Below are 288,358 nucleotides of genomic sequence, written 5' to 3'. Positions count from 1 at the left end.
ACGAATGAATTGATGACTTGACATTACTTGTGAAAGTAAAAGAAAAAAACAAATCATAAAATAAATACATGGGAACATTAGTACCTTTTGAACAATAGTTCTTACACTTCTTGGACTTTTGTCATCGACACGGACGACAGTCGTCTTCCAGGAACCCACTGGGTATCCGTCCACTTTCCCCACGATGCTTGTGTGGAGTATTGTGATTGTATGAAATAATTTAACATCTTAAATTATACTCGTGAAACGGGGATCATCAACATAATCTTAGCAAGAGAACTATTACACACAAAACTCCAACATTATATTGGAAGGTGGTCAACTGCGACCATGAGGCCTGGTGTGGGTTGGGGCAGACCGTGTCTAGAGTTATGGGAAAAACTGGATACGGTTGTTATGCATACGCATATGGCGGTTATCATTCGAACAGATCGAGATGAATCTGCCTCCCGACGACACACTACGGCGCGGGATAACAGCCCGACTTTACAATCACAGAAATAATATGTCGGTGTTTAATACCTATTTTTTAAAATCTCGTTCCATTATCTAATCAATAATTACCTGTGGATGCTAATATATTAACAATCTCAATCCTAACATCCTAATATACCCCGATGTGGCAGCTATGATTCAGGCAAGGAAAAAAACCTCAACATAAGTAAGACCCAAATAAGAATTTATAAGGTAGTCAAGACACCCAAAATCATCAAGCCCTGACGCACAAGGTGGTAATACAAATAGACGTTATTTAAAAAAAGACCCCAAATTAATTCGTATAAAGTGTTCTAAATACCAGAGACTATCAGGGCCTTTCAGATAGTTGATCAAAATAGGTCCAACCAGTAACACTATTTTCTATCTATATATAGACTTTGCTATCACATAATCGGACGTTTTTATCCTTAAATAGTATGACAGAAAAACAAGAATCAAGATCATGCATAAGCCATTGATCATAATGGAAAGATACATCTATTTTGTCTATATTAATTCGTAAAAGACTTTTTAACAACTCTAATACGTTTGATATTAACCCTCCTAGACTTTGTATCGACCACTTTCATTCTGATACCATGTATAAAACTGAATCAACCCTTTTTGTAAATGATTTTTTTTGGTAAAAATTATGGATTTAACCAAATCGTCTTAAGGAGTTGAAGTTCTAAAAATCTTGCTTTAGGTTTAATTAAGGCCGATTGACTCAGGGTTTAAACTTTTTTTTTTACAAGATAAGAATTTAGTACGTTCCATTTATTGGGGGCTTTTTCATACTGTGATAGGAAATGTGTATTTTGTATAGCACGCATATAGACATCTTCATTTACAACTGCTTATTCTGATCTACATGAAATTAAATGTTTGAAGGAAAACAAAAGTAATTTTATTTTCGTTATGTTATTCCTTTATGCCAACGTAATGCAAGTAGCCAAGTAAATGTAGAACTTTTTTGTTCTGTACATTGATATGACTTAAATGCCACTTTACAGTAATATAGAGTAATTGAACTTGTTTTATGTGATACATTTTTTGACTATAAGTGCATCATCTTTTCTGACTTAGATATTCTGAGTCTCGAAATAGAAACATTTCATTAAAAAATTTAAAAATGCATGTTTTATAGGCGAAAATGTTCTTTAATTTCATTCAGTAATGGTCATATGTAAACCTTGAAAAAATCAATTTCCTCATGGAAAAACATTTGAAATGACCTGGCAATTTATCTTTAGAAAAACATGGTCGTAGTTTTATCTTGTCTCTCGGCAGATTAAAGACATAAGGATTTAAATAATTTGAATTTCTGTGAAAATCAATATTTTCATATCGATTTCATGCAGGTATGAATCGATTTAACAAAACCAGCTGGTAAGCGGATAAGCTTTGCCGCCACCATGTTGGCCTTTTGTTATGCTCGACTGGTTTTCATACCTTCCAAGTAAGGAAAAATACGGATATCGAGCAGTCTATGGAAAATGTATACTCGACGAATCTAATGCACTGATTGTTTGAATCAAACCAACAAATATGTGTAAGGCAGACAATCCATACTGCAACCTCTGAATATTCTGGTCAGAACTCAATAAATTTAACTCTGAAATCGGTTCATTTACGACTTAATTACCTGTTTCGCGCCCCCTGCAGGTCCGGGGTTGTAGAATTGGCCCGACGTGCCTGACTACGTATCGTAACAGGCGACTAAGTAAAGGTAACCTGTTTGCCGTGGGTTGCGTCCCGTGTCGGGAGAGGAAAGGATCCTGGTAGCTGAGCAGAGGCTTTCCATGCAATAGACTATTTTGGCCTCTACTTCTCTTGGTTGGTCGAGATGGGCCCGGTCTCGACAAATCGGCTGGTCACGCCGAGCCCTAGGAAGTCTTTATCTACACCCTCACCTTTATCTTTCTCTTTGTATCTCTCTTGATATCACCGTTGCCCATATAGTCTGTTCCTTTATCTTTCCCTTTCCCAGTTCTTAGAAGACTTTGTAGAAGGCAGTGTACATTCCAAACCCCCTTCGATGCTATAAGTGTCAAAAATATGGCCATCACGAAGACCGCTGCTCAAAAATCCAAATATGTGACCGATGCGGAGACCACTCTCATCAGGAATCTGATTGTAGAGCAACTCCGCATTGTGTCAGCTGTGGAAAGGAACACCACGCCAATTCCATGGATTGTGATACCTGGAAACAGGAGAAGGAAATACAGAGGGTAAAATACACAACTACTATTCCCTATCCAGAAGCCAGAAAACTTGTACATGCCAAAACAGCCCATCCTGGCCGATCCTTCTCCGCTGTAGTGAAGAACACTCCTAAAACAACGAAGGACGCTAAAAAACAGACAGATCTACCCGATTCAACACCAAGCTTTCATACCCCCCATTACCAAGCACAGAAAAACACGGAATCTACCCAAACTACTTTCAATAATACCTAACCACCGAAATCACCAAAAAACAAAAACAAATATCATGGAAATAGTCTACAAAGGGGGTTAGATGACCCCATCAAACTCTATAACAGGTTTGGAGACCTTGAGAGCATGGATGTAGAAGAAACTGATCCATGCGCCCAAGGGAGCTCCAGACCTATAAACAAAAAATTCACCCCCGTACTTTCTCCAGAAAAATAGCCAAACAAATTCCCTCCGCGAAAGGTCTAACCTAGCTCCACAATCTTCAATTTAAATTTATAATGAAAAACACTATCATACAATGGAACTGCCGAGGACTTAAAGTAAATTACAATGATATTCTCTTTTTAAACGAATATCATCCTGCAGTACAATGCCTTCAGGAAACATTTTTGAAAGAAACGGATAACATTACACTTAAAAACTACAACCTGTTTAACACCTACTCGCAAAATGTTGATAGGGCCTCAGGAGTAGTTTCTGTTGTTGTGAACAATAGAGCCTCTCATAGCGTCATCCCTATCAATACAAATCTACAAGCCATTGCTGCTAGCGTCAGTCTACATCGACTGATTATCTTTTGTTCTATTTACTTAACACCAACATAGTACCAACTGAATTAGACATACTTGTTCAACAACTTCCCGCACCATTTGTTTTACTCGGAGATTTTAATGCCCATAACATTTTATGGAGATCGAACCATATAAGTGACAGAGGTCACAAAGTAGAAGACTTCATTTCTAGACAACATGTTTGTATATGTAACACCAAAAATCACCGACATATTTACACCCTGGAACGGGTACATACACATGTATCGATTTAACAATTTGTTCCCCATCGCTGCTTTTGGACTATGAATGGAAGGTCGCTGATGACCTTCACAGCAGTGATCATTTTCCAATCTCTCTTAACAACACCGAGGTTACAATTGACGAAGCAATTCCACATTGGAATTTAAAGAAGGCCGACTGGGTCAAATTTGGAACACTTTATACAACTAGAATTAACGGGGATACTGTTTTAAACGACAATAACCCTTTTCAGTATTTTACTAATTTTTTAATCGACATGGCAGAAGAATCCATTCCCACGTCCTCACAAAACAGTAAAAGAACCTCAAATCCATGGTTCACAAAAGAATGTAAAGAGGCCATTAGACAACGCCGAGAAGCACTGAAAAATTTTAATAATCGTCCAACGCCCGAAAATTTAACCAAGTACCGTATTGTTCTGGCCAAAGTCCGCCGCACGATTAAAGAAAGTAAAAGAGCATCATGGAAAAAATATGTTTCAACTCCAAATTCTCGTTCCTCTATACAATTCCTTTCGATATCTCAAACTAAACAACAAGAATATCAATTCCAAACATGACATTGTTAATATACTTGCTGAAAACTTCTCGAAAAACTCCTCATCCTCTAATTATTCAGATCCTTCAGAAGATTAAAAATTCAAAAAGAAAAGACACGGTTGAAATTCATATCGAATAACTCAGAAAGTTATAATAAACCGTTTACACTGTGAGCTAATGGAATCTCTGAATAAGGCCCACGATACATCTACTCACGAAATACTCTACCAGTGTTTGAAACACCTCCCAGAACCTTCATTAATAGTCCCTATAGAAATTTTCAATGATTCATGGATTACTGGTAATGTACCAAATATTTGGAAAGAGTCAACAGTAATAACAGTTCCCAAACCCGGTAAAGATAGCGCAGATCCTAACATATATCGACCAATTGCACTCACAAGCCGTGTTTGCAAAACAATGGAACGAATGATCAATTCTTGGCTTGTCTGGTACATGGAAACCAACAATTTAATATCTCCTTTCTAAAGTGGCTTTCGGTATGGCCGGAGCACCAACGATTGTCTGGTTAGACTAGAAACATTCATTCGCGATGTATTTATCAAGAAAGAACACTTAGCAGCGGTTTTCTTTGATTTAGAAAAGGCTTATGACACAACATGGAAGCACGGGGTACTAAATGACCTGCATGATCTAGGTCTAAAAGGCCCTCTGCCCTATTCCATCTCCAACTTTCTCTGACAGAGAATTCTAGGTATGAATGGGCTCTACTCTCTCAGATCTGCACGAGCAAAAGATGGGTGTGCCCCAGGGCAGTATTTTATCTGACACTTGAATATCAAAATCAATAGCATCATCAAGTGTTTGACTGTTGCTGTGGATTGTTCGCTATATGTTGATGGTTTTCTCATATTTTATTGATCAAAGCATATGCATACAATTGAAAGACAACTACAGCAAAATATAAACAAGATTCAAAATTGGGCAAGTACGAACGGCTTCAAATTCTCGAAATTAAAAACGGTATGTATGCATTTCTGTCAGTTACGACGACAGCACGATGAACCTAAACTCACGCAGGACGGAATACATTTTCCAGTTGTTGAGGAAACAAAATGTTTAGGTATAATCTTTGACAGAAAACGGACTTCTATTCCACACCTAAAGAACTTGAAAGCTAAATGCTTAAAAGCACTTAACCTACTTAAAGTAGTAGCACACAATGACTGGGGTGCTGATAGAAAAGTCATCCTGAATTAATATAGAAAGTTTATTCGCTCCAAACTGAACTATGGTTACGTTGTGTATGGTTGAGCCAGAAAATCATACCTGACAATCCTTGATCCAATTCATCATTAGGGAATAAGACTGGCTCTGGGAGCATTTAAAACTTCCCCGTGTGAAATCCTACTAGCTGAAGCGAACGAACCACCGTTATCGCATCGTAGAGGAATGCTTTCCGCACAGTATGCTCTCAACTTAAAATCAAACCCTCTGAATCCTGCTTTTACGGCTGTTTTTCAACCCAAATACAAAACCTTATACGAAAATAAACCAAACGCCATACCTTCCTTTGGCATTAAAATATCATCTAGCCTTGACAGTACAAAAATACATCTTTATAAAATTCAGAAAACGTCCATGTCCAAAACACCACACTGGCTACTTAAACAACCAAAAGTACTTTTTACGCTACACGATGGAAACAAATCCAAAATAAACCCTTATGTCTTCCACAACTCTTACTATGAACTCCTCACCGAATTTAAAAACTACACAAGAATTTACACCGATGGATCAAAGGATGAGGAAAAGGCGTTTGCAGCCTTTGTTTGTGGAAATCACACAACGCAAGTTCGCTTACCAAATGGAACATCAATTTTTTCAGTCAAAATCAGAGCAATAGACCATGCTTTGCAACATATAGAAAACAAACGTATTTTAAAAAGCATCATCTTCTCCGGCTCACTATCAGTACTTCAGTCACTACACAATAGAAAACTGGAGAATCCATCATTGAAAATCATACTCGTTAAAAATACTAAGCTGTGTGTCTCCCACAATATAACATACTGTTGGTTACCTAGCCATATTGAGTACAGGTAAAGAACAAGCAGATCGCGCTGCTAAAACGGCCCTTACTCGAGAACCAGCTTTTTGTAAAATACCTTATACTGATTTTAAACCTAGTGTCAGAAAGTCCTTATGTCAGAAGTGGCAGGTATCATGGAATGATGCAGTGAATAACAAACTTAATGCAATTAAACCAACTCTGGGAGAATGGACTCCTTCCTACAGAAACATGCGTAGGGAGGAGGTAGTCATTGCAATAATCCGAATTGGTCATAGTTATATCACCCACTCCCACATACTAAAAGGTGAAGACCTACCAGAGTGCGTTTCTTGCAATGAACCATTCACTGTTAAGCACTTTATGCTAGAGTGTTTTGACCTGCAACCTACACGCACTCATTACAATGTGCATAATATGAAGGAAGTTTTTGATACTATAAACATCACTCGTATTATAGAGTTTCTGTAAGAAGTGAATGTTAACTCTAAACTCGTAGCTTTTATGCTGTCACCTTGTGCAGTTTTATGCAGTATATGCAGTCCCTTTTTTAATACATTTTCATCATTCTTCATCAACATACACCATTTACATCCCCCGTTGATCGGAAAGCTTTATTTTTCACCGTTACCATCTTATCGTTTTAATTTCAACTATGAGACTTTTTATAATTTTCACAAGAGCATACATATAACATTTTGTCTGGCGCTAAATAGCCTAACATTGCTGATGCGCCGTTAAAACTAAATCAATCATTCAATCAATCTTTCGATGGTGTTGTCCTGTCTAGATAAATTTCCAACCTCATCAATGATGAATCTAGCCAAGATTTCACTCTTGAATTCTTCACTTTCTGTACATTTCAAAAGTGACATCGATATAGAAGCCTTAGTTATTGTTACATCTGAGAGGCGTTTCCTTACGTTTATAATAATCTATACAGAAGAAATATTTGTAGTAACCACACAGCAAAATTCTTGATACACCATGGATCTTTTCCATCTTAAGGTCAGCCTCTATGGTATCATTCTTTAAGAGTTCAATATTATATTTGTAGATCGCTTTCTTTTTCAGGGATAAAACATATATGGTCTCTTTCACTCTTTGGTACCCTCTGCGGGTCAGGGGTTGTAGAATTGGCCCGACGTACCTCGCTACGTGTCGTAAAAGGCGACTAAGTAGAGGCAACCTGTTTGCCGTCGGTTGCGTCCCGTGTCGGGGGAGGAAAGGATCCTTTTAGTTGAGCAGAGGCTTTCCATGCAATACACTACACTGGCCTCTACGTCTCTTAGACGGGTGGTCGGCATGGGCCCGGTTCCGACAAATCGGCTGGTCACGCCGAGCCCTAGGAAGTCTTTATTTACTCTCTCACCTTCTTTATCTTTCTCCTTGTATCTCTCTTGATACCACCGTTGCTCCTATAGTCTATTCCTATATCTTCCCTTTCCAAAGTCTTAGAAGACTTGCTAGAAGGCGGTGGCTTAACGGATCAATCGGGAGGTAATTTTACCGACCCTAGAAACGCGACTTCAAGGGTCAATCAAAGGTAATTTTATCAACTGAATATGGCATCTGTGTATCCCTGGCACTTGAAAAGTGTCCCCTTGTTGGGCTCCATGGTGGGCGGGGAGAAGAATCTGCTCCATGTCCTCAAGGTAGCTCCAGACCTAGCACAAAAAAAATAGCCCCCGGTACTTCTCCAGATAAATAACCAAACAGATTTCCTCCGCGAAAGGTCTAACCTAGCTCCAGAATCTTCAATATAAAGTTGTAATGAAGAATACCATATTGCAATGGAACTGTAGAGGACTTAAAGCCAACTACCATGATATACTTCTGCTTTTAAACGAACATGATCCTGCAGTACTATGTCTTCAGGAAACATTTTTGAAAAATACAGATAACATCACACTTAAAATCTACTCCCTGTTTGACAACTACTCTCAAAAAATGTTGACAGGGCCTCAGGAGGAGTCTCTGTTATTGTGAATAACAGAGCCCCTCATAGCGTCATCCCTTTAAACACAAATGTACAAGCCATTGCTGTAAGCGTCACTCTTCATCGAGTGATTACATTTTGCTCTATTTACTTACCACCAAACATTAACCTAATACCAAACGAATTAGACAACCTTGTTCAACAGCTCCCCGCGCCATTTATTTTACTAGGGGATTTTAATGCCCATAACATTTTATGGGGATCAAATCATGTAAGTGACAGAGGTCACAAAGTTGAAGACTTTATTTCTAGACATGATCTGTGTCTATATAACACCAAAACACCTACATATTTACACCCAGGCACGGGTACATACACGTGCATCAATTTGACAATTTGTTCTCCTTCGCTGCTTTTGGACTATGAATGGAAGGTCGCTGATGACCTTCACAGCAGCGACCACTTCCCAATCTCCCTTGTAAATCTTAAGTCTACAATTGATGAAGTAATTCCACAATGGAATTTAAAGAAGGCCGACTGGGCCAAGTTTGAAACACTCTGTAAAACCAGGCTGAATGAGGATACAGTTTTCAATGTTAACGACCCCATTCAGCATTTTACCTCTATTTTATCCGACATTACAGAAGAATCTATCCCCAAGTCCTCAACAGACTGTAAAAGAACCCTAAAACCTTGGCTCACTAAGGAATGTAAGGAAGCCATTAGACAACGCCGACAAGCATTAAAAAAATTTAACAATCATCCGATGCCCGAGAATTTAAGTAAATTTCGTATTCTCCGAAGCACATGCATACAATTGAAAGACAACTTCAGCAAAGTATAAACAAGATTCACAATTGGGCCTGTGCAAACGGTTTCAAATTCTCGAAGTCCAAAACAGTAGCATGCATTTCTGTCAGTTACGAACACATCACGATGAACCTCACCTCACGCTGGACGGAACACCTATTCCAGTTGTTGAGGAAACAAAATTTTTGGGTATTGTCTCTGACAGAAAACTGACTTTTATTCCACACCTAAAAAGCTTTAAAGCCAAATGCTTAAAAGCACTTGACCTACTTAAAGTAGTAGCGCACACTGACTGGGGTGCTGATAGAAAAGTCATCCTGAATCTATATAGAACGTTTATTCGCTCCAAACTAGACTGTGGTTGCGTTGTGTATGGTTAAGCCCGAAAGTCAAATCTTAAAATGCTTGATCCAATTCATCATCAAGGAATAAGACTGGCTCTGGGAACATTTAAAACATCCCGTGTGAAAGCCTTCTAGCTGAAACGAACGAACCACCGTTATCGCATCGTAGAGAAATGCTTTCCGCACAGGATGCTCTCAAATTAAAATTAATCCCTCTGAATCCTGCTTTTTCGGCTGTTTTTCAACCCAAATACAAAACCTTATACGAACATAAACCAAACGCCATACCTTCCTTTGGCATTAGAATATCATCCAGCCTTGACACTACAAATATAGATCTTTCTAAAATTCAGAAAACGTCTATCTCCGAAACACCACCCTGGCTAATTAAACAACCAAAAGTACGTTTTACGCTACACGATGAAAAAATCCGAAACAAACCCTTCCGTCTTTCACAACTCTTACCATGAACTCCTCACCGAATTTAAAAACTACACCAGAATTTACACTGATGGATCAAAGGATGAGGAAAAGGCTGCTGCAGCCTTTGTTTGTGGAAATCGCACAACGCAAGTTCGCTTACCAAATGGAGCATCAATTTTTACAGCCGAAATCAGAGCAATAGACCTTGCTCTGCAACATATAGAAAAGAAACATATTTTAAACAGTATCATCTTCTCCGACTCGCTATCAGTACTCCAGTCACTACACAATAGAAAACTGGAGAACCCATTATTGAAAAACATTCTTGTCAAAAATACCGAGCTGAGTGTCTCCCACAATATAATATATTGTTGGTTACCTAGCCACATTGGTATTAAAGATAACGAAAAAGCAGATCGCGCTGCTAAAATGGCCCTTACTCAAGAACCGTCTGATTTTAAAATACCGTATACTGATTTTAAACCTTGTATCAGAAAGTTCTTTCGCCAGAAGTGGCAGGCATCATGGAATGATGCCGTGAATAACAAACGTCATGCAATAAAGCCAGCTCTGGGAGAATGGACTCCTTTCTACAGAACCATGCGTAGGGAGGAGGTAGTCATTGCAAGAATCCGAATTGGTCATACTTATATCACCCACTCCCACATACTGAAAGGTGAAGACCCACCAGAGTGCGTTTCTTGCAATGAACCATTCACTGTCAAGCACTTTATGATAGAGTGTTTTGAGCTGAAACCTACGCGCGATCGTTATTACATTGTGCATGACATGAAAGAACTTTTTGATACTATAAACATCACTCGTATTATAGAGTTCCTGAAGGCCGTACATATTTACTCTAAACTCTGAATTTTATGCTATCACCTTGTGCAGTTTTATGCAATATATATATACCGTCCCATTTTAATACCTTTTCATCTTTTTTCATTAACATAAAACATTTACATCTCCCGTTGATCGGGAAGTTTTATTTTGTACCGTTACCATCTTAACGTTTTTAATTTCAACAATTTCTTCTTTTATATCGCTGGTCGATATAGGACCTTTTATAATTTTTTAAAAATATTATACAAATAACATTTTGTCTGGCGCTAAATAGCCTAACAGTGCTGATGCGCCGTTAAAAAATCAATCAATCAATCAATCAACAAACAAAAAATTCACCCCCGTACTTCCTCCAGAGAAATATCCACACAAATTGCCTTCGCGAAAAGACTAACCTAGGTCCACAATCTTCAATTTAAAAGGATAATGAACACCATCATACAATGGAACTGTCGAGGACTTAAAGCAAATTACAATGATATCCTACTTTTAAACGAACATGATCCAGCAGTACTATGCCTTCAAGAAACATTCTTGAAAGATACGGATAACATCACATTTAAAAACTACTCCCTGTTTAACACCTATTCCCAAAATGTTGACGGGGCCTCAGGAGGAGTTTCTGTTTTTGTAAACAACAGAACCCCTCATAGCGTCATCACTTTAACCACAAATTTACAAGCCATTGCTGTAAGCGTCTCTCTACATGGAGTGATTACCTTTTGTTCTATTTACTTACCACCAAACAGTAACCTAGTACCAAACGAATTAGACAATCTTATTCAACAGCTTCCTTCGCCATTTGTTTTACTCGGGGATTTTAATGCCCATAACATTTTATGGGGTTCAAATCATATAAGTGACAGAGGTCACAAAGTTGAAGACTTTATTTCTAGAAACGATCTGTGTCTATATAACACCAAAACAGCGACATATTTACACCCTGGAACGGGTACATACACGTGCATCGATTTGACAATTTGTTCTCCATCGCTACTTTTGGACTATGAATGGAAGGTCGCTGATGACCTTCACAACAGTGATCACTTTCCAATCTCCCTTGAAAATACTAAATGTACAATAAATGACGCAACTCCAGAATGGAACATTAAGAAGGCCGACTGGGCTACGTTTGAAACACTCTGTCAAACTAGGCTCAATGAGGATACAGTTTTCAACATTAATGACCCTATTCAGCATTTTACATCTATTTTAATAGAGATTGCAGAAGAATCCATTCCCAAGTCCTCGCCGAACTGTAAAAGAACCCTGAAACCTTGGTTCACTAACGAATGTAAGGAAGCCATTAGACAACGCCGAGAAGCATTGAAAAAATTTAATAATCATCCCACGCCCGAAAACTTAAATATATATCGTATTGTCCGGGCCAAAGCTCGCCGCATAATCAAAGAAAGTAAAAGAGCATCATGGAAGAAATATGTTTCTTCTTTAAACTCTCGGTCTTCTATTAAGAAAGTTTGGGACACTATATGCAAAATAAACGGGAAGAGAAAACAAAATCCTCTCCGACATCTGAAAGTGAACAATAACAATTTTAGTTCAAAACGTGAAATTACAAAAGCTCTTGCTGACACTTTCTCCAAAAATTCCTCATCATCTAATTATTCAGAAGCCTTCCGAAGACTTAAAACTTAAAAGGAAAAGTCACGTTTAAAATTCACATCCAACAACTCGGAAAGTTATAACCAACTGTTCTCACTATCAGAGCTTATGGAGGCTTTACATAAGGCCCATCATACATCCGCTGGGCCTGACAAAATACATTATCAGTTTTTGAAACAATTTCCAGAATCATCCTTAACATGTCTTTTGAAACTCTTCAATGATTTATGGATTACTGGTAATGTACCAAAAATTTGTAAAGAAGCAACTGCTATACCAGTTCTCAAACCCGGTAAAGATAGCGAAGATCCCAACAGCTACCGACCTATTGCACTCACTAGCTGTGTGTGCAAAACAATGGAACGAATGATCAATTCTCGGCTTGTATGGTACTTGGAAACTAACAATTTAATATCTACTTTCCAAAGTGGCTTTCGTTATGGCCGTAGCACCAATGATCATTTGGTTAGGCTAGAAGCATTTTTTCGCGATGCATTTATCAAGAAAGAACATTAAGTAGCGGTTTTCTTTGATTTAGAAAAGGCCTATGACACGACATGGAAGTACGGGATACTAAATGACTGCACGATCTAGGTCTAAAAGGCCGTCTGCTTTCATATCCAACTTTCTCTTAGATAATTCAAACTACGAGTAGGCTCTACTCTCTCAGATATGCACGAGCAAGAGATGGGTGTGCCCCAGGGCAGTATTTTATCTGTGACGCTTTTCAACATCAAAATTAATAACATCACCAAGTGTTTGGCTCCTGGTGTGGATTGCTCGTTATACGTTGATGATTTTCTAATATGTTATCGATCAAAGCACTTGCAACTACAGCAAAATATAAATAAGATTCTAAATTGGGCCAGTGCAAACGGCTTCAAATTCTCGAAATCAAAAACGGTATGCATGTATTTCTGTCAGTTACGAAGACATCAAGATGAACCCAACCTCACGCTGGACGGAACACCTATTCCAGTTGTTGAGGAAACAAAATGTTTACGTATAATCTTTGACAGAAAACTGACTTTTATTCCACACCTAAAGATCTTGAAAGGTAAATGCTTAAAAGCACTTGATCTACTTAAAGTAGTAGCGCACACTGACTGAGGTGCTGATAGAAAAGCCATCCTGAATTTATATAGAACGTTTATTCGCTCCAGACTGGACTATGGTTGCGTTGTGTATTGTTCAGCCAGAAAATCATATCTTAAAATGCTTGATCCAATTCATCATTAGGGAATAAGACTGGCTCTGGGAGCATTTAAAACATACCCCTGTGAAAGCCTTCTAGCTGAAGCGAACGAACCACCGTTATCGCACCGTAGAGAAATGCTTTCCGCACAGTATGCTCTCAAATTAAAGTCAAACCCTCTGAATCCTGCTTTATCGGCTGTTTTTCAACCCAAATACAAAATCTTATACGAATATAAACCAAACGCCATACCTTCCTTTGGCATTAGAATATCATCCAGCCTTGACAGTACAAAAATTGATCTTTCTAAAATTCAGAAAACGTCCATCTCCGAGACACCACCCTGGCTACTTAAACAAACAAAAGTACTTTTCACGCTACACGATGGAAAAAAATCTCAGACAGACCCTTCCGTCTTCCACAATTGTTATCAACAACTCCTCACCGAATTTAAAAACTACGCAAAAATATCTACCGATGGATCAAAGGATGAGGAAAAGGCTGCTGCATCCTTCGTTTGTGGAAATCACACAACGCAAGTTCGCTTACCAAATGGAGCATCAGTTTTTTCAGCCGAAATCAGAGCAATAGACCTTGCTCTGTAACATATAGAAAGCAAACGTATTTTAAACAGTATCATCTTCTCTGACTCACTATCAGTACTTCAGTCACTACACAACAGAAAACCGGAGAATCCATTATTGAAAAACATACTTGTCAAAAATACCGAGCTGAGTGTCTCCCACAATATAATATATTGTTGGTTACCTATCCATATTGGTATTAAAGGTAACAAAAAAGCTGATCGCGCTGCTAAAATGGCCCTTGCTCAAGAACCATCTGATTTTAAAATACCGTATACTGATGTTAAACCTAGTGTCAGAAAGTCCTTACGTCAGAAGTGGCAGGCATCATGGAATGATGCATTGAATAACAAACTTCATGCAATAAAGCCAACTCTGGGAGAAAGGACTCCTTCCTACAGAACCATTGCAAGAATCCGAATTGGTCATACTTATATCACCCACTCCCACATACTAAAAATTGAAGACCCACCAGAGTGCGTTTCTTGCAATGAACCATTCACTGTCAAGCACTTTATGATAGAGTGTTTCGACCTGCAACCTACGTGCGATCAGTATTACAATGTGCATGACATAAAGGAGCTTTTTGATACTATAAACATTACTCGTATTATAGAGTTCCTGAAAGCAGTGAATATTTACTCCAAACTTTTATGCTATCACCTTTTGTAGTTTCTTGCAATATATATATATATATATATATATATATATATATATATATATATATATATATATATATATATATATATATATACTGTCCCTTTTTAATACTTTGTGATTATTTTTCATTAACATACTCCATTTACATTCCCCCGTTGATCGGGAAGCTTGATTTTACACCGTTACCATCTTACCGTTTTAATTTCAACTATTTGGTTTTGATATCGCTGGTCGATATGAGACAACATTTTGTTTGGCGCTAAATAGCCTAACAGTGCTGATGCGCCGTTAAAACACAATCAATCGGTCAATCACTCTTTGGTTGTCTAAAAACATCAGCAACCTGTTGCACTTCATCATGCTTAAGCAAAAAGTGTCTTGACAAATTACTCCCTAGATTCACACAATATAGACATTGCCTTTTTGTCTTTTTCATATGCCTCACATTAACTGTGGTATTAAAGGTAATGTAAAAGCTGATCACGCTGTTAAAATAGCATTATACCAAGAACCATCTGATTTTAAGATTTTAAAATACCGTACACTGATTTTAAACCTAGTATGAAAGAGTCTTTATGTCAGAAGTGGCAGGCATCATGGCTTGATGCAGTGAATAATAAACTTCATGCCATCAATCAAACCTTAGGAGAATGGGCTCCTTCCTACAGAACCATCCGTAGGGAGGAGGTAGTCATTGCAAGAATTTGAATTGGTCATACGTATATAACCCACTCCACATACTAAAAGGTGAAGACCCACCAAAGTGCGTTTCTTGCAATGATCTGTTAAGCACTTTATGTTAAGCAGTTTTGTTATTAGATACTCTTGTCATCATTGAGAATACATACTCTCTTATAACTTCATCAAAACGGAATACATTATAATGTATAAACATGTTGGAGGAACCTTTCAATCTAATAGAAAATGAAGACTATTATTATAACCGATGACTAGTTTTCTTTTCATACATTCACTAAAGTTTGCCCACAGAGGAGCACAATACATAGTGCAGCAATAAGATTTAAATAATCTAATTTTGATATTCAATGAACAGTTCTTAAATTTAGGTAGAAGCATGTTTATTCGAGTACACAGAAATCGGTCATGTCTCATAATATTTTCATTGGATTAGATTTCAAACTATGACCCAAATACGTATAACTGTTCCCCCTGCGGGTCCGGGGTTGTAGAATTGGCCCGACGTGCCTCGCTACGTGTCGTAAAAGGCGACTAAGTAGAGGCAACCTGTTTGCCGTGGGTTGCGTCCCGTGTCGGAGGAGGAAAGGATCCTGGTAGTTGAGCAGAGGCTTTCCCTGCAACACACTACTTTGGCCTCTACTTCTCTTAGACGGGTGGTCGGGATGGGCCCGGTTCCGACAAATCGGCTGGTCACGCCGAGCCCTAGGAGGTCTTTATTTACTCTCTCACCTTCTTTATCTGTCTCCTTGTATCTCTCTTGATACCACCGTTGCCCCCCCCCCCCCTTGCGGGTCCGGGGTTGTAGAATTGGCCCGACGTGCCTCGCTACGTGTCGTAAAAGGCGACTAAGTAGAGGCAACCTGTTTGCCGTGGGTTGCGTCCCGTGTCGGGGGAGGAAAGGATCCTGGTAGTTGAGCAGAGGCTTTCCCTGCAATACACTGCTTTGGCCTCTACTTCTCTTAGACGGGTGGTCGGGATGGGCCCGGTTCCGACAAATCGGCTATTCACGCCGAGCCCTAGGAGGTCTTTATTAACTTTCTCGCCTTCTTTCTCTTTCTCCTTGTATCTCTCTTGATACCACCGTTGCCCCTATATTCTATTCCTTTATATTTCCCTTTTCCAAGTCTTAGAAGGCTTCCTAGAAGGCGGTGGCTTAACTGGTCAATCCGGGGGTAATTTTACCGACCTTAGAAACTGGCGACTTCAAGGTCAATCAAAGGTAATTTTATCAACTGAGTATGGCATTTGTGTATCCCTGGCACTTTAAAAGTGTCCCCTTGTTGGGCTCCTTGGTGGGTGGGGAGCACGTGTGCTGAATTTTTAATCTAGCCATCATGGATAATTCCAAAAAAAATCAAAATAAAAGATCGAAACCCTTATCAGAGTCTGACGATGAACCATGTAGTGTGGAGCCATTTCCACGCTTCATGGTCATACAGTCAAAAGATGCCACGAAACCGCTTGCCGCACTATCTCCATTTGTCATCGAAAAGACTATCACAGGATCGATTGGCACACCCAAAAGTGTTAAAAAGTTGAAATCGGGTTGTCTTATTGAGTGTGAGCGACGAGGTCAATCAGACAATATCAGGAAAATGAAAACGTTCTTTGATATCCCAGTAACCTCATTCGCTCACACCACACTGAATACGTCCAAAGGCGTGATTCGCTGCCGTGACTTGGCTGGAGTCACCGACGCTGACATCATCGAAGGAATGAAAGGTGAAGGTGTCACTGGAGTCCGACGAATACGTATTAAACGTAATAACAATCTGCAGGACACCAACACCATTGTACTCACCTTCAACAAGCCAACTGTACCCAAAGTGGTAAAAGTTGGCTTTTTGCAAGTAAAGGTAGAGATTTACATTCCCAACCCCCTTCGGTGTTATAAATGTCAAAAATACGGCCATCACGAAGAGCGCTGCTCCAAGAGCCAAATATGTGGCCGATGCGGAGACAATGCTCATCAGGAATCTGATTGTAGAGCAACTCCGCATTGTGTCAACTGCGGAAAAGAGCACCATGCAAATTCCAAGGATTGCGATACCTGGAAACAGGAGAAGGAAATTCAGAGGGTAAAATACACAAATAATATTCCCTATCCAGAAGCCTGAAAAATTGTACAGGCAAAAACAGCCCATCCTGGCCCATCCTTCTCCACTGTAGTGAAAAGCAATCCTAAAACAACGAAGGACGCTCAAACACAAACAGAAGCACCCGATTCAACACCAAATTCAAACACCCCCATTACCAAGCACAGAAAAACACGGCATCTACTCAGACTACATTTAATAATACCCAACAACCTAAATCACCAAAGAGTAAAAAATCTCACGGAAACAGGCAACAAAAGGGGTCAGATGACCCCATCAAACTTTATAACAGGTTTGGAGACATCGAGAGCATGGATGCAGAAGAATCTGCTCCATGCGCTCAAGGGAACTCCAGACCTACAAACAAAAAATTCATCCCCGTACTTCCTCCAGAGAAATAACAAACAAATTCCCTCTGCGAAAGGTCTAACCTAGCTCCACAATCTTTAATTTAAATTTATAATGAAAAACACTATCATACAATGGAATTGTCGAGGACTTAAAGCAAATTACAATGATATTCTCCTGCTTTTAAACGAACATGATCCTGCGGTACTATGCCTTCAAGAAACCTTCTTGAAAGATACAGAGAATATCACATTTAAAAACTACTCCCTGTTTAACACCTGCTCTCCAAATGTTGATAGAGCATCAGGAGGAGTTTCTGTTATTGTAAACAACAGAGCTCCTCATACCTCCATTCATTTAAACACCAATTTACAAGCCATTGCTGTAAGTGTCACTCTACATCGAGTGATTACATTTTGCTCTATTTATTTACCACCAAACACTAACCTAGTACCAAACGAACTCGACAATCTTGTTCAACAGCTTCCCGCACCCTTTGTTTTACTCGGGGATTTTAATGCCCATAACATTTTATGGGGATCAAATCATATAAGTGACAGAGGTCACAAAGTTGAAGACTTCATTTCTAGACACGATCTGTGTCTATATAATACCAAAACACCTACATATTTACACCCAGGCACGGGTACATACACAAGCATCGATTTGACAATTTGTTCTCCTTCGCTGCTTTTGGACTATGAATGGAAGGTCGCTGATGACCTTCACAGCAGCGATCACTTCCCAATCTTTCTTGTAAATCTTAACTCTACAGTCGATGAAGTAATTCCACAATGGAATTTAAAGAAGGCCGACTGGGCCAAGTTTGAAACACTCTGTAAAACTAGGCTGAATGAGGATACAGTTTTCAATGCTGACGACACCACTCAGCATTTTACATCTATTTTAATAGAGATTGCAGAAGAATCCGTTCTCAAGTCCTCGCCATATTGTAAAAGAACCCAAAAACATTGGGTCACTAAGGAATGTAAGGAAGCCATTAAACTACGCCGAGAAGCATTAAGGAAATTTAATAATCAACCGACGCCCGAAAACTTAAATAAATATCGCATTGTCCGGGCCAAAGCTCGCCGCATAATCAAAGAAAGTAAAAGAGCATCATGGAAGAAATATGTTTCTTCTTTAAACTCTCGTTCCTCTGTTAAAAAAGTTTGGGACACTATACGCAAAATAAACGGACAGAGAAAGCAAAACCCTCTCCGACATCTGACACTGAACAATAACAACTTTAGTTCAAAACGTGACATTGCAAATATTCTTGCTGACAGTTTCTCGAAAAATTCCTCATCATCTAATTATTCAGAAGCCTTCCGAACACTTAAAACTCAAAAAGAAAAGTCACGTTTAAAATTCACATCCAACAACTCGGAAAGTTATAATCAATTGTTCTCACTAACGGAGCTTAGGGAGGCTTTAGATAAGGCCCATGATACATCCGCTGGGCCTGACGAGATATATTACCAGTTTCTGAAACACCTTCCAGAATCATCATTAACATCTCTTTTGAAACTCTTCAATGATTTATGGATTACTGGTAATGTACCAAAAATCTGGAAAGAAGCAACTGTAATACCAGTCCCCAAACCCGGTAAAGATAGCGAAGACCCCAACAGCTATCGACCAATTGCACTCACAAGCTGTGTGTGCAAAACAATGGAACGAATGATCAATTCTCGGCTTGTCTGGTATTTGGAAACTATCAATTTAATATCTCCTTTCCAAAGTGGCTTTCGATATGGCCGGAGCACCAATGATCATCTGGTTAGACTAGAAACATTCATTCGCGATGCATTTATTAAGAAACAACATTTAGTAGCGGTTTTCTTTGATTTAGAAAAGGCCTATGACACGACATGGAAGTACGGGATACTAAATGACCTGAACGATCTAGGTCTGAAAGGCCGTCTGCCCTCTTTCATATCCAGCTTTCTCTCCGACAGAGAATTCAAAGTACGAGTGGGCTCTACCCTCTCAGATCTGCACGAACAAGAGATGGGTGTGCCCCAGGGCAGTATTTTATCTGTGACGCTCTTTAACATCAAAATTAATAGCATCACCAAGTGTTTGACTCCTGGTGTGGATTGCTCGTTATACGTTGATGATTTTCTAATATGTTATCGGTCAAAGCACATGCATACAATTGAAAGACAACTGCAGCAAAATATAAACAAAATTCAAAAGTGGGCCATTGCAAACGGTTTCAAATTCTCGAAATCAAAAACGGTATGCATGCATTTCTCTCAGTTACGAAAACATCACGATGAACCGAACCTCACACTGGATGGAACACCTATTCCAGTTGTTGAGGAAACCAAATTTTTAGGTATAATCTTTGACAGAATACTGACCTTTATTCCACACCTAAAGAACTTAAAAGCTAAAGGCTTAAAAGCACTTAACCTACTTAAAGTAGTAGCGCACACTGACTGGGGTGCTGATAGAAAAGTCATCCTAAATTTATATAGAACGTTTATTCGCTCCAAACTAGACTATGGTTGCGTTGTGTATGGTTCAGCCCGAAAGTCATATCTTAAAATGCTTGATCCAATTCATCATCAGGGAATAAGACTGGCTCTGGGAGCATTTAAAACATCCCCGTGTGAAAGCCTTCTAGCTGAGGCGAATGAACCACCGTTATCGCATCGTAGAGAAATGCTTTCCGCACAGTATGCTCTCAAATTAAAATCAAACCCTCTGAATCCTGCTTTTTCGGCTGTTTTTCAACCCAAATACAAAACTTTATACGAAAATAAACCAAACGCCATACCTTCCTTTGGCATTAGAATATCATCCAGCCTTGACACTACAAATAGAGATCTTTCTAAAATTCAGAAAACATCCATCTCTGAAACACCACCCTGGCTAATTAAACAACCAAAAGTACGTTTTACGCTACACGATGGAAAAAAATCCGAAACAAACCCTTCTATCTTCCACAACTCTTACCATGAACTCCTCACCGAATTTAAAAACTACACCAGAATTTACACTGATGGCTCAAAGGATGAGGAAAAGGCTGCTGCAGCCTTTGTTTGTGGAAATCACACAACGCAAGTTCGCTTACCAAATGGAGCATCAATTTTTACAGCCGAAATCAGAGCAATAGACCTTGCTCTGCAACATATAGAAAAGAACCGTATTTTAAACTGTATCATCTTCTCCGACTCGCTATCAGTACTCCAGTCACTACACAATAGAAAACTGGGGAACCCATTATTGAAAAACATACTCGTAAAAAATACCGAGCTGAGTGTCTCCCACAATATAATATACTGTTGGTTACCTAGCCACATTGGTATTAAAGGTAACGAAAAAGCAGATCGCGCTGCTAAAATGGCCCTTTCTCAAGAACCAACTGATTTTAAAATACCATATACTGATTTTAAACCTTGTATCAGAAAGTTCTTACGTCAGAAGTGGCAGGCATCATGGAATGATGCTGTAAATAACAAACTTCACGCAATCAAACCGACTCTAGGAGAATGGACTCCTTCCTACAGAACCATTCGTAGGGAGGAGGTAGTCATTGCAAGAATCCGAATTGGTCATACTTTTATCACCCACACCCACATACTAAAAGGTGACGACCCACCAGAGTGCGTTTCTTGCAATGAACCATTCACTGTCAAGCACTTTATGATAGAGTGCTTTGACCTACAACGAACGCGCGATCGTTATTACATTGTGCATGACATGAAAGAACTTTTTGATAATATAAACATCACTCGTATTATAGAGTTCTTGAAAGCCGTAAATATTTACTCTAAACTCTGACTTTTATGCTATCACCTTGTGCAGTTTTATGCAATATATATACCGTCCCATTTTAATACCTATTGATCATTTTTACATCTCCCGTTGAGCGGGAACCTTTATTTTGCACCGTTATCATCTTACCGTTTTTTAATTTCAACCATTTGTTCTTTTATATCGCTGGTCGATATAGGACCTTTTATAAGTTATAAAAGATTATAGAAACAACACTTTGTTTGGCGCTAAATAGCCTAACAGTGCCAATGCGCCGTTAAAAATAAATCAATCAATCAATCAATCAATCCTAAATTTATACAGAACGTTTATTCGCTCCAAACTAGACTATGGTTGCGTTGTGTATGATTCTGCCAGAAAATCGTATCTTAAAATGCTTGATCCAATTCATCATCAGGGAATAAGACTGACTCTGGGAGCATTTAAAACATCCCCGTGTGAAAGCCTTCTAGCTGAGGCGAATGAACCACCGTTATCGCATCGTAGAGAAATGCTTTCCGCACAGTATGCTCTCAAATTAAAATCAAACCCTCTGAATCCTGCTTTTTCGGCTGTTTTTCAACCCAAATACAAAACTTTATACGAAAATAAACCAAACGCCATACCTTCCTTTGGCATTAGAATATCATCCAGCCTTGACGCTACAAATATAGATCTTTCAAAAATTCAGAAAACATCCATCTCCGAAACACCACCCTGGCTAATTAAACAACCAAAAGTATGTTTTACGCTACACGATGGGAAAAAGTCCGAAACAAACCCTTTTATCTTCCACAACTCTTACCATGAACTCCTCACCGAATTTAAAAACTACACCAGAATTTACACTGATGGATCAAAGGATGAGGAAAAAGCTGCTGCAGCCTTTGTTTGTGGAAATCACACAACGCAAGTTCGCTTGCCAAATGGAGCATCAATTTTTACAGCCGAAATCAGAGCAATAGACCTTGCTCTGCAACATATAGAAAAGAACCGTATTTTAAACAGTATCATCTTCTCCGACTCGCTATCAGTACTCCAGTCACTACACAATAGAAAACTGGAGAACCCATTATTGAAAAACATACTCGTAAAAAATACCGAGCTGAGTGTCTCCCACAATATAATATACTGTTGGTTACCTAGCCACATTGGTATTAAAGGTAACGAAAAAGCAGATAGCGCTGCTAAAATGGCCCTTTCTCAAGAACCATCTGATTTTAAAATACCATATACTGATTTTAAACCTTGTATCAGAAAGTTCTTACGTCAGAAGTGGCAGGCATCATGGAATGATGCTGTAAATAACAAACTTCATGCAAACAAACCAACTCTGGGAGAATGGACTCCTTCCTACAGAACCATTCGTAGGGAGGAGGTAGTCATTGCAAGAATCCGAATTGGTCATACTTATATCACCCACACCCACATACTAAAAGGTGAAGACCCACCAGAGTGCGTTTCTTGCAATGAACCATTCACTGTCAAGCACTTTATGATAGAGTGCTTTGACCTACAACCTACGCGCGATCGTTATTACGTTGTGCATGACATGAAAGAATTTTTTGATAATATAAACATCACTCGTATTATCGAGTTCTTGAAAACCGTAAATATTTACTCTAAACTCTGACTTTTATGCTATCACCTTGTGCAGTTTTATGCAATATACATACCGTCCCATTTTAATACCTATTCATCTTTTTTACATCTCCCGTTGATCGGGAAGCTTTATTTTGCACCGTTACCATCTTACCGTTTTTAATTTCAACCATTTGTTCTTTTATATCGCTGGTCGATATAGGACCTTTTATAAGTTTTAAAAGATTATACAAGTAACACTTTGTTTGGCGCTAAATAGCCTAAAAGTGCTGATGCGCCGTTAAAAAACAAACAATCAATCAATCAATCAACGTATAACTGTTGACATGCGTAAGATCATTGCCGTTAAGATGTACAGGAGGAGGAGATGGTAATTTGAAAGAAGTTGGCTGAAAGACTATCCATACTAATTTGTATTATCGATATAATTCTCAAATGCATATTGTTCACATTTGTTTAATAATTTCCTTAAAACTGTGATTGAAGGACCTATAAATGACATATCATCAGCAAAACTTAAATTGTTAAGAAACAACAACATTTTGTGGCAGACGTAACCCTGCGTAACACCGAACGAGCATACGATTTAAGTCTGTTGAATGTTGCTATTTAAAACCAAACTGATTATCGGAGGTTGTGACTTAACATCTTTTTAGCATGATGCATTCAAATATTTTTTCTAAATAATAGTCGTAAGAGCTATAGGTCTGTAGTTATTTTTGTCCGTCAGGTTACCAATTTTGCACTTTAGTAGCGGTATAATTGTACCTTTTGTGAAATCATCTGGTACAATGTTATGCACAAACATACAATTAAATAAGATCATCAATAGCACATGAAGTCTAGTATCTGAAAATTGTCAGATTTCCACATATAAAAAGTCTGATCCTGGACATTTACCGCCTTTTTGTCTTGTAATTGCACTTTGGATCTCAGATAATGTGATTACCTCAATACGAGCAGAAGAGGTATTAAGTAAGTCTTCAAAATGATTTTTCCAAGTGTTGCATATATTATTATAACCATGGTTCCCATCAATGCCAATTGGTAGTTTTATTTTATTGGAAATTGTCGTAGTACTTTGTTTAACTTGCTTCCAGAATTCATGTTGGTCAGCATTTTCAAATTTTTGTTCTAGCGAGTCTGCTCTCTATTTTACTTCCTCCTTCTTACATAATCAAAGAGCATATTTTTAAATTGTGCTCTTGTTTGGCGCATTTGGTTACTTACTAAGATGGCCGTGACGAGGTTTACCGTTATCACGCCACATAAGGTAAGCATTTCGTGCAAAGTCGTGTAGTTCTTTGACACAGTCATTCCAGCCTGGTATAATCCGGTGACCACGTTTGTATTTACTAGTCAAGCTATTACCGGAGTTCGACAAAGCTTTTACTATATCAGTGTATAATCTATTTATATGTTTTGTATGCACCACCTTATTAATGCAGCCGTGGTCATTACAGATCGCAAAACATAGTGAGATCTCAATCTTGTTTAATAAGAATGTAGATGTCTAAGTGTAATTCAGGTTTTCGTCAGAAGTAAGGTCTGACCAATTGATTTTGTACTTCCAGTCTAAGAGTTCATTGGGGCGAGAATCAAATGTAGGAGTCAAATCAGTCTTGATAGTCATTAAAGTAGGACGATGGACAGACGCTACTAGGGTGTGAAGTGTTCTCATACCACTTACAGCGGAATGAGAAGGCTGTGTAAATACACAAGGATCCAACCAAGACAATGTATTGTGTGAATCGCTGATGTAAGTAAAATTTATTGTGTGGCCTGCTATTAGTTTTAAGTCCGATATGATATAATCATAGTCATCACACAGTAGGCAAAGTTCATCTCCAAATGGACTGGATTTGAGTGTATTAGCGTTCCAATCTCCTACTACATAAGCATTTAGATTAGCATTTTCTATAATGTAAATCATTTTGTCCGTATAATCTACAAAAATTCCCCAACATTTTACGCAAGCTCACAAGGTAAAGAGATACTGAGATAAAGCAAGGAACAATCACCCCGTATGGATAGTAATACTTATTAATCTGAGATCATCGAGGTCTTGTACTAATTCTATGATACGGTATAGTACCCCGACACCTCCGTGTGGTCAACCGGTATGAATATCGTTAGAAGATTCAATTGGCGATTCCCCTGATGGATAGAACTCGTCGTGTACAGAGGAGAGACAGTCTAACTAACTGTCGAGAAGGCACAATTCTTGTAAGAAACAAATATCGGAAAAATCCAATAAAGTTCTTACATTCTGTATATTTCTTGTTAATGAACGACAGTTATAAAAAGAAATGCGTAAAGTATCCATTATGTATATTTGAGTCCACTATGTGAAAATGAAGGTTCAGTTCCGGCTTTGATAGTAGTCTCTAACGCGTTTCTTGGTCGCGCAGCCGCGTTCATCATCGCATTGTGCGTAGGGTTATCTCGTGTGATTTTGAAGCTGCCATATGTATTAAATTTCGTTTGTAGTTTTTTCCACCTGGGTGGGCTTGACTCCAGTGTAATGCTCAATATGCGAGGAAATAGATCCCTGCCTTTCGGGGACAAGTCTTGTCACGAATATGCATCGCTGTCTCATTGGGCGCACTGTACGCAAATTGGAAGACGCTGCCTTTCCCATGATAACACTTCCATGCCTTCTTGGAAACTGGCTTGCGGATTGGACATTCGTAAACCTATTAAGCCGTCGCTGATTGCGATGTTTTATTCAGAAATGCTGTAATACAGAGATCGTTGTTCGGTAGAGGACTTGCGACTTTAGCAGACGTATTATCATTTTCCAAATCACCGTTCTGGGTGCTGGTGTCTTCTGAACGTGCACACATTTTTAATGCAGCTGTGGTGTGGATTAATTCACCGTCTTCAGATTTAATATAATGGATTTCTGCTGTTGTATCCATAAAGCACAGCAGGTCTTGTGTGCACTAACCCGAATCTCGTTGCTGTTTGAGTCCGTGCATTGCATATCTTCGCATGTGCAACTAGTAGCGGTTCTTTCTTTGAATGACTGGGTTTAGGGCTACTCCTCGTTGACCTACATGGTTGACTTTTCAGCTCCTGATTTGTTTACTGTAGCCTCGGTTTGCAGATGAGTTCTGAGTGAGTACAATGTCGGGCTGAAATGTGCTCGAATTGTCAACATGGGGAGGAAATGTACTTTTGACTGTCGAACATGGCTGGGTTTGTCCACATAAACGTTGCATTGCACATAACGTTTCTGCCTGGACTCACTTAAATATGGCCACTGACTGTTTCACCTTTTCCATGCCCTTCAATAAAATTGACATAACCGCATAATTGTAAGATAAAGGTGGCAACTTTGATAGATCCAATGCACAAAACTTGGTATGTCATTTGGGTATGTGGACAGAAATAGATTCAAAATATCGGTCATATTATTTATAGATTTATTTAGTCCCTTCCCCTTTATCACCCTCTGCTGGTCCGGGGTTGTAGAATTGGCTCGACGTGCCTCGCTACGTGTCGTAAAAGGCGAATATGTAGAGGCAACCTGTTTGTCGTGGGTTGCGTCCCGTGTGTGGGGAGGAACGGATTCTGGTAGTTGAGCAGAGGGTTTCCATGCAATACACTACTTTGGACTCTACTTCTTCTAGACGGGTGGTCGGGATAGGCCCGGTCTCGACAAATCGGCTGGTAACGCCGAGCCCTAGGAAGTCTTTATTTACTCCCTCATCTTCTTCATATTTCATCTTGTGTCTCTCTTGCCCCTATTGTCTTTTCCTTTATCTTTCCGAATATTAGCAGTTTTCGTTGTAGTTTATTTGTTGCTTTCATTGTCTCTGTTTTATTATCCTGCCTTTGACCATGAAACCAGAGTCGAAAGAGCCAAATGTTTATCTCGCGCATTGAATATAGCATATCAGTAATCACACTTTTTTACGGGTGATAGTTTCTTAGTCAGCCTTACAGGTACATTGAATTTGCACCAAGTACCTGAATGCATGTTTTTGTATGTCAAATATTTGTATGACGGTAAAAGTGTTCAGTATCTTAGATGATCTTATAAGAATAACAATCAAACTTATTTTGATGTTTGTCAACGCACAAGAGACGAAATTTCTTCCTTAATTTGAAAGTCTTCTCTAGTGTAAGGAAAACATTTCGGCATACAGGAAGTATGATTCCCACACTGGTAATGTGATGTGTGGCAAACTTTGTTTGCCAACCGAAAATATACATGCATTAATCCTTCCCCTTAAATGTGATTTGAGGGAAACACTGAAAATTAATACTTTCAAGTTTGTCAATAACGTCAATAAAATCCATTAAGTTGTCAAATAGTCTAGATATACACACGTTTCTTCCTGGATAATGAATCGCTACTAACAAGTTACTTCCTCAACCACAGGCTACAATCATCAACTATATAGTGAAACAGGTGGCGGGAATTTTTTTTTTTTATATACAAGCGTTAGAAACTCCTGACGAAAGGTAAGTTGCTGCTCCTTGTGATAATTTTTTGATTCAGCATAGTTGATAGGAAACTACATGTTATTGTCGGTGAGTTTTTGTAATAGTTTTCAAAATTTTATTTCTGAAACATTTGTTTTTGGAGCTGCCATTTCTACAGATAATCCAGTCTAACGGGAAATGTTGTAATGAGAATTTATAGTACGTTACAGTCATCGGATCTATATTACAATTATTTAAATAATAATGCATGTAATGAAATTTTCTCAAATTTGTTGAAGTACCATTAATAATATAGCTTATAATGTTTGCTATTAAATAACTGATAGCAGCCGGGTCTTACCAAAGACATAACAATGGTACTAACAGCTTCCTCGCTAGGCGCTCAGCATTAAGAGGTTAGTGTTAGGACTGGTCTGCCTGGTATCAAGATAATGACTGGCTAGGACATGATGCTTCATGCATGCGGCGCGATGCCCCAGTGCTACACGTCACTATAAGCTGATGCACTGCAGATATCGTAGCGATATGACTGAAGATTTGTTAAAACACAAATCACGCATACTCAAACATCGTACTAGTGTTTTCTAATTTTCTAATTTTTTTTTTTTATTTTTGCTTTATCGTTGTTTAAAGATACACTATACACATTTGCCGGTCTTGTGAAAAGTTTGATTTCCAGCAATTGATTACCCTTGAAAAGTTTCGGACTTTGCCCTAGTTATGATAATTTTTAATGAGTCATTAGAATGTAAAACAATTTACACATAGTATGTCGCAATTGAGGAAAGCAAACATTTTTACAGATGTTTCAATACATGAGGTCTGCCTGTGATAACAATACTTTTGAACGACAATTTAGTACAAGATAACATATTAGGATCGTTTGGGGAGTATTTAATCTGACTCCACATCATTGCATGTATACTAGTTTCTGGAAAATATATGAACAATTTTCCTTTGGGCGGTTTTTACCTATTTGCAACCTTTACACATTCAGACTTGTAAAATATCCATCTTCTACATTCATTTATTTTCTGTCAAAAATTTGTCAAATGTCAAAGCTTTGGTGATATTACCGGTTTTATCACTTTTTAATATACTGAGTCTTTGTTATGTGGTAAACAATAATATACTCACATGTTCTCACTCCTAGTTGGTTGTTTTCCTAATTATGATCTTCAAGACAAACCGAAGTCTCACCGGGACAGTTGAATATTTATACTGATTATTTTCTTAACAATTTGGCCACGTTTTCCCGCCTTTTTTTAACCCCCTGTAGGTCCGGGGCTGTAGAATTGGCCTTACGTGCCCCACTACGCGTCATAAGAGGCGACTAAGTAGAGGCAACCTGTTTGCCATGGGTTGCGTTTCTTGTCGGGGGAGGAAAGAATCCTGGTAGTTGAGCAGAGGCTGTTCGATGCAATACACTACTTTGGATTCTACTTCTAGATGGTTGGTCAGGATGGACCCTGTCTCGACTCATCGGCTGGTAACGCCAAGCCCTATGAAGTTTTTATTTACTCGCTCACCTTCTTTATCTTTCTTCTCTTATCTCTCTTGACACCACCATTTCCCCTGCCTCTAGTCTTTTCGCTTTTCCTTTCTAAAGTATTAGAATACTTCTTAGAAGGCGGTGGCTTCACGGGTCAATCATAGGTAATTTTATCGACTGAGTATAGCATTTGTGTATCCCTGACACTTGAAAAGTGTCCCCTTGTTGGACTCCATGGTGGGCGGAGACCACGGGTGCTGACTTTTAAGCAATCAAACATTGAAAAGCAAAATAAAAATAAAACAAACGTACAAACACTGTATCAGACTCGGATGACGAACCCTGCAGTGTGGAGTTACTTCCACGCTTCATGGTTATACAATCTAAAGATGTCTCAAAACCGCTTGCCGCACTATCTCCTTTTGTGATCGAAAAGACGATCACAGGATCGAATGGCACACCAAAATGTGTCAAAAAGTTGAAATCGGGTTGCCTTCTTTTTTAGTGTGAGCGACGAGGTCAAACAGAAAATATCAAGAAAATGAAAACTTTCTTCGATATCTCAAGTTACCTAAGTCGCTCACACAGCACTCAATACATCCAAAGGCGTGATTCGCTGTCGTGACTTTGCTGGAGTCAACGACACATTTATTATTGAAGGGATGAAAAACGAAGGTGTCACTGCAGTCCGTAGAATAAGTATTAAACGTAATAACAATCTGCAGAACACCAACAGAGACATTGAGAGCATGGATGCAGAAGAAACTGTTCCATGCGCTCAAGGTAGCTCCAGACCTACCAACAAAATATTCACCGCCGTACTTCCTCCAGAGAAAACATCACACAGATTGCCTTTGCGAAAGGCATAACCTAGCTGCACGATCTTCAATTTAAATTTATAATGAAGATGACCATTATACAATGGAACTGTCAAACCTGGTAAAGACAGCGCAGATCACACCAACTAGCGACCCATTGATCTGACAAGCTGACAGTGCAAAACAATGGAACGAATGGTCAATTCTCGGCTTGTATCGTACTTGGAAACTAACAATCTAATATCTCTTTTCCAAAGTGGCTTTCGTTATGGCCGTAGCACTAGTGACCATTTGGTTAGACTGGAAACATTTATTCGTGACGCATTTATCAAGAAGGAACATTTAGTAGCGGTTTTCTTTGATTTAGAAAAGGCATAGAAGTACGGGATACTAAATGACCTGCACGATCTGGGTCTAAAAGGTTGCCATCCCTCTTTCATATAAAACTTTTCATCAGATAGAGAATTCAAGGTACGAGTTGGTTCTACCCTGTCAGATTTGCACGAGCAAGAGATGGGTGTGCCCCAGGGCAGCATTTTATCTGTGAAGCTTTTCAACATCAAAATCAACAACATCACCAAATATTTTTCTACAGCTGTGGATCGCTCGTTATAAGTTGATTATTTTCTAATATGTTATCGATCAAAGCACATGCATACAATTGAAAGACAACTACAACAAAATATCAACAAGATTCAATATTGGGCCAGTACTAACAGTTTGAAAACCTCGAAATCAAAAACGGTATGTATGCATTTCTGTCAGTTACGAAGACATCATGATGAACCTAAACTCACGCTGGACGGAACACCTTTTCTAGTTGCCGAGGAAACAAAGTTTTAGATATTATCTTCGACATAAAACTGACTTTTATTCCACATCTAAAGAATTTGAAAGCTAAATGCTTGAAATCTCTACATCTACTCAAAGTAGTAGCGCACACTGACTGCGGTGCTGATAGAAACGTCATCCTCAATTTATACAGAATGTTAAATCCCTCCAAACTGGACTATGTTTGGGTTGTTTATAGCTCAGCTAGGAAGTCTTTTGTGAAGATGTTTGACCCAATTCATCATGAAGGAATAAGACTCGCTCTGGGATAATTTAAGACATCTCCGTGTGAAAGCCTCCTCGCTGAAGCGAACGAGCCACCTTTATCACATCGTAGAGAAATGCTTTCTGCACAGTATGCTCTCAAATTAAGACCATAGAGTTCTTGAAAGCCGTAAATATTTACTCTAAACTCTGACTTTTATGCTATCACCTTGTGCAGTTTTATGCAATATATATACCGTCCCATTTTAATACCTATTCATCGTTTTTTACATACCCCCTGCGGGTCCGGGGTTGTAGAATTGGCCCGACGTGCCTCGCTACGTGTCGTAAAAGGCGACTACGTAGAGGCAACCTGTTTGCCGTGGGTTGCGTCCCGTGTCGGAGGAGGAAAGGATCATGGTAGTTGAGCAGAGGCTTTCCCTGCAACACGCTACTTTGGCCTCTACTTCTCTTAGACGGGTGGTCGGGATGGGCCCGGTTCCGACAAATCGGCTGGTCACGCCGAGCCCTAGGAGGACTTTATTTACTCTCTCACCTTCTTTATCTGTCTCCTTGTATCTCTGTTGATACCACCGTTGCCCCTAAATTCTCTTCCTTTATCTTTCCCTTTTCCAAGTCTTAGAAGTCTTCCTAGAAGGCGGTGGCTTAACGGATCAATCGGAGGGTAATTTTACCGACCTTAGAAATTGGCAACTTCAGGGTCAATCAAAGGTAATTTTATCAACTGAGTATGGCATCTGTGTATCCCTGACACTTGAAAAGTGTCCCCTTGTTGGGCTCCTTGGTGGGTGGGGAGCACGGGTGCTGAATTTTTATTCAAGCCAAAATGGAAAATAAAAAAAATCAAAATAAGCGTACCAAAACGGGAACTGACTCAGATGATGATCCATGTAGTGTGGAATCGTTTCCTCGCTTCATGGTCATCAAATCAAAAGATGAAACCAAACCCCTAGCCGCACTATCGCCATTTATAATCGAAAAGACTATACTTGGATTAGTCGGCAAACCAAAAAGCGTTAAAAAGATTAAATCAGGTGGTCTGCTTGTGGAGTGCGAACGTAAAGCACACACTGAGAACATTCAAAAAATTAAGGTATTTCATGACATCCCAGTGACTTGTTTCGCACACATATCTCTAAATACATCAAAAGGCGTCATTCGTTGCCGTGACTTGGCTGGAGTCAGCGACAAAGACATCGTAGAGGGGATGAAAAGTGAAGGTGTCACTGCAGTTCGTAGGATTCGTATCAAACGAAACAACGATCTGCAAGACACCAACACCATTATACTCACCTTCAACAGACCAACGGTACCTAAAGTTGTCAAAGTTGGGTTCTTACAAGTTAGTTTTGAGGTATACATACCAAATCCCCTCCGATGTTACAAATGTCAAAAATACGGTCATCATGAAGACCGCTGTTCCAGAAACCAAGTATGTGGACGATGTGGAGACCCTTCTCATCGGGAATCCGAGTGCAAAGCCACTCCGCATTGCGTCAACTGCGGCAAGGAACACCATGCAAATTCAAAAGATTGCGATATATGGAAACAGGAGAAGGAAATCCAAAGAATCAAATACACATCCAACATCCCGTATCCAGAGGCCAGGAAGCTTGTACAAACTAGAACATCACTCCCCGGCCCATCCTTCTCAACCATAGTAAAGAGCAATCAAAAAGCAACGAAAGGCGCCCAAACCCAAACAGACCCACCTGAATCTCCTTCCGTATCGTCCATATCGCATTACAAACCCCCAAAAAACTCAACATCGACGCAAACAACGTTCAACAATCCTCCACCATCAAAATCACCAAACAGTAAGAAAAAGTCGACAGCAAATAGGCAGCAAAAAGGGTCGGATGACCCAATAAAACTGCACAATAGGCTTGGAGACTTTGAGGATATGGATGCAGAAGAATCTGCTCCATGTCCTCAAGGTGGCTCCAGACCTAACAACAAAAAATTCACCCCCGTACTTCCTCCAGATAAATAACCAAAGACATTGCCTCCGCGAAAGGTCTAACCTAGCTCCAGAATCTTCAATATAAACTTGTAATGAAGAACACCATCATACAATGGAACTGTAGAGGACTTAAAGCCAACTACAATGATATTCTTTTGCTCTTAAACGAACGTGATCCTGCAGTACTATGTCTTCAGGAAACATTTTTGAAAGATACAGATAACATCACACTTAAAAACTACTCCCTGTTTAACAGCTACTCTAATAATGTTGACAGAGCCTCAGGAGGAGTCTCTGTTATTGTGAACAACAGAGCCCCTCATAGCGTTATCCCTCTAAACACAAATTTACAAGCCACTGCTGTGAGCGTCACTCTGCATCGGGTGATTACCTTTTGTTCTATCTACATACCACCAAACACCAATTTAGTAACAAATGAATTAGACGACCTTGTTCAACAACTCCCCGCGCCCTTTATTCTACTCGGTGATTTTAATGCCCATAACATTTTATGGGGTTCAAATCACATAAGTGACAGAGGTCACAAAATAGAAGACTTCATTTCCAGACACGATTTATGTCTATATAATACCAAATCACCGACATATTTACACCCAGGAACTGGTACATACACGTGTATTGATTTGACAATTTGTACCCCATCGCTGCTTTTGGACTATGAATGGAAGGTCGCTGATGACCTTCACAGCAGTGATCACTTTCCAATCTCTCTTAACAATACCAACGTTACAATTGACGAAGCAGTTCCACATTGGAATTTAAAGAAGGCCGACTGGGCCAAATTTGAAACACTTTGTACAACTAGACTTAATAGGGATACTGTCTTAAACGACAATAACCCTTTTCAATATTTTACTTCTGTTTTAATCGACAATGCAGAAGAATCTATTCCCAAGTCCTCACCAAACGGTAAAAAACTCTCAAAACCATGGTTCACAAAAGAATGTAAAGAGGCCATTAGACAACGCCGAGAAGCACTGAAAAATTTTAATAATCGTCCAACACCCGAAAATTTAACTAAGTACCGTATTGTTCGGGCCAATGCTCGCCGCACGATTAAACAAAGTAAAAGAACATCATGGAAAAAATATGTTTCAACTCTAAACTCTCGTTCCTCTATAAAGAAAGTTTGGGACACGATCCGCAAAATCAATGGAAATAGGAAATACAATTCCTTTCGACATCTCAAAGTAAACAACAAGAATATCAATTCCAAACATGACATTGTTAACATACTTGCTGATAGCTTCTCAAAAAATTCCTCATCCTCTAATTACTCAGAAGCATTCAGAAGATTAAAAACTCACAAAGAAAAGACACGGTTGAAATTCACATCGAATAACTCAGAAAGTTTTAATAGACCGTTTACAATGTATGAGCTGAAGGAATCTCTGAATAAGGCCCACGATACATCCACTGGGCCTGACGAAATACATTACCAGTTTTTGAAACATCTCCCAGAACCTTCATTAACAGCCCTTCTAGAAATTTTCAACAATTTATGGATTACTGATAATGTACCTAAAATCTGGAAAGAGGCAACAGTAATACCAGTTCCCAAACCCGGTAAAGATAGCGCAGATCCTAACAGCTATCGACCAATTACACTCACAAGCTGTGTGTGCAAAACAATGGAACGAATGATCAATTCTCGGCTTGTCTGGTACTTGGAAACTAATAATTTAATATCTCCTTTCCAAAGTGGCTTTCGATATGGCCGGAGCACCAACGATCATCTGGTTAGACTGGAAACATTTATTCGAGATGCATTTATCAAGAAAGAACACTTAGTAGAGGTTTTCTTTGATTTAGAAAAGGCCTATGACACGACATGGAAGTACGGGATACTAAATGACCTGCACGATCTAGGTCTAAAAGGCCGTCTGCCCTCTTTCATATCCAACTTTCTCTCCGACAGAGAATTCAAAGTACGAGTGGGCTCTACCCTCTCAGATCTGCACGAGCAAGAGATGGGTGTGCCCCAGGGCAGTATTTTATCTGTGACGCTCTTTAACATCAAAATTAATAGCATCACCAAGTGTTTGACTCCTGGTGTGGATTGCTCGTTATACGTTGATGATTTTCTAATATGTTATCGGTCAAAGCACATGCATACAATTGAAAGACAACTGCAGCAAAATATAAACAAAATTCAAAATTGGGCCAATGCAAACGGTTTCAAATTCTCGAAATCAAAAACGGTATGCATGCATTTCTGTCAGTTACGAAGACATCATGATGAACCGAACCTCACGCTGGATGGAACACCTATTCCAGTTGTTGAGGAAACCAAATTTTTAGGTATAATCTTTGACAGAAAACTGACCTTTATTCCACACCTAAAGAACTTAAAAGCTAAATGCTTAAAAGCACTTAACCTACTTAAAGTAGTAGCGCACACTGACTGGGGTGCTGATAGAAAAGTCATCCTGAATTTATATAAAACGTTTATTCGCTCCAAACTAGACTATGGTTGCGTTGTGTATGGTTCTGCCAGCTTGATCCAATTCATCATCAGGGAATAAGACTGGCTCTGGGAGCATTTAAAACATCCCCGTGTGAAAGCCTTCTAGCTGAGGCGAATGAACCACCGTTATCGCATCGTAGAGAAATGCTTTCCGCACAGTATGCTCTGAAATTAAACTCAAACCCTCTGAATCCTGCTTTTTCGGCTGTTTTTCAACCCAAATACAAAACTTTATACGAAAATAAACCAAACGCCATACCTTCCTTTGGCATTAGAATATCATCCAGCCTTGATACTACAAATATAGATCTTTCAAAAATTCAGAAAACATCCATCTCCGAAACACCACCCTGGCTAATTAAACAACCAAAAGTACGTTTTACGCTACACGATGGAAAAAAATCCGAAACAAACCCTTCTATCTTCCACAACTCTTACCATGAACTCCTCACCGAATTTAAAAACTACACCAGAATTTACACTGATGGATCAAAGGATGAGGAAAAAGCTGCTGCAGCCTTTGTTTGTGGAAATCACACAACGCAAGTTCGCTTACCAAATGGAGCATCAACTTTTACAGCCGAAATCAGAGCAATAGACCTTGCTCTGCAACATATAGAAAAGAACCGTATTTTAAACAGTATCATCTTCTCCGACTCGCTATCAGTACTCCAGTCACTACATAATAGAAAACTGGAGAACCCATTATTGAAAAACATACTCGTAAAAAATACCGAGCTGAGTGTCTCCCACAATATGATATGCTGTTGGTTACCTAGCCACATTGGTATTAAAGGTAACGAAAAAGCAGATCGCGCGGCTAAAATGGCCCTTTCTCAAGAACCATCTGATTTTAAAATACCATATACTGATTTTAAACCTTGTATCAGAAAGTTCTTACGTCAGAAGTGGCAGGCATCATGGAATGATGCTGTAAATAACAAACTTCATGCAATCAAACCAACTCTAGGAGAATGGACTCCTTCCTACAGAACCATTTGTAGGGAGGAGGTAGTCATTGCAAGAATCCGAATTGGTCATACTTATATCAACCACACCCACATACTAAAAGGTGAAGACCCACCAGAGTGCGTTTCTTGCAATGAACCATTCACTGTCAAGCACTTTATGATAGAGTGCTTTGACCTACAACCTACGCGCGATCGTTATTACGTTGTGCATGACATGAAAGAACTTTTTGATAATATAAAAATCACTCGTATTATCGAGTTCTTGAAAGCCGTAAATATTTACTCTAAACTCTGACTTTTATGCTATCACCTTGTGCAGTTTTATGCAATATACATACCGTCCCATTTTAATACCTATTCATCTTTTTTACATCTCCCGTTGATCGGGAAGCTTTATTTTGCACCGTTACCATCTTACCGTTTTTAATTTCAACCATTTGTTCTTTTATATCGCTGGTCGATATAGAACCTTTTATAAGTTTTAAAAGATTATACAAGTAACACTTTGTTTGGCGCTAAATAGCCTAAAAGTGCTGATGCGCCGTTAAAAAACAAACAATCAATCAATCAATCATGATCCGATAGGAAGTGTCCGTTAATGAAGACATGTCTCTGGCAATCAGTTCTGTGTCTAACTGGTCTTTAATTTTCAGATTATTATTTTGTGATTTGCTTTGCATAAGCAGCAGAGAGGGTGAACAGACCACATAATCCGAGCAAAAACCATCTTTTGGACCAAAAAAAATCCGTGCTCGTTCACAGGTCATACCACGTCTACGATTATTGTTTGTCCCAAACAGAATTGTAGACGAACCCTCTCTGCTGCTATTAATCTTGGGAATCTTTTGTTTTGTTCTTCAAGTAATATTCAAGTTCTGATGGTGGTTTGGGATTTATGTTCTTTCTTTTTCTGTAATAGTTCATCAAACTTCTGTATCGATCTCCAGCGCAATATTTACAAATCTGGTATAATCCTCTAACGCCGTTGTTACATCCAACACAACTTCGTGGACCAGCATGAGGATTTTTCTTTAAAATATAATTATGTTTTTTACAATATTCTCCACGACACCTTTTGTTGCATTTATTTGTTGTTCCTTGAATTAACCACGCACAGTTATTCATTATATTAATGATATCTGTTTAATTAAATTTATTAATTTATCCAAATATCTTATCAAGACCCACACGATATCTTGTTCTAGGATCATGTAAATTTATTGTTATAAATCCATGCGGAGTAGCTTGTGCTCGTGAAAGGAAATTTCTGAATTTAATTATATTCCTGTCACCGCTGCACCAAGTTTGATGAATATTTCGCAGCGTGTGTGTGTTTACGACATTAAACACAACTAAAATATTACAATTGTCCCTGATTACTTTTGGTATTTGTGTTTATCGCTGAGTAACATAGATCACATCTGTATTTTTATGTCTGCCGTGACAAAATATCCTGGCTGGATTTGATTGTTTATCTAGCATCACATCATCATATACAACTAAATTATTAATAAATCCGTCTAAAATATCAACGGACGGTGCTTCATCAATATCTGTTATAAACTCTATGACATCATTATCTTCGTCCAGTAATCTTGCATTTTCGTTAAAATATTTTAATACTTCATAACATCGTTGATCATCAGTTGATGGTGCTACCAAATACAACTTAAACCATTTCAACCATCTCATTATCAGATTATGTAATAATTGCGTCTTACCCGATCCAGATGGTCCTATGATAATCATTCTGATGGAATTCGGTAGCGCAGGATGATGCTTAACAGGTTCTCGTTTTCTTGTCGCTGAGAAATCAATTATATCCATATATATTATAACATGAATTTATATTGTTTACGCTGCAGAGTTAAAACTCCGACTACTGATTTAGCTACAGTTATAACAAAAAAATAAAAAAATAGCGTATGGTGGAAAATGTTCTGTGTGCGGTAGAAAGAAATTTTCGTTTTTACCTAATAAGCGCGGTGGTGATGTAGCTAATTTGATGTCAAAGTTTCCAGGTACTCCATGGGCTAAATACCCAGGAGAAAAACATCTACCAGGATATAATTATTGTGGTCCTGGTACTCGACTTGATATCAGGCTCGATAATCAGGATCAACCAAAACCAGGTGAGGAACCAGTAAACGTTATTGATCGAGCTTGTCATATTCATGATGTTGCGTATAAGAGTAAAAATCTACAGGATAGGCATATTGCAGAAGTGAAATTAATTCACGCGTTAAATTCCATAAAAAATAAAAATATCAGAGAATCATTAGCTAATTGGTTAGTAAGATCCGCGATGAAAGGTAGATTAGCGTTTGGGTCTGGTAATATATAATGGAATTAATTTATTATTCACCAAGAGGATATTGGAGAGGCAAAACAGCAATTGGTAAACTCGCTGATGCAGCAGCGGTTAAATATTCTACTGCTAGCGCGTGGTTATCCAAACAGGCAATATGGCAAATTTATCTACCACCACCGAAATGAATTCAGTACGCGTATTTCGATGTCAGTGTTCCTAATGAAGTTCATCAAGCTGATATTCTGTTTTTACCACATGATACTGTGCGTGGAAAAACGTACAAGTACGCGTTAACTGTAGTTGATGTTGCAAGTAGATATGAAGAGGCAGAGCCGCTATCAACGAAAACATCATCTGAAGTAGCCGATGCGTTTGAACGAATTTATCAACGAAGTGGTGGACCGCAAAGTGGTCTACGATGGCCACAGCTGCTACAGGTTGATCCTGGTAGGGAATTTCTTGGTCCAGTATCATCGTTGATGAAACGACATAATACCAAAATACGACGAGGTCATACTGCAATTCACCGTGATCAGGCAATTGTTGAGGATTTCATCGAACACTTGCTGAGCGGTTATTTGGATATCAATACGCGAAGGAATTTATTCAAGATAAAAGATCTCGCGAATGGGTTGCAAGATTACCAAGCGTGATAGCTGCATTAAATAGCGAGATCACACGGACAACTAACATGAAACCCATTAGCGCAGTCACAAAAAAAAATATACCAACACAACGAAAAGATACTGAAAAACAAAAAAATATTGGGTGATTTTACAGTTAGATATTTATATGAACCGGGTGAACTTGAAGGTGGTAGCGCGAGAGCGACTGATCCTATTTGGAGTGTTACCACACACAAAATATCCACCGTGACAAGATCGCCAGGTAGACCTGCAATCTACAGACTAGATTCGGCTGCTCCTCAACGTGGATTTGTACGTGAGGAACTACAAATAATTCCCACGGATACACAATTACCACCGCGATCACTTAACTAGCACTAGCGCCTCTACGTCGATTACACTCAAGACAGGTCAACATGGTATTTTCTCGTGTATGACCGCGACTATTATCTTTTCTGTCTACGGTAAATTGTCTTGAATCATTACTCGAATACCTCCACAGCATTATACAATTGCAACTTGTGCAATTATTATTCTGCTGCTGTTTTAACTCAATAATAAATTCAACGTCAAGATCAAAGTCGCGTTTATTTTTTTTATCAGATTGTTTGTATCCGATTAATTTTTTTCTGATTATGTCATCATCAGTGACGTTGAATTTATTAAGGATTTCAAGAATTATAATTCTCCGTAATTGAGATATTTTTCTGACCCTCGATACCGCTAAATAGACTAAATTTGACCACTCGATGTGATCGTCTACAATCCAGACTCGTGTGTCAGAAATAGTTAATCCCTGAGACGAGTGAATCGTCATAGCGTATCCCAACACCCATGGAGATTTGTCAGCGCGTAATGCATCTTCGACCACACTGATGTCAACGGCGACAATATCATTTAATACGAGATTTTGATTCTCAGTCTGTCCTGGAATATCAACATTAATATTCTGTTTTCGTGTATCTGATGGTCTATAACATAATGGTACGGGTAATTCTGAATATGTTTCTTTATGCAGCTGAAATAACTGCTGTTGTAAATCATCTCTGATTATTTTTCTGCTTGCTACGATCAAATCGGTGGGTCTCCATAAATTTAAAAAATCACTCATTGAGGTCTCTGAGATTACTCCGCGTATTATTTCACACTGAATTTTGTTTGATTGTAATCTGATTAATTTTTTAAATTCCTTTAAATTTTCATCGAGAGCTCTATGATCATCATCTATTTCTTAGCAATAATCGACGAAATTTTTTAACCAATCATTTGGAGATGGTCCAACAAAAGGCGGTGGTTGACCATGATCGCCACACATTATTATAGCGGTATTTTTCGTCAACAACCAATCAAGAAAGATTTTTAATGTATCCAATGACACCGTACATATCTCGTCCCAAATAATTATTTTAGGTATATACTTTTCTCCCATTCGTTCAGGAGTCCATGTATCCCCGCGCCACCGAAAGAAACTATGATATGTGCTCGATTGTACTTGCCGCTGTTTCATCTCCCGTGCAAGTCTATGTGTGGGTGTCAGCACGATCATATCTGAATTTCTAAAAACATTAATCGCTCGAGTCGTCTTGCCGCATCCACCAGGTCCATTGAGATATACTGTTTTATATCTAGTTATTGGATCACTCAACGATGGCGCTTTCGACATTTCTGATATTTTATTGCACTTACGATAAAAATGTCTCATCGGAACATCTGCTGATTCAGTATAATTGTGTAATATTTCTTTTTTTTTCTCCACGAACTCCATCGTTCATCATTACTTGTAAATTTCATAACAGACTCTAAATATTTACTCGAAATATAAAACGAATCTGTTGCGACTCTGACTGCGGTCTCAGGAAATCTATTAATCATCGATAATAAATTTATAGAAACATAAGCCAACATGGAAGATCTTAGATGAGTGTACTGTGGGGAGATATCATTTATATAACTAACGATCGTACCCAATTTTGTTCCGTCGGATAAATAAACACTTTCTCGATTTACAAATATATTTCTCGCTGTTGTATCAGCGATTATAAAATCGTACACGGCATCATCTAAAATTAATCGTGTGTGATGTCTTTTATGATCATATGCACCACCCTGAGTAAATTTACCTATAATTTTTCTGCCGAGATCTTTTGCGATTTTAAGTTTAATCCCGAGAATTTTAGGAGCTTCTTTGATAATATCATCTTCGGAAACATCAGAACATTTTTCCTTAAACTCGCTAATAACTTCATCAACACTGATAGAATCTGACATGGGCAACCAAACTTCGGTCTGCACGCGATATGATATAATTGCCTCACTAACCACCAACGATGTCAGTACCGCACAATCTAGCATATATCGTAATAAAACTATAGGCGCCCAACATTTTTCACAAAAATGTCTGCCAAACCAAACATAACAAATCTTGTGAAGATTTTCCTTAAGCTCGAATGTTTCAACACAAGCGAATACAGTCAGATCAAAATCAGGTAATGGTCCATTAATTGCCACTCGCGTCATCTCGTTTGTAGGGTGACCGAATCTTTTAAAGTATACAGAACAATCTCCGTATCCTAGAAAACTTCCTGGATAGCATGCAACCATATCAACAGAAATAATATCGTTGTAATTATACTTGGTATTCCACAATCCGCCATGTCCGTATTCGACGCAACTTGCGCATACATCCTCGAGTAAATCAAATCGTGTTGGTTTCCATGAATTTCTTTCTCTAGCGAAATGAGCCGCAACAGATGGAACGGTAAAGCAATTAGTAATTTGTCAGTATTTTCCGCGGAGTGCTTGCACTCTAAAAACTTCTCCGCGAGATTTTTCATTTCGTCATGGAGAGATTCTGTTCGATATATTTCACCGTTTGGTCTAACAAACTGATCAAATCCACCTTCCTCATTACTTTTAAATAACCATACCGATACAGGATCGTTTTTACTTATTTCGTTGATAAAATCAAACATACTATCTGGGGGGTAAAATCTAACAGTTCGATCACGTGGAAATATTGTTACTACGTTGGTCCATGCGTGTGCGTTATGATCAATAATATTTACTGAAGCTCCTTTCGATTTATATTTCGATTCGTACAGTATTTCTCCCGTTATTGTCGCTAAGGTTATTGGAAATTTTAATATTTTTCCTAACTCAGCAACATCTTTTATTGTAGCACCGGTATCCTTAACTGAATCAGCCCACGAGTTTATTTTTTTACGTCTTAAATCATTTAATCCATTTCCACGCATCGCGTTTGTAAAGTGTTCTATTACTCGCTCGGCTACACAATTTAACCTTGAAAATTTCATGGGTGTCAGTTTATCAACGTTTGGTTTTTTATTTATCTCATAGATTCCATAAATAACCGCTGTTACAGGATACGCTCGCTCATAAGACGGTTTGTCAATACCCGTCAATAGACCCGGTCTGGAATTTTTACTTAATATTACTTATTGCCAAGGACAGGATCATATTTGTCACGGATAATCCAACTACCTGTTTCTGTTAATACAACAAATTTTACTCTGAAGAAACATTTTTGATTGCCCTCATACTCAGCGATGTAATTAATGATAGTTGCCGCTCGCTTGTCATTCATTGTGGCGTCCTTGACAGTATTGCGTATAATCTTGAACGTTGACCATGTATGAGATGCACCATCCGTGTAAAATTATTTCTTGGCGTCGTGAATTTTATTGATCAAACTTTTATTTTTCGGATCAACCAAATCTCGTACTGGTAAATCAGAAGATAGTCTGTCGAGGTTGAATTTATATTTAACAGGCCTAGTTTGGGATAATCTCTCAAACTCATTCATATAATTAAAACAAATATTTAAATAAAGAAAATTATATATATACAATGTCTCAATGCAAATGGTTGAAGATCGGTTCAGTAAATCGATGCAAGAAATCCTGCAGAAAGGAATTTTGTTGGATGCACTTACAAAGTATACGACGAGGAAGTCTAGGACCAATACCTTGTCTGCGATGTGGTATTGGAGTGCGAGGAAAGACAGGATTATGTGGAAAGTGCGGTGGAAAACGGTTCAGAGAACTTAAAAGATATTATGACAGAAAATTAATAATAGTGAAAACGCTATAAAATCCGTGGAGGATTATATATCGAGATTTCAGACAATGATTTAAACAAATAATATTATTACATATATGGAGCAAAATATATTTGTCCCACATCCCACAATAACAAACTATGAATCAGATCGTAATGGCATGATCAGACACTGCAGGTTGAAGAGACCGGTTGGCGTTGTTTCTAATACTGGCTATCTTAGATTTACAGTTGGGAAGAAAAGATATCTGTGTCATCGATTCACATATGAGTGTTTCTTCGGAGTGATCAAAGATGATCTTGTTATTGATCATGTTGACGGGGATCCTCAGAACAACTCCTTATCCAACCTTCGTGTTGTCACACAAAGCGTGAACTCTGCACGTGGTAATACTGGAAGATGCAAAACAATAGGAAAGAGGGCGGTAAATTCCACAAACACAGAAACTGGCGAAGTAATTATATTTCGTTCGATACGTTCTGCTGCGAAATACTTTGATATTAATCCGTCTTCAGTACAAAGAGTAGCAGAAAATATAACCAGCTCTGCTTTCTCAAAAAAATATAAGCAGAGAATCATCTTTCAGTACTGTTAACTATCGTCACCACCTCGAATTATATTTATTTTTTGTGGGTCAGAAATTGTCATTATTATACTACTTATTTTTTGACTCATGGAAGGGAGGTAATTTATGGTCATAATCATATACATCATCCAAGGTCTGTGATGCCTGGTGGATACAGAAAGGATTTATGATTTCTAACTTATAAAAATATACAGTTCATGTATTTTTCTGCCCTATTAGAACAGCGCAACACATAGACATTACATCTAACCTACAGAAAACCGACATGTATATTCCAGCCAACTGAGTGCAGAATCCAGCGCCTAGTCTGTATCGTGTGGCGGGTTAATTTTAGATCCAATGTGCAATGTACTGACTCGTAGGTCCACGATAGTGTTTGGAATTAAAAATCAGTTGCATTTTCCTTGTTCGGTGCAGAAATATAATGCGAGATTGTGTATGAACTCCCGTTGACCAGTCTAGCAATTAGATGATCTAGACCGGATGTTCTATCATACATGGCGTGGTATAGTAGATAGGAAATTCCTTAATTTAGCTTTGTTTGGTGAAAATATATCATATAAACGTATTTCTTGAATTCAGAATTGTATTTTGAGTAAATATATTTGAAATTAGTTCCTTTTTAATGATTATTAGCTATATATTAACTTCCGAAACATATGTTTGTAACAAGATTTGATAGCTCTATCGGTATCGTATTGGACTGTGACGCTGGCGGTCCAGGATCGAATCCCCGTCGCTGACAACATGTCGGTGGTTTGCGCATAATTGCGATTTTTATAATAATTGGGGGCTCCGCCAAATTCCCCCGCTCAGCAAAACTCAATCACGTATCAACCGGTGGTTGATACATATTTTCGTATCACCCACGGGCTTGATTATTGTGGGTGGGTTTTTGCTGAGCGTATGTCCTTCATTCTTGATATGTTTGTAATTATTTCATTCATTATATGTTTGTAATGTCCTTCATTCATTGTACATACCCATTTCATTGTAATACCCATTTCATTGATACTTAATGAACTTGCTAAAAAACTCGAATAGAAGTTCATTTCATAATATATGTTTGTGCCGTCATTCATTCATTGTATATATCCATTTCATTGTACATACCCATTTCATTGTACTTACCCATTTCATTGTATATATCCATTTCATTGTACATACCCATTTCATTGTACTTACCCATTTCATTGTACATACCCATTTCATTGTATATATCCATTGCATTGTACATACCCATTTCATTGTATATATCCATTTCATTGTACATACCCATTTCATTGCATCAATCCATTTCATTGTATATCTTCACAAAACACACCCTCTTGGGCCTCTAGACCGTTGTTTGACGGGTTAGGGGCTCTCATAGCGGGGTAGTGTTTCGTGTACCTGTACCTTGAACTCGCTAAAGACTCGATAGGGGTTCTAGGGATAATTTTTTTTTAAAAAGATTTATATATTATATAATGAACCATGAAAATATCAAAGACATTATTTCTGCTATTAAAAAGCTAGAAGAAAACGGAATTAATATGTCTGATGAACTAAATCCTGAAAAAATAATATCTGATTTTGAAACGTTAGAAGAACTTAAAAATGAAAATAAGTATGTTCTATCATCTCAATATAAGTTCATAAAGCGGATTCAGGCAGCCATGTTTCAGTCACTGGCTATGGTGAACGATGATCAAATAAATGAATTTATTCCTCTTTCTGTTGCAATAGAAAAGATCAGGTCGGGATTATCCAGCTAACACGAAACAAAAAAAAACAATCAGTACCCGCATAAGACACTTAAGAAAAATTATGTCAGCGGTAACGACTGAGTAGTAGTATAATTTCCCTCACTGTATATCACATCAGAATTAATTTACATAAAAAAATAAAATATTTCAGAATAATAATAAAATATTTTTTGGAAAACTGATTGATTTGTATACTTTTGAGTAGCAACCACCCCATCAGATTGATTCATAAAAAATAAAATATTTCAGAATAATGATACAATTTTTTTGGTAGTATTTTTTGGAAAACTGATTAATTTGTATAATTTTCAGTACCAATTATCCCATCAGAATTAGCACACTGATTGATTTGTGTAATTTTCAGTACCAATTACCCCATCAGAATTAGCACACTGATTGATTTGTGTAATTTTCAGTACCAACCACCCCCATCAGATTGTATAAAATTGATTAATTTATCCCATCAGTGATTATATTTATTTATTCTGAAATATTATTTTTTAAGTTGATCGAGTTTAATACAGGAGTGTGTATAATTTAGAATCTGATCTCTCTACAGATGATCTCGATAATATGTTCTCGGCGGAGCTCATCTAACTGTTCTCGCTTCCGTATTCATCAATAACTAAATTAACGCTAAATTGCTCTGTGTTTTGAAAACACTGTTCTGATGGCGTTTTTCAAGTGCTTCTTTGCCATGTATAAAAAACAATCACGTGCTGGCACATTATATAATATTTACTGGATTAATTAAGATTTCACATACAGATTTATCACAAGCTCTTCTCCACGCATGTCAATTAAGTGATTAAGTGGTCTGTGAGCTTAAAATTTATTCGTGTTAACATATTATTGTGACACTGCAGATACACAGGATTAGTTGGTTCTTGCACGATTAAACTTCCAGGGGGAACTTGTGGTGTAAATGTATATAGGATGTATCCTTGTTGAGCCTGATTTGATTTTCCGAGATCTATTTGATAGCTGCCATCGACTACGTCACAAACCACATTGACCACAATCGTGCTGGTTATATTAACGATTCCCGGAGAAACGTACCTGCCGACGCCATGTGGATCATTATTATGTCTGAGAACAGTTGGAGGTGGTGTTAGTTTTTTCCACGCATCGAGTATTTTAGGAAAATATTCATCAATGACATCCTTTGACAGATTTTCTCCGAGCGTCCGGGTCATAATCCGGAAATTTGAACATTGCAATATCAGATTCCTTGATTTTATATTTATCAATTAAAAACTTTTTTGCAGCGGGAGATGATTTTAAAATTAGATCTATAATTTTGTTGTGATTGCGTTCTATAGCTTCTGCGATATAATTCAGAATTTCTATTTGTTTGATAATTTCCCCTCGTGTCTCGTGGGATGTTATATCTAAAAGATACTCAGTGAGGCGTTCACGTAGTTTATTTAGTTGATCTTTATGATCAAGATTGGAACTGTCAATAGTTCTTTCAATTTCTTCTTCATTAATATGGTTACGGAATGTACTTTATGGTAAACCTGAAAATAAGCCACCACCATAACCAATTAAATCATCCAAACTAATATCCCAAGTGTAAACTCCACGCCACCACTACCAAATACCTGTCATTGTAACTTCGTGACGAGAGCTACTTGTTGACGTAAAATCAGATTTTTTCGGTTCTGGTGGTCCTTCATACACCGGGGGGGGGGGGGGGGCATCCGGCCAACCTAGTACGGATCTTATCGTGGATTGATAAATATCAACGGCATAATCAGGAGAATGTATCTCAACCGTCGAGGACAGCGTCGGTTCATGAACGTTAATTGATATTTTTGCTTCTTTTCCGGTTATTGATTTTATTCTACGTTGAAATTCCTCATTAATTTGTTCGATCTCATAACTACCTGTGGGTATTCCAACATCTATCCAGTCAGGAGTACCATCTGGTTTGTTCTTGTTAGCAAATACAAGCAAATTATTTGCTGGTGTACCATTAAATGATTTTGATCTGATATTTGGCCAGCTGTAATATACCCGTAATTGAGCTAATGCTATTTCTTTTACTGGAATTGCAGTAGGAAAGTTAATACTAAACTCAGGATTAGTTGAACTTACCGAGATCATCGTTATCTTTGGCGGAGTTCTGTTAGTCACGATCTGCTGGAGTAATTCTGTCATTATTAGTATTTATGTCTTTAATACCGATACCTTCGTCGTATATTTTAGTCACCATTGAAAACTCGACATCAGATATAATTCCATCACCGAGACTCGCTGATAACAACGAAGATAACTTAGAATATGCGACCGTCGCTGTATGCAATCTTATCATGTAATCGGATAATTTTTCATTCATGCAGGTGCATATTTTTTTGTGATGATATTACGCACCCCTGCAATCGTTGTTGCTGCTGAAATGCAAATAGTTACGGCTGCTGGTGCCATCATTGTCATCGCTGATAATATAACACCAGTTCCAGCAACAACAGCGGATACTGAATAAACAATCACATCAACGATAACTAATCGTCGTCGATATTTTTGTACTTTTACTGTATATTGTTCGACTTGATCTTTTAGCGCCGCCTGCCATTCACGCGCTTGATTGTATCTGTATTGTGCACCGTCCATATATTTGTATGCAGTAACCAATTGAGGTGTTTCAGCTACAAATTCCAAACACCACCAGTAAGATATTGCGGTTAATTTCTTATCATCTGCTTCCAGGATAAATATTTCTTCGGTTCCGCTATTTAATATAACAGATACAACCCCGGAAAACCTATCCGCTGAATGACGCCATGGATACGTTGTAAATATCTCAAATCGCGCACCACTGAACACAGACAACCTGTACACGCCAGTGACTGTTGCGGTATATTTGATAGTTTTATTTTGCTGCGACCATGTTGCGAATCCCGATGATACAGTGCATACGATGTTTGTGATATGCCCAGGAGTTATTCCGGCTGAAATTTTAATCAAATTGGTTTTATTAACGATATCAGGAATCTCCGCTACGACGTTTTGTTGTGTTTGTTTGATCGTGTCGATGTTCGTCTTGATATCAGAAAGTTTCATGTCAACGGAGTGCGGAATGCCGAAGAATTCTTCTGCGGTTCTTTGATGGTTTCTGCGAAATATTGCAAAAGCGCCCACGTGAACGTCATACTCGGCCCGCAGCGTGGATAATTTACCACCTACGGTGTCGACATATTTTTTTGTTGCTGCATCTTCGTCGGATGTTGGATCTCTTAAAACTACTATTTTATTTCCGTTCATGCTGAGTTCACCCGTCATTGTGTCACCGGTATTTTTCACGCGATTAGCAACGCTTCTTGCAATTTCATCTCTAATTGTTGTAAACGATATACTTGAATCTTTGATTCTACCACCGTCAGTAAACACAGGAATATTATCTGTAACTGCACCAAGTACTCGTCGAACTATAGCATACCATCTGATATTGCTCGTTTTTAGTTTACCATATCGATCTTGAAAAATAACGACCTCATCTGGATCAACTCCAGCCTGGCTCATGATATCAGCAAGTTCATCTTTAGTCGCATACTTCGACAGATGAACATCGCCGGATTTTCTCGTAACGCGGGAAGATCTTCTTCCATAAATATCAACCATTATATAAGATCCTTTGGATCCAAGATCTATTTAAAACGCTTTACGCGCAACGAATCGGTTGCTTGTATAATCATGCACAACTTTATGTGGCGGTTTGGATGATTTTGATATAGCGTCGAGTACATTAATTACTTCACGGCCGCATATTGGCGGATCTGTCACTGTTTGTGTGGGTAGCGTTGAATACCAAACTTTACAACCAGAGGTTCTTGCGTGAAGTGGTGCGACATACTTGATAAATTCAGCAGGTGGAGCTAACCCGTATGAATCAAAATAAACGATTCCACGTGGATCAACCGCGTATGATACCCAATGAGTACCGGGTCCGGAACGTTCGTCGAGATTAATAATACCTGTTTCGAGTTTGTTTGGTTGTTTTGGTAATTAATCTGGCATAAAAACACCTCTAAAGGCTTTTATTTTTAATCGTTTAGCAGCATCAAGTAAATCAAAATTTGATGCTGGAACATCTAACGTGGGAGCCTCAGACCGCTTCCCCAGCGAGATCCCGGTAATCTTAGAACGCGTCCCTTTTTTTGTACCCATTTCCTATTGCTTTCTTTAGAGCCATTCCAGCAGCTGTTCCAACAGCACCTAACGCGGCTGCTTTTGCTACGGCTGGAGCGGCAGCGGCTATTAACGCTGGAATAGCAGCAAGAAGTGGAAATATACCACCCGTTTTAACCATGTCTTTGATGGCGCTCGGAGAAAGACGTAATTGAACTCCAGTTTTTGATTCTAGGGCTTTATTGAAATGTTTAATCTGATTATTTGTCAGCGATAATTTGTTTGGACCACCACCCATCTGATCTCGCGTTAGTGATATTTTAGTTCCGCATTTGCTGGTGGTTTTTGATTGAAGCTTTTTGACCTGACCGGGAGTCAGAGTAACATTAACATGACTATACGACATTTTTATATAAATAATATTTTTCTGAATAATTAGAGATTTTCCACTGGTGCATCAACGACTCTCATTCAACCACTACCACCTTCAAGTAACATGACTTTATCGCTGATTATGACCGCGATTGCTCTATAATTAGCGCCACCTGTATTCAATGTTGCTTTAAGATGTACATCAACGACAGATTGTTTTGATAGATCAAGATGTTCCAGTGAAAAATAATAAATCGGATACAAAGTTCTGAAATCATATTGTGATATTTGCAAACCGGTATCAACATTTTGATCACGTCCCATGAATGACATTAAACGATGATATGCACGTCCTATACGATTCTGTTCATAATTTAGTTGTATATTTTCTGTTGGTTCTTGTTGTCCGTTTATCCGTAAAGAAATATCTGTGATACCTAGTTTATCAAATATCATATGAGAGTGAACTTGGGAGCCTAATCGATTAGTTTCCTGAAACGCAACAAAAATATGTCGCGGTGCAGAAACACCCTGTTGTGATGCTATATGCCATGTGAACTGACCGTTAACGTTAGTTTGCATACTATCTGTGCTTGTTGTTAACCATGACAATATGGATTTACCACCAGTGTCCATGAAAGAAATTAATTTTTGTTCTACTGCGATCGTTGGAGTCATTACCGGCATCCACAGTGAAAGTTTAGACAATATTACTTTACCAGCATCACCAACAGGTCTCCACAGAGCATCGTTATCATCACCTTTTCGCACAAGAACAACCGTGTGTCTAGCTCCAAAAATAACCTTTCTAAAATTTCTACAAAATCCAAAAATATGCGATAGTGGAATTGCACATGAAAATCTTCTATTGTCTCCTAGTAACATACTTCTACGTGCTGCAAATCCCAAGTTGAAATTTTCGCTAGAACCATGAACCACTGGGGCCACGTCAGCATCAGCGTTATTGGCAGAATTTCTTGGTCGTCTTATATTATACGGATCGCTTTCAGGGTTATTGGAGTTATCTTTAACAAACATCATTGTAGGACCTGCTGATCTTGTATAATCATCAGAATATCTTGCTAATCCTATTATTGTTGTAGCAACGTCTACATCTTTCTGAATCGATTCAATATTTGTTCCATCGAACATATAAGTGGCGCTATCAAACAACGCCATAATCCCATTGTTGACAAAACCAACTTTTACTGCACCTCCGTAATTAGTATCATCCGTTTTTATAACTGTACCTTCTACCTCAAGAAAAGCCTCAGCGGGTAAAAAGTATCTACTTGTATCATGAACTTGTAGTTCAGTTCTTCCACGTTGATCTGGTATTCGTGCCTCATAAGAATAAAACTGATAATCACGTACCGATTCATCTTTAAGGACAGGTGCCTCCATATCAAATGCTTCATCGGATTCACGTTTAAACATTTTATTAGAATTATTTTCGTCTAACACGAAAACCGCGTTTGGAAACTCCACTTCCTGATATCATGCTTGAAATATTATTTCCTGATTCACTTAGTGTTTGATCTATCAAATTTGCTGTTATATTTTTTTTCTGCTTCTTCAGATAATTCCGCTAGTTTTTGATTTGCAGCCTGATTTATTATTTTACTTACGTCTGCGGACATAATTTCAGTACTTGCCAGTTTCACTAGTGGTTGTTGTTTTCGTCGCAATAATCGTGCTAGTCTTTCTTTGATTGCCGAGAACGCCTTACCAGCGACATTGACAATTGCTCCAGGAGCTTTTTCACGAACAATATCGGTAGCTTTCATCGATATTTGTTTTGCAACGGGTGCTGCTTTTGGAGCTATCCTTGTGAATAATCCCCGCACAACATCGCCAAGTCCATCTCCGTAAGTAGCTCCGTAGATTGGTAATCGTGAGTTTACCGCTCTGACCTGTACAGGTTTACAATGATTATTATGTATGATCATCTTTTTAATTTATCATTTATTTAACAACTAGTCATCAACAAGTTCATCGATAAGTTCTCGGTAAACTCCGATATCCATGATACCACCTTGAAATAATCGCCGACAAATATCAGCTGCTTCATTAATTATTTCTGGTGAATTATTTCCGGCACGTTTTCCTCCTATGAGAACTTCTAACCGTGACACGTCATTGAGGATATTATCAGGACAAGCAAAATTATTTCCTTCTGATGTAGTCAGGAACCCACTTCCTACAGCGCTTGGAGGATCATCGTCAGGATCTCTTTCTTTACCCAGTGAACGTAATTTCTCCTGTTGTTTAGTTTCTATATCTCTAAATATTTCTTCTTCTTGTTTCCATTTTTCTTCTGCTTTTCGCTTCATTTCCATTGCCGTCTGCCTCCTTTTCTCTCTAGATGGTTTTAACATCAATTGCTGTTGTTCTATTTGTTGTAAAGGTGGAGGAAGTTTCTGCTGGGCGAGTTGTTCTTGTTGTCTCAGTCTCTCTATATAAAGTCTTTTTACTTCTTCATTAATAATTTCATATTCTTGACCTCTAGCTTGTTTTTTGTTGTAATATACGCGATATATATATTTAATAAGATTATCATCATTTACTTTTTCATAATGGGGTTTTAAAATACTAGAGCTATTAAATAGTATATTTAATATTGCTTCGGGTAATTGTCCTTCTTTAGTATTTCTAATTTCTTCAACAACCCCTTTCCTAAAGTTTGCAATCAATTCTACGTTTTTTCCTACTAGTTCGGGTTCAGGTGTATGTTCTTTTTGCACGTCGGCGACTTCAGTACGAAGTTTTCCAATACTTTCAAGTATTTCCTCACCAACAGGTGGAGGCTGAGCCGCAGCTATTTCCCTGGCTATGCCAGGTGGAAGATCTCGTAAAATCTTCTTTGTCTGTTTAGTTCTTCTTGCTATTTTTTCAGTTTGTTCTGCTGTTTGTTTTGATACCGGAAGAAGATCTTCTTTGATGACAGCTGTAACCTTTTCAGTAGCTGCAGTGACGGGTTTAAACAGATTTTTAGTTTCTTCTTCGTACTCAACTTGTGCTTCTTGCTGTGCTTGTAGATTTTTTCTAAATGAGTCTCTGACAGGAAGAAATTTTTTAATTGCTTCTAATCGTTCTCGTGCTATTCTTGCAGTATGAGATTCAGGATATACCATTATTTTAAATATAACAATATTTTAATTGATATCAGCAGAAGGGGTGTAAATTTAATTAAACAGATATCATTAATATAATGAACAACTGTGCGTGGTTAATTCAAGGAACAACAGATAAATGCAACAAAAGGTGTCGTGGAGAATATTGTGAAAAACATAATTATATTTCAAAGAAAAATCCTCATGCTGGTCCACGAAGTTGTGTTGGATGTAACAACGGCGTTAGAGGATTATATCAGATTTGCAAAAATTGCGGTGGATATCGATACAGAAGTTTGATGAACTATTACAGAAAAAGAAAGAACATAAATCCCAAACCACCATCAGAACTTGAATATTACTTGAAGAACAAAACAAAAGATTCCCAAGATTAATAGCAGCAGAGAGGGTTCGTCTACAATTCTGTTTGGGACAAACAATAATCGTAGACGTGGTGTGACCTATGAACGAGCACGGATTTTTTTTTTATGTGGTCTGTTCACCCTCTCTGCTGCTGCATAAGTATCTTGTTTGCTCCGTCTTTTTCACTGCATCAGATATACGTTGCCACCAGAACAGCTTTGTAGAGATTTTAGATACTTTAGCATTTATTTTCGTATCCCTTCAAGACTGGGTTGGTGTAAATAAATATAACCTTTATAAATACGATATCAACTTCCTTTATTTTCGTGTCGGTAAAACCTACACGAGAACGTTGGTGTGAAAATATACTCGTTAGTAAAAAAAATATTTTTTTTTTTATTTTAGTGTTTCGATATAACACTTTTTTTTAATTATTATTTTTTGGGGTGGGGTTTTTTTTGGTGGTGGGGACACCAGACAGATGCCCCCCCCCCTCCTAATTAGCCAAAGAGTAAATGTTTTTATGTGTTACTGATTTCCCCCGATATGTTGCCATGTGTTTTTATATAATATAATTTTGTTCAACAATTTAATGAATTTTTGACGGGTATTTTAAAATCCCTAGTGTATTCTATAGGCTTGTTCTCCCGAGTAGGTTTTTATCACCTAGCTTGGAGTCCCGCTCCTATTTTTTATTATGTGACCTTGGTCAGAGGTCCCTATACCCCGTGTCTGCTATAGGTGTGTATGCTATATGTTTGTTTGTGCTAAAAATGTTTTCGTGTAGGGATAGCCTTATGTCGTATTATACCCAGTTGTCTTATGATCCTCATAAACGGATCTTATAAATTTATTCAGTGATTAATTTAATACATTTTGGAATTTAGGCGAAGTGGCGGTGCGTTACATTTTATTCAAAAGAAAATACTGTTAGTGTTTTGATGTGTGCTATATATGAGTCGCTCTTCACTGATTTTGTATAAATTTATCCTAATTCGAGAGAGCTCCGTATTTTCTTTAATATTTTATACTTCACTTCCTCGAATGGGTTACTTCTATTTCCTTATTTATTTCCGAAATAAAAAGTCTTCCAGAATATGATTTAAAAAAAAATAATAATAAAAGGAGGGGGGCGGCCGGTGCGAGTGCAAATCCTTTTAAGGTAACTATCCCATGGATAGTTTTCATTGCACTCACCCCTACGACTTAAGCCCCAATAACCTGACCACAGGCCATCATTGTTTTCATAATGTAACTACTAATTTCATACAATGTTTTTTTTTTTTTGTTGTGAATTTGCCATCTAAATAACGAATATTTTGTTTCACATACATATTAGTTTTTTGAATTTCATTTATAATTTTTATACGGTCTTCGAGTGGTTTTTTTTACATTGTAACATAACATGAGTTTTTCAAAAAGGTCCTATTTTGCACAGTGGACATTTTGGCGGTACTCGGACCATACGCCGTCTCACTGTAGCCTCTCCTGTCAACCATACATCATGCATGTATTTGAAGCAGAGGCTTTGAATTTTCAGCGATCCTAATTTTTTCCAATTACCCCATGCCCTATCCCAATTAACATATATATTTTCTTTTTCTATTGTGCTCTTTATATTTTTTTGTAACTCTTCCCTAATCCAGTTATATGTTAGATTTTCTTCTTTTCCCCAAAGTTCCTTTTTGTCTCTATATTTTAAAATTAGCTCTATAGTACTCCTATATTTCCTTGGGATTTCTAACTGTTTAATTAATTTATTATTTTTATATATGTCGTTTCTATTTCTCATTGAGAATCCATAACGGTATATGTAGATACCTTCCCATGGACTCCCAGGCTCTGCTCTTATTCTCTTAAATCTATTTAACATATTTGCTACTTTTATTAAAATGGGGCTGGGGCGTTCTACCCCCCCCCCCCTTTAGCCTTGTACAATATTTCTTTCCTTATATAATGTAGCTTAAAATTCCATATGTAGTCTAGTATAGTTTTATCTAATATATCTAAAATTTTATTACTTATATTAGTAGATTTAAAAATATAATTCATATGTACATACATATACGTTTTCGCTACTTGCGTTCTTTCCATTAAACATAACGGCGTTAGAGCCCAGGTTTTCACATTTAGTTAAATTGCTTCTTTTATCTTTTTACAGTTTTCCTTCTCTGCATTTTCTCCAAAATAAACCTCTAGCGCTTTAACCTGCTTTTTAATTAGATGTGGGGGCAACCCGGAGTGATTGCCTTTCTAGTTTCCTATTTTAAGTATCTCAGTTTTTTCGTGATTAATCCGTGATCCTGACGCTTTACTAAACTTTTCAAATTCTTTTGTCAGGTGCTTAAAGGAATTTTGCATCCTTTATAAAGTTAGTGCAATCATCAGCATGTTGTAACATTTTGACTTCTTTTATGTTCAGTATTTTTATACCTTCAATATCTTTGTTTAGTTGGAAACTTCTGTTTAGAATTTCAATGGCTATTACGTATAATAGCATAGAAAGTGGGCATCCCTGCCTCACTGATCTTTTAATTTCGGATTTACCTGTTTTGGCTCCATTTACCTGTACTCTTGAAGTTATTTTGTTGTACAGGATTTTAGTCCATTTTTGGAAGTTATTTCTAAAACCAAATTTTTCTAGCACTTTTTGTAAATAGTTATGTTCTAATCTGTCAAAATCTTTTTCTTGGTCAAAAAGTACCATGGCAGCTTTTTGTCCGGTATCGTTTATGTGTTCTATAATACTTCTAATACTTTAAAATGTTATGTTGTACATCACTCCCTTTTGGTCCACACGTTTGATTTATATTTATTATATTTCCATACTCCTTTTTTTTTATCCTATTTGCTAAAATTTTACTAAGTATTTTGTAGTCAGTATTTAGAAGGGAGATGGGCCTCCAGTTTCTAAGCTCTTTCCTATCACCTTTCCCTTTGTATATTAGTGTCATTATTCCCTCCTTCATACTCTCTGTCATAGCATCATTTCTTAATAATATGTTGTTATATAACCATTCTAGGATTGGCGACAGCTCACCGCAGAATTTCGTATATAAATCCGTGGTGAGCCCATCTCCTCCTGGAGATATCCCTTTTGTAAGGTCCCGGATACTTTCTATTATTTCATCTTGTGAGATAAATCCATCACATAAGACTTTATGTTCTGACGGGATAACCTCACATTCAATATCTTTTAAATAATCGTCTATTTCTTTGTCTTCTATTTTTTGTGATGTGTATAGTTGTGTATAATAATCCTCTATATGCTTTAAGATATCATTTTTATCAACTGTTGTTTTGTCTCCTTTGGTTTTTAAAGCATACATCACTTTCTCCCCTCCTCTTCTAATTTCCTCTCGCTGGTATAGCCCTCTCGCTTTCTTATATATCTGTGTAAACTTTCCAGCTCTTTTATTTCGTTACCCCCCTTTTTTCCTGTTCTATATTATTTAATATATTCTTGAGTTTGTTTTCGAATTCTATTGAATTATCTTTTCTAAGTTGCAATTCGATGACCTCTTTTTCTAGTTTTAGTTTCATGCTCCTTGTTTGTGCAAATTTGATTGCTATATTTTTTATTTTAATTTTCAAATCATCCCACTCTTTAATTATGTCCATACTTCCATTTTCTATCATATTATGTATTAAATTTTTAACCTCTAAGATAAAATTTAGATCCTCTAATATTTTATTATTTAGTTTCCAAGTCCCTTTTCCCCATTTGTTTTCATTTGGCACAGTTATTTTCATATATATCAATTTGTGATCTGAGATCTTAAAATCTATTATTTTTGTTTTTGTTTCTTTATAATTATTTTCTTTGTAGTTAGTACATAGAAATTTATCTTTCCTACTCCCTTTATTTTATTTGTATTCAAAAGTATATTCTTTTCTTAATAAATTTAATTTACGATATATATCCGTTAAGTTTATGAGCATTAACAAAGTCCCTCATTAATAGTTTGCAATTCAGGTCATTAGTAGTTAACTCCCCTTCTCTGTCTATATTTTCTCCTACCCAATTGTAGCCTCCCCCTATTATTACAGTTTCCATGTTATATTGTTCTAAATATTTAGATAGATTTTTTTTTATAAAGCTATGTTTTTTTATATAGTTTTTTGCTGGTACATGAATATTAATGAAATGTATTTTTCCAAATCTTATATGAATCATGCTTCCTTTAAAATCATTCCCCTCATTTACCCTTTCCCAATTATAACCCGGTTCATTTTTAATTAAAATGGCCACCCACCAACCCTTTTTATATCATTTTCTTCATAGTCGTTTTTAATTAAAATCCCATTTAAGTAACTCTCACAATATGCTTTTATCTCGTCAGTAAATCCATTGTGAGTTTCCTGAAAGAACAAAATGTCATATTCTAGGTTTGGACTAAATTTGGCAATTTTTTCCTTGTTGAGTCCATTTACATTAATTGATAAGACTTGGAAGTTCATTCCTACCATTTTTCAATTCTCCAGAGTGTCGCATTATGGTTTTTCTATTTTAATTTGTATGTGATTTGGTTTGGGTTTGGTTATTTTATTTTTATTTGAACATTTCAGGTGGGAGTACTGCCCCCCCCCCCCCCATAGTGCTGTTTGTGTCGTCCGGTGACGTTTATATTGTCTCGTTTTCCGTCTGGTTTGTGGTGTTTTCCGTTATTTCAGTCTCTTGGTTTGTTGTCTCGGTCCTTATCGTGCTCGTCGTCTCTTCCATGCTCTCATATTCAGATTCTGTTTGTGTATTTCTTTCATCGTCTTCATCGTCTTCATTTTTTTCCATTTCATTCTCTGTCCCACTTTCGTCACTTGCTGTTTCCCTCTTTTTCTTTTGTGCCTGGTTTGTTTTCCTTACTTCCTGTTCTTCGTGTGATTTTATATCTGTCTTTTCTATTTCTCTTTCATCTTCTTTTTCCTGGGGCGATTCTATCCCACTTTCAGCCTTTCTTTTCTGTCTGTGTCTTCTTGGAATTGGAGTAGATGGCAGTGGTGTTAAGGGTTCATCTCCGGTTAGGTCTTTTAATTCTTCTTCCGATAAAACACGGGTCGGTTGACGAAAAAAGAATGTATTATCCTATCGCTAGATCCCTCAAGTTTTGTAGTACTAATTAAAACAATAAAACTTAAGCTCTTCAATTTGAAGGTTAAAAAAATCATAAAACTTTAATAACCTGTATCATCATCATCATCATCATCATCATCATCTTGTTATTATTATTATTATTATTATTATTGTTATTATTATTATTCGTGGTGGTGGTGATGGTGCTGATGATTATTAATTTTTGTTGTTCCTATTAGTGACAGAGTTTCTCGTGTTGTAATTAACTGTCGATGTAGTTCCGTTAAGGCAGTATGTTGTCTTCTCATTGTCACTGTTATTGTCCTTGTTATTGGATTTGTCGTCATTGTAATGATCCCAATCGGGTTAATCGAGACACTTTTATCTATTAACAATTCGTGTCTCCTTTACAAATCAACAATTTTGGACATATCACATTTAAAATTGCACAATACTCCGAATATGTGGTTCACATTCTCTTTTCTGGATTGTAAATAAACGAAACGTTACATAATAATGTCTTGTTTGTACAATGAGCTGTGGGAAAAAGACTAAGATTTACGCCATACATAGCGATCACAACGATAATAAAAGACGCATCGGTTTATGTTCATTCACATGACTTATGCATCGAACGTATATTTCATGAAAATAATGCAAAATATATTTCTTAGATAATGTCTAATGTTGCGCAATGCAATGTGCATTTGCTTGTGACCAACGGGAATCACAGAACTACATGAAATACAATTTTACGTTGCATATATTGTTAGAAACTCTACAAGAACAAAAGTACGAGACAAGCTGTCTAGTGATCTATTTCTACGGGTAACAATCCTTGCATAATTAAACAGATTATTGTTATAAACGTCCCACAGTTCTGGCACATTTAGAAATTAGGGCTGGAATCGCTCCAGTGGCCTAGTGGTTATAGCGTCCGCTTTGGATGCGGGATATTGATCGCCGGCCGAGTCACACCAACGACTTATAAAGATGTTACTAACAGCTGCCTCGCTTGGCGCGCAGTATTTAGAGGTTAGTAATAGGACTGGTCGGCCCGGTTCTCAGGATAATGTGACTGAGTGGAACATCATGCCACGTGTCTGCGACATGATGGCCTAGTGCTGGACATCACTATAAACTGCCACACTGCAGACATCGTAGTGATATGACAATTTTTTTTAAAGCTTGGTTAAAAATCCAAATTACTCTATCACACACACACACACACACACAAACAGATTAAGGATGAAAATGGTATTCTTTTTGTTGGTATGTGAGAGAGAGAGAGAGAGAGTTACATTGGTTTGTTGACAAATATAAACTGAGTTGCTTAACATTATTGCTGATATTTTGTCTACAAGATTTATGAAATATCCATTTAGGTCCAGTGGTCTTTCCTATGCCATGGCGAGGATATCCTGAATCAGCTCATTTATAATACCATCAAATCAATAAACGTAGGCAAGGTTGTAGTTGGAAGTATTTCAGCAGGCAGGAGATAGGATTCTCAAAAGGTAGCAATGTTATTACACACACAAACACACACACACACACATATATTACATAAGTGTTTGTTCTTATCTTGTCGGCGGCAGTGTAAACTGTTTTTCGTTATCGCAACATATGTTAACAAATGCATACCAGGTTTAAACGGTCTTTTAAAGGAAAATTTCGATGCATCTGTAAACGACAAACATTCAAAACGTGATATAAATGAAAATGCGATAGTCCAAAACCATTACGCTGATTTCTCTTTCGCATTGTCTAATTCAATGATTCTCAAACTGTGCCGCGGCACACTAATGTGCCTCGAGAGATTTGCAGGTGTGCCGTGGGAGTTTTGAAAAATATTTAAATTTGCTAGCGTTTTGAAACCTTGAACTTATCGAAAAATTAAATGGTAAATCAATGTCGCTAAAGTTAAAAAAGTATCATATAAAATCGCAATCTCTGTCAGTCTGTCATTCATTGGTTCCGTTCGTAACGCGAGACTTGTGCGAGATCTCATCCCCGAAATTCTGGACACACTGAGAGACCGACAATAGGCACTGCAGCATTACTTCCCATCACATGCAAGTGATGAATATGGATGGGATCAATCCATTCGGAAACAACGAAACAACAAATCTTACAACCGAAGAAGAAGAACAGTTCATTGATTTAAAAAAAACGATACATTTTTTCAGTCAACATTTCCCGAAAAGAGCCTGGATGAGTTTTGGATCTCAATCAAGAAGTGATATCCTGCAATCAGTTCAAAAGCAATCAAAGTAATTCTGCCATTTGTGTCTTCGTGGTTTTGTGAGTTTGGATTTTCAGTATTGACTGAAATCAAATCGAGAGAGAGAGAGAGAGAGAGAGAGAGAGAGAGACATCTTAAAATCGACGATAAAATGCGCGCTTGTTTGTCGACTTTGGAGCCTCGCTTCAATCTGATTTGCTCTCGAAAGCAGGCACATCCTTCACATTAAATTTAAAATTAAATATATATGTCAAAACAAATAAGTTCTTCACCACAAAAATTGTTAAATCTTTTCAGGTGTGCCGTGAAATTTTTTCAGATTTTTCTGGTGCGCCGCAAGACAAAAAAGTTTCAGAAACACTGGTCTAATTAGACCTTCTATTAGCCCTACTATTGATCGGTCTAATCATGGCTACACCAAAATCAGAAATGCAGCGTATAGTACAAGTCACACGGGTCTTGTAGGCATTCAACATCGACTATTACAAAATTTTATTCTACATACCTTTAAGTGGCAAGTATGTACTTAATTTGGATTCCTATACATCCATAATCTTTTAGAAGGTCATTATATAGACGCCCCGATAATTGCATACGGCAAAATAAATGTTCAAGTACGTGGACATTTTTGAACGAAATGAACCTAAAGGTGTGATCTAGTACAATCTGGAATGAATGTCGCGCGCAGCTATGGCACAGTGAAAGCTACTCATAGACAAATTCGTACTACCCTCGATTATGAAGATTCCACTCGATGCGCTCTGACTTTTACCCAAGTTTAGTACATTGCCACCATTGTAAAAGTCCATAGATGTAACTAATTTTCTTCTGGAAGTTTCTCGGTGAAAGGTTATGTGCCGAACATTCAATAATCAGCAAGGAATACACTTTGGTTAAATAGAATTAGTGTCAAATTTTAAAAGAAACATTTATATTTAATTTAAAATGAGTAAATGCACATACGTGACCCATGTGACTTGTACTATAAACCTAAACAGTGTCCAAGTAAAATAAACTGGTAGAAAGGATGTCCGGTTTCCCTAAGCTTTCTGTTTGTAATAGTCACTTACTCACTACTAAAAACTTTACTCAATTAGAGGTGTACAATTATTTGAACGTTTATCAATAACCAATTTTTCGCTGAAAATTTTGATAAATTAAGCTTGTACCATCGGCACTAAGACTTGCTCTTAAGCTTTCTAATATTCCTCGGATGTCAAAAGTTTGATTTATTTCGATTTTTTTATGAGCAGTGACCATTACATATTTAATGAAAAATCATCATTAACGTATCATGTATCTCGCATATGTCGTATTTGCGTAGAAGTACGAATTGTATTGAATCAAATAAAATGTATCAATACAGTATTTCGTCAGATAAATGTATCAGTCAAGTACTGCATTAGCTAAAATGTATCAATACAGTACTGCATCAGATAAAATGTAATAATACTGTATTGCATCAGATAAAATGTATCATTATAGTATTGCTTCTCATAAACTATATGAATACAGTATTGCGTCCGATAAAATTTATCAACCCAATACTGCATCAGCTAAACTGTATCAATACTGTACTGTATCATATAAAATTTATGAACTGAGTATTACATCAAATAAAATGTATCAATATATTTGTTCATCTGATAAATGTTTTGAATAAAGTATTGAATCTGATAAAATATATCAACACAGTATTGCAGCTGATAAAATGTATGAATACAGTATTGCATATGATAAAATGTATGAATACAGTATTGCATATGATAAAATGTATATGATAAAATGTATGAATACAGTATTGCATATGACAGCATGTATGAATACAGTATTGCATATGATGAAATGTATGAATACAGTATTGCATATGACAACATGCATGAATACAGTATTGCATATGACAACATGTATGAATACAGTTTCGTATACGATAAAATATATGAATAAAGCATTGAATCATATAATATGCCAGAATTTCTGCAAATGGAATTTAAAGATTCCTGTATTTAGTTTTTGGAGAAGGCTGTAGGTCCCATAGACACACAGATTGCAATGAGTACAAATGCGTGATTATTTAAACATCTCACCGTGAGAAGAAGAAAAAAGGGTTAAAATAATGACAACATTGTAGTATGATTGTGCTGCACAGTAGTAAATTCTAGTGTCCCCGAACACATCTATCACATTTGGTTTGGCGGAAAAAATCCAAGTGATCAACATTTTCCCTTGTGTTTGCACAAGATGTAATTTCGCAATAAACTGAACTTTTTTTCCATATCATCATATTTCCGGTTCTAAGGGAGAGGAATCACACAACCAAATAATTATCGATCATATATCAGTCATAATGCCAGTCTCAAAAGGGGCTAGAGATTTTATGTCGTAACATTACTACTTCAAAATACCAGTGGCTGTGAATCTGCAGGTAGTTTTTTTTTTCTTTTTTAGTTTCTAAGCTTTATTGCAGTGCTTTCAATTTGTGCACAAATGCCGTCTGTTGCAGTCATAGAAATTCGAGTTTGTCCCACCCTTTCACGACAGAGATTTCTTTACGATATTGAAATGAGAGAATATATATATATATATATATATATATATATATATATATATATATATATATATATATATATATATATTCTTTTTCTTTCAGTCTACAGCTAAAATGGTTCAGAAGAGACACAGGCGGCTTGTTCGCATCGTACTAATTACCTTGATCGTCGTTATCTGGGTTTGCATCTCTATAACCCTTAAATCCCATTCTGATCCTACCCATGACGTAATCTGGAAAAAGGTATTTAGTATAATTCAGTATTTATTTCGAGAGAGAATTGACGAAAATCATGGATCCAGAATATTGAACGCCAAACGAAGTCATGCAGAGTTATCGCCATTTGTCAGTTATATATCTCGAATTGTAATGCCAGAAATGAAAATACCTTGCTGCATACACGAGTTTTGTAGGGATAACATACCTCCAAACCAACGAAAATCCCACATGGAGGGACCTATTCATTTCTGTATCGCAGCCGGAAACGCTGAGGTTGTGTCCGAACTTGAACCGTTAGTGAAAACACTCGTACTCCACGCAAGAAGAACTGATGTATTTTTGCACATACTAACTGGAAATGGTTCTGACACTGAGATTAAAAATATGATGTATACTATACCAGACAGCCATGTAAAGTTCACATACGAACTCCTTGCTTTAAATACAGACCTAATCTACAATCAGACGTTAAAAATTCATGTGAAAATAACCCACCATTCTGGGGTATGGGGGATGTCAAAACTATACATGTATGAAATATTTAACAATGTTGATAAATGTATAGTTCTTGATACAGATATTGTGTTTGGTACTGACCCGGCTTTTCTGTGGGACTTATTTTTAGATCAAGACGACCAACAGGTGATTTCCATGAGAATTACAAACAATATGACGGAATCATCGCTGTCTAATTCTGGCTTGATGTTGCAGAATTTTAATAAGATGCGGAAAATTAATTTTTCTAAATTCTACCTCGCTGGAGTTGAGCACGTGTGCCGTATTACAGCAGTGTGTTCAGACCAGGATGTGTTATTTGGTGTCTTTAAAACAAACGGATCGCATCTTTTCAGCACAATTACAGAATCTTGGAATTTAGAGCTATGCCACGACTTTGAGGGGTTTTCATTCGAACGCTATGCTGATCTGCAAGGCCGTTTCTTTGGCGGAGCGCACTTCAATTGCGTAAGAGCAGAACACAAAGCATTAAAGCTTTTTAGAGCCAGACGTACAGCCATAAACCTGCGTGATTATGTCAACTATCTGATATATATGCCGATACAGGCAGTTTGTTCAACTTTGTGAGTTGTTTGAAATTTGTGTAATCTAGAAGCAATAATTAGTTATACGTAATAATAGCATCTAGTACACCTAAAATGAGTGTCAGGCGAGGATCACAAAGCGTAAAAGTATTCAACTATTTTAAGTTATTAGAATCGCAACTATACATACAATAATAACGACAATAATAATAATAATAATAATAATAATATATTATTATTATTATTATTGTGACTATAGCAAAATGAGACTAATTCAATATAATAACTATTTGATTATTAACATTTATTTGATAAATCTCACATTACCTCTGATCTCACATAACATATCAAATTTAGAAATGCTTGACAAAGAAAATGCAATTAATTCAAACATTTTATTTTGTTGCAATAATCGCAACATCAAAAGAAATATTCGTTCCTTAAGGAGCTCAACGTTGCAACAGTTGTTTAAAAGGGTTTGCAGCGTAATATCTTCAATAATATATGACTCAACATTTTCTATTCTGCAGAGAGCAGTGTTTAGCAACTCAAGGACATCTACGGTAAGATGATAAATCTCATGGTTAGCCCTATGACTAATTTAATAGACGTCTATGGTATTGCAATTAATAACACAAAATGACCTTTTGATCACAAAGAAAAACATTTTAACTTCGACCGACGTTCAGTTAATGTTGTTATTGTCGACGAGGTTGATTAGCGTTACTAAATATTTGTATATATACATTTCAACGAAGGTCGTAATATTTTGACTACACCAGTGCTTCATCTTGTCCATGTGTGGCAAACGTTTCATCGCTTATCCTGTCATACGATTTCTATCTTTATTCGAACACTGTGCTGAACTAATTAGGAATTGGTGTAGATGAGAAATGGGGTGCCCCGAGTGGCCGAGTGGTCTAAAGCGCTCACCCTTACGGATCACTGCCATCTCACCTCTGTCTGCGTGGGTTCGAGTCCAAGGCTCGGCTAGCGTCGGTACGTGGGAAAGCTTGCCAGTAGCTTCTCGTGTGTCGGTGGTTCTTCCCTGGGGTTTTCCAGGGTTCTTCCTCCACCAGTTATACTGGCCGCCATGTATAGCCTATCTTGTGCTGAAAAATGGCGTTAAACCCTAGAGGTGGCGCTCTACAGTTTCGTATTTTGCATATGGTTAGAATTTTAAGGAAAAAGAATTTCCCTTGATTTCTTCACTGGTTATACTGGCTGTATAATAAAGACTTTGTATATCTTAGGTGCTGTTAGAAGAACTTTTAATTCCCTTTATTTTGATGTATTATTGATGGATGTAATTTAGGTTCTAGAGTATACAGCTTGGGCTCACTTAAGATGTGCTCGTTTAAAAAAACTGCTAGCTCCGCATGGTCATTTTCACTTTCTGGACTTCATAGGTAAATTGTAGAAAAAAGAGCCGATAACTTCTTTTACTTTTCAGATATTTTGTACTTGGTTCATTGCACTTTCAGTAAATGCTATTGTCTACTTCAGCAAAATTCGTTTTCCCTATTTTAATAATTGCTAAAGTTAGTTTACTTTTGATTAATTCTGGTTAATTTGTCAAGCACAGGGGAGCATCCATTTTGTTGCACCGTGTGCTTAGATCATGTACAATTTCCACAAGTACAGTATCCAAAGAAATGTCAGCCACATTACATAAAAGTAGCATAGAGGTACGCCAACATTATCTCCATTGTGCATCTTACAAATGTAAACAACTTCACCTTACCTACGTCACTCTCTCAAAAGTTCAAATTAACTGGTGAGCGCCCCCAGAACAACAACAACAACAACAACAAAGATGAGAAATGGAATTTTTATTTCTTGTCTCATTCTGTGGTAAATATCTTGACTACAAATGGAGAAAAAGTACAAAAGGTTAAGTTTGGAAAAAAACAGCTATTAGATATATGTAACAAATACAAAAGTACAAAAGTATACATTATTTCCAGGTACTGCTGTTAAGGGCATTGTAAATTTGAGTTTTATTTGAAGCTTGCAAGATTCTACAATGTGACACAGGTAAAGAAAATAACAATAACATAAACCCCAAAACACTAGAGTATTTCAAAATAAAGATAAAACATGTACGGCATGTAAAATATGTTTCGATTGCAAAGCTAGTAGAAAAACAATAATTTGACAACATCAGTTTTATGGGTATTATCATGTAACGGCGCATTAGCACGATACAGGTTATGGTGCCAATAACATGTAAGCTTTAACGTTCCGTGGCCGTCTGCTCAAATAAGGTATACTTAATTTTCCATAGAGAGGCTGGGAAATCGTAAATGCTGTGAAGGTCGTCAGCGACCTTCCAATCGTAATCCAAAAGCTGTTGACATACAACCATTAAGATCTCTAAGGTAAAGGTAACTTATTGAAACAAAACTATGAATTATTAAAAAAGAAAATCCTCCCAACAGTATCACGCTAATGGGCAGGAAGCACTAACATAGAAAGCGTCTTTTGTAGAGCCAAATAACTTGCAGGGATAAGAAACAGTATATAAAAAAAAGAAAGTCCACTTTTCCAGATTCTCTTTCATGTTTAAAAAAAAATATTTACTTATTTTTGTTTGTCGTTAGGGACAACACCCAAAACACCAAAAGAGAGGACAGGGGAAAACATACATGGTTTGTTTGTTGTTAGGGACAACACCCAAAACACCAAACGGGAGGACAGGGGAAAACATACATGGTTTGTTTGCTGTTAGGGACAACACCCAAAATACCAAAATGGAAGATAGGGGAAAACATACATGGTTTGTTTGCTGTTAGGGACAACACCCAAAACACCAAAAAGGAAGGACAGGGGAAAACATACATGGCTTTAAATTTAGAAAATGTGTGTTGGCATCTCTAAACCTCCGACCAGCTCTTTACACTGGTGCGGATATGTGGAGTGTCCACAAATAATAAAGTTAATTAGGATAGACCCTGATAGAAAAGTAAACGCGAAATGGATGAATCGGTCAGACGAATTCTAGACTAGCTGCGAAATTAAAGAAATTGTATATTTTATTGAAGTTAGCTTGACATGGGAACATATTCAAGATGTTTATCGACTTTTGCTTAGGGCCCTTTATCTTAGTATATTTTATGACCTAATTAATGCACAAAAACAAGATCATACTTTGTGTTATTGAAGCTAGAGTGTGTTTGCCTTTGTTTAAAAATGTAGAACTGTTAAGATCTGTTCTCATTGTTGATTTGACACAAGCTTTATGTATAACGTACATCTTCCTTAGAGTACGGGTACGGAGCCGTTTAAACCTTTTGAATGTTTTGCGGCTTTATCAATGTTTTGAATATATTATAGTATAAAAATACGAGGATATTTAATACCAGCATACTGTTTCAGCGGCATACTGTTTCAGCTCTCATCCTAGCATCACTTTTGTTAAACCCGACATACTTAAATCCATCTAACGTTGAACTAAAGTCAACAGGGATATCACCTCCTTCGCACGGAAATGGCTTTTTTTGCTGCAAAACTTCATTATTTAAATTAAAGAATTAGTACTATTTGAAAGAGCATACAGTGTGCTGGTAGAAAGAAATAGGACAATAGAGAATTGGGGAAGGGTTACATATAACGAATATGGAATTCATATACTGTATTGAGATACCATTGCACTTCAATTGAGATTAAAGTAAATGCAGTATATATATATATATATATATATATATATATATATATATATCTTTGAGTGTGATTTGGATTTTTAACGTAGATTTAACCATTTGATTCAGATAGCTACAATGTCTGCAGTGTGGCAGTTTATAGTGATGTCTAGCACTGGGGCATCATGCCGCAGAGATGTAGCCTGATGTCCGACTCAGTCACATTTCCCTGATACCAGACCGACCACTGCTAACACTAACCTCTTAATTTTGAGCACCAAGCGACGCAGCTGTTTGTACCATTTCTAGAAGTGTTTGGTATGACTCGACCGGGAAAGAATCCACGACCTCCCACATCCGAGAGACGCAATAGCCACGTAGGCCACCGGAGCGGAGGAGCTCTCTTTCTCTCTCTCTCATATATATATATATATATATATATATATATATATATATATATATATATATATATATATATATATATATATATATATATATATTATATGTGTGTGTGTGTTCCGTCTTCGAAAGAATAACCGACAGACTGGCAAAGCACAGACAGACACAATTGAATACCACCAAAATTATGCAAACATGAAAATCAGAAACAGCTACTCAGAAACATATATTTTATTTTATAAATAAATTTCTTAAGGTTGTTATTATATAAAGATAGATGATATATGCATGAAGTATATATGTATATTGAGATAAGACAGAAATGTATATTGTACTAGGCATTCATCTTTCGCCACTGTTAGATGATTAGAAGTACGATACGAAAATAGAAAATCAGAAATGGAATAGATAATGAAATATCGTTTACAAATGTTTTAAAGATGACGTATCTATATGAAAAATTTTGGCATTTCTATAGAACAAATATCACTGCAATGAAATTGTCTAAGGTATAAGATTATCCGACCAGGGAACTCTGTGCAAGTTCTCTACTTAACAACAACTTACTAGGGCAGCTACTGTTGACATTTTTATTGTAGGTTTATTATCAAGCAATAATAGATATAAATCTACTCGGAACTTGTTTTTATTTAGTGTTGTGGTTTTTTTATACTTCAGAACTCTCATTCTGGAAGGACCACCACCAGTCTGGTGTTGATTTCCAATGAAATTGCGTATTAATGAAATATCATGTCAGTTGCTTATTAACAACCGATAACTGGCTGACAATGTCTGCAACCTTTTTCTGAAGTATTCTTCATTGACGTCGTAGCGTGTGGCGATAATTCTCAAAAGGGAGACAACTATCGGAAAGTAGGTGCATGTTTACTATGTGAAACGCAGTTGACAAATCCTCATGTGCCGTATTTGATAATGTCTCAAATATATAAAATTCCAGCACGTGTATTTGATTTCTTGCATTAGACGATAAAGCCCCTGATATTAATGGATACAATCAAATACGTTTATACGTGACATGTGCATACCTGCCCATGCACCTATGCACCGCCATCAATACGCATCGACTGAGTAGATCAATATTCTTTATTAATTTTTACTTAGAACTGGCGTCTAAGAAAAGTTGGTCTTAAAATTCACTGACACAGATCACTTAACATTTCTTCCCGCCAAACCTGTCGTAAGATTATTCAAGAAAAAAAACCCCAGGGATTTAACAAAATATTGCTCACATTTGCGAAGCGTTACCATACTCAAAACATTGTTGATTTTTTCAGTAATGGTTATATCCTATGGTTAACTTAAAAATGAATTACGAGAACATATCTACAAGATTTTCACTGTGATTATGAGAAAATGTTTTGAAGGTCATTATTTTTTCTACTTCGTTCCATCCCCAACCCTTCTTTCAGAATTTCAATGAGTTGGCGGTCGTCTTCATTCCTGACTTTACGCTCAGGGGTTTTCATCTTCCGCGTCCTTTGTTTGCGCCAGGAGCTGACATCCAGTTTAGGTATCGTTGAGCAAGGAACAGCTGGATTCCTGGAAATAGATGTGTATATTATCATTAGAAATTTGGTGGCTTTCTGCGTTTTGTGTGCTGCTGATGTTGTTTTTGAAGACACAAACATACACATGTAAACACACAAACAAGTTCAATGTTTTCAAGTTACTTGCACACATGCAAGTTCCGAACATTTAGTGGTAGAGTGTTAGTATTCCGTATGCAACACCATAATACTAGTTTCATCTTATAGTCAGTGTCAAGGTCACTCGCATTTTCTCGCACAGGCGTACTAACGTGAATATTTACTAAGTGAATTCAGTAATGGCAAATAAGGGATTCATATTGATGTTCTAACTCAAAATTTTTTTTGAATAGTAAGATTTTCATGTTTCCAGGATTAGCTGGCGGTCAGGTCCCTAACTCCCTCGCGCAGTTTTTCAGTTAGCCGAGTGTAAACGTTTGCAATTTCATTAAAGAGTGTTTGGAAATAAAATGCACTAGCCACTAAAACATTAAGCGCCAGAATTTCATTCAAAGCATGATCGTTGAACCGCAAATGTAACACTGTTTATGATCTGTTGTATATTTGGTAATTAACAGGAGACCAATTAAACGAATCAAAATAAGGGGTATCAATGTTAACCATGTCGGTGACTTCAAGATGAATAAATGAGAATTGTGAAGTAAATTGATTAAATCAGTATTCATCAATCTTTCAATTGCTAATGTAAAATAACAATTACACAGAATCTAGCCTTCTTTATGCTTGATGTAGTTGATGAAATGAGTCGGCTATCGTTCTAGGCAAGAAAAGGAAATTTGACGAAGTCTCTTTCCCTTTTTACGTCTCTCTGTCTCTGTCTCTCTGTCTCTCTCTCTCTCTCTCATATAAATGATTTTTAAAATGGTATCAGCAGCTGCCTCGCTAGGCGCGCAGTTTTAAAAGTTTAGTGTTAGGACTGGTCAGCTTGGTATCAGGATAATATGACTGGATGGGACATCACGCTACATGTCTGCGGCACAATGCCTCAGCGCTAGACATCACTTTAAACTGCAACGCTGCAGATATCGTAGCGATATGACTGAAACAATATTAAAGCTACGATAAAAATTCAAATAACACACACACACACACATCTTGCGCCATAGCGGATGGTCGTGCTGAGTACAGAAGCGTAACGAATATGGAATAAAAAGAACTATGCTAATCTTGCTTTTGATTATTTATCAATAAAGCGACACAAGGTTCAGATATTTGCAGATACATCGTGCATAAAATCAAAGCAGGCGTCCAAAAAGAATCCATACCTGGGTCATTACTTTGACTTATGTTATTAATATTGTAGAAGGTTTGTCAAGTACAAAAAGGCTATTTGTTGACAACAGTTTTATGTCCTACGTCCGCTCAGGTGGCCTAAGCGGTAACATCCTACTCGAATGCGGGAGGTCGCGGGTTCGAAGTCCGGCCGAGTCATACCAGAGATGTTTTAAAGCAGCTGCCTCGCTTGGCACCCAGCATTCAGAGGTTAGTGATAGGACTGGTCGGCCTAGTTTCAAGATAATGCGACTGAGAGGGACATGATCGTACTTTTCTGGGGCAAGATGTCATAGTGCTAGACGTCACTATAAACTGATCACTTCAGACATCTTAGCGATATGACTGAAAACGTTCTAAAGCTACGTAAAGGTGGACCTACTTAAAGACTTCAGTATTAATTGTGTCATTAAAAGTATAACCGCCACACAAAGGCGTGTATAATCCAGTATGAACTGGAAGTTGGAATAGGTCCAATCAATCCTCAGGAGAATTCGAGGATTATCGTATAGTTTATAGTCAAAGAAATCATGGCCTGTTTCATTACATGTGGATAATTCGAGGATTATCGTATATTTTATAGTGAAAGAAATCATGGTCTGTTTCGTTACAAGTGGAGCAGCTATACAGAAGATTGGCAACAATGTGGGACAAATATAGATCCGCTTTAAGCACTGAACAGTTATGCCTCAGTGTAGCATCAATGACATTTTGCTTTCATCATTGGAATACACTTGATAGGTCTTATTTAATTGTTTTGGGAAGAACCTATATAATTGGATTTTGTTATATTGTGGGGAAGATTGTTCCATAATTTGAGAGTTAAGTGTGCAAATGACTTATTTGTTAGCTGTAAACGACAGTACTTCAAAAATTTAAACTGCTTCTTAAAGAATGTATCTGTTACCACGCTGAACAGCCGTCTATGGAATGATTTCGTTTAAAATGTACGGTGCCATATTACTGACCATTTTATGACATGAAACAAGTTTGTGAACCTATCTATGCATTTTGTAAACGTAGCCAACCACATTCTCTGTATACACATTCAGAAATAACAATTATATTAAGTCTTGTTACATTTTATATTAAGTCTTGTTACGTTATGTTCGAGCTTCCTTTTATATATTTCCTTGCCGTATAAAATCGATTTCGATACACATATCCCGTACTAAATCAACATATATATTGTCAGGAATCTCAGTTTGCTCTTAACGTGGGGCTTTCACTATTCCAGTCATTATTTATGTTTTGATAATATGCTGATTAATATGGATTCCCCATGTTCCATTGCAAGTCAGAATTACTCCAGGGTGTTTGTGATTATATGGAAAGACAGTAAGTGTATTATCTAAATTTAATAATGATTGAAAAGTTTAAGTAGGTGAGGTATTTTTGAATATTATAGGTTCCGAATTTAAAGTGATAAGTCATTGTTTGATCAAAAAATGAACTATTTCTAGGTCTTGGCTCATTTGGTGTTTAATAACATTTATATCTATTGAAACGTAGGACATTTTATGATGATTTTCTTTAAAGGGTACTAAATCGATATCAAATAAAATATTGAGAAACCGGTTGCAAAAATTCCAAACATACAGTCATTATCCCGGACTTTTTCCATGGTAAACTCCGGCATGTATTGACCATTAACAGGTTTATCATCATACACCTCATCAAAAACACAACAGAGGACGGTGACTTACCGTTCAAGGTTCACGAAGATCGCATTTCGAGGAATAAGGAAGTTGGGATCATTCAAGTTAGCACAGATCACAGAGGCCAGGGATGTTCTTTTTATGGCGTCCAGTTTTTCTGAAACGGAATTAGTATAACTGATGTGATGTGTTAAATATAATTAGCATCATTAAATTGTAAAGAACGATAATTAACTTACTATAACGCATATATTGAACACATTTTGTAAGAAAAAGGACCTGATGCGAAAGGTGCGTTATAGCAATTAAACAATAAGAAATATAGACAAATATAAACGAAATAGAAGGAAGAAAAAAAAACAAGAAATGAAACACAGAATGATGAATAATGGAGAAAGAATTTAAATGACCACTTTACGTACTCCCTTCCAATGTAATATATAATAGCAACCTCGTATAAGAATTACAAAATAGCTAATAATGCTGATAAAAGATGTTATTCTGCTTAACATTAAACTGCCTTATATTTGATATGAATTTTGTGTATGTTTTGTAGCCTGACAGTAATTAAACTTTCTCGACTCACCGATAGAAAACCCTTCCGGTTCCGGTCTCTCATACCAGTATCTATCTCCAAACTTGAGTGCCCTGAACTGCGCTCCTAATATGCAGTTTAATGTTGGACCCATGACTTGCGAATGTTTATCCTCAGTGACCAGACCAGTCCAAAGATCTATATCCTTTGGCGAACTATAAATAAACAACACCAACATGTAGAATGTGTGAACGGTTAGGCTTTATTGCTTCGTCTGACTGAATTCAAACTGAATTCAATATTTATAGGTTACTGCATTTGTATAGGAAAATATGAACTAGTTTTTCGGATGGAATACTGCACGACCTTGGGAGTGCAGTATATCCATCCGACAAAACGAGTTCATATTTTCCCATACAAATGCAGTAACCTTTTTATTATATGCTCATTTGTTTTTTCTATCTAAGGTTTATTTATATAAACAAAATACACTACAAGAAACAACGTAAATGAATGTATGCCGTGCTCCAAACTAAATACACAAGCGCATATTCATCATTACACAACAACAACATTAATACTGCGCACATAACTCCGCCCAGATAAATTTGAACTTAGTCTCGCGCTCGGCATAACTTTCGAAGGAAAATAGCGTGTCTAAAAGAAAATTTAAATTTGGAGTGTATTGTGAATGAATGCGCATTGCAACAACTTTTCCATTTGATCTGGAATGAATAGATTTTTGTAATTTTTTTTTTCGATTCTACGAAATTTCGTGATTATGGACTGGATTTGTATGTGACAATTCCACATGAAATACATGGGATTGAAGAAGCTAGGGAGAAGAGTGGTGACATCTGCAAATGTGTTTCTGTTTCTGTCATTGAATGTTTGCAATCATAATGTGGGAAAAAATATGAAGTCTTTCAATTGCAATGATCAAAAAGACGCTATGGAATTTAATGCTTATTTCATTTTGAGTGCAGTAAGAAGGATGTAATTGCACTTGTCATCAAAATTACAGTACAATTTCGAAATGTGTAATCAAGATTGAGAACCTATGACGTGGCTCATGTAATTCGGATTTGCAGAACTAAGAAAGTACATTTTGAGGAAATTCAGGATGTAAAACTGTAAGTATATTTTTGTCATTCTTATCACCAGCTAAAGAAGACAGTATATGACTTGTCACTTATATGTTATTTAAAAGGACCTTATCTTGCGTCTGTTGTATACTGTATCTAGCCTAAATCCGAAACACTGTATCAACGCGGAATGTGCCAAATCAGCTGGTATGTGGCAGTCCACGAAACATCTGTTTTAGTTCATTCAGAAACAAATTGAAAGTATCACAAAGTAAAGCGCATCTTACGCGAGCGTACATGATTATTTACAAATCAAAAGTGCTAGCGTCTGCGTCATTGTTTGTTTACAATAGAAAGTAGTTCCTTTATGCACGTGAATGCTATATGTGCATTGGTGCGTGGCTTCAGTATTGGGTAATACTGCACGATTCTGACAATGTAAAGTTAACGGGGGAAAAATGAGCATATAATAACAATTCTTACATCATTCTGTTTCTAAGTGATCAATGATATAAACAGTATGACATAACCAAGATGACGTCATAACTTACATTTTTAACCTAATTGTCGTATTATTTACGAATAATTGACATGGAGATATGTATATACAGCACATAATAATAGTATTTTAATACATAAAAATACATAAACTGGATCTTAAAGATTCATATATCTCAATTAATAACTCTAAAATTTATGAAGAAACGGAGATCAACAGTTTTATTAACATTTTTATTATGTATAATGCACATTTAAGAAAGATATAAAAATAAAATGATAAATAAAACAATATATATATATATATATATATATATATATATATATATATATATATATATATATATATATATATATATATATATATATATATATCTGGTTATATTATTGACAGATGTTCAATGTTACATCAGAACTGTGATTTTGATTTTTAACGTAGCTTTAACAATTTTTCAGTCATATCGCTAAGATGTCTGCAATATGGCAGTTTATAGGGCAGTTTATAGTGATGTCTAGCACTGGGGCATGTAATCCCATATTGGTACTGTGTATATTGACATATAATCCCATATTGGAACTGTGTATATTGACATGTATTCCCATATTGGGACTGTGTATATTGACATGCAATTCTGTATTGAAACTGTGTATATTGACATATAATCCCATACAGGAGCTGTGCATATTGATATGTAATCCCATATTGGTACTGTATATATTGATGTGCAATATTGATGTGTGTGTGTGTGTGTGTGTGTGTGTGTGTGATTTGGATTTTTAACGTAGCTTTAAAAAAAATTCAGTCATATCACTACGATGTCTGCAGTGTGGCAGTTTATAGTGATGTCTAGCACTGGGTCATCATGCCGCAGACATGTAGCATGATGCCCCACCCAGTCACATTATCCTGACACCAGGCCGACCAGTCCTAACACTAACCTCTTAATGCTGAACGCCAAGCGAAGCAGCTGTTAGTACCACTTTTGTAAGTCTCTGGTATGACTCGGCCGGGGATCGAACCCATAACCTCCCGCATCCGAGGCGGACGCTCTAACCACTAGGCCACCGGAGCGGTTACATCAGAACTCAGTTTATATAGTAAACAACTAAGGTGTGCATAATACTCATACTCAAGTATTTTATAAAAAAATTATCATGATGTATTAAGAATTAATTCAGAATGCATTTTCATTTTTTTTTCAAATTAGTTACTTTTTATGATATTATTTTATACTTTCATCAGTTAATTTAGTCCGTAAATTATAATAATATAAAGATATTCTTAACTAATTGTAAAAAGGGGACATAATTTAAAAAATGAGTAATGGATATCGTATAGTGTCTTGGAATTTAGACCTATTGGATATATCGTATTAAAACGGTGAATCCAATAGGTTTCCTTTAGCATGCGTTCAATCTCAGAATCAGCAATAACATTAGGTTGAAAGGAGAGATCCTGCAAAGTATGGGAACTCTTGTTAAAATGTGCGGCAACATGAGATGAGAATGAATGATCTGTATAATATTTTTATGTCTGATTTATGTCGGTTCATACGTTTAGATATTTGGTGATTGGTTTGTCCAGTATATTGGATGTCACATGTTTTGCATGTGATCAAATACATAACATTTGACGTAGCACAGTTAGTATCACAGAGCGTATTAAAAGCTTCATTCGTATTATTACTATTGAAAGAAGTATTTTAATTATTAAAAGAACAGTGCGAACATCTCGGTCTATTACATTTAGTTGATGGTCCTTTTATGTGATTTTTTTATATATTTTAGAATTAATTAGGAAATCTTTAAAAGTTTTTGGTCCTTTTATAAACAAGTGTGGGTTTGCTTTCGTACAGCAAATTAACACTTTCTTTGCATGATAAGTTTAATAAATCCCAATATTTATTGATAATCTAACCTATATTACCCAAACTTGGATTATATTCAATAACAAAATAAATGATATCTTCATTTCATTTTTTGATTTTACATTGTAATGATTCAAGTTGTGTACGAGAAGATACTTTTTGGAAAGCAGTATTAATGATGTCAAAAGGGTAATTTCTATTATAAAAAAGCCTATTAGTATCATTTTTGTAAGTCTTTGGTACGACTTGACCGGGTATCGAACCCACGACCTCCCGCATTCGTGGCGGATGCTCTAACCACTAGGCGACCGGAGCGGTAATTATTTATAAATACTTGATTATAATAATTATGCACACCATAATTTTTCACTATATAAATTGAGTTCTAATGAAATATTGTACGTTTGTCAATAATATATCAAGATATAATATATTACTATTTTTTTATTCTGATTACTTTTTTTTAATGGTTTTTTTGTTGGTCATATATATATATTTATTCATTTTATTTGATTTATAATTTACTTTTTATATCTTTTTAAATGTGCATTATACATAATAAAAATAACAACATTAATAAAACTGTTTATCTCTGTTTATTTATAAATTAATATAAAAGGGATCGTCTAAGTATTTTATCGGTTGCTATCTTTTTGGGAAGTAGAACCGTTCGAAATGGTGAGATTTTCAGTCCCCTTTGCTTGCACAATATCGTCTTCAAAATATTCACGGTTGAATGCCAAAGTTGTAGTTTTCTTTCCTGTCAGATTTACCTTTCAAGACAGCATACGCGCACCTATTTTATTGGATGAGTGCACGACTTATGATTTTTGTTTTCTCTTCAGATATTGTATATGTTACACTGACATACTTTCTTGAATATTTTTTATGGCAGGGTTTTGTGTTATTCGATCAAGTACGATCGAAGGAGTCGATGCAGTAAAAGTATGGGGTTGAGAAGGGTGGTTCAGGTGATGTGGTTGGTAAATCGACCAAACTATTAGACCTTTGCAATAATTGCGAGGGCAGTATCCTGATCCCTTACCCTTCTCTAAATGCCAGAGTCGCTGAATGTGTTAATTTTAAGTCTATTGTGAATTTCAATTCTGTTTGCAGTGAACTCGCATATATATATATATATATATATATATATATATATATATATATATATATATATATATATATATATAACACATCCATAGATTAAATGAAAATGAGAGAAGAAAAGAATAAGTAAAATTAAATAAGACAGGTTTTGTATATGCCTTTCACACAGTGGATATGCAAGTTAATACGGGGTCTGGTCATGTGTGAGTGCGTCTGTGCCTGTGTGTATTTAATTACAGAACGGAACAAAGATGTATCTTACGCATAGACTTTCCTTAGCAGCTGGATGGTGGTCTCTGTGTGCCACATCAGAGACTCCCAAGAGTCCGGATTGTTCAGGCGTTCCCTACACATGTTTACCCGGTACTTCCAGTAAGGTGGAATACCGTGGTCTCTTCCTCGTACGATGTTTAAAGCCGCTAGGTCGAAGCTTTCACCGTTCGCCAAGAATAGCTTGTTCCTCACGCTGTCTTCTAATACTCTATAGAAATACATGACATTTATATGTTCATTGTTTATTCAAGAAGGAGTGTGAGGAGAGAAGATGTAGCAAGAGCTTTCAGATTGGGTACTATGACTGCCAGACTCTGTTAGAAAAAATCACAAATGTTTGTATGTATCATAATACGGTACTATTTGCAAACCATTTTACAGTCTAAAACTCTGCCGCAAAACAGGACGGAGCTCACCCATTGCCCTCTTACCATCGATAGGCTACTTGGAGTATACATTATGATTTAAAGATTATTTCTCTATTAAAGGCTTTTCTCGTTAGCAACGCTGTTGAAACAGCGAACAAAATGGTAAATAATTCACATACTTCATCTGATAAAAGGGGTGAGGGTGGGTAGTTAGATTAAGGGGAATTCCTTTATCTCCTCAAAAGCACGCATACATTGCCGGCCCTACAGTCAAGGAGCTGACGAAATATTTCAATATAGAAACATGCCAGAATTTTAAAACATTACAGGACAATGACTTGATGTTCTTACAGATCTGTCATTATATAAAAAAAACTATGCGTATCAAACATAATACTTAATATCAAACGCAGATACACGCTGTTACGCAAATACGGGCTGACATACTGTATAACAAGTCCTTTTGTTGATAGTTATAAATAAATGCCATTGACTGAACCTTTAAGCCTGAAAGAAAAAATTCTCTATCTGAATAACCTGCTGTGATGTGGGGGATTTTTAGCGGTAGAAAAGGGTAATTAGTTTTTGGAATCTTTTACAACTTATAACAAATAGTATTTGCAAGATAGGACAAGAAAACGACTCAAGTATTTAACAAAACAAGTACCTTCAGACTTATGTCCGGTGTAATATAAACAGTAGTTGACATGCTAAAAATAAACTTTTATAGATAGTCTTGTGAACCGTGCAGTTTCGTATTGTAGGTTATTGTTAAATCTACTCCCCTTTTTGCCCATCTTTCTCATTTTGTCAGTATGAAGCTAATTAAACTTCTGAGTCACTATTTAAATCTCATTTAGTGAAGACTTTTTGGTTGTTATCTGTGCACACATACAGCGAATAAAAGAAACAGTGATTAACTAAAATACGACAACGTTCATTAGTGCAATTACTCCCATGCTATTGAAGCCTTACTACTTATGCAAAACTGTCAACCACTGCATGCGAAACTCACCATTATTACTGGACCATTTTCCTAACTTTAAAATGTCAGAGAGGTGGTCTAGAATTTCCCTTTGTCTTACTACTGAGAAACATTATACTCTTGAAATATTGTTATATCTTCAGTGGAATTAATAATAATATTATTATATGTATCGTTCTGAAAGATGTAATATAGACATACTCAGTTTCGACTATGAAGCGACTGCTTATTTTCTTAAACACAACTTCATTGGAGATGATCCTATGCATATTTTTAAATCCTTGCATAATTCTAATTATTACTCATTTATGCATATATGTGGTTGGACACTAAAATCCATACGAGGGCACCAGAACACTAAAACAAATATGTACACAATATTTTTTGAAGTTAACATTCAAACCAGGTTTTAAAGAACGACAGCAGAAAATGAAGCGAAGTACAATTATGTTGTCAATCAAGGCAAAACAAACGAATAAGCCATGCATTGAGAGCAAATGTTTCAGTCTATGATTTCATTGGACGAAGCGAATGATCACTACAACCCACCTACTGTCCAACGATCGTGATATTGAAACATTACTCCTGAAATAAACGCAATAATTGCGGTACTGTAAAATCACCAAGATAGGTCAAGGGAGATAAATATTGCTGTGTTGCATAACCTTTCCAAGATTCCTTTGTTAACAGTATTTTGAGCAATGGTTGCTTGTTTTATTTCAAACGTTTTTTTTTTAAAAAAAATGAACCCACTGACAATATTAATGCTTAGGAAAACATCAAACAAAAGGTTTACTTGGTTCTATCATGTTACAAAGAATTGCAATGGGCTTTCACGCTTAGACGATATCGAGCAAAGACTTTTATGAATGTATCAAGATACCGTTTAGCACACAGCAGTGACTCAATCAGTGTACAAGCCAGTTTGAAGCGTTTAATATTCGATTTAATATGCATTCTTAAGCTGACTATTAACTTAAGTAGGACAGTGTATAGATTTGCGTGAGCTTTTGACAAAGAATATATATATATATATATATATATATATATATATATATATATATATATATATATATATATATATATATTGGTATTTCGTTACGTACAACAGAAAGCCAAATCCAATCAATTAATAAGACTTATATTACTATATTGCTTAACTGAAAAGTCGTAAAGAATCGAAACGAACGAATCCTCAAAATGTAAACATAATTACATAACTTTCCCTAAAAAAGTACATAGGTTCTGCTCACAGAGACTGTAATTTGATTTTCAAACACCCGAAAAACTTTTCGCATTTGATTCATAATTTATCACTTTGTATAGTCGTCTCATCATGACGCTTGATAAAATGACCCATTGATGGTCAGCTGATCAAGACGCTAACGAGCAATGATCCATTGCTAGTCCTATGATGAAGGCGCTTGTGAAAAATGATCTTTTGATAGTCATCTACAGCAGCTGGATTAAACTGAAACCAGTGATTACTCTACCAACACACCGAAACGTTTTATATAAATGAACCATAACGATTAATGATGTGATGTGAGATGATGTGATGTGATGTGATTTGGATTTTTAACGTATCTTTAGTAATGTTTGAGTGATATCGCTACAATGTCTGCCATGTGGCCGTTTGTAGTGATGTTTAGCACTGGGAAATCATGCCGCAGACATGAAGCATGATGTCCCACCCAGTCGCATTATCCGGACACCAGGCCGACCAGTCCTAACACTAATCTCTTAAAGCTGAATGCCAAGTGAGGAAGCTGTTAGCACCAATTTTTATAAGTCTTTGGTATGACTCAGCCGGGGATCGAACCCACGACCTCCCGCATCAGAGGCGGACACTCTAACCATTAGGTCACTTAAGGTGGCGCTCTACAGTTTCGTATTTTGCATTGGGTTAGAATTTTAAAGAAAAATAATTTCCCCGGCTTTCCTCACTGGTTATACTGGCTATTTAAAAATGGCCTTGTATATCTTAGGTATAATACAAAGAATCTTTAATTCCCTTTATTTTCATGTATAATTGATGGGTGTAATATGGGTTATAGAATATACAGCTTGGCCTTACTCCAGATGTGCACCTTTCAAAAAAGTCCTAGCTCTACTTGGTCATTTTCACTTCCCAAACTTCAGAGTAAATTGTATAAAAAAAGAGCCGATAACTTTTTTTACATTTTATATATGTGGTAATTGATTCATTGCACTTTCAGAAGCTGGTATTGTCTAGTCTTTCAAAATTCATTTTCGCCATTTTAATAGTTGCTATGGATAGTGTATTTTAGACTAATTCATGCTGACTTTTAATCACAAGGGAGTAGTCATTTTATTTAGCAGTGTGCTTATATCATGTACAGATTTCAAAAGTACAATATCCAAAGAAATATCATCCGCATTACATTAACGTAGCATAGAGGTATGCCAACATTCTCTCCATAGTGCATGTGTTAAATGCGAACAACTTCACCTTACATATGTCACTCTCTGAAAAGTACATAATAACTGGTGAGCGCCCCCTAAGCGGTCCAACGATTAAGGAAAGACATTAACCAGCGTCAGTACACAGATATATTTAAATGGCTTGATGAAGCATCTGTACCATCCATAAAAACTTTTTATTCAAGTGCGTGCGACTCCAACATATGAGATGACGATTACTATATATATATATATATATATATATATATATATATATATATATATATATATATATATATATATATATATATATATATATATACCATATTTAACACAAGATGTGACCTTCACGACTAATTTGCACGGAAAAGACACTTTGATATTGTTTGACATTATCGAGGAAGTTTGAATGTACGTGTGCGAAACTACAGTACTGACCCAGGACACCATTGCAATTCACCAGGTGTAGCACATGACACCGGATAAGGTGTAGAATTTTTGAACGCGTAGCAAACTACGAACTGTTTTCAATGACTGAGAGTGGAATTAGCGATCGTAATAGCCTGATGAAAGAGAAAAGTGAAGCTGGGGCATAGAGCATAGGGGATATATAAATTGAGAGTAATGAAGAATAATCTCATATGCTATATAATTAAATGAAATAGATGTACATGTTAGGGTAATAAGCCAAATATATACGTATTGAACCCTTAACATGGGCGAGTGTTGAATGATGTTAATGACTTATTGAAGATTTTAGAAAGTTTGGACATACCAATACTCTTACCTGCTACTGCCTTTGTCCATCATTTTTTGTTGTTGCTGTGATGACCTTTAAATTATTTTATTTAGTGGCTTAGCTGTACCACACTTATATCATTGTATTAATGATTTTTTAACATTTAAGAAATGTTTTAAATTTCTGGTATGTTTCTATATTGAAATATTTCGTCAGCTCCTTGGCCACATCCCTAAACAATTCGTATGAGGAATGTGATCCGACAGTAAAGGCGGTTTGATATATTTATGTTTAATTGTTACACAGTTGATTGTGTTGCGCCATTTGCTTAGTCTTAGTAGCATCTCAGTGGCTGTGCTAGAGTAGGGAATTAATCGGAGTTATGTGCTTTTAAAATATTTTCATATATACAATTTACCTAGTGGACCTGTACTGTACTTATCCTTCAAACCTTTGTCTCATTTTCCTAGTATCTCTCTCAAATCTGTTACTAATTTTTGTTCTGTGGAAAGCATCAGCTGTTTGACGTTCCTTTCTTACAATCACTTACAGATATGCTTATTAACGAACATGCGAATAGAGAGATAGATATGAAATTAGGTAGGTAGAAAGAATGATATATTTATGGATGAACAGACGGACGAACAAACAGACACACATATACATTTGTTTTTCGGTTCTTCTATATTAGATATAATGATGCTGGCATACGTTTCAATATGTATAAGACAATTGTAACACATTAGCTACACACTCTATACTGGAAAGTATTTATATACCTATCTGTGAGAGGGCATCTGTCTTTAGTCATCCATTTCAGCATTCGATGTGCCCCGGTTTTTCCCCTCATATAAAGCATATGTGGATTGAAATACGTGTCTTCGATTGCTTTGTAATCGGGATCCCGGCTATTTAGGTTATCACTGCTTTCTGTGTCCAGCCTCATGCGATTTGTGATCCAGGAATGTCCCATTCTTAAGGACAGGGATAGAAAATTTTCATTAATTCTCACACGCGTCCGCACGTTCATCCATCCATTCACTCATTCTCGTACCTAATTATTCATCGATATATATATATATATATATATATATATATATATATATATATATATATATATATATATATATATATATATATATATATATATATATATATATAGATAGATAGATAGATAGGTAGATAGAATTGAGGACCACATGTGAGATCGTTCTTTCATGACCATGTGTTATGCTCGTTAAATAATAATAATGATAATAATAATAATAATAATAATAATAATAATAATAAGAAGAAGAAGAAGAATAACAGCAGCAGCAGCAACAACAACAACAACAACAACAACAATAATAATAATAATAATAATATTATTATTATTATTATTATTATTATTATTATTATTATTATTATTATTATTATTGTTGTTGTTATTACAGGCAGAAACACAGCTCTCTCTCAAGGGTTCGAATTACAGAATCGCCCTGACTTAAACAAATGGTATTGCAACACAAATGTGCATGACAAAAATAAAGTAGAAACAGAGTAAAAAATCATTTACCTGTATGCTATTCCAAAGTCATTTGTAATGTCAGTCCTTACTCTGATGTCGTACATAGTGAAGTATTGGCCTTGACCTGTCGGTTGGAGGCCATGCCTAGCAAAGGTTTCACCCGACAAAAGCCACCTAAGAAACTCGTTGTATGTTATGTGCTGAATCTCGGCTATAAGTATTTTTCTGGCCTCCTGGAATAATTCCTCTGGGTCGGTCCACCCTTGTCGTTTGAGAAGGTCTACTATACGGTTATGTTCCTGTACAAATAGTGTGTGGTAGGACGCGAGAGAGGGGATAGTATTCACTCTGACATCACCTGGTAAAGACATTGATCAAATTTAATACAACTGCGATTTTATGGTATATCAAATTAATGACTGCGTAGTCAGGCGCGTGTGAGCATGCGGTCGTACCAAATGAAGCATTTTATTGGTAGTTTTACGATAAAAATAATATTCACATGGCTACACTCATTTGTTAAGCAAATGACGACCAGAAAAAGTATGTTTTCGTACGGAGAATAATGGAGCTGAGGACGGCGTTTCAAGTACAAAGGAAAGTGAAGATGTTCTGAGCAGTCTTGCGACAATCCAGCCAGAAAATCGCACTAAACTCCGCTCCATCGCCTTCAAACTTCTCTGAGAACCATCACTGCACCTATAAACATTAATGCTCCAAAAAGGAAAGACTGTTAATTAAACCAGCAGTTGGTCCCAGTATCATCTCATAAGATTTTGAATTTTAGCTAAGGCGAAAAAAGCGAGATAACTCTTTGAGTTCCTACTTTGATAATACACTGCAGTCAGGTCTCACTGAATTGTTTTCTATTTTGACACATCCCTAATTTTTAAGGTAGAAGGCATGCACTTAATTATCATAAGCCTAGCATTTATAAATTCACAAGCTAATTCTTTAAGGTGGTTTTGATTTACTTTGATTTAGGCTTGAGAAAGGATTGGCTAGTTTGGCGACTGCCTGTCACAGTTAGACTAGACTAGCATTGGAGTGTGTGTGATTTTGATTTGTAACCTAGGTTTAAAAAATTTTCAGTCATATCGCTACGATTTCTGCAGTGTGACAGTTAATAGTGATGTATTGCACTGGGGCATCATGCAGACATGTAGCATGATGTTCCACCCAGTCACATTATTGTGACCAGTCCTAAAACTAACCTCTTAATTCTGAGCGCCAAGCGAAGCAGCTGTTAGTACCTTTTTTGTAAGTCTTTGGTATGAATTGGCTGGGGATCAAACCCACGACCTCCCGCATCCGAGGCGGACGCTCTAACCACTAGGCCACCGCAGCGGTCCGACTAGCATTGGAGATCAAATGCGTAACATGGACTACAAAATGAACAGCAGACTTGGCTTGCATATTTACGTATGTCTGCTACAGAGGTAAATATCTCAAAATCTAGATGGTTGAGGGGTGATGAAAAGTATGCTAATTTGTTATAGTACTAGTGAACTTTATACATGCATAAGACACATACTAATTCTTACTGCTGCCTTATCACAGGAAAATATTCAAAATAGCTCTTTGCTGTCAAAACGGAATGTAAAAAGATGGGTTGATGGCAGTATTGGTTCAGTATAAAATCCACCAGTTGTATAAGGAACTAACTCTCAAATGCATGCTTTCTACAAAAATCATTAGTTTGTTTTTATTGGTAGCTTGAGTGTAAAATTATTCTCATTTTTCTGCAATAGGTCATTGTCGGATGAAAAATCACCATATAAACTATCCAGTGAGACCTCATGATGGGATATTATTGGACCATATAAACTATCCAGTGAGACCTCATGATGGGATATTATTGGAGGGATATATATATATATATATATATATATATATATATATATATATATATATATATATATATATATTATTATTAAAATATTCTTCTTCCAAAGTGTCGCTTTGCTGTACTCCTTTGCACATGTCGTGTATACAAATATAGATCTCTGCTATGTATGTATGTATGTATGTATGTATGTATGTATGTATGTATGTATGTATGTATGTATGCATGCATGTGTGTGTGTGCGTCCGTGCGTGTGTGTGTGTGTTTGTGCGTGTGTGTGTGTGTGCGTGCGTGTGTGTGTGCGTGCGTGTGTGTGTGTGTGTGTGTGTGTGTGATTTTTCAAATAAACCTTGATAAGATTATGATTATGTCTATTCAAGAGGGAATTTCCATTTTAGTCATTCTCGAAAGTAAATTTGGAATCAGTTATTTTACGTCTACAATATGAATCTTCACTTGTAGTTTATGAGAATGGAAATAGTGGGTCTTGTCTGAACTTGGGACCGCCCTGTCTCTTGTCACCCAATCTACCTTTTGTGCATCTAAACTGACACACCCAACTAAACAACAGGTAAATGTGTTCATATTGGTCATATTTCTTTTGGGCATCCAAACTGACACACCCAACCAAACAACAGGTAAATGTGTTCATATTGGTCATATTTCTTTTGGGCATCATATCTGTCTCTCAGAGTTCTCAAGATTTCATTGTTGTACATGGTATCTGCCACTGGTAGGTAACTTTCATATGACAACTGTTCGGTTGTGTGTAGCAGTTGTTTGTTTCGTACGAGTATCGTTTCACTGTGTTACCACAATGATTGCTTTACACGGGAATGCAGAGGGTTAATACATACAGTTCATATGGTTATCACTTTATCACTTTGCCAATGTGTATGAATACTTATATATAAAGCTGATCGTTCTACACAGATACATTCATCGTTAAAAGTATAAAGAACAATTCACATATATGATCGCTATTTACGTGTAGACATTCTATACACTCATGCTGCATATGTAAAAATATTTTTCATTTAACATGGGCGATTTTTCTGTACAAGTACGACTATCCTGTGCTTACCTGCAAGAGAACATTTCTCCCCTTTCTCTTTAAGAATGCATTCTGAGTTGTCATCGTTGAAGGGAAGATTGTTACCCTCAGAGACAGCCAAATACTCAGGAGATTCTTAAGATATAAAGAAAAATATATTTGATTAAGCTAATTGGATCATAATGCAAACTATTCAACCTTTTACTAGGTCACATAATGCTGAATCTTCGAATAAATGAATCTGTGGTTCGCATAACGTGCTACTTCACTTTGGTTCGATCTGAGAAGGGATTGAGTCCCAGTGTGCGTTGTGTTACAAATCGATGGAAAGAATGAGCATAATATTGCGTAAGGATACATTTAGACAATCAGGCTGAGACTTACCCTTAAGTCGTATTAAATGAGTTCTCTTTTCCAAGTTGAAACAATGTGCGCTTTTGCATTTATTTCATATCCCGTCCTTGTTCCTTACCGATTATTTTCGAACGGATTACACGTCAATCTAGTATGACCCTGTATACGGTGGATAGCATAGACCTATACAAATTCTGACCTACTCTGGTATTTCTACTCTGTTGCATTCCATATATATACAAATTCGGATCTACTCTGGTATTTCTACTCTGTTGCATTCCATATATATACAAATTCGGATCTACTCTGGTATTTCTACTCTGTTGCATTCCATATATATACAAATTCGGATCTACTCTGATATTTCTACTCTGTTGGATTCCATATCTATACAAATAGAAATAAGGAAGGCAGAAACAAAAACAGTATAAAAATATAAAAAAGGCGAGAGACGGCCAGAGACATGCCTTCAGAAAGACATATATAAACATAGATATATAACATAAATAATCGAAGAAAGAGGAATCTTGCAGGACATACTTTTGTTTCTTAGTTGAGTTAAATCTGCCATTGAGGAACCGTAAACTTGGGAAGCGTCAATGTATGAGGTCAGCTGATTCTCTTGCTGCCTCGGTCCAGCTGTAAATAAAAAAAAAAATTGTTTCGTATGCTGCCTGGCTCATCCTTAAAACTTTATCTATTCATTAATAAATATTGAAAGAATTTAGGATTTTGTGTACAAAAGATTAACACATCTTATTATCGTAATATTAATAATGTTGATAATCAAGCATTCCAGCATAAACTTTATTGGTTTTCTTTCGTGAGATTCATAGTTTCATCAGAGGAATATTCAGCAAGCAGTTGTTGCTTACCGCACAATCTAGAATAAATTACTCTTACGAGCGGCACGCCCCCTAATAACATGATGCATGAAGTTGCCTGTTATACTTGGGTGTCATGGAAAAATACACCTTTTTAAATTTTAAAAGTTGCAGCTTGTATTCTAGATACTAATTGAAACAAAATTATGTGGTCATGCTGCAAATAATATTTGAGTGTCATGAAGGTTGCGTTGTCTTTCTAAACTCAGTTAAATATTGTTACTGTACTTTTTCTTAGGTTTGCGGATATAACGGTTAGTGGTTTTGCAGAAGAAAAAAAATGTTTTCTACTATAATTGTATATCATGAGATCCGGTACAGGGATTATTTAAGTTTTCAGATGGATCATTGTTCGTTAGATCAGGGATTAGTTTGTCTATAGAAGGAAAAGGTAATTTTGTGCCTATGAAAAGATATTTGTTCGTTGGAAGTGGGACTATTGTGTCTATAGAAGGGTTATTGTTCGTTGGATCCGAAAGTTATGGTTTGTAGCGACCGTGAAATCTACGTAAATTACTTCAGCAGGAAAAATCAGAAACTTACAGCATTTTGTCAAAATTTGAATTATTTTAAGAAACTTTTTTCCAAAGTCGCAGACTTTTTTGACAAATGATGTTGATTCAAAACTGTTTTGGTTTCTTTTCTTTTATTTAAAAATAAAAAAAAATAAGTCGGTGCTTACGCATATTACTGCAGTCCGTGTTCAGTGCCGGAGCGGAACGTTGCACGTTCATACATGTGCCATCTTTAAAGAAACCATCGCCCTTGGGTACGTAAATTGGACAGCACATCCTGTTTTTGAAATGAACGAGACTTGAAAAGTATGACAATGAATCTGAAGAATGATGGCTTTTAATATCATTTGCTACTAGGGGCAAAACTATGGCCAAGGGTTAACAATCTTCCTCTCTGTCTGTCTGTCTCTCTGTCTGTCTCTCTGTATGTCTCTCTGTCTCTCTCCCTCTTGTTGCACCACGGGTCGAATTTGAGAGCATCTCTATGTATTAAACGATAGAGTACATTCTGCGTCACTATATAGCTTACATAAAGTACAATAGGAGTTACTAGATCGACCCATATATATGTCTGTCTGTCTCTCTTTATATTTATATATATATATATATATATATATATATATATATATATATATATATATATATATATATATATATATATATATATTCACTGTCCGTCCTACGTATTACCTTATATAATAGTTGTATTTCCGTGTGTTTGTTTCCATGCATATTTCCACTGATGCCGGAAGAAAATACCAATATAAATCCTAAAATCTACTCACTTTTTTGATTCTTCGTTTTCATTTATTCCGCAACACTGCAACGGGGCATCATTTCTTCCTGAAATTGATCAGAAATAGCATACTGTTTAAAAATATCTGGACCACAATATAATCTAATACCAATAAAATAAACACATACATGCACTTGCCAACTACAAAAAAAAAGAAAAAAAGAAAAAGAAATCAATGCATTCATAAATTCTATCTACACAAATCCGGAAATGTATATCAATGTAAATATTACTACACCAGTTTGACTCTAGGAGATAATGTCCTCAAATAAAAATATTATAAGACGATACCGTCAATGATAGCTATTACCACAGCGAATGGTCAAAAGGGGCAAAGGAAACATAAAATATGGCATGAAATGTTTTCTGCATGATAAATAATGGCTGTAAAAGCTACACTGTATTGAATTCAACAGTGTCTAGGCAGAATAATAAAAATCTCTTAATATGAGAGTGACAATATCGGTACAAAAAGACAATGTGTAATTCTTTATAAGATTGGATGCGATGTAGGTTGTATTTGTACTATTGTAAGTTCAGCCTCTAGATTCATTGTTAGCTGGGTTCAGATATACTTTGAGAAGAATTACCCATTCACATTATCCTGACACTAGGCCAACCAGTCCTAACACTAACCTCTTAACGCTGAGCGCTACGCGAGGTAGCTGTTAGTAACATTTTTGTAAGTCTTTGGTATGACTCGGCCGGGATTCGAACTCACGACCTCCCGCTTCTAAGGCGGACACTCTAACCACTAGGCCGCCGGAGCGGTCGGTTGAATAAAGAGTCTACTTACACATCATACAAGCAAGCAAAGATTCTCCTTACAAAGGTCAGATGAAAACAACGAAGGAAACATAACAAAAGTACAAATCAACTAACTTAGCTAACTGACAACGCATACTTTGTAACGGTTCTGAAGTAAGCAAAATATTCTTTCATTTCTATTGTAAGTTTAGCCACTAGATTCATTGTTAGCTGTGTTCAGATATAATTTAAGAGGAATTACTTATATAAATAATTTACTGGAACTACAAAAGTGCTAATTTACACTTTGTACCAAATAGCTATTGTAATTATTGTGAACTCTTTCAGGGACATTCTGGATTATATCATTACGATATACCAAGACTGCTGGCAGATCAGGGCATCCTGGATTTGTGGCATATCAACATATTCAATTTCCAAAACGCTCGACTTTGGAATTCTGAATTATACTAAACTTGTTGGTTTTGCTGTTTCGTTTTCTTAAGACCGTACAGCCGTAAGAGATGGCTCTGTTTACAATATTTTTCTATGATATTAGGTTAGAGGGTATTGTTTCCAGAATGTGTCGATGACATCAAGTGAGAAGTTACTGTTCCGAGTATGCTTTTCTATGGCATTAGGTGAGATGGTACTGTTTCAGCAATTTTTTGCTATGAGATTAAGTGCAAGAGTGTTTTTTCACTACTTTTCTATGACATTAGATGAAGAGGGTACTACTGTTCGTTATGCTTCTCAGTGACATTAGGTGAGAGGTTTCAGTTCCCCATACTTCTCCATGACATTAGGTGAGAGGCTGCAGCTCCCCATACTTTTCAATGACATTAGGTGAGAGGCTGCAGCTCCCCATACTGTTCAATGACATTAGGTGAGAGGTGCAGCTCCCCATACTGGTCAATGGCATTAGGTGAGAGGCAGCAACTCCCCATACTTCTCAATGACATTAGGTGAGAGGCAGCAACTCCCCATACTTTTCAATGACATTAGGTGAGAGGCTGCAGCTCCCCATACTTTTCAATGACATTAGGTGAGAGGCTGCAGCTCCCCATACTGTTCAATGACATTAGGTGAGAGGTGCAGCTCCTCATACTGGTCAATGGCATTAGGTGAGAGGCTGCAACTCCACATGCTTCTCAATGACATTAGGTGAGAGGCTGCAGCTCCCCATACTTCTCAATGACATTAGGTGAGAGGCAGCAACTCCCCATACTTCTCAATGACATTAGGTGAGAGGTGCAGCTCCCCATACTTCTCAATGACATTAGGTGAGAGGCTGCAGCTCCCCATACTGTTCAAAATGACATTAGGTGAGAGGCAGCAACTCCCCATACTTCTCAATGACATTAGGTGAGAGGCAGCAACTCCCCATACTTCTCAATGACATTAGGTGAGAGGTGCAGCTCCCCATACTGTTCAATGGCATTAGGTGAGAGGCTGCAGCTCCCCATACTGTTCAATGACATTAGGTGAGAGGCTGCAGCTCCCCATACTGTTCAATGACATTAGGTGAGAGGTGCAGCTCCCCATACTGGTCAATGACATTAGGTGAGAGGCTGCAACTCCACATACTTCTCAATGACATTAGGTGAGAGGCAGCAACTCCCCATACTTCTCAATGACATTAGGTGAGAGGCAGCAACTCCCCATACTGTTCAATGACATTAGGTGAGAGGCTGCAGCTCCCCATACTGTTCAGTGACATTAGGTGAGAGGTGCAGCTCCCCATACTGGTCAATGACATTAGGTGAGATGCTGCAACTCCACATACTTCTCAATGACATTAGGTGAGAGGCAGCAACTCCCCATACTTCTCAATGACATTAGGTGAGAGGCTGCAGCTCCCCATACTTCTCAATGACATTAGGTGAGAGGCTGCAGCTCCCCATACTGTTCAAAATGACATTAGGTGAGAGGCAGCAACTCCCCATACTTCTCAATGACATTAGGTGAGAGGCTGCAGCTCCCCATACATCTCAATGACATTAGGTGAGAGGCTGCAGCTCCCCATACTGTTCAAAATGACATTAGATGAGAGGCAGCAACTCCCCATACTTCTCAATGACATTAGGTGAGAGGCAGCAACTCCCCATACTGCTCAATGACATTAGGTGAGAGGCTGCAGCTCCCCATACTGTTCAATGACATTAGGTGAGAGGCTGCAACTCCCCATACTTCTCAATGACATTAGGTGAGAGGCTGCAACTCCACATACTTCTCAATGACATTAGGTGAGAGGCTGCAACTCCCCATACTTCTCAATGACATTAGGTGAGAGGCTGCAGCTCCCCATACTTCTCAATGACATTAGGTGAGAGGCTGCAACTCCCCATACTGTTCAATGACATTAGGTGAGAGGTGCAGCTCCCCATACTGGTCAATGACATTAGGTGAGAGGCTGCAACTCCACATACATCTCAATGACATTAGGTGAGAGGCAGCAACTCCCCATACTTCTCAATGACATTAGGTGAGAGGCTGCAGCTCCCCATACTGTCCAAAATGACATTAGGTGAGAGGCTGCAACTCCCCATACTTCTCAATGACATTAGGTGAGAGGCTGCAACTCCCCATACTTCTCAATGACATTAGGTGAGAGGTTGCTGCTCCCCATACTTCTCAATGACATTAGGTGAGAGGTTGCTGCTCCCCATACTTCTCAATGACATTAGGTGAAAAGCTGCAGCTCCCCATACTTCTCAATGACATTAGGTGAGAGGCTGCAACTCCCCATACTTCTCAATGACATTAGGTGAGAGGTTGCTGCTCCCCATACTTCTCAATGACATTAGGTGAGAGGTTGCTGCTCCCCATACTTCTCAATGACATTAGGTGAGAGGCAGTAGCTCCCCATACTTCTCAATGACATTAGGTGAGAGGCTGCAACTCCCCATACTTTTCAATGACATTAGGTGAAAAGCTGCAGCTCCCCATGCTTCTCAATGACATTGTGTGAGAGATTGCAGCTCCCCATACTTTTCAATTACATTATGTGAGAGGCTGCAGCTCCCCATACTTCTCCATGAAATTAGGTGAAAGGCTGCAGTTCGCTATACTTCTCAATGACATTAGGTGAGAGGCTGGAGCTCCCCATACGTTTCAATGACATTCGGTGAGAGGCTGCAGCTCTCAATACTGTTCAATGACATTCGGTTAGTGAATGTAATCTCCGATATTTGTATACCAAAAAAATTTGATTGGATGCATTTAGCAATATTTTCTATGACATTAGATGAGTGATTACTATTTCCAATATTTTTCATTGACAGTAGGTGGGCGGTTATAGCTCCAAATGTTTTTTTCTATGACATTAGGTTCGAGGTTACTGTTCCAAATATTGATATTTGTCATGTGAGAGGATGGTGTTCCAGATACGACATTAGGTGAGACTATACTGTCCTCAAAACTTTTCTATGATTTTAGTTGAGAGACTACTCTTCCAAATGTTGTTCTATGACATTAGGTGAGAAAGTACAGTTTCAAATGTTGTTCTATGACATTAGGTGAGTGAGTACTGTTCCAAATGTAGTTATATGACATTTGGTGAGATGGTACTGTTCCAAATGTTGTGCTATGACACTAGGTGAGAAGATGCTGTTCCCACTGCTTTTGTAAGACACAAGGTGAGAGAGTATTGTGCGTAATGCTTTCTTACGGCATTATTTGTTTTGGAAAATTCATTTATTAGCGACTTTGGATTCCCGAAACCCTTCATTATGGAAAAGGAACCTTATTTCGTTGCATCAGAAATCCACCATTTTTAAATTGTAGATTCAGTCTTGTTAGAGGTGTACATAATATTTATATCCTTAATATGAAAGCAGTTTTTCACATAGCATCCTATGATGAACAAGAGTGGCGGACATACAGTGAGACAGACAGACCAAACACAATGCAGAATAGGAACAGACGCACAGTTACAAAAGGAAACAGTTGGTGATTGACCACTGACCAAGTTCGATCGATGGAAACATAACTAAATTGAAAGAAAATAATATTGTCTCACCTGTAAATAGCGGCGTGGAGATAAGATCGTGGTCCAGGAACTGTCCCCACTGGAACGCATGCAGTGAGGCTATTCGTTCTACAGACATACCCGTGCCGGTGTTGGCGTGAACAACGTTGCTAACGGTTCTTGGGTTAGGCAGAGTTCCCTTTCCACCTGCAGTCCGATTTCGAGGACTTGACACTCCATCTGTTAATTGAAAACTATTAAGTTAATTCTTCGGTGATAAATTTATATATTTCAGTGGCAAAACCACCTTGCAAATTCCTATTGTCGGTTAAAATGACCGATGAAATTTCAATCGCTTCAATTGTTCAAACAGATTGGATCTGATCGTTAATTGTGTTTATTTTATTTATTTTTTGTGTATACCATATAACAGAGCATATGTTTTACAGAATAAAAGAAGAAACAAGAATTAGGCAGATAAGGACGTGTCAGGAAACACAGCGAGACCGGAGAAAAAACATTCGTAGACACAGATCAATTACCATCATATTCAGGGTCTAGAAAGCGACTCTGGGGCCTGAAGCTCATGCCCCACTCCGGATGTTCCAGGTTATTGCAGGAACCATCCAGTGTTCGGTACGGACTTCTTTTTTCTTCAGTGCAACCGAAAAAATTTCTTTTGAAGCAGATCCCTTCGTTTCGAAATGTGGCGTACATTGTCTCATGGTATTCGATGCTATTCAACTGGGCTGTTGAATATCTGAATTTAAGACAAAAGAATCCATTAATCATAAAGAAGTGATGCGGAAACACATCGTAACAGCAATTTGCGTACGCACCAGTGCACATACTTGTATGCAAATCGTGTCTACACATATGAACATACATAAACCAAAGACATACTTGCACTATATATGCATACATACATACCTTCAACCTACCTACATAGATGTACGTACATGTTCATTCGTACGCATGATTTGACTTCGTTTTTTTTTTTTTTTTGGGGGGGGGGGTTAACGATTGAGGAAAAACACTGTAAGACTTTGAGAGGAACGACCCATCCGCGGAAGCTTAATGGCTATCTTTCTCAAGTACTTACACTGGTATAGCCGAGACTCGAACTCACGCAGACAGAGCTGAGATGTGTGAGTGATCTGTAAACGTGAGCGTCTTAGACCATGTGGCCACCCATACCTCCACGTATGCATGAACAATAATACCACAGATGCACACGAATCTATCGCTTTACACATAAATACCTGCTAAACCCCTACTTAAAAAGACTTGTAGAGACAATTAGGCTGAAATGTGTAGGATGTGAAGTGTGGCAATCTAAACTTGCTAATTTTAACTATAAATTTTGCAACCATATCATGCAAAATTCATTTATTCTTAGTTTTGCAAAAAATTTTTCAAAAAGGGTTTGCATCACATTACGTACCCACAAACGCACTAATACATGAAGGAACACAAGTAGTCGCAAGTGTCTCTTTAACAAATGAAGAAGAAGCACCTTGTATGACTCTAAAATATTGTAAAAGGGGGCGGTACCAAAAATAATCTGTCATTTAGTATCCATTGTTCAAAATACTTAAAATAAGTATTACCCCACGCCAACTCCACTACGATACATGTGTACAAAAGAACACAATTGAGAGAGAGAGAGAGAGAGAGAGAGAGAGAGAATTTACATTCTTTGTAGAATCTGCAGTGTCTTTTCAACTAAATCAGGCCTGCTTCTAGAGTATCCTTTCTTGTGAACTAATTGAATTAATTTGTCAGCCACTGCAAATAAATATGTTGGAAACGTTTAAGAAACAAAAATTATAAGTAGACTAATGTTTTCATATTATCTAGGAATCATACTGCACTGCTTCATATTCTTCCTGCTTATACTACTGCTACTATCACTACTAGTACCATTACTGACACCACGACCACCGTCGTCGTAATCACCGTTATTATCCTGGTTATGATGATGGTAGGAAGCTCGGTACCGTTACCTCTAAATTTGTCATACAGATCTAGTCAACGCTAATGTGCCTGAACAAACAGCAAATTATATTTTGTGTGTGTGTGTGTGTTTCTTTTTTTTTGTACACTGAATTTGTCTATGTTATTCTGTGGCTGCTTCACATGATAAATATGGATTGTTTTTGTTTGAGATTAAGTAGAGATAACTCTAGATAACGTTTTGCTCGTAATCCGTCAAAGGTATCAATATATATATATATATATATATATATATATATATATATATATATATATATATTGCAAACATGTATAATTACTATCGATCTTAGATCTTCAAACTTAACAGTAATTGTTTAGCTTAAGTCCTTAAATCTGTATAAATTCTAGGCCTGATCTGCCACATAATATTGGCATAAATTCCTATATAACGTTTATTCTGATGGACATACAAGTCAAATTATACAGAATATATGCTTATTTTAATTCACCCCCACACCCCCATGTGATACCTATTTACATATTTGAAATGTCTTTCTGCCATAAACTATCTACTTTAAACGGAGTGGGATTTTTCTAACATTAAGCAACACGCGTATGATCACCAATCTACAATATAATTTCGAACAAAGTCCAACCGTCTTCGGAGACTTCTTCGTTAGTCATTTCTTCCTCCATGGAAATTAGAGCCGTTTGTACGGACTCTGTTACAGCTACTGCAAAATCGGATTTGAAGTAGTTGGCTGCTTGTATTGCGCATGTCACCACAGAGATAATCAAAAGGCACGTGATTCTTGGCGTAATCTAAAAATAGAAAATAAAAATAGCAATAATTATTCATAATCATATGAGCTGTATAGTACTCATCCTTTGTGTTATGGTAGTTGTCGCTAATTAAGGATCAGTTATCCGCTATCTTTGCTGGTAAGTTTACGTCTAGAGGTATCATTTACAGTGAAGATTCACTATTGTTTCATGCGCCAAAGTAGTTCTCGTTATCTTTAGTAATCTAATATTGTCTCTTTTTTAAATTTCCCCCAGCCTGTCTTATAATTAAAAGGAATGTACAATGAAAAAGACGAACAAACAAAGGTCAGAGCATATACGTTGGCAAGTAAAAGAGTAGTCGTAAGAATGAAAGAATGAACAAACGTACGAACGAACGGCAAACGAATAGAAGAAAAGAGAGACAAATAGAAGAACTGCGAAATGTATGAGGATAATAAAGGTCCAAAACAATTAGGAAGACGGACTTGATAATTTTACCGAAACCAAACATAAAAATACAAACTGCAAATTACTACATTGAGTATAGCTTACTGTTGAACGGGGGTTTAATTTGCTGTTTTTATTAGACCGAACAATAAAACAATTATCGTCTTAGCCGATAATTCACTAATCTAGACCAAGAAAGAGGATATTAAAGACTATTGAATCAAGTTTATATTTGATCAAATAAATAAAGTTTTATTGTATCTTTGATCGTTATTTTGTACAATGTGATATGACCAGAATAACAGAGTATAAGACAGAGTACTGCATAAGTTTCACCTTGTGTACACTCAGATTTTGTTCTGTTTGCCTAAAAGCAATATGGCGTTGCTCGCGAAGCCTTGTGAATAAATGACATCAAATTATATTTACAGGAAAATGTTGATTTCGTAACCGGTCCTATTGTTTACATTAAACATTAGTATACGACCTTTTGTAACAAAAAGCATGGGATTTTAACATTGCCAAATTTATGACCAGACCTGGACAGGTAGTGTGGTTCCTGCTATTCAAATTTTGTAGAAAATTTTATTAAAAATAGGTAGCTAAGACTCAAAAGTTAGCATTAAGGAAGATCAATACATATGTTTAAACACTTATAAATTTGGTGACAATGATTTATACTCTGATTTCAGTCAAATGCTTTTTTAAAATACTTTTAATATAAATTGTTTAATAATCTTGGACATGACGAATAAAAGTTAATACTCATCAAGCAAAAAGAAGAATTGTGTTGGCAACAAAAACATCATAAATGTTTTAAAAGACATTAATTGGGGTAAATGTTTTGAAATTATTATTGGTGTGGTTTGTTTTACTTAATTAAACCTGGTTAAAACCTGTTTAAATTAGATACATTAGAGAACACTGGCATGGGAATGACTGTTTATAGACTACTTATTTTCTCTCTCTCTCTCTCTCTCTCTCTCTCTCTCTCTCTCTCTCATACACACACACACACACACTTTTTTGCCTACACAAAATATATATGTCCTCTAAATCGACTGAAAAAGAAAACTCAACTAAAATATCAAAAAAAAAGTTCAGGAAATAGAATTTCTGTCAAAAATAAAATTTCGAATGCAACGATTATATTCCTGCATACGTAGTGTGAATTGTATGTGTGTTTACAATAACCGTAAAGAATGTGATATAATAATGCATGTTTTGTGTGCGTTTTAAGTGTGCTTGCAATGCGCGTAAGAAATGCGTTGCAATGCTGGTTAGAAATGAGAGAGAAAAAAGGATAATCATTCTTACCATGTTCATCTGACGTCAGTATTTGCTCTGACCTTCAAAAACCTCTGAGAAGGCACCGTCTCTGGGAAAGCTAACTAAAAAATGTATAATATTGCTTCGACTATTTATATGTATGCACCGCATTAATCAGCCCTTTTGTTGCACTATACCACGTGTTAGCCGGCTTTCCATTGTCTGTAATGTTCAATGATCACGAAATAAAGTTTGAAGGAGGGCCTAAAAATTGGGCGAATAGACTATTGAACGAAATTCCTAATAAGCACCCACGATACCCACCAAAACAATATAAATATGAATTGTAATGCCAAGGCTTGGAAACCTCACGATGAAATTACGACAGTGTAGTAACAAATGTAATATTGATTGTCGTTTATAGATGTTAAGTTAACTACTAAACGAGACATTCCCTCCTGTTATGAAAGAGATATAATCGTCACAAGATTGTTATGATGGTAACTATGGTGAAAGAATAAAGAAACGAAAAATTCCCTAATGGTTCAATGAAGCTTTCAAAAATATGTTTAAAGAAAATCTAAGTGACTATAATGAACTATATATAATAAATTAAGCTACGATAGACATGCGAAAGGCCAGATCATATATATATATATATATATATATATATATATATATATATATATATATATATATATATATATATATATATATATATATATATATTAAACTCCTTGATGCAAATCTTCGGACAGACCTTTTGAGTTACACTTGTGGGCAACAAATAACCAAATGACTGTTGGTATCTCCGAGATTACGATGTTTTATACTTTGCCAAGAAATATGCACAAGATGATCTAAATATCATATTTATTAAATTAAATATTTACATTTGGATACAGTTTGTATTATATTTGAAATTTGGTGGGGCGCCAGTCAAGATCTGTTTATTAATCAATGTTATAATTTATGGTCGAAATGTTATATTGAAAATATTACATTATTTTAATAAAATTCTTAAAATAGAATGTGCTTCTAACAAGATTGCTAAAGCATTTGATTATTTGGTTATATACGACTTATTGCAAAAACTTTTTCAAATCGGGTCAAATATAAAAATATTTTGGATTTTGCTAAGCTATGAACAAGACCGAGGTTATATATAACCATATGCTTGCATTAAGTTTAGATGTGTCGAAGGAATAAGGGAAGGTCAGTGTCTGTTACCATTTTATTTTTATGTTTTCAAATGATCTAGAAGATGAATTTTATGTGATGATACAGGTGGTATTGAGACTGGTTTGATAAAGCTTTTCATTTTGCTGTATGTTGGATTTTCGGGTTCTCGTACGTGCTTTCAGAACCGTTTTGGCTTTTTGCATGAATATTGCAGTGAATGGACATTTGAAGTGATCATTTCTAAGGCAACGAATTTCTATATTTAGAAAAGGTGGTAGGTTACGAATAAGTGTATCTTGATAATGGTCAAATTTCAAATGTACAAGTACAAAAATATGGTTGTCTTTGCATAGACTGAAAACTGCGAATGGTAGGTGGGTATGATCGTACAAACAACCGATGAGTGGTTACGGCCTTACAAACAACCAGTAGGTCTGTAAGACAGCTAAATAGTGTTTTTGTTTCTTTCCGAAGATTAAATTACATTCAACGAATATCATTGTAACCGTGCCAATGTATTGCACTAAATGCTTCTTATTTATCAAAACTGTATACTCCGACTCCAGTTGGGCTAGTTATGTACCGAGAGTGTATCTTCACAGTCAATTTGAGCTGTTTGTATACCGATATTGTATCCTCCGAATCAAGAGTGGCTGCTTATGTACTGAGATTACATCCTCACAGTCCATTTGGGCTACTTATGTACTGACACTGTATTTAAGAGATCAGTTGCGTTACCTATGTACCGATCTTGTAATTAAGTCTAGTTGGGCTGCTTATGCTTATGCTTATGCATATCTATCTATCTATCTATCTATCTATCTATCTATCTATCTATCTATATATATATATATATATATATATATATATATATAGAGAGAGAGAGAGAGAGAGAGAGAGAGAGAGAGAGAGATTTATCTTCCCAGTCCAGTTGGGTTATATATATATATACACAGTTTGTATTTAACAGTCCAAATGGGCCACCGCTCCGGTGGCCTAGTGGTTAGAGCGTCCGCCTCGGATGCGGAGGTCGTGGGTTCGATCCCCGGCCGAGTCATGCCAGAGACTTAAAAAATGGTACTAACAGCCGCCTCGCTTGGCGTTCAGCATTTAGAGGTTAGTGTTAGGACTGGTCGGCCTGGTGTCAGGATAATGTGACTGGGTGTGACATAATGCTACATGTCTGCGGCATGATGCCCCAGTGCTAGACATCACTATAAACTACCACACTGCAGACATCGTAGCGATATGACTGAAAAATTGTTAAAGCTACGTTAAAAATAAAAATCACATCATATCACATCACATCACCAAATGGGCCAGTTTAAAGCAAATCAAGTATTGCATATAATGTGAATCAATTAACATTTTTTTTTCATTTGCTTTAAAATTTCTTCAAAACTGTCTTATCCGTGAAGCAAACATATCAAGTTATTGCCATGGAGATAAAGACGGGCATTATATATCTATATGATAAAAGTATTTATGCCTATATCCTGGCATACTTTACTTTTAGCACGCTTAAATAACCATCATTATTTCGCAAAAGTATTTTTGTAAAACGTTAAGACTATGTATAGTTTTCAACTTTCGGATAACACAGTTTCTTACGAGGACACTCTGATGTAATATTGTAAACATATTAACACTGCATTTCTTACAGAACTGCTTGCGTTGAAAGGAGAATATGATAAGAAGTGAAAAGTGAACAAAGAAATAAGTAATGTTATATTTTAAGAACATTTAGGTATTTTCTTTGCTATTACTGACCACAATTCTACTTTCTATATCGAAAATTTGATAGCAATCGGGTTGCAGATATAAGTGTAACAAGTCTCTCTTATGAATATATTTCCCTCAAAATAGTTTGTACCTGCACACTCCATTAGCAGCTTTTTAAGGAATTAATACGATATTTACCTTATGCTTTCTTCCCTTTGGGGGATTCGGCGTAGTGGTCTCAGTTTTCTTTCAGAGTACTTATATGGAGTACTTATGTAGATAAGGAGTTACCTTAACAAATAGGTGTAACATAATATATTTTTACATGGATTATGACTATGCGGATTATGGGGATTAAGGACAGCCGGAGGCAAAGATAATAGTGCAGCGCTGGCACGTAACCGACAGTCCATTTGCATGGCTTACAAACCGCAAAGAAATCAACTATGAATGAGAGAACAACATGTTGGCATCAACTTCTTGGCCTTGTTTACTAATCTGATTGTTTTGTATCATTATTGTACAACAATTTCCTCTTTGTACTGCACAATATAAATCAAAATCAATTCAATTCAATTCTTGCACTGACGAAAACATTTGCACACCGACTTTATTACACTTATTATTCCCAAAGTTTCTTTCGGATTAACATAGCGTTGTTTTAAACAAAATACCGAACAGAACGTTGGATCTAGCAAATATTTGGGGCATACCAGTCTAAGATTAAAGCTATGAAGCCAATCTGGGCTATGTCAGTCAATACTATTACCAGGGTCATATATAATGACTATAATGACACAGGTAGCACTTATATGTTGAGAGTTCAGTTCATTTCTTGGTTTTATATATATATATATATATATATATATATATATATATAGAGAGAGAGAGAGAGAGAGAGAGAGAGAGAGAGAGAGAGAGAGAGAGAGAGAGGGATGTTATTTGGATTTTTTAACGTAGCTTTAAAAAAATTTCAGTCATATTGCTACGATGTCGGCAGTGTGGCGGTTTATAGTGATATCTAGGACTGGGACATCATGCCGCAGACACGTAGCATGATGCCCGTCCAGTCACATTATCCTGACACCAGGCAGACCAGTCCTAACACTAACCTCCTAATGCTGAGCGCCAAGCAAGGTAGCTGTTAGTACCATTTTTGTAAGTCTTTGGTATGACTCGGAAGGGGATTGAGCCCACAACCTCCTGCATCCAAGGCGGACGCTCTAACCACTAAGCCACCGGAGCGGTCGAGAGAGAAGGTAGTTTGCGGATTTAGAAGAATTACCACAAAGACATTTTTTTAATTGTTAATCACCATGTTTCTCTGTTTGTCGATTAGACTGCTGCCAGACCAACCGACGCAAAGGAGAGAGAAGGGACGAGGGCGGCCTATCTGTCATTTTAAGTTTTAGAACCTCGTTATAGGCCTAAGAAAAAAAATGAGAAAATGATCATATATTACACTATGTGTGTGCCTCCTATCCAAGAAATTTACTGAACTCTCGACAGGCTGTTGCAAGCTTGTGTCGTGAACACCGTAGACTAGTTCCATATAAAGTGTGTACATGTCGTTGCAACGACCAAGTTTCTTTAAGGTCATTTGGTTTAAGTTGTTTTTCAAGGATTACATCAATCCCACATTCAGTTTCGCCCTCATTCTACAGATTTCCGCGCATTGTATCCCGTCTGAAGAGGCGGAGGTGTAGAAAGGGAAAGCAGAACAGATTTATATGAAACTGTTGACCCTGTTTAATTCATTTATAAAACTGCGATTATTAATATGTTTTCTCGTTATTTTCGTACGTCTTTAATGATTAATTGATGGAAAATGAATAGATAGCCTATGTTTGCAATAATGATTGTGTGTATGCATGGTTGTTAGTCGGATGATGACGTCTTGTCGATTTCCACGAGAAGCATGTTCCCAAATGTGAGATCCATATGCGGAGCAGGATGAATCCCTAAGGAAACATTATATCTGAGTGATATGTTTCGTTTAAATATGTGTTTATCTCGAGACCTTATCGTTGGTTAGAAGACATCTTTTGTGAACAAGGGCTTTATTTAAATGTTCCAAGTTACTTGAGAGTAATTTCTCTTTCTTTGGATTTATTGCTTGTTTTTCTTTGTCTGACTAACTTGAGTACAATGCCTAAGTCATATTGTACAGTATGTTAATTTTCCAGGAAGTATATTTTTCTCGCTTTTTCATGTGTTGTCTTCAGACTTTGTACATATGTTCCATGGAGATAGCAGATCAAGCTTCAACGCTGTCAACACCTTTTCGCTGCTAAGCATAATAGCATCAGGTGGATAAAACTCAGAAGTTCGAATGTCAAAATAATTGGGGACAAATTTGTCAAAATCAAGACGTTTTGACATTTGTGAGTCGGTAGCGTCAGCAAGATGCCATTCAGATAGGCATCCTCCTCCTCCTCAGCATCAAATGACTCTTACAAATGGGCAAAGTCTCTTCATATTAGCCAAACATTTTTGTCGATGTTAATCAAATATAAAGCATCTAAGCACTCAAAATCATTGATATGTTATGCGACTCTTGCATGAATATGTTGAAAGGAAATGCTTCCAATTACGAAAGCACAGAAACATGGTTTGGGAAGATATACTCACATCCTTCGAAACATAGCTAAACAGAAAATTGCAATGAAGCAAAGGAAAACATTGCCCGCCCAGCGAGGGATATTTCTTCCAAAGCTGATGGCTATATTCTTAGCGACAGTTGATACTCCATTGTTTTTAGGAACGCAAGCTTATGCTATTGTAGATACAAAATTTTATCATGGTCCCTTAGAAATGGTGGATTGACATCTAACATGTGTAAGAACATTGGATACCAAACGTTCCGCCGAATCCCAACATTACCTTGGCGGCTATGTACACAGAGTTATTGTCCTTGATGGATCGTTTGGACTTTTCAGAAAGGGAACAGTTTCAACGGCACCGGCAATTATTGCAACATCTTCAAACAAAATATGGAGATGATAGAGTACAACTAACTTTAAGTGTCACAAATAATCAGAATCACCAGGAAATACAGCAACTATGCGACGACTATCAACACAGTTGTAAAAGCAAGCCCTAGAAAGGCGATGCGTTACGAATGTAAGTAGAAGAAAGCGTTCATAAAGAAATGCCAAATAGAAAGCGTTCATAAAGAAATGCCAAATAGAAAGCGTTCGCGCAATGCATATGTAACAATCAGCTTCCTAGCTCCTTCGAAGAACGTCATCTGTTAGTGTGTCAATAAATAACGAGTCCAAATCCAGTACAATGAATTTGATCATCGATTCGTTCAGATAATGTAAATGATCAGAACCCGTGGAATGGCAAGAATTCTCTTTAGGATTGTGCGAAGCCAGTGTTCATCAATATGCTGGAAAGTTTCAACAGCAGTCCTGCATGCCAGACCGTTTATATACAACAGGTAGAGCCTGCAGTCCGACGGTGAACTTGTGGCAGTGGACAGTTGTTCACAGTGTGTGACAAGACTCTCATCGAAAATTTAAGTATCTTCGATCCAACGTGAGAAATAGAGACGAAAAATGACAATCATGACATCACATGTTAGCTGTCTAATCTCAAAGCTACGACCGTAGTAAAATATTTTCATTCGTATGCATTGCATGCGGTCCAAGATAATAGCACAGACTTCATGAGAAGAAATACCATCGATCCATTTCAATCACGTGATGGACAAGGTTGAGAGTTGTTAGTATGTGAATAATATAGTGATATCTTCTTCATCGGTGACACTTTGTATTCCCTTTAAAATTCTTACTACAAGCTTTGTGACACTATTTCCCTACAAATGATGACACATAGCATTGCTATTTCCTCATCATTTTGGATGTCCCTTTACTGTAGCTAGACATTGTTGGTTCAGTCCGTCGTGGGAGAAAAAAAAATAGCGCTGGAATATTATAGTCCAGGTCTCACTAACAACCATTGTCAAACCTGTAAATTTGTTACATGTTAAAGTTGTGCATTGTATTGCATACTTTCTCGGTGTTCACTGTTCTCTTTTTTAAAACTTTAGCATTGCACATGAAAATAGTCAAGAAAGGCATCATCTTTTATCAAGCTAGTTAATTAGTGAGGGAGTTAGTACGGGGGGGGGGCACATTTAAGTTTGTGAAAATAAATAAAAACATGTCATTTGTTGTGATTACATTTTTATTTTTAACTTTCTCGTTTCGTACTTTACTGGTAACATTTCCCTCTACTTTTGTTTCCTAGACATTGTATTGTAAGAATGTGGGCTCATTCGTAAGCGTGGCTATCTAGCCATAACATATCATGTCAATTCATATTACGCCCCTTTTCTCGCTGGTCCATGGTTTCTAAGTGTGGAGTTGTCTGTCATTAGTTGTATATTTGTCTGTTTCTCTATCTTGTATCAGTTTCATGCCTAACATCCCCATAAAGGACAATATCAACTCATCATTTCCATAAACCCCTTACTGACGAAAGCATAATGTTAAATTTCCATAAAACCCATACCGACACAAACGTAATGTTAAATTCTCATAAAATCTATACCGACCAAAAAAGTAATGCTAAAATCCCTTAACCACCATATCAACCCAAACGTATTGATAAATTAGATGAGATGAAACTAAAAAAAAAACATGATAAAAAGGATTAACAAGCAAACTTCTAGCAGATCAAATAAATTAAAGGGATTCCGCTTACTCGACGCCATTGTTAATCATTGTCGGAAGGACAAGTTTGACATTATCGTTTCCTTGGTTCACAGCATCATTGCATATTGTTCAAGCTATTATTCAAATCCCGTTTCGTTCGAGACAGAGCTTCTAATCTGGATTGGTTAAAGTAATTTACGTTTATTCTTTGAATTCAATAAAACGAAACAACAAATTTATATATAACATTCTCATTGCAGAAGAAAAGTCACGACCATACTAGAAGATTAGCCAAACGCTAATATAGTAGTTCAAAGTATCTTAAGATCGTTGAGTGCAAAACATAGACATCAAGTACACAGCAAACACATATTAGAACAAAACAAACGTACAATGATTATATGGTTCCATCAAATGGTCTTCTAAAATCAAATCTATTTAACGTTAACGATGAGTCTTGCGATAAATCACATGAAAACATTAAAAGCCACGTGACTATAAGGAAATCACGTGACACAGTCTACTTCTTGTTTTTCCGGTCCAGCTTAGCCAGTTGTCGCATAATTTCGGGCAGTGACGATTGATTGATGGCTGGTCTGGACTGTGGTAGAGTCGATTTCCATTTTGTAAAGTCAATGGATGGTACTACAGTGCACGGAACTACGAGATTGCTAGAAAAAGAAAAGAAACTGTTTAGTACAGAAGTTGAGTCTTTTAGGACTGAAAATGTTTGTTTCGATAGTGTATCGTTTTGTAATTATTATTAGATTTTGTTTGCAAATCGCATATCGTTTTGTAATCATTATTAGATTTTGTTTGCAAATCGCATATCGTTTTGTAATCATTATTAGATTTTGTTTGCAAATCGCATATCGTTTTGTAATTATTATTAGATTTTGTTTGCAAATCGCATATCGTTTTGTAATCATTATTAGATTTTGCTTGCAAATCGCATATCGTTTTGTAATCATTATTAGACTTTGTTTGCAAATTGCATATCGTTTTGTAATTATTATTAGATTTAGTATGTAAATCAGTAATCATTTGGTAGTTATTGTTAGATTTTGTATGCAAATTGTATATCGTTTTGTAATTATTGATATATTTTGTATACAAATCATATATCGTTTGGTAATTATTATTAGATTCAGTATATAAATCGGAAATCATTTGGTAATTTTTGTTATATTTCGTATGAGAATCGTACATCGTTTTGAATTATTGTTAGATTTTGTATGCTAATAGTATATCGTTTTGTGATAATTGCTAGATTTCGTATGCAATACGTATATCATTTTGTAATTATTGTAAGATTTTGTATGCAAATCGTATATCGTTTTGTCATTAGTGTTAGATTTTGTATGCAAATCAATATCGTTTTTTAATTATTGATAGATTTTGTATGCAAATCGTATATCGTTTGTAATTATGATTAGATTTTGTATGCATATCGTATATCATTTTGTTATTAGTGTTAGATTTTGTATGCAACTCTTATATCATTTTGTAATTGTTTAGATTTGGTATGCAAATCCTATATTGTTTTGTAATTTTTGTTATATTTCGTATCAGAATTTAACTGACCTAATCCACAGACGGGCCAAAATCATCTGCATTAAAAAGGCATTTTCAATGGTTTATATTCCTACCCAGACCTTGTGGTTTCCGCTTTCATTAGATTCGTTTTAAGATCTGTCTAGATGAGAAATCGGCATATGGACATAAATGTTCTTAAAATGTTTGGTATGGATAGATTATGCTCTTTTACGAAGCATGCACACAAAATGCGTATCACGTGACTTACATCTTATGAGGTCTAAGTTTAAATGCGTATCACTTGATGTGGTCGAAGTTAAAATCCATATCACTTGATGTGATCTTATTTCAAATGAAGATCGCTTGATGGGGTCTAAGTTCAAGCGCATATCACTGAATGTGGTCTAATTTCAAATGTATGTAACTTGATCTTTATCTAATTAGGTCAGGGTTCAAATGCATATCACTCCACGATTATCTTATGATTTGCTCTATATCTTATTTTCGAACATTCAATTGTATATTCTGGTGAAAGGGCAAAATGCTAGGTTAGTATCGTTGACCTATACCTAGATTGAAATGATAAGTATAGGCAAAATTAATTAGCGTAGTATGATCAACTGGACGTCACGATTGGCCTTAATCACCTCGTAATTTAGAAGAAATATATGACAAAGAAAAGCTATACCCATTAAGCCACATTAGTGATTATAAGTTTTATATTTCTTTTTTTTTTATTTGCTGAAACACTACCGACAAACGTTTTTTAAAAAGAACCGTTAGTCAGATTTGTAATGCGTTTAAATAAGTCTTAAAATAAAGTTTCAAAAATACATAATAGTAACTTACTGCACTTTTGTATAAACATCATATATCTGGATAGAACGGTACTTTAGGTTTGAGTTCTTGTTACAATATTATTACATTTATACACTTGCACCAGATAATCATTGGAATAAAATGGGGAATCTTATATTGTTTTAATTTTTTATCACATTTGGGACAGTTGTACAATGTACAATAAAGTGGTACTAAAAATAAATTTCGAGGCGATGAGAACAATAACGTGTGTGCAAACAATGTGCATCTAATTCACAATTGTACCATGAAACCAGATGGAAAAGTCTAAACTCTCGCCGTTACAAGCATAAATTGCTTCAATTATTTAAACATTTACCACGGACTAACTACCGCATATCTGCAAGATTTGATTCAACCTTTATTTATAGAACACTCTCTTTTGGCAACCTCATGTTAACTGTAGGAAATAACACACAAAAACGTTTAACTGTGCAAAATTATGTTATATTAGGATGACCAAGATATTTAATTAATTGTCAGAACTCACAACCTATAATTAGTTTTAATTCATCGTTATGCTTTTGATGCAAGTTTATGCATATTTTCTCTATAACCGTTTGTACCTTCATCGACATCACTGATGCTATATGTTTTGTTACTGTTTGGGTGGCAGTGATAATAAGCTTATAAGTTCTACTGAAGCCCCCAAATCATACGTTTTAAATTGCTTTGAGTTCTTTCAAATAAGAAAGGTTTAAACTAAATGATTGCGCTTATTAAGGATATGGCGCAGATTCACTTATGAGTATGAGCGCATATGTATGGTGCCGTTTTGAGATGACATCTTTTTCAAACTTCTTTCTAACGAACCGAGTATATACATGCCATGTGTAAGATGGCGGGAACATTTTGAAAGAATTTAAGTTAGAAAAGAAAAAACTGGAGCTCACACCTGAAAGCACCATGCTGCCGATAGAATTTGGGTACCTTATAGACATGCTGATGTTATGCATGATATTTTATGTATAATAATTTATGCATGTATGTTCGTCGTATAATTTGAGTGATAATTTTCATTTGGTTTAACTTTATTTGATCCATGCGTATAGTTTAAATCTTTTTGATCTATGCATGTGGTTTAAATTGATTTGATCCATGCATGATACAAATTTATTTACAAATAGATGTACTTTCTTTATACTGAGAGTAGAGACAAACGATTCAGTGTACAAATCCATAACCAGCGAACAAATACTTCAACATTATGCAAACACTGTTTTGAATTGATTTCATACTCAAACTTAAATCACCGAGATATAAAGGCAGGTAGGAATTTAGTCACGTAGTCAAGGAAGCAAATTTGCAAACTAACTTGGATGCTGGCAGTTTGAAAGCATCAATCTGTATCTGTGTCAGACCAAGATTGGCACAAAGTACTGCAGATAGCGACGTTTTCCTGATCTCGTTCAACTGCTCTGTAATAAATAAATAAATAAATAGATAAATAAATAAATATATAAATAAATAAATAATTCTAAAATAAACGTAAGGAAACTGACATTTAAAAACCGACACTCTATTTACAAATTTCACTGTCAGTTCAAACATGGCCGCATTCGACGTAAGCGCCACCTTTTCGGGTTTCGATTAGATGTTTGGCACAGAAGACTGTATAACACATTGATAGACAGATGAAGCTTGATTGACAACAGGTGGCGTTTGCACCTGAATTATTACTATTAAGTTTGAATTGAATGTAAAATGTACTAATCAGCCTACAATTCCGTACATCAAGAGATCAGCCTATGTTGTTGGGGTTTCGGGTCGCCGAGTAATTTAAAGCCCGCGCCTTTACCCAGATCACTGCCATCTCACCTCTGTTCGCGTGCGTTAGAGTCTCTGGCTCGATCATTGTGGATATGTGATGTGAGAACGCTATCCAGTAGCTTCCCATGGGTTGGTTGTTCTTACCGATGGTTCCCCGGGTTCTTCCTCCACCAGTTATAATGGCCGCCATGTATAGCCTATCTTGCAATCATTAACTGGGGTTAAAACCAAAACAACAACAACAACAATCCATGGTGTTAAATTTTTTCACATTTTGTTCGCTGATGTCTTGTATCAAATCTTCACATGCTTGGCCGTTCGGAGCTCTTGAGCAAAATATCCCACCAAGGCGTACGGTTTGCAATAGTATCCTTTATTAAATGAAACGTTAAAAACTGAAAGGATAAAGGGATAAAATGCAGAAAGATAGCCATCCAATAAAATCACGTTTACATTATAATGTTTGAAATAGACGGTGTGTACGGAAAGCATTTAAATTAAATTTTGTTTTGAATAATTACAGTATTTTCATCAATAGGTGAACCCAAGTCCTCAGCATTTATATCTCTGTGTGTTAGGGGGTGGGGGTCAAAGCGGCAAACATTTCAACCTTGGAATCAGACAATAAGATCAGTAATAAACATAATGATAAAACAGGTGGGTAGGTGAGAAATGATATAGGGAGATAGAGGAAAAGCAATGGCGTATCATAAAAAATTGTGTGCACAGTGGTAGTCAAATCGTATTATTATTGTCACTACTACTACTACTACTTTACATTTACCTTTTGGAAATCCTTGAGGTTCTGGACGTTCGTACCAATAGGAGTCCCCTTCCTTGAGATTCTGGAATTCCCTTCCCAATATGCAACTCAGGGTAGGCCCAAGAGATGAACCGCTAATACTTTTTTCAGTAAGTAGACCCGTGAAAAGGTCAATGTCGCGAGGGTCGCTGAGAAATAAAGATACACACAGCTATCATAAATAGCTAACATTGTTTTAATGTATACATTGTTAGCAATACATGTACTACCTCGCTAACTAAAATCGCTATAATTAATGCAGGGTTAACAGTAAGTGAGCTGTTTATTGGGCTAACATCGCTATAATTTATTCATTATCAGTAGTACATGTACTATGTTGGAAGCTAACATTGCTATAATTTACGTATGGTTTGCAGAACATGCACAATTTGCTGGCTAACATTGATATAGTTTTCACATCGTCAGTAGTACAAACGTTATTTAGCTAGCAAGCTTTGCAAAAATGTAAGGATTCTTAGCAGTATGTATGTCATTTAGCTAGGTAACAAAGCCCTAATTTTGAGCACATGAACTACTTAGCTAGCTAATATCGCTATTTGGTTAGCATGTCGCCTACTACTTAGCAAACTCTATTGCTATCATCTATATATTGTTAGGAGTACGCGAACTATCTAGCTAGCTAATATCGCTATCATTTATAACGTACGACTTTCAAAAGCTTTTGCGGAACATGTTAACATTATTGATGACGACTACAACAAAAGTATGCTATCCATCTACCTCTACCAAAGCATGGGAAACGATAGCGAAGTAGTTTCCATTCTCTTCAGGTTACAAAGAGTGCTGTTCAAATCTTTTAATTTTTATCGCATACAACACAATAGAAACGCTTACAACCACGTACTTTATCAATAATAATTGTATACCAAGGCTTCGGACAATCTGTATCAGCTGTTACTATAACAGCTGATACAGCTTTTAAATGTTAATATGACTATCGGAAAGCGAAAGTATGATTCAGTTTGAAAGAAGATTACTAGCCGGTGAGATGAACACCGAATTGACGTAGAACAATCTGCTAGTTGGACATGCATATTGGTGCAAGATTCTAATGGTCAAACTTATGAGGGAACGACATTATAAGATTATGAATTAACTTCATATAGTGTTCACTGGTTCAAGCAGAAAATAAAGTACTCAGTCCGTTGGAACGGTATCATGCAACTATTAGTTGTAGGCCAGAAATGTTTCAAATGAAATGAAAACATCATGGAAGAGCTCCAACAGTGCATACAAAATACACAAGTGAAGCTGGGCTATGATGCTGTAGTTGACAGTATATTTTTCTTTCCAAGGAACATGGTCATAACAGTGGATATTAGCATCGATGGAAACAACAACAATTTCTAAAAAAATACCAGGTGATTTGTTTAAACTGGGGTAACATCATACCGTTATTTCTTATGTAACCAAGAGTGGTATTTGAAAAGATGATAAAACAGTAACAATTGAACAACAAAACTGTAGAGAACAAAACTAAAGACAATGTGAATAATAAAAGTATAGATAACAAAGACATTTTATTATTCTCGTTTCAAGTCTCATTTAATTGCTCTAAAGTGGGATGTATTGGGGTAGAATCAGCGTATGAAATAGGACAGAACGTACTTGTTACTAAATTGGCCATAAGTAATACAGATGTCGACATTATCATTACAGTCGTTGCTGCAGTTGCACCTTTGACTACTTGTTTCAGCTTTACTTAATGGTATTTCCCCGCCTACCTCCCCATTGTTTCTCTGAAACGTTTCTCCAACTGTATTATTTTGAGATCATTTACTCTGAGTACTTTCATATGTTCTTGTAAAAGCGCCAGGTGTTTGAAAGATTCTTCTTGTAAAAGAAGCTCCTTGTTTGGGGCATTTTCTTTGATATGTCTTTTTAAAGGTGGATGATCTTAGAGAAGTGATCAAGAGGGTTCACGGCAAATAAAACCCACATGAGACCAACGATAAAGCACACAATAATTGCACGATTATGCCAGTGACTTCTTGAAAAATCAAAATTCAAGAAGAAGGACGATCACAAACATTTCCAACATAACTACGAAGTAAAACTCTATAGTAAAAAGAGAAATATTGCTTTCCCATAAGTGTTTTTACATATTTGCAATTCATCTCCATTTCTCTAAAACTATTTTACTAATAACACGAAATTCATCTGTGGGAGTTTAACTTACTGCTAAGTTATGTCTCAGCCACTGATTCATTATGCTTTATAAATGTTTCAATTTAGCTCTACCTTTCTGAAATGATTTAAAGTACAGGCATGTATTTTTATTACTATTTTGATGTAGAGGAAAGATGCAAACTGGGCAATTAGGTTGTTTTAACTTATTTTTTGACGCTCAGTAATAATTTAGCCGTTTTAATTTAGCTCAGTTCTCTGACACAATTGCAGGATGAGTCATCGAACATAATGACTGCTTTTTGTAAGTCATTGCTTTTTGTCTGCCAACTAATTTTCAGTTTTAAAAATAGGTCGCTGTGACATTCGTTTTCTTGTTCATTTTCCTATCTTGGGGGTGCAAAATAATACTGCAGTTACTCTCAGAAAATGCAGCGTTTCACAAAATGTGTGTGGAGATGAAAATTACTAAACTATACTCAGTTTAAAATAAATCATTACAATAATTAATCTCTGAAAGGTGAAAATATACCTGTAAACTTGACGAAGCAGACTCGTTTCTCTTGGTTTATGATCAACAAGACTGTCCCAGGTGGCAGTGAGAGCAGACAGCCCACAGCTGACTCGATAGTCGCCATATGGAGGCACACCGTGATCTCGTCCCCTGAGGATGTTTAGCGCGGCTAGATCAAAACTCGCACCTGTAGAGTCTTCAAAAAGTCTATTTCTGGCTGAATCTTCTACCACTCTGCAATGGAATTATTATTATTATTATTATTATTATTATTATTGCTATCATTATTATTTCATCCCAATCCCCCTCTCAATTGCGGAATCCTGTTATTATGACTGGTCTGTTTACATAGCATAGGCACGCTTTCCATTGCTTGGATTTCAACGAGTTTCCGCAATATGCTCGCAGTTCCGAGGAGGTGATGGTTCTCGTGGTTGGGTTGGCATAAGTGTTATTCTTATTATATATATATATATATATATATATATATATATATATATATATATATATATATGTGAGTGTGTGTGTGTGTGTGTGTGTGTGTGTAAGAGCGTGTGCGTGTCTGTGAGTTGGATTTTTAGCGTAGCTTTAACAATTTTTCAGTCATATCACTACGATGTCTGCAGTGTGTAAGTTTATCGTGATGTCTATCACTGGAGCATCATGCCGCAGACATGTAGCATCATGTCCCATTCAGTAAAATTATCAGACAATAAGCCAACCAGTCCTAATACTAACATCTTAATGCTGAGCGCCTAGCGAGGCAGCAGCTAGTACCATTTTTATAAGTCCCATTTATGACTCGGCCGGGGTTCAAACCCGAGATATAACGAAGAGACAAACCACATATTCGAATGCGTACGTAAACTCCTACTGGTGGCAATCATGTTTATCTCAAAACTCCATCTCCACCACAAGCTGACAAATCCACCAATTCTTGTACAAATGGCTTATCTCTTTACCTAAGTTTCATTGGAATTTGCCAAAACAATAATTGAAGATTCACAAATTGTACGCACTGCACCAGCAACTCTAGCACTGTTATTGCTAACGTTTCATCTTTTGGCTAAATTTTGCTAACTCTCAAAGCGCAATTGACTGAATTGTAACTCAAAAGAATGTTGTTCACTTGGTTCCCTGGTCTGGACCGTGTTTATGGCGATGATCATGAACATGTTTCACTTTCATCACCAGTTTGGCGTCGAAGAGATATCAATTAGAACTTGTCGGCCTTTTCATTCAAGTCGTGTAAAAACGTCAAATAGCCCCCAGCAACATCACAACTGAACACCTTAGTTATTCGGAGATTCATTTTCTAATTTTGTATCAACATCATCCAACTCAGATGTTGATTGTTAAGCGTAATATATTAGTTCCAAACGCTTGGCCCCATTACTTCGTTTATTTCTAAGGTCAGTCTAATATAATTTAAACTAATCACAACTCTTCGTACAAAATGATGTGTCATCATTTTATTTTGCAAACCATAAAATTACCCATGATTATTGGAACACTTTCTTTGTCAAATCTACACACATTGTTAAGAATAAAGTAAATCTTGCGTGTAGTCTGTAATCAAATAATCCCTCTACAGAAGTGATCGGTTTCGATTTAAGAAAAATATTAATACAAAACAAAACAAAAACAGAACATTTCTGAAGTTTGCCACAAATGCAATTCGCCGTCATCGAAAAGCAAGTTCGGAAGTATTTTTGTTCACACGATCCGATATAGCGGAGAAAATAAAGGTACAATCGGAATATTGTCGACTTTTTACGTCTCAACATATGTAATGCACTCTTTATGTTATTCCTTCAACTGAAACGAGGCCGTTTCTCAGCTTGACAAAAATGGTCTAGCTGTGGAAATGGCCTGGCGGTGTTCCAATCTACATGAGGGCGGTGTTCCAATCTACCTGAGCCTTGGTTATGAATACATGGCGAACTCGTGGATAAACAAGCGTACCAAAATGCAAATACACCTCATATGAACAAAACAAAAAATAAATGTTTCAGTTATAAATACATTTCGAGACTTTTCTATTCGTTTGACCTAAGTTATGTTCACGCACACATGGCAACAAATATTTTAGATCTTGAAATTTGGACAAAACAGATTCGTTTGGTCAGACCCTTGAAACACCTCTTTTCAGACAGAAACGTTGTTTACCTACTGTACTGGGAAGCAGTCTGGTATGAATTTAGACCTCAAATTTTGATTGGCTTAATGCTGATGACGTAAATTCACAATAAAAACCCTAACTGGGATACATTTGCATACCTGTCTGTTGCTGGGGAAGCTTGACTAGTCATCCATTTTAGGAGTGCCGGACATCCGGTGCGCTGATTAAGAAATGTGAGATGTGGGTTATTGAACGTGTCCACCACATCAAAGGGACCTATCTCAGGACCGGATTGCCTGGTGTTGAGATCACTGTAGAGATCTATGTGCGTTGGTATCCATGTATGTCCCATCCTGTAAAAGAAGAAAGGGGAGTAAAATAATCATTTTTGAGTATACACTACTAAAAACAGCTGACACACTATGAAATTTACAAATAGCACGATCTTACTTCGCGTTGGCTTAGCTAACTAACAATAAATGTCAAATCCCTACCCACTCCGCCCAGAGGAGTTATAATTCCATTTCTCCGTTTATCTTATCTAGTGATGTGCTACGCACTACGAGAACGAAAAGTTGTTAAACAAGATAAAAATATTATATTGTCTTTTCTTTCACAGAGAACATAATGGCACAAACGAGTGTGATAATTTCAACATTTTTTAGATTTCATCGAAGAAGAAACAAACCGAGAACCCCGCCCACAAAGTTTGTATAAAGAGATAATGTAACTTTGGATTTTCTTCGTGACTGTCCCAATTATTTGCCTAATTTAATTTCAATTAATACAGGATATTCAATGATTGTTGTGCGAAGGTTGCGTCTAAAAGGGCTGTATATCTATATACAAAGAAAAGGTGTGCTGCATTTTACTTCCCCCATATGACAGAACATTGTTAGCAAATCAACTGGTTTTTTGTTGGTTCTGTGGTAATGTTTACGTACGAGGTTTTAATGAACGTGCTAATTTTGAACATGGGATTAATTTTCACCATGACAATGGCAAAGTTAATTATATAATTTATCTGACTTGATCGTGTGAGAGAAAAAAATACACGTTCTTATAGGCTCAATTGCGTCGTGATCAATGTAAATTCATTACACGCTGTTGGCTTTACAAATTTCATAGAGTTATAACCTTTCACAATGTTTATCTTTTTCAGTTGTTTAAAGTGTGGTTTTGTATATTTAATATAATCTCTTCTGAATTGTCTCAGATATGTTAATTAATCCGCTTGTAAGACGGTGCATATCCAGAACGAACATGCTTAACATTTCGTTATTTACCTGTGATGCTATTTGGAAGTACTTTTTTCCCTCTGATTTTGTAATAAGTTAATATGTCTTGCATATCTTAAATCCTTTATCCTGTAAACACTGCCTTTCTCGAACGAGATGTGTTCTTTTGGTGTATCATTTATATTTAATGTCACAATATTTTCACCTGGATCCTAACAAATTAAATGAATATATAATATATAATTACCGGATAAAGTCTCAATAATTTCGTAAACATTTCAGCCATACTCATTTGAATTCAGCCTAAACCTCTCAAGAAACAAACGTAACTATCTTTGCAGGATGGCTTTCTTCACCGAATGCCTAGCAGGACCCACAATTTAATAACTTTTTTATATTCCATATTCTGAAAACGGATATTTGGTTTATAGTCTCCAAAACGGATTCGGCTGCACAGTCTCATCGGTAATTAGGACGACTACGTAACCAGTTTTGCCCTGAGTAGTGGATTCCAGACTTTAATTATACAAATATACTGTATATTTGCCAAACTGTGATTGTGAACAAAGTGGAATATATTCTGGCAGGTTGCATCGACCTCCACACTAAGATGTACCGTTGTCTATGTGTACTTAATTGAAAAGCGTTTGAGACTGTTCTATCACATAAAACATAAATCTAAACAAAATGAGTTTGTTGTGTTTTAAAAAATGGCCGTATCTATTTAAGGATCTTAATGGTTTTAGTTTTTTAATGCCGACTTTTTTTATCTCGCAGAGCTATGTGTGTAATTTTTGTTTGATGGTTTATATTTCTCTTTCTTTTCAAAAGCTGACATATTTGAAAAACACTTTAACTGGCCTGGATAGTCTGGATTGTCCTGGCTTGCCACTAATTAGTATATGTACATGCATACATACACACATACACCTTTCTCATTAATATCCTGTTCAACACCAAAATGTATCCTCTCTGATAACATCGTATTCAACATTATCCCTCAACGACATTTTGTTATAAAATAATGATGTCTTCAAGAGTTTCAATGTGCAACAGTTTGGCCATGCCTGGTAAATCATCTGTATCTACGTCTGAGACCCAAGTGTTTGAGACCAAAGTTTCCGCAAGACATAATGATTTTATACAGCTACATTTGTTAAATAAAATTCTACTCTTCACCTTTCATTTTTTTTGTTTTGTTGAGAAGACAATGAGTTCTTGCCAACGAAATTCGGAGCAAGAATCGACTAACTGCATATTCTAACACCAGACATTATTAATCACAGCTTTTAAAAGCATACCTATTGACACCATACACATATATCTGACATCAAACATTATTCATCACTGCTTTTAAAAGCATACTTATTGACACCATACACCTATATCTGACATCAAACTTTGCTTGTTCCTTCTCACTAAAAATGGTTAAAATTGTTGCCGATATGTGTCACTATTAGAAACCAAAGTATTGTAAAAAAAATTTAACTTGCACTCTTATCTGAACCTGAATTCTGATAACAAAGGCGTAAACGCACATCGGACACCAAAACAAGGGCTTAATCCAATCAACCAGCACATACATGCGACGTTATAATACAATATAAATGTTAACCTAATGTCAAATGCTATCAGATTTAAACATAGGGATGCAAAGGAATTTTTAAAACTATATAACCATGAAAAAGTCATATTACGAAGCAACATTAATTAATATACAGAAGTTCTTTTCTCTACAAATCGGAGCAAGAATGTTTTCTTCGATGCTCCATGTCCCTCCCACCAAACAAAATTATATAGTCGGTCTCTAACACGCAATCACTTCTTATGCCCATCTTTGCAAAAATAGTACAAAACCAATTATCAGGCTGTTTGCTAACATCTGACTTTTACCAGAGAATTCGGAGAAACACCAACCTTCGATTGTCTACCACCTGTATTTCCAGATACGGATATCAAACTCGGGGCTACATAGGTTCGAGACGGTGACTAACCTGTAGGCTATTCCGAATCCGTTTGCGATCGTTGCATCCCGTGTTTTGTTGTAACTGGTGCTATAACCGGTATTGAGACTTCGCAGCTTGTAGGTTGCAATGGTGTCTCGAGACAAGAATGCGCTCAGGAATCCGTTGTATATAATGTGTTGTAGTTGCGCAATGTTGATCTTTCTCGCCTCCTGGAACAGTTTGTCGACATTCCAGTCGGGATTGACCTTCTTGAGAGCGTCCACGATTCGGTTGTGTTCCAGCATGAAGAGAGTGTGATAAGAAGCGAGTGAAGGCACAACATCAACTCTTGTATCACCTGTGGAAAACAAACGCACCTTTGTAGATGTTGAGGGTTTGTGGCGTATTCCAAAACTGGATTTAGTTGAAATATACGACAGTCATCCCAAGAGAGAGAGAGAGAGAGAGAGAGAGAGAGAGAGGTGTAAACACTCATGTTATAAAATGGTTAGGCGATTCTGCTGTCGGATTTGGATCCCTACAACATTTAAGACATAAACTTAACTGACATCCTATTACAGACAAACAAGTACTAACAGCTACCTCGCGAGGCGCTTAGCATCAAGAGGTTAGTGTTACAATTGGTCGCCCTGGTGTCAGGATAATGTGACGGTGTGCGACATGATGCTACATGTCTCTGGCATGATGCCCCGGTGCTAGACATCACTATAAACAGCCACACTGCAGATATCGTAGCGATATGACTGTAAAATTGTTAAACTACGTTAAAAGGTTCAATTCACACACAGACAGACACACACAGACACGTATTCACACACACATTTTGAGTTTGAATATCTCGTACAAGCAAGGGGTTTAATCAGACTCCACGAAACGCCTAGGATTATTAATAGAGAGTCTTAACGTTTTCAGCACAAGTACCTTACCATCACCTTACATCATCTTTGTCCTTTCTGACTTCAATGTACTATAGATTTTTATCCGTATGAAGGGAACAATTTAATATCCAAACTTTTGGTTGAAAACGACGATCTCAGGTCAGATTGATACTAAGCCTCGTGTCTGGACAATCGAAATAACTATTCTACCGAAGATGTCGCTTACACCGCTCTTGTGGCCTAGTAGTTAGAGCATCTGCCTCAGAGGCGGGAGGTTCAAATGCCGGCCGAGTTATATCACAGATATAAAAATGGTACTAGCAGCTGCCTCACATGGCCCTCAGCATTTAGAGGTTAGTGTTAGGACTGGTCAAACTAGTGTCAGGATGGCGTGCCTTGGTGGGAACAAGATATCCCGTTGCTAGGCATCACTATAAACTGATACACTGCAGACATCGTGGCGATATGACTAAACGATTGTTAAATCTACGTTAAAATAAAAATTAAATCCCTCCCCCCCCACACACACATATCGCTTACTAAGTGAATACGCAACATCCTCGACCAGGTGCGAAAGTTTTGAAGCAAAGTCACGTTACTTCTGTATATTCTTGTGGAGGAGACACGTGACCTATTAACCTTTCCGGAAGAGAAACTTGACCCATTCGCCGTTGCTGACCTCTATGAACCAGTCATTCTAACCAAATTTTCACAAATTGCTCTCAATATGTTTAGAAGTCCGGTGTAAAACGTTTCTCAAAATGAGTAACCCTGGCTGTAAAGGTGGTAAGATGGAGGACAATTTTACGTTTTGATGAAGGAGTTTGGTAATTTTTCTTTCAACAGGAAAGCTGATCAGCGGGCACGAATATATAGATTGTGGGTATGTTTCGTACATACATACATACATACATACATACATACAAGTTAAAATAGCTTTTTTCGTTGCCTGATACACAGATACAATTATGAAGGTCTGTAAGGTGCAAATTAAGACGTTTTTCCAATAGCCTGATTATTAACAATAACAGATCCTCACGTTCATCCGAAACTTCTTTGATCCGCGATGTCGGGTAATTTGAGCCATGCAGATCAAATTCTTAATCATCCGAATAGGTTCATCCGTTTATCCGAACGGCTTTTATTTTCTACAAAGAGATCATGTAAATGAGACATGACAGTTAAAAAATAGCAATTATACCTGCAAGATGGCAGAATTCTCCATTGTTATTAATATCACATCCTTGGTCGGGATTTCTGGGCAAATTGTTCTCCCTGCTCTTCCTCAAGTATTCTGAAAATTCAGAAACGTTAATATATATAGAAATTTAGGTATATAATGATGCAAAATACACACATGTAAATTTAGTATATTTCAAATAAAGGTAATGGTCAATTGTTTCATATAATAAAAATGTTCAGAAATACAATTAAAAAAAACCAATAATTCTTGCCTTCTTTAAAGGAGACCAGAAACCAATGGAAATATAGAATAATAATAAAAGTACTATAGCAGAAAACCTTATTCTGAAGTATCATCTGCGACCGTAATGCCAATATTTAAATATTGGCCTATCTTCTAGGAGCTGAATTTCCGTGACCTCGTATGCAAAATTTCCGCGCCTATTCGGTTACTTTCGGGATGTGACGTCATAGTAGCGACTCCAGCAGCCCAAGTGGGTGTTGCCAGAGTAAAAGACAATACCGTTTTGCGTTACTTACGGGTGTAATAGAACATTAAGAAAAGCCTGTGGACATAAAAAAAAATTTCTTTTCCGAAAGATAAAGGCATAATGAAAGAATGGGTACATTATTACAAACGAGTTAATTTCAAAGCAACACCATACAGCACTATGTGCTCGTTACATTTCTCAAAGGAATGTTACGAGAGGGATCATGAAAAAATGGCAGCTCAAAGATACGCAAATGCTAGGCCTAGACTAAAAGTTGGCGCTGTTCCAGAAATACCTTTGGACATTTTAAATCCTGGGAAAAGTGTTAAACGTGTGAGTTACGAAAATAGGCAGAAGGACGAGTAAGTGACCACAAAATGCAACAATCAATCCACATATCTTTTATCTACACCAGCAGTGCTAAAAACAAATCTGATAGCCCGACACCCTGGGCCCCTTCTGGTTTTAGTTCCGGCCCATCCTGTATTCAAAGTGAGGTGCCCGTCAGGCTTGTCGAAACAAAAATTGTTTGCCTGAGAAAACTTTTGATCGCGCTGGTGAAATGAGTAAATGTATTTTCAAGATTTTGACATACATGCCTTAACACGGCACAATCTAAATCAAATCACCACTGTCCTAGGTGAAATTTAGATTTGATTTTAATTAAATGGAAGCTTTGCTAAAAATAAGATTCTAAACCTGTCGTGTTTCGAGAAAACACAGTTTTCAGTAATCTTATAAAAATTAAAAATTTAATTAAAAAAATGCATTGTATACATGTAGTATGCATAAACGGTAATCTGTAATAATTGGAACTGATATAAGACTATTCCTTGGGCAGTTTAAAAAGCAGCGATTAATAAAAAAGAGGTCAAAGTTTCACATTAACTGTCTGACAATAGAACGGGGGGGGGGCTATTGACCCCCCCCCTTGCCCCAATGTGCGACCGCCCATTTGACGTGCCTTTTCTCCCCGTGATACGCCTTATTATTCCCCCACGACAAGCCCCTTTTGCATATTCTGGTCAGTTCTGGCTAAATTGCAAAATAGCTAAAGTTTTGATTTAAGGACGCAAACAATAAAGCCGGTGTGACTAATGGACATAATCCTTATCCTTGCATTGATCTTGTGAAAAGGACTGCCCTTCGGACATAATTCAAAGAAACCATGTTCGACAGTGTGTGTATGTGTAAGCACCAGCAATTGATTACCAAATAAACGATGCCTATTTTGTTGTTACTTACGATGCCATGGACTTCATTTTAACAGTTCAAATCTGCAGTCACAAGTTACCGTACATGTGGCAACTGTTTTTCTCAAGTTTTATGCCCCACCTTATTTCCTTAGGTTTAAGTCTTAATGCATGTAACACTGTTTGCTGAATAAAATATTTATTCAGAATTAGTTCTTTAGAGCCACATATACTGCATGGTATATTTTGTTTTATTCCTTGTAATTTAATCATGGTAATTAAACTTTTCATATACGGTAGAGGAATGTCAGGTGTTAACTGGCCGAGTTTCTTTGGCGGAAATGGAGATGCGATTTTCTTTGCAGAGAAAATTTCAAAGTGATCATTCATTTAAGCTAATTGGTGACAATTTTATTCATTTATATTTTTTTTACGTTAGTACTGTTGTAGTTGTTTAAAAATATCTGAAATTTACTTGAATAATGTTTAATCTTCACGTTCTATTATCTGAAGAAGAAAAAAAGAAAGAAAAAAACTGTTGTATATTAATTATTTCGTCCAGTGCCGGATTTAGACGTGTGTGCGTGTGATTTGAATTTTTAACGTAGCTTTAACAATTTTTCAGTCATATCGCTACGATGTCTGCAGTCTGGCAGTTTAGACTGTGGATTGCATACGTTATATTTATAAATGGTTTGGGGTTGGGTTTTTTCTTCTGACAAATGAAAATTGACAGACATAATGTAATAATCGGGACTTCGCTGCGCAAAATTGAGGGATATTACGAGATCGGGAGGTAGATGAGGAAATACCCTCAAAATCGGGAGGTTTTATTCCCGGCTTGAGAGTTGACAGGTATGAACTGTCCCGGCTTGTGGGATTTCATTCAGGACTTTTAGTTTATTTAAGTCACCAGCCCGGGACCTATGCCTAACAAATTTCTTTTAGCACTTACCAGTACAGTACATAAACTATTATATCAGACTGCAGATTCAACTTTTGAATGTGCAACCCAAATGTGGTCTCCTCTCTGCCTTGCTCGCCAATGTTTATGTTTGTATTTGAGGACTGGCTAGTATGGCGTCACGGTACCACGTGATCTGTCGTCTCAACAAAACTCGGAAAAACTCGGCAATTTACGGAATCGTGTTATCTTCCACGCAATATAATCACTACCCGCTTACGATATTTAATTTATAAACATTGCAGTCGAATTAAAATCTGTAGATAATTACATATGTAAAAGGAAAATTTTGATTTCTAGTCTCCTTTAACTGTAAAATGAAGAAGAAAAACAAAAAACGATTTCCCAATTTAACTCGAGACTCTTGTGTGTCGCTAGATATTGTGATACTGCTATTTTGCAAATGTTTTGGAATAGGAAATCTAAAGGTCGATAGAAAACACGCCATCTGGATGAGCAATACTGTAGTGTGTTGGATTTTCCAACTAGTGAGCCACGTTTACCTACCCCGATCTCTCAATGCCTTCAAGTCATCGTCAGTCGACCCATACACATTGGAACCGTCGATGTATGAAGTTATCTGATTCTGCTGCTGACGGAATCCTGAATAATAATAATAATAATGATAGTATTAATAATAATAATAATAATAATAATAATAATAATAATAATCGTAATACTACTAATACTACTACTACTTCTTCTTCTTCTACTACTACTACTACTACTAATAATAATAATAATAGTAATAAAAACAACAATAACAACAACAGTTGCCAAGACTTAAAAGCCACAATAAAAAAGACCCAACAGATTTGGAGTTACGGTTTTTAAACAATATTGACTAATAATAATAATAACAACAACACAAACAATATTAGTAATAATTTAATAATAATGCTAACAACAATAGCAATAACAATACTAACACTTTAATAATAACAAAAAAACAGCAACAAACAAAAACATAATAATAATAATAATAATAATAATGTGTGCGCTTTTATTTCACCTGCATCAGCAGGAAAAAAAAATCCGGTAACTATGTTTGTTTTCTCACCCTTTCATTCAAGCCCTAGCTGCACTGGTCGAGTAAATCTGTATGGTAAACCTGATCGTCGTATTATTAATTCTTTACGATACAAATACATGTATGTTAATGAAACGTTTCTGTTTCGTTTTCTTTTTTGTGCGTATTAATGCAGTATATTAATTTTTCCTCCACATGACAGAAAATGCCGAAGACGTTCCGATTGCATACAATGTCCTGTAATATTTTCGCGACAGTAAATAGGTTTCTCGATATAATTCAACCACGTCTTGGTCCATTTCTCCGAAGCATGCTTTGGTCACTCCAAAGCTTATTTAGATGCATGCTGTGCACAGACTGTGATAATTATAACCGTTCACCTTTATGAAAAAAAAAACAGCCTCCAAAATCCAGTATTTATAACAGACTATACTTTGGCCTTAACAAATCAATTACAATAGAGATTCATTCAAGCTTGAAAGTGGCTTTAATTGAATTAGCCCAGGTACCTGGTATACAGCCCGGATTTGCAGCTGCCGATCTCACAACACTAAAGCATGTTCCGTCAGCAAAACGAGGGTCTCCTCGAGGGACTTTAATCGGAATGCATTCTGGCCTGGGGACATACGAAAACAAAATACAGGATGTAGAATAACTAGAAAGAATCGTTTGTAAAACGGAAACTAATTTTTAAAGTTTTTTATCTATAGAAAGACACAATTGGCATACGAAAGCATCGACTAAATGAAGAAACTGAGCATGCATGTGCGATTAGTAATTAGAAATAACTAAAACTTTATTTGCTTTGCGTCCATCATCAGTATTGTGCTATTTCTCTCTCTCTCTCTCTCTCTCTCTCTCTCTCTCTCTCTGTATATATATATATATATATATATATATATATATATATATATATATATATATATATATATATATATATATATATATAATTCAATTATGATACGTACCGGTCAATTTCTCCGCAGCAGGATACAGTCGCTCCATACTGACCTGATAAAGAAATGTTTCAACTGCAATTATTTCGAAAATGTGCAACTGAATTTGCTCGCTGACTTTGATATTGATTTGTTAATTTCACAGCATGAATTTGATGCAATTCTAGACAAGAAGGTACAGGTGTTTCAGTGATCACAAATGAGAGCTATAGGATGATCTGTAGCCAGGTGAATCATTTAACTTCGAAAAGTCGGTTGAAAAACTTTTTTTTTATTCTCCCACTTCTCTACGCTTTTGTCTTCTTCTTGAAATTTGTACATTTATTCTACTCTTTTAAATATGTGTACTGGCTTGACTATTCTACTGTTCATTTTCACTTGACTGCATTTTTTGTCCTCGAAAACTAACTAACAGATTTCAAGGTATCCATACATGTTTAATCTAGGCAAAAACTGCGTTTACTTCCTACTGTGGTCCATACGAAACAATCATTAATATGTTTATCTGTTTATACATGGATACATTGCTTAGTATTAAAGAATGTTACTTGCTTCCAACAGAAAACAACGTCAAAGCCTAAACAGAAAATGAAATGCATATTCAATTTAGCCACCGCTCTTTTGCATAAGATGGCAAAGAAAACAAGTTTTTACAGGAAATGTATAATATCTTTTTCTGACTTTGCATATGATATGCCAAGATATTACCTCAATCAACTAATATTGTTATAGTCTAAGTGCATATGAATTTATAGTTAATGTAATTGATCTCATCAAAATGCAGGTAAGTCAAGGAACGATATAAAGATCTCAGTTAAAACAATGATAGCTTTAAGACTTCTATAAACAATCGGAGTTTACATTTAAATGCGACGATTTTGAAGTAGGAAGGAACAAGGATGGGGAATAGATTAAATGTAAAAAAAATAAAATGTGTCACGCTGCTCATATCACAAGCCTTGAACGAAAATTTATCATAACGGCCTTGATTGTATACAATAATGAGGGCATTTCTTTATGTATGAGTGTTAATTACGAAAACGAAAGTTAACACAGTCTAACAATTTCACAATTTTATTTTAGTCTCAGGATGTTTGTAACACGCTGAATGCTGCATAACCTTGATGTTTACCTTCCGACTGCTGAAATAAAATGAACATTTTCTTGAAAGCAAGTGGAGCTAATGGATTTTTCTTACTTTGATAAATATACAATACCATTCCAATTAAGCAATGTTGGTGGGGTTCTTTTTATTTATAAGGTATCTTTCTATTTAAGAAAGTTTGGTGTGTTTGTTTCAAATATACGGTACCATTTTAAGTTTGATATCTTGATGTGTTTGTTTAATGCCATTTACTGGTTAAACTCTCTATAAGAGACATTTTATTTACCTTTTCACATATGATTATTCAGCATAAATCTTAATGTCTTTTGCAAAAAACTAGTATCGAATAAGGAATTAAAGCTCTGCGAGAATTTGTTTCCAATGTTTTCAATACTTTCTTTCACTGTTCGCGTGCGCGTTGTTGTTCTTGCACGGATTTGAGAATTTTACCGTTCAACTCCTTTTACATCGTTGAACCATTAACGTTTATCTAATATGGCCGAGCTAGTTTCTCGTACCTGTTTCAGTAGGTGTAAAGATGATATCATGGGCGAGAAATTGGCCCATTTGGAACGTGTGTAGAGAGACAGAAGCGTTGACAGTAATGACATTTATGTTGCTATGGACAACATTGCTGACGGTTCGAGGGTTGGGTAATGGCTGGCCACTAACTCCAGTAACACGCGGGTCTCCAACACTACCTGTGGTAATAATAATAATAATAATAATAACAGTAACTTTCAGTATCAAGATCGCTCTCGTCGATAGTAAATCTGATATAAAAAAGCAACTCCATAAAACTGCCCCATTACGGTCCAATGTTTTATATCTTTATTCTTATATATTACATGCAACCTTACGTTTCCTTATGCTAAAATAATGATCGAATCGGAATCAGTATAGTTATGACCATATATTAAATCAGCACAAGTATATTTCTAACTATTGCCTCTCATGACTTACGACAAAAATTGATTGATTGATTGATTGATTGATTATGGAATTTAAGGATACATAGCGCACCAAAAAATTGTAAGAATACAAAATAATAATAAAGACTATTTGGTATAAAGGGGCGTTAAAAATACAAAAACAACAAAAACGACGACATGGTGGAAATATATGAGGGTTCCCGATTAACGGGGATGTGCATGCTTTTATAAATTGTATAACGATAAAAACAGTTTTTAGGGTGATTAACAGTACACCTGTCTCTTGCTCGTACATATCACAAAAGGTAGAACCCACTCATACCTTGAATCCTCTGTTTGAGAGAACATTCGACACAAAAGTGGTCAGACGCCCTTTTAGACCCAAATCTTGCAGGTCGTTCATTATTCCGTAACTTCATGTTGTATCACATGATTTTCATGAATCAAATGTTCTTTTTAGATAATAGCATCGCGAATAAACGTTGTTTAGTCTAACCGGATTATCAGTAGTACTAGGGACATATCCGAAGCCACATTGGAAAGGACATATTAAATTATTAGTTTCCAAATCCCAAATAAGCCTTGCATTAATCAATCGTTCCATTGTTTTACACACACAGCTCGTCAAAACAACGAGGCGGTTGTTGATAGTATTTTTGCACCTCCTTATGGGAACATATATTACTGTAGCTTCTTTTAACACTTTTGGCATGTTACCAGGGGTCCACAAATCATTGAAAATTAGCAAAAATGGTGTCAATGATGGTTCTCGTAAGTGTTTCAAAAACTGCTAATATATTTAGTCTAGTCTGGCCTACTGGATGTATCATGGGCGTTGTTCAAAGGTTCATTTTTATACTTATTTTTTATGCCTTATAAACGCATCTTCTCCTTTTGTCTTTTCAGCCTTCGAAAACCTGCTTAATAATTGGACGATGATGTACTTTTAGAAAAGCTCTCAGCAATTACATTTGCCATGTATTCCTTGGAAGTTAAGCTTTTATTGTTTAAGTTTAGATGTTGGAAAGAGTTGTTCTTTCCCGTATCATTTATTTTGCGGGTCATGTTTCAAACTTCCTTTATAAAGGAAAGAGAGCTTAAAGTAGAAACGTATTTTTGTTTCTTCAATTATGCTCTTTTACATTCTATAATCGTGCGGCGATCGTTAGTCTCGAATATGCGGAACCGACTTAAAGTTTCGAGCGTCGGACGATTGTCAATTTTTTCGATGCTTAAGAACGGTTTCTTTATGCAATCTTGAGCAAAATAGATGTAAAATGTTGAATAGGATCACTGATGTTTAAAAACGCAAATCGGTTAAGTATAATACTATAAAGTGTTTTAAACTTAGCCCACTCGACCTTCCTTATTATCCACTATGGAACTGGCTCCACGGTGGTAGAGCTATTACACTTTAAGGAGAATGGAAAATGGTCACTGCTATAAAAGTCATCTGCTATCTTCCAATCATACTTCTGACACTTTAAGCATCGAAGTAGATTAAGAATGCATATTTCAACCATAACTTGAGAAAGTAACACTTGTACTACCTTAGTGTTGGTGTGTTGAACGTAAGGATGATGTTGTTCGTGTCCTGCAAGTTTGATACGAATTCTACGTATTGCAGTGACACCGCGGTTCCTCATCTCTTCGAGATTTAAGCTTCTTTGATCCATGCCAAATCGCAATAACTAATCACTTCTTTGGACGAGTTAAGAAATGAGTGGCCGAAATAAGTCACTGGAATATTGAAAAAGCCTCCGTTTTCTGCATATTTTCACATTGTTCCCCGCTCACACCTCACAAGCAAACAACCAATTTTAATTTCGTGACGTTTTTTGGTGTACCAACTAGACCAAGCATAGTCTTTTCGTATATGCATGGTGATACTGTAGCAAGAGGTTTTGACGAGTTATTGGACTGGATTTTACGAGTTTTTCTGCACTAAGAAAAGGTTTCTTTTTTATTAATCTACCTTTATAGTACTTACCACTTTCGTAGACAGGGCCAAGATCCCTTCTTTGGGCTACGTTGCTTTTTCCCCATTCCGGATTATCAAGGTTGTTACAGGATCCATCTACCGTTCTGTACGGGCTTAAGGGGTCACATTTGTATACAGTGGGGATTTCACACACTCCCATAAACATGAGAGCCTCTTGAACGGCAACTGCTGTGGAGTCACTTGTCACATTATCAATAGTGAAGCCCCTGAACAAATACAAGAATGAATGAATGAATGAATGAATGAATGAATGAATGAATGAATGAATGAATGAATGAATGAGTGAGTGAAATCAGCATGCCACAAAGAAGGCAATCGAATAATAAAGAAAGGTTTCGTGATTTTGGATTTTTAATGTAGCCATAATAAATTTAATCATATCGCTACGAAGTTTGCAGTGTGGCAGTTAATTGTAATGTCTAGCATTAGGACATCATGCTGCAGACATATAACATCATGTCCCACTAAGTGACATTAACCTAACACCGGACATACCAATCCTAAAGCCGTCCGCTTAATGCTGAGCGCCAAGCTTCTAGTGCCATTATTATAATTCTTTGCTATGACTAGGGTTGGGTTCGAACCCGTCACCTCCCGCATCCGAGGCGGAAACTCTTACCACTTAGGCCACCGAAACGGTCATGAAAGAACGGAACAAGTAGAGAAGAAAAGAGGAAATGAATGAAGAATGGAAAAGAGAGGATGATGGAGGGGAAAATGCTTAGAAAATAAGGGCTGCAAATAAAGACACCAAACGCATTAATTAACCAATTACAATATATTCATTAACTTATCCAAGAGTATGAGAGATAATCCGAAAATGATTAATCACTAGTATTAACCCAGAACTTTTTGTACCGATAACCACTCGTGTACTGATAAATCTATAGATCTATACATCGATTTTCATGCCACAGAGATGAGTATAAATCTGCCCGGCAAACCGTTCAAGAATTTAATTTATCATACTTTGTTAAATTCTTTTAACAGATGGAGTTAACAAAGATAAGCATACATACATACATACATACATGCATACATACATACATACATACATAGATACATACATACATACATACATACACATACATGCATACATACATACTCCATACATACATACATACATACATACATACATACATACATACATACATACATACATACATACGTACGTACGTACGTACGTACATGCATACATACATACATACATACATACATACATACATACATACATACATACATACAAACACACACATACATGCATACATACATACTCCATACATACATACATACATACCTACATACATACATACGTACGTACGTACGTACGTACGTACATACATACATACATACATACATACATACATACATACATGTATGCATACATGCATAGGAAATTGTTTGTTATCTGAACATTATGAGTAGATACAGTATTGACCAGACAGATAGTTAGCTAACGTGGAATAACATCAATTATACAGTGGAAAGTTAAACGTTGGCTGTCGGATGATTATCCAAGCTTCCTTGGTACTTTATTATCATCATTACCATTATGAAATTCAGAGATTATAATTAAAGACATAATTTTATTTAAATAGGTAATTCGGCTGAGAACGTTTGTTAATTTACTGACTAGATTTGCGTCACGGCAATCCATTCAGGGGTACTGTAAAGTCTTTACAAACATTGCTTGTTTATGATTCTTCCACTGTACTTTAAACTGTTTAGTTCCAAAATAACATCATATAGACCATGACAGATAAAGTATATCCACTCAAAATCGATTATAATTAATTCAGCATCCCACATTTAGATGATTATCATAAAGCTTACTTGTGCAACAAATGTTGCGTAATATCTAAGACTTGGTTTGCAATACGACTTATATCACTAGATTTCTGTCGGCGGCCATGAAACTGTTGTAGCTGATCCTGAGGTCTACCACCGGTAAGTCTGTCAGTGCCTGAAATAAATAAATAAATAAATAGGGAAAGAAAGGAAAAACTTAACAGCAACATATGGTCGATAACGCCGCATTGCGTATCCACTTTATTCACGTCATGCTATGACACACATAGATATATATATATATATATATATATATATATATATATATATATATATATATATATATATATATATATATATATATATATCCCTGCACATTTACTTAAATATTTACCGAATTTACATGGCTGGTGCGGAAGTGACATTTTGTAGATCTTGGTCAAAATATGTAGGCAAAGTGGTTCTAAATTGTTCTTCTGAGAACACAAAAAGTTAATTTATGTTGCCAAAGACGTATATCATGCACTTGTTTTTCATTCGAATGACAATACTACATAAATACATTTGCATAATAAAGGTTATAAAAGGCAAATCTATGAAGGTAGAACCGGGGAAAGAATGCTCACTGTGTTCATTTACATACCCTGTAATATAGAAAAATTTATTTCCCTAATTCTCAGATTTTCCCATGTGTTTTCTTCCAGATGTTGGAAACCAGTCTGATTATCCAGATCGTATCTCTTCATTATTAAATTTTTAAACGACGCCACTAATTGCTCAGAATGTTTGACCAGAAATCGAAGTATTTTCTAGTTCTTTTAATGTTGCTTTTAATTTGACGCAAATAATGTTTATCAAAGATGACAAAACAAGATATTCAATCAAAGATGACAAAACAAGATACATCAAGCGATAGATTTCAATTTTGTTTTGTTGCTCTGACGTAGTTTTGTATGAATGCTCTTGTGAAGACAAGGCATAACAAATCATTTGACTTCAACATTCGTTCAACAATAACTAACTAACTAAAAAAATAACTAACTAAATGAATAAAAATAAACAAATAAATAAACCGGTAGCTGAAGTGGGGTTTAGAGAGAACCATAACACCAGATTGCATGCGAGTTTTAATAGAAAGATCCAGGTAGTTGGATGCTATAGATAAAATTCTTGATTACCATCTTCAAAGCGTTGACGATCCCTATCTCGTTTCACACCTAGTTTGACACCGGCTACATGTACTGCATCCGCAATATCACTTGAAGAGATCTGAGACTGTGCAAAACATATTACCGACCCCACCAGCAACAGGCACTCCAGATATAACGAGGTCATCTTCACTAATGATAATAATAATAATAATAATAATGCTAATAATAATAATAATAATAATAATAAAGGATCAGTTGTACAAGCTTAAAACATTTTATTATTGTACAATTCATGTTTTCGGGTTCGGGGGACACATGTAGTCACCTTGTCAATGAATACAGCAAGCGAGTCCATGGTGATCACGCCAATAAAATAGCTCTAGCCGTACACTGACAACTGTCTCGAATAGAGCCTACACAAGTGGTAATGTTGCAATGCAGATAACATGGTTGAAGATAACAATGTCCAGGTCGACCACTGAACACTCGCAGTGGATAAAAAAAAGTAATAAAGTTCAACGATCTGGCACATAGAAATGAACTTTTTGATAGTTTCAATAAATACAACTACTGGTGTATATAGCTGTAAATATATTTGTATAGCAAAGCTTTTACAAATAGCCATCACTGCCCTTCTTTTAGTACATTTATTATTATGACTATGACATGGTCAGTAAGTCATTATAGCAATTTATATGGTAAAATCTACAATACGGCGGGTCAATATGCTGTATTTGCTCTCTTTTAACATAAATGGAAAGATTTATTGTTATTATTCTTTTGATTTTAACGTCATTTATCTGCGCAAGATAGGATATACGTAACGGATCCTATAACTGATCGAAGAAGTACCCTGAAAAAAATCCTGTAAGTACCACTGACCTATGGGAAGCTTCTGGTAAGATTTCTTACATCCCTACGTTGGCCGAATCCGAGACTCGAACCCAAGCGAACTGCGGTTAGATGGCAGTGATCGGTAAAGGCGTGCGCTTTAGTCCACTTAAACATCGTGGGCCCCAAAAAGATTTGTACAAATAGTTTAGATATCACTATAAGTACGCATTCAACAAGCAGACAGACTAGTTTCCTGTAAGATTATGACATAGGTGTGAAAATATTAAATCGGCTGCCATCCCAAGTAATACTGTCCGTGGGTTGAGGTAGATATTTAGACATATGATCCAACAGTTGTCTTTCAGTCAATAAAAGGCGAAGGCAACTTTGGGTCCAGTCCTTTGTTGTTGTTGTTGTTGTTGTTGAGTTTAATTATAGTGGCGTGCGTACAGATGTGCATGTGACACTTTTTTCTGACTGCACAGCAGCCTGCTAATTGTTCATGGGGGAAAGAATGGTGCCACATCCCTCAGGCTTTTATGAGTTCAAAGAACCCTGATAGTTTGGCCGTCAAGCTTGGGACAATTTTTGTCCCAAACGTCTTTAAATACGGATGTAATTTATATTCTGTAAATGCCTGCCAATGCTTGTGGATTAGTCCATGAGACACGTTCGGTTTTCTTAGGCAAACTATGGATTTTTATTGACATCCACCTGATAAATCGAAAAGATCGGTCACGATACCCTCAGTGCCAACGCATTCTAACACAAGGCGATATAGGACTGCAGATTTCTCGTGAATGTGATACGATAGACATGACAACAAAAATTAAGGGTAGCCCCTTTCTTTCTTGACCACAATTAAAGTGGTTACTCAGAAAAATGTATGACCAATAATGTCAATCATGTGATGATGTTAAGCACGTACAAGTACGTTCAGCCTTGTTCAAAATACTGATAAACTTGGGCACACCAAACTAAATCATATTGACCAGATTTCTTGGATTCACCTCATTGTTTTCACGATAACACTCCTCGGCGGTCAGATGTTGCAAAGTTAGTAGGAATGTCTATCTTGGATATGTTACATATTGCTTCCTACGACACGATTTCTTGCGGCTTGAAAATAGCTGGATCGGAGGATTAAACGCCTAATGCGTACGCAGACAGATTTATTGAATGTATGGCAGGAGTGATCTGACATGATCATTGGTCTGATGTGTTGTTTGTAGCGTTCAACCTCTGGAAATTCAAATTGCGTCTGTTCTTATGTCTTTACGTATTGATAGCCAACATAACACTCTTATATTGATTTATCCTACCTGATCACGAAGACTTTCCTCCCTTTGAAATCTCATACTTCATGTTTCATGCAAACAGTTACTCGTATATCACCGGCGACTACTTAACGTCTTAGTTACCTTCCTGTCTGTTCAAGGTGGCATTGCGCATGGCGTTTTCTTCTCTGTCTTAATTCGTTTCTGGAAAGTGTGTGTTTTTTTATCTTGTATTTTCGTTTTTATTTTAAAGTTATAAATAAATTGATTTACTTCAATATCTATTTATACTCCTTGCTCACATAATTGTTAACAGAGCTACTAATGTATGTTGATTGGCTGTGGGGTTTTGTTTGTTGTCAGTATGAATAATCTGCCTTTTATTGTAAAAAAGCAAAATTTTCAGTGGACATTTACCGTATCAAAACTATGACGCTTCGTTTCAAAACTTGGAAGAAACAAGTAAACGATCCCTAAGAGTAGTATTCTTACGCAGCCCCACCCCCCATATATATATGTGTGTGTGTGTGTGTGTGTGTGTGTGTGTGTGATCTTGCTATGATATACGTTGTGAGTTGCTTAGATGTAAGTGTAAGTGTTGGTGAGAAACTAAAACATTAAATCCAAGTTTGCACTGTGGAATCAGTTCTTCAATGTTAACATCAACGTCTTGGTCAAGTGCCATTGATCGATGACACAATACAGTCCTTTTGATAGATCAATTTTCATCTAAAAGTTATGCAAAAAGGAAGCGTGTGTTAATAAATAAAATGCCATATGTTGTTCTTGCTTTCACAAGGCATGTAACAAACCTGTAACATGCTACAACAGTATTGTTTAGCTCGTGTTTGTAACAGTCTGTGATACCCAAATGTATTTAATACTCATTTATTTAAATAAGATTTTTTATTTATTATTCGATTTCTATTGTTTTCAAATAAATGTATTTTTTTTAAAAAAAACATAATGACTGTCTGGTAAGTCTTTTAAATATTGACAAGTGCTTCTTTGGAATAAATTTTGAAAATACATCTGCCATAAAGGTGTGTGATATCGCTTTCTGTTCCCATGATTGGCGACTTGTTTGGGTCGAGGATTTATCACAGATTTGTTGAATAGCTGAGGGAAAGTTACAGTGAAACTACGCCCATCATTGGAAACGAAATTATGTCCGAAAAACGATACATTTTGCTCCAAAATAGAGATAATATTGTAATGTCCGGCTCAGTAGATATTTAAAGGCAAATATATAATATATTGTGTATTACATACACCTCCTTTAAAGATAATTTTACAGAAGTTTTGTTCGACAACTTATTCGTTATTGCCTCTGCTTAGATTACATGATCTTGTAGTCAATGTATAGTTTTGCTTTCTTATTTTCTGTCTCCACTCTTACCTTTCAATTTTCTTTAACCACGTTTGTGTTAATGATAGTTCTATTCAAAAGAACCGATTCTACTTAGCTTGTAAACTGCTATCTATATGACGAAATCTTAAAATATATGTAGAAGCACAATACATGTCCCGATACACCTGATGAAAAGTTCATTAATATACCAAGTGTAAATAAATGCTATTGGAATGATCAGCAGACAGTAATATGTCATCAGTGTATGCATTGTTATTTTAAGTATGTAAGGTTTCCGTCAGCAATATTGGCGCAAAACGCATACCAAATTCGACCGAATGACGAACTTGAAATACAGCAATGCTTAAATTTGATAAGTGGCAAATGTCACCAAAACATTTTGTTCAAAATATTACTAATTTTGGACGCACGGCACACAACCCATGTGTTTTCACATGTTGGCTTTTTATGGGCTTAGCTTTGAAAAGATGTAATGTTAATGCATCGGGCTACTGAAATTTAATATAATTCCTTTGGACTTTTGCTGTCAGCATTTCAGCTGAGGAACTAGGTCAGCTTTAGAGCTGGTTTTACAAACTCCAAGTTCAATGCCCCTAATTGACAGGAGAAATTAAGCAAACTAAACCGTTCTTGTAAACACATTAGTAAAAGTTCAATATTTTATATAAAAAAGCTATTATGTTGAAGATGAACGACAATGAATATGATGTATTGTAAACGAATATAAAAACAAACTATAGACGTTGGAATTTCTTGAGAGCGGGATCTTGACACGATGGATAGCAGACGATAAAGTAGGCGTGGAACACCTTGCACAATTAAAAACTTGAATTAAGATGCAGTAATATTCTATCAAAACAGCTCTATATTTTAAATATTGTATTTATTTGTTTGATTCTTAAAGACAAATAATAATTTTATTTTTCTGGGTTACAAGCTCTAGAAATGCATGGAGCTGGTCTTCCTGATGACATTTAGAAATCACATTTTCATATGCATTTATAATATAAATGGAGATATTTTTGTACACTGTGACTATCACGTTCCTTAATTAAAGGACGATATTTCTTCATAAAAGTAAAAGCTGAATTTTCAACCAAAAGTAAAAATGATATAAGAAATGAATTGTGCACAATTAACTGATGGGTAGATAAGCATATATATATATATATATATATATATATATATATATATATATATATATATATATATATATATATATATATATATAGATAGATAGATAGATAGATAGATAGATAGATAGATAGATAGATAGATATTCAAACCATCACATAAAGGTTAGAGCCTTGGAGGTGTTAAACAATATTAATCATTATTCAGGTTGCTGTTTATAGAGAAAAAAAGACGATACTGGAAATAGAGCCATTCATATCTCAAAATTTACACGTAGTAATATATTTGGACATAGTAGAGAGAGTATAAGCTTATATGCGGGGAAATAAAATATGATACAAGGCATTTAGTAGTGATAATACAAGTATCGGGGTCGATTTTCAGTTTAGTTATAAATCCTGACAACGATGCTTATATGCATGCAGTTTGGTATAGACCAGGACTAAGAGAATCAGTTATGTGTGCACAATATAAATCAACCAATTACTTAATGTTAGTAATTAAGACATATATGGATGAAATTAACCCATTTAAGCATTATAGACTTACCTTTTTCCTTATATTTGAAAATCATTTTGCAGTGGTAACAAATGCTTCATATAAAACTGACGACACCCTAATATCGACTCTCTTAACTTTCGTAATAACCAAACCGTTTGGTACTTGGTTTGGTACATCTTCACTAAAGGAAGAACTCTGCTGTTTTAGACAGCATCCGCCCTTGCAGATCTCTATGTATTTGCCCTGAACACACGTCAAACATTTAAAATATACCCAGTTCTAAAACGGGTCTTTCTAACAATGATCGATTATTTTAGAGACATCAATACTTGGAATCGTGGATTAAAGGAACCAGGTTATATGTATGTATGTATGTATGTATGTATGTATGTATGTATGTATGTATGTGTGTGTGTGTGTGTGTGTCTGTGTGTGTGTGTCCATTTATTTATTCATTTTGTCATTGAAGTAATAGTTACATAGATGCAGACATTTATTGAACTATGCAATCCTTCATATTTTAAGAAGAATTATGCACATACGTTTAAATAATCGCAACTATTTTATCATACAGGGTGACTTCACATGAAATATTATTGTGAACATATGTGAAAATACTAAATCAGCAAACTAACATTATCCGAAGAAAGGAAAAGCAAGGAGGATGGGATGGTTGGGTCTGATAAATATTTATTCGAGGAATTGCGACCTTAGAAAATTTCCCAAGCCGAGTTCGTTTCGTGTCAACACAAGGAAGCATTACGCGTAACAGTTTCCTTTCTGCCACGACTCATTATTGTGGACTATATTTTCAAATTAGAAATGGATCGATAAATTTCAATCCTTGTCTTTTATTAACCTGCTAAAACACATGCTAAAAAAACTAAAGATGCATGACATTTTCTCACATCTAACAGCATATGTGCTGAAATGAATAGTGACATCAAACAAACGCCAAAGATTGATGACGGAACAAAACCATCATAAATATGAATATTTATGTAAACATTATGCAAACGAAGCATGTGTGAATCAATAAGATACAACGTGTTACGCATTCATTCAAAAGACCTGTAACAGACTTGAGACATGTGTCAACAGGTTGACATTATTGTTTAGATCGTGTTTGCGAACAGGTTGTCATTATTGTTTCGATCGCGTTGTGAAAAGTTATGTATCGATCGTTTATTTCCATAAGTTTTTGTTGTTCATTATTTGATTTTATGATTATATTTTATTTAATTAAAGTCTGTTGAAGCCCTAGGGAACATATGGCAAGCATTTTGGCACATACCTCGTTTGCATAATTTTTAGATAAGCATTCATATTTCCTAACATTCATATTTCATAGCTTTCTGTTTGGGGCAAGTTGTTTTAGTCGAGATTTTCCACCAGATGTTGTGACTGACTGCTCAGGAGTTACATTAAAACATACCGAGCGTGTTGCCTGACAAATACTAATACTTTAATTCGACACGAAAGTTATGTACTAAAGAACGATACATAAATGAATTTCCTAATTACATATTAAAGTACAAGGTATTGTGACAATTTAAAAAAGACGACAAAATCAGCTGCAAAATCTATCCGCTCATATGAAATGACGCTTTTCAGCTTCGTCGTGTAATTATTAATTGCTAATTATTCTTAACGGTTTCAGCATATGAGGCGATTGAAACTACATATTTGTGTCCTGAAATATGGAAGCGGTTTGTGGGGGAATCTTTGTTTTAGCATCTTTTCACACATTATTCAATATATCCCTGCTTCTGTTGCTAAAATTGAAATCTTGACCGAAGTATTGAGCTCTAGCTTTTCTCGTTTGGTTATTTCTGTTTTGTGCGCTTTATAATAAAAGGGAAAAAAACTCTTATCTATATGTTTAGACGATTTTTTCCCCCCGAATCATCGCGATTTAAGACAACCGTAAATATAGTTTACGAATATAGGAATTAGTTTGAAGAGAAATGTTGGCTAAGTCTTTGTTGGAATGGGGAAGGCGCAATGACTGATAGAAGACATGCAAATGTTTACCTTTAACTTTGAAATTCAGAATGAATCGTTGCTGCTGTAGATGATCTATACAATACAAGCAATCACATTTAATGCAATGTAAATACCATTGTTATTACAGAGTAGATATCTGTTATTGTAACAAACGGTGTAACCTCAAAAGCCTTGTGCGACGTTTTGGTATTATGTCATCCGTTTCAAGGTATGGTGCCATATTGCTGAACAATTATTTTCAGGTTGATGTTTATGGAGCAAAATATAACAACTCGGGCCCAAAGATGAACACATAATAATAAATATGGATTCGGTAGAGAAAGTCGAGGTCTATGTGCGCAGTAAATAAAATACATTGAATAATACAATTGTAGGGTGATTTTCATTTAGTTATATGTACTGATTTTGATTCATATAATTAGATAACTACATATAATTCATGAGCAAGATAGGCAATTCTCTGTACAAAACATAAATCGATTGATATCCTGAGGAACCTTAATAATGGTAATTGAAGATGAACACGGGAGAAACCAGCTAAATTATACAAGAAAGGCTTAATTTGTTACTTAATTAGAACGTCATTTTACAGTTGTAACTAAAGCAGGATATAGAACTAGCGACTACCTGATATGAACACCCTTAACATTCCCAACAAAGATAGTAACGAAACATCTTGAATCTTGAATACTTCTCTATTGATGATTGAACTCTGCCGTTTGAGACACACTTCGTCATTGCAAACTCGACACATTTGTCATGGATAGGCTTCAGATATTTCAAATATACATAGCCCGGAAATAAGCTTTTATAAGTATGTCCTATTATCTTGAATACTTAATGTGTCGAAATAAAAGGTAAAACTGTTTCCCAATCAACGAATACGAAGACAGAAGATCAGTTGGAAAAAGGATAGTTTCTTCACGATCATAATCTTCAGGTAATGGCATTCGGAAATAAAATGAGCAACTAATGGATATTGATGGAAACGAACGAATGGAAGGTGTTACACTTACTGTCCACGTGAAAAATAAAATGGTGGTCAAGAAAGACTATCATCAACATGGAAACGAGTCATGATCTCGGCAGGAAAATATCTGATTCATTAATTCTCTATGGGAGTCTGAAAAGCATTTTGGAGGTATATATTTTTATTTTAAGAATTTATTCTAATCTAAACATGATGATACAGTTAGTCGTGATCCTGTTTTGCATGAGACATAGAGTTTTAGATTCATCAGAGCGGCCTGTTTCATCATTAAAAGGCACCCAAGAATGAGGAAATATGGAAAATAATAAAGGGACAGGATTTGATGAAAATTTACTTTTGAAGTTTTTAAAATTTGTTGGAAAGATCTTGGTAATGTTTTTTAACCAATATATCTCTTGCTGATTTGGCTTATTTTCATTAACTAAAATAAAAATAATTTTACTTCTGTGCTTTAAGGGACCCATCATTCAATATGTTGTTGTTTTGTTTTTAAAAATACCTACTATTATCTCATTTAAATGTATCTTAGAAGGCTATAGTTTATTGTATTGAGAAATGAATTAAAAAAAGTGTGCTTGATATAATACATACAGATCAAAACATGTTTTATTAAAGAGACGTATACTATACCCGTAGCCCATGAGAACCATGTTGTATGAATGTGGTTTAATAAAGTTCGTCATATGTTTTAATAAATTTCGAAAAAGCATTTGTTTCATTGGTATTGCCAATCATAGATACAATGTTAGATTGTTTTGAAAAACAAACAAAATCAGACGTTCTAGGTGTGTTTGAAGTGTGTAACAAGGAATATCTGAACAAGACATAAACGTGATAAAATACAAACATAAAAATAAGAGAAAAGGGTAGACTTCGTCGGAGTTGTTTTGTAATGATAATGCTCTATTCAATTATGTAGTAAATGAAGATGGTTCTTCGCTTTCGGATGGAAAATGTTCAAATTAGTTTGAAATAAAACCAACTTTTATAGTAATTTTCAATGTTCTGACATCTATTGAACTTCAAATGAACAAGCTGAACAGAAACAGTGACAACAATGCACAACAACGTTTTGGGAACCCAGCGTTACGTTTCTGTTTCTAATTAAGAGACCAAGCTAAATTGTATTAATTGGTGGCCACAGTCTTTGGTCGCACTGTGTCTTGAATTTGATAGTGATTTAATGTTTATTTGCGATTTATTTTTATAAAGTGGCAAACGTTAATGTGGTTTCGCTTTATAGCATGTGAACCTACTTTTGGTTCAAAATATTTGTTTTCTATGAATACGATAGGAAAGGCTAAATGGATTCGTTATTGCTTTACTAAAATACTATTGAAACCATTAACCATATTCATTGTCGTAAAGACATTGATCATCTTCATGTAACTCTTGATCCGTCTTAATTAGTGTAAAAATGAAAGAAAGCGGTGGCGAAATGTTTAACCCGATATCTAAAATTCTTGACTACTTTGACGATATATATACATACATACATACATACATACATATATATATATATATATATATATATATATATATATATATATATATATATATATATATACAGTAATTAGTAAAGATTAAATTGAAAATTGGAAAAGCAATGCAAGTGTGTAAAAATGATGGTCGGATATGTTAGCACCTACCTCTGTGGTGACGAACGATGGCAGTTACGTCTAGACAGACCTTAAAAATAGCCGTTAAAACCTGCTTTTAAACAAACGCAGACAATAACTAGCTACTGAGGAAACAGAACAATACGTTTGATTGGCTGTTGTGGGACACTGACCAATGTTCATTTCTTACATTTTGCTGATTCAAGATAGCACGTGTCTATACAAATAAGATCATGATGTCGCAGTCTGCAGAAATAAAGACGCTCTCAGTTACCTGTTTAATCAAGCGAAAACACTCAGTGAGGATTATAATATTTGTAATTAGCAAGCACAGGTGACACCTAGTATACATATTCTAAGCTTCAGTAGGTAAAAAAAACAATTTGGAGTTCCCTGTTATTTAAAATATATGAAAGTAAACACATGACCAATGAACTACTGGCACCAAGAATCTGAGAAGCTTGATTGCAGAAGCTAATATTGGGTTGCCTTTACTTGCTGGGCATTGTTACTTAGGCCCTGGATTGTTATTTATTAAGCATTAAAATGGAAAAGCTCGGTCTGCACAGCATACATTATATAATTCGATAGTTTATGTAAATGATGTAACAATTTTATCTCAAAAGTAGAAATAAGACTTTGCAACGTACGAACAATAGCTAAAGGTACAAAAAACTATATCAACGAAAGAATAGACGCTATCCTAAAATGTAATGTCAGGAAGTATTTGCAAAAGGTTAAAAATGAAAAAGCACAGAGAATTGTATGTTCAGCAGATCTCGAGAGCAGTTTTACAGACAACACTAAAAACAAAAATTTGCTTGTTTTGTTGTTTACTTGTTTGTGTTTTTATGCTTGTTTATTTTTCTAGTTTACCTGTTTGCATACGTCCTTTTATATCTGTTCATTGTTGGCATTGATAATTAAATCAATTTGTTCTCTGAGTGTTCCTTTTCATATTTTGGTGCACTTTTGCTTTTGCTCTGTGTATCAGAGTATTTAGATTTCGTCGTCCTACCACATATATTTATCATGCTTCAAAAGTGGTTTCCGATATAAAATAGCAAGCCAGAGACAGATAAATGGAAACAAGAACTCAGATAGCCAATACAAATTATAAACTGAACCCTATCTTATCTCACCATTAAGAGGTTAGTGCTAGGACTGGTCAGCCTGGTGTGTGTGTGTGTGTGTGTGTGTGTGTGTGACTAGGATTTTAACGTAGCTTTAACAATTTTCAGTCATATCGCTACGATGTCTGTAGTGTGGCAGTTTATAATGATGTCTAACATTGGGGCATCATGCCGCAGACATTAGCATGATGTCGCACCCAGTCACTTTATCCTGACACCAGGCCGACCAGTCATAACACTACCCTCTTAATGCTGGGCGCCTAGCGAGGCAGTTGTTAGTACCATTTTTGTAAGTCTTTGATCTGACTCGGACGGGGTTCGAAGCCACGACATCCCGCTTTCCGAGGCGGACGCTCTAACTAGCGATATGATTATAAAATTGTTAAAGCTACTTTAAAAATCAAAATCACACACACACACACACACACACAGGAACCCTATCTTAAAACACACAAATACCCCCCTAAAAACACAAAGACGACTAATAAATACTATTTTCATCCCACCTCTGTTATTTCAATGCCAGACGTGGGCATCAAACAAAAATCATGTCGCAAAAGACCACCACGTGTGAAACTAAATGCTTGAGAAAAACGGTAAACAAGACCAAAAAGGATCGGGTAAGGAACGAAATGATCGGATAAATGGTGGAACAACACCTGTCATAGACTACATTAAGACACAAACAATTAAATGATTTAAACATCTTATCAGAATGAACCTCCAGCAAACCACAGCTCAAGCGTCCAAAATAAAAACGATCAGGCTTTATAAAACAAGGAAGACCAAGGGAAAGACGGATATATGGAGGAGCGGAGACACTACTAAAAACAATACGACAACAAGCCATTTCTCACTCTCTGCTCTAGACCTGAAGCTCTCGCTACAACGCTTAACTGCACAAACAATATGACAAGACAAGACAAGAAAATAATTATTCACGGAACAACCACAATCACACGTGATATTATATGCACAAGCCGTACATCATTTGTATTTTGTTTCTCGTTTTTCCATCTCTTCTATTTTCGTCTCTCTTTAGTGATTGTCAATGTGCCTAAGCATCAGACATTGGTAGTATTTTAAAACAGTTGAAAAAACTGTTAACATAATTAATGATTGTTAGTCTCTTTGAACTGTCATATTTGTGTTTTCAAGAGTCAAACCTTCATTATAACGTAGTCAGTAGTAGCTGAAGGTGGTTGGGGGTACATCTTCAAAAGAGGTGGGTGTGGTCTCATGAATTATCTTACTACTCACATATATTGATTTATACATACAAGGTGTACATTTTCTAACGTCCACGTCGACAACAGCTACTGCACAGGTTTGCAGCGTAAGCTCTCTTATTTCTTATCGCCGACCAATTAAAGATCGTACTTACGCCTTGAAAATAAACATTTATGGATTTTTGTAAAGCGAAATAATATATGTAATCTGCCCTCCGATGGTACAGTGTTTCACCCACGAGATGAAATCTGTATTCTATTAACTCGGAGCACGGGCAGTTTCTTTTTATTTTATTCTCAAACTTGTGTGCTAGCTAACTCATACAACGGACTGAGGTAGCATATTTCTTGCAGTAATGTCAGCTGTTTACCATTTATGTTCTGCCGTGTTTTGTGTACATTCGCACATAATCTATGAATAGTAATATAATTATCTCTTCTGATTAAAGGTAAGAAGGCACGCACACGGAAAAGGAATGGGAAAAATGAAATTGTTTTCGGATATAGGTTTTCTTAGTGTTATATAATGTTATAGGCGTTTATTGCAGAAAAAGTTCCCAGGTGGAATAAATATTGAAAAGACACTTTGTAAATTTTTAGTAATTTTATAATGAAAACAAATATTTCTCTCTTGGTAAAATCCATTAATCATCTATCTATCTATCTATCTATCTATCTATCTATCTATATATATATATATATATATATATATATATATATATATATATATATATATATATATATATATATATATATATATATATATATATATATATATATATATATATATATATAATCTGTGTGTATGTGTGTGGGTGAAACAGTCCTAACACTAATCTCTTAATACTGAGTGCTAAGCCAGGTAGCTGCTAGTACAATTTGTACAAGTCTCTGACATGACTCGGCCGGGGTTCAAACCCGTGGCCTCCTGCATCCGAGCCCGACACTCTAATCACTTAGGCCACCGGAGCGGTCTCAAGGAAGGTAGACACTGGCATATAATCTTTCAGTTAACTCAGTTTTCAATAAAATAATACAATATGATGGCCTAGATATGCATCGGTAAAGAAGACAGAAATATCTCCAACTGCTTAAACTCGGTTATGATGATCCAATCATCGATCTCTACATTTTAACGTTACCCCCCGACATACATACATACATACATACATACATACATACTTGTTTATTTGCTTACTCAAGATCACATTGTGTGGAAACTTTGATGATGCTTCATGTATACGCATATCTTCTTATAAGTAATTGGTATTTAAGAGCACCCGTGATAATGTGAATAGGTATTATCCAATATTACGACTATAGATCCAATTCTGGACACACAAAATCTGCCCCTCTGTTGTTTGACCATTACGCAACGGCCTATCCACGGTCAACGACCCATCCATGGTAAATTCAAAGGTAGTTATGCAAGAAGGTCGATCAGGTAGGGACTCCTCTGTTTGTTTTGCAATCAGTCAGTGATGTCACGACCGGCTTGAAAGCAATCTCGGGGTTTTTGGGGACCGGAAGCCATATATTAGCAAGTAAATGATAAATTATTCCAGTTTCAAAGAGACCAGATCGTATCCTATCAATGCTCAGATATTCAAATCTAGGGCGGAGTCTCGATAAGCAACCGCTTATATTTGGCCTAAATCCATGTTTCAATCATTACAAGTGTGAACCTCGCCAAGGATGGATCATATAGACGTTGGCAGGCATTAGACTGTACTCCGATCCGGAAGTACCAGGAGATCACGTAGTCAAAGGTACCTGAAGTACCAAAAGAGAAACAAGAGGCGGACAGGGATTGACAGATGAGTAAAAGAGAACACTGATAGAAAACACTTTCACTTTAAGACCTGTAATTTTAAATGATAAAATATCAATTGGCAACTGTGAATATGTCATAATTTTTTATTTGTTCAAAATAAATTGCGACTGAGAAATGTGTCGATGAAATTACTGAATAAATTTGATATATTTTATCAAATTGTTATACCTTTCACCATGAGATATTTTTACAACTAGACCGTCGGCATTGCTGACTTGGGGCTCGGAGCTATTTAAATTTGAATTTTCCACCTCCGGTATTAGAAATATTACTGTAGGAGGAACGTGACACTCAGAAAAAAAGAAATGTGAACAGATTCAAAAAGATGTATAATTATAAAGGAGAACGATGATAAAAGAAAATTAAAGAAAAACGACGTCAGGATAAACCGACGGTTTTGTGGTTGTATTTATATTTTTGTATTATATAATAACTACAAAGAAAGTAATCGAAGATCTTTTTTATCTCTAAATATTTATCCGTCATAAATATAACAAACGATATGAAAACAAATTTTCAAAATCATCGAAAACACGAGTCTTTACTCTGAAACAAGGTGGTATTGAATGAAATAATTATCTTAATAAAAACATAATAAAGTATGTTGACCATGTATAGAAAGTGGAATTTCCGCTTTAAAACAAAACTATAAAAACACTTTTAGCAGACTAAAGTAAGTCAAACGTACAAGCCTTCAGAATTCTACTATTTACCGCTAGTCATTGTGTTAAGCCTGGCATGATCCAAACTTTTCTCTCGCTCATACTTCGAAAGCTCGATGGCATAGATTTTTAATTATCGTTTACATTTATGTTTCCTTAGCAACATAACCTTCAATTTAATCTGGTTAAATCACTTTAAGTTTGTTCTTCCAGAACTATGAATAGTATACTTAAAATCATTGTGAAGAAAACCACTTGCATACTGTAAACAATAAGCTCAAATAAGAATATAAAGGAAAGCGAAAATAAAGTATAATTCAAATAAAATCATATGACGTTCAAGATCACGTCGAGTCTCGTAATAAATCATGTGATAACATATAAGCTACGATGCATGTGCAGAAATCATGTGACATTTACTACTTCCAGTTTTCCAGCGCCTGCATAATGTCTTCTATGCAAGGCACTTTTAATTTTCGGGCCACTAACACCACGATTTTTGGATGTAGGTGTAGCCGATATCCATTTTGTCAAGTCAATGGATGGTACGCTTGTGCATGGGACCACATGATTGCTAGAAAAGGAAATAAAGTATTTCTTTAGGGATGACAGTTTTTTGAACAGCCGATTGAATTATAGTTGCTGTTATGTCTTGCATCCAAAACTATTAAAGTCGTGGACCATGAAATGAGTACTAATTTAGGCATTCAAAATGTCATTTTGAAACGATTGTATTTCTGCCAAAAAGTGCCATTAAGAACAGTATTTAAGTTGAAAGCTGTTTAGTGAACCGTAAAACCTTAGAATTTTACCATTCATTCTTACACGATTAAAATTAGGTACATCGGCTATCACGAATGAATTAGGCCAATATCAAGCAGACGCGAATAATACACATCACATGAAACTAGTTTACCCGATGTAGGCTTAAATGAATATTCAGGTGTAAAGGCTTTGCTGGAAAGTCATTATGATTGACTTATATCGAAAGTGAAACCATCAGCATGAGAAAATTTCATTACCAAAGTATTGTGAGCTGGGCGTGACGACTGACAACATTACTGACATAATTGACAAAAGGTTAAGCTAGTAAAAATTACATGATTAACGTTAATGGCTTAACTTTCAAACGTTTAGATAGTGATAATACGTCATTGACGTTACTTAACGTTTAAAACGAAAGCTAAAGCTATCAAATCATTTCCCTGATTATCTGTTCCATTTTAATATTTTACTTGTATATATACTCTTTGAGAAACGTTTCCTAAGGGAAATAATTCCTAGTCATTTTTGAAAGAGTTTAAATAACTCTCCTTTAAGCTTCTCATTTTAAGTACTATGAAGGATTTAATGCTTAAAAATGAGCAATAAAAATGTATCGCAAATATTAATCAGTAATGTTTCAAAACCTTTAATCAACACCTATTTTTTACAAATAAAATAGGTCGGCCCGTTACGCACGTGTACTGTTTGCAACATTGTTACCTCTACATATAACCTACTTTAAGATAAAGCACTAATATTTATTACGTTGGAGCACAGTTGCATGCTGACGCTTTAAGATCGACCTTTTTATTCAAAATTCTTTGAAGTGAAAGTAGTGAATATATAAAATATTGAAACTGACATTAGATTCAGGACTTTCGTGCTTATTACGAAATCGGGAAGCATCCCGCTGTTTAGCATATCATGGTATCTTACAGGCATGTTTCTAGTAAGTATGACACATGGCATATACTTATTTGTGTTCCTTGTAAAGTTTTTGCAATGATTTTCAAACAGCTTAAAATTATTTCAGGTTGGCTGGTAAATAATGAGATAGGTTAGGGGGGTAAGTTATTTTGTAAACTAACCTTACGTGTTCAAAAAGAAGGCATCTTTTCGTATCTTTATCAAACCAATGATGGCTCATAGAATCGCTGATAGCGACATTTTTCTGATCTCATCCTGTTGCTCTGTAATAAACAAAGAAACATGTAAAACATAACTCAGAATATCCGGGTGTAAATTTAGAAAGTTAAGGAATAAAAAATGTATTTTATAAAGTAGCCTACCTGTAAAAATGTATATAAAATTGTTTGAAACTGGCTACATCATAGATTATTTGTTTGAAACGGGCTACATGATATATTGTTTGAAATGGGTTATGTGGTATATTATGTTGATTGAAAAGGGCAATGTAATATATTATGTTAATTAAATTGGGCTATGTGGTATAATGTGTTGACTGAAATGATCTATGTGAAATATTATGTTGATTGAGATGGGCTACGTGACATATTATACTTTTTAAAATTGCTGTGTGATAATGTGATATAATCTGACTGAATTTGACTATGTGATATATTAGGTTGATTGAAATGGGCTATGTACCATATTTTGTTGACTGAAGTGGGTTATGTGATATATAATGTAGGTAGATTGGGCTATGTGACATATGATATTGATAGAAATGGCTGTGTTACATAATATGTTGATTAAAGCGGGCTATCTGATATAATTAAGATTTGATATAATAGGTTGATTGAAATGGGCTATGTGATATATTATGTTGATTGCAATGGGCTATATGGTATATAATGTCGATTGATTTGGTTTATATGGTATATTATGTTGATAGAAATGAGCTATGTGATATATTAGGTTTATTGAAATTTGTTATGTGATATATAATGTCGATTGATTTGGGCTATATGGTATATTATGTTGATTGAAATGAGCTATGTGATATATTAGGTTGATTGAAATGAGCTATGTGATACATTATGTTGACTGAAATGGCTACGTGGTATATTACGTTGTCTGAAATGGGCTATATGGTATATTATGTTGACTGAAATGACCTATGTGATATATTTTGTTGATTGAAATGGGCTATGTGATATATAATGTCGATTGATTTGGGCTATATGGTATATTATGTTGATTGAAATGAGCTATGTGATATATTATGCTGATTGAAATGGGCTATATGGTATATTATGTTGATTGAAATGAGCTATATGGTACATTATGTTGACTGAAATGAGCTATGTGATTTATTATGTTAATTGAAATGGGCTATGTGATATATTATGTTGATTGAAATGGGTTATGTGATATATTATGTTGATTGAAATGAGCTATGTGATATATTATGTTGACTGAAATGGGCTATGTGATATATTATGTTGATTGAAATGGGCTATATGGAATATTATGCTGATTGAACTGGGCTATATGGTATTTTATGTTAATTGAAATGGGCTATATGGTACATTATGTTGACTGAAATGAGCTATGTGAAATATTATGTTAATTGAAATGGGTTATGTGATATATTATGTTGATTGAAATGAGCTGTGATATATTATGTTGATTGAAATGAGCTATATGGTATATTATGTTGATTGAAATGGGGTATATGGTATATAATGTCAATTGATTTGAGCTATATGGTATATAATATTGATTGAAATGGGCTATATTATGTTGATTGAAATGGGCTATGTGGTATGATGTGATGACAGAAATGATCTATGTGAAATATTATGTTAATTGAAATGGGTTATGTGATATATTATGTTGATTGAAATGAGCTATGTGATATATTATGTTGACTGGAATGGGCTATATGGTATATTACGTTGATTGAAATGAGCTATGCGATATATTATGTTGATTGAAATGAGCTGTGATATTTATTATGTTGTTTGAAATAGGCTATGTGATTTATTATGCTGTTTGTAACGGGCTATGTGATATAGTATTTTTTTGAAATAAATTGGCTATGTAATATATTGTTTTGTTTGAAATGTGCTATGTGATATATTATGTTGATTGAAATGGGCTATATGGTATATTACGTTGATTGAAATGAGCTATGCGATATATTATGTTGATTGAAATGAGCTGTGATATTTATTATGTTGTTTGAAATAGGCTATGTGATTTATTATGCTGTTTGTAACGGGCTATGTGATATAGTATTTTTTTGAAATAAATTGGCTATGTAATATATTGTTTTGTTTGAAATGTGCTATGTGATATATTATGTTGATTGAAATGGGCTATGTGATATATTATGTTGATTGAAATGGGCTATGTGATATATTATGTTGATTGAAATGGGCTATATGATATATTAGATTCTTTAAAATTGACTACGTGACCTATTATGATATTTTGCAAGTGTCTGTTTGTAAAGAAAGCTCGGGCATTCAGGCTTGTTTTGAATGATTAAATTATTTGCATCAGTAGGTGGCTATTTTCTCTTAACAGTGTGTGCGTGTGTGTGTGTGTGTGTGTGTGTGTGTGTGTGTGTGTGTGATCGAGATTTGTTAACATAGGATTCAATTATAAACGATAAGGATGGGAAACAGTGAATGTTTGGTTGATTGGTTTCTACAAGTGAGTACCTGAGAAAAACAAAGATATGGAAAACAACGGAAACTCTTGTGAAGACGATGTTCGTATGTGTGTGTGTGTGTGCATTTGTGTATGCATTGTGGAAGTAAAAGATGCATTATTATTATTATTATTATTATTATTAGTAGTAGTAGTAGTAGTAGTAGAATAGTATTGCTACTAGTACTAATATTTTTCCCAACTGGAAATCATTGAAATACCAATAGGAGTCTCCTTCCTTGAGGTTCTGGAATTCTCTTCCCAAGATGCAACTCAGAATTGGTCTGGCATTGGATCCGTTAAGCCATTTTTCAGTGAGCAATCCCGTTAAATGGTCAATGTCGCGGCGGTCACTGAAAGAGTAAATTACCTATCATGCTTCTCCTACTAAAATGTATACAAATATAAAACTCTTGTTAAAACTTTATATAGATTTTGATGAACATTGTAGAATATTTACTCAACATGTTTTTCCCAATGAGGGCGAAAAGAGAAAGGCATAGTGACAGGACGATAAATCTGTAATGGTTAATAGGTGTAAGTCACCAGGTCTTGAACAACAAAAAACAACAGAGACATGTATTATTGAGCAATAATTTATACATGGTCACTAGCACATGCACTACTTAGGAGGCTAGCATTGCTATAATTTGTACAAGGTTAGCAGTACATGTACAATTTAGCTAGCTAACATTGCTATAATCTGTACAAGGTCAGCAGTACGTGTACAATATAGCTGGCTAAAATCGCTATAATTTGTACAAGGTCAGCAGTACGTGTACAATATAGCTAGCTAACATTGCTATAATTTGTACAAGGTCAGCAGTACGTGTACAATATAGCTAGCTAACATTGCTATAATTTGCACAAGGTTAGCAGTACATGTACAATTTAGCTAGCTAACGTTGTTATAATTTGTACAAGGTTAGCAGTACGTGTACAATATAGGTAGCTAAAATCGCTATAATTTGTAAGGTTTCATGGCATTCAGGACGTATAAAAAAACAGAAGGTAATATTTATATGTCGCTAAATACCGAAAGCCGTTGGTTTGGTTTGGTATTTTACGGCACAGCAAAGCACAAAGGCTACTTTTCGCTAAGGCAATTGGAGTAAAGTATCTTGTCCAGCGGCATTACGCAGTATACTGGCTGAGCCTGAATGGGAAACAATAGAAAAGCGGTATTATTAGCTATTACGATTTTAAAAAAATGCAACATAATTTATAATCATTCATTTCATTGGAGGTATATCTTAAAGAACCAGTAAATGTAATATGATTTTAATACATATTCCGTCGATCATTTGCAGTAACATTTACAAAAGCAAACTTTCGATACTTGAAATGTTTGCGCCCTAGGTGAATATGGTTGACTTTGGAACATGAGCGTGGGATCAAATCCACAAAATGCTTTGAAATATGAAATCGTGGGATCGAATCCTCACAATGCTCGGAAATCCGATGGAATCCACACAGTGCTTTGAAACAAAATCGTATTATCCAATGTACACGATACTCTGAAACATGAAATTGTGGGATCGAATTCACATAATTATCGGAAATTTGAAATCGTGGTATCCAATCCACACAATGCTCACGAAACAATTAACAACAATAAGAACTATGGCGACATCAACAATAACTACAACAATTGTCTCTCATCAACCTTATCAGGCTAAAAGATAAGAACATCATATCGACATATATTTCTCATTCATTGGTTAAGAACGTCAAGTACATTTACAAACCATTTAAAATTTTAATAAACAATATATTTTTAGTTTTACGATTATTTATATTTCCCACTTGTTTTAGCCTTCATAATTATTTAAGCGACACATATGTTTCATTCTTGTCACAGTGTTCAAGGTTTTGTCAAAACCATTTGCCTGAGGCAGTTTCATATACTCTCTTGAAATTTCATGGTGATGTTCATCTGTAGCAGTGGTACTTTCTCTTCACGCTACATCTATACATTGAGTCTTTTAATTTAAATCTACTTCTCTGAAATAGTTTATGTACAGTAATGCAATTCGATGGGTATATTTATTTTGAGGAATGGTACTAACCACTAACGCAGGTCACGATGATTTACTTTTCGCGTTCGTTGATAAGATTTGCATTTAATTTACCTTTGCTGTCAGCCATTGTTGCAGAAAGTGTCATCAAACCAAACGACTGCATTTATTTCGCCGACTAATATTCTGAACTTAAAAACTAAATCACAGTGAAATACTTTTCCCGTTTTAGTTGTTGTATTGTGCGGTCTTTTTAATAATGCAGCGATAAGGCAGAGAAAGCACATTTCAAATATGTAACAGCATCACATGTATTGAAATATCGACAGTTTAAATTAAATCAGTTCAATAATCAATTGCTAATAGTATAAAACATACTCGAGCGTAAATTTGACGGAGCAGTTTCACTGACCCAGGGCTATGATCCACAAGACTGTCCAAGCCCGCAGTTAAGTACGATAGCCCACAGTAGACTCGATAGTTGCAATATGGCGGCCCACGATGGTCTCGTTCCCTGTTAATGTTCAGTGCGGCAAGATCAAAACTCGCACCAGTAGAGTACTGAAAAAGTCTATTTCTGGCCGAATCTTCTATTATTCTGTAATTGAGTTATTATTTTATTATTATTATTATTATTACCTAAACCTCTTATATTTGTGTCATTTTGGATGGTCTGGATACATTCCTACTACTACAATACGTACTACAACTATTACCACTACGATGAATACTACTACTTCTTCTGGTACTATATTCCTACTGTTGGTACAACCACTACTAACATTGGTGCTACTATTACTGCTACCAATAATACTTTTACTACAATTGGCAGCACTCACACTGCCATCGGTACTTCGATTACTATTGGTGCTACTACTACTTCTTTTTTAATGCTAATCTTTCTACTACTATTTGTACTACTGCTTCAGGTACTACTACTATTACTACTATTGACACTACAACAACTACTACTATTGGTACTCCTACTGCTACTATTGGCACCATTATTACCACGACTATTGGTACTACTATTACTGTTGGTACCACTACCACTAATACTACTGGTACTAATACTCCATATATATCACTAATGCTACTACTATTTATATTACTAATACTACTATTTATACTATTACTTCTGGTACTACTACTATTTGTATTACTACTACTGGTAATACTATAATTTGTATTACTACTACTACTATTTATATTACTACTACTGGTCCTACTACTATGTGCATTATTACTACTGGTAATACTACTATTTATATTACTACTACTACTATTTACATGCTACTTCTGTTACTACTACTGTTTATATTGCAAATACTGGTAATACTAATATTGATAGTACTACTACTATTTCTATTACAACTACTACTGGCACTTCTAAGAATATTTATATTACTACTACTGGTACAAATACTATTTGTATTACTACTCCTGGTACTACTACTATTCGTATTACTACTACTGGTAATAATACTGTCTGTATTACTGCTGCTACTATTTATATTAATACTACTACTATTTATATTACTACTTCTGATACTACTACTAATTATAATACTACTTCTGGTACTACTACTATTTATATTACTACTACTGGTACTACTATTTATATTACTACTTCTGATACTACTACTATTTATATTACTACTTCTAATACTACTACTATTTATATTACTACTACTGGTACTACTATTTATATTACTACTACTGGTACTACTATTTATATTACTACTACTGGTACTACTATTTATATTACTACTACTGGTACTACTATTTATATTACTACTACTATTTATATTACTACTTCTAATACTACTACTATTTATATTACTACTTCTGGTACTACAACCATTTATATTACTACTTCTAATACTACTACTATTTATATTACTACTTCTGATACTACTACTATTTATATTACTACTTCTGGTACTACTACTATTTATATTGCTACGACTGGTACTACTACCAGTTATATTGCTAATATTGGTAATACTAATACCAATATTGATGCTACTACTACTACTACTTCTACTACAACTACTACTGGTACTTTTAAGAATATTTATATTGCTCCTAATGTTGCTACTATCAAAATATGTATTACTACTAATGTTACTACCATCAATATGTATATTACTGCTACTGTTACTACTATCAATATTTATATTACTACTACTGTTACTAATATCAATATTTATATTACTGCTACTGTTACTACTATCACTATTTATATTACTGCTACTGGTGCTACTACTATTAATTATATCACTGTAACAGAGCAAAGGTTATTGCTCTGACAATCTGGCAATACTGGGAAAGGTAGGGTTCAATTACACGTCTTTCATCTACAGGGACTGACATTTTGGTTTGATGACAGTTAGGAGGACGACTAGGTGCTGTCTGAAGCAGATAGCTGATCAAAATGACCGAGCGAGCGGGCGTGTGTGTGATTTGGATTTCTAACGTAGCTTTAACATCGTTTCAATCATATAACTACGATGTCTGCAGTGTGGCAGTTTATAGTGACGTCTAGCACTGGATCATCATGCCGCAGACATATAGCATGATGTGCCGTTCAGTCACATTATCCTGACACCAGGCCGACCAGTCCTATATATATATATATATATATATATATATATATATATATATATATATATATATATATATATATATATATATGAAGGACTGTTCGGCCTGGTGTCAGGATAATATGACTGAGCGGGACATCATGCTACATATACTTTACACGAATGCAGTTCACGAAAAGAGGACAGAAGGAAGGAACTTTAAAGGATCGAATTCAGTTTGCGTGGGTACAAAGGAAAAGCAAACTAATCTTGTCTTAAGGTGTAAGAAAACTATGTATGTATGTATGTATGTATGTATGCATGTATGTATACATATATATGTATGTATGTATGTATGGATGGATGGATGGATGGATAGATGGATGGATGTATTTATGTCTGTGTGTGTGTGTGTGTGCGGGCGTGCGGGTGTTCTAGAGTGCGGGCGGGCGGGCGGGAGGGCTTGCGTATGTATGTATGTATGTATGTATGTGTGTATAGATGCATGTAGGTAGGTAGGGGCGTACGTAGGTAGGTAGGTACGTAGGTATGGATGGATGGATGTATTGATGAATGTATGGACGTACAGTATGTATTGTTGAATGTATGGTTGGATGGATTCATGGAATGATGGATGATAAAATTACAGTATTCTTTTTGGCAAAGCAGTTTACAAATGACAATAGTAAAATGCTCCTAGCTGGGTCAATGTGGGGAATAACATAACGCCGTATTGTGCAAAGCTTTATGTCCAATTTTAAAAACACTTTTTACAGCGTGCAAGGTGAATTAACACCTTAAGACAAGTTTCATTTTATTGATGGTCTGTACGCACCCTAAATAAATTCGATCCTTTAACGTTTCATAATATAGCCTATTTTCATGATCGTCGCTGAAACTAAATATACGTCGATTAAGAAAAAGTTGCGAATTTCAACGCCCACGGCCGAGTTCAAGGTCACCTTTGCAATAATAATTTGTCTCGTCATATATATTTGTATTCTAACAAAAGAACCAGTCGAATGATATAGTTTGCTTTACCAGCCTCTGTAAATGCCAACAGGCTCGAATGATAGAACACGCTTTGCCATAGATTTCTGACTTTATACATCTTTCCACAATAATTTTATTCACGTGACAACAGGATGCAAGTCACAGGATGCAAGTCACAGGTAGCCTGTCACAGGCTGTTGGCAATTTAAAACATTTTGCGATTCTATTCCTTTGAAAATCTTGACAATGTAAATAAAAGATGGACAGCTCATTTACAATTTTGATATAGATGATTGAAAATATTTTCCATTCATAATTTTTAACTTCATGGTTAACGCCGAACATACAGATTGACGGACATTGTCCGCCAGAAGTCATAGTCTTTCTTGAGACAAAGCGATTAAATTACGCATCCGCCAATTAAAGGAATATACATACATACAAGCATACATACAAACATGGAAGCATTGCATACATACATACATACATACATACATACATACATGCATACATACATACGCACATAGATGTTTTTTACTCAGACAAAGCTAAACGTGTACGGTAACGAATATTTCAAATTACTAAGAGCTTACACACACGCGAAGTGAATTTAATCGTTCAATGATTGTTGTGTTTCGTTATGAATTATGTTTGCGATCTTTGTTGAAAGTAAATATAGGTCGAGTTATCAAAGTCAGTATTTTTTGCACCGAATTCCAAGTCTGAAATACAGTAACACACCTCATCAACCATTACATATCTTGGACCTCAAATGAATTTTCCCTCTGTATTCCTACCGCTCCAATGAACTAGTGGTTAGAGCGTCCGCTTCGGTATTTACTTTCTGGCTAGTATATGGATATGTGCTTCGTTATTTACTTTCTGGCTAGTATATGGATATGTGCTTCGTTATTTAGTTTCTGGCTAGTATATGGATATGTGCTTCGTTATTTAGTTTCTGGCTAGTATATGGATATGTGCTTCGTTATTTAGTTTCTGGCTAGTATATGGATATGTGCTTCGTTATTTAGTTTCTGGCTAGTATATGGATATGAGCTTCGTTATTTACTTTCTGGCTAGTATATGGATATGTGCTTCGTTATTTACTTTCTGGCTAGTATATGGATATGTGCTTCGTTATTTAGTTTTCTGGCTAGTATATGGATATGTGCTTCGTTATTTAGTTTTCTGACTAGTATATCTACATATGTATCGGTAACTAGTTTTCTGACTGGTGCATGGATACGTGTATCGGTATCTAGTTTTCTGGCTAGCACATGAAAATGTGTATTGGTATCTAGTTTTCTGGCTAGCACATGAAAATGTGTATTGGTATCTAGTTTTCTGACTAGTACATGGATATGTGTATCGGTATCTAGTTTTCTGACTAGTACAAGGACATGTGTATTGGTATCTAGATTTCTGGCTAGCACATGGACGTGTGTATCGGTATCTACTTTTTTACAAGTACATGGACATATGTATCGGTATCTAGTTTTCTGACTTGTACATGGATATGTGTATTGATATCTAGTTTTCTGACTGGTACATGGATATGTGAATTGATGTCTAGTTTTCTGGCTAGTACATGGATATGTGTATCGGTAACTAGTTTTCTGACTAGTACATTGATATGTGTATCGGTAACTAGTTTTCTGACTAGTACATTGATAAATGTATTGGTATCTAGTTTTCTGGCTAGCACCTGGACGTGAGTATCGGTATCTACTTTTTTACAAGTACATGGACATATGTATCGGTATCTAGTTTTCTGACTTAAGTAAAATAAATACGCAAGATGATAGAATGTAGCTTGCTTGTTTGCCTCAGTCACGACTTTTATATTCCTCAGGCAATTTAACATGAACAAAGGAAGAAGACACACACACAATCATATATATATATATATATATATATATATATATATATATATATATATATATATATATATATATATATATAAATATATATTTATATATATGTGTCTGTGTGTGTGTAGATAGATAGATGTGTTGTGATGTGATTTGGACTTTTAACGTAGCACGCACGCACGCACGCACACACAGACATACTTACATACATATATACATACATCAAACATACATACATACATACATCAAACATACATACATACATACATACATACATACATACATACATTCAAAAAGATTAAGGTAATAGAGGAGGACAGTAAAAACATATGATAAACATAGTGACTAACAACATCAAGATAAACGGACGATTTTGTGAAAATGCTTGTATTAATAGTTTTATTATAAAATAATTATAAAGAAAATAATTGAAGTTACATTTGTTTCACTGAAGATGAGATCCGAGATGCATAAGTAGTTCTCTGCCAAAATTCTAACAAAAGATATGAAAGTATATTTTCAAAGTCATCCAATACACGATTCGTTAGTCTGAAACATTGTGCTATTGATTGAAATAATTATCTGAAAAAGAAAAGAATTCGGCATGATGGCCATTAATGTTTAATTTTCGCTTACCCCAACCCTACCCAAACACCCTAACCTTAAGCAGATTCAAGTATGTCAAACGTATAACCTTTCACAACCGTAATCCTTTTCCTCTGCTCATTGTGTTAAGCCTGGTATGATCCAACCTTTTCACTGGTTCTTACCTCTACAAGCCAACGACACTGTTTTCAATTATCTTTTACTTCATGTATTTTATTTATTTTTTTTTGTGGGGGGACATAGCCTAAAATTTATATTCGTTAAATCATTTCCACAACAATGAACATTCTGCTTAAAATATTCGAGAACGACAAAATATACATAATGTAAACAGCACGGTCAAATTAGAATGAAATGGAAAAGAAAATCATTTCAAAATCCCATTGAGCCTCGTGATAAAGCACGTGGCAACACAAAAACTACAAAAGGTGTGCAGAAATCACGTGACCCATCTTATATCCCGTTTTCCAGCGCCTTCTCAATCTCGTCTACGAGTTTAGCGTTGATTTTCAGGCCATCCACACCACGCGTTTGGGGTGATGCTGTCGATTTCCATTGTGTGAAGTCAATGGACGGTACACTTGTGCACGGGATGACAGGATTGCTAGAAAAGGAAAGAGCATGTTGGTTTTATTTGTTAGAGGAGATCATTCCTTTCAGGATGAAGGTTGTTTCAATGATACATCGACATATAATTACTGTTATATACTGCATTCTAATTTTAAGGAGATAGATCACGGAAAGATGATCAATTTAAATCATTAAAACTGTCATTTTGAAATGCTGGTATTTCTGCAAAGAACAGATATATGAAGACTGCATTTAGCGCGACATTTGTTTAGCTCAATTATAAAGACTTTGCCGTTTTTCAGCTTATTCTGCCATCTATCAAGATTCAAAATAAGTATGCTGGCATGCATGTCTTTGACGAGCTTGGCACGGATAAATCAAGAAATTATCAAACATACACAATTAATATATATCACCTGAAAATAGTTTACCTGATGTAGCCTTACATGAATGTTCAGGTGCAAAGACTTTGCTGGAAGGTCATTATGATTGACGTATATTTAAAGTGAAACCATCGGCATGAGAAGCTTTAATTACCATAGCATTGTGAGCTGGGCGTCACGATTAACATTACTGACATAATTAACAAAACGTTTGGTTGATAATAATAATACATGAAGGAAAAAAGCTAAAGCTATCAAAGCGTTGCTGTGATTCCATTTTACTATTTTATTTCTCGAATATGTACTGTTAAGAAACGTTTCCTAAATGGGAATGAATGCTAGTCAATTTGAAAGAGTACAAATAACTTCCTTTAAAGCTTCTCATTTGAAGTTTTATCAAGCGTATATGCTTAAATATGACTAGGAAAATAGTGTCAATACTGTTTCGCAAGTACACATTAGGGTGTTTCCGAAACGTTTAATGAACAATTTTTATATCAAGAGATCGTCGCTTTACGTTCGATTGCTGCTTGCTAGATCGTTACTTATCCATATAAGCGTTTTAAACCCGAAGCCCCTCCGAAATGACCTGGATCACCCACCGTTCCCAAACATATATTTATACTGCGTCTGAGCCCAGATGTATGCTGGCGTTTTGAAAGCCACTTTTTATTCAAGATTCTTTGAAACGAAGGTAGTGGATACGTAACATGTCAACACTGTCAATAGATTCAAGACTTCGTGTTTATTAAGAAATCGGGAAGCACCGTGCTGCAAATCCCATCAAGGTATCCTAAGAGTATCTTTATATTATACATTATTTGTTACATATATAAAAAAAAAATGTGTTCATCGTATTAAATTGTTAACTAACTTGACATCTGGCATTCTGAAGGCATCTCTCTGTATTTGTGTCAAACCGATGTTGGCACAGATAATGGCTGATAGCGACGTCTTCCTGATCTCATCCAGTTGCACTATAATGATATATATATATATACAAGCATGCTACAAACTATCACTAACAACACATTTCAATTTAGAAAGCTAACGAAAGAAACATAAAATATATAATTAAAGAAAGATAAATTTCAGTAAAAACAAGATATATTATATCCTTGACGATTGGTCATCTTATAAATTACAAAGTTTGAAATTGGCTATGTGTTATATTATATTGTTTGGAATTGGCTGTGTGTGTGTGTGTGTGTGTGTGTGTGTGTAAGTGTGTGTGTGTGATTTGGATTTATCACGTATCTTTAACAATTTTTCAGTCATATCTCTACGATATCTGCAGTGTGGCAGATTATAGTGATATCGAGCAATGGAGCACCATGACGCACGCATATATCATGATGTTCCACCCAGTCACATTATCCTGACACCAGACCGACCAGTCCTAACACTAACCTCTTAATGCTGAGCGCCTAGCGCGGCTGCTGTTAGTACCATTTTTTATAAGTCTTTGGTATGACTAAGCCTGGGTTCGAATCACGACCTCCCGCATTCGAGGCGGACGCTTTTACCACTAGGCCTATGGAGCGGTCTAAATGTGGCTCTGTGATATGAGATATAGTATGAAACTGGCTATGTGATATAGTGTTTGAAATTGACTATGTGATATATTATAGTATTTAAAATTACATTCCAATAAGGAGAGCATTAGCTTTCATGCATGTTTTAACTGATCATATTATTCTGATCAGTAAGTGGCCAAGACCACCTCAATTATGTGTGTGCATGTGCATGTGCATGCGTGTGTGTGTGTGTGTGTGTGTGTGTGTGTGTGTGTGTGTGTGTGTGTGTGTGAAATGTCTAACATAGGACTCAATTATTGCTACATGTATTTAAACCATTGAGATGGAAACCCGGTTGAGACAAAGAGTCCTAAGTTAATTTCAGTCTATAAGTGAGTATCTGAGGAAAAGAGAATAAATTATGGAAAACAATGGTAGGTCTTCTGAGGATGTATGTGTATATGTGTGGAGTGTGGTGTATCTGTGGATGTTGGTATACAGTGATAGTAAAGAGTATTATTATTAGTAGTATTACTACTACTAATACGACTGCTACTAGTACTACTATATTTACCACTTGGAAATCCTTGAGGTTCTGGACGTTCATACCAATAGGAATCCCCTTCCTTAAGTTTCTGGAATTCCCTTCCCAAGATGCAACTCAGGGTTGGTCCAATCTGGGATCCGTTTACCCATCTTTCAGTAATCACACCCGTAAAGAGGTCAATGTCGCGAGGGTCACTTAAAGAATAATGTACCCATCATGTTTATCCTACTAAAATGTACACAAAAGTAAAACTGAATTGAACAACATTACAGAGTGTATATTCAAACATTACTCAATATTTAGGCGAAAGACGGCAAAGTGACAGGAAGATACATCTGCATTTGGTATAAGTTGTTAGATACCATGACATATAAGTCACCGGTTTCTTGGACTATAAAAACAGTAGAGACTTAGATTATTAAACAATGATTTATACACTGTATGTAGCACAGTTAGATTATTGAGCAATGATTTATACACTGTCTGTAACACACTTAGATTACTGAGCAGTGATTTATACACTGTCTGTAGCACACTTAGATTATTGAGCAATGATTTATACACTGTATGTAGCACACTTAGATTATTGAGCAGTGATTTAGACACTGAATGTAACACACTTAGATTATTGAGCTATGATTTATATATTGTCTGTAGCACACTTAGATTACTGAGCAGTGATTTATACACTGTCTGTAGCACACTTAGATTATTGAACAATGATTTATACACTGTATGTATCACACTTAGATTATTGAGCAATGATTTATACACTGTCTGTGACACACTTAGATTATTGAGCAATGATTTATATATTGTCTGTAGCACACTTAGATTACTGAGCAGTGATTTATACACTGTCTGTAGCACACTTAGATTATCGAACAATGATTTATACACTGTCTGTAGCACACTTAGATTATTGAGATAATGATTAATAATTGTCTGTAGCACATTTAGATTACTGGCAGTGATTTATATACTGTCTGTAGCACACTTAGATTATTGAGCAATGATTTATACTCTGTAATTTTGTGGAAGCTTAGAGTGATATAAGTAGCAAACAGTTATCAGTACATGTACAATTCAGTTAGATAACATCGCTATAAGTTATAAAGTCAGACCAAATCGGACAAACTACATTATTCGATCCGAGCTGATCTGATGATAAGATTCGAACCCGCAACCTTTCGGCCACGAGTTCGGCATAGGAGACAATTGCGATGTAATATCCATGTTTGATAGGGTTTAAACAATACATGAAAATAATAAACTATAATCTTTCATTTAATCGGATGTAGCATCTAAACAAACAGGAATATAACATGGTTGTAATGCATACTCCGTCCAGCATTTGCAGTAACGTTACCATAACCAAACGTTCGATGTGTTATATGTGAGTACCCTAAGTCAAGTGGTCAAGAGGGTTTAATCTGAAGAGTAAAATCGTGGAATTGAATCCACACAATGCTCTGAAAACCATGGGATCCAAACCACACAGTTCTCTGAAATATGAAACCGTGGTATCGAATCCACCCAATGCTCAGACATATGAAATCGTGGTATTGTATTGAATCTACGGAATGAGAATGTCATTGTTTTCCAACTGAAGGTTGAAAAAATCGAACTCCAAGAATAACAAAACAAGAACTATAACCACATCAAAAATAACAACAACACTCATCAACGTTATCAGACTCAATAAAACAATATCATACCGTCATACCTTTCTCATTCATTAGTTAAGAACGTCAAGTACATTTTACAAACCAATTTTTTTAAAAGTGTTATGATTATTTATATTTCCCACACGTTTTAGCCTGAAGTACTATCTAGACGAAACATAAGTTTCATTCTTGCAACAGGGTTCAAGTTTTTGTCAGACCAATTTGTCTTTAGCTGTTTCACGTATTGTCTTGAAATTTCATGGGTATGTACATCTGTAGCAGTGATACTTACAGTTACTCTTCACGCTACATATATACATTGATTTTTTTTTATTTACCTTTGTTTCATTGAACTATTTAATGTACAGTCATGCTATTCAATGTGTATCTTTATTATGAGGAATTGTACTCACCACTAATGTAGGTCACGATGACTTGCTTTTCGTTCATTGATAAGGTTGGTGTTTTCATTTGCCTTTCTTCTCCGACATTGTTGCAGGAAGAGTCATCCAGCAAATTACTGTTTTTATATCACTGACTAATGTTCGGACCTTTGAAACTAAGTCGCAGTGAGATACTTTCCAGGTTTTAGTTGTTATAATTTGAGGGGAGGTCTTTTTAATAATGCAGCGAAAGAGCAGAGTAACAATATTTCAAATTCGTAACAACATCACAGTTATTGAAATATCTACGGTTTAAATTATATAAATAAAATATCCAAATTCTAAAAGTTAACAACATACTCACTCGTAAACTTGACTGAGCAATTTCACTGACGTAGGGTTTTGATCGACAAGACTGTCCCAGCTCGCAGTTAAGGGTGACAACCCACAATTTATTCGATAGTCGCCATATGGCGGCACACCGTGGTCACGTCCCCTGTTAATGTTCAGTGCGGCTAGATCAAAACTCGCACCTGTCGAGTCCTCAAAAAGTCTGTTTCTAGCAGAATCTTCTATTACTCTGTAATGGAATTATTATTATTATTATTATTATTATTATTATTATATCTCGATAATCTTTATCATTATCTTTGAATTTCAACAAAATCCTTCTTTGTGTAGTAGGCCTGACCTCAGTACTTTTCCAAACTTGCAAAAGCTGTTTCCGTTTTGTATTGTATCACTCCTGGTGCTCACTATACGATTAGTATATTATTATTATTATTATTATTATTATTATTATTATTATTATTGTTGTTGTTGTTGTTGTTCTTGGTGGTGGTGGTGGTGGTTTTATTATTATTACTATTATTATTATTATTATTATTATTATTATTATTATTGTTGTTGTTGTTGTTGTTGTTGTTGTTGATGATGATGATGTTGCTGTTCTTGTTGGTTTTATTATTATTATTATTATTATTATTATTATTGTTGTTGTTGTTGCTGCTGCTGTTGGTGTTGGTTTTATTATTATTATTATTATTGTAACAGAAGCAAGCATCTATGAAAATGATTACTGCTGCTACGGCGCGAGACTCTATTTAAGTTAGGTCAATACATTTGCCTTTTGTTGTTTTTGTTTGTATCATGAATATAACTTGAAGTTTTTGTCCGATGCTATAATGCGACGTTCTGAAGGAAACTACATCCTTGAAAAATCACATTGGCAATTGTCCACATGCTGTCTGCGATATATACTTATCCAAAGTTTAAAGGTCGCACGGTTGATGAATTTACTACAAGGAAAACCGCATAGTAATCACTAATTCGAATGAATCATTGCATTCAGACTGTTCCCCAGGTGGCCCCGACGCTTTTAGCAAAAGGTCAATTCGACCACAAGTGGGCATCTGCAAGTTAATTTGCTCTGTTTACTTATGTCTCCAGGGAGTTATGGAAAAAGGTAACGACAAATTTAAATGTGCCAAAGATGACACTGTATAATACCTCAACTATGGCACAGAGTTTTATAAGTTTTTTTTCTTCATAATTTTCTCCTCCACTAAAAAAGTATAAAATAAATTATTGAAATAACAACTCAAAACGAAATGGTGGTAACACGGTTTTGGCATTGCTTGGGCGATACTTTGATAACAAACATGTTTTACATTTGTCACTGGTGGCCATTTTGACGACGTTTTTGTGGTCGTATGACGTCCCTGTTCAAGCCAAAGAGCTAGCTGGGCACCGAATACGTGGCAAAGTGATGAATAGGTTGGTCATCGTCCGGTGACACAAGCACAGTACGTGTCGTCAAAGAAAAAGGAAATCATTAAATATACTAATAATTCGACAAACCATACTTTCTTCTTGTTAAAACTGAAGCGAGATAATTTACAATAAAAGCAAATTTGTGAAAATAGTTTTCCTCTCTGTTTTCTACCAAAGATGATTTCGCTTACAAACATATATAGTTTGGGTCATTAAAGTTCGGTAAGAACAGATTCATTTAATAACACCGTCAGTGATAGTGGCGTTATGGCGTTATTTACCCACGTCAATGCTTATCGGCTAGAAGTGAAGTAATACAGCGGTGTTTGATTATAAATAATAGTGACGTAATGGTATAATTTTGTGGTCAGAAAAACAAGATATAAATGTGATATGCGTAACTACCTGTCTGTTGATGGACAAGGGTCACTAGTTAACCATTTTTGGAGTCCTTGGCTTCCCGTACGCCCATTGAGAAATATGAGATGTGGGTTATTATAAGTCTGAACCAAATCAAACGGTCCCATCTCCGATCCTGTCTGTCTGGTGTTGAGATCACTGTAGAGATCGATGTAGTTTGGAATCCATGTATGTCCCATCCTGTCAAATAAAGAGTGAAATAGTAACTTATTAGTGCATACGCATAGAAGCTCCTGAAATACTATGAAACTTATAACGGTACTACTTTATCTTTTTCTCGAGTGGATGAGTATGTTTTGGAACATATTAAATAAAACAAAATGTAATTCCAATACACACACACACAAACACACACACACACACACACACACACACACATATATATATATATATATATATATATATATATATATATATATATATATATATATATATATATACACATATGTATGTGTGTGTGTGTGTGTGTGTGTGCGTGTGTGTACTGCCGCTCTGTTTGAAATATATTTTGGTGTCAGAATTTGACTAACGCTTTGGTATGAAATGTTCATTTACCCGGAGACATCTTCAAGTATTTACCTAACTTATATACGCACGTTTTCTTTCCCATCTTGGTACTACACTACTACTACTACATTGTCAGATATTTGTTAAATGTTTGTAATCAGCAAGTCAGCCATTTTGAAGAGTTTTCTTGTGAACCTCAAACTTTACCACAGATTTATCCCATAAATAGCTAAAAATAAATGCACATTACTTCTTGATATCGAACTTAGTAGGTGGAGCGTCCGTTTTGGACGCGGGAAATCGTGGAATTACTTTTTAAAACGGTACTGACAGGTGCCTCGCTAGGCGCTTAGATTTAATAGGTTAATGTTAGGACCAGTCGGTCTGGTGACAGGATAATGTTACTGGATGGGACATGATGCAACATGTCTGCGGCGTGATGCCCCAGTGCTAGACATCACTATAAACTGCCATACTGCAGACATCGTAGTGATATGTCTGAACATTTTTTAAAGCTACGTTAAAAATAAAAATAAAAACTCTCTCTCCCCCCCCCCCTTAAAATCGACATTGTTGTTTCCACGTGCATTTCGAGAACAATTTCAATCACTACATCGTTTTTGTCATGTTTTAGTATGCATATAAAGAACTGAAATGTTCACACGCCAATATTATAGTCTTCACATTAGAACATTAAGGACAAGCCATTTTCTGACTCTAACAATTTGATATGACACCTTATCCATGTACAACTTCTCATATGTTTCTGAGGTCAAACTAATAAATAAAACAGCTAGACTATTATTTCGCATCCAATTTTTAAAATGTTGGTATACCTGCCAATTGTTTCTATTTCGGGCACATATAATATTGTTTAAGAAGTTAATTTCAAGCCTTATCTAAGACGTAAACTTTCGTATGATCTTCCGCAAACGGAACACCGGTATTAACACACACACACACACACACACACACACACACACACACAAACGCGCACACACACATACATACATACATACATACATACATACATACATACATACATATATATATATATATATATATATATATATATATATATATATATATATATATATATATATATATATATATATTCTTTCTTATGTGAACGTTTTTAAGAGTACCGTATTTGCCGGCCTATGAGTAGATGCAGATTTTATGTCGATTGAGACAATTTGATAAATTTTCCATCCTTCATCCATATATCAGTAGTTGCTGGGTATAAGACGAGGCCAGATCAATACCTCGACTTCGTCTTTTTCACTTCGTTCCGCACAGCATTACACATTTTATACTATCTGCAACTCAATAACCTTTCCAGTCTGGATCATTGAATGTATGCAAAATTATCTACTTTGTTTGACACGGATTATTTTAAATGTATCATGCGCTTTTAGCCACATCTAATAAAGCTGACCTGAAAATTTATTGAATTACAGACAGGATCAAATTCGCGATGCTGTGTGGAATTAAACTATAATGACTTCCGGTTTCACAAATATTAGTAGTGTCACTGTATCTTATAGGCCGGGCAAATACTTTATTACCAATCCAATCACCTACATTTTAGGAATTCAATACAATTTTCATGTAAAATCTGAATAATCGAAGAGAATCCAGAGAAGGGGTAAACTTGGGGTGACTACCTCTTACCCATTACCATGTACTTACCACTTACCATGTACCAAAATGGATAAGGCAACTGGGATTGTAGAGATATTAGATGACGACATACCTATAGGCTATTCCGAAATCATTTGAGATAGTGGCATCTCGCGTATTGTCGTAACTGGTACTGTAACCGGTCCTGAGACTAGCCAGGTTGTACGTCGCCATGACATCTTTATTTATGAAGGATTTTAGGTATCCATTGTAAACGATGTGTTGTATCTGAGCGATGTTGACCTTTCTCGCCTCCTGGAACAGCTTTTCCACAGTCCAGCCGGGATTAACGGCCTTGAGTGCGTTCACGATTCGGTTGTGTTCGTTTATAAACAATGTATGGTAAGAAGTGAGCGAAGGCACGACATTGACTCTCGTATCACCTGTAGAAGAAAAAATGCACTGTTTGTAGATCCTGACAAATTTTTATTTTATTATATATTTTTTGTGCATTCCTAAGTGCTTTCATTTTAAATATTTTGCTGGCTGACTGGTTTGGGGTCTGGAGGTGTGTAGACATGTTGTACAATGATATGGAGTTCCATTCGAGGTTTTGTTCCCTATCCCATCCAAGGCATGTTATTAGGGAAATCGTTAAGAAGAGAAAAATCCATACCTTGGATAAGGAATGATAATAATAATAATAATAATAACAATAACAACAACAACAACGACAATAATAATAGTAATTAATAATAATAATAATGACAGTATAGCATTTAATATTTTGTGTGTGCGTTTGTGATTTGGATTTTTAAGGTAGGTTTAATAATTTTTCAGACAAAACTCTACGATGTCTGCAGTGGGCAGTTTAAAGTGATGTCTAGCACTGGGGCATCATGCTGTAGACATGTGGCATGATGTCCCGCCCAGTCACATTATCCTGACACAAGGCCGACTTGGCCTAACGCTAACCTCTTAATGCTGAGCGCCTATCGAGGCAGATGCTAGTACCATTTTTTGTATATCTTTGGTATGACTCAGCCTTGGTTCGAACCCACGTCTTCCCGCATCCGATGTGTACGCTCTAACCACTATGCCACCAAAACTTTTGTAGCTTTACATTATTAGATTATATATATATATATATATATATATATATATATATATATATATATATATATATATATATATATATATATATATGTAGTTTAATGCGTTTGTAAGAGAAAATATGAACGAGTTTTTCGGAGGAAAATAATGCTCGACCTTGGGACTTAAGTATATCCATCCAATAAAACGAGTTCATATTTTCCCATACAAATAATGTAACCATTTTATTATGTGCTCATTTTTGTAATTCTAAATAGGCTTAATTATATAAATAAAAATACACTACACGAAACAAAGTAACTGAATGTATGCCGTATTCCGAACTAGATTAACAAGCGCAGATTCATCATTACACAACAATAATGTTAATGCGCACATAGCTCCACCCAGAAAATTTGAACACGGTCGTGCGCTAAACATAACTTTCAAAAGATAATGGCGTTTTGGTCTACTTAAAATTGAAATTTGGAGTCATATTGTGAATGAATGCACATTGCAACAACTTTTCCATTGATTTGGAATGAATAGGTATTGGTATTTTGTGTCGCTTCTACGAAATTTCGTGATTATGGGCTTGATTTATATGCCAATTCTACATGAAGTACATTTGATTTCAGCGTAGACGGAGCAGCGTACTATTGACATCTGCAAGTGTTTTTTTTCTGTTCTGCTATTGAACGTTTGAAATCATAATGTGGGGAAAACATGAAGACGTTCAATTGCAATGATCAAAAAGACGCTATAGAAAATAATGTTTATTTCATTTTGAGCGCAGAAAGGAGGATGTAATTGCACTTTGAATATAGTCGAAATTACAGTACAATTTCGAAATGCGTATTCAAGCTTGAGAACCCATAATATGGCTGATGTAATATGGATTTACAGAATTAATAAAGTACTTTTTGAGAAAATTCAGGATGTAAAACTGTAAGTATATGTTTTGTCATTCTTTTTACCAGCTGAAGAAGACCCTTTCTAACGTCTGAAGCTTGCGAAATGTACTAAAGAAGCTGGTATGTGGCAGTCCAGGAAACATCTGCTTTGGTTTATTCATTTGGTTTACACCATCCACAGACAAATTAAATAAATCAAAAGTGATGGTGTCTGCGTCCATTGTTTGTTTACAATAGAAAGTAGTTCTTTTATTCACGTGAGTTGAATACCAATTGCACGCGAGTTCAATATCGTAAAATAATGAACGATTCTGAGTGTGTGTGTGTGTGTGTGTGTGTGTGTGTGATTTGGATTTTTAACGTAGCTTTAACAATTTTTCAGTCATATCACTACGATGTCTGTAGTGTGGCAGTTTGTAGTGATGTCTAGCACTGGGGCATCATGTCGCAGGCATGTAGCATGATGTCCCACCCAGTCACATTATCCTGACACCAGGCCAACCAGTCCTAACACTAACCTTTTAATGCTGAGCACCAAGCGATGCAGCTGTTAGTGCTATTTTTGTAAGTCTTTGGTATCACTCAGCCGGGGATCGAACCCACTACCTCCCGCATCCGAGGCGGACGCTCGAACCACTAGGCCATCGGAGGGATATAACGATTCTGATATTGGGAATATTTGAACCCTGAAGGATTACAGTATGGTTTAATATAGTTTTACGTTCACTATTTAATTTATTGATGTTTTAACGTTTCGACAAAAGCTTCAGCTAAACAGGGGCAATGGGGTTAAAAAAAAACACCATAAAACACGAATCTCTCTCTCTCTCTCTCTCTCTCTCACACACACACACACACACACACACACACACACATGTATGTATGTATGTATGTATGTATGTATGTATGTATGTAGACCACGAAATGAAAGAAGAAAAGTGCAATGGAATACATATGCATATCTCTCTCTCTCTCTCTCTCTCTCTCTCTCTCTCTCTCTCTTTTCCCACCAAAATGATGAGAAAACATTTTAGCGTTGATGATGCAATTTACCTATTGCTGGTAATCTGAAATAGCACACAGTGATGCTATTAATATTTATGAAACCGGAAATCATTATAGTTTAATCCCACACAGCATCGCGAATTTGATCACATATGTAATTCAATAAATTTTCAGGTCAGCTTTGTTATATGTAGCTAAAAGTGCATAATACGATTAAAATATTTCGTGTCAAACAAAGTAGATACATTTGGTTACACTTAATAATCCAGACTGGAAAGGATACTGAGTTACAGATAGGATGAAATTTACAATGCTGTGTGGAACAAAGTGAAAAAACCGAAGCCGGGGTGTTGATCTGGCCTTGTCTTACACTCAGCATCAGCTTACGTATAGAAAAAGGATGGAAAAGTTACCAAAAAAATTTGCACAATCGACTTAAACTCCGCATGGACTTATATGCCGGCAAATACGGTTATCACGTTTATATCGCTGTATTGAAATACTTTCAGGATCAGATTTGGTATCTTTATACACATTATCAATACACCGTATCAATACACAATATCAATACACAATATCAATACACAGTATCAATACACAATATCAATACACAGTATCAATACACAATACCAATACACAGTATCAATAAACAATATCAATACAGAGTATCAATACACAGTATCAATACACAATATCAATACACAGTATCAATACACAATACCAATACACAGTATCAATAAACAATATCAATACAGAGTATCAATACACAGTATCAATACACAATATCAATACACAGTATCAATACACCATATCAATGTACAATAACACTACCCAAAGTGCATTATTGGTCACCCAACATAATATGTGTTAAAACTATATGATAGCACCTCTCTCTCTCTCTCTCTCTCTTTGCGATGTTGCCATTAACGAAGGCAACTTCATCTCTGTGCTTTTCAATTAAAACAATTATTCATTATATCCTTTATTCCCAATACAATTACCCGAAAAGCTTCACAGTTTAAACATTACAGTTATACCTGCATGATGGCAGAATTCTCCGGCGTGATTAAGGACACATCCTACGTTGAGGTTACTTGGTAAGTTGTTTCCTAAGCTCGTCTTCATGTATTCTGAAACGTTACACAACTACTATGAAGCAAAAACATATATAGAGAGATATACAGGTGGAAATTTAATTTGACATTAGATAGCATTGCAAAATGTTTGCTTGTGTGTGTTTTTTTTTTTTTGTATTTTTTAACGTAGCTTTAACAACTTTAGTCATATTGCTACGATGGCTGCAGTGTGATATTTTACGGTGTTTATTAGCGTCATGCCGCGGACGTGTATCATCATCTCCCACGCTCTCCCATTATCCTGACGCAAAACCGATCGGACCTAACACTAACTTCTTAATGCTGAGCGTCCTGCGGACGCTCTGACCACTTGACCCATGGGAGCGGTCAGCCTTGGAAATGACACGATGTCACACTGAGTATACTCTCTCTCTCTCTCTCACACACACAATGTCAAATTATATAGTTTATATTTCTTAATAAATTAATTTATTATAAAATATTGAGGTGAACAAGTGTGTTTTTAAATATGTATTATATCTTTATTGCCTACATTAGCTTCATTAAGAAAATTGAATTTTTAAACGAACTCATCGTTCTTATTTGTTGCTAGACGTCTTGGTGTACCATTTGATTTCTAGACGAATTCTGTTTGACAAGATTACACTCTTGAGCAATCGTTTAGAAACTGGAACCAAACTTCCATCGTAAACAAGTGCCACCTGGAGAGAGTGTTAGTGTGTCATTTGGACTTGTAGCTTTAAAAAAATTTTCAGTCATAGGCGGAACTTCTAACCGCTAGGCCACCGGAATGATTTGGCCACGTGAAGGAGTATTATCGCAGAGTGTTAGATTTTTCGTTCATTAAGCAACATTTCCTTACCGCCATTTCTTAATGACTGCAACTCATCGACAGTCGAACCATACACATTGGATCCGTCGATATAGGATGTAATTTCGTTCTGCTGCTGACGGAATCCTGAATAATAATAATAATAATAATAATAATAGAAGAAGACAATCTGAAGGAAAAAGCAGAACAAGAAAGTTGTTGTTGTTGTTGTTGTTTTAGGTTTAAACGCCATTTTTCAGCACAAGATAGGCTATACATGGCGGAACAAGAAAGAAAAAAAGAAACTTTTTCAGTGTATGGTCCCTAATATTCACTAAAGTAAGTTCCTAAATTCTTGCATGAGATCGTAAACAAACAGATAAATAAACATAAAAGACGGAAGGACGGATAGATGAAATTTACAATGATGTACATAGACGGAAAAAGCACTTGTAAATGAATGAGAAATATCAATCCAGGAACAAAGAGGAAATTAAAAATATCAAGATTTCTGCATATAGGTTATAAGCATGTAATTAAAAATGTCGAGGTTTTCGCTCATCGATTACAATCAGGCATTTAATAATAGTAAATCTTTGCATGAAGTTTACAATCAGTTAGTTAAAAATACCAAGCTTTGCGATTTTCGAATTAGCGACGTTTAGATGATATCTATAATATGCTATTAGCAATGTGTGTATTGTATGCTATTAGCAATGTGTGTATTGTATGCACAATGTTCTATTAAAACCAGTGTGCTGTACAAATAATTTGCTATTGTCATCATGCATGTTGTAACATAATTTGCTAATAAAATGTTTGTGCTCTTTGCAAAATACTTGTCTCTCTAAATTCGCAATAATTGCAGGCTCCCCAGTACACTGATATTTACTTCAACTGGAAACAATTCTGAGACAAAAGATTCTAATACGATAAACAATTCCCAAATATAAGAAACAAAAATAATTGAATAAGAATTTTACCTGGGGTACAACCCGGGTTTGCCGCTGCCGATCGTACAACACTCATGCAAGTTCCATCTGGAAAGTGAGGGTCTCCTGGAGGGATTCTAATCGGAATGCATTCTGGTCTGTGGAATTAGGAGAACACACATTTAAATCAATAAATATATGAATAGTCTTGCAATGCAGAAAAATATTACCGATAAAATACATATCACAAGAAAATTTGCATACATTTCAACCAATTAAATATAGGAAGTAAGCATGCATTCGCGACATTGTGAGAAATTCGTTGTTAATGTCACATGAGTTGATATTTCTTTAGTCCTTCTTTTGTGTATATATATTGTGCCCATTTCTTTCTTTTATTCGTTTGTTTCTTTGTTTATTTCTTACCATTACCTACCGGTCAATTGGTTGGCAGCAGGATATAGTCGATCCATCCGTACCTGAAAATATAATTTTAAACTGCAATTACTTGTAACAGACTTATAAGGAACAAAACAGATGCAGTGACCAGCGTGCTAATTTGATTGACACGTTTCATGTCAAGTGACCCCTAATCAGAATGAGCTTGATGTAATTTAGAGACGAACGAGGACAAAAACTATGCTCAGAAAATGGACGATATGTCAAGGTGTTTATGCCAAGTAGAGTCCTGTGACTTTTATAATCTGGCATTACAGCTGCTGAAATGAATCCTAGTTACGACAATAAATCCAATTTGTACACAATTTCAAAACCGATATAGTAGGCAGCAGTTATTTTAATTATCCTCCTTCTCCACCTTGCGAACCTTTTAATTTCAAAGGTTACAAGGTCTAGTACAGAGTTGGGGTACTGATTTATTCCGTCTTCGTCTTCACTGTTTGCATTTTTCCTCGAAAACCACGGAGTCACAAAAGAGTAAATAAAACAGCTGTTGTTGATATTTTGAGATTTAGCCGGTTCCGGAAAAATTCACTTGCACTAAAATTCAAGTTATTTCATTTAAATGCAACTATTTCCAGAAAATGCATCACAACGTATTTTGACGCTTGTATATGCAAGAAAGAGGGTAACATGATTAATATAGTCTTGCTAACCAATGCTCAGGAGTTTATTAAAATTGTGGACAAAATGAAGCAACCATCTAAAGAGATTAATGTAGTGATACCTTATGGACTTCTTGCAACTACAGGAATTTGCATTGGGATGTAAGATTACTTTGAGACTTCCTGAGCATGTGTGTTGTGGAGGGGGTAATAGTGTGTTACTCCTTCGACACGTCTAACTGTTGACATTTATCTAATATGGCCAAGCTAGTTTCTCGCACCTGTTTCTGTAGGTGTGCGAATGACGTCATGGTCGAGAAATTGGCCCATTTGGAACGTGTGTAGAGTGATGTTAAGGTTGGTGGTAAAGCCATTTCTGTTGATATGGACGACATTGCTGATCGTTCGGGGATTGGGTAATGGCTTGCCAGTAATTCCGGTCGCACGCGGCCCTCCAACAGTACCTGTGATAATAATAATAATAATAATAATAATAATAATAAATTATAATCGTTTTCGTCGTCCGTAAAAGTGATATACGAATTATGCTGTTAAAGTGTTTTTGTAGTGTCGAATGTCAAATCATAGGTTTGGTCTGCCACCAAAATATATTGATTATATTCGCTTTTTTCTGTTATGGGGCCTTACATCTTGATGTTTTTAGAATAAACGAGAGTCACTTAGACTAGTCATGACTGATTGTCAAATCCGCAAACATATTTAACTCGTCCTTGAGATCAGCTGAATATATTCCTAATTAGTATCTTATGCCAGAGCACCCCATCCCCACCGCACTTAGCCTCACACCCCACCCCACCCCATACTTAGTCACAAAAGTTTGCTTTGATTTTACAAGTTGTATTATGCTACAAATACTTTACATGTAAATTTGTGTAACTCACCGGGTTCGTAGGCAGGGCCGATAACTCTTTTCTGGGCCACGTTGCTTTTTCCCCATTCTGGATTTTTGATGTTGTTACAGGATCCATCTATCGTTCTGTATGGGCTTAATGGATCACACTTGTATGTGGTGGGCAGTGGACATACTCCTCGAAGCATGAGAGTTTCTTGAACTAGAGTTGCTGTTGGGTCACTAGTCACATCCGCAATGGAGAAGCCTCTGAACAAATACAAGAATGAAAATAAATAAATAAATAAATAAATAAATAAATAAATAAATAAATAAATAAATTTAGCCAGTAAGTCAGAAAGACAGAAGCGAAGAAAAACTAAAAAGAAATGTGAAATTTAGAAAGAACGGACGGAATGATTTTGATAACTAGGGATGAATAGAATGAGAAACCGGAGAAAGAAAAGATAACGTGGGAAAAGAGGGTTTGAACTGGAGAATGAAACACGTGGAAAAAGAGGATTTAAACTAGAGAATGAAGCACGTGGAAAAAGAGGATTTGAACTAGATAATGAAACACGTGGTAAAAGAGGATTTGAACTAGAGAATGAAACACGTGGAAAAAGAGGATTTGAACTAGAGAATGAAACATGTGGAGAAAGAGGATTTGAACTAGATAATGAAACACGTGGTAAAAGAGGATTTGAACTAGAGAAAGAAGCACGTACATTCTTAAGTAATTCAACTCTTGTTTGTTCTTTTATTTCTTTATTTATTCACGGATCATTCCATTGTTCTTTTGCGAATTGAGATAAAACCAAATAAAGAATGATTCAATATTAGTGACTGGACTTTAGAATGAATCATATATGATAACTGATATGGCAATAAATGGACATCTATTGCTTTTAAATAATACAAATCTCCAAGTCAAATTCTTAAAGGTCAAAAGTTTTCATATTTTATTGCATTCTTTTAAGAGAGAGAGAGAGAGAGAGAGAGAGAGAGGTATTGGCCATCTGAACATGATCGGAAGATTCGATTTGTACGATAATAAACCATTCCAGAGTATTGTAAAGTCTTGTTAAACAATCGTTGTGGCTGAATCTTTCAAAGAAAACAACATGTCTTCTTTCTCCACATAGATTCTTTGATACGAAACGATTCAAAATTATCCCGACTCAATCCTGATAACAGATAATTTAGATAAGAAACTGAATTCTTACCTATCCAAAAGATGCTGCGTTGTGTCAAAAACATGGTTTGCGATATTACTTATTTCTTGAGATTTAGATCTGCGACCATGAAACCTTTGTAACAAATCTTCAGATCTTCCGCTGAAACTTCTATCCGTGCCTGAGATACATAAAGAGATATATCATTCTGAGAGAAAAAAACATTGTTTATTCGTCATGTTGAAAACACACTGATATGTTCCGCAGATTGAGATATTCACCGTGTTTACGTGGGCATGCGACAGAAGTGTTATTTAGCGCACGTTTTTCTGGATACGATGGCAAAATGGTCAAATAATGTTCCATTGAGAACACTAACGTGTTTATTTTCGTTTCTGCAGTATTGTTTTCGTTCAGTTTTTTTTTCTTCTCATTCCATTTGTAATATTGGATTTAAAACTTGAGATAGTAAATTTTAACGGTCAAATGTACAAACATGAAGCAGAGAAAGCTAACTACGTTAATCTACATATATTGTGCTTTCCATTGCCTTGACCCTAAATTATATACGTTGTCTTTTTTTGTTTGTAGAAAAGTTGTGTACTTTCTTGACATTTTTTTCTGTTATCTCAATTAATAATAATTTGCAGACTCTATGACCTCTATAGCCCTGACCCTAAATATTTTGTTCTTGTCTTTCTAGTTATTGAAAAACTACCGCCATTTTATTGTTAATATTTTCCAGACTACTCCATCTGGCTCAACGTCACTTTTTGTTCATTCCATTTTAGATCCATTATGATACAGAAATACATCAACTAAATATCACAAAACCGGATATGCTAACTGAAGCGATAAAATTTCCATTCTATTTTCGGATGCGCTTTGAAAGTTTATAAGAAAAGAAGGCAAAACAACAAACTCATGTTAAAAGAAACAAGAAAGAAATAGATCACTGCAACAACTTTTTGAGAGATTATGAGGACCAGTTTCCAAGCGAATTTTAAAATTAAGTTTTAATTAGTTGCATGCTATTAATGACTTTTCGATAAAAAAATGGATTACCATCTTCATACAGTTGACGGTTTCTATCTCGTTTCGCAGCCTGGTTCCTGCTGGCACTAATTATTGCATCAGCAATGTTGTTAGTGGGAATCTGAGCCTCCGCATCATGGATTATATACCCCACCACCAATATGCACCAAAGAGATGGTGAGTGCATCTATAATAATAATAATAATGTGAAAGGTTACATTGTATAAAGTCAAGTTGTTTCACCGTTATTTTCAACGCGTTACGATATGGTAACAGAGTATTCGAATTCATCAGTGAGTGAAACAACCTGGCACAAGGTGTACATTTTGGCTTTTGTTGGCGATAATAATCGAGGTAGCTACAAATGAATGGCGCAGACTATCTGAAGCTCGAAAGGAAACCAGGAAGCATCTCGCTGGGAATTCGTCCTAAGCTGTGTGTTGTTAGGAAATACGGAAGAACCATGAGAACGACTGATTCATGCTTTTCAAGGCCTAATCTCAGCGGACCACTAGCATACGATTTCGTTTTCCAATGACAAGACCTTGCTGCCACGGCTTGACCGGCGTAGAAACCTATATTTTTTTCCTAGCGTTCCATTTGAATAATGAGTTGTTAAAAAGAAGATATATAATTACGACCGTGATGATAAAACACTGCATGCAGGGCAGGTTTTGCAACGGTTTCCAGTTGGGTCAAGATGAAATATGGAGCCATTTGGTTAAAAAGATGAATATTCGAGATAACAAGGCAATGAAGTACTAAATCACAGGGTAAAAACATAAAGTTAAGCTTGTAGACAGACGTCATCGTGGTGTTAGACTTTATGACCTTCGTATTCAGGCATTGCCGCACTTCATGATGCTTTAATTAACAGAGCCATCTCTAAAAGAATATGGCTGTAGTGACTGTATGCCTAGCAAGCTAATGACAGCGCCAAATATGGTAAGTGAAATAACAAAAATAAGAAATAAAAATCATGCAGGTAAGAGTAATTAAATCGGACGGACCGTGACTGAGAAAGTAATCCGCGGATGAACAATGTAAAACATTTTAATGTAAACTGCAAGCATAATCAGATACAAGTATAGTTTTAAAACATAATCAGTTGTCACTATTGCCGCTGGACTTGCAAATATAAGCTAACCTTGAAAAGTCGATACCGAATGACGGACAGGCAGTTTAATAAACAAACATGCATCGGTAACATGGGTAGCAAATAATAAATAAAAAGGAAAAGTAGAATATGAACTTTTCGATTAATTAGACTTCTGATAGGTGATGACGGTAATTTCTTATAAAGAGTTCAAGTAATGAAAATTCAGAATGTTTTATTTTAAACAATATCGTTGACTTCTGTGGAACTGCTGATATTCTCTATGTTCGAAAACGCGGCAAAGCTTCAAAACGATACAACATAAACTGAATGTCGAGTTCATTATGCACAACTCGATATCGAAATAAAAAAATTAAAGCTAAGAATCACAAAGCTCAATTCTATGTAAGGTCGAAGGAAATCAAAGTGAATTAAACAAAATCATTGTGATGATTTCAATGAGATGTCTAGTTCCACCATTAGACTTTGTGGTTATAGTGCACATCGTACATAAGACCACAACATTTGGGTTTTCAATGATGTTGTACTACATCATAATTGATTTTCAACAAACAGGTAACAAAATCAATTAAAGTAAATTTAGTATGTAAAATAAATGAAATAATATGCATTCAATAAAATGAAATACACTTAAATCTATATACTTTTGTAAAAGAAACAAATTGACTCGCCTACATCATAAAAGTACATCCTCATCCTGTCTGTTAACAATTTTCTGTTTCAGGCCAAGCCGATAAAACGTAAAGAGAGCTCATTAAGCAAAGTATATATATATATTCGTTACTGTGTCTGTGTCTTGTCATAGTCATTTTAGTCTCACCTCTTGCGCTCCTTTCCAGTGTAAGCCTTAATTGCCGTTGTAGGGAAATCTTATTCTGCTTCATCGGAATGCTTGCTCTTTTATATAGGGACCCGACGTCACTTTCCGTGCTACGGGTGCTGATTTTACCCCAGATAAGGTTACTGATTATGGGGGCGTTACCCTAAAATCACTCGTGGCCTACGTGACGAATAACAAAAGCATCAGTGGACAAAGACATGCGTTCAAAAAAATGATACCTAAACTTTTCCTACACTTGACGATTAAATTGCAATGTATCCTTAACATATAACAAATAGTAATTATATCAGCTGCAGAAACCAAATAGCCAGCCAATGAGAATGGGGCTTTAAGTTTAGATTATTCGCCTGTTATTCAAGAGTGTAAAGATATTTAAAATGTGGATCGAATGCATCATTGTGTGTAAAGTATTGGTATCGCGTCAGTTACAGTTTAATTGTTTGTCCCGAGGTAAAGGAGTCAAAAATTGGAAAATAAAACTTTAAAATTTGCTGAAGAAGAGTGCAAATAGTTCAGTGCTATGTCATATTTTATTTCAGGTACAAACGCGTTTCATAAATGAAAGTATTAAATAGCACGTTAGAACACGGTTAAGATGATATAAGAAGAAAATAACTAAAGACAGAACTCACTGTTCCACGAAATTGCGTGTCAGCCACTAACACGATATGTATGAACACGCACAGATATACACACATGCAGACACACACACACACACACACACACACACACAATACACGTGCTCAAATTCTTACGAGAAAAACCTAATAGTCATCAAACATATATATATATATATATATATATATATATATATATATATATATATATATATATATATATATATATATATATATATCAGTAAATCGTATTTATTATATCAAAGAAATAGTTTTCAATATTAATGCATTTAGTTTCAAATAGATTAGAAATGTAGAATAACCGTAAATACGCGATACTTTATGCTGGCGACACTAATTACTGAAACGTATTCCTTTTGTATATCAAAATAGTTCAAGTCCAGCTACCTATTAATCTTACATATTGGCCAATGCTGTATTGCTACCCATAATTAGTCCAGTAGTGTTCATACTCAATACTGGAAAACAAGTTTTGACTGATAATACTGGTCTTGTAACTTGACTGTACGTATATACTTGACTTGTCCAAAAGTGCTTATTTTATTGAAAGTATCGATGTTATATTTGTAAAGTTTATATATTTCATAGTTTTCTTTCCAATATTGTTTTAGTCGTCACAAGAAAGACGAGAAAAAGGTTGAATGTGTAATAATTTGATTTTATGTGCCAGCTGATTGGACCTTTTTTTTTTCCTAAAAAATACGGACTACCTTCCTCTTGTACGGACAAAAGTGATTTTTTTTCAAGCAGTTTTTCTGTCCGCTGCGCAACTTAACACCTGTCTAATTTAATAATATTGGTTATGGTTTTAACCTCAAATGATAAGGTATATGCTTATACAAGAGTGCATTTTACAATCGTGTTACGGAAAGTGAGTAGTTAGACATTATTAATCTGAGCTCTGAACTAACATTATATATGAATGTTTTAGGGTAGAAACATACATCCAGAAAGAAGGGACATTGCTTCGCCACTGACATTCTAGTATTAGATTAGAATAGAAATTAAATAAAGAAACGTTCACATGCAGAAACGGGTGTAAACGACGGACACAGTTTGCAAAGACTATCGCTTTACTACAATAAAATGATGCCTGTCACATCATCGTATCCGAACTGCAGATGCTAGCATCTGTTAATAAATACTTTATGCACGTGCATGGGCACTTTAAATTCACAATTCTGCACACACACACACAATTACCTAATAGTTGAAGCCCTTATAAAATACAAGTGTGAAATTAATAAAATTATTAATTAATTTTTTCTTGTTTTTAATTCATATATTTTCAAATGAAAAACAAATATCCATATAATTAAACAGGTGAAAATGCAAGATTTCCCGCCATGCCATGCGATACTTGGTTGCATAAGCCAATGCATGTATATTTGCAGCAAGAAGCTAGATCCAACAACAACAAAAATGAAACTGCATTGTCTATCAGGCATTGATATTATATTTGCTGACAATGTTTGACTCGTCGCCGTTCGATTCTCTACAAAGGTATGTCATTTCTACTACATTGATAACAATGTACACATACCAGTTGGTTGATACGCTTAAACGGACTAGCATCCTGGGTAATATAAAGTAAACTAGTTTACGAAGTGTCAAAACTGTAACTTATTGCAATAGGTTAGTTTATCTTAAATCAACCCTCCTCTCAAATCACTGATACATGTATGTATTGATCAGAAAATAAATGTGATTAAAATTTCAGTTAACTGAAGACAAAGGTGGTGGGTGGGGATAAAGAAGGTTAAGTTTACTCATACAATTCAGTATAAAAAGGAATATGGTACAAAAAAAGGTTCTGTTCAAAAATATATATTTTAACTTGATTTCGTCACACGTTCAATTAGCATCACGTGCTGTAGACAGTCATATGGTTGGTTACAGTTATTACTAAGTGCTTTTACAGATTGGCAATCTGTTACAGTTACTATTTAAAGCCATCTATGTTGAGCTTATCAGAGGGAATCGATGTTGATCGAAATCATACTGATTGATACTTTGATTATACAAAAATATTGTTTTTTCTCACTTAATCTCCGTTTGAGTAAACTCTGTATTTATCAGTACGAAAGAAAGCAGATTTCTTAAAACAAATCGATAAATAATCTTTCTGTGCACTTAATTTACAGCAAACAGACACATACGTTCAAGTGGAAACTTGTAATGATTTTGCACCGTAAACGTGATCTCCATCAGCTCTGTCAGGTGTTGAATTTTTACCAAATAACAGTCATGTTATTGTTAACACACCGTATGATCAATCACGATTTTTTCAAAGGTTACGACAAATAAATTGTTATTCTTGCTGAAGCCAACCGTAACATGCTGGAAAATCAAGAACCGAGGCGCGTATAGAGATACAAAACTAGGCCGAATAACAGAGGTTAGATAGCGTTTTGATTATAAATGTATTTATGATGCATTTTACTTGTATGAGGACGGGGTATTGTCATAACAAAAATGCAAATGACGATGACGATAGAACGACGAAAGCGATGGTTAAAGAGCAGGAGAAGATGTATGCATGTATGTATGTATGTATGTATGTACGTACGTACGTACGTACGCACGTGATGATGATGATAAGGGGAAGCAGGAAAACATTATATTATACAGACTGTTTTTTAGAATATGGAACGTAACTGTGCTCATATTTTGAGATCTTGTATCCGAGTTAGATCTTAATATAATTCTGACTGTCTTTTTGCACTGAAACAAATGTCATTTACGCTCAATATCATCATCAACGCAGATAAATTAAGGAACTATCCAATCAAGTTAGTATACAGAGTTTTAGAAAGTGCAATAGGACAGTTACGACGCCCGAACTTGTTCAAAGGGGGCTCCGGCTCGTCTGGCTCTTATTGTCCGCAGAATTTATACCTTGTATAGTGACGAAAGAAGCAAAATGTTTCTTCAAATGCAAACAGTTTTCATGCCAGGCGATAAGTTGGCAGTGGCAACATAACATAAAGGAAGAAATTAAATAATTGGTTTATGCTAAGCTCGATTTATTTTCTTCTTATTGAATACCTATATATCAGAAGTGACAGCGTATATTATCGTAAACCAGATTTTTAATTTGTAACGTGGATGTTGAAAACAAAATTAGGACATATGGATAAAGTTGTAAAGGATCAAATTCATTTTGCGTGCGTAGGAACTATAATGGAAACGAAATTCGTCTTACGGTGTTCATTTATATTACACAGTGAAGAAAGGTTATCTATTTCTGTATTTATATGTTACAGTGGTCTCAAAATGGGACAGTACAATTTTATAAGGGAAAGCCTATGTTATTTATTAATAGTTTTGGTATTGACAAACACTTGAGGAGTCCACGGAAAATTAGCGTTGAGGTTAAATGGTTACATTATTAGAAGTGTCTTACCTCCAATGAGGACACATTGTTACATTGCTAGATATGGTTACATTGTTAGAAGTGTCTGACCTCCAATGAGGACACATTGTTACATTGCTAGATATGGTTACATTGTTAGAAGTGTCTGACCTCCAATGAGGACACATTGTTACATTGCTAGATATGGTTACATTGTTAGAAGTGTCTGACCTCCAATGAGGACACATTGTTCCATTGCTAGATATGGTTACATTGTTAGAAGTGTCTGACCTCCAATGAGGACACATTGTTACATTGCTAGAAATGGTTACATTGTTAGAAGTGTCTGACCTCCAATGAGGACACATTGTTACATTGCTAGAAATGGTTAAACTTAAATGGGGCTAAATTTTAATTACAGAGTTACACATTACTGACACAAATGACACACCTAATAATCTGTATTGCTGAGGAGACACTGCAGCCTTCCACCTGTGACTGCTGGCTTTGAAAGGACCCCCTTTTTCCGAAAGTTAGAAAGGCTTTTATGTGTTTGTATTTTCCCACCATAGTCTGTTGTTGGGTGTATTCTTGAAAAAAATCAACAACAAAAAATTGATAAATTCTTTTTATATATAATTTTGAATCAGGGTTATGTCTGCACCTAACCCTAACCGGTTCATAAGGCTCGTACTCTCCTGTCTGGTTTCAGAACCTTTTTCTTTAACTAGTGATCATTTCCATAGATCAGTGTGTGCCAGTGCTTGTTATATGTATGGTGCTATTTTGTTGTGATCAATCTTCCATGAGTTTGATTTCTGGACTCCGCGACGAAAGATCAAATCAAGCTAGTAAGTTGTTTTTATTTAATTTAAAACCTAGCTAATAAAATAAAATACATCCAGCCAGGGGACAAAGCATCTCCATATGATGGCGTCAAAAGACATCCCCTTTTCATCCGCTTCCACTACAGAGGCGTGTTCCTTCTTTCCCATGCCTTACTTTACCTAACCTGTGTTGTAACCTTCTGGTTCAAAGGACACACAAACACGACGTAAGGGTCCGACAACTTAAGTAAAATAGGTAAAATAAAGCTAAAGTCTTCAAAAATACTAAAAACCAGTGTTACTTACAGTACCATGAATCATCTACATAACTACCTGCTCTCCCACTATGCTCTTGTTTTAGCAATGGTTAGAGGTAAGGGATCTTAATTAATTTAACATTTGTGCCTTATCCAAGGGTATGAAGGGATCATTTAGCTAGGGGAAGATAAACAACAGAACCCTGCATGTTGACAGCCTCTGGTATCAAATATCCAGAATGCTGGGAATAATGTTCTGGCCAACTGTCACTACTAACAATTAGAATGGTATATAGGCAATCATACTTTTAACATCTGTATCATATACTATGTAGAAAAAAGTCCAAAGAAAGAAACAAAAAGAAAAAAAGAAATAAAAGGAGAGTATTTATGTTGTGGGACTTTGTTGATTTGCAGCCTCGTAGTAATTAGTAGTGTGTTTGTGCTTCCCCGTATTTGTATGTTCGTAATATTCTTGTAATCTTACAAGAATATTACGAACATACAAATACGGGGAAGCACAGAACACACTACCTAATTACCTACGAGGCTGCAAATCAACAAATCCCACTTTACTTCCAGACTAACTGACTCACGTGTGAACTCTCTTCTCATATATTGTGTTAAAATTCTGTTAATAGCTACGAAACTGCATGCTAATGTATTATATTTGTTCTTATAAGTTTGGAGGGCCTCCCAATCAGGATGAGAAAAGATACGAAAGAAATGAAAGAAAGACAGGGAAGTGGGATGAGATGTTTCAACGGCTCCATATCGGGTGCCTCTCCCTAGTAGAGTAGCATACCATGTGCCTCCCCCTACCTCATCCCCCAGTAGACAGGCAATGGCAGTCGTTCATTAGTAATATATTTCATTGGACCCCTGTGCCTGCAAAACATATATAATCGTCTGGATTTCATTATCGCAATTAAATGTTCTACTAGGTCATTGTATATATCTGTTTCAGTGATCTCATTTGCATATAGTAAATATTTAGCATCGATTCGTCCGTATCTTTCCGTTATCGTATTAGTTAATCTGTATCTATCGGTAGCTGTATTTGAACGCCTTAAAATGATATGACTGTTTTAGTCTGTGCATTGTCCATAAAGGTGACATGATAGAATTGTAAGAAGAATGTGCTTTTTAAATGTTATTTCGCCTGTAATCCATACATTATATAAACTAATAAACATCATTATGTCTTTAACACTTGATGATACAGCTCCTAATCTCTTCCAGATGGCTACCCATTTTAAGGTGGGGTCGCTAGTTTCTACAGGAAGTTTTACCTTTTTTTATTACCTTATCTTTTAATCAGATAATATATTTTGTTATCATTTATTTTCCTCTCAGAGTTCATTGTTCACGTTATCTTTGAAAATAGTAGATCTTATTATCCTACAGTTGGTAGGCGGTTCAATCAATTTCATTTATTTATTGTTCTTATATATGTCGTAATTATGTTTACGTGTATCCATAAAAGTGAATATAAATCGCCTCTCATGGATACCGGTGCTTATTTGTTAGGTGCCTTATGTATGTTCCATATATACGATACTCGTTTGTTTACAAAGATCTAACATTCCTAATTTTCCCTCACTTTTGGTTTATGTACATGTTTTCGTTAGATATAATATACCTAATGAATAAATAATTTTCTAATTTTCTCTTCAATTATATTTCAACTTTGGTTCGGTAAAATCTACTCTGTGTTACGTATTTAATCTGGGTATATATATATATATATATATATAGAGAGAGAGAGAGAGAGAGAGAGAGAGAGAGAGAGAGAGAGAGAGAGAGAGAATTATAAATATACACAAGATAGAACGGAAAATGTTATCCCTGGATTCGTATAGATGATCGCTAGGCAAAATTAACATTTTATTACAAATAATACTATCATATAGGTTAATGATTTTTTAATTCGTTCTCTACGGAGATTCGAACCCAGGTCCGCGGGTAAACGGACCCCTTTGCCTTGCCTGCACACATGAGCCCATATTCCCTCACGACTAAGCACACAGCACCGAAAATAATGTTACTCAGTCGGTGTTATATACATTCACGTGTAGCAGACACACTCGCATGATGACCTATTAATTAATTCTCATGTATCTACACAGTCATTCCGGATTCCTATTATAGAAATCAAGGTATACATAATTAATTATAGAGAATTCTCAATACACACCAGACACAGTTCTCTCTAGTGTATATTTATAATTCTCTATAATTAATTCAATATGCCTTGATTTCTTTCATAAAATTCCGGAATGACTTTGTAGATACCCCGCTAAATACCAATTAGTATAATTCGGTTTTGTTACGGTTAATGGTGGAACCGGATGCCTTACCAACTTTTAAAGATTCCTTTTGCAGATGCTTGAAGGATTTACCAATTCTAATAAAACCTGTACAAGATTTTAAATTCCTTTTCTAAAATTGTGAATTGTAATCCATGCATATTTGTTATTTGTGCTGTTTCTATTAATGCTTCGATAGCGATAACGTATATTAACATTGACAGTACACAACATTGTCTTACCGATCTTTGTATTGGGATTTCCTCCGTCAATGCCCTATTAATTGTAACATTGACAGTGGGCACCATTGTCTTAGCAATCTTTTTATTGGGATGTCCTCCGTCAATGCCCTATTAATTGTAACTTTTGATGTTATTTTGTTACACATGGCCTTAATCCAGTTTCTGAAATTTTTGCGGAAACAACGTGTATGAAGAACATTTTTTTAATGAAGCCATGCTAAATTAGATCGGATGCCTTTTTCTGATCGAAGAGAAGCATTACCTCCTTCTCGCCTTGATTTTGTATCAGTTCTGTAATATTACTTATTGACAGTGTTATTGTGTATGTTCCTTCCTTTCTCGCCACACCTTTGAATTTTATCTACGATTGTTCCTGTTAATGTTGTAAGTCTACCTGCTATAACCTTACTTAAAATTTTATAGTTTGTATTTAAAGTGTTATAGATCTCCAATTTCGTATGCCCTCTCTGTCTCCCTTTCTTTTATATATTAAAGTAACTACCTCTCCCCACCTCGCTGACTTAGACATTTCCCCTTTGCATAAAACATTAATGTACAGCAAATCAAGACAAATATTCTTTGATGACTTTTACGTTTTTGTGACATAATACATTTATCACATAATTCTTTGGCGTGTTCTGAAATCAATAAAATTTGTATTCTGAACGGAGTTCTCTGTAGTATTCAGACCAATGTTTTGCTTTCTGCACATGCCCATACAATAATTTTGTATCTCACGTGAAATCTTTCTTTATTGTTTATATATAGGTTTCATTGATATTACGTATTTTATAGATATTGCTATCCATTCCCCTTTTAAATTCCATTCTCTTGTGAATACATCTATCCTTAGTGTATATATCATTATAGTTTCCCGTCCTGAATATTATCTCTTGTGTATTATTATGCTAAATCAGCATTACCTTATCTTTTATCTTTCTACCATCCTGTCTTCGTCCATTGTTTATTTTGTATATCCCTATTTTTTTCCTTTACCCACTTTCTTTGCAGTTTTTTAGTTGCACTATACAATTGTGTGATTTTGTTTGTTACTTGCTTCACATAATCCTATAACTCGATTATATCCTGCGCATTTCTTTATTAAAATTGTCAAGTTGAAGATAAATAAAGCTCACATAGACCGTGCCATCCAGGTGTGCATTATTTATCTTCCATAGATCCTGAGCCCAAACCTGTTAAATTCGTTACCCTTAATTCAAGTGTGTGTGATTTGAATTTTTAATGTAGCTTTAACAATGTTTCAGTTGCATCGCAACGGCGTCTGCAGTGTGGAAGTTTATAGTGATTTCTAGCACCGGAGCATCACGTCGCAGACATGTAGCATGATGCCCCACCCAGTCGCATTATCCTGACACCAGGCTGACCAGTCCTAACACTAACCTCTTAATGCTGGGCGCCTAGAGAGGCAGCTTATGTACCAATTTTAAAAGTCATTGGTATTACTCAACCGGGATTCGAACCCGAGACCTCCCCCATCCAAGGCGGACGCTCTAACCACTTATGCCATCTTAGCGGTCAAATTACTAGCCAATGAACCAAATGACCAATACCGTGTAGTTAATGGACAAAAATTTGCGTCGAAATGAAAATTATAAATAAAATTTACACCTAAATACAGATTATATTGCAATGTAACCTTTAAATATAGCAATAACAATTATATCAGGTGTAGAAAGAATAACCAGCTGTTATTAAATCACTGAATCGAGCATTATATTTCGACTATGTGCCTATTACTCATAATTGTGAAAACATTCGACATACTAGACCAATATGTTAAATATAACATACCAATATTGAATATAACATAACCATATTAAGTATAATATACCAATATAAAATATAACATACCAATATTAAATATAACATAACACTATCAAATACAACATAATACTATCAAATATAACACTATTAAATATTACTTTTGAACACGTCCAAATGATGAATGAAAACCAAAAGAAGTACAAACCGAAGGCATGGTTTCACGATATTGCGTCCGAAGACAGAGATATGTATAAAACACACACACATACACACGTACACACACACACACACACACACACACACACACACACTCGTGCTCGAATTCATACGAACAGAACCCAATATAGGGAACATAAATATGAGAATCGTTTTTACTACATGAAACAATTAGTTTTTAATATTAGACTATTATTTTCCATACAAAACTGTTGCATATCACTCACAGAGTGCGGCCGCTACGATCATAGACAAAGATTTCAGATGGTTTCTTCACCTGTTGTTTAATTTGCAACATTTGGATGTAAAATTTCAAGAAGGCGGTGGAGATGAGTTTAAAACCTCTTTCTAAAAATCATGTTATAGATGCAATAAATTAAGACGATTTCACTGAAACTTTGTGTAGTGAATGATTTGAAACTCTTTCAAGTAACATCTGCTAGTGGGTGGATAAAATATTCTGTCAAACACACACACATGTATATAATATATTAGTTTCTCTTTAAATACGGGATTTTTTTTTTTAAATATGAGAAGTACATTTTCTTCTACTTACGGTCAATGTTTTCATTATGAACAAGAAATATACTGAATATATTGTAAAGATAGTCATGAATCTCATAATATTTATTGATGACATTTTTCCATTTTACGGTCCAATTAGGTCAATGTTAGCACTTTACACTTTAACCTCTGTTTAATCTCTCTCTCTCTCTCTCTCTCTCTCTCTCTCTCTCTCTCTATATATATATATATATATATATATATATATATATATATATATATATATATGGGTGACCACTCCGGGGCAATTCAATTGGCCCTTCCGGGCTATGTTCACTTTCTTAACAGAGTAAGGTAACAGGTAGACCCAACCTCCTCACACGACCCATGAATGTACTTACGCAAGCGTAAGTAGTTATATGTATTGATGACTTTTTCCATTTTACGGTCCAATTACCTCAATGTTTGAATTTTACACTTTAACCTTTGTTTAATCTCTCTCCATCTCTCTCTCTCTCTCTCTCTCTCTCTCTCTCTCTCTCTCTATATATATATATATATATATATATATATATATATATATATGTGTGTGTGTGTGTGTGTGTGTGTGTGTGATGATTTTAAACGTCAAAAGAGTAATAAATATGCATATGCAAGACTACAATCTGCGATCGTGTTACGGAATGTGAGCTGATGAACTTTTGAATTAAAATTATTTATGAACATTTAAAATCAACAAAGTACACCCATCGCAAAACAGTTCATAGTAGCGTATTTGGACACAGTTTACAAAGAATGTCGATTTACTACAAAAACAGTTCATAGTAGCGTATTTGGACACAGTTTACAAAGAATGTCGATTTACTACAAAAACAGTTCATGGTAGCGTATTTGGACACAGTCTACAAAGAATGTCGATTTACTACAAAAACAGTTCATAGTAGCTTATTTGGACACAGGTTACAAAGAATGTCGATTTACTACAAAAAACAGTTCATAGTAGTGTATTTGGACACAGTTTACAAAGAATGTCGATTTACTACAAAAACAGTTCATAGTAGCGTATTTAGACACAGGTTGCAAAGAATGTCGATTTACTACAAAAAACAGTTCATAGTAGCGTATTTGGACACAGGTTACAAAGAATGTCGAGTTACTAAAAAACAGTTCATAGTAGCGTATTTAGACACAGTTTACAAAGCATGTCGATTTACTACAAAATATGATGCCTGAAACGCAAAGTCTGTTTAAAAATGCATTTACGATTGACTGCAGATATACAAAGGACAATATTATTTCTCATTTCTGGGACGTATAAATAATTAGACCTAATAAAACAATCTTTTATTTTACATCTAAGATTGAAATAAGAATATTATGAATGGAATGTTGTTCTTAACTTTACTTCATATATATTCACATGCAAAAAATATATTCTTATTTTTAAACATATCAAAATACAAGATTTCCCATCATGCCATGATAGGCTTGATTGCTTGCACCAACATAATTAATATTTTCAGCAAAAAGAATAGTCATTTTGGAAGCTTGATAATAAGCGGAAACTGCATTATCTCTTATTGAAATTGCAGTGGACTTAAAAAGGGGGTCGGGTGGATGTGGGAAGTGGTGATTTGAGTTTCTGAATCATCAATTTAAAAAAAACCATTTGGAATAAAATAAAAAGAAAATGTTCCTTAACTATGTTAATACCTGATATTTTTCATATTAGGGTACACAAAATGATATAATGTGATATGATATATGTCATATCAGGGTACACAAAATTATATAATTTGATTTGATATATGTGATATCAGGGTTCACAAAATGATATAATTTGATTTGATATATGTCATATCAGGGTACACAAAATTATATACATATGATATATGTCATCTTTAGGTGCACAGCATGATATACTATGAAATTATATATTTCATATTATGCTACACAAAATGATTTAATTTAACTTAGAACTTCGTTAACATATCACGTATTAATGGCTGCAGTTTTAAAAAAAAGTGAGCCCTTTTAAAGTATCAGTGCGAAAGTGTGAAAATTGCATACATTTAACTGACACCTAAGCTATCTTAGCGAATGAATGCAAATTGTTTACCGCAAACTGAGACATATCAAGTAAGAGGAATGAGTCTCTTATAATGATTTTGCACTGTATACGTGATTTGTATCAGTTCCAGTTGTTGGACGTGTACCTGTAACCAGCCATATTATTGTGAACTAACCTTCTTGTCAACCACGAATGTTTTTTCAAGGTTGTGATAATTGGATATTTCTTTTGTAGTGAAAGTCAACTGTACAATCCCAGAATGAAAAGACCAAGACAAGTATAGATAAAAAATGAACAGTAGGTGTTATTGTTGTTATTTTTAGCTTTTAATGCCATTTGTCACCACACGATAGTCTATAAATGGTGGAGAGTATGATTGGTGGGTGAAGAACCCAGATCCAAATAATAGTGGTTGCCAAACATTTTCAGTATATCTGTATGTTTTGACATAGAAATTATTGTTGTTATGGGCTTTAACGCCATTTTCAGCACACGATAGGCTATACATGGAGGAAGATCCACCGAGCCACGAGAAGAGACTGGCAAGCTTTCTCACGTACCCACATTATCCAAGCCCGAGACTCGAACCCACATAGACTGAAATGAGATGACAGGGATCTGAATAGTGACCGTTTCCGACCACTGGGCCACTAGGGGCAGCCTAGTTTACATGTGCAGGGGTGGAGGGTGGTGATGAGATGATGATGACGGTAATGAAATTTATGATGACGACTGAACGATGAAAACTATGATGAAAGAGTATGAAATGAAGAAGAAGAAGGTATTGCATATTTATAGGTAATAACGCAACAGGACAAGTTGGAATACGTAGTGCATAGTAGGTTTAGGTTTCGCAAACATTTAATACCAAAGACAAACAAAGCAAGAAATGGATACAATCCTTAAAATACTAATTCAATTTATATTGTGCAAACGTCACTCTTTTAAAGGATCTTCTCGGCTATAATCATAAGCGGTTACATCTCAGGGCAAAATGTTTGATTCCTTTTGCTCCATCTTCCTGCATGCACGGGGGGGGGGGGGTGGGGGAGGGGGGAGGGGGAGGGGCGGGCACTGATAAGAAGAAATAGATACAATATCGAGTATAGCAGAATACAGTTTCTGAACGTTAACTGCATACATATATAGATATAGGTGATTGCAGGCAGGTTACTACGTTATGTTGGTAGACAGTCAGTTTGATAGACTGTCATCGTGACTCAAAATAAACTTGGAATAACCGGTTTCATTTAGAAGAGGAAATTTATAAACATTTTGGTCTTCTTTCTGTAAATCAAATGACTCATTTCCTAAATCAAAAGTGCCTTAATTAGTCTCATCCGAATAAGCAATTTCTCACCTCGCCATACACTTTTGGTAACAAACAGTGAGATTTTATGATGTATGCCCGTTTCAGATATCAGGATTTTATATGCTGATTGAACAATTTTGTTTCCTATCCTACGATTAAAGTTACTAAGATATCTAAGTCACTATATCAAGATTTATACTAATACAACCGATATAGTGATGATTAGTCAAGAATTTAAAAATAAGTGGCAGTTGTTATTTCATTCTTTGTTTGGTTGGTTGATTATATTTTCGGGTTTATTGTTTGTTTTTCACATTTTTTTTCGGCGGGGGGGGGGGGGCCGGAGTAGGCGGTAACGGCACTTTTAAAAGGATTTGCAATATACTACTGAGGAAATGGGAATTAAGTACCTTTCCCAATAATACACTAAGGCAGCGGACCCCGGCTTTCCTGAGAAAATATCTAACCGACCAAATGATGCATTACGGGTCCATCGCTGTACAAATTGAGCTCATGTGGTTACCTGTAGTTGGCAATATATGCAGTCTATATAGCTAGATATCATCGCAGTAAAGTAGACATGATTAGCAATATATGCAGTATATAGCTAGATAACATCGCAATAAGGTATACGTGATTAGCAATATATGCATTTTATAGCTAGATAGCATCACACTAACGTATACATAATTAGCAGTATATTTAGCATATAGCTAGATATCATAGCAATAGCGTATACATAGTTAGCAGTATATAAAGAGTTTAGCTAGATAGCATAACACAAAGGTATACATTGTTACCAATATATGCATTATATAGCTAGATAGCATCACAGTAAAGTAGACATGGTTATCAATATATGCAGTGTATAGCTGGATAGCATCGCATTAACATATTCATGGTTAGCAGTATATGCAGTGTGTAGCTAGACAGCATTGCAATAACATATACATGGTTAGCAATATATACAGTATATATCTAGATAGCATCGCACTAACGTATACATAATTAGCAGTATATTTAGTATATAGCTAGATATCATAGCATTAACTTATACATAGTTAGCAGTAGATGCATTTTGTATCCTCAGCCCACATCGTGTTCAAGTACGTATGTTACAGAGTGTGTATATATACCTGCAGCTCTATCCTCTTTGTTTCTCTTACCCATCCCATATAATCTTATTGCAGAATCCAAACTTGTGTGCCTCCTTTCGAAAGATATTTTTGGTCTTCATTCCATTTCCGTCTTTCGATAATTGTAAGCTCTTTGTTGATTTTCTCGTTAAATTTCGATGTGTGCTCACATATGAAGGGCCAGTAAATATTATTAGTTTCAGGAAATCGGACCTATCGGGGCAATTAGCCTTCATTGGCCATTTCGTTTCGAGGAAGAATTCAAGAATTCAATCATACATTGAGCTTTAGTGCCAGTTTGAGTTAATGTCGTTCAGGTATATATATATATATATATATATATATATATATATATATATATATATATATATATATATATATATGACGAAGCAAACATTATAAAGAGACGTTGGAAAAAAGAAAACAAAACTGATCTCCCAACATTCGATCTAATGCAATGTCTTTTTAAGAGGACAATATAAAACTTTCTGAAGGACACAGAAACATACAGAGTGTCGTGTGTAGAAAAAATACATATTTACTTTTTGCCGGAGAAGAACAACAACTATTCATAATAACCAAGAGTCACAAACTAAACACAAATATATAACAATAAATAACAACAGGTCTTAAAGTTAGATAATATATACCTTTGTAGATTTGTTTTTTATTTGAACTTGATCTGCAGGCTTGTGGATTACGGAGTGAAATTTAATTAAGCTTCAAAATATATAATGCGCCAACATGTGTATTCTTGTAAGCAAGGATTGGAATTGGATATGTGGGCGCACAAGTCGTGACTCTGATTACTCGGCCTATCTTTAATTTCAACAAAGATCACGAACGAAGTGTTCAAGGGAAATAAAACAGACATTGAACGATTGAATTCACTTCGCGTGTGTGTAAGCTATTAGTAATTTGAAATATACGTCACCGCACAAGTTTACATTGGTCAGAGTAAGAAACGTGTGTATGTATCAATCGAAGCAACATATTATTTCTTAAGCGATCAGAAGACGTCAGCTTCTTTTGAATATCACAAAACTAAACTGGCCAATTCACTGACCGATTCTAGTCATTGTAACAATTATTACTTTGTATGTCTACTTGGATATTTGCTAACCTGTGGAGTATATCATTTATATTCTACATATAACAAAATTAAAACCTAAACAAAAAGTAAAATATTCATTCAGTCTAGCCTACTGGCATTTAAAGAGAGTGATAAAGCAAACATATATACTTTAACTGGGTCTCTTCTAGGAATACAAACTATTTTTAGAAAATATAACAGACCCTATGCAGATATTTTGATACCTTGCATCCAAGTTTGATCCTAATGAAATTAATGCAGTCTTGATGCATCGGAACGAATGGAAATATGGACCGATTTCATCAACAGTGTAGGGAAATCAAAGGAACATATAAGGTAATTAATTCATGTATTTATAACTTTGGAAGGAATCAACGTTCAATGGTTTTGCCTAAACATTCACGATTGCGCCAACTTTTTCATTTCTCATTATTCCTGGAGTTTATAAATTATATAATGACCAAGGGAGAAAAATATATCTACTAATTAACGATGTACATTAAATGGGGAAATATAACAAAACACATGAAACAATGAAGCTATATATTTTTGATAATGCTAAGCGAGAAGTTGAATTTTAGATTAAATGGATTCTATTACACACGCACACACATATCTATCATCTCTCTCTCTCTCTCTCTCTCTCTCTCTCTCTCTCTCTATATATATATATATATATATATATATATATATATATACACGACGGATAGATACGACAAGAGACAAGGTATATTATTGTAAAGGTGACTTTGAACTTGGTACGTGGGCGTTTAAATCTGAACTTTTTTTTATGTATGTTTGCTTAATGGGTGATGAACTTTAAGCCTTTTTTTTGAGCAAGACGATGAGATTTTGCAGAAACAATGTCCATCAATCTGTCCGTCTGAGTTAACCATAATGTTTAAATTATGAAAGGAAAATATTTGCAAGGATCTATATCAAAATTGTAACGAAGCTGTCTCAGTTTAAATTGTTACTGTGTTAAAAAATAAATATTATAATAAAATATGTTATGCTGCATACTGTTAGCTCCATCCTGTGGTCATGTAAAGAAAGGTAGTGTGGAAAGATGCAAAATGACACAAATATGTGGCGAATACAGGTAGACATTCTCCTCAAACAGAGAGGCATATTGAAGGGAATACACAAACAACTTAATTAGTGTGTGGATACCTTTAGAACGAGTCAAAGGACAGTGGTTTGGCCTAAACATTACGGTTATGACCACGTCTTTATTTCTTATTATTCTTGAAACAATACATTATATAAAGAAAAGCAAAGCATGTCGTCATACTAGACTATTTGCGCTATTTTGGGAAATGTAACAAACAGATAAAACAATGAAGCTTGATATACTGGGTCATGCTAAGCATGATCATGACCTTTCCTAATTTTATATTGAATGGGTTATATCTCTCACACACACACACACACACACACACATATATATATATATATATATATATATATATATATATATATATATATATATATATATATATATATATATATATATATATATATATATATATATATATGTATGTGTGTGTGTGTATGTGTGTGTGTATCTGTGTGTGTGTGTGTGTGACGAGAGACAAAATATATTTTGTAAAGATGACACTGAATTAGGTGCGTGGGCGTTGAAATTGTAACTTTTGTACTCGACAAATATTTACATTCAGCAACCGTCATGAAAATAGGACATTAGGATGAAAATGTTGGGATCGGATTCATATATTGCGTGCGAATAAACGATTAGTAAAATGAAACTTGTCGTAAAGTGTTCATGTACTTTACATGGGACAAAAAGAGTATGTATGTATGTATGTATGTATGTATGTATGTATGTATGCATGTATGTGTTTAGTTCTATGTGACCCACAGTTATGCGTTGGGGTGGGATGCTCCCAATATTTATTTGAATTACTGTGGAATTCCCACCCGGTTCATTTTTGTAGGAAGTGAAATTAGTGATAGAGAGAGGTAAAGCTCCGAGCCCCCCAGTCAGCAATACCGACAATTAAATTATTAAGAACACAAAGGTGAAATTCAAAAGAATAACAATTTAATAAAAATTAAACGATTTTAATTTCTCAACCAATCTTCTTTCTCTCGACCATGTAACAACCTATTTCATCACGTGATTATAGTGTGAGATGGATTTCCCCTGTACTTGGTTTCTACTCATCTGTGTTCACTCCGCCAATTCCTTTCCTGCTTCCGGCGTTCTCCGTACTCCGATTATTCATATCCTCTTCCCCTTTTGTCTCCTTTTGTCCTCCTTCTCTCTCTCTTTCTCCAGCAACTAGGCTTGTTCTCGGCCTACTGCCTTGTTCTATCCTGTCTCTCTGACACTCGGGACTTGACTACCCGGTAGTTCTGTCCCCAAAAGCTTCCTACGAAAAACACAAGGACGTTAGCATTTGTGTTAGCCATCTCGCCTCACACTACATCAACAATCAATCAATCATCAGATCAAGGCTATCTACATCTTTGGTCACGTATTCGTGCACATCGAGAAACCCACACGTTCTTATAGAAACAACGTTGCAATAAGAGCGGTATCCTACTTACTTATCATACAGAAATCACTAAATTGCGTCACATCAATATATATATATATATATATATATATATATATATATATATATATATATATATATATATATATATATATAATCTCATTATTCTCAACAATATCACAACAATCCGACGCATTTCTGTACATTACACTCCCACAAGTGTACACAAATATTCAAATATCCATATTATTTAAATTTACACACTGCAACCATTTCCAAAGTTACAGTTTAATTCAACAATTGCAAAATTTAGAATATCGCATAAATAAATACACTAGTTTACCACGAAGTAACTAAATAGCGAATTACAATATTAATTCTGGTGTATGGTTACATTTCATTAGTGACTGACCTCGGATAGTTTTGGAGCTGTCGTTAAATTTACATATTTTGCATTGATGATAAAAATAGATTTCAAACGGGGATTCAGTCTCATATTAACACAAAAGGGTTCTGAATAATAATACAATATATTTTATACTGTCACATTAGGGGAGAGTAAAAATTGTCCTGAAACATGTTTGCTACTACTACTGTAATTTCGAAATGGTAATGGACTTGTGTGTGTGTGTGTGTGTGTGTGTGTGTGTGCGTGCGTGCGTGTATGGATGGATGGATGGATGGATGGATGAATGAATGAATGGATGGATGGATGGATGGATGGACGTATGTTTGCATATATGGCCCCTGGCAAATTTCATAACTTAAGGCTATGGTGTGACTTATTCAGCTATTATTGTTTACTATTGATAGATATGGATATATTTGTGAACTAGGTGTTTCGGACTTGTGTTGTTCTTGAAACTGATGTCAGGCATGTACACCTTCCATAGTTGCTCTGCAGTATGTTGATAGTGAAATACCAATAGTTGGCTAGGAAGTAGAGCTAGCCTCCCATAGCAGTAAACACATGGGTTCAAGGCAAATTGAATATCTCAGAAATGGCTTGGATGACAGCTATTCTGAATTGCATCAAGCTATTTAGTAGACAGTGTTTTTCACAATTTTCATCCAGTCGACCTAAGCAAAGACTGGGAAAAAGTCTGGAACATTATATATAAATGTCCACCCCTTAAGTAGTGCTGCAATTCAGAAACTTAAACGGACTGCAGTGGGTACAAGAATATATACGGAATGTTAGGTTAAACTGGCTTCGACTGGCTTGTGTTTGCACGGTGAGTACCACATGCTGTCAAAAATGGCCTTTGGATGTGAAAAATACATGTATTAAAATTGGGGCTTAGGTGCATACACTTATTCTGCTATGAACCGCCATTTACTTATCTGGTCAAGTGGATAATATTATTATGCTTTGTTTTAATATAGGTATCTAAAAATATGGACCTTTTTGACCTCACTTGTGTATTTAATTTTTTATGATTTTTTTTATACTAGGTCGCTGATTGCGGCATTAAATTTGTACATAAAAACTAGCCCCTGACCCCTTAATGCTGAGCGCCAAGCGAGGCAGCTGTTAGTACGATTTTTATAAGTCTTTGGTATGACTTGGCCGGTGAACTGGGACTTTTGATGAGACTAAAAGTAGTAGAAAAATTACAAAAACTGTTCCAAACGTTTGCGGAGACTGTGTATATTCCTAAAATAAACTTTAAAATGTTGCCTGGGCAAAAAGGATAGCAAAATTGCAAACGTGTAACGGACCTACGCAAAGACTGGGAAAAAGTCTGGAACATTATATATAAATATCCACCCCTTAAGTAGTGCTGCAGTTCAGAAACTTAAACGGACTGCAGTGGGTACGAGAGTATATACGGAATGTTAGGTTAAACTGGCTTCGACTAAACGTGATAGAATAATTAGGATGCTGTCTCAGAATTTAGAGGATACTGAAATAAACTAATTTGCCTCTGTTAAAGGAGACAAAATAATCCGAAAACAACGTTAACACTATGGCGAATTCTAATGATAATGCTCACATCCTTCAAATAATACGGAATTGGGTGGCGATTAAGCATACATACATTTAGCAATAACTGGAAAACGTCCTGACAACTTTGAAAATTGCATTTTGTTTTCAAATTGTAAATTATAAAAAAATGTGTTACAGTTTGTTTACACAACTTGTGAAACCTCTATACAAAAGGTAAACATTTATGCCGTTTCGAGTGATAAAAAACCCATTTAAGTATCCGATGTCAAGGCTAGGAACACACACACACACACACACACACACACACACACACACACAGAGTCTCTCTCTCTCTCACTCTCTCGCTATCTCTCTCTCTCTCTCTCTCTCTCATGCACAGGCTATTTTCATTGACAAACTCATACACACTAATCAACAAATCGTGTTAAAATATTCACACACTACACGACGAGCACGCCATTTATAGTGACCAATACACACACTTCCCAACATACAGAAAATGTAGGAATACGCACATTTGATTCTAACAGTTTTGGTTAGAGACTTACAGCGATTCGTTTGAAAGATACACTCTCGAGAAGACTTTTAGGGGAATTCAATTCTATACGTTTTGAAATAAATGCAAAAATGCTGGTGATGTTTGTCAATAGAAAGGATATTGAACTCCAGACTATGCAGAACGTCAAATAAAATGAGTCTCAAAGACAGTTGGAAATAGAGACAAACGTAAAATTATCCGATATCATTGTCAAGAACAAAAAACATTGTTATACAAGTGTCACAAGAAAAAGGAAAAGTAGGAAAAGTAGATTAAAATGAATATTCTGAAGAAGAAGAAGAAGAAGAAGAAGAAGAAGAAGATGAAGATGAAGAAGAAGAAGATTGGTTGGCAAAAGCACTGTACGGCTCTATCGGGTTACCATAAAGATTATATGAAGAAGAAAAACATGTATGTATCAAAATGGATCATTACCAAGGGTCGATAATAGTCCATAAACACAATATTAAGATACTTTGGATACTACATGCTGTTGTTGTTTTTGTTGTTGTTGTTGTTGTTGTAGGGTTTAACGCCATTTTTCAGTACACGATAGGCTATACATGGCGGCCATTATTGATGGTGGAGGAAGAAATCGGGAAAACTCCGGAAAGAACCACCGACCCACGAGAAGTTACTGGCAAGCTTTCTCATATACCCACATTAGCCGAATTCGAGACTCCAACCCACGCAGACAGAGGTGAGATGGCAGTAATCCATAACGGAGAGTGCTTTAGACCACTAGGCCACTGGATACTATATGAAGGTACCCGATCATGGAGAGATGAATATGGTAAGCATAAATGGTGAATGTATAATATAAGGTAAATTAAGTGATTAACAGTACAGATGTTGGTTAATAATACTCCAAGTAAATATGGTTGTACAAAGGCTATAGTTTAGAATAAATGTTAACTTTATTCAAGAAACTAAAAATACAAAACGTTCCTTCATATTTTGAACATTGTAATAAGAATCGCATAGTCGTTGGAGATGGAAACAATTTATGATAAAGTGCTCCACGGTGAAAGGTACATTGCAAGAATTTACATTCGGATGTTCCTTGATATGTAGGAGTGGATTATATAAGTACGGCCAATTCTAATTCTTGCAATGAATACCACTAGTGGTTCTGTAGGAACGAGACCATTAGCCGCATGGCGTTTGATACTTACAACACCATTCCAGGATGCCTGCTATTTACTGAACAAAATCAGTCTTTGCCATCTAAAATCAGATGGTTGTATATATATGGCTATTTGTAGATATACGGCTTTTTTAGCACCGGGATCCGCTTTTCAATACCTTCATACCAACATGGCCATCTAACAAACACTATGTTATATTATGAAAATTGCAAATCACGGCATGTTTCTTGAGAATATTGGCTACTAATGCTTTTTTCTTCCCAATTTCCTATCGTGTAATGACTAAATTACTGGTAATGAATCGGAGAAGATGGTAGAGTTTAAAATATGTTTGGTTTTTATATATTACAGGGCAAAGGACAATTGGCTTGATTTCGCAGCACATATATACCACAAATTGTCCAGATGTGTCTCGTTATTTCATTAATACCTTTAGGCCAAAAAAAAAACTTCCGGGATATTTTCAGTCTCCGCTAAAGTTCGTGACAGTTTCTTAAATATAATACTGCATGTAGTCTTAAAACTTATTTCTAATCATTTTTCTGGAATGTTATCAGTGTCCGCTAAAGTCTTGGAGAGTTATGAAATTCTTTTTCTACTACCTATCGTAAAATGTAAATTTAATCCAATGTTCCGGGTATTAGCTAGTCTCCGCTAAAGTCCGTAAAAATTTCGGATTTTTTTTTTTTTTTGCTTGTATTCTCGGCCACCTTTTTTGAACGTTTAATCTGGGATTGTTTTAGCTTCCAAAAGTCTGATAAATTTCCGTAATTTCTCTACTACATTTAGCCTATGCCAATCGAATCTACTATTCCGCATATTTTCTACTCTCCGCTGAGTACGTTACAACTTCGGCATTTTAGGTCTACTTTTAATCTCTGGTCTTGCATTCGAAAAAGAAAAAAAAAGTGAATCAAATTCTTCTTATTCCTGAGTTTACTTAGCTTGCCTTCCTATATTTTCTGCATCACATGGGTTCATTTCATAAGCTAACTATAATATTACCCGTTCACTGTCGTATTAGTTTCCCATACGAGTATTTAGTTTCCTAGATTAAATATAATCGTATCTTTCCTGAAAATACCTGTATAAATTGCCATTTAACATCGGGATCAGATGCGTTGTTTATGATAATGGCTGCCTTCACTTTATCTCGCATTGAGCACATGGAAGACTACTATCTAACTGAAAATATCCTGGTGCCGAGTGATCCAAAGAAATAGGTGTATCATTTTACTGATTTAAAATAACATGATGCCGAGCGATCTAAACAAATAGGTGTTTCATTTTACTATCTGATTTAAAATATACTGGTGCCGAATGACGCAAACAAATAGGTGCATCATTTTACTTTCAAAAACTCTGTTTATTAGCCGGTTGGAAGTGCAGAAAATTGTCAAGTCTGCATAATATGGGTGGGAAATTATTGGAGCGCCATATAAATTGTTTCTCCTCCGGATTTAGATTACGCCATATGTAAAAAAAATAAAAAAATAAAAAAATATTTTCTTGCCAATTTACATATAATATTCGTGGTCTTTGACTTTAAATTCACGGTACACCCCCACAACCCTAGTAGGATTGATAACTGTGTCATAATCCTAAAATTCCTTGTAAGTATTTCATCAGTAGTCTCCCCTATCTTTTCCAATCACTTCGGCATTCTATACTAGTTGTTCCACTTAACATGAACTGTTTATGAGTTCAAATTTAGAATCAAAGAGAATAGATTCCCAATACTACCTTTACTATTAACGTTGAGAATGCGTCCCTTTTCTATAGACAAGAAACATCTTTAATAGAGTACGTTTCATGCTGAATGCTTATACCTTTAAATCATCAATCCATATGAAAATCTTCCGCTTCCCTGTTATACCCTGTCCTTTAACATGCAATATTCATATATTAATTATAGTTTGACCAGTTATGTTTGACAACCTATTAATTATGTGAAAAGAGCAGAAACCAGGCCAAAGGAGGTGAATGGAAGGAAAAAAGGAACATTTTCAGTACAAGTAGAGGAAATAATATACACGTTACGCAAAAGCGAAGCATCGTCCTTTAGAGCGTATTAATTTAAGCATGGAAAGCAAATTAATGTTGAAATTTGGTATTCATTCACCTGGATGATGGCTAGGTAGCTACCAATATAAGATGCGAAGACAGAGTTGTCAGAAAGACGTACCTATAAAGAGACTAGCAACGATGGCTATGGGAATATCATGGGCTTAACTAAAACGTTCCTGTCGATATAACCACGTAACTTTAAGGTGACAGTTCACTGACCAATCATCACCAGCGAGAACCTCGGCAAGTCTCCATTGTGTCATTATGACCCCATTTTTCACACAGTAACGAACAGATGCTTGTCTTCTTTAGCTTCGCGGGGCCCCGAGTAGCCGAGTGGTCTGACGCGTTCTCCGTTACGGATCACTGCCATCTCACATCTGTCTGCGTGGGTTCGAGTCTCGGATTCAGCCAATGTGGGTATGTGAGAAAGCTTGCCAGTAGCTTCTCGTGGGTCGGTGGTTCTTTCCGGGGTTTTCCCGGGTTCTTCCTCCACCATTAATACTGGCCGCCATGTATAGCCTATCGTGTGCTGAAAAATGGCGTTAAACCCTACAACAACAACAACAAAATCCTTTAAGCTTCGCTAATTGGCATCTGACACAGTAGGAGATCTCAGGATCTTATTCGCATTTCTCATAACCATGATTCATTGTATTGTTCATTTTATTAGAATTTTGTGTCTTTTATTGTAACAATGGATTAGTTATGCAAATATTATAGTATTTTTGAGTACTAAATTCTTGACTAAGTTTTTTTCTAAAGATATTATAGGCCAAAAATTGCAATCTGAGACTCACATTTATAGATATGGCAAATAGATCTCGCACGTTATGACACCATATTAGCATAACACCATTTTGTTTTAGTCTTAGCATCGTCTGAAGTTCTTGGTAAATTAATTTAGATGAATAAATTAATAATTAAAGTCCGGGTTTATTGAAATACTATATTACTTTAATACTGAATATATTACTTTCTCCATAATATGTGTTCAGGCAATTCAGAAGTAAAGCATTTTGTTGTAAGCATATCTTATCGTGGAATGTCACAAATAAGTAGGTTTTGACGCGCTATGAAATAGTGACGCCGAGAAACAGGTTACGGACATAGACCGCCTGATTTTTAGTTATATCCTGGTCTACTTTGTATTAGGCCTGACTTAAGCTGTAAAGCTATCCCAAAAATAAAACAAAACGGATAAAGAAACTCAAGTCAGATGTTATGTAATAATCAAAAGCAGACTAAAAGAAGGTACAGAACATATATAATATTCCTCCTAATACAATATAGTAATCACACTAGAATGAATATCTATTATAAATTAATATACCATGAAGAATACCATTAATACCTACAAGGTATAAGGAAAAAAAAAACACTTATTGGATTTCACCTAAGATGCAAAGGTATTTGAAGCTGATATTATTTAAATGAAATATATTTATCTAAGTTAGCTATCAGACATACATTGTTTCCAGTCCTAATATAGGCTCGAAATCATAATATTGATAACTGAGTTATATGGGCAAATCGCTCTAATCAGCATACATGTGAACCAAAGATTTAGGTTCAAATTAGTTTTCCGCCTAAACTTTTGTGCTTATACATAAATACTACCACACTGACCAATCATATCGACATAATAAAGCAGATAAGAAAACACTAAACGGCAAGCTTAAACAATTAAAAAATAAATTGTAATGTTAAACGAAATAAACCGGATAAAGTATCAAAGTGCTGGTATTGAGCAAAGCACAAGAAACCAGAGCCTTGCAACACCATACAGATAAAAACAACTATATATGATTATTATCTTAAGATGGGTCTACGACAAGACCCGTGAAGTGTTTCCAGCGGCTCCCTCACTTCTTCTCATATACTATTTGAGATTAGACAATGATCATTTAGATCCCATGAGGTGATCTTCACCATAACAACAGGTCGATAGACGAATTTAGTCTCGATAACCATGTTATCGGGAAAAAACTGGTGAGAGGTCTTGGAAAACCTACGGATATGGTAAAAATTCCATAACCCACATTAGGATTTCGAATGTATTTTATCCTCGTTTAGACAACAATGATCGCGGATGATGGCAGATGATGTTACACAATACGTTTACGTAAATATGATGACAGATGATGGAAGATGACGCTACACAATAATTTTACACAATATGATGACATATGATGGCAGATGACGCTACACAATAATTTTACACAATATGATGGCATATGATGGCAGATGACGCTACACAGTAATTTTACACAAATATAATGACAGATGATGGCAGATAATACTAGCTTAGCTTATATAATTATTTTAAGCAAAAATGATAGCTAGCGTATAACAGTTACCTCCCTTGCCTTCATTTTATTGTGGGATAATAACGTGAAGTATTTCCCTCTCTATCATATTATTTTAATTAAATCCATTGCTTGCGTCCAACTTTTAGGCGTTCAAGCGTAACTTCCCTGGCCGCAATCGGCTTTTAGCAGAACAAAATATTGCTTATGCATATCTATAACTTTTGTAATATTTATTCATGACTAATTTTGAGTGATTATCTATAGCTTAATTTGGTGTACGCATAACTTCCTTTTTAAAGCAGAATTAATAAATATATGCTTACTTTACATGTTTAAGGTTAATACTAATTATAACAGCTGTAGTATGCATGTTGACAAAGTGTTATGCTGTTTAACATTTGACAGGTTTGTCAGCTAGGTTCATTAAATAGGTTAGTGCATGTGGATTCGTTTACGATATTGAAGATTTTGCCGTGCACGTTTACGTGCAAAATTAATGATTTACAAAATACACCTGTATATAAATGGCTATGCTTGGAGTATTCTTCTGCCTTATTTCGTATGTTCTTATTGTAACATTGGTCTTCGAACGTATTTAATGTTGTGTTTAGATATTTTTGAAGAGGAAACATATGTTTCGATAATTCATTGGAAGTATAAAGTCATATTTGGAATAAAATATTATTCTGTGACTATTATACATTATTTAGTGGAGTTTTTGACAGAGTTATATTGATACACCAGGACAGTTGGCAGACCAGTGCATTAGAGGATCTGAAATTCATTCGGAACATTCGATTCCTTTTGGACTTGAATATAATTGTTAGGATTATTTTGGTTTCACTTCATAATACTGTAAGTTCCTCTTACATTTTCATTGTCTAACATTGGTCATGAAATGATTTGCAAAGTTTACACAACCTGTTGGTTTGGCTTCTTTATGTTCCTTAGCATATGACAATAGAGTCGTACACATACATACATACATACATACATACATACATACATGCATACATACATACATGAATACATACATACATGCAACTTAATCTGGTTAAATCGCGTTAATTGTATTATTCCAAACAAATAAACGAAGACACAACATATATCATGTAAACAACAAGCTCAAATTAAAACAAAAATAAAGAATAAAATAACGCTTAATTTTAACAAATCAGATCGCTGTCTAGATCATGCAGGGTCTTGTGATAAATCACGTGACACATCTTAAATTCAGTTTTCCAGAGCCAGCTAAATCAGCACCCACTCACAGCACGATTTTGGGGTGATGGTGAAGCCAATTTCTATTTTATAAAGTTAATTGACGGTACACTTGTGCACGGGATCACATGATTGCTAGAAAAGGAAAGAGAGCGTTTCTTACAGAAGTCGATTCCTTTAAGAATGAAAGTTGTTTCCGTAGTGCATCTAACTATATTTACTGATGCATCTTGTATCGTAATTTTAAAGGGCTAGACGACAAAAAGTGTAACAATTTAGGCTTTGAAAAGGTCATTTCGAAATGTTCGTATTTCTGCAAAGAACATATCTTTGAAGATGGCACTTAGAGTGACATTTGTTTAGCTTAACCATAAAGACCATGCCGCTTTACGTTTATTCTACCGTCTATGAAGATTAAAAATAGGTATGCTGACATGTACGTCCTAAGCTTCGATGAGTCAAGCCAATATAAAAAGATACATGAAGAATCGAAGAATGCATAGCAACTGACAGCTGTTTTATCTGATGTAGGCTTAAATAAATATCCTGGCGAAGATCATTATGGTTGACCTATATTTAAAGTTAGCCAGCATGAGCCAATTTAATTAAAGTAGGATTCTTAACTGGGCGTCACGATTGACGTTACTAACATAAGGGTAACACATTAATCACGCACATATTCATCATTGAGAACTGGTGGTCCATGTCAAACGCTGAATCAGGTACAATATAAACATTTGATTATATTTATTAGTGTCTGTGGTTTTTGTCACATTAATCGTGACAGTCTATCCTTGATTAATGCGAATGCTTTACTAGGAACATAACCAATACCTTTATCACGAACAACGTCACTAACTTTCATTGATAATTGTTTTGCGATCGATATTACTTTTGGGTCTATCCTTCTGAATGGACCCTGAACAACATCACCGAGTACATCACTGTAGATTGCTTTGTATGTTGGTAATGGTGAATTTATCGCCCTGACTATTACACGTTGAGCATTATGTATGATCATTTTATTTTCTTGTCACTGATCTAATTGTATGCCTCAATCACTGTGATAATTTCCATCGATGAGGGACCAATAAATATTAATGTCTATGATACCGCCCTGTACAAAATGGTCGACAAATATCAGCTGCTTCATTAATAATTTCTGTGGAATTATTACCGGCGCGTTTTCTTCCAATGAGGATTTCTAATCTATAAACATCAGCAATAACGTTATTGGGATATGGAGTAATAAGACCACGCCCCCATGTATCTATACCATTGCCACTTCCAGTGGCATTGGGGGCAAAACTAGCATCTTCTTAAATTGTTATCTGGGCTGGTTGTTGTGGTCATTGTTGTTGTAACTGTAGTTGTCGTTATTGTAACAGTGTAAAATATTTATATATTCCATGGATAAATTCAATATATTTTGTATCATTTTTTCGGGCCTGATCAACTCCGTAGTGTAAGCGAAATATCCATTCGTACCAGTTATCACGACCGACAGTATCATTGACGTACTGGGGTTTCAAGACATTTTTTCTTTGATCAAAACTACGCACGGCATACGCAGATAATATTTCCACGCCGTCATTTTTTAATGTGGGTAATACTCTCTTCGGTAAATGTATAATTTATATCGATTTCGGCTTGTGCTTGTTCTGGTTCTGTTTCCGGTTCTGATTCTGGTATCGATACTTTATATCAGCTACTTCAGGACGAAGCTGGTCAATACCCTCAAGTATTTCTTGTGTTTTTGGTTGATAAGTTGCACCAGCTATTTCATCTGGAAGTTCTCTTAGAATCTTTTATGTTTTTTAGTTCTTTCTTTTATTTTTCCAATTGCTTTAGCGGTTTACTCATTTGCTTTAGCGGTTTGCTCCAACATGGGAATTAGACCCACGGAAGCTTTCGCAATCAGTTTGAAAACACCAGGACAAAGATAAAGTAACAAAATGAGCTAACCCAATTAGAGAAAGTCTCGGTCGGTTAGAGGCTTCGGTTTGATGTTATTGACCTTATATTTTCATTTTTTCGGAGGAAGCTTCATTTTTAATGAAGACTTGCTCCAAACTTGGTATGTTCGCCCTGTCTGCTGCTGTTTCCAGTCATCAAAATAGGTTAAAAATAATATTATCGATTAGTAATCGATATATGTAAACCGCTCGAAGTGTAATATTATCGATAACTAATCGATATATGTAAACCGCTCGAAGTGTCATTATTGTAAACTAAACATTTAGGTTCGAAATGGTTTTCCACCTAGATTTTGTGTATATGCAATAAGTGCCTCCACGCTGGCTAACGACAGCCACATAAAAAGCAGATAAGCAAGCACTACACTTGAAGCCAACACAGTACAACATATATTGCCAGGTTATCGCTAAACGACATACAAATGCGCTGGAACTGTCCTGATTTTGAGCAAAGTACAATATATCATAACCTGGCAACAATATATATATATATATATATATATATATATATATATATATATATATATATATATATATATATATATATATATATATATGAGGTAAGCGTCGCCATAATCAAAGGTCCAGAAACGAATTAGTCTGCATAACAATCTTGGCGGAAAATGGTCTTACGCAAATATCATCAGCGTTAGTATAAGTGTGCAATTAAACAGAGAGGCTCAACCCGGGATGAGTCCCGGGTTGTACAATAGGACCATAGCGTCCTCAATTTCTCTTTACGTATTTCTTTGTTCCTTGTATAACCCGAGTTGCACCTACAATCTAATTTTTTGCTATCCTTTTTCAATCTCTGAAGACCTTTTTTTTTTAGAAGGCTTTGGCTTCAAGGGGAAAACCAGGAGGTATCTTTATCTTTGTTTGCAGGTTATGCTATCAGTTTCTCCGTGCTACTTATAATGTGTCCCCTTTTAGGGATCCGTGGTGGGCGAGTGAGCACAGGTGATGAATATATAACAAAACACGATGAAAAATGAAAATAAAATCAGGTAAAGAAAACAAATCTTTCTCTTACGATGAATCGCGCAGCATGTAATCATTCTCACGCTTCATGGTCATTCCGGTGAAAAATGCTTCACTACCACTTGCCGTACTTTCCCCATTTCAAGTAAAAAGACAATAAATGGGTTTAAGGGTTAACACACCATACAAGCGTGGGAAAGTTAAAATCGGGTTGTTAGCTTGTGTGGTCTCAGCGACCAGGGACATTCGGAAAACGTCAAAGAAAATAATAAGACCTTTTTTGATATTTCAGATTCCATACCCACTGCGCTCACCTGATTCATATATGGGTGTGATTTGCTGTTGCAAATTGGCAAGATCAGCAACACTAAAATCATTAAAGGACTGAAGAACCAATGGATCCTTACAATTCGTCAAATTCGTATCAAACTTGGAGTACATTTGCAGGACAGCAATACCATCATATTTTCCTTCAACAAACCAATATTACCTAAAGTATCAAATTTCGATTTTTACAGGTGAAAGTTGAGGAGTATATGCCAAATCCACTGCGATGTTTCAAGTGTCAAATATACGGTCTTCACGACGACAGATGATCATGGGGCCCAATGCATTGCCGATTCGACGACTCTTCTCATCTGACAGTAGAGTGCAAAGCCATTCCACATTGAGAAAACTGTGGCAAGAATCACAATGCTAACTTGAAAGATTGCAAAACCTGGGGACTAGAAAACGGAAATCAAAGCATCAACTAAACCTCAAGCATCCCATTTTTAGAGGCCAGAAAGATAGCAGAATCTAGGACCCATCGTCATTACCCAGCCTTCTCAACCGTATCAAAGATCAGCAACATTAGCAAGTGTTCCAAACTCTACACCTAAAATATAACAATCTACACACGTACAACATTCAATAAAGAATCAACACCAAAAGTAATTCAAACAAAGAAACAGAAACATATCAGGCAGCACAAGGGGTCTGATGATCCTATAAACCTGCATAATTGGTTTGCGAACACGGATGCAGGAGAAACTGCTCCATGCGCTCAAGATGGCTCCAGACTGAAGAACAAAACATTCAAGCTCTTACTTCTGTCGAATCAATGAGAGTATAGAAGATTTCCAGCGCTAACCTAATTTGTGCACCATCTCCACCTTTAATTCCTAAAGAACATCATGGTACAGTGGAACTGTTATTTGTCTTCTTTTACGTGAACAGTATCCTGCCGTGCTACGTCTGCAGGAGATCTCTATTAAAATACGGAAAACGATACTGTTAATCGTTACTCATTTTTTATCACACAGTCGACAAATATTAACAAGGCCATAGGAGGAACTGCCATTGTTGTGAACAATAAGGCTGATCATAGTTCAATTCCTTTAAATAGAAATGTAAAGCCTTTGCTGTAACTATCATTCTCCATCGATTCTTTTTGTATACCACCAACCAACAAATGACTATCAAATCAATTAGAGAATCTCGTTCAACTTTCTGCCAGCTCAATTTGTTCTACATAGGGGTTTAAATTCCAATAATATTGTATGACTAGTCCAAAGTACATAAATAACAGAGGCACAGAAGATTTCATTTTTAGACACGACTTGTGTCTATATATACATATCTCGGAACGGGTATATGTATGTGCATGGACCTGCATTTGTTCTCTTTCGTTGCTTTTGGATTATAATTGGAAGGTCGCTTATGACATTGACAGCAGTGATCACTTCCCAAGCTCTATAAAATAGGATCAACATCATCAAACAATGACCAAATTCCAGTCTGGTATTTAAAAAAAGTTTACTTGGCCAAGTGTGGAACATTTTAGTAAGCTAGACTTAACAGAGTTAGATTTTATTACCACAAATCGATGATGTTGATTATATTACCACCAATGATCATGTTGATTATATTACCACAAATGATCATGTTGATTATATTACCACCAATGATCATGTTGATCACATTACCACCAATGATCACGTTGATTATATTACCACAAATGATCATGTTGATCACATTACAACCAATGATCATGTTGATCACATTACCAAAAATGATCATGTTGATTACATTACAAGCAATGATCATGTCGATCACATTACCACCAATGACCCTGTTGATCACATTACCACCAATGATCCTGTTGATCACATTACTACCAATGATCCTGTTGATCACATTACCACCAATGCTCCTGTTGATCACATTACTACCAATGATCCTGTTGATCACACTACTACCAATGATCCTGTTGATCACATTACTACCAATGATCCTGTTGATCACATTACTACCAAGGATCCTGTTGATCACATTACTACCAATGATCCTGTTGATCACATTACCACCAAAGACCCTGCTGATCACATTACTACCAATGATCATGTTGATCACATTGCCAACAATGACCCTGTTGATCACATTACTACCAATGATCCTGTTGATCACATTACTACCGATGATCATGTTGATCAGATTGCCAACAATGACCCTGTTGATCACATTACTCCCAATGATCCTGTTGATCACATTGCCAACAATGATCATGTTGATCACATTACCACCAATGACCCTGTTGATCACATTGCCAACAATGACCCTGTTGATCACATTACTACCAATGATCCTGTTGATCACATTACATCTATTTCACTCCATAATGTAGACGTATCCATCATAAGTCCTCACTTAACCGCCAAATGAACCCCAAAGCCATGAAAGACCACAAGACTAGCATTGTAAAAAACCGTCCGACGACAGAAATATTAAGTAGGTACGGCATATTCAGGGCTTCCCGATATATCCAATGCATAAAGAGCCGCATAAAGCTGAGCAACACAAAAAGTCTTGAGTAAAAGTTATCATTGTGCAGAAACACGATCACCCAAATAGATGCAGTCTCTCTCCTGTGGGTAGGCTGTTTCTTTAAAATGATAATCCACATAGGGCAGGCTTAAATTGGTCAATTTCTAATAGGCATTTAATACTTATCTGCATTAATCGTATAGTTAATATGATTCATAAAGTGCTGAAATAATAAAACGGGGACATGACTGAGGGTGAGTGGGGATAGTTTCTTACCTATTTTCTCGGCTTTTATCCATTGCCATGTTGAAGACCAGTGGCATTGGGCTAACTAAACAAAAAGTTGAGAACTAGGGTATACTTTCCAAGTTAGATTCTTGGGTCAAATTTGTGCGAAAATATTTTGAATTTTACTTTTTAGTCAACGTTGTGCAAAATTAAAATAAAATTATTAAATAAATCCACTGAAAGGTAAACGAAATGCTTAAGGGAATTAATTGTTGGCCGGGGATTGGGTCAATAGTGTTTCAGAATTAAAATTGTTAGTTGTTTTGCCCAGGACGTAACGGTATTATATTACCTTTGTTATACACATTCCTGTCTGTAAACTGGAAGAAAACATTTCGAATCATTGAAGAGTGGAGGCAAAAAAGCAGGCACGGCCTTATGTAAACGGTCCTGTGCACGAGATAAACAGCCGGTAATACAGACACTTACAGAAGCAAGCATAACTGCTAACGTTGTCATATTTCATGGGTCTTGTCATTTGTTTTCATCCAGCAATGAACGAAAACACTAATATTCCATTTCGAATTATGCTCCCTCAAATCATTCAACTCCTCTCATTATTATTCTTCTCAATACAACAGGCGTCATTATTTCTATGTCAGGAAGGCTGTATCGTCAGCATTATTTAACTAATCCCGTTCGCAATTAATCAGCGTTCGCCACGTCTATTATCAGTTCTCTTAAGTGAGAAAGCTACTTATTGTATCTGTACTGAGAAAAATTTCGGACAATTGAATGATGAAGAAGAACCGATGTCTCTACGTGAAGCTGAAGACGAGATTAAAACAGAGTTCATGATATTACCGAGAAGGCTGATGTTTCGGGTGATAAATGTCAGTCTTGTGATAGAGAGTTGAAGGAATGAAAATTAATTCGGACTTTGGTATAATTTGATTTCTATCTTAATATAATCAAAGACAAATAGACAAAGAGGTATTGATGGCTATAATGAATTTCACTGTTATGGTCAACGCATTCCAAACTATATGAACAACGATTTAGATGTAGATAGATAGATAGATAGATAGATAGATAGATAGATATTGGAAATAATTATTTTCATGGTATTGTTTGGTTAAAGTTTGTTAAGTTCCTTGGTTCTCGTAGAAAGATCTGTTTCTTGCTTATTTTGGCTCCATTGGTGACATGTGAATTATATACTTGATTATGATACTTCTTAGTTTTATACCTCGATGAAAATATTCAATTTATTTAGCAGGGCGATGTCTTAGTTACAGGCGATCTTCATAATCGAATAAGTCAGTCGGCCAGGCTTTATAGAAACGCATAATGGCGCTAATAATGAAGAAACAGACAATGAAGTTAATGTGACCCTAAGAGCAATCACATAGGTCACAGCTCGTTTATTATGGGGTTGTTAAAAGATAGATGAGAATGTAACCATGTTATACTGAGATTCTTTTATGACAATATGGATGATTTTATTATTTATGCCGCTTGTTACTTTGTTCCACCATACAGATACTTTTGAAATCTATCAGTGACTTTTCGGATCCTAACTAATTATCCTTTCATTAGTACTTGGTTCAGTTTTGTATCGCTGCAGCGTTATAATATGAACAGTATACTGTTGAAGCTAAGTCATTAATTAAGATTGTTTTAATTAAATTGACTTTCGTATTGATAAATTACTTTGGTTTATGCTAAAACTTTGATCGAAATAAGTTACATCAAAAATGCTTTTGCTTTAATTATTTGTTGGTAACGATCTGATATATTTAATACAGCATGACATCAATATTCAACAAGTTAGCAAGTTGTCAATATGAAATGGATTTAAACAGCATCATGCTAACGACATTTGCTAAATTTATTTTAGAATCGGAGGCCTGTTTCTGATTATATTAAAATCCTTTTTTAACAATTTCTTTCGTTTAGCTTTAACAATATTTCCGACCCAATGTCATTGAGAACTCGTCTTGTATCGGTCTCAGCCATAAAGACACACGAAAGAGGAAATTAATGTACTTATTTTATTATTCCTTTCTTTACGAGACGGTTATATTTTTTCTGACACAAAAATATGAAAAAGAAATTAGAAATTATTTGAAATTTGCAGCATTACACAGAAAAGTCGTATTACTTTCCAATAAAGATTTAATATATTTTCCAAACAAATGTCTTATCACGTTCAGTAAGGATTTAATATAATTTTAAGTTCATTAAAATCCTGCCTAATGGAGAATTAAGACTAATCAACGTTAAATCTTGGTTTAAATTCGTAGTGTTTATGGGATAGCAGGAATGCAATTTTCCATGACCAGATAAAGATTGGTAAGGACAGCTATTAGAACATATCAGAACGTGCTTTTACTGGACAAATTAAAGCCAAAGACGCGAGAGAAAATTTAAGCTCTAATGTTAAAACTATAATTACCTTTATTAATATCTCTTTGTGCTATGGTAAGTTTAGTTCATACATTACTGACATGGGGTATCAGCATTTAAAATGTCTATGATGGAGTGGGATGGGTGGGTTAAAATTTTGCTTAGAAGTGGGTAATTGTCGATAATTTCCACCTGAAGCTCTCTTCCTTTTTATCAACACGAGTTCTCACGAGGATAGTAAACGGAGCTTTGCCGTTGATGAACATATGCACTATAATCTTCATACTAAAAACAAAAGCTCAGTGGGGAAGGGTCTTCTATACTTGTGCCGGGGGACGTGCATTTCTTTTTAAAGACATACGGTGCATCATTATGCATCTCTTCCTATGAACTTATATTTACTGCGGTGTATATTGGGCTATCTTTTAAGGACCCTATGCTGCTGTACAAAAATGATATTGTTTAGGTAATTAGAGCAATGGTATATGACAGGATATATTGTATGCAGCCTGGGATGGGGGTGCTGTTCTTAACATCATAATGTTTAGGAAACCTCATATATTATTCATAACATGATTAAAACCTTGGACTGTGGTACATGACTGGATATATTTCAGGGACCCTTGGGAGTTGTATATGTTACGATCTATTTTAACGAACCTTTGCTGCTGTACATAACATTGTAGTGACCAAATGCAGTGGTAAATGTTAACCTTGTTTAGGGTGGTTGGATTGTTGCATGATACAGAATGTATGTATTTTAAGGAACCTGAGCTATTAGACATGGAAGGATATTTGTTGCAGACCATGGGTGCGGTACATATTACTATGTCATATACATCGCTATTGACCCTGGAATAAGCACCACTATCAAAATTACTACGGAATCTGGAATCATCAGACACAAGAAGATGACGGATACTGCAATTCTGTTACAAAAACATGCAGCGTGTCTCATTTAGAACGGTCACATTCATTAAACTATTTTAATCACTGAACGGTTTATTCAGCACGAAGACCACGGATTTTTTTTTGGTCCGTCAATTGTCACGAGGCGTTTGAGAAATTAAAGGACATATTTAAAAGTGCACCATTTCTTTCAGCTTCAGATTTGAACAATGGTTTATGACGAATGTTGATATAAGTGACGTAAGGGTTGGTAGCGCATTAATTCAAGAAGATAAAAATGGCGCGGATCTTCCAGTGTGCTACTATCAGACTATTTGAATAAGCACAAGAGAAATTATTCCACTATTGAGAAGTAGTGCTTGGGAATTATTTTTGGCCTTACACCATATTGAAGTGTGTTTTAAATCAGCTCCTCTGATTATTGTATTCAGTCATCACAATCGCCTTATTTTCATCCAAAAATTGAAAATTTTCAATCAAACTTTGCTGAGATAGAGTTGATGTTGGAAGAATTCAACAGTGACATTCAGCATATCGAGGAAAAATAAAATTTAACCGCAGATGCACTTACGTGTGTATTGGAGTTTCGTATTGCTTTGACTTTTTTAATACATTTTTGTACATTCATTATACGTCTTCCAGATTTGTTTCATGATGATTATCATTTGTGTGTTTTATTAATATGGTAATTAACAAAGTTTTATTACATATGTATTTCTTTTCCAGCAGAGCTGTTTATGTATATCTATATTTTTGTAACTCCTGGAACATGATTTTTTTCTAGGTTTTGCAAGTTTAAGTAATGACTGCATATTTTAGTATTATCCACGCAAGATTTGGCCTAGGTCATTGGGTCTATTATAATATATTAAAGAAAGTAGAATTGTATAGGATCTATAAATAAATGCTTTTGTACATCTTGACAGTTACTAATAATTAAACTATTAGTAAATATGTTTACTACATTCGCTTTTTTCAAATTGAACAGATCGATAGTTTGTATTTTAGAAGAATTGAGTTAATTTCCATTGGATGGGTTAGGTCAAGTAAAGAGGTATTTTGAAATATTAGTTTGAGTAGTAGGGTATGTCAAGCGGAGGATTTTAAAAGATTTAGTGCTAAAAGACTCTTGAATGTGTATATAAAGAGACAGCTGTTCAATCAGATTGATTTCTATGTTGGCGTAATTCTTATTTTTGTGTTCTTGTTGTAACATCAAGTCTGCAGACGTATTTTATGTTGTACTTATATATTTTTCAGAAGAAACAAACATTTGCTCTGATTGTTCAGTGGAAATAGAAACTGACGATACTATTATTCGGAACATTAGTAAATTATTCAAAGGAGTTCTGGACAACGCATTTTGACAAAGTCACGTTTCTTGGAGGACCAGTTAATTACGGTATTAAAGTTTATACAGAGCGTTTCTTTTGTTTGGTCCTTAATGGAACTTTTTCAGGATTTTACTGGATTCGCTTCTACAAGTTTCTCTTCCATTTTATAACTTGAAACATACAGTATTTGTTAAGTTCTACAAAATTAGTTGATTTTGCTCTTCCTTTTGCTTAAATTGTGACCATAGAGTCGTAACAATACATACATACATACAGATATACATGCATGTATGCATACATACATATGTATATACGTACATACATACAACCATACAACAATACATACCTATATAAATACGTGCAAGTCTGCTTACTTGTTAACTTACATAGAATATATATGGGCAGATGGAGAAAGAAAGAAATAGACACATGGAAAAAGAAGAAATAGATAAAAACAACGCCTTGTGAAAACATGGTTTGTTAAAACTGATTTTGTTATATTTTTATATATTAAGGGTCAAACCGTTACATAGAGTTGTTATGAAAAGATATAAAACAAAACTATTAGAGGATCACTTCCTATCTCTTTGGATGATTTATAATCAAACTCTCTTCCATTCTTTAATAACAGATATGTCAGATATTACATATAACACACCATGTGGTACTCTAAAACATCGTGATATCGATTTTAATAATCGACCTTAATATCAGCAGAATTCGAATACATTGGTCTTGTAAATACATTTGAACTTTGGACGAACACAAAGCAAGAAAAAAGCGTGGGGATGCAAAATAAAGTCCGCTCTCGACGCCTTTTTTCACGCAGGTCATTGTGAGTAGAATTGGTGTGATGCTATTTTTCACTGGTTCACACCTCAAACTTAAAGAAATTGTTTTTCAAATTATTTCGTAAACCCATGTTTCCATGGCGACAGATATGGTCAATATACGCCTAAATATGGGCAATTATCATGTTCATGCGAGTAGAAATGTCGAAACCGAAAGTAGTTCCTCAAAATATACCTCAAAGTTTTGGGTGTGATAAAATGGACATCACCTACATAACAAACTCAAATGAGAACAGAAAGAAAGCAATACTGATATTTTCCTATGAATGGAGAAAAATTATCTTAAGACCACCTTGAGAGTCGTTACAAATCAGGCGATAACGTTACATGTACAATCCGCGTGATACATTCAGAAATTATATGACACATTTTACTCCTTGTCTTTCGAGGCTAGCTTAATCAATTCTTGCAAAATTTCAGACAGTGATGATTGACCGTCCATGTTGCTTTGTCCAGTTTGGAGGTTTCGCTGCTGGTTTTCACGCCTGTAACCACCGTTTGGAGGTCGTTTGCCAGGTGTCGGTGTCCATTTTGTAAAGTCTATGGATGGCACATTAGTGCAACGCACCAAGGGATTGCTTTAAAAAGAAAGAAAGTATTTATTAAAAAAGACGATTCCTTAAAGACTGAAAGTTGTTGTTTCTTTAGTGCATCGTACTGTCATTTATGTCATATATTATATGCATATTTAAATAAGCTAGTCCAAGGAACGACCAACAATTTCGACATCATTAGTGTCGCTGAAATGTTTATAGTTCCATAAAGATCGTATCTTTCAGGAAACGTACCTAGTTTGGCATTAGTTTAGATACCCATGAAGACCTTACAGTTTGACCTTTCATTAGAATCGTTTAAGGTTCTGTCTAGATGACAAATAGGTGCACTGGCATGCATGGCTTTAGCATGATTGTTATGGATAAGTTATGCATATGTTAATAACCGATCATGCAAAACGAAAATATATCCAATGATCCATATGTTATCTGTCATAAGTTCAAATGAATATTCTGGTGAAAGGACTAAATGTCAGATAATTATGGCTAACCTATACTCAGAATGAAATGAACAAGGATAAAATTAATTATCGTGGTTTGATGAACTGGCTGCCATGAATGGTATCTTACCTACATGTTTAAATTATATATGATATTATTGCAATTGATGATCTACATTCATCGTCTGATTTCTGCCAGAGCAAAGTTTTATAATTCAAAGTGGTTATCCCAGAACATAATTAAATACGTAAACATATACACTAGTTCATCAGAACAAATGTTTCTAGTGTTCGAAATGTAACTGTTTCAATCGCGAGTATAAATACACCGCAACAGCACTCAAACGTATTTTTCAAGAGTAAAAACCTAATGGCAAACAACATTGTTTCTCTTGCCTTCGCGCTGAAATGTATATCTCAGAGATATATAGGTAGGCAGGCGAGGAGGTAGGTAAGGTAAAATCACTAATGAACTAACCTGATTCCTGGTAGTCGGAAGGCATCACTTTGTATCCGTGTCAAATCCAGGTTGGCACAAAGTACGGCTGATAGCGATGTTTTCCTAATCTCATTCAACTGCACTGTAATAAACAAACATTAGAAACCAAAACTAACTATAAACGAGGGCAATTTTCAATACTGTTAAGTCCAAAAAAAAATCTGCCATCGACGGACACCGTATATGGTTATATCCCGCTCCTTAACGTAGGTTCCTACCTCAAAGTATGATTGAAATGTGAAGTTTTACACCATATTTATTGTCCTTCAATTTCAACTGATTTTTAGAAACAACCAGAGTAACACTTTATATAGCGCTAGATCTATACGATATACGAACACATTTAAAACATTTCACCTTTTTATACATGTAGAAACCAATACTCCACCTGCTTGACCAATTTTTGTACTATAACTTACCTTCCAGGCCAACTAGTTTGTAATCCAAAGTAAACACAGCATAAAGAAAACAAAAGGGACGTTACATCATATGAGCATTACTATATTTTATTGTCTGACGAAGACTGACTATAGGATCAGGTTTGTTTGACTGATTAAAGCATTTTCATTAGGAAGTGAATCAAAGTCTGTCTCATTTTTTGTAGGTGAGTGGAGAGGTTAAACATTCTAAATTTGGACTTAGACAATGGGTAAGTTGATTTTATATAACGCTATTACAGCAGGTTAAAACAAAGAGTCTTTAAACGGGTTTCCTTGTAAAACTAAAGTAATTTAGGCAAACATCGGCAGGTCTAACAAAGATGCACGCATACAGTGTGTTACGAATCTAGTTCATAAAATACAAACAGAAAGAAGTGAAACCAACAATTTAAATAAAATCAACACGTTATTTATGTATCTAAAACAAAATTAAAACTCGATTTATCTTACAGCAGTGTGAATTAAATTCAGAATAAGCTTAAATGCTTTTGACAAGTCCTATAATAGATTGTTCCGAAAATATAGAACGTTTCCGAATAATTTCCAGTAGTCTTAAATGTCTCATAAACATAATGATGCTATCCAAAATGTTTTGGAATGAATTCACTATAACTCCCAAATAGTGTATACCAAATCTAAAAGGTGAATGAACGCTTTAGTAATTCGAGTTATTTTAAATAAATAATTCCTCTCGAGTTATACCTGACTGGTACAAATCAACTAGGATTCCCAGTCTGTTTTAAACCAGGAATGAATTATTTGTTTATCAAGAACCTTTGTATATTCAGTTTCACTTTACCTATAACGTAATAGAATGTGAAGGTTTGAAACGGAAAAGTCTAGTCTAACTGTAAACAAGATAGACAACTCTTGCTACCTAAACATGTTGTTTACAACTTATCGGCAGGGACAAACGTTAGCCATATAACATTTCTCTTAACTACTTACAAACATTGAGAAAAGTTCAGCACACAGTATATACATATACATAACAAATGGTGGCAAAATGTAGTATCAAAAGACGGTAGATTTTGTTCTGTTCCTTAACTTAAAGAGTAATGTCTTTCGCAACTTCATACAAGAAAGGTTTGCCATAACATCAGAATGTATCACATATTTTAAACTGGGAAAGGCCAAACGATCGCTGATCAAGTCGTATAGAATTATCGCTGAACAGGATGTTCACCACGAAGTGGACAACTATTGGCAAATGGTCAGGGGAGCACGTATACTTTTGTATATGCAGTCAACAAAATTTGTTGGGTGAATGAACAAAAGTAGGTCACAGGGACCAACTTCTCGAAGTGAAGTGAACACATGCACTCTTTGTGCATGGTCATTGGAGTTGTTGGGTGTGTTAACGTTTGACATCATCATAGGCAAAAAGATTATCTGTAAACAAAGGTGAATTATCAAGTTCATTGCATATTGACATATTTGCCAGGTGAAAATGAGGCAGAAGGTAAATTTATATATAAAGAACACAAGTGAACTTTCATACCTCGATTGAATGTGTGCATTATTTTTTTCTTCATATTCTCTATATTCTTATAACTAAGGCCATTTTGCATCATTAGGCATGAAACTTGGTGTGTACATTTACTTTGACCAATTTCGTTAGCACCCATGAAAAGTAAGTTTTTAAAGGGCACAATGTTCTTGCTAAACTGACTATGCTAAGTTTGTGGATTATGCACTGTACCAGAAAAGTTGGCCAGACAAAGCACAACATTTCCTGCAGGCACATTCTGGTTACATACGGTCAGATTTGCATCAACTTATAAGTTCAACGAAAAGAAATATCTTTCATGCTGCATTAATGGTAAAACACGATATAAATGGTCTTCCATGTTGTAATAGTGGAATAACACGATATAAATTGTCTTTCACGCAATTATTAACACGCATGTTCTCTTAGTACTTTCCCCGAAAGGCAATTTTATTCTTGTAACTACACTATCCTAAATTTACCTAGTGGAAATCCCTGAGGTTTTGGTCGTTCGTACCAATAGGAGTCCCCCTCCTTGAGATTCTGGAATTCCCTTCCCAGAATGCAACTTAGAGTAGGCCCAAGATTTGATCCGGGAATCGCTCTTTCCGTAAGCAGCCCCGTGAAAAGGTCAATGTCGCGAGGGTCACTAATAAAAATGTTTATCCATTAATCATGCTGTCTCAAATCACTTGCATACAAACTTATATCAAATAAAACCTGTTATTTGTTATTAAAAACACGTGCTACATATTTGACACATTTTACAGATTTTACAGATTATATACTCACACTTGTAAGAAATTTGGATGAAATCAGGTAACGGGAATATAAACTTGTACATGTTGGATAAAAGACGACAAAGGTACAGAAATGTGAAATTGCATATGATAAATAATAAATCTACAAAGACATCTGAGTAAATATATTTAAGACCTTTAAAAAGCTTAAAGATTAATGGGTAATGATTTATACATGGTCGGTAGTACATGTACTATATAGCTAGGCAACATTGCTATAATTTATACATGGTTAGAAGCACATGTGCTATTTACCTAGCTAATATAGCTATAATTATTACATAGCTGGCAGTACATGTATTATTTAGCTGGCCAACATCGCTATAATTATTACATCGTCAGCATTACATATACTATTTAGCAAGATAACATCGCTATAGTTATTTTATTGTTAGCAATACGTGTATTATTTAGCTAGCTAGCATCTCTAAAACTATTACATTGTTAGCAGTATATTTACTGTTTAGCTATATTACATCGCTTTAATTATTAAATTGTTAGCAACAAATGTACCATTTGCTATATAACATGGATATAATTTATAATGTAGACTTTCAAGACCTTGAATAAACCATTTTTACACTATTAACGAGAGCACGATAGAATGGTACATCTCGTTCACCTAATAAGAGATAAGGAAATTCAAATATGTAATAATTGTTTGACACAAAATCATGTAGATGTAAAATAACAATAATATGAAATGCATATGCAAATTTAAATATTCGATGTGCGAAATGTACCGCCCTCAGCGAAGTGTTCAAGTACGAACAAGAAACCGATGAATCGAAGCCTCTCATGACAATAAGATTAATATATATATATATATATATATATATATATATATATATATATATATATATATATATATATATATATATATATATTATAACAACTCTTTGAAAAATCAAGATACAAGAAGAAAAGAAGAAGAACAACAGTTACAACAACTATTGGTTGTCATCAGAATGCATTGTCAAAACAATATCCATATCATAATGTTACTGCTTATCATATTCATTAGTTTAAGAAGCCAATTAAAATTATACTGCAAACTTTGTATTTGGGTCCATCAAAATCAACGTGTTGGCGTGTATGAGTGTGGAGGATGAGGCTAAGGTAAGCGAAATTACGTAGACACCAATTCTCGAATAAGCATGATAACATAAAGTTCCGTGATATTTCTTTTTTTTCGAAATATCTAGCTATCAAGTCGACACACATGTATCGATCGTCCAGATGTGATTTTATTGTTGTGGTCGTTACCATGCTGTTTAAATTCAGCTTCATTTCTCAAACTGTTGCATGAATCTATTCTAGAGGAATCGTACTTAATGCTTAAGTAGGTCACTGTGTAATTTTATTTGAGCTCTATCTCCTTTCGTTATTTCATGTATAATCGATACTAACTGCTAAAGTCACGGTGACGTACATTTCACGCTCAGTGATAATTTAAGTATTTTTTATTTAAATATTTTTCTCTGACAATGTTGACTGGTTGTCACACCGAATGACTATATTTATTTCCCCGCCTTATGTTCACTCATTGAATAAGTTATTTTAACATACCTTCTCTAGTCCAAACCGCAATATTGTGGGGTTTTGAAGAATGCAGCACCGAGGCAGAAAAGACAGAATTATATATATATATATATATATATATATATATATATATATATATATATATATATATATATATATATATATATATATATATATGTATATATATATATATATATATCTTACTCAAACATCTACTGTATAAATTAAATCTATAAAGTCGTCAACGGACCATAGTTCGAAAGATACTAACTCGTAAACTTGACGGAGCAGATTCACTTCTGCTGTTTTGTGATCAACAAGACTGTTCCAGTTACTAGTAAGAGCGGACAACCTACAGCTGACTCGATAGTCACCATATGGCGGCACACCGTGATCTCGTCCCCTGTTGATGTTTAATGCGACAAGGTCAAAGCTCGCCCTTGTAGAAGAATTCTCAAAAAGTCTATTTCTGACCGAATCTTCTACTAATCTGCAATGGAGTTATTATTGTTATTATTATTATTATTATTACGGCAAACCATTTAAGCAAGATAAGCACAACTGGCATTTTTGATTTTATCATGCATCTAATCTGAAGCATTTTTAATGTTATTTTGAGTCTTTCTAAACAAAACTTTATCGCGACACATTTAAAATATTAATTGTCCACGTGCTATTGGCGAGATATATTTATCCTGTTACGTGTTTAGGCTCTTTCAAACATTATCAAGAAAAGTGTGACGACAACAAGCTTTGTAAAATTTAACAAATAATTTATTTCCCAAGTAAAACAAGGTAAAAATGAGACAAATCTTACGGTTTTACGAATCAAATCCAAAAATAATTCAAGAATTATCCAAGAATTAAGAAATAGAAGTCCTAATAATAAAAAAGTCCTAATGAAACTGAGTTCGAATCCTGATGGAAGCCAAAATGGAAGGCGATGACGTATGCTGTGGTCAGTGTTGTACTGACGTGTCAACATTTCTCTGTTGAATCACAGAAAATAACATTCCAATTTGAATTCTTTATAAATTTCGATAACTGTCATTGTCCAAGAATTAATTTAGAACACAAGTATTTTCAGGGAAAACAATCTTGAAATCCAAATAATTTGAAGAAAATAAAATACATAGCCCTAAAACTGGTCACAACATAAAACACTTTAACTTCCCAAGGCTTAAAGCACTAACGACTATCCCATCCTATCTCAAAACATCAATACGGCAAGCTAAAACGCAAAACAGATGCCAGGATGTGGGTCGATACCCCGGGAAAAAACAGAGTTTGAAACAACTGCTACATGTTATTTGTAACGTACTCCAAGTATGGCATATAGTCCACTTCATGAATCTTACTCTGATAAAGAATTTTAAAAAAATTAAAAAATTGTTTACCACAACTCTTGCGCAAGAAGCTCATATCTGCTACTTTCAATGCTCATTTTACGTCGTTTGCATGGACTGTGCAAAACAGTAATGAAAATTATATTAATGATAAATTCTTAACCAGCAATCATAGCAAGATAATTACCTACATTTCATCTTTTTCACCACGAATGTTAAGCGTAAAGGGCAGAAATAACAACGCCAAAACTAGGCTGTCCGAGTCGTAGTACATTCTGATCTGTGTTTGCGCTACTCTGGCCATGGTTGCGGTCATGTAACGTTTGCTGTTGCAATCATATATTAATCTGGGTTACTCTCGATGTTGAACAAGTACACAAATCGTGGATAGGGAAACTCGCCATCACATAATCAATGTCATGAAAAAAAAGTTAACCGTTCAATAAATTAATACTTTTAATGAAATATTATTTTCTGGATAGAACAGAAACATACGAGTTTCAGGTAGAAATTAATTTGTGAAAATTGTATTCCTAAATACGTCGACCAAAGTTGTGTCCGCTCACCAAGAGGCTTACACTTCGGGTTATAAAAGTTCGGTCACATGAGATTCATTTTGAAAATACCGGCTATATGCAATGCTATTCAGGCAGTGCCGTTTGTTACCTACGTCACTGTGTTGCGGTTGATGTGAATTTAGACAGCACCTACCTGTCTGTTTCTGGGGAAGCTTCGCTTGTCATCCATTTTAGAAGTGCCGGACATCCCTTGTTCCCATTAAGAAATGTGAGATGTGGGTTAAAGAACGTCTTCACCAAATCAAAGGGACCCTTCTCAGGACCTGACAGTCTGGAATTGAGATCACTGTAGAGATCTTGATATGTTGGTATCCATGTATGTCCCATCCTGCGAAAAAAAAAAGAAAGATGAGTGCGACCTTATTTCTCGCCAAAAAAACAAACTTACTCTCAGAAAATTAACATCGCACAGTGAGAAATTCTCATTCCTTCTCTCTCTCTCTCTCGAGATCAGGGGAGTGCACGTGTAGTGAATAGAAAATGATAAGTAAGATATAAGATACTACGTGCAGTCGTAGGTTAAGCTGGGACCAAACGGTCAACTTTTATCCCGTTTTTGCTTGATGTTTCAGCGTTAGACTGACGCGCGTGCTTAGTTTGTCATCTGCTCGAACTTTACTTAATCAAAACCTAACTTCCCGTATTAGCTGCTATTGTTCGGAGTGCTAACGTTGTTGTAATGTCGCCTCCCTTTGATACCGTAGCAATGTTGCCAGCAGGTTTATAATAGTAAAAAAAAAAATTCCTTCTATTTTGTAGTAATTTCCTACCAACAAAGAGTGTGCTTAATTTATGTGAAAATCTTATTATATGTTCTCCGAATTCGACAACTGGTTCTTTCTTATTGTGTTTCAGAGCCAAAACTTTCGTTGAAATAAAACTGAATTTTTCGTTTGTTTTGTAAAGATGAAAGTTATAAAAGAAGTCAGCTCGATGAGTTTATATATATATATATATATATATATATATATATATATATATATATATATATATATATATATCAACAAACCCAAATAAAAAAGCTATTTTGTAAAAACGGATGGAATGTGGTCAAAGTAAGCAAGCATTAGTAGCTGGAAATCTAAGTCTTGGAATGCCATGTAACCGAAAACACGGACAGGATTAATGTTAACATTGAGACCAGTTACCATTAGATTGGAATAGATTATTCAGATGAATGGTTGTGCCAATAGCTAGGCAATTTAAAACACCAGCCTTTATTGTAAGACACGAACCGTCTTCAGTGAGTAGCGCATACAGTGATGTCCTATTGCCACAACAACAATTGACCATTATAAATAATTTGATGGACCGTCAAAATACAATCTACATGTTTATGACATGTGACATATTATTTTTCTTTACATATCCAGTATATAATTAGCGTCTTGTGACTTTCTCTTGGAGCATTTCTTTTGAGGATAAAGAGCCATCCGTTTTCTAAGACAAATTAAACTGCCTCTTTAGTAAACGATAAATCTCACGTCTAGTCCATCCAATCCCAAATACCAAACTTTTTTCGATCGTTGTACCATCGATTCGTAATTCTTTCCTACTTAGATGCATCTAAAACCAGTCTTATCGCTACTATTAAACTCCCTATTCCCAAATTACTACCTTAGTTGTTAAACCACATCCATTTATTATTATTTGCTCGTTGACATTATAAAAATCCAAGAGATTTCAGAATAGGGTCCCTAAAATCATACAGCCCTATCTCGAAGACCGCTCCGGTGGCCTATTGGTTCGAGGGTACGCGGCAGATGCGGGAGGTCGTGGATTCGTACCACGGCTTGTAAAAATGGCACTAACAAGTGCCTCGCTAGGCGCTCAGCATTAGGAGGTTTGCGTTAGGACTAGTCGGCCTGGTGTCAGGGTAATGTGACTGGGTAGGACATCATGCTACATGTCTGCGGCGTAACACCCAGTGCTAGACATCGCTATAAACTATCACACTGCAGAGATCTTAGCGATTTGAGTGCAAAATTGTTAAGCTACGTTAAAATCCAAATCACACATATACAGTCCTATCGTGCCTGTTTATTCCATTTTACAGACAGTTCCAAGGATCAAAACAAAGGTTGTTGCTATCTTTTAACACCCCACAGCAACATTTCTATCCGGTTGCATGATCAATTCTCCAGTTTCACGGCAGACATTATACCCATGCTCGTGTTATTTAACTACATTCAAGCTTCTCAAAAAGCACATGTTAATTTCACCGACCTTAAGAGCGATGATTACTCATAAATCACGGAAAGGTAATATGTACCGTTATCTGCCTTATCTAACGGTACTAAGGACAATGAAATGGAATAAAGTAGCCAAAGCTGCTCTACCGACACCAGTTTCCGAATGGATTCCAGATAGAGAGGGGTCCCGAGTGGCCGAGTGGTCTAAACCGCTTTCCGTCACGGATCACTGCCATCTCACCTCTGTCTGCGTAGGTTCGAGTCTCGGGCTCGGTCAATGTGGATATGTGAGAAAGCTTGCCGGTAGCTTCTTGTGGATCGGTGGTTCTTTCCGGGTGTTTTCCGGGTTCTTCCTCCACCATTAATACTGGCCGCCATGTATAGCCTATCTTGTGCTGAAAAATGGCGTTAAACCCTACAACAACAACAACAACCAGATAGAGACTTCACATTTTACACAAATCGACACGTACACTTGACATAGTAAAATAAGGTAACGAAAAATAGTCAAGCTTTGGACCCTCAAAACCAATATCGGAAAATGCCATCAGGCAAACAAAACATATTGCAAATGTGAGATGGGATAATACAGTCTAACCTGTGACGCAGATGTTAGTTTGCGTGAAGTCGCATAAGACGCTATCCAAAGATGTCCCACCAAAGAATTTTTCAACGAAGGTGGTTTATGTATTAACTTTTTAACGGACACTGTAGGGATTTATTTTTTCCCTTTATTCTTAGTTTTGTGCCTTTTAATCAAATATAAAGTGGTAATTGGTACCTTTTATTATTTTATGTCGATGTGGTACATATATATATATATATATATATATATATATGTGTGTGTGTGTGTGTGTGTGTGTGTGTGCGTGTGTGTGAGGAAAGATTTGCCTTCCTAATTTATTTTGCAACTTATTACCCTCCTGGGAACTTAACTTTAACTCGGGACCGTATATTTTTATTTGTGCTGACGTGCCGTTACACTACATGCACACCCATATATGTGCACTTCTGACAATAAACAATTAGTTGGTGCCGTTTAGCCTCAACCCACTTCTGGCCGCACACTGCTAAATATAACGCAAACACCTGCTTCGTATATCAAGATATGTTCTCTTTGATACCATGGTGCTCAAGATTATCATTCAATTATACTTTGTTCTGATATTTTAAATATTTACAACAGTTCAGAGTTCCTATTCCTAATATCTATGTTTTGATGATACTTAATCATTTGCATCTACTTCTGACACCAAATTGTTCTACACATCAACTTCTGACACCAACGTTTCAAAGACAATGTCTTATACATACTTATTTGTAAAACCAAAGTGCTTGAATTATAGTCAGACGTAACTAGTATTTTCACTCCAATATGTCCGCATGATAAGTGAAATATCACTTAAGTCAGTAATAGTTTAAAAACGATTTTCCACTTTTAAATACTGAAGTCTTTCATTTAAAAGAGACTAAGTTTAACAAAACAATAAATGGCATATAGTAACCATTTTAGAGCGATCCAGCCCTAAAAAGTAATCTCTTCCAACACGAAAAGTTTCAAGAGCAGTAGCAACTCTGGGCATCAATTTTTTTTAAAACTTGATCACCATTTCACGGCAATAGTTGACAAATAAGAAAGAAACCGAAGTTGTACTAATTACTTTCTCCACATGCCGGGAATGGATAGCGAATCCGCTGCTGCAGAGATAGGAGACATGAACAAACCTGTAGGCTATTCCAAATTCATTTGAGACAGTGGCATCTCGCTTCTGGTCATAACTGAAACTGTAACCATTGTTGAGGCTAAGCAGGTTGTAGGTTGTCATAGTGTCCTGAGACAGAAAGGCGTTTAGGAATCCATTGTACACGATGTGTTGTATCTCAGCGATGTTGATCTTTCTCGCCTCCTGGAACAGCTTTTCCACAGTCCAGCCGAGATTTAAGGCCTTAAGTGCGTTCACGATTCGGTTGTGTTCCATCACGAATAGTGTATGGTAAGAAGCGAGCGAGGGCAATGCATCCACTCTCGCTTCACCTGTGGAAAGAAATCAAACTTCACTGTTTGCTAACTTTATTTAAAGATCGGATATCCTTTGTGCATTACCCAAACGTCTTTATCCTCAGATCTGATGGTATCACGGTACCAATTGTTTTTCCATATACCTCAATGCTAATGTTTTGTGAAATAAATATACTTTCTGTCCTACTTGGGCATGCATGTCACACACTGTCATTTAGAACAATGCTAGATTGTCAATTTGACAATGATATAACCAGGTACTCCATTGCATTTAAGAGAGATAACTCAACTGGAACTAGACAGGGGTAAGAGTTATCTAGTCACAACAAGCACATTTTCAGCCATGTGTATCATATTTTAAAAAAATCATAAAAAATACAAAATATGATCTAGATAGAAATTAACACAAACTCACATGTTGCCAAGAGGCTCAACATTTTTTTAAGCCAAACAGAAAGTACAACTCTTACATAATGCACCAATCACAGCTAGTGTTGTTCTTTAATTCTGAATACAATGTTCCATACACCTTAAGCTCCGCCCACCTGGACTTGCGCAATTGGTACCGTTATACCTATAGCAAACCTTAATTTTTCCAATAATCTGTGAAATAGTTTGGGACTGTATAAGTAACAAATATACTTAGTCTCACTTGTGAAAAACAGTTTGATGAGGTACTAACCTACGTCTTATATGAATGTGTATAGAAATGTCACTGAGCTGTTTGAACTATTGTTTTCATACTTTTGCTTCACCATCAAAATCATCTTTTGAAATAAAATGAATTCTTTCAACTATGACTGTATCTTATTCCTATCAGCACTTATTGAACTTCACATAGGTGATATGGGATAAATCACATTATGTCATATTATGTAATAACTAGGTCAAAGGTCAATGTACCAAATAGTATGTACCTGTCCTATTTCAAAATGTACAATTCACCTAAAAGAAAGGAATTTACATTTGTTTGGTAGGTGCAGAACTTAACATCAGAGACAGGTGGACATGACCCAATCTTATTATAAAGTATAAGCTTTGACCACTTTACACTATCTGCAGATACAAGAGGTCACTAACCACCAGTCCTCATACAAAGGTCCACCTACCCATCCTCTTTGTAACACAAATAGTAAGCTTTCCTCCTTTGCAATGTGAATAAAATTGTTTCAATAAGCCAATCAGTCACCAAATATAGTAAATCACAGCTTCTAAGTGGTTATGTTGGATTAGGGGGTGAACTTAGGGGAATAAAATACAGAAAAATGCCAAATATAAACACTAAGTATAGCACATCAAATAGAGTTAAAAACAGGAGGAAAGTCTTTATCTAAAAGGGAGAGGTAGCTTATGATAAAGGAACTAAAGGAGGCAAAATCAGCAATGCGAAAAATGAGAAGTGAAAATTTGATGACCTTACCTTGGACAAATATATGGGGCAGGGCCCAACAGGTCCAAGGACAGCCCAAAGGCAACTGTGCTATAACATCCCTTACAGGTACCCAAATTTCAAGTGAAGTTGTGTTCATTTCCATCTAATATGAAAGGGTGAATAATTTTGATAATATTGATACATATAAAGTATATTTCTTCTACATAAGAATTTAATAATAATTGGCATAAGATAGAGAGAAACTTATCTCAGATCCAAACAGAACATACCTTATCAGTTTTTAAACTTGTAAACTTTACTGTGAGAAATTATTAAATTGTTTCTACTTACATTTGCATCAAGATAGAGGGCTAATATAATACTTCACAAATCTTCTCTTTATTTTCATAACCAGTCACTGAAAATTTGAGATATTATTGCCTTGAAATGTTATGACTGGTGTAAGGGAGATAACTGAATGATATACATAAGGTGTGGTAACCTCTAATACAGTATCCTTGTAATATAGAAGAGTTCATCAACAACCTGTATTAACTTCATTGCAATTAAGTTATCTCAAAATACATTACTGATAAAGTGAGAACCTAACATTTAGACTCCTATATTTAGTGGAGACCTCAAGAGTCATGTAATTTTAATTTCTAAGATGACGCAGCTCTTTCATATCACATAGTTCATATTTTCTACAATGCCAGCAGGTAGAGTGCAGCCTTCCATAACCATGCAGATATCATCTCATGCCAATTTGGATTCTTGCGATGGGATGCAAAGTTTCAAGAACAGTGTGGGTTTGAATGGAATGAATATGCACTGTGTGACTAAAATGGTTATCATTCTGTAATGTTGGACCAAACATGGAAATTCCACAAGAGCAGCTTGACACAAAGAAATAGGATTAATTTAAAGTCAATAGTAGATTATAATTGGGCTTATACAAGTGCCAATGGGAAATGCTGACTTAAGGAAACTGTTCTTGTTTGTTGGTGTTCACTGCTACTTCAACAAAAGGGAATGCAAGAGAACTGAACTAACTACATGAACAATTTCAAAGCAGGAAAGTGTATAATAAAAAAAAGGACAATTAGAGCAGGACAATTCAAGTCAAAGTGGGAAGAAATACCATATCCTTAATAAATTACCTAAAAATTACTCATGCCAGAACATCCCACATGGTACAAGTGATCTATCTACAAGTGTACTCTCTATCCTGGTTTATGGCATGCCTTGCAAGAACAAGATAGCTGTTTTTGTACACATGATTTTTCATCTTTTGCAGGTAAAATAGCCAATATTTGGCCAAAATCAACTATATTATGTTTACATAACTTATTTTGTTGCATGCATTCCAATCTAGGAGGTAACAGCACATACATAAAGGTATCAGGTAACACAAGCCTATATCTATCATAGCTATAGTTATCAAAAGTCCCCATCCAAAGCCAACTTGTGCTATTTTCTGAAGATTTCATACATTTTATTCTTAAAGAACTTTCAATATTTGACCAAAACTGTTCAGTACACATTTGTTTTCCTACATCAAACTAGTATAGTTCATAAATGCCGCCCACATGTATGCGTTTCTATGGATACACTGTGAGGCTATTCTTTCCTTTAGGTATCACGGTACCAATTGTTTTTCCATATACCTCAATGCTAATGTTTTGTGAAATAAATATACTTTCTGTCCTACTTGGGCATGCATGTCACACACTGTCATTTAGAACAATGCTAGATTGTCAATTTGACAATGATATAACCAGGTACTCCATTGCATTTAAGAGAGATAACTCAACTGGAACTAGACAGGGGTAAGAGTTATCTAGTCACAACAAGCACATTTTCAGCCATGTGTATCATATTTTAAAAAAATCATAAAAAATACAAAATATGATCTAGATAGAAATTAACACAAACTCACATGTTGCCAAGAGGCTCAACATTTTTTTAAGCCAAACAGAAAGTACAACTCTTACATAATGCACCAATCACAGCTAGTGTTGTTCTTTAATTCTGAATACAATGTTCCATACACCTTAAGCTCCGCCCACCTGGACTTGCGCAATTGGTACCGTTATACCTGATATACTTGACTCAGCTGGTGTGTGTGTGAGTATGAGTGTGTGTGTGTCTGTCTGTCTGTCTTGAGAGGGGTGAGTGTTATGATGCATTCACGTGGAAAAAATCACAATGGGGTTCCACAAGGGATGTTGGACCTTTGCTGCGTTCCAGTCAGGTTTTGACACCCCATTACAGATTGACACATTCAGTTAAAATGCCAATAACTCGTGAAAAGATTGTTAAAACAGCAGTCAAATCTATAGGAATGATAACAGAGAAATTAATGTTTTCGCCTTAATTGTCTTACCTCGTATTGTCTCATCTCTTTCATCTCCGGTTCCAATATATCGTGTGAAAAGATGTTCTTCTATTAATTTTTGCACAGATACAGAGAAAGGAATTCTTATCCAACATCTTTTTTTGTGGGTAAAATAAAGCAATGTTGCAGACAGATCTTGAACTTCTAGTCCTGACTGTCTGAACATACATACGACCACTGATATCGTTATATCAGTGAGTGATCCACCCCATCAACAGCAGAATGGTTTGAAAGCGGCAGCAAAGGCAGGCTATTTCTAGATATGATTCCGGAAAAGATAGTTGGCCCATCTGCTGCGGCTGGAATCTGACAGTCAGACACTCTATAACAAATTTATATTGGACCTCCAACAACTTTAATCACGAGCTGAATGTGAATAATTTCCTATTTGCATTTTTATGGTAATATTTTAGTGGCTAAGAGAAGAAGGCAAATACAGGATTTACAATAAAACGTACACAATTTCAAATTTGAACAATATGGTCAGAACATACCTATTAATGTCAAACAATGAACATTTTTTTCAAAAATGAAACAAGAAAACACCACTATGTTTACAGGAAAAGATATGATAACGAGAAGGTACAGTATTGTACTTTTCTTAATGCGGAAGGTCTATTTAGCAGTGAAGTTGGCCATCAGAGCAAGGCACGATACATAGGTTTTTGGGTGTCCATTTCCACAAAACAAATAATAGTTGTTAACAATGTAAGTGTGTTTGCGCTCATTTGCAGGTAAATTACTATTTTCTGCATGTGTACTATTTGAATCACGGTATTATAACACAATAAGTATACAAGGTAATATATATATATATATATATATATATATATATATATATATATATATAAGGCATTTTTTCCTTTGCAAGGATAGACATGTAGTTAGATTGATGGATGGATAAAATACACGCATATCTACATACGTGCACACGGTAAGTATTATATATAGTTCTGAATACTAGCGCGCTGTACAATAAAGTTCTTTATAAGTGAACAGTACGTCAGAAAATCCCCTCAAAGTACCATCCATGCCCCTCTACACACTTAACCATTTCTTAAAGGCCAGTTTGTGTTCGCTTACTGGTATGCTGTTCATACGCTGAAAAAATTAATATCCAACCACATGGCGGCGTTTAACCTTTCTCCACTACCACGTCTTTGATAAAGTGATGCGGCCAAAAATCACTTAGAGCTACATCAGGACAATATGAGAGATGTGAAAACGTTTTGATGCTGTGCTTCTTCAGGCAGTCCGTCAAGACGGCTTTCGTTATTGAGCGTTATTTTGTCTATTGATCGGCGTTCAGTTAATTCATAGGTTCAGTGAACCCAAAAGGGCATAATAAAATACTCAGAACATCTCAAATACCACCCATAAATAGATATAAACTTGCACATACATACATATATACAGACAAACATAAATACGTACAAACATACATACATTCGTCGTCTGATAAACACATACGATTCTGAAAGTCCGCAAAGGGCAAATTTAGGACGACTTTTCCAATAATCCGATAAACCCCGAGTACGTCATCTTGTTAATCTAAAACTTTGTTTATCTGTGTTATCGGTTACCGTGAACAATATGGTTTCACACACATCGCATTGACTTTGTACAAGTCAAACTGGTTCATCAGTTTTTTGCGAAAGGCTTTTAGTATGTCCACTGAGGTAATCAATATTAACGAGATTCCACTTTTACAATACAACAACTGTACCTGCAAGATGACAGAATTCTCCATCGTGATCAATGTTACAGCGACCGTTGGGATTTGGGGGCAAGTTGTTTCCACGGCTCGTCTTCATGTACTCTAAAATGTTAGAATAATAGATAAAACACATACATATTTAGAGAGACAAATTAAGAGCGACAGGGCGGAAAACTATCCATATACATGTAAGCGAATATATATATACAAATCATTTGACGAGTTACAGTCCTTTGAAGTGCACTGGATTCAGCATTGGGTCACGTGTGTCAGTGAATAAATGCAATAAACTGACAACGAACAGTGCAAAAGTAGTTTCTATTTAACCTGAGAATAGTTTCGTATTTTAACACCTCCCTAATTTTTAAGGTAGGAGGCATAAGCCTAATTATCATAAGCTTAGAGTTTATAAATACATTCTAAATCTGTAATGTGGTTTACATTTACTTTGAGTTAGGCTTGAAAATGCGTTGACTCATTTGGTGACTGCCTGTCAACGTTCGACTAGCATTGGAGATCTAATGCTAATTTGGGCTGCAAATGAAAAGCCGAATTGGCTTACGTAATCACGTATGTCTGATACAGAAGTAAATATGTAAAAATTGAGATGGCTGAGGGGTGATGAAAGGCATCCTAATTTGTTACTTTTCTAGTGAACTTTAACCATGCACCCGGCAGATACCGATTCCTTTCGCCTGCTTGTCACAGGAAAATATTCAAAACGGTTCATTGTTGTAAAACACTTAACGTAAACAAGAGGGGTTGGTGGCAGTGTCGGTTCAATAACAAAGTCACCAGTTGTGTAAGGAAGTTACCTCAATACCTCGGGCAAAATTTCACAAACATACAAAAATCATTAGTTAGTTTTTAATTGTATCTTTAATGTAGAACTATTCTCGTTTTTCTGTCATAGGTCATTGTCGGATGAAAATTCAAACAAAAAAATAAAATAAAAAACACAGAAAAACAGGGAAAAACAACAACAACAACAACAACAACAACAAAAATCTAGTGAGATCGGAGAGTTTTCGACTCTAAATAAATCGTTTTCAAAGACAAATACAAAACTAAGACAAGACATCATGCAGAAAAAATTCTGAGGTTACAAAACATTACATGAATATTTCTACAGTAATAAAATCATGATTTTTTTTTATTTCAACTAGTTTACTTCAACTTGATGCTGATGCTAAACACTTTTTTATATTGACAAAGAAATGGATGAGCTATATCGCCATCTCTTATTTTTTGTACATTTATTGAACTGCAAATTATATCCCGGACATTTCATTGTTATGGTAGTAATTTCAGGTTATTATGTGAGTAATAAGCTAATTAAAAAAATTATTTAAAAGAAAATGTGCCGGTTGCATAAAGATTGTATTTGTGCCGGCTGTATATATTTGGCACTGTAATAGTCAAGAAGGTACGAATGAATGATTTATATATTAAATATTATAATTTAAGTAGAAGCTATTTTAGGAATCAACTGCATTCTTGCCTACATTTGCATCAAAGCCAATATTGTGTGTCCCTAGATGGCAGATCGCAAAGTGTACTTTTGAATTTCTAGACTGGTTGTTTGACGGATAATACTTTACTGACAATCAATCGGTTTAAAACAGGGAATCTCAAGGTCAATATTTAATAGACACCATCTGAAGGTTTGATAATTTAGTGTGTTAGATTTTCCAGGTATCCCTACCGCCATCTCTCAATGCCGTCAACTCATTGTCGGTCGAGCCATACACACTGGAGCCGTCGATATAGGAAGTGAGACGGTTCAGCTGCTGACGGAATCCTGAATAATAATAATAATAATAATAATAATTATAAACATATTTGACTGATAAAATATGCTGTTTTATTCGAATATATCTGATAACATAAGCATTCATTAAAGTATAGAGACGGACGGACGGGCAGCATGAATGAGGATCACACAAGCAGAAGGAAGAAAGCACTAACAAACGAACGCTCAAACATCTATCCAATCGTACTTGCATCACTTGGAGCGGTTTGTTCTAACCATTTGAATCTTTTCATGTTTATACTGCTACCGATTCAACGGTGAGTACATCTTTTGAAACCTTTGCTCCAAACCATGGCCATAATAGAACTTGAAACTGATATGCAGGTAAATATGTAAATATTAAAGTCGAATGCTCGGCACTTAATGATGGAAACATTTATGGTTTTAAAGAAATCCATTCTCGTTTAGCAATGTAGTATTTTACAGTAAAATGAGCAAGCGCAATGAACTCTGGGAGTGTTTTTTTGTGTTCCTCTATGTGACAGAAAGGATTAAAGACGTCCCCATTGTATATGACATCCAGCAAATAATATTTTTTATCGTCATTAAATTATTTTACGGGCAGAGAAACAATGAGGCTGGTACCTGGTGTGCAGTCGGGATTTGCAGCTGCCGATCGAATAACAGGCAAGCAAGTCCCGTCGGTAAAATAAGAGTCTCCTGCAGGGATTTTGATTGAAATGCATTTTGGCCTGTGGAAATACAAAATTACCAATATAGAAACAATAATACACAAAATAGTTAACGTTCGTTTTCATCAATTAAATATCGAATATAAGCATGGTCTTCCCAGGGGTTAATATTTTAATTGTGCTAAGTGCTTAGGACTGACGATCTCTCTCTCTCTCTCTCTCTCATTAATATTTATTTATTTATTTAGTTATTTATAATACCTACCGAGTCTTATCTTCGCAGGTTCTTTTGCATCCACCTTCAACTGAATCAAAAAAATGTTAAACTGCAGTTATTTGTAACGAAGCTATAGTTGACGAAATGTTTGTAGTGACAGGAATATTTGATTTCTTTGACAAGTTTCATAACGTTATTAACATGAGTTGGATGAAAGTATAGACAGTAATGAGCACGTGTTGCAATGTGCCAATAATGAGCACGCGTTGTAATGTGCCAATAATGTGGCATTATGGTAACAAAAAGATATGTCAATTACGTCGAGAAATTCAATGCATGTACAAGTTTAACACTAATAAGCATATGCAAAGAATTGTTTCGTTTATTTTCCTCCTCCTCACTCTTCTTCTTCTTCTTTTTCAAATGCATGAACGTTCGTTCTCGAAAGCTAATCTCTCAAATACACATTTGGTAAACTGAGTTATGGATTTTTTTCCCCTTCTTTTTCTTCAATCGTGTGCATTACTTTCCACGAAAACTAAAGATAGAATTCATCGATTCGTAATACTCATTACACCAATAAGAAATGTGTTTGCAAACTACTGTATTCACTAAGAAAATCATATATTTTTTTACATCGTTTTCTTCAAGAGATTTTCCAAATTTTGAAGAATGTTACTTTCTTTCAATGGAAAGCAGACTTAAGGCGTAACCATCTCAGGGGTCATTAATCCGGTTCCTGAAAGGTCACTTACACTTAACTTCTCTGAATGTACTGGCTGAACTTTCCACAAGAGGGATTGTATCTAAATTTTACTATTTTCTCTTTAATTCTTTCTTTCGCTTGTTCCCTTGTGATATTTTATAAATATCATCCGTTGAAGAAAACTAACGTTGGAAACGAAATAGAAAACTTTGTCAGATATATTAATCTATTTTCGAAGAAAATATCCAGACTTTCAACCTGTCTTTGCGTGCACTTGTTTGCTAGTGTCTACGTGTGGTAATTATACCGTGCTATCCCTTCTGCACTGCTTAATCTTTGAAATTTATCTAACATGGCCGAGATAGTTTCTCGTACCTGTTTCAGTAGGTGTAAAGATGATATCGTGGTCAAGAAATTGGCCCATTTGGAACGTGTGTAGAGAGATGGTACCGTTGGTCGTAACACCATTTTTATTGCTATGGACGACATTGCTGACCGTTCGTGGGTTGGGTAACGGCCTACCAGTAACACCAGTAACACGCGGCCCTCCAACAGTACCTGTAATAATAATAATAGTAATAATAATAATACTAATAATAACCGAACCCTGTCATGACTATGTGTCAAATCCGAGTAAATATTTTAGTTGTCCAATCTTTCAAATGAGTGTAGTCCTAATTAATGTCTATTGTGAACATTCCCTTATCCACCCCGACATGTAAACGCACCAAAACGATGACAATTTTTGAAATTTTGAAATATTACTGAAACGAGAAAGTTACCTTAGTAATCTTTTCGTTTGCGTTACTGACCTTTTTCGTAGGCAGGGCCGATAACTCTTCGCTGGGCCACGAAGCATTTCCCCCATTCGGGATAGTCAAGGTTGTTACATGATCCATCGATCGTTCTGTACGGAGTTGATGCGTTACATCTGTATATGGTGGGCGATTTACATACTCCTCTTAAAACGAGGGCATCTTTTATCGCGGATGCCACGGAGTCACTTGTTACTTTTTCAATGGTAAATCCTCTGAGAAAAAAAGAGAGAAACTAATGAAAATAAATTTAAAGAAAAACGATGTTATTAACTCAATGGAAAAATACGAAAGAAACTAATATGAAAAGGAAAGCTAAAAGAAAGAACGGAAGGATTAAAAAAAAGAAAGAAGAAAGGAAGGGATGAGGGAGAATGCGTACAGAATGTAGGGGAGTAGGATTAAAAATAATGTCACAATATAAAGGAAAAAAATATTCATAGATGAATTAATAACTCGTTTATTCGTATATATATGTATTCATGCGTCCTATACTTCTGTTAAGCCATGAAAGCAGACGAAGCAGCAGATAAAGAAGTTCAAGACTTGAGCCGAGGACTTTTCATACCGAAACTACTTTTACTTCTGTTAAATCGAGACGCACATAATTCGATTTCCATCGACACTTAACACATATAAATCTGCCAAGCTAACCTTTGAGGACCTTAATCGATCATACTTTACTTTATTATTGTAACAGAATCAAGTGGGGTGAACTCAAATGCATAATATATATATATATATATATATATATATATATATATATATATATATATATATATATATATATATATAATCTGACACAAAAAAATCAGTTACCGAGCATGATTGGCAAGATACAGATTTATCCAGATACTTAGTTAACAGTTGATATCATCAAAACACTTATTCAAAACGGTAAAAGGTTTCATGTTAAATATACATCCTTCTGTCTCAGCTTCTTAGTATCCTTATTTGCAGGGTTATTATTATGAAATCGAGACATCGTAGCGCTCATTTTGAAACAGAGCTCGACTTTTGTTCCGTGTGTCATTGTATTGAGCACTTAAATTAATTTAACGACAGGACTTGTGTCGTCAAAATTTTTCCCGAGTAAAGTCCAGATAAACGGTACCTGTTGATGAACCCTTCTGTGTACTTAAAATCCTTATTCGAAAAGCAAAATATATGATACACCAGGATTAAAAGTAATCCCACTTGAAACGGATAATAATTCATTTACATTAAGAGACTGAGTGTTGGAAATCTTACTCCTCCAAAAGTCGTTGCGTCATGTATAATATTTGGTTTGCACTATTGCTTATTTCTTGAGTCTCGGGTATGTAGCCGTAACTCTTTTGTAACAGATTTTCATATCTACGTCCTGAAAGTCCTCTTGCATCTGAAATAAATAAATAAATAATAAATAGATAAATAAATAAGGTTTTGTGTCGATAACTTCGCGAGGTAGCGTGACTGTGCTGATTTCACTTAAGTCAATGGTTAAGGAATGAACTAAAATGGATTATTCATCAGACATAGAATAAATGCAGATTTCCCAGGCAAACTGAGGTATTGAGGTATTGCTATGTTTAAATGAGCGTACGACGTCATATTATCATTATTTGTTAAACCAACACTAATTGAACAGACCCGCTTACCCTAGGTTAATCCCGCTCAGGTTTCTTTAAATTTTTCGTTCAAGCAAATGATAGCTTGACTGCAGTCGTTGGTGGCAGTAACCTTGCAAGAATAACAAGGGCGCCTTCTGGAAATTTTACAAGCGAATTTTAATATCAGGTTCTAATCGGCTGGAAGCTGTTACAGACATATGGATTTTTTTTTAGTACGTATTGATAAAATTATAGCACATTAATAAACTTATCGATTACCATCTTCTTTTACTGTAGGCTGCACGTCTTGTTCCTCAGCTAGGTCTCTGCCTTCACCCCATAAGGCATCATATTTATAAGGTGGGGGACTCAGAGCCGTAACACCACATATGACCAACACCGCCACCAACAGGAGCTCAAAAGATGGCAACGCCATCTATAATAATAATGATAATAATAATAATGTGAAAGGATTAAATGTACAAAATCAAGTGGTCTCATAATTGTGCAGAATCAACACAACTCTGTGTTTTCTAAAAGACGCGTTTTGATGTCAAATGGACCGGACGCACCTGAGTTGGGATTATAATCTGTGAATGTACGATATAACTTCTGCCCGGAACAACCCAGATTAACACCTGCTTTACATTACAAAAGGTCGCAAGATCCTTTGCACAACAAGGGCTTCAGTTTTAAACAAACTGCTTTACGAAGTTTGCAATCTCGACTCTAACATATTATTTATATCCTAAAATGGCAAATTCATACAAGATTGAACAATGTCAAGGCCATATAAGACCAATTACCGAGAACAGCTACATCATCTTATAATCAGGTTAATTTATGTATACATTCCCACCCCTCACGTACTCCTTGTATTTACATTACGAAACTACCATACATAAACATGCCGGTCGAATGCGATACCGGGCGTGCCGTCTTAGTACAACCTAATTCTGTATGTGTGTGTGTGTGTGTGTGTGTGTGTATGCTACTTAAAATCTTCTTTCAACTTTGTAAAATTCCTTTAAATTGTCAACATGTAGAATTTGCTAATCAACAACTATTACAGCTAGTATAATAACATCTAACTATGACCTTACTAACTCATCTCTCACTGACAAAGATCTTATATTCTTTGCTGATGTGATTTTAGTCCATTTTTCGGACTTCTTTGCATTTAAACATTTACCAGTTATCTCTTTATATATCCTGCCTGCTACACCTAATTTAACTCTTTTTCGTATTTTGTTTTCAAGGGATGTATTTTTTATCTTTTGTATCTGCTATTTTTATCTTCCTTGAAATCTAATTCTCTTTCAAGTTCTTATAATCACTTTAAACAGTGTACAGTTGCAGACGGTCAAAAAGTCATCTTTACTTTGTTGATGACGTCGATGAACATGTTTTAAATTCAATGATTGAAATTGCTCAAGTGATAATTATTTGTACAATGAGGGATTTACAGCTTCTATTACAACAACCTTAGAAGGTGAATTCACATAATCATGGAGACAGGTTTCTAATATAGATGGCGCAATATTAATTAATCAAGATTCACCTAAACAGTATTGTGAAATATTGTATTGCAATGAAGACAACGGAAATTCACACAAATTTCTAAACATTATAATCCAAATTATATATTAACACCTACCTCTACATGTGTCAGTAACGTGTTGACGGATCTTAACAACAGCTGTCAAAACACGCTTTGAAGCAAAAGTAGATAATAAGAGTTCGCAATGAAACAGGCATGCAAACGCTCACCACAAATGACACTAAACAACTCACAAGTTAGAGAAGTAGTAAGTATATATACGAAGAACATAACATGCTTTGTGCACACGAACCGGAATTGAAAAGTATGTTTTATTGGTCAAATGGGAACAATATACTGATTTTCTTGTTTGCAGCCAATGGCATTCAAGCAAAATCCCCCACACATTCCAAGCAATTGTTCGTGTCCAAAAAACGCGAAATGTATATCCCATTTCACCATGACACAAAATGAGAACTATGTAAAATTCCTTGGAGAAGATAGAGATGGTCAACTCAAGTGGAAGAATACGCCACTAAAATTGGCTTTTAATGATTTTAATAGGTCATAGGGCAAGCAAAATAAACACCCGTGCTCTAGATATTAGTGTAGTAAGATGTATGACATTTGTGTGATACGTAAGACTATGTTGTAACGTTTGAAAATGTGTATTTTCTTCCTATATACAGTTTTATCGTCTTTTAATCTAATGTTGTCGTTTGCATTGTGCATGCTTTGAAAATATAATTGCTGTATTTATAACTTAACGTTTTAAATGTAATCTTTCCGGTGATGTGTCATGTATGCTTCACCTTTTCTAAAATTTTGTATGTTGTATACTACTGTATTATTTTTGAATCTATTGTTATCACGGTCAAGTTTTTTTTATAGATGTGTATTGTCTCATTATAGATATCTACTGTCTGTGTACTTGTCCGTTCAATCGTATATATGAATGTATATATGCATCCAACAAAATAAGATACTTTCGTTATGTTATATCGGTAAAATAGCTGGTCTGGAGGTACGTTAGGTAAACTTGCTTATATTCTGTATCTTGTGAGCCCTTGATAATGAGCATTTTTTTTTTTTGGATTTGCCGACTCGGCTTTTTTCATGAAATAAGATCATGGCGCCGTAACTTGAATCAATGAGGAAAAGCTATAATTAACCACGTAAATACAATCATAAAGAATTACAACATTTGTCATGATAGGGCAGAGGTCAAACCTAGCTTAAATGTTCTCAGCTTTCGTGGAAGAAAAAATCAATACTGAACCCACTGTTATTGCGAGTACATGAAAGTAAACGTTGCTCATAAACTACTCACGGCCTGAATCTGGTCGAGTGCAAACGTTGAGAAGTATGGTTGCGTGAAGCCAAAGTTTCCTTGCCTCGAGATGCAAGGCACCGTATTTTTCTGCCCTGATTACAACGAGAAAATTCGAAGAGAAGAACTTGCACCTGCACAGCATGGACCAGTTACTCCAAAAAATGAAAGAGAATAAAGAGAGGTTGGGTCAATGAAGTAACAGTTGTCAATTGAAAAGTATAACATATTAAGTCTAACATTGTAACACATAGAAAAGTAAAATAAAAATATATCATCGAAGAAACAGATGTAACACATAATATTTGCAAACAGTTGAAAAGAAACAAAATAGCCATGATAGTTGGAAACGATCGATCTGGAATGGAAGTTTAGAGGCAGAACTTAAAACGTTGTGAAATAGTTAAACAATGGCAAGAGAAGAGTGGGTATGACGGTAAATTTTGCGTTTTCGATTTGGAGAGCGCGTTCTTCATATGCAGCTCAATAGCTGTCGGTGCAAGGGCAGTCTAAACAACAGCGAAAGCCTGAGGATCCGATGGTACAACAATCACTGAATGTGCTTGCAGCAACTACCCTGACCCCTATCACATGGACTTGTAGTTTTTATTGCAATTGTGGTTAAAAACAAAAATTTGTTAATCGCTAAACTCTGGTGCAAGATGTCCACGCTATCATAAGCCAAGGAACTCAAAATCTTTCGCCATTGTGCAGAACTTGACGGACTTAATGTTGGGTATTCGATGATTGGCCACCCGTTGTTAAAAATGAAACCGCACTACCGTAACCGTGTAGATTTCGACCACGAAGCAAAGGTACTGCCCATATAGAATCAGGACAAACTAATTAAACAAGGTATCAAATCCAGCTAGTGTCATCAGGCCAGTCCAATGACCTTTCTTGTTCTCTTCATCGGTGAGGTACTTGTTAATGTCTTAGCATTCACTGTTTCAAAACATTCCTCTTCTCTGTACTAAGACCAAAAGATGCAAAACATGTACGCATCCGCAACGACACGGATCTGAAAAAAAAAACGCAATTGGACATTAATAAATACATGTTTGGAAGCACATTGTTTCATTCCTTCATCTGTTTTTAAAATAATGGCAGTCATTTAAAAAGTGTATCACTGCATATTAAGCTTGCAAAGAAACAATGTTTTAAAGGAATAGATTTTTTGAAGGAATAACTCTCATACAGAATTTGCAACAATGCTAAATACACTTGACGTATTTATTCTTATCTTTCTTTGTGTCTCGTTTTATCTGTATATTTTTGTATTTATCTTTTTATTTAGCTAAGTGTTTCATTTGTATTCATCATTCCAGAAATTGTCTTTTGTATCGATTCCAACCATTATTACGACTTCCGTATTTTGGATACCTCGGATGTTATACTATAATTCACATTATGGATGCAAGTGAATAAACTCAAAGCAAATGCTCTTTATAGCATGAAATGTTTTTATTGTTGAATAGATATTATGAAAGAAGTTTTGAAGATGAATTATGCAAATCCAGGTTCAAAGGAATATGACGATTTAACTAACATAGTAAATTTACTCTTTTAGTGTGCACTAGGCTTGTGTAAAATATATCCTGACATTTGTGATGTTTCGTTTACTTTGCTCTTTTAGCAGAGTTCAAAAGATCGGAGAGCATTACGCCCGAGACCCATTTAAATGTAAATCGGGTCCCTCCGATATTCTAAATGAGCTGACAGTCTGGCCCGCACAAAATAAACTTGTCTAATTTGCGCAGTAGAAACTTAGAGTCAGCTGACAGATTTTACATCCGGGCAATTCGTTCTTGGCCTGTGCACAAAAAAAATACTTTGAGTACTGTAAGCATAACTTAGCATGTTGGTTAATTTTTCAAACATTCGTTGGTTTATCCCCATCTCTAATAATAGATAACAACAACGTCGAACCCAGTAGATCCTTAACACCCATGATACCCAACTTAACACATAATTAAAAGAAATAAATGATGAGAGGTGCCATTTATGCTGAAGGTTTTTTCCCCCCACAAAATGAGACGCAAAGAAGGTACAAGAACCATGCGTATTATGACAGTCTCCAGAGCAGGGGGTATGAGAGTAGTGAAGTGGGGCACTATAGGGCAAATGAGAACAAAAGAAGGAAAACACCCTGGTTACGTTTAGGGCAAAGATTTATAGGGCATATGAGAACAAAGAAAGAAAAAATCCCTGGGTACGTTTAGGGCAAAGATTTATAGGGCATATGAGAACAAAGAAGGAAAAACACCCTGGATACGTTTAGGGCAAAGATTTACAGGATACATGAGAACAAAGAAGGAGAAACACCCTGGAATTGTTTAGAGCAATGATTTATAGGGCAAAGGAGAACAAAGAAGGAAAAACATCTTGGGCCTGTATAGGGCACAAGGGGAATTGAACATGGGAGATATTGGGTCTGTTTACGGACAAGGGAAAGTGGAGTCTCATTAGCGTCTGACGTCACGGTATGGGAGATTGGTAACAATTTTGCAACAATGGTAGGAACAGGTATGCACCGGACTGACCTCAGTCGGGAAGATAGAGGGGACTTAGATTTATATAACACATACAGTAGCCAACATACAGTTACAAACACTTATACAACACTGAACATTCTTTTTTGAGACAAGAAAACAATTCTTTTCAATGCATATGTGTGGCCCTGAACAGTGCCTTTGGGTTTATGTTAACATTATTCCGTTAAAATAGAGGGCATCGCATAGGTCTTCTTCTCTTCCTCAAACTTCTTCTCACTTCTGGGCCGTAAATCAGAACTCTCTTCAAGCAGCCTTGTCTCTCCACATAAATTCTTCTTTTCCAAGTGCTCGTGTCCGTGATCCTAATAATTGTCATTGATGAGTTCACATACATTGGTACGTCCGTACGGAACAGCACTGACGATACGAGAGTAGATGATTCTACTATGTTGACACCTCTTAGTCTCATCCCATCACATTTAATTGGTTAAGACTTAGAAGTGACACCCTGGTTTTCTAATGATTTTTTTTGCTTTGTGTATCCCTGTCCACCCATAATGTGTTACAAGTCTGTTTGTCTCCAAGACAAATAAAGATACAAATTTGGTCAGGGTTAGTCTAAGTTTTGTTCATCATATGATAGAGTTTAAATTATCCCAATAAAGTTTGGTCGGTTGTACTCCCTTCCCTATACCTGGACTGGCATTGGGCCTGGTTTCTATCCTTCCTTACTTCGAACATAGGGGAGTACTATCCACCCTGCGGACTATTTAAGTCCCGGGGTAGTTTTCCTTCCCTTTCCCCTGTTTTAATATTGAGTAGTGACTCTGCCAGAGTCATTTTAGTCCAATGTGATGTGTGCTTATGTGTGTTCTGTTGTATTATGTCCCCTTTTTCGTGTATGGACGGCTGTATCTTGGTCAAATCTTCTATGGTTTATTTTCTTTTCTAATCCTGTCTGTGTATAATGTTGAATCGTATCCAAAAATATGTGTTAAAAATAATAAAGTGTCTATATGCATATTATCTTTGTACCATGAGTGTATGAGTTGCATTTTGTTATTTGTATCTAGTTTTTCTATATACCGTAGCATATTGTTGTCCAATTATTTTTGTACTGTTGCACCTTAGTACCTGAAAGAGGATTGAAATCTTCCATCAAGCGGACGTGATGGAAAACATTGTTTTGTGCTTTAAGCTTTTACTTGAAAATGCCTTAGCACCTGATGTAAGGGATTGAAGTTTTCTGTGTTAGTCCTACATTTATCTCTAATAATTTCTCTTTAGAGTGCACGTTTATGATTGCATACTTATCAAGAGAGAGTTATTATTTTGTTAGTTACAATTACGATTTAGTACAATTATCAGGAGAGAGTTATTCTTTTGTTAGTTACAATTATGATTTAGTAAAGTTGTATAATTTTCTGGTGTATGTTTCAAGTCATTTCATAGTTACTTTTGAAATACCTTGGCATCCCAAAGCGGATCGAAAATCTCTATCACACGGACGTGATAGAAAACATGTAGGTAGTATGTTGAAGTCCTTAGTTCTGTTGTGGAAGTACCTAAGCACTTATGTAGGGATTGAAAATCAATATCACGCGAGCGTGATTTAAACATCATATTTTATTCCGATTTGTATCATTGCATTTTGTCATTGAATAATATCATATCTATATATGAGGTTATATAAAGAGGATTATTAATTTTATTGGGAAGATGAGCTGCATTCAATGCTGTTATGTGTAGAGATGATTCTACGTTGGTCCACATCTTGTGACGAGAATAGGTGAAGGGAATGCAATGAACTGCGGTTATTTATAGGGGAAGAGAGGATCGAAACGGATTGAGTTTATTCACCAATCCAAACAAGCGTTACAAAACTACGTTACAACACAGAGTCAGTCTTCCAATCCGAAGAGAGCGGACTGTGACGTCACATTCCCTATATAGATGCGCTAGCGTCTGTGCATAGTCAATCCATGCGACACAGTTTTCAGTCATGACGGAACCTAAGAAGACAATGAATTTGGTGTACCGGCTGTGGAGAAGACAAGTGATGGTATAGCAGCGGCTACTCAAGTTAACACAAGTCTGCTTTAAGAAGAGGTTGATTTTAATTGGGATTTTGTCGATTTTCTTTCTTCTTCGCAAGAATTTGTTCCGGTACCAGTACCTTCGCCACTTTCTCCTTCTTTACCACACGTGGATTATTTTAAACAGCGACTGAAAGAAGAATTGGAGAAATTTGTACAGCAGCAAAAGGAAGCAGAACAAACTTTACTTCTTCAACAACAGCGATAAGAAGAAGCAAGAAGGAAACAACATGAAGAAGAAGCAGAAAAAGCAAGGTCTAATAGAGAAGGATAATAATGAAAGTCAAACGGCCACGGTACTCTAATACATTTTAGCAGAGTTAAGGAGTCTGAAACAAATGTATTAGACTTCTTTATTATGACCGAATAGAAAAAGACCCTCCCGAGCTAAACAACCCAACCCTGTTACTACGCCTGCCATACCACCCTTAGTTATTTCTATCTAATCATCACCGACAGGAGTCAGTTCAGAAGTAGGCTCGGTAGTGGCAAAGGCGTAAGACAGTTAAAGTTGATTACGTCCCATTCCTGAGTTGTTTTTTAGCAAACAAATACACAAAGGTCCTTTTCAGGGCCTCCCACTTCACTCGAAAAGAGATAGTATATCAATTGCCAAAATCATTTAAAACTCAAAAGAGCCATATTTTATCCATCATGTACGTACGTGAATGTTTGAGTGAGTGCGTGAGTGTAGGTTCTTATTCTAAAAATCAAAATCAAGAGACAATTACGTTTCATGTCTGGTCTACTTTAGTACGAATTTTACAATCCATTTCACAACACATTCAAATGTTCATAGGCTTCTTCTGTCTCTGTCTTCACTCTCTCTGTTTTTTTAAAAATACTTTCTTCACTTTCACAAGTTTTACCTCCACATTTTCCTCACTTTCTCCGCGTCTTCCTTTCTTCTCATGTGTAACTTTCTGCACATATATGGGTACTTCCTTTGGGGAGGGTACGTCGTCTTCTTCTTCCTATTTCGGAACCCCTCTCCTCTTGCTCTTGTTGTTTCTTAGGGCATTCTGAAGACCAATATCCTTTTTCTTGACAATGATAACAGGTATCATGACTTTTGTCTTTTTTAGCACCTGATTTGCTCTTTTGACGTCTGGACACTGAAGGCCAATAACTTTCTTCTTACAGTATCCTGACACATCTCAAAAGGAGGATGAGTAGTCCGTCGGCTTGTCTAAAGAACATTTTCTTATGACACCTCGCAAAGCTCTGATCATAGGTTCGGACTGAGTGGGCTGTTCCATCGTTCTTCTCGGTTTGAGATGACATGAATATTGGAAGAGAAGTCACACACCCTTTATATATACGCTGGTCTGCCATGAATTTACGGTAACCCATGGTGTTTAAAATGTAGTCATTTGACCTTTCCACTGTCAAGATGAAACAATCGCACCAATTAGTGAAGAAAGATGAAGAAAGTAAGAGATAGAAACGTAATTTATCCCCTCGTACAGTGCTGAAGTCTTGGCACAATTAATGCCAGTGATTTTTGAAGATGACATGAGTAAACTAGAATCAAGACTCAGCGATTATACACCCAGTCAATGTTAAACCACCATTAGTAAACCCTGAAAATTACTATTACATTCGAGAGACGGAAAAGCGCTCCTCTAGAAAACTTAGAAATACGGCTTACACGTACACAGTGACGCTTAAAGATTTCAAGTCCAACGTACCGCTGAAGAAAGCAGAGGGCTTCATCACCGAGGTGTTGGATTTTTTGTTAACCACTCTGAAACGCCAATCTGAAGCCAAAGAAAACGATCGCTTGAGAGTTTTTATTCATCACGAAAGTCTGAAATCCCCCGTTTGGATCGAGTTTAGCAGCTCAGCAGAATTGACACCTTCCAAAGTCATCGACAAGATTCAAGACGTGCAACAATCCAACGACAAATTTCACATCATCGATGGAAAAGCCACACTGTTCATGACCCACCTCTCTCCCCAAAGGGACTGGACGCAAGGTGTGATTAGTTGACCACCTTCGTAGCACCAAAAAGAGTCTCGTCCAAATTAACAATCCTCAAGACCAGATGTGTTTAGCCAAGGCTATCGTGGTGGGACGAACGTATGCCAAAAAGAACGACACAGTAGAATGGAAAAGAGACTGAGAGAACATCCGGAAATCGAACCAAACCAAACAGAGAATTGAAGTTTAACTCCTGTTACAGCAAGCAGGGCTATCCAAAGACACACCCTGTGGCATTCCTGAAATGTAAAAATTGCAAGATGTTTTGGCTCCACGTTCCACCGTGAAAATGTACCCTCAAGAAATGAGCGGAGCTTTGTTGTTTCGAGGCAATGATTTCCAAGACGGAAATATATTCATGTCTATCATCAGGATGAACATTTCGATGTCATTACCAGTATCACTGCACTTATGGGATACATCTATAATTGCGAGAAATATGACTATGGATATAACAATCGAGAGCAACACAAACATTGTTGATCAAAATGCTTAGGATGTTTGGCTTCTCAGCCCTGTTTGTCAGCGCACTTTTGTCAGTCCAACCTGTTACCAACAAAATCTGAAGACGCAAGGTTTAAAGTGCTTGTCAACTGCTTAGATTGTGCCCTACTTGTGGACAAGCCATACATGCCAATGATTCCAAGGCACACGTATATTCAGGAAAGAAACGATGTCACATTTGTCACCAAATCGTGGACTTGGAACACCAATGCTATATTCAAAAATATCAACCACAACAAGAGAAAGATGATGCCCACAAGATAAAAGGGAATTTCATCTTTTTCGATTTCGAATGCATGCAAGAGACTGGCATTCACATTTCTAATTTCTGCATAGCTCATCGAGGAGTGTGCGAGAAGTTCATCCAAAAACCTATCTTTAGTCATTGTCCTCACTGCAGCAAGATTTCAGGAAGAGGTGAAAAATTTATTCGGGGACCGAACACGTTGGCCGATTCCGTCCAATGGATCCTAGACCCCATCGACGAGACGTGGAGCCTAGAGTACATCGAACGTTACGGTGATTGTCATCGCCATGCCACAGAGATGGCTCACAATTTCTCGGTATACGATGGACAGTTTCTTTTAAGATACCACACTGAACAAGGCAACGAACGTCATAAAGTAATTTTGCACGGAGCCAAAATCTTTTCCGTGCAAGTGGGACACGTACATTTTAAAGATTTGATGAGCTATTTAGCCATGCCTTTGAGTGGAATGCCTAAAACGTTTGGAATGACAGAAATGGCTAAAGGGTATTTTCCTCATTTTTTCAATACCCGAGCCAGTCAACACGCCGTTCTACCCCATTTGCCTGCGCTCACGACTACGACCCCGATAACATGCGTAGCGAACAACGAGTAGCTTTCTACGATTTGTTGCAGGCTCGCGCCTCAGACCCCTTCGACTTTCAGGAAGAAATGTTAAAGTAGTGTGGTTCTGACGTAGATATTTTACGGCGTTGCTGTGGAAAATTTCGAGAACTATTCACGAAACACGGAGGGGTCGATCCTTTGAAAGAAGCCTGTACCATTGCCAAAGCCTGTTCCTTAGTGTACCGCCAACGATTCATGCACGAAAACACACTGGCTGTCATAAGTCAACAAACAACTAACTTTGTCATACGTCAATAATCGGTAAAAGCCCTACACTGGTTACATTACTTGTGCGACTAGGAAGACAAATGGATTCAGCACGCCCGCAACGGAGGGGGCGTAAAGACCATCGGAACGTATTCGGTAGATGGCTGAGACTTAGAAAACACCAAGATAGTGTACGAGTTTAACGGTTGCTTATTTCACAGATGAACGTGGCACTAAACATCAGTTTTTACAACGAACCATGGAAGACTTGTATCAGGCCACTTGTCAGCGACGCGTGAAGTTAGAACAGTAAGGATACCAAGAGGTGGAAATGTGGGAACACGAATACGATCACCGTCTGAAAACCGATCCCGAGTTTAAACGCATCATATAAAGTTTCAAGTTGGACCCCCTGAACCCGAGAGATAGTTTGTACGGAGGACGGACAAATGCCACCTGTTTGCTGTACCACGCTAATGAAGAGAAAGGAGAAAAAATCAAATACTTGGACGTGTGTTCACATATTGTCGCTTTCCTACTGGGCACCAGGAATTGCTGATGGAGCACATCGATCTGGACCAAATTCGACAATACAAAAGCTTCATCAGCGGCAAAGTCTTGCCTCCCACCCACTTGTACCATACCGTGTTACCTCACCATTGCCAAGGAAAACTGATGTTTCCCTTGTGCCGTACTTGTGCCGAAATATGCAACCAAGACCAACCTTGTCAGCACACCCAGGAAGAACGCGAATTGACGGGAACTTGGGTCAGCGTGGAATTGTTCAATTGTCTGGACCTGCTATACCAACTGTTAGAAGTATACGAGATTTACCACTTTCCAAGGACACAGAAATAGCACAAGGGTGACCAAACTCAGAAAGGCATTTTTGCAAACTGCGTGGATGCCTTTGTGAAACTGAAACAAGAAGCCTGGATCGATCCTTCCTGGTGTCACACTCCTGAAGACCAAAAGACATTCAAAGAGATATACCGGTAGCAAGAGGGTATCACTTTATACCACATTGAGAAAAACAAATGCAGGCGATTGGTTGCCAAAGTGATATTAAATTGCTTGTGAAGTAAAATGGCACAACGATCGTGTTTACCTAAGACGGAATATTTGACAGAACCTTCTCGGTACTTCCAGATGGTTCACGACAAAACCAAATACATGAAATACGTGGACGTCGTTCGTGAGGATTTGATCTTAGTCAGTTACTATGTACAAGCCGACGAATTTGGAAATGTCATCATTGCGGCTTACGTCACAGCCCATGATCGCGTCAAACTGTACGCAGCTTTAGAACTGTTAAGGGATCGCGTCCTGTACTTTGACATGGACAGCTGCATCTACATCGATCGCCCGGTTCAACGTTACCGTGACATCGAAGGAGACCATTTAGGAGTCTGGACAGACGAACACCCCGACAAGAAGATTTTACGTTTTTCTAGTGGCGGTCCTAAAATTTACGGCTACGAATACCGAGACAAACAAGGAGAAGTGTACGCCGAGTGTAGAGTGAAAGGATTGACTCTCAATTATCGCACCGGTCGAGAGTTAAACTTTGGAGTATTGAAAGAAGCCTTGTAGTCTGGAGAGAATGGAATCTTTAAAGTGACCACCTACCAACCGAGCAAGATTGTACGTTTACCCACTCACCAAATCGTCAGTTGACCCTTGGAAAAAGTATATCAAGTCGTGTACCAGAAGCGAGTGGGTCTTACCAATCACTTCACTTTGCCGTATCGGCATGTTGGTTTAACGAATTGGTTGTAAGAGGATAACCACCAACAAGAATGATGACTTCACCACAGTGAGAATCGAATGAGAAACCCAATGAGAACTCCAGGTTCAAACCCTACCATTTTCCGGTCTTCTTGCCTGACTATTGCGATTGTGCCCGTCGATTGGAAACGTTTCAAAATTTGCCCACGGATAGGGAATGATTGCCTGCTTCGAATGTACCTACTACTTCGGCCACAAAGGTAAACGAGGCTATTGGCCACGAACCAGTGATTCTAAAAGGAGTATATACTTATGGATGCTTTAAAAGAGGACATTTTGGGCTTGTCTGAGGAGTTGAGAGAACCGTTTTACCGAGAACTGGTCAAAATTCAAGTGAAACGTAAATAACAATTGCATCCGTTCCGTCACCGATGTTTAAACCACTGGTACCTGAATGATATAAAAGGACATATTCAGATGAAAGTGTTCCAGTGGTCAGACATTGTTAAACTACACGTGGTCGAGAAGGATTGGTTTGTTACTCCTGTTTGTATGTACTACAAGGTACACTTACTGCAACGAATTTCAGAGGAAGAGTTAGAGAGTTACCAAAATATTATACACAACGTCAATTTAGTGGAAGAGGAGACTTCTGAACGGTGTCTTTTGATGTGCAAATTAGTGACTTAACTATTTAGATTCGCTACTGGAGTAAAATCATCTCTGTGCACTTTTTATTGCTTCAGACGAAAAGAGGTATTGAAACACACTACCATGCCACAAATTTTATCAGAAGGGATTCAACAGATTTCGTGGAAGGAAATCAATGATACTATTCAGACAGTGGAAGATTACGAACACTTATTACGATAAGTATGTGTGTGTGTGTGCTTATGAGCTCACGTACGTTTGTGTGGATCCTAAAATATTGGGGTTTGTAAGCGCTTACGTACGTTTGTGTGGATAGTAGAGTGTGTGGTTGTTTAACTTTCCTTCTGTGTGGATAGTATACTTGTCGTTTTGTTTGGCTTCTTCGCATATGTGGATAGTATATTGTGGTTATGTTTTGCTTCTTCCCGTGTGTGGATAGTAGATTGTGGTTATGTTTTTGCTTCTTCGCGTGTGTGGATAGTAGATTTTGGGTTTAAGTTTGCTTCTTTCGCGTGTGTGGATAGTATATTTTGGTTAAAGAGAGAAAGGAATGAGACAATAAAAAAAAGAAGGGTTTGAGAGGCTAAACTGAATGAAAGTCTATGAAAAATTCAGTCATTGGCCATCCTGACTGGATGCCAGAAAATGAAGAAAAGAAGAAGATAGGAATATTTGTAAAGATTAGAAGATGGTGGAACAACTGGAGGAAGTAGAAGAAGAAGAAGAAGCAAAAGAAGTCAAAGACACTTTTCAGGGCCATTCACATGTCTCGAATAGAGTTGCTTTCTTGTCTCCCATTTTTTTAAAAATATTGTTTAAGTGTTTGTCTCTTGTCTGTGTTATCTCTGTACATCCGCTCTTTGCTCAGTACTGTGACGTTACCGCCCCTACTTGCAGCGTTGTTACCAATCTACCCTACCGTGACGTCAGACGCTACAATACCCCACTTTCCTTTGTCCCTGTACAAACCCAATAGTCCCATGTTCAATTTCTCTTTGTCGCTATAGTGGCCTAGGGTATACTAAAATGTGCTTATCGCTAAACAGGCCCAATGGGTCTTGTAATGCTAATTCACACTGTGGCTATAACTCTTTCGCTAGGCCCGGGGGTGGGTGGTCTGTAATGTATTTTTCCATTGTCGCTGAATCGTCCCACTTCACTACTCATACCTGTTCCTACCATTGTTGCAACAGTGTTACCAATCTCCCATACTGTGACGTCAGACGCTATACAGACTCCACTTTCCTTTGTCTGTAAACAGACCCAATATTTCACATTCCGAGTGGCCGAGTGGTCTAAAGCTCTCTCCGTTATGGATCACTGCCATCTTACTTCTGTCTGCGTGGGTTCGAGTCTCGGATTCAGCCAATGTGGGTATGTGAGAAAGCTAATTTGCCAGTAGCTTCTCGTGGGTCAGTGGTTCTTTCCGGGGTTTTCCAGGGTTATTCCTCCACCAGTTATACTGGTCGCCATGTATAGCCTATCTTGTGCTGAAAATGGCGTTACACCCTAGAACAACAACCACATTTTCAATTCCCCTTGTGCCACATACATGCCTAGGGTGGTTTTCCTTCTTGTTCTTATTTGCCTTATAAATCTTTGAACTAAACAAGCCCAGGGTGTTTGTCCTTTGTTCTCATATGCCCTATAAATATTTGCCCTAAACGTACCCAGGGTTTTTCCTTCTTTGTTCTCATTTGCCCTATTGGACCCTACTTCACTACGTATGAGACATGTTCATCCAGGGCGCGGGCCAGATACATTATACTGATTTGTACCATGTAAGTTAGCAGATAAAACCAGGCGCATTGCCCGCTTAGCCCACTCCTGCTCTACAGTGATTAACGTTGAGAAGCCGTAAACTGTGCCAAATCAAGTGTATCTCAAAACAATTAATTGCCAGAGTTTCTGTTTGCTCATGTATAAATGTATTCTTCAGGGATGTTCGAAACTGAATGAAATGCATTGATTTGATTTCCATTCAATTTTCACATTCTCTGATATAGCAAGCAGTTTTCGCATTCTATCTAAATTGTGAAAGTTTTGGATGACTTTGCATAAATTCAATTTAAATATGATACGTGTAACTAATTCCATACAACATCCTGTAATGAATTTTATGCCACAATGAACTGGCGCTGTCATAAATTAAAGCGTCGAAGTTTGCTCTATTCCTTCCTTATTTATATCTTTTAATCAGATGACAGCTGTGTCATCTCTCTCGACACTACACCTGCCTCTCCGTTACCGCTCTACCTCTCAATGATCGTCACTCTACCAGTAATACTATAATAGCAAAGAATTTATCAGTAGAACCCAGACATTCAGTTTCTAAGGTTTTTATATATTCTTTTATGAGAGTGTCGCCTTGGACATCGTACAAATTAATCAGTATAGTGTTCATGCATATATCACAATCAATGACGCTAACTTTTCACATGGATTTTGAATAATATATTTTGCTAAATTAAATAATACGGAATCGAAAGCTCATGATACTGACTGTTACATTGTTTTATTTTTGAAAGCATTTTCCGATACACTGACTTCACTTCTTTTTCTCTTCATAGCTAAAGTTGAACAAATCTTTTATGATATACATAAAGGCCTGCCTACCGCCTAAATTATGTAATTTGAGTTCACATTCTTCTTCGTTTCCTTTGTGCAGGACGGTATTCATAACAAATATGTTTTAAAATCCCTGTCACTATGTTTCTATAGCTTACGGCTACATTTAGAGATCATATACACAATTACACCTCTTCTTCCCCGCCTCCATATAACCGTGCAACTTCAGTAATCTTTCCTGGTCTTAGCAAACGTTGAAAAATTCGATTATGTTATGCTATACATACTTGGCGCACCTGCCACCTGACGTATAAGATTTTCAGTTCACATTCTTCATGATCATTGTTGCAGGGAAGTACTCATATCAATTATGTTAATTTTAATTAAAAAAATGCTGTTGTGTTTTCAAAGCTTAGAACGAAATTTGGAGATCATATATCTAATTACACCTCCTCTTTTCCGCCTAGGTATAACCATACAGCATACTGTACAAATGGATGTACCCAAATTAACCTGATTTAAATACTGGAAATGTGCAACCGCTTGCCTTCCTTTAAAGCCGACCTCCAAATATTCACATCATGGTGTTTACTTTAATTCGTATCTTTAACTTGTCAGACACATGCCTTCTTAAAACGATCGACTAAATGTAATTGCTTTTTCCTAGTTCATACTGCATGAGTAAGAAATTGAAACGTAAAAAATGATAATTAGGAAAGACTCCAAACACTTTAAATTAAAAGATATATATATATATATATATATATATATATATATATATATATATATATATATATATATATATATATATTATAGAAGCTAAAACAGTTATGTGCTAAGTTATCATTCATTGTTTTCGCAAAGAAGCACACTTTATTTTTTGAAATAGAATATGGTTAATTCTCCAACTGCAATATTGATATTTTAGTCCATTATGGAAAAAAATATATATATATATATATATATATATATATATATATATATATATATATATATATATAGATATATATATAGATATATATATATATATATATATATATATATATATATATATATATATATATATATATATATATATATATTAGAGTCAGATTATTTGTTAAAGACGATTGACCAAATATCGTGTTGACTAAGTAATCCTCAACGCAAAATTCGGATAACAAGATATACAAACACCTGACAAGATAAAACGACAACGGAACGCATTCAAATAGAGCATTTTAGAAAAGTGACAAATCATTAGAACTAATTTACGTGTGACCAAGCAACGCATGATGAAATATTTAGTTTGGAATATGTCATTGTCATTATAAGTTTTAAAAATGTAAACTTCTTTTGAAAATTAAGTATTTAAAATGATTGATTAAATACATCCATTCATTTAAAAACGGAACACAGCAATAGGACTGATTCCGTTTCGGCTGTTAAGAAAAGGATGAATAATTTGTCAAGTAAATAACATTGATATAAAAAGTTAAGGCACAATAATAAAGCAAGGATGTAGGTCAGTCACCACTCTAAAACATTCTTAGCTGTCAACAAGTTTAGGAATCTCCTAGTGAAATCCCATTATCCTACATTAAGATAGAAGTATACATGTTTACCTCCATTAATAATGATCTTAATATTTAATCTAACATCATAGGCGAATAATAGCTATGAATTATTTTGTTTACAAAAAAAATGCGACTGGTCAGGTACACCATTACCTTGATTATGGAAAGGTCAGTTAAAATATACAGATATACATGACATATAATCATTGAAGAAAGCCAACAAGCAATATAAAATACATATACATAACATTTATATAAGGAAACAGTTTCGAATTTTGTTATGAGATGGCTTGGATACTTCTTTATAAATTATCGCTTATGGGGAGGGACATATTAGTACTAGTGTAACTAGTATATAGCGATTAAGCAGTGATTTGTGCAGACATTGATAGGAGCAGAGAGACACCAGTGTTACCAAACTGTAACGTGACATTTCTTAAAGGACTTTAGAACTTGCACTTTCCTTATTGTTCCACTCAACCAGATATGTTATTAATATGAAGTAATAAATTATTATGCAAGGGTGAAAACAATAACGGTTCTCTTATTATTTTATCAGTCGTTAGATCACCTGGCCGTATGCGCATGCGGGATCATCATATGAACATATATTCATCGTTTGTCTCACGTTATGCTTCCGTTCATCTGCAATTGCGTGTTACCATTCTGGAGTCGAAATACTGGTCCTTGAAATATGGGTATCTCATAAACGAGGTCATTCTAATGAGGTGATCTGCATGTAATCGGCCCGTAGAAATAATATTTCTGATCTGTTTTTTATCAGCTAGGAATATATGCTTGCATCGATAAGTTTTAATAATGGATACAATTCATACATAATAATGAGATAACAATGCATCTGACGGGTTATCACTCTAGAGGTCACATTTCTAATTAGATCTTGATGAAAATTCAGAATATATGCTCCGACGAGTTTCATAATGAGCGAACGTTAAGGTGATCTTGCTTCTGATTGGCTCACCTGCTTGCGCCTCAAGAAGCCATATCTCTGCGATACGTTTATCAAACTTTAGATACGGGTTTGTATTATTACGATCATGCCTCGGTTTGATAATATTAATGAGATGACCTAACATTCTGGTGGTCAGATTTCTGATCCAGTTTTAATCACATATTAAATATACATTTATGTCACGAAGATCTCAAACCAGCTCAACGAGATCTATGCATATTAATGAGGTGATCGAGCATATGAATAACTGACAGTGTAGCCATTCTGGAGGCCAGCATTCTGATCCTCTTTGCAATATTTACATACGTCAACACGATCTCAGAATAGTACGGCGAGGTCTATGTATATTAACGAGACGATATTGTCTCTGATTGCCAGAGCTTTATACCAATATGGGAACCATATTTACTTCTGGTCTTATTTTGGTCATACTTGAAATGTATGCTTATATCAAGATGTTTGACGAGTTCGACAATGAGCGAGATCCGCGCATAGTAATTGTGTAAACATTGATCTAAGTTGCTTAACTTGTTACTCCTCTGGAAGATATATTTGTGATCACAGTTTGGCCAGAACTTTGATATTGTGCTTATGTCAGCAAGATCTTGGACTTTATAATTATCAGGTAATTTCACATGCGACTTTTATCAGCCTGAAGCCCATGAATTTAATCCGAATTTGATGAACATTTGAATATAGACGTATATAGCAAGCTCTTGCACTGTTTTTAAAGCAGGTGGGATCCACATGTATCAGTGAGATTACTTTGCATGTGATTGACTGATCGTGTTACCAAGCTTTGTCTAGCAGATTTATTCTTACCAAAATCTGGACGACTTCGATTGTGTTCAAGGAAATGGGCGTATTAATTATGCATTCTTTTTTGGACATTACCTGTCAGGATAAAGTAAAATAGGCAAACAAAATATGATAGAAGATTTGGAATAGTTCACATGGGATGTTTTGCTGCATAGGTCTGCTTTGTGAAATGATTAGTAACTTATGTACTTCCAGTGATGTTGTCAACAGCACCCATGGTAAGGCTAATCCAACTTTAAGAATTGTTTACCTCCCGTTCACTCACGATGTCTGCATTGCACCATCACGGAACCTATCCCGAACCTCGAAAGAGGAAATATGATCACAATGACATACTTTTTTTGGTGAACATGAGCGAATAGCCAAAAATGCATTGTATAAATTTATTGATGAAACTAGATCAGAGGTTCGTTGTCAAAACTGTCATCGCCATCCATGGAAGATAAATAACACCTATTTGTTGTCTTCAGTTTAACATGGATGCTAATGTTTATATTTTCCTGGAATAACCTTACAGTTGAAGGCATTGTGCTTCATGAAACCGGCATAGGTGTCCGTTGAAAAATTATAAACCTTGAACTTTAGCATACATTACGGTGACCTATTTTCAAGTATATTTATTACTTTATTTTTCAACGATTATCATTAGTGTTAGGTAGTGTATGTTCGCTTGCATAATTTAAGGCTTTGGCCTTGTAGATTTAATCCAAGTGTTCTTAGCATGATTATCAAAACGCAAATGGAAGGACACTAACTCTTACCACTATTTTTACACTAATTGCAATACTGCTAACATGTTAAACTGAACAGTCGTGCAAGTATTCTCAAATAACTTCACCTATAGACAAGTCAACTTTCTGGAACTTGGTGAGAGTGTTTTTAGGGTCAAACTTAAGTTCCTGGCACTAGCTCATTTAGACTTGCAATTAACTAGTTTTCGCTCATTCCAAGTATTATACAAAACAATATTAAAATACATTTCAGACATCAGACTCAACTAGTAAAATTTGTTTTTGTTTATTTTCTGCAAAACTTTGAAAATGTAGAAACTATTTTATCTGATCAATGGCATTATTTTAGGTTCTTTTTATACCTACATTTTAAGAATTTGGCGGCAGTCGTTTTAAATCAACGTTACCAGTGTTTTATATTTCTGTCAGTTTGCACACAGTGCGAATCAGCTTGAAACTATAATTGCACCACCACCACCACCACCATCGCTCATGATGTTCATAAGCGTAATCAGTCTTTACCTGATGAGAAAATGGAAGGTGAATTATTAAATCTAACAAGACATAATGCCCCATGATGATTAAAATGTAACTCATTACATAATATGTTCCGAAAACATGGCAAAATGATGAATATGCAGTTTATGTATAGTACAATTACTGATCTGTATGTGTGTGTGTCTGTCTCTCTGTGTATATGTCTGTCTGTCTCTTTATATATATATATATATATATATATATATATATATATATATATATATATATATATATATATATATATGGTATTGTGTTTTGGATGTTATTCATTTATGGTTTAATGTTATGTACATTTACTTTTTCTATTGTGATTGACCTTTGATTAGATTTTAAATACATTATTACTTGAAGGAAAACATGATTGCTTGAATCTGAGTTCGGGATATTGGTTATTTCTCCTGGGAAAATCTTTTAAATCTAATAATTTGCATGCTCTCGACTAAATTTCGGCCCAGTTTACAACACCGAATTTTCTGGAAATGAATTTGACGGGACAATCGTCATGGTTTATTAGTTGTGTCTTTGTTTTTGCATACAAAGGTAGTGATGAATATAATTAGTCATTCCTATCTGTGGCGTGCGGGTGTATTTTTTATTACATTTTAATGGTTTGTGATCGATGACAAAGTGATGATCGACATCCGTATTATAGCCTGGACCGAGCGAATACAAAACATATTAGAGCAGAGATCTGAACAGAGATATATAATAAAACAACACGTACCCCCGTATACAAAATATAACAATTTATTCATTTAGGTAAACAACATAAAATTGTACAAACCATCTTTGAGATTGGCATCAACTAGATAATACATTAATTCATTATATTAAACTGCAATTTAGTTTTGTTTACTTAGATACGGAAAAGTTTCAACACGAAACAGTGAGCGTTTCGAACTAATTGTCCAGTATGTATACATATTCTGATCCGGCTACTAACCACTCTCCAGATTCAACGAAGCTTGTCGGTTACAGTCGACTTGTACAGCATCACCTGTTCCTTTTGGACTTTGCTCTTCGTTGAGATTCTTTATTCCGCCAGGGTGCTTTACTATTTAATGTAGAAACTTTCCATTCGAAGTTCTGAAGTGGAATTTCTTACATGCGAACGTTTTGATGTGGAGTATATTTTTCTGGTCCATTTTTCTGATATATACAATACGCACGCTAAATTTCTATTTGGCATAACCACCCGAATGAATACATCTCTCTCTCTCTTTGTCTCTCTCTCTCTCTCTCTCTCTCTCTCTCTGGCTTACTAGTTAACTTCAGAGTTAGACATGTCGTACTTCAAAACAGACACTAACTAATAATACGGTTTCAGATCACAACCTGATATCGTATTTGCCTACATTCACGAGCAAAGTGTTTTTGTTTTCTTCTAATAGACAGAGTAACATATAACAGGGAAATTAAAGTATTTATTTAACAGTTGTATTTGCCATCACTAATTGATCATTATCATAGACTGTTTTCACCTAATAACGACTTACGTCCTTGCAGTGGGAACTATTGAAGACAATTAAATTCATGTAATTATTTTAATACTCATATAAACATAATGTATGAAATTAAGACAAATAAATTCCAGCAATTAATTTCAGACTCATGTCAAAGACAAATTGAATGAAATTAAGACCTTGTGCTTCTGTGATTCTCTTTCTTCCCACTTTAGAAGAGCCGTCTCTTTACTGATTCCTCTGTGTCTCTCTCGGACTTCTAGCTACACTTTCCTTGGAATAATTAGTACTACTTTCTACCTTCGGAGCCAAGATCCTTAATTTCTTGCAAAGCTTTGACTAATATTGCGGTGTGGGATCTTTGCAAAACATGCGACTTCGCAAGGATGGAAACTTCCACAATGCGTCAACTTATCCCGTCGAAATATAGGTATATCAAACGCCATTATGACATAGGTTTGGTAAATTAAACAATCTTCCCCTCTTTCCTTAATACTCTGCAAATTTTCATCTTATGACAAATATTGCAGCAAGTGCAAACGCTGTTTCTGCAATATTTAAACCGTATATACCTTTGACGAATACAACCATTTCACCCTCTCGTGATCAGTGTCCTGACACGGTTATGAAACAGGACTCTGATACCAATCCATCATAACCCCACCAGAGAAATTAGTGTACCCTACGCCATATATTTAATTTTGTGTCAAATCGAATACAGTAATTTGTGTATATGTGTGTGTGCGGTGTTTATTTTAAACGTAAATTTAACAATTTAAGTCATATCGCAAGGATGTCTACATTGTGGCAGTTTATAGTGATGTCTAGCACCGGTGCGTCATGCCGAAAACATGTTCATCATGTCCCGCCGAGTCACATTATCCTGACACGGCGAGTCCTATCACTAACATCTAAATGATGAGTGCCAAACGTTGCAGCTGTTAGTGCCATTTATATAAATCTTTGGTATGAGTTGGCCGTGGTCCGAACTCACAACCTCCCACACCAGAGGCGGACGCTCTAACCACTGCGACCACCGGAGCGGTTAATACATTCATTTAAAATTGCCATGTGCACCATGACAATTGCACATTTACAGCCATCTGGAATATTCATACTCTTACACTATCCACCATCAATATGTACACGAATCGATTTTTGCTGCTTTCAGTTTTAATATGAAATTTTTTTTAATTTAAATTATTAATTGGAACTACAAAGTGCTCCTTAATACTTTCCTACAAAGTGACTAATTTCGGAGTATTCTGAACTCAATAAAGGACATTCTGGAATATATGATTGTGATACAGCAATAATTTTAACACATGGCCACATTCCAGGCTACTGGAACATTAGCTCATTTAAATTGGATTTTAATCGGAACACCAATGTGAGTAGTGAATGGGGACACCCTACGGACTAGGGGACTTCCATGTTAAAAAGGGTATATCCACTCTGGGGACTATGTACAATTTAACATAGGAGAAAAAAATATCTATTCTAGGGACAAGGGGAATTTAACATGGGAATAGAGTTTGGGCCTGTCTAGGGACAAGGGGAATGGAACATGAGAATACTGTGTGGGCCTATCTAGGGACAAGGGGAAATGGATGGAACAGGGTCGGGACCCTATTTTAATACGGTCCCGACCTGATGGGTCTATGGAAAGGGAATAGGCAAAAAATTGAAACAGGGAGGGGGTCTCTATTTTTTTAAAATAAAAAATAAAAAAAATAAAAATACAAAATGGGCTAGGCAATTGAAAGTCAAGATCTTTTCGAGACCTATGAGTGGTCCTGAAAAGGGCCTTTGGGTTTATGTTAATATGCCCTTAACATAAAGGGCATCTGCGACATCTTCTTCGTCTTAGGCTTCGTCTAATGGTAGGTCCATAGACTAAAACTCTTTTGAGGCATCCTTGCCTCTCCACGTAAATCCTACGTATCCATAGGCTGGTGTCGGTCCTATGGACAACTGTCCACTTGGATCGGGCATACATCGGTATGTCCGTCCTGAACATCATCGAGGACACAAGCGTAGAAGATTGAACGTCGGTCCACATGTTGAGGCGCCGAGAACAGGTGAATCAATGCAGTGAACTGCGCTTATTTATAGGTAGAGGAAGGATCGAAACGGATTGAGTTCATTCACCAATCCAAACACGCGTTACAAAATTCAGTCAGCCCACGTCCAATCGGAAGAGAGCAGTCTGTGACGTCACGTGGCCTATACAGATTCGCTAGCGCCTGTGTGTAGTCAATCCATGTGACAGTTTTTCAACATGACGGAAACTCAGAAAACGATCAATTGGGGTGCACCAGCAGTGGAGACCGCCCAAGGGAACCCGGACTTACTTTCAGAAGAGGTGAACTGGGATTTTGTGGATTTTCTTGCCTCGCAAGAATTTGTTCCGAAACCTTCGTCTCCTTCATTACCGCACGTGGAGAAATTTAGACAGAGACAGAAAGAAGAATTGGAGAAATTTATACAACAGCAAAAGGAAGCGGAACAAGCTTTTCTCATACAGCAACAACAGCAAGAAGAAAAGGTAAGAAAAAAACAAGAAGAAGCAGCAGCAGCAAAGAAACAAGGGTGTGAAAATCAAACGGTCACGGTACTGTTAGACATTTTAGCGGAGTTAAGAAGTCTGAAACAAATGTATCAGACTTCTTTATTACGACCGAAGAGAATACGACCTTCCCGAGCTAAACACGCCAACCCTGTGACTAAGCCTACCGTGCCACCCTTAGTGATTTCAACCAAATCATCATCATCATCAACAGTACGCAGTCCAGAAGTAGGCCTTGGTCGTGGCAAAGGCTTAAGACAGTTAAAGTTGATTGCTTAAACTCACCCCTACACCAAAAAAGGCCCTTTTCAGGACCACCCACGTCTCTCCAAAAGAGATAGACTTTCAATTGCCAACATCGAATCAAACTAAAAACTAAGAAAAAAAAAGAGAATTTTTTTTTTTACCCCTATAGTACCTGTTTATGAGTGTGTGAGTGTAAGTTCTTATTTTAAAATCAAAACCCAAAGACACTTACCTTATATAATTAATTTATTCTTTTATGAATATTTACAATCCAATTCACAATTCACAACATAGCACTTCAAAAAGTTCATAGACTTCTTCTCTTTCCTTGTTTACTCTCTCTGTTTTTTCAATGTCTTCACCGTCACAGTCTTTTCCTCCTCTTCATCCTCACTTTTTTCCCTTCTTCTTTTCTTCTCCTGTTTCTTTTTCTTCACCTGTCTACTTTCTTCCTCTTCTTCTTCCTCTCCAGAATCTCTCACTTCTTGCTCCTCTTGTTTCTCAGGGCAATCTGAAAAACAATGTCCTTTTTCTTGACAATAATAACAGGTATCTTGACTTTTGTCTTTTCTAACCCCTTTTTTTCTTTTTTGACGGTCTGGACACTCTGAAGACCAATGCCCTTTCTTCTGACATGTATTGCAATCATCTTCACTTTTATCTCGAAAGGAAGGAGAGTAGTCCGTCGGCTGGTCTGAAGAAAATTTTCTAATGACCCCTCGCAACGCTCTGATGAAACGTTCGATCTGGGTAGTCTCTTCCATCGTTGTGCTCGGTTTGAGAGTGAAATGAATAGTGAAAGGACAAGACACATACCCTTTATATACGCTGGTCTGCCATGACTATAAACTAGTCCATGGTGTTTAAATTTTAGTCATTTGACTTTTTGCTATCAAGATGAAACGATCCAATTCATTTGAGAAGAAAGAAGAAAGTAAGAGGCAGAAACGTGATCTATCGCCTCGTACCAGAGCTGAAGTCTTGGCACAAATTCATGCCAGTGATTTTGAAGAGGACATGAGTGAACCAGAATCCGAACCCTCTAAACAAAGTTCACCACCCTTAGTTAACCCTGAAAAATACTATTCCATTCGAGAGACATAAAAGCGCTTCTCTAGAAAATTTAGAACCACGGCTTACAAATACACGGTGAAGTTTAAAGATTTCAAGTCCGAGGTACCCTTAGAGAAAGCAGAAGGGTTCATCACCGGGGTGTGGGATTCTTTGCTTACCACACTCAAGCGACAATGTCAACCCAAAGAAGACGATCGCTTGAGACTTTCCATACAACACGACGGTTTGAAATCCCCTGTTTGGATCGAGTTTAGCAGCCCTGCAGAATTGACCGCTTTCAAAGTCATGGACATGATTCAACACGTACAACAATCCAATGACTAGTTTGACATCACCGATGGAAAAGCCACACTGGACATGACCCACGTCTCTCCTCCTCAAGGGACTGGCCGCAAAAAGGTCTTATTGATGGATGGCCTTTGTAACACCAAAACAAGCCTCGTCCGAATTAACAACCCTCAAGACCAGGGCTATCGTGGTGGGACGAACCTATGCCAACAAGAACGACACGGTGGAATGGAAAAGAGACTGGGAGAACATTCGAAAATCGAACCGAGCCAAACAACGAAACGAAGCAGAACTTCTGTTGGAACAAACAGGCCTTCCAAAGACTCACCCTGTGGCATTCCTGAGATGCAAAAGTTGCAAGATGCCCTAGCTCCACGATACACCTTGAAAGTGCACCCTCAAGAACTGCGCGGACCTCTGTTGTTTCGATGCCAAGACTTTAAGGACGGAAAATACATTCACCTCTATCATCACGATGACCATTTCGATACCATTGCCAGTATCACCGGATTAGTGGGATACAAATATTACTGTGAGAAATGTGACCATGGTTATAATAATCGAGAGCAACACAAACATTGCGGATCGAAATGCTCAGGATGTTTGGCCTCTCAACCCTGTCTGAGCGAAGGGCAAGAACCAGTGCATTGTCCTGCTTGTCTGCGCACGTTTGTCAGCCCTGCCTGTTACCAACAACATTTGAAGACGCAAGGTTCACAGAAGAAATGTGCTTGTCAACTGCTGAGATTGTGCCCTACGTGTGGACAAGGCATACGTACCAATAGTGCCAAGGCACACGTATGTTCAGGAAAGAAAAAATCTTACATTTGTCACCACATCGTGGACCTGGAACACCAATGTTGCGTGCAAAAATACCAACCCCAACCAGAGAAAGAGGACGGTCACAAGAAGAAAGACAATTTCATCTTTTTCGATTTCGAATGCATGCAAGAGACCGGTATTTACATTCCTAATTTCTGCGTGGCTCATCGAGCGTGCGAGAAGTGCATTCAAGAACCTATCTTGAGTCATTGCCCTCATTGCAGCAAGATTCCTGGAGGGCGTGAAAAAATCTTTCGAGGACCGAACACGCTAGCCGATTTCGCCCGATGGGTCTTAGACCCCATCGACAAGACGTGGAGCCAAGAGGACATCGAACGTTACGGAGATTGTCATCGTCATGCCACGGTGATGGCTCACAATTACTCCGGATACGATGGACAGTTTCTTCTCAGATACTATACGGAACATGGTACCGAGCGTCCTAAAGTGACTTTGAACGGAGCCAAAATCATTTTCATGCAAGTGGGACAAGTACAGTTTAAAGATTCGATGAGCTACTTGGCCATGCCTTTGAGCCGAATGCCTAAAACATTTGGAATGACAGAAATGGCTAAAGGGTATTTTCCTCACTTTTTCAATACGGAAGCCAATCAACACGCCGTTCTATTACATTTGCCTGAGGCTCACTATTACGACCCCGACAACATGCGTACCGAGCAACGAGAAGCTTTCTTTGCTTGGTACCAGGCTCACGCCTCGGATCCTTTCGACTTTCAGGAAGAAATGCTAAAATATTGTCGTTCCGACGTGGACATTTTACGGCGTTGCTGTGGAAAATTTCGAGAACTGTTCATGGAACACGGAGGGGTCGATCCTTTGAAAGAAGCTTGCACCATTGCCAAAGCGTGTTCCTTAGTGTACCGGCAACGATTCATGCCTGAAAACACCGTGGCTGTCATCAATCCTCAAACGACCAACTATGTCAAACGTCAATACTCGGTCAAAGCCCTACGTTGGTTACATTACTTGTGTGACAAGGAAGACAAATGGATTCAGCATGCCCTCAACGGAGGGGGCGAAAAGACCATCGGAAAGCATTCGGTCGATGGCTGGGACTTAGAAAACCCCAAGATCGTGTACGAGTTTAACGGTTGCTAATTTCACGGATGCCCCGTCTGTTACCCTGACCGTGGCACTAAAGATCAGTTTTTACAACGAACCATGGAAGACTTGTACCATGCCACTTGTCAGCGACGCCTTAAGTTAGAACAGGAAGGATACGAAGTGGTGGAAATGTGGGAACACGAATACGATCACCGTTTGAAAACCGATCCCGAATTTAAACGCCTCGTGGAAAGTTACCAGTTCATGGACCCCCTGAACCCATGGGATAGTTTGTACGGAGGAACGACCAATGCCACCTGTTTGCTGTACCAAGCCGACGAAGAGAAAGGAGAAGAAATGAAATACTTGGACGTGTGTTCGCTGTATCCCTACGTGTGCAAATATTGTCGCTTTCCTGCAGGGCACCCACAATTGTTGACGGAACACATCGACCTGAAAAACATTCGACAATACGAAGGTTTGATCAAGTGCAAAGTTTTGCCTCCCACCGACTTGTACCATCCCGTGTTACCTCACCATTGTCAAGGCAAATTGATGCTTCCTTTGTGCCGTACTTGTGCCGAAACGTGCAACCAAGACCAACCTTGTCAGCACACCCAGGAAGAACGCGCCTTGACGGGGACGTGGGTCAGAGTAGAATTGTTCAAAGCTCTGGACATGGGATACCAACTGTTAGAAGTGTACGAAATTTGCCACTTTCCCAAGACACAACAATACCACAAGGGTGACCCCACGCAGAAAGGCATTTTCGCAGACTACGTGGATACCTTTTTGAAACTGAAGCAAGAAACCAGTAGCTATCCTTCCTGGTGTCACATTCCCGAAGACCAAAAGGCATTCAAAGAGAAATACTGGGCACAAGAAGGCATCACTTTAGATCACATGAAGAAAAACGAAGGCAGGCGATCGTTTGCCAAAGTGATGTTAAATTGCTTGTTGGGTAAAATGGCACAACGCCCGTGTTTACCCAAGACGGAATATTTGACAGAACCTTCCCGCTACTTCCAGATGATTCACGACAAAACCAAATTCATCAAACACGTGGACATCGTTCGCGAGAATTTGATCTTGGTCAATTACGAAGAAGATCTGGAATTTGTACAAGACGACTCCTTTGGAAATGTCATCATTGCGGCTTACGTGACAGCTCATGCCCGTTTAAAATTGTACGAAGCTTTAGAACTGTTAGCTGAACGCGTCCTGTACTTTGACACGGACAGTTGCATCTACATCCATCACCCGAGTCAACAGCACCCTGACATCGAAGGAGACCGTTTAGGAGCCTGGACAGACGAGCACCCCGACGACAAGATTCTAAGTTTCGCCACTGGCGGTCCTAAGAATTACGGCTACGAATACCGGGCAAACAAGGAGAAGTGCACACGACGTGTAAAGTGAAAGGATTGACTCTGAATTATCGTACCAGTCGAGTGGTGAACTTTGATGTATTGAAAGAAGCCTTGCAGTCTGGAAAAGATCAACACTTTAAAGTGACCACCTATCAACCCAACAAGAATGTACGTTGACCGACTCACCACATCGTCAGTCGACCCTTGGAAAAAGTCTATCAAATCGTGTATCAGAAGCGATTGCGACTTCCCAACCACTTTACTTTGCCGTATGGACACGTTGGTATAAAACATTGGTTGTAAGTGGATAGTCACCCACCAGAAGCATGACTTCGCCACAGCAAGAATCGAGTGAGAAACCCGTTGAGAACTCCAAGTTCAAACCCTACCCTTTTCCAGTCTTCTTACCTGACTATTGTGATTGTGCCCGTCGATTGGACACGTTTCAGAAATGGCCTACGGATAGGGAAGGATTGCCTACTTCGCATGTTTTAGCTAGAACAGGATTTGTCAACTTGGGACCTGAGTCAGGATTGGGATACGAAGTACAGTGTTTCGCTTGCGGACTGAAGTTACGAATGGATCTATGTATCTACAAAGATTCAGCTATTCTGGAACATACTCGATGGTCTCCGCACTGTCCTTACCTTTCTATGGCCTTTCCACCCATGACACTACGGTACAATTATGACGGCACCTTAGAGACGGTACCTTCCAAAACTAGAGATAAAAAACATAAAAAAGGAACGATGTACAAGCTTGAGACTGCATTGCGACTAGTATAAAAAGGGGCTATGGTCAAGATCGATAGTTCATTGTGACTACCAAGACCAAGCGAACAAGATGAATACTTTCAGAGAAACTCAAAACAAGTTCAGACAGGCGCACTTCAAGTGTGGGGCTTCTGAAGTAGAATGCGATTGTGAGCCTTGCGATGGGAACGATGCTGTACGCTGTGACCTTAGCGATGCCGTAAAGCATCATGGGAACTTTGTTTTCACTACCCCTATCATGGAAAGTGATGCTGTGCGTGTCAAACCTGAGGGATGCGAAAGCGATGCCCTCGTTCTCTTGGACACTTTACTGGGTTTCATTTTAAAGGTGGATGTCAACCTTCACGTTTACCCCCCTACGGATGTCATCCAGCCCTGAGCAAACTCCTGTCCATGTCACCCAACACTCATCGAAACGAAGCTGTGAAAGACGAATATTCGTTTCCTGTGCGTTTGTCGGAATACTGCGACTTTGAAAATCGTCTTCAATCGTTCAAAGGAAAATGGCCTAAGTATCTTGGAGGACCGACCCCCGAAGAATTAGCCAGAGCCGGATTGTTCTACTTGGGCGAAGGGGATAAAGTCAAGTGCTTCAGTTGCGGTGTGTCACTTCACCACTGGGAACCACAAGATTCAGCCTACGTAGAACATGCTCGATGGTCACCGAATTGTCATTACTTACCCTTAGTGGGACCGAGACATTGAAGTAACTTACCATGGTGTTGAAGAAGAAGAAACCAGATTGGTTAGGAATCAAATGTTGGAGATCACCGAGACCAGTATTTAAAGTCCATTTCAAAAACGATATTGAATCATTACCTAAAGAACTGCAAGAGAAGATTTACAAGGAAGTTTGGCAGGGACTTGCCAGAGTGAAATCTCAATGGGTAACTGTAGAACTTTTATGCCGAGAAATTCACAAGAGGAAAGTGAAAAAATTAATCAATGTGTTAGATTTCTCTGGGTCAAGTGTGCATTCGTCCTATTATATCATTCTAGACCGTTTACATCAAAAGAGTTCAGTGAGATTCTTGGACGTTACCCAGAATGGCAGGGGTCAGAAATTACTTACTATGTGGATTACTTTTGCTCTAGGAGAAGATTGTGAATTGTACGGACTGACCTGTTTATGGATACTTTACAAGAGAACATTCGTGCTTTGCCTGTGGAGTTGAGAGAAAGGATTTACCGAGAGCTGGTCAAAATACAAGTGAAACGTAAAGAACAGTTGCATCCGTTACGTCACCAGATTTTTAACCACTGGTACCTTAATGGTATAAAAGAACTGATTCGTTACAAATTGTTTCAGTGGTCAGACCTTGTTCAACACTTTGAGTTAGTGAATGAACGAAATGTTCATCATTTGGGTTACTTCGAGATTCACCTAGAGCAACGCATTGAGGAAGACAAGTTAAAGTATTACCAACATATTTTACGTGGAATCTGCTTAGCGGAAGAGGAAACATCTAAACAAACTCTGAAGTGTAGGTTACAGTATGCAATATTTGAAGAATGAAGATGTCTAGTTAGAAAGTATCTTTATTGCTTCCGAAATAAAGAGAGTATAAAAACAGGAATCCATGCCACGACTTATGCCACATGTGATTGAACAGATGCCGTGGAAGGAACTCAATGACCATATTCAAACCGTGGATCATTACCATCGATTATTACAAGAACTGTATCCATTCAATTTGGGTCGACAAGTGGTGTGTGTCTTAGTGACTTGTTTTCTAGGATTTCGTTTACCAGCCGATTCCTTGTGGACTCTTTACGATCAGTAATTACCACCCAATGGCCTTAAATGGTCACGAAAGACTCCTTTTGCTCAAAGCCTTGTGTTTTCATCTGGATACTTCTCGACCTCTACGGGAAAGAAAGATTCGTCAACTTTTAGCTACCCAAGACGTGTTTGACGATGTGTGTGTAGCTTGTGACTTACACCCCCATTGGACAGATGTCCGTGCCTGGAAAGAATGGGATTTTGAGGCTTGGACCCAAGAAGTGGCCCAGTATGCACGAGAGTTGTTCAAGGAAAAAAGTCACTTTTCAACCTGTGTTAGTGACGGTGCCAGAAGAAGAACTCGTCACCCAGGACAGGACTGTTGTGGACATGCCTGAAAGACCCTTTCGGGAGGACACTTGTGTGACCTTACCCCCTATAGAACTGGTCAGAACCTTACCCAAAACATGTTGTACAGACACTTGTTTCTATTCCACGTTGATAATTTCGATGTGCTTTTTATCGTTGTACTTAAGCCTTTGGCATTTATGTATTTTTGTCTTTCGTATTCATGTTTAAAACATTCAATAAACGTATCCTGAAAAAAGTATATAAACTCTTGTCTTGTTTGTTTTCGTGTCACAAGTGACATTCCTAACACTATGGCTACTTCTGCTGTCTCTGCTCCCTCTTCCTCTACTGTCAAAGTCATCGACAAACACTTAGATCGTGCCAGCTGGGAGGCTTTGTATCTTCGCCATCCCTTTAACATGCTCATTGCTGGACCTAGCGGTTCAGGCAAAACCGAATTCGTCAAACGTTTGATCGAACATAAACATCATTTGATCGATCGTCCACCCCAACGCATCGTGTGGTGTTACAAAGAGTGGCAATCGGCGTACAGTCTCTTGCGAGAAAGTCAAGGCGATTCCATCGTGTTTGTGGAAGGCATTCCTAAAGAAGACGATGGCATCGTCTCTGACTCCCGTCAAACCCATTTGGTCATTTTTGACGACATGTTAGGAGAAGACGAAGAAGAAATTAAACTGTGGTTTACGCGCAAAGGGCATCACCGTAATGTCAGTGTCGTTTACATCACTCAAAATTTGTTTCAACAAAGTAAAGCCCATCGCACCATCAGTCTCAATGCGCATTACGTGGTCTTGTTTAAAAGCCCTCGAGATAAATCGCAAGTGCAAGTCTTAGCCAAACAGTTAGGAACGCCCTGGCTGACTCAGGCGTACGACGATGTCACCCAAACTCCACACGCCTATTTTCTCGTCGATTTGAAACCTACGACCCCCGATGATTTGCGATTTCGTACCCACTTGTTTCACCACTGGTGCCAAGACGGAGGGCCTGTCCTGTACACGTCTCCGTCTTCGACTTAATTTCACTCCAAAAAAATCTATAAAAGCCTCAGACACTTTTCGTCTGTCCCACACAGTTTGAACATGACGTCCCTTCAATCACATCTTCCCGTCAAATTGATTCGTACCTTGTATGTCATCAATCCACAAATACGAGCTCGTGTCTTAGAAGCTAGTCTCAAAGAAGTCCTACGATGGTTCACAGTGACAGCACGTCAATTACTGCAAGGGATCATTCAGATTCCTCATCAAACCAAACGCTTTTTTGATCGAAACAAAGTCGCTTTGACCGAACTGGCTGATCCCCGCATCGACACTCAAACCAAAAAACAAATCATTTTGAAACCTGGAGGGAGCGGTACTCTAGGAGGGGTCATCATTCGTTCTCTCTTAAGATGGAATCCTAATGCTCCCAAACTTCTTCCCAAGAAAAAAGAAGTCAAACGAAGCTCGAGGAAGAAGAAAAAGAGCCACGGTGGCAAGACCAGGTCCCCAAGGAGAAACGTGTCTCCAAGAACTTCTCCAGTGGCGGGACCCTCCTCTTACCAGACACCACCCCGCAAAAAGAAAAGCCCACAGAAGAAAACTAGTCGCAGGAGAGGCACTTCAACCAGGACGCAACCTTACACTCGCAAACCACGACCTGTCACGAGGGTGACCGCGTCTCCGGTAGCCTCAGGTTCAGTCAGTTCTCCGTTGATGACACCAAGACCTGAAAAGTACATGGAGACGTTGATGACACCAAGAACGTCTCCATTGATGACCCCAAGAACTTCCCCAGTGGCAGGACCCTCCAGTTTAGCGGCAGTGACCGCGGATCACAAAGTACCTGCTCCCAAAATCAAAGTCCAAGAGAGATCGGGCATGTTACAAAGTTTACTGGATTTGTCCAAGCAAGAACTGGCTCGATTTAGTCCGTTGCGTACCCCTGCACGACGTGTCATGCCTGTCCTCAAGTTGATACGACGTAAAGACAATCAGTGGCGACGCGTTCCAGTATATAAAAGGTATGTGACTAAGTAGGGGTATCAGTGTTTTTGGTGCTGAAGACTCAAAGATGTGACCCTCCAGAAAACATCCCTCTTCTAAAACCCAAGGAAAGAAAAGGAAAGGACTGCCTCCTCGTTTAGTCAAACATGGGGACATGTTATCTGTCCTGTCCAAAGCTTCTCCACCCCTACGAAAAAACTCATTCAATCAGCCTCCAAAGAGGTCATCGATACCGTGTGCGAATGTTGTTTGAACGTCTTGAAAGGCACGATCCCTTTGTCCAAACACCAGAAACAATGCTTAGGCAAGCATCGTCACGTTCTGCGCCAAATGGTTCACAAGAAAATTCCCATTCGTCAAAAGAAGAAGATGTTGGTCCAACGTGGAGGAATTTTACGCCTCTTGCTAGGCAACTTACTGAAAGGAGTCTTGGGAACCATGTTGGGAGGACTGGTGGGAGCAAGATAAAAAGGATCTCTGAAGTCCCAAGATCTCAGAATCTACCCCTGAATCCCATGGAAGGACGAAAACTAGCTTTAGTGCCTTACAAACGATGGATGGAATACCATCGTTTGCAAGAACAACGCACCCCACATTTACCTCCCAATCCCAATTTGAGTGAAATGTCCCAGTTACAACACGAACTGCAGTCCTTGATGGATCGCCAAGATTTGTCCGAAACAGAAAAATCGCAAAAGTACGGTCAACTCTTGCAACGACTGCAACTCTTTCACCAGAAAGCTTTTGACGAAACAGCTCTACCCACTATGAAAGATTTTAAGACCTTGATGAAAAGTCCAGCACCTTCATCACTACCGCCACCACCACCACTACTACCATCCCCAGGGGTCACCAGAGATGCTACCCCACGAAGACCTGAGGAAGAAGAGATACGAGAAGTGTTTCAAACACCGTCAGCAGCTCCCCTTTCTAGTAAGATTGCAGCATCCTTGTTGACCCCATCCCCCACACACCAACGAGAAGAAATGAAAGCTTGGGTTAAAAAGATGATGTCCACTCCTCCTTCGACAGAAGTGAAAAAGAAAGAAGGGAAACCAGAAGTGAAAAAAGAAAAGAAGACCAAAGCCATTCCATTGCCTCCTCCACCACCACCAATACCTTCGACTTCTGCTCCGGAAGCCAATCGTTTCCAAACCACCCTTTCCTCCCACCCAAAGTAGCATCCTCGATGAGTGGGTGCCTTATTAACAAACCAACAAAATGGATAAGGTGTTAGGCAGCATTTACTACGATCCCTCCCATCCTGAAAGGTTACTCAGGAGTTCAAAAATTGTATCGTGCTGCCAAAACGCGACTGAAAAGTCTCCGCTTACCTCAAGTGCAACGATGGTTACAAGAACAATCTACCTACACTTTACACAAGCCCATTCGACGCACGTTTTCCAGAAGTCGCACCCGAGCGGAAGGCATCGATCATCAGTGGCAAGCCTCTCATTTGGCCAGCTACAATCGCGGCTGCAAATATTTGTTTTGTGTCATCGACGTCTTTTCCAAATTTGCCTGGGTCGTGCCCTTGACTTCAAATCGAGCAGCGAGTTAGTGCGAGCGCTGCAACGGGTGTTGAAACAAAGCGGTCGTCACCCTCTTCGATGGCAAGCGGACAAAGGTACCGAATTTCTGAACCAAGCTTTCCAAAAAGAATTAAAGAAACGTGACATTATTTATTTTTACCACCGAGAATCCCGAAACCAAAGCCAGCATCTTGGAACGTTTTCAACGCACTTTGAAAGAACGCATGTGGAAATATTTTACGCATCACCACACTCTGAAGTACATCGACATCTTACCGCACCTGGTGCAAGCGTACAACCAATCTTACCATCGAAGCATTGGACGTGCCCCGTAAGAAGTGACTCCCGACAACGAAGTGATGGTGTTTGAGCACCTGTTTGGTACGTACCCGACGAGGGCTGTCCCCAAGAAAAGTGAAGTGTTTTCCATTGGAGATTGGGTGCGCATTGGCAAAACCAAACGCACTTTCGACAAAGGATACTTACCTAACTGGACGACCGAATTGTTTCGTGTCACTGGACGAGTGCATGGCCGTCATCCTGCCGTCTGTAAATTGGAAGACATGAACGGAGAAGTGCTCAAAGGAACGTTTTATTTGCCCGAGTTACAACGTGTCACCAAAAAAGAAGACGACGTGTACGACATCGAAAGCATTCTCGAACGCAGAACCCGTAAAGTGTGCAAACGACGTGTCAAGGAAGTCAAAGTACGTTGGAAAGGATATCCACCCAGTTTCGATTCTTGGATCGACGCTTCGCAAGTCATCGACTATAAAAAGAAGTGAGCATCATGCCCTTTCACACAGACACAGCTACGTCAACCACTCCTTCACCCAGTTCTTCTCTTCAAGATTTACAGAAACATCCCTTGTGGGTGTGGTGTGGAGAACGTGTGCCTAAAACGCAAATCGTCTTTTTCTGCCAAATCTTCGTGGTGTATTGTGTCATCGGAGCAGCCATTGCCAATTTGAGTTTGCAACAAGGAGACAAACAATTGTGGACCATTTTATTGAGCAGTTGCATCGGTTACCTGCTTCCTAATCCCTCCCTGAAATTCACCTCGAACGGGAACCACGGGAACCTTGTGTCCAGTGTCAGTGCCAGTCACCACTCCAATAACAACAATAACCCCATTTTGGGCGGAGACCCACCTCTGACGTCCAGTAACCCCTAGGATAGCCACAGAACTCTGGAATTATGAGCAAGAACAACCAATTTTACTTAACCTTACCCAGTGACAGTTCCATGGAGGTGTTTCCCAAGAACGCATTGTGCTGTTACACGGCCAAATTACCTCAGGTCATCCCATTAGATCACGAAGCCCATTGGGAAGTGGCTTTAGTGGAAATCATTCACCCGACCCAAGTCCTCAATGTCTTTCCTAATCAAAATTTTTTTACGGTGGAAGTTCATGACGAGCCAATGCAAAAGTACTTGAATACCCATGTCAAATATGATCACAAAACCTATGATGAGAAAACTCAAAAGTGGTCCTACCACTTGTTCATTCTCTCAGGCTATTATTTTAGTGGTCAACATTTGGTCAGCACCATTACCTCCAGATTTAATGTCGTGTTTCTGAAAGCTTTGGAAAGTGTCAAAAAATGTGTCACCATGGAGGACCACAAAGCAGCTCGTCGCTTCCTGATGAAATTTGACGGGGGTAAAATCGTGTCCATTTTATTTTGTCCTGAATTGTTTGACATGTTGGGCGGAGACATGGACATGAGAATGGCCATGATCAAGAAAAACGAATTACCAATCATTTACGACAACGAGTCTTTTAGCAAGTTATTTCGTTCCCCGGTAGAACTGAACCAAGGACTGAATCTGATGTTTGTGTACTCCGATGTGGTGGAGTATAACGTGGTGGGACACACCTCCGTGCCGTTACTGCGTGTCATTCCTTTCAAAGTGGATTCTGCCACGGCCACTGACGAGGAAGGTGGAAACACTTATCACGTTCACCGCGAATTTGTACATCCTCACTATTTGCCTGTCAGCAAGTCTTATTTGGACACGGTCAACATTGCTATAAAAGGAGATCTGGGACAAAATATTCCATTCACCAAAGGGAAAGTCACAGTGAAACTCCATTTTCGAAAACGGTTCTCTCACGACTCGTAAGTCATGTATCCAGTGTACCGAGGGGTTGCTCGACAGCGAGGACACGGTTTAGGAGATATGTTAAAATCGGCTTTTCGTTCGGTGGCTCCGGTGTTGAAACCGATGGTGACACGCGGATTGCACGCCTTGAAAGATGCGGCATTGACACAAGGCAAAGAATTTCTCCAAAATGTCATCATCGACAAACAAAACCCCAAAGACGCTTTCTTGAGGGCAGGCAAAAATGTCTTGCTGCAAACGGGTAAAGACCTTTTGGGTCGACGAGAAACACCTATAAATGCCCTGCACGCTACCAAGTCAGTCATTCAGCAAGGACAAGGCAGAAAGAGACGACGAAGAAAACACCCTTTCACCAGACTTCACACTTCTAAAGCTAGAAAGACAAAGAAAAGAAGAACCGTTCGAGACTTAGACGTTTTCGATTATTAAAATATTGAGACACAGAGAAAAAATGATGCACTGAGAGTCTTGCGCTTGTTCCAAGTCGGAACTGGATCTGTTTGCCATGCCACCGACCATGATGACGACGCAAAAATCCCAGTAGGTGGAATTTCATCCCGTCTCCTCTTTGACGGATTCTGCTGCCATCGAGTTTGACATCAAAGGTCAACCCGAAGATTACATCGATCTGAATAGCAGTTACCTGTATTTGAAAGTCAAAGTGATCAAAACGGACAACACCAATCCTGGAGCCAATGATAGGGTAGCGCGGGTCAACAATTTCATGCATTCCTTGTTCAGCGAAGTGGACTTGTTCTTGAATAACAAACTGGTCAGCAGCAGCATGGATACTTACCCGTATCGCGCCTACCTGGAAAATCTCTTGACGTACGGAAAAGAAGCCAAGAATACTCATCTGGATGCTTGCGTGGTATGGAAACCTGACACAGCGGGTGATAACACGTTTAACGATACAGCCCTCACAGCAGATGACGATCCTCACAATGTGGGGTTTAACACACGTAGAAATAAAATTCTGCAAGGACGTAGTTTAGAACTGATGGATTTGGACATGTGGTTACAAGAAAATTATTTACTGAACGGAGTGGATATTCGCCTGAGACTGAATCGTAGCAGTACCGCTTTCCATTTGTTGGCCCATGCTAACGAGTACAAAACCATCATCCAAGAAACCAGGCTCTACGTGCGACGCGTGGAAGTGTTACCCAAAGTGGGAAACGACATCAGTCAAACGTTGAGCAGAACCACCTCCAAGTATCCCATACGACGCGTGGAAGTAAAAACGTTCACCATTCCTGCTGGACAGCGATCCATGATCGAAGATCATCTGTTCCAAGGTCAGTTACCCAAGCGTTTGATCCTTGGTATCGTCAAGAATTCAGCCTTCAACGGAGTCCACAACGAACATCCTTTCTTGTTTCATCATTACAACGTAGCCAAGATCGAAGTCAGTCGCGATGGCAAGACACTGTGTACCCGACCGTTTGAGCCTAAGTTTGGTGAGAGAAATTACTTGAGGTCGTACTTGTCCCTGTACGAAGCCACCGGACAGTTAGGAACCAACACCAGTCACGGCATATCGTACGAGGATTATACAGGAGGCTACGCTTTGTGGGCGTTTGATTTCACTCCAGACCAAGGCAGCGACGAGGGACATTTCCACCCTATAAAATCCGGCCAGATTCGTGTGGAACTTCAGTTTACTAATCCTCTACCTGACACAGTGAACGTCCTCCTGTATGCAGAATTTGACAATACCATAGAAATCAACAGTTTGAGAGAAGTCATTCTAGATTATTAGAAGCCATGGAAGACTGTTATCCCTCTTTACCTAGTGGAGAAACTTTGGACATGGAATGTGAGGAGACCGTGGAAGAAGAAGAATCCCAAGACAAAGACGAAGAAGTTATCATGATGAAGTCAAGATGGCCAGAACAAGAAGCCCATTTAGTCTCCTGTTTTGCCAAACACTTAGTCGAAAAAATTACGGAACTGATCAAGAAAAATTGCTATGGATGTCAAAACGATCATCCCAGTCAAATTCAACACAATAAATGCCTAATGCTGAGTCAAGAAGAAAAATTGGACGAGTATCTGGACGAAGCTTGGAGTCTCATCTCGGACGAAGTCGTGTTGCACCAGTGGTATAAAGACTTGCGTGAACATTCTTGTCCACCATTAACCACTCAAGAGATCCATCCTATCGAAGCTCTCCTGAATCAGAGTGAGGAGACGAAGCGAAGAAACGGTTATTTGTCAGACATTTTCAAGCAAAAAGTCAGGATCTAATTGATGACTTATCATTACCTGTGAAGAAACAAACAACACAAAACATGGATACTTGGGAACTTTATTACCTTTTGAACCACAGTTCGTACACTGCTTCTTGGAATCCTGTCGTCTGTGCTAAAGATGAACTCCCTCATCGCAAACCTCAAGGCCATCAAGCTTATGTGGTCAACACGGACAACAGTCATCTCCCATGAACCCACTGGGTAGCCGTCTACTTTCCTCAAGAAGGATGTGTGGAATATTTCGATTCGTATGGATTGCCTCCTTTGGAAGACGATATCATTAACTTTATGAGAAGAAATTCTCAGATCACCCGATTCAATAATGTGAAATTACAAGGCACAGATTCCTTGGTGTGTGGACAATATTGCGTGTATTTTCTGCATCATCGCAGTCAGGGCTATACCTTTGAAGATTTAGTGAATCAGTTTGATCCTCGTTCTTCTTCTAGAAACGATGGGAAAGTAGACCGATGGCTTTGTGACCATTATGCTTATCTTTTGTCTCAAGCTAGGAAACTTAGTGTCCATCAATGGCCTAATGACTTCCAATAGTGGAAATCACAATTTCATTCACAACGTTGTCAGCCCTGTCCAAAATAATGTGTGAGTTGAAAAAATGTTTGTAATTTGAAAAAAATGTTTGATGTTATATTGTTGGATTATTGTTAAAAATTTTAGAGTTGTTTGTTAGTGTTAGGTAATTTTGAATAAAAATGTTGTGTTGTGAAAAATATGCCTTTGTCTTTTATTTGACTATAAGAATCTTGATTCATGCTCTTTGACTTCTTACTATCCCTCTCATGACACCCATTGAACGTTCCGGCTCGAAAACCGTGGAGGGATGTTTTCCTTTACATCCGCGCTTTGACTTTAAGAACCGGGGTAGTTTCCAGTCTAACTATCCATTGTCGACTCATCCTCCTACGAAGATGTGCTCCAAACTAGCTAAGCTAAACGAAGCCTACGTGAATTTGCATAGGGTCAGACACAGTCTGATACCGAAGCCTGAAGAGATAGAGAATGTGAGAATGTTAAAAGTCACTGAAGACCTGATAGAAGAGCTCTTCAGAGAAGAAATGAACAGGGAAAAAGAAGAATGGACAGAGAAGTACAGACTTCAGAGACAGCAACAACAACAACAACAGCAGCAGCAACCTGAAGCTGACAGAGGCTTTGTCGATTGTCGTATCGACACCAAAGAGTTCTTCTTCTCTTTCCGAAGAAGCAGACCTATCGCCAGAAAGTCTATCCTCAGAGGACATCGCATTCTTAGAAACTAAAAAGAATGCCATAGCAAACAAAAAACAACCCTTTTCAGGGCTACCCAGTACTCTAGAAAAGAAATGACAATCGATTTGCCAATGTGTGTAGGTAGAGTAGTGTGAATATAAACACTGACTCTTTTCTGGTGTGATTGTATGTGTTTGTGTTTGTAAGCATTCACGTACGTTTGTGTGGATAGTAGATAATGTTTTTTGATGTTTGACATGTGGGAATAGTAGGTTTGGGGTTTGTTTATTGCTGCTCCGCGGATGTGGATATTATATTATTTTTAATGAAAATTGTTAAAATAGTAATGGGTAGTAAAAAAGTGAGCGAGTGTTTCTTTTAGGTCCGCGCGTTGTTTGGTCATGATCTAGGTAATATAAATTTTGTTTTAGGGGGATGTTTTCCTTCACGTCCGCGCTTTTAGTATAAATTGAAACTCGCTCTGCAGTCTAGCTACCCTTGTTGATTGATCAACACTAGAATGAACACCAGACTAGCTAAATTTCTAGAATTCCAGATGCACCTGGAATATGCCAGGCGCATACTAAATGAACTGGCCGCGGAGGCCATCGTCGAAGAGGGAAGGATGAAAGAGGAGGAAAGAAGAAAAAAAGATAAGGAGGAAAAGGAGAGAGGAAATTTCAGAATACCAGAGACAGAAGATTGGGATTCTGAAGCCACTTATCCCGCCTCTGCACTCCCAAGAAAAAAAATGAAAGGAGACTGGGGAAGAAGATGTGTGTGTGGTGCCAGGCCTGGAAGGTGCCATCTTTAACCAGGTGTCACTGGAGTTCAAAAACAAACAGCCCTTTTCAGGGCTACCCAAACCTTTAGAAAAGAAATAGTAATCGATTTGCCAATATGTGTATGTAGAGTAGTGTGAATATAAACACTGACTCTTTTTTCCTAGTGTGAGTGTATGTGTTTGTGTTTGTAAGAGCTCACTTACGTTAGTGAGGATAGTAGATTAATGGGTTCTGTAAGAGCTTAAGTTGATTTGTGTGGATAGCAGATTTGGGTTTCATTTTAATGCTTTGCGTGTGTGGATAGTAGATTTGTGGTTTGTTTATTGATGCTTCACGTATGTGGATAGTAGATAATATGAAATGAGAAAAGTAGGGGATGTTTTCCTTCACGTCCGCGCGTTGTTTGGTCATGATCTAGGTAATATAAATTTTGTTTTAGGGGATGTTTTCCTTCACGTCCGCACTTTAACTATAAGAACCCACAAAGTTCGTCATTCACACCATTCTGCAAAGAATAAAAAAGATGGCTTCGAACCACCTTGATAAAATGAAAAAATTGCAAGACGTCCTGGACAATTTGGGCATGATGGAGCAAATGTTAGTTAGGCTAAACGAGGATCACTATTCTTATAGTCCCCATCGAGTGAAGATGGAGATTAACAACTTACGAAAACTAAAGGAAATCATAAGTGATCTGTTGAAAGAAATAAAGGCGGAGAAGGAGGATGAAGAGAAAAGGATAAGGATGAGAGCATGGAACGAAAAAATTGAAAAAGAAGAAGAAAATGAGAAGAGGAAGAAAGAAGAGGTCGAGAAGCAGAAAGAAGAAAAAAAAAGAAGAAAAAAGGAGGAAGAAAAGTAAGAAAAGAATAGAAAAAGTGTAGGACAGAAAATAAGAAGCTGGTCGAGAAATAGAAGAAATTAGAAGAAGAAACCCAAAGGCCCTTTTCAGGGCCACTCATAGGTCTCGAAAAGATCTTGATTTTCAATTGCCTAGCCCATTTTGTATTTTTATGTTTTTTATTTTTTTATTTAAAAAAAATAGAGACCCCCTCCCTGTTTCAATTTTTTGCCTGTTCCCTTTCCATAGACCGATCAGGTCTGGACCGTATTAAAATAGGGTCCCGACCCTATTCCATTTCCCCTTGTCCCTAGATAGCCCCACACAGTATTCTCATGTTCCATTCCCCTTGTCCCTAGACAGGCCCAAACTCTATTCCCATGTTAAATTCCCCTTGTCCCTAGAATGGATATTTTTTTTCTCCCATGTTAAATTACATAGTCCCCAGAGTGGATATTTTTTTCTCCTATGTTAAATTTTACATAGTCCCCAGAGTGGATATACCCTTTTTAACATGGAAGTCCCCTAGTCCCTAGGGTGTCCCCATTCACTACTACTGTGATTCATTGGGAACAATATACGTTTCGACTTGTTATAAAAATTTTAGGATTATTGGGGATTTTGTTCACTAAACTAAGCTCAATTTAAATTTTCTTTCTTTATTCTATTAAAATAAATTACTTTTGGTCCGGAATACTTTTAGATCCTGTGGATCATTTTAAATTTTCACTGTACAACGTGGAGGCGGGAAGAGTGTTTATATGCGAACTGGTTAATCGTTACAGCAACTGATAAATTTTGTAAATTAATTATTTTTTTATAAATGAAAATGATAATTTTCGGAATAAATAAGTACAAAAAGTCATAAACAACTTTGTTTTATCATATTTTGACTAAAAAAGGTGCAAGATGGGAAGTAGTAGTAAAGTGGGGCACATTAGGGACAATGGGACTTAGCATTATAAAGACCCCTGGGTCAGATTAGGGACAATGGAAATTTAACATGGAGAGAAATCGTGGGTCACTTTAG

The 288,358-nt window shown here is 36.4% G+C and overlaps 3 protein-coding genes across 3 annotated transcripts; all 3 read right to left on the bottom strand.

Annotated features, from left to right (window-relative positions):
* Positions 1–106,563: 106,563 nt before the first annotated feature.
* LOC149790288 (salivary peroxidase/catechol oxidase-like) lies at positions 106,564–143,453 on the bottom strand. The gene is made up of 15 exons (XM_089973441.1): positions 143,444–143,453; positions 133,706–133,867; positions 132,573–132,702; positions 130,728–130,945; positions 128,324–128,506; positions 126,713–126,755; positions 126,254–126,360; positions 125,222–125,317; positions 122,086–122,178; positions 120,034–120,343; positions 116,960–117,154; positions 114,698–114,913; positions 112,000–112,166; positions 110,761–110,863; positions 106,564–107,722 (listed from the first exon to the last, which is right to left on the bottom strand). The coding sequence occupies exons 2-15, from the start codon at positions 133,860–133,862 to the stop codon at positions 107,572–107,574; spliced, it is 2,169 nt and encodes a 722-aa protein (XP_089829567.1). The 5' UTR covers positions 133,863–133,867; positions 143,444–143,453; the 3' UTR covers positions 106,564–107,571.
* A 17,053-nt stretch (positions 143,454–160,506) lies between these two features.
* On the bottom strand, positions 160,507–182,080 carry LOC149790287 (immunomodulatory peroxidase-like). The gene is made up of 15 exons (XM_089973440.1): positions 182,033–182,080; positions 180,126–180,282; positions 179,112–179,241; positions 177,938–178,155; positions 177,317–177,499; positions 176,408–176,450; positions 176,023–176,129; positions 175,091–175,186; positions 174,169–174,261; positions 170,254–170,563; positions 167,976–168,170; positions 166,162–166,377; positions 163,775–163,941; positions 162,558–162,660; positions 160,507–161,334 (listed from the first exon to the last, which is right to left on the bottom strand). Exons 2-15 carry the CDS (start codon positions 180,280–180,282, stop codon positions 161,184–161,186), a joined length of 2,169 nt encoding a protein of 722 aa, XP_089829566.1. The 5' UTR covers positions 182,033–182,080; the 3' UTR covers positions 160,507–161,183.
* Positions 182,081–220,675: 38,595 nt separating this feature from the next.
* On the bottom strand, positions 220,676–245,999 carry LOC149790286 (salivary peroxidase/catechol oxidase-like). The gene is made up of 15 exons (XM_089972331.1): positions 245,870–245,999; positions 244,492–244,648; positions 243,872–244,001; positions 242,618–242,835; positions 242,181–242,363; positions 241,148–241,187; positions 240,836–240,942; positions 240,143–240,238; positions 238,447–238,539; positions 232,656–232,965; positions 228,872–229,066; positions 227,086–227,304; positions 224,955–225,121; positions 222,523–222,625; positions 220,676–221,628 (listed from the first exon to the last, which is right to left on the bottom strand). Exons 2-15 carry the CDS (start codon positions 244,646–244,648, stop codon positions 221,421–221,423), a joined length of 2,226 nt encoding a protein of 741 aa, XP_089828457.1. The 5' UTR covers positions 245,870–245,999; the 3' UTR covers positions 220,676–221,420.
* Positions 246,000–288,358: the final 42,359 nt, after the last annotated feature.

The sequence above is a fragment of the Sinohyriopsis cumingii genome, chromosome 10, assembly GCF_028554795.1.
Source record: "Sinohyriopsis cumingii isolate HCF-2022 chromosome 10, ASM2855479v2, whole genome shotgun sequence".
Lineage (NCBI taxonomy): Eukaryota > Metazoa > Mollusca > Bivalvia > Unionida > Unionidae > Sinohyriopsis > Sinohyriopsis cumingii.
This window is presented reverse-complemented; position numbering and strand designations above follow the sequence as displayed.

Coding starts and splice junctions, on each gene's coding strand:
- LOC149790288 (XM_089973441.1), bottom strand. CDS start 133,862: ATGACCTCGTTATATCTGGAGTGCCTGTTGCTGGTGGGGTCGGTAATA. Junction 132,703..133,705: donor TCGTCAACGCTTTGAAGATG/GTAATCAAGAAT, acceptor TATTTATTTCAG/GCACTGACAGACTTACCGGT. Junction 110,864..111,999: donor ACCTCAAGGATTTCCAAAAG/GTAAATGTAAAG, acceptor TATTTATTACAG/AGCAGTTGAACGAGATCAGG.
- LOC149790287 (XM_089973440.1), bottom strand. CDS start 180,282: ATGCACTCACCATCTCTTTGGTGCATATTGGTGGTGGGGTATATAATC. Junction 162,661..163,774: donor ACCTCAAGGATTTCCAAGTG/GTAAATATAGTA, acceptor ATATCATTATAG/TGCAACTGGATGAGATCAGG. Junction 161,335..162,557: donor TTCAGAATGCCAGATGTCAA/GTTAGTTAACAA, acceptor TTCCTTTTCTAG/CAATCCTGTCATCCCGTGCA.
- LOC149790286 (XM_089972331.1), bottom strand. CDS start 244,648: ATGGCGTTGCCATCTTTTGAGCTCCTGTTGGTGGCGGTGTTGGTCATA. Junction 242,364..242,617: donor CGGCCCTGCCTACGAAAAAG/GTCAGTAACGCA, acceptor TTATTATTACAG/GTACTGTTGGAGGGCCGCGT. Junction 232,966..238,446: donor AGAATTCTGTCATCTTGCAG/GTACAGTTGTTG, acceptor TTCTTTCCACAG/GTGAAGCGAGAGTGGATGCA.